The sequence below is a fragment of the Loxodonta africana genome, chromosome 18 (assembly GCF_030014295.1).
Source record: "Loxodonta africana isolate mLoxAfr1 chromosome 18, mLoxAfr1.hap2, whole genome shotgun sequence".
Classification (NCBI taxonomy): domain Eukaryota; kingdom Metazoa; phylum Chordata; class Mammalia; order Proboscidea; family Elephantidae; genus Loxodonta; species Loxodonta africana.
This window is the reverse complement of record NC_087359.1, coordinates 37167264-37455621: the sequence shown is the minus strand read 5'-3', so window position 1 is coordinate 37455621 and position 288358 is coordinate 37167264. Positions and strand designations below refer to the sequence as shown.

At 41.9% G+C, this 288358-nt stretch overlaps 5 protein-coding genes across 8 annotated transcripts; 2 read left to right on the top strand and 3 right to left on the bottom strand.

The window, feature by feature from the left end:
• Window positions 1–7499: 7499 nt before the first annotated feature.
• KPNB1 (karyopherin subunit beta 1) lies at window positions 7500–32416 on the bottom strand. The gene is made up of 22 exons (XM_064271160.1): window positions 32032–32416; window positions 31868–31926; window positions 29156–29338; window positions 26006–26206; window positions 24320–24472; window positions 23445–23504; window positions 22712–22801; window positions 22351–22461; window positions 21480–21581; window positions 19700–19924; window positions 18654–18845; window positions 17912–18042; window positions 16820–16967; window positions 16418–16489; window positions 14549–14693; window positions 13292–13374; window positions 12674–12781; window positions 11970–12113; window positions 11747–11852; window positions 10963–11077; window positions 10163–10324; window positions 7500–9448 (listed from the first exon to the last, which is right to left on the bottom strand). Coding segments are annotated over exons 1-22 (2631 nt in total). The 5' UTR covers window positions 32072–32416; the 3' UTR covers window positions 7500–9447.
• Window positions 32417–59393: 26977 nt separating this feature from the next.
• Window positions 59394–167074, bottom strand: NPEPPS (aminopeptidase puromycin sensitive). 3 transcript variants are annotated; one of them, XM_064271158.1, is made up of 24 exons: window positions 166770–167074; window positions 162504–162675; window positions 153100–153184; window positions 131823–131900; window positions 106075–106196; window positions 103087–103194; window positions 100577–100777; window positions 100029–100125; window positions 99885–99918; window positions 98913–99027; window positions 96345–96509; window positions 95351–95455; window positions 94635–94695; window positions 92508–92617; window positions 89865–89928; window positions 87639–87778; window positions 85813–85947; window positions 84343–84562; window positions 80917–81059; window positions 80426–80482; window positions 77315–77422; window positions 76624–76779; window positions 76302–76349; window positions 59394–73768 (listed from the first exon to the last, which is right to left on the bottom strand). In XM_064271158.1, exons 1-24 carry the CDS (start codon window positions 166829–166831, stop codon window positions 73616–73618), a joined length of 2739 nt encoding a protein of 912 aa, XP_064127228.1. In that variant the 5' UTR covers window positions 166832–167074; the 3' UTR covers window positions 59394–73615. The 3 variants fall into 3 exon arrangements, with proteins under 3 accessions (XP_064127228.1, XP_064127226.1, XP_064127227.1); XM_064271156.1 differs by lacking the exon at window positions 166770–167074 and having other exon boundaries at window positions 162504–162847; XM_064271157.1 differs by lacking the exons at window positions 162504–162675; window positions 166770–167074 and adding an exon at window positions 154857–155881.
• A 25833-nt stretch (window positions 167075–192907) lies between these two features.
• MRPL45 (mitochondrial ribosomal protein L45) lies at window positions 192908–207648 on the top strand. 2 transcript variants are annotated; one of them, XM_003414675.4, is made up of 8 exons: window positions 192908–193040; window positions 193958–194135; window positions 194888–195005; window positions 197846–197944; window positions 203427–203475; window positions 204368–204517; window positions 204930–205103; window positions 205280–207648. In XM_003414675.4, exons 1-8 carry the CDS (start codon window positions 192975–192977, stop codon window positions 205364–205366), a joined length of 921 nt encoding a protein of 306 aa, XP_003414723.1. In that variant the 5' UTR covers window positions 192908–192974; the 3' UTR covers window positions 205367–207648. The 2 variants fall into 2 exon arrangements, with proteins under 2 accessions (XP_003414723.1, XP_064127229.1); XM_064271159.1 differs by lacking the exon at window positions 204930–205103.
• Window positions 207649–209413: 1765 nt separating this feature from the next.
• GPR179 (G protein-coupled receptor 179) lies at window positions 209414–224893 on the bottom strand. The gene is made up of 11 exons (XM_003414676.3): window positions 223819–224893; window positions 222203–222311; window positions 220468–220555; window positions 219806–220041; window positions 218797–218865; window positions 218378–218487; window positions 217887–218125; window positions 217566–217704; window positions 216855–216960; window positions 216143–216289; window positions 209414–214712 (listed from the first exon to the last, which is right to left on the bottom strand). The coding sequence occupies exons 1-11, from the start codon at window positions 224610–224612 to the stop codon at window positions 209607–209609; spliced, it is 7143 nt and encodes a 2380-aa protein (XP_003414724.2). The 5' UTR covers window positions 224613–224893; the 3' UTR covers window positions 209414–209606.
• A 5584-nt stretch (window positions 224894–230477) lies between these two features.
• Window positions 230478–270868, top strand: SOCS7 (suppressor of cytokine signaling 7). Its single transcript, XM_064271155.1, has 10 exons — window positions 230478–231442; window positions 238208–238272; window positions 240725–240829; window positions 241447–241548; window positions 242403–242533; window positions 243018–243186; window positions 246763–246891; window positions 260643–260778; window positions 261202–261352; window positions 264623–270868. Exons 1-9 carry the CDS (start codon window positions 230478–230480, stop codon window positions 261320–261322), a joined length of 1923 nt encoding a protein of 640 aa, XP_064127225.1. The 3' UTR covers window positions 261323–261352; window positions 264623–270868.
• Window positions 270869–288358: the final 17490 nt, after the last annotated feature.

The following is a 288358-nucleotide window of genomic DNA, read 5'->3' as shown; positions in this document are numbered from 1 at the left end:
AAGCCATGGCCACGACAGCATGGTGTCCATCACCAGAAAGGGTACCGGGTCTAGATGCCCTCTGAGCGCACACTCGGCTGAATGAGTTGTCAGCCCCTGCTGCTGAGGTGCTCATACCTGGTTGAGCCACTCAGCAGGAGGCAGCCAAATGGTTCAATCCTGGGTTTTGGTGGTTGGTGCCACAACCCAGCTGAGATTAGGCTCGACTTTGGTGCTATTGTTAGTTACCTTTGAGTCATCTTAGACTCATGGCGACCTTATAACAGAAGGAAACGTTGCCTGGTCTTGCACCATCTTCATGATTGTTGGTATGTTTGAGCTCACTGTTGGGACTATTATATCAATCCATTTCATTGAGGGTTTCCCTCATTTACGCAGACCCTCTACCAAACGTGATGTCGTTTTCTAGCGATTGATCTTTCCTGATGATGTGGCCAAATGAAGCGAGCTGAAAACTGACCATCCTTGCATCTCTGGTTGTATTTCTTCTAAGGCTGATTTGTTTGTTCTTCTGGCAGTTCAGGGTATATTCAGTATTCTTTGCTAGTACAATTTGAATGCATCAATTCTTCTGTCTTCCTTTTTCATTGTCCAGCTTTTGCGTGCATATGAGTTGACTGAAAAGACCATAGCTTGGGTGAGATACACCTTTGTCATCGAAGTGACATCTTTGCTTGGATGCCCCTAAAATGGGCTTCCCTCCAACAGAACCTGATCTCATTGTATTCTCCCTGTTTCTAGTTCTGTTGCTCAACCCAGATAGACAGTTCTGAGAGCAGGGACTATTTCCCTTTCCGCTTCGTATCCCCAAGTGCCCTATTTGGTGCCTGGTCATTATACATTTTTTCAGCAAAGATTTCTTGAACACCCATTATGTGCTGGATGCTGGGGATACAGTGATGAACAGGACAGACTTGTCTCTCTTTTTCCATGGAGCTTATTACATTCTAGAGGGGGAGTCAGGCCAAACAAAAAAGGTGAATAAAACAACGACAAATTGTGATAAAAGGTAAACAACAAGGGGCAGCTATCCGAGGAGAATAGGGGTGGTGGGATCAGCTTTAAATAGAGTAGTAAGGGAAGGGCTCTCTGATAAGGTGACATTTAAGCTAAATCTTAAAGGGTAAGGAGTATTCTTTGTTGAATGAATAAATGAATGAAGCAGTGTGAATTTGAATTAGTTCCTTCACCACTCTGGGCCTGTTGCCTCATCTGAGAAAGCTGGAGATGGGTCTGAATTCCTTCTCAGAGCCCATGATATTATCAGGGCTCATCATAGTGGAGATTGAAAATTATAAAAAACTAGGAGCACGGTGAAAGGGAAAGCCCGGTAGGAGCTAAGGTAGGAGAAGGAGAGAAGGGAATGTGGTGGACAGCTGGTCAGGTGCATGTCGTAGAACATTTTAAATGGCCTGTAAAAATGGCGTGGTGGGAGCATCATCTGACCTCCTCTAACTTCACAAGGGGGAAGGATAATCAAGATCAACAGCTTGAGGCTAATTCCTATGAGGCAGAGATCAGACATACCTCTTCTCTCCAGCCTTTTTACCAATTCTGACACCAGCTGTCCCTCCCATGGCACTCTCTACATCTCTGCTGGGTTCAATCATTCATTGCAGTGGCCACACAGAACTCTCAGACAATACTCATGATTATGGGGTTTATTAGGGAAGTAACAAGATACAACTCAGGATCAGAAACAACTCAGGATACAGTGCTTCGATCAGGACAGCTTCTAAGCTGTGCTGACAGGCAGGCCTTTCTCCAGCCTCTTGGCCTTGCCTCTGCCCTGCTCAGGCAAGTGTTACAAAGCTCCCAGCTGTGAGGGTCGGCAAGCCCCACTGCAGGCATCTCACACCTGTCTCCTGGTTCCTGCCTTCACGTGTAGCTATCACTTTTACTCCTGCTTACTACTACTGTGCCCTGTCTCTGGCTGTCTTCTGTATCACTGCTGCTGTCTGTCTCCATGTCTCTCTTTAAGCCTAGTAGGATGGCAAAACTGACCAATCCCCTCATTAGGGTTCAATACACCTTGTTTGCATGGTCTCACCCCCTACAAGGGTACCATGCACCTTGTTTACATTATTAGCAAGCTATCCAATCCCCTTGGTGGGCCACGAGAACCTCATTTGCGTAGTTCCACCCAGTCATTTGATGGAAGTTACAAAGACTATGGCTAGAAGGGTCATATTAAGTAATCCACTGCACCCCGGGTGTGCAGGGTATGGTAAGAGAGGACCTGCCTCTGGCGTCACTGGTAGGTGAGACAGTGCAAAAGCAGCCCCCAGTCATCCCTGTATTTGTTTCCTCCTTGGAAACCATCAGGGAGAGGCTGTCTCCGACTCAGAGTACTCACTCTACAGAAAGACTTTCTTTCCTGTCCCATTCTTGCCTGAAAAGAGTTAGGTGGTGGCATTAGCAAGCCGGTAAAGGGGTCGAATCAAAATAAAACCCAGATGACTCAAACAGAATCAGGCAGGCAGGGAAATTGATTAGACACATGTGATAATGCAGGATCTGGGGGCCACCTTAGCCCTCAGTTCCAAACCTTAGGGAATTAGAGTTCACTGTGGAATCATCCTGAGACTCCAACTGCAGCTGCTGGCCTTCCATCACCTCAGAGCTTAGAACAGTGGGGGAAGATTCCTTCCTTCGCCAAGTCCTCAAATTCCTGTGGAACTAATGCACACCCTCTAATCGAATTAGCAGGGTTTTAGGTGCAAATAGAGTGTGTTTTGTTTTGGTTGTTTTATAACTCTTGACTGAAAACAGTAGCACTGTTTGTGCTTCGGTTTCTCCAAAACCAGTTCATTTCTGCTGTCCTTCAAACAGAATTTTAAAAATTATCATACTGACTTATGGAATACTTCCTATGTACTATCCATTAGAATGTGAACTCCATGGGAAGGAGATTTCATTTAATTCACTGCTGTATCCCCAGGGGAAACCCTAGTGGCATAGTGCTTAAGCGTTAATGGCTGCTAACCAAAGGGTCAGCAGTTCGAATCCGCCAGGTTCGCCCTGGAAACTCTATGGCGCAGTTTTACTCTGTCGTATAGGGTCCCTATGAGTTGGAATCCACTGGACAGCACTGGGTTTTTCTTGTTTTTTTTTTTTTTTTTTTTTAATATCCCGAGGGATTTCAGCAGTGCCTGCCACATACTAGGTAAATAAAACCAAACGAACCCGTTGCCGTCGAGTCAATTCCAACTTTTTTTTGGTGCTGGATAAACAGTTGTTATTAATTAGTGAGGGTGCTAGGCACTGTACTAAGAACTTTTTATGTATTTATTTTGCATTGGGATCCCTGTTTTACAGATGAGGAAATTCAGGATCAGTAAAGATGAAGAATTTGCCCAAGGTCATACATCAAAAGACTATAAAATATTTTGAAGGGCAGTGCTCAGAAAAGAGCAGGCATTGCTCATTGCTCTGGAGAGCTTATTCACACAGAGCCACTTCTTAATTCTCCTTCCCTCAGGATGGTGACAGGCTGCCCCTCTGCACTAACTTCCCGGAGCTCAGGCCGGGTGCCACAGCTGAGATGTACTTTCCTTTCAGACAAGGTGTATTTCACACTGAAGACAGCTCAGCTCAGGAACCTGTGGCCTACAAGCACCTGGGAGAGAGAAAGGCTCCAGCTTCACAGGCCTCCTGCCTGCTGTGCTGTAGGATCAGCTGACAGAGCCAGGATAATTCAGATGTGGAGCTTACTCAGCAGCCCTGTGGCCTTTCTGGCCACCAGGCACCAACATCCACCCCCTCCTGCAGCCCTGGTTTCGGAAAGCTTCACAGTTCAGAGGGGAAAGGGCGCAAAAGTGCAGGGAGATGGTTTACACTCCAGGTAGGGGTAAAGTTGACTTTGGGGAAAAGGTCACCCCCTCACAGAGTTAAGAATTTGGCAGTTGCTAAAAAGTTAACAGCGGACCTTATTATAGAATTAACACAGAATGATTTTGCTAATGAATTCCAAATGCCCTTAATCAGGGCTTTCCGATTGCTAACCATAAGCTCCTGACAATAAAGCCTCATCTTCTTGTGTTGTTGCTAGTGGCAACGCCATGCCCAACAGATCAAAGTGCTGTCTGGTCCTAAAAAAAAAATGCTCTCAGGTCCTGCACCGTCCCCGTGGCCCGTCGCAGGTCGGACCCCTGTGGTCCAGAGTTTTCGCTGACTGGTTTTTGGAAGTGGATCGCCAGGCCTTTCTTCCTAGTCCATTCTAGTCTGGAAGCTCCACTGAAACCTGTTCGGCCTCAGAGGCTCATCTGCTCATCCTTAACCTGCATTCAACAGTGGTATGAAACAGACTGTAGTGGTTACAGGAACAGCCACTGCTTGCTGGCTGGTGTGACTTTGGGCAAAGGTTCTTAGCTCCTCTGTGCTTCAGTTCTCATTTGTAAAACGCAACTAAAATGGTGCCTCTGCTATAGTGTTGATGAGGATTACATTTATTACTATATGTAAAATGCTTATTACAGGTCTGGCATCTAGTATGCGCATAAAATGGCCATCGTATAGTGACTACTGACTGGTCTCATTCCTCCAATTAACCCAAGGTTAATAAGTTTGCCTGGAGTCATCCAGCAAATGAGAGGAAGAGCTAGGTGCCTGTCTCCTGAGGCCCTGCCCCTCCCAGGATTCTGGGTGCCCTGCCCTTCAAAGGCTAAGTGATGCCACCACAGAAATTCCCTCAATGGTGTTGGCGTGTCATTAGTTCAACCAAATACTTATCGAAGGTCTACTACGTGTCAAGCACTGCTCTAGGCTGGCGATACAGTGGTAGCAAGACAGCCAAGATACTGCATTCAGGAGCATACATTACAGTGGGGGAAACTGGCATCAAGTAAGCAAGCACATTTAAAATACACTTGCCAGATTGTACTTTGTTTTGTATCCCTGAGGGACTGACAGTTATCTGTCCTGGGCAAAAGTGTGAAAAGCTCGGGTTTTGGTATCTGACAGACCTGGGTTTGAATTCTGGCTTCTGTGTGACCTTGGTGTGACAAGTTGATCTTTCTGGCTCTCCTACCCCATCAGTAAACTGGGAATAACTCATTGCCGTCAATTCTGACTCACATGGACCCTACAGGAGAGAGTAGAACTGCCCCATAGGGTTTCCGAAGAGTGGCTGGTGGATTCAAACTGCCAACGTTTTTCTTAGCAGGCAACCTCTTAACCACTGCACCACCAGGACTCCAAAATGGAAATAGTGACTGTTAAGGCTGTTTTTGAGTATTAAGATATAATGTAATACATGAAATCTCCTCTTTGATGTTTACTTTTTCATTTCAGGTAGGTCAAGTTGGACTCTTGATGAGGCCAGGTGGGACCGTAACCTTTCACTGTGTTTGCTGTTGGGGAGGAGTGGTGGTTAATATGGTAATGAGATACCTGGAGATATGATATATACCAAGAGAACTGTAGCAGAGGAGTAAATTTTTTTTTTTTCCCTTGGGAAAAGCAGTCCCTCCCTACCATTTGATAATGAACTTGTATCATTCTTCCCTCCAAGTACATCTCCAGTGAAGAGCTGTCCTCAGTTGACTGCTGTTGATCAGGACTTAATGCAGTCTTATATGTTAAGAATTACAAGCTACCCTCTGTAACCCAGTAATCTCTGAAATTGGGTGAATAAATAAAATATTAGAACTTCTATTTATATTTATTTTTCATATAATTGCTCTTTAATTTTTGTGTTTTACCATTACACAATATATAGGTACAGAATTACAAGTATATAAACACATGAAGGGGGATGCATGATCAAAAATTCCTTACTGACAGGGTGTGCAATCAGGAAAGGTGAAAGGCCAGATGGAGGCCAAGGGAGGAAAATTAAGTTCAGCCCTCATTTTACTTACCCAACATAAAGTGCCTATTTCCAAAAAGTAGCCTCCAAGTGCCACTACGCTATTAAACAGTAGGATGAAGGAAAGGACCCCAGTGTTTTAAATCCCAAGTTAGTGTCCCTTCCTCTACAAGTTTCTTGGGGGCTGGGGATATGGGAAGTAGAAATGAAATACATGCTGCCAACTAAGTAAAAAGCCAGCCTCTGGCTGAACCATCAAACAGACCAGGCCATTAGCCTGAAAAATATGCAGCAGAGGACAACCTCCAGTACTACCTCAGAATCAGATGCTCCGAACGGGAAACCCCTCCGTGTACTACTTTCTCTCTACCTCATTTGTAGGGAATTCTTTTTGTTTCTTATTTATTCCACAGAACACTATGTAGTGTCCGTTTTAAAGACATATTTTCTTCCTTTTCCCAGCTCACACACACAACTATCACCACACACTCCAGCTTCTTTCAAACCATTCATTTTACCGCAAAGGAAGTAACACCCTCTGGAACCAAGAATGAAGCAGCAAAATGTTGAAAATAAAAATAAAGCCGACTTTATTTAGAAGATAAAGGTGGTGTATCAGTTTTGGTTAATAAAGTTGGGCTCAAGTGTTTTAACAGGTCTTTAATGCCATCACAGACTGGCATGCCAAGGGCATTCTGAATGCCAATTACAGATTGAAGTTATTTCAAAAACCAAGATGCTATCAAAAGCTGATGGAGTTTGGATTTCTCTTAAAGTCAGACTAACACGCTTCAATAGTAAGAGTGAATAATTACTTAGTTGTGAAAGTTAAAACACTACACTGAGCAGTCCCCCTCCCTTCCTCCACAAGTCCCTAAGGCAATATTATAGTTGCCTCTGACAGCCAAAATTTCAACATTTCAACAGAGGGGAGCAGAGGCGAGCTGGGAGAATAAAAAGCAAAATTAATAAATGTAATTGATATAGGCAGCTGCCACTTGTGGCAAACCAAAGCCTAGTCCCGTGCCCATTTTCTTCACATTTGCACTGACATCTTCCCAAACAGACGGTAACTACATTCTTGCAGGAATGTGCCAAGACTAGGGTGGGGAAGGCCCAGTGAAAGACAGAATGCATTCTGCATCCAGTACCCTTAGGTGGTACAATTAAGGACAAGTACCTAGACTATGGAAAACCCACTAGCCAAAGGTAACTAGAAAAGAGAATTAAATACATAACCAGTGCAGAGTAACTGCGAGGCACCAAGACCACAATCCAACCAGCCCATTTTCCTCCTCTCCATCACTGAATGGATACGGGAGAAAGTTATTAATAACAGCACTCATCAACTGCTTCCCTGGAACAAAACATGACAAAACACACCGAAGGTTTTGTTTTCATTATGGTTCTCAGTGTACTTTTATTCTCCTGCTGTCCAGCTAAGCAGCCCACACAGGACAGAAATGGGTAGCACTGAGGAATGATCAGATTTTTTACTCTCCCCAATATTCCTGGCCCCTCTCTAAGCCCTAGCCCAGCCCTATCTAATATCAGGAATGGTTAGTATATCATCCTCTCCTTCAGTAACAGCTAAAGTTAAAACAAGGCATTAAAGGGCCAGGCCGCTTCTAATAGGGCTTAGGAGCTGGTGCCAAGCTTTGTTCACAATGGAGCGTCTCTCCTTCAAACACCTGGATTTTTTTTTTTTTGTACACTGGTTCATAGATCGGCACTTGACTTTGAACCTGGCACCAAAAGGCACAATATCTGATACCCTGTACAAGAGCTATTAGAGATGCTGCTGTGTAGATGGGCAAAACCAAGTCAATTCCACTTAGGAGTGGAAAGCTTGGATAGGGAGGGGAAGATGGTGAAGGAAGAGACAAAGAGAATCATTAGCCCATACTTTTGTTAGGATGGAAATGAGTCTTGTTTTTTCATCTTCCAAATACTGGGAAGCAATTATAAAACTTCCTTAGTTTTTTGAAAGCAGCATATTCAAAATGCCAGCAAAAAATCCTAACAACTGCAAAACCAAAAGGGAATCAAGCTCACTGACATCCCTTATTGCTGAAAGATTCTAAAACCAAAGTTTGGGATGCCCTGCTCCCATGGAAAAGGGAAAGTAATTAAGTCTGATTTATGGTAATCACAGCACATCACACCTTTAAAAATATATATTAAAGTGTGTGACCAGGGGAATGTATGACACCATTTTATTAATCTTCAGTGGAAAAATATAACCGTTTTTCAAGTGCCATTTTCATCACGAAAGTCCTAGTTAGTGTATATATATATATATATATATATACTTCTATATATATATATTGTTTTTGTTTTGTTGTTTAGTTGGTTTTGAAGTGCAGCAAGAGACCAATACCGCATTGTAGTCAATCAAATAAAAGAGAACAGAAGGCCAAGCAGTTTCCAAATGGTTATTTTATCAGATTGTTTGAACATTAAATTTATCTGTTTGCAATCCAAAATAGTTACCTGAAGTTTACTGTTTTGTGTGTATGTGCGTGTGTTTACTTTTATTGTATATTTGTTTTCTAAACTCTTTGGCACAATTTTCGGGGGGCGTTCAGACTACCAGAATACAAGTCAGGAGAGAGCCTGTCTTTTGTGCTGCCAATTCTGAGCATTTATAACTTTTGGTTTGTTTGGGTTGTGGCTTTTTTTGTTTTTGAAGTCTGTATTCTTTATTTTTAACAATTGTACTTTTATTTTTACTATATTCTCTAATTCCAGAGTTTTCTTTTTCTCCCCCCTCCCGCCACTTCTACATTCACAGTTGAACCATAGTATTAGGAAAGGCGCCTGGATGAAAGTATCAGGATGGGAGCTCTGACCATTCGTCAGTGTTTTCCCGAAGAGATATTGAAAGAACAAAACAAAAACCCTAAGGAGCTTCTTGCCTTTTTTTTTTTTTTTTTTAAAACATCTCTTGTGCTGCATCAGTAGACAGAACTTCAGTTAGTTTTATGAAATGCAACGTCTAACCCCTTTTTTTTTTTTTTGGGAAAAAGAAACTGCAATGACTTGAAGTTGAGAATGTGGATACCGCCTCATTCACACACACTCATTCTCAGACTGAAAAGAATCCCTCACCCTCCTTTTAGCCGGCACGTGTACAGTACCGTGTGGCAAAGGTACGCTGAAGGTGGGCTTGAGACCCAGGCTCCATCTTTCTTATCAGTAGCAAAGGCCAGGCTGCCTTTTACAACAAAGCACCACAGCTGAACCCAGTCCCTCTTTTCCCAAACCAGTCATTCCACTCAGCACCAGCCAAAAAACAGAAAAGATGGTTCTAGCCTCTCCTGGGAAGAGATAGCTTTCTTTCTTGCCCCCCTTTTTTTTTTTTTTAAGTAAATCCATCGTTTTTTCTCTTTTCCAAGATGGCCGATGTTATGGTTTTCTACGAAGTCAGTGCTTACTTAGCTCACTAACAGCGCTGCTGTTGGCGGCTGCGGCTGCTGCTGTGGCAGGATTTTCAATGTGGTGTGTTTTCAAGCCTCACTCACTCATCCTCTCATTCCCAAACATTCAGCATCCGTGCACACTCCTCACTTCCGGGTTTTTCAAAAGATTGGAGATTTCCAGTGGGGGTCTCAGGTTATCATCCCAATGGTAACAGATCTAAAAACAGACAGGAAAAAAGTCAATCTGAGATCACATTTACCCAGCACAGCCAAACACCCCTCAGATTCTTACAATTAAGTGCTTCTAGTCCTGAACTGAATCTATTAACTATTCAAAGACTGATATTTTTCTTCTCTTTTTAGATGCCATCTACCTTTCATCAGCACATACATTATTGCAGGATAGGAAGGAAACCAAAATAGCCAGTTTGGCTGCGGTTTGTGGAACAAATAACTGAGTGGGTGTGAGGAAAAAAACCCTACATCCCAAAGCAGGGCTTGGACAACACTACCTTCTGCAGAGTTAAGCAATGTCCAAAAGCACTGCGATAAAGCACTTCCACAGGGATGAGGGAAGGCAAAAGGCAGTAGAAAATGGGAAGGTAGAAAAGAGAGCTATGAGAAAACGTCATTATCAGCAATTTTATGAAGGTCCGGAATTATTTGGGGATCTCAAACGGATTCTAGTTTTATTAAGTTCTGTTCTTCATCACCATGAAGAATCAAATATTTGGCTCAAGGCAAGACTGAGGCTGCTTTACCCTTCCACTAGCACAAAGCTGAGGGACATTGGTTTGGCTTAGAAATACCTATATGGGAAAGAGTACAAAGCATACCACCAAAAGACAGCCCTTGCCAGAACAGCCTAAAGAAAACACACTTATTTCCACAAGAAAGTAGAAGATAGAGGGCAGTAAAAACAGGCTCTTACCAAGCTTGGTTCTTCAGTTTCCTCAGTTCTTTTGTTGCCCATGTAGCAAGGGTTTTTGCTTTGTTAGTCTTCGATCTCCGTCCTTCAGTTAACAGTTCATGGATCATGGGCCTAGCTTCTACTAATTTCAGTACATCCTTCCCAAATGCTGTACATAAATCCCTGTGCAAAAGAAACACAGAGAATGAGTTCCTGGCCCCATACTGGTATCATCTGTTTAGAGCCTCCCAAACTAGTGTTAACTAGTTACGTTGGTTTCTTCATATTCACCGAATTTTTAAAGCTGGAAGAAATTTTAGAGATATGTAAGTCTAACACCTTTCTTCAACTGATGAGAAGATGAGGTCTAAAGAGGTACAATGACTTACCCAAGGTTCCACAGCTACTGCCTGGTAAAATCAGAACTGGAATCCAGGTCTTTGAGCTCCTCACCACCAAAGTTGTTTCTTCTAATGATGCCTCAGAAACCCTCAGTAGAGGAGGCTAAACAGGCAATTTGTTGACCAACGTCAGAATATGCCCTGAGAACTTACTTCCTGAAGAGTTTAAAGGAAATTAAGTAGATCTGAAGGATCTAGAATAAGGCTGGAACTCAGGTCTGTAGTCAATCACATTTGTGAGCACTCAAAATAAGACACCATGAGCTCTATCTACATCGTAACGCCAAATCTTAAAAGAATTCTCCTCTGTGCTACAGAGGTGGGTTATTGCCATCTAGGCTCCTCAAAATTCTTCACTACACGTTTTCTCATTTTCCGCGAGAAGCTCTACTCAGCTTTTGGAAGCAGGAAATAACCTACCCTATCAGTCCAGCAGCACAAGCTACTACTCCATCTGTATGATCCTCATCTCCAGCAATGTGGTCAATGAAAGACAGAATAAATTCTACTCTGGGTTGGACCAGCATCACATCCGCTATAAAAGAAAGAGAAGGTCTGACAAAGTTGTCCCACATTTGATAGGACTACACCCCTCTTCAAAATTTCCAAGTATTCTACCCCATTCAGTGAGATTCAGGCTAGATAAACAGCAGCATATAGATATGCCAAATTACTCTTCCTCAGATTAAAATGTCATTCCTTGAGTCAACAGAAGACACATATACTCCTCAACCTACAAGCAGGTAAGATGATATAGAAGGTTTAATAATGGAATTTTCCCCTCAAAGCCACTGATGTCAAAGGGGGAAAGTATAAATCTGTCCCCAATCAGTAATAAAACATCAAGTAATATGGACTTCTGATTGCCAGTCCTCCAACTCAGTTCCACTGGGGCTCAGCAACTGCCACCTGTGGTTGGTGCACAATAGCAACTAGTATCTGTCACAGCTTTTTCCAACAACCTTGCTGGGTCTCATCTCTTGCAATGCTCAAGATATGTGGGACAAAGAAGACGGGGCAGCAGTTCTATACTCCCACAGATAGCTACTCTGTTCATTAGGGCACTGCTCCTCCTTCCTCCTCCCCACCCCTCCTTTAAGCAACAGGTGCTAATTTACAAGTGAGCTACAGAATGGAAAACTCAGCCCATTTGTTTAGGTACACATTGGCCAGTAGACTAAGTAAATTTGGTTGTATACTCAACGGTGTACGTTCTCCTGATCTCCCTTCAATCCCTGGACGATTCCAGTATAGGCTTCCAAGCAGCCTTCCCTTAGCTCGTTCAGATAATCCACCATGTCATAGTCTGACTGTAAGAGACAGAGAACAGAAACCCCACTGATCACATTTGCTTGTATTTTTGTCAAAAGCCCCTCTCCTCCAAACAGGGTTAGGCTTACAGATCAGCAAGATAGCTTTAAGCATACCTTGTCCACCTGGGCTTGGGAGGCCTGCTGAAGAGTATTCAATACTACCTCAAGGTATTTTTTAAACTCTCCACCAATAGCAAGGGCAATATCACCAAACACTGACAGAATCTGTGGCTTCACAGACCTGTGGACATTCTCATTCTGACAAGAAAAAAGAAAATTAACAACCAAAATTTGTTTGGTCCACTCAAAGACACAAAAAACTTTTATTTACTTATAACAAAAAACTACTAATATTAAATATTTGAATGGTCCTTTATAGCTTATAACCACGCCCACTTGAGCCGCATATCAATCCTAAGAAGATGCTAATACAAGCATCGTTATTCTCACGTTACACATACAACTACACTTCCAGTTCAGACGCTCAGGAAAGGAGACTGAAGCTTGAGAGTTCAGCCACTTGTTTGATATCACACAAATAAGTGGTACAGCTGGTTATACACAAGAATTAATGGTGGTTATCTCGGAATGGAGGTATTACATATTTATATTTTCCTTTGTGCTTTTCTGAATTACTTTAATTAATTTTACAACCTTACTGTAGAATCATCTTCTGAAAGCTAATATTCCTCTTCTTCATATGCTCATGGTCAATGTTCTGGGAACTTCCAGCTCCCTGTCAAGGATCTTAATGTTTAATTGTCTTTCCAACTGATCATTTCTTTGAGAACTGGTTAGCTAGATGTGTAGACACTCACCCCCAAATTCTCCAGGAGCAGCTGCATCACCTCATCACAGAAAGGTAAAATGTTGGACTGCAGGGCACGGCATAAATCTCCCACTAAGCCCACAGCTGCCAAACAAACCTGCAAAGAATCAAATAAATAATCTTCCCAACAGAAAAGGTCACCTACGGAAGTAAGGCATTACTTTTACATTTTTTAGCTGGTCCTTTATTGCTTAAACCTAGAGTCAAACAAGAAAATATTCAACATGGCAGTAAGAGAACTAGAAATATCCAAGATAACATCAAAGAAGGACAGAAAAGCCAATATTCACAAAGGATAATAGAGGCAGGTAGTTGAAAAAAAAAAAAAAGCCTTGCTAAATCTTTAGGGTGCTGACAGCACACTGTTACATCACTACTGCCTAGGCAAACAATCATCTTGTGCTCCCTTATCTGGAGCATCCAGTATCCTGTTTTTCACAGACTCCTTCCACTTCAGACACTCAGAGCAACAAATAAAGCAGCTAATACTTGGGATGATGCACAGAGAAGAACTACCTAAACTGCAGGAACCTGATTTGTCTGTACTACAATGACTATCAGGTATGAGTAAGAACATAAATGTATTATCTCAAAGAGCATATCCTACCTGGTACTCAGCATAATTTTTCAATCCAATGCCCAGGAAGGGTTTAAAGGCCTCCATATACTTTAGGAATTCACCACCCAACACTGCAAGAAAACAAGCTATTAGCTAATAGCAGCACCACAGGATATCATGCAGGTGAGCACAGATGTCCTAGCTCTCCCGAAACGTTATCCACTCCACATAATAGGTTGGGTAGAGTGTGGGTTAATTACTAATTCCATCATGAAGACATTAAGGCTGTCTAAGATAAGCCAAATCCATAACTACTGGAAGGGCCTAACTCTTACATCCTGGAGATAATGCCAATTCTCTGTGGAATGGGCTTTTGCTCTGGCTGGAACAACAAAGTGGTATGACCCTCAAGGAATGTCAAGGTTAATTTTGAATTGGCTGAGCTGGCAGTACTGGTCCAATCCCTTGTCTGATTGTAACACGTCCTCTCTGGAAGCCAGCTTGAAGATGGGGTCCCAAAGCAATCCCATCAAAGGCTTACCAAGCCACAGCCAGGAAAAGCAGCGCTGGACTTCATATTCCAATGAGCTATTCTGGGGAGCCAAAATTAACTTCACTGCCCTTGTAGAGTGGTCACATGTTGCCAGGCCAGTTGGACATATGCTCTTTATGCCAGAAACAGACTTGGTCCTCAGGTAATGGCCTTAGTAACACACCTTACAGGCCACCCCTGAAGGGGCATTCCAGGTTTCTTCGGTGCTCTTTAAAGGGCTTTCAGAGCCTTAAGATATGCTCTCCCAAAAACAATTTATCATAGTCAAACATGTAATAATCAGAAAACGATTTACTTCCTCAAGCTTTTTCAAAAATGTTTCATTCCATCCCACACTAGCCACCATGATGTGGCAACCTGACTCCTAAAGATTATAGGAGGAGCCAGGAAAGAAAACAGAAACCTATGCTTCCTCCATCCTTGACGGAAGCCAAAACCTAACGAAGCAAGTAACTTTCAGGACAGGAGCGGGTGGGAGTGGGGAGCCTGATGAACATCAGGCAGGTGATAACAGTTTTCTCCAAAGCAGGCTGCCAATGTGACACAGTCATAAACCGGCTCCCCACTTACTTCTAGCAAAGAGTGGCAAGGCAGTTATACGAATTTATACCTAAGTCCAATCCAACTCTGAACTGACTCACGCTCCAGTAGAGGAGAGAGGAAGAATATGCTTTTGGTGATCAAAAATTCTTCAAGGCCATTTAAACTGCCACATTCTGAAGACATTCCCTGCCCGCTCACGGCTCACTGACCTTCCACCAATGTGCTAACTGCCATCAGGGCATCCTCTTGCACTCCCCCAGACCCAGCTGTGCTCTGAAACATCCTTAATAGGGAGGCCATGACCACGTCAGAGATCTGCAAAGCATCTTGATGCTGCACTTTCCGAAGAACATTCTGTGAAATGAACAGGAGTTCAGAATCTGACGGTTCCAAACCCTTTAAATAGAACACTACACCTTTCTCATCCAGTCCTTTGATTTTTTTATTTTTGAAAAGGCTGAAGACACTTTTATGCTCGAGAGCTTTGACAGTGCAAATCATCTGCATCCAAACATTCACTTTAATATGCCTTCTATTTCCCAATTCAGAACGAACATGAGATAATCCCCCAGGTGCACAAAGTCATCTCTACATTTGGCTTGTGTCTGACAAATCTGTCAGTAGCTTCCATACTCCATTCTTATGGAATGGCACTTGAATTATTTCCGTTTTAAAGAAGATCACATCATATTAATTGTTCTTACTCATAAAACAAACAAAAAGGGACCTTTCTTATATCCTAATACGTTTCAAGATGTTGGTCCAAGAAATAAGTCTTTGTAAACTGAAGCCTGACTTCCTCTCAAATTCAATACATATTCCCCAAACCTCCCTCCTCATCCTTTCATTTGTTTCAAATGATGTTACTCCTGGGTCATTCTTGTATTTCATCTGATGAGAAAGGAAAGATCCTTTAACAGTCATGCTTTAAAAAATAACCCCGCCCCCCCAAAAAACAAAAACCCATTGCTATCAAATTGAAAACAGAGATCACAGGTTAAATGAATACTACAGTCTAGTGCTACAGCTGCTAACCAAGAGGTCGGCAGTTCAAATCTGCCAGGCGCTCCTTGGAAACTCTATGGGGCAGTTCTACTCTGTCCTATAGGGTCACTATGAGTCAGAATCGACTTAACGGCAGTGGTTTTTTTTTTTTTTTTTTAGTACCTATTTAAGCTTCAGACAAGTTCCAGAGTTTTCCTGTTCTCTGGCAGAAAAAGGAATACCTCCTCAGCTATCTCATAAATGGGGAGTGTCATTTTATTTTAGTTTTTTTTTTTTGGTCTCTCAGAAAGTCTGTTGCGAACACTTTAAAGACCAGTTGCCATCAAGGTGATCCCATGTGTTCCAGAGTAGAACTGTGCTCAACAAGGCTGTCGATGGCTGGTTTTTCAGAAGTAGATGACCAGACCTTTCTCCCAAGGTATCTCTGAGTAGACTTGCATCACCAACCTTTGGGTAGCAGCCAAGTGCATTAACTGTTCGCACCACCCAGAGAGTAGGCACTGCTAAACAATTACTGACTATAAATTACGTGAATTTCAATAAAAGCTCCCAATAGTAAGTGTTCTTTTAAAAGATGATGGTAGAAATTCAAGGCTGTATTTTTAGCAGAGTGAACCACAGAGGGGAATTCAAATCTGACCGGGTTAGGCTTGGGCAACCTAATAAAAACCAAAGACTAAAAATGACTAACATGAACCTAGCTCCACAAACTAAGGAGTTTCCTTCACTATACTGTTCAATAAACAAACTAGGTCTTTCTGCACCCATGGAAATTATTCTCCCAATCAGCCACAGACCAACACCCTTTCAAGAGTTCTGTATGTATATGGGGGCCCTGGTGGTGCAGTGGTTAAGAGCTACAGCTGCTAATCAAAAGGTCGGCAGCTCAAATCCACCAGTTGTTCACTCCTTGAAAACCCCATGGGGCAGTTCTACTCTGTCCTATAGGGTTGCTATGAGTTGGAATCGACTTGACGGCAATGGGTTTTGTCTTTGTATGTACACCAACTTGTCATCCCAAGATACAGATTTGCTCTTCCCCGGAAACATTAGGTTATAAGGCTCCATTATACCTGAAGAGTTGCGCAGAGTAAAGACTGAAGGTCATTGAACTGGATTCTGTCGGATGTGCTCTGGATGTGTGACTGTTAAAAGACGAAAAGGAAATCACTCACCGTGTTCTGAATAAAAACATCAGAGGATTCTAAATAAAAACTTTCATTTTTCCTAGGTTTGCTGGGATTATTAAATAATTTTTATTGATACTAATGTAGGAAAGTAAATTAAAAAAAAAAAAAAAAACGCAGTCATATAGCATGATGTATGTGTCCCAAGTTGTAGTATCTTGTGTAAGCCTTGTATCTTTCTGATAGAACATATACTTAGCACCAAAGAGAGAGAACAGCCTTGAAAACAGAGCTATACATTGGAAGAATGTACTCTTCCCACCAACAGCCAGGAGCACTAAACCTCACCTCCATCTGAAGCACTTGTTGCAGTCGCTCCATAATGACCAGAGTAGTTTTTTGAACTGCAGGGTAACAATCCTTGGCACTGTTTTTTACAATTTCCATTAGAGATTCATAGGCAGCACTCCTCAGGTTGTTCTGATGTCCATCAGGCCTGTAAGGAACACACAGCAAAAGTCTCAAAGCCTCAGTTGAGGAGGAGAAAGGACAGAGAAGTTCTTATAATGTGTAATGTCTCACCAAAAATAAGAACCCAGAAACTGATGTGGTTGTAGACCTGGTCTTGAGTTTGGTGACACGACAGCCAGGAATCAATGACTATGTTCATTATGGCCTTTAGTTTGGTTAAAATTCTTAATAGCTCTTTTAGAAATGGGCTAAAATTATGGGAGGAAAAAAAAACACACCTGGTCTGAAACACTTAAGAACCCATGTGGACAATGCAAGAGGTTGCCTGAAGAGTTAAGAAAAGGGCACTTCAATCTTCTTCATCCATCTACGAGACATGCCTTTACATATAATCTGAACAGTGTGTGGAGATGAACTAGTTACGCATGAAAGATCCTGATGGTTCATTTTGCTCAGGGCTTTGGGTTTCTTCTCTCACACAAAACCAGAATATGATTAAAGGTTGTCCCCAACCTACAGTCCCTACATTTCAAAAGCTCATTTGTCAATCAACTGTTTGATACAAAATTTCTTGTCAAGTAACATAAATGGCAGTTACTGAGCTGGTATGGCAACTAAACTAATGAGAACTACCCTCTCTCTTACACCAGGACCAAATACGGGTGTTAACTGTCGATATTATCAAATTAAGGAGAACTCCTTAGATCAATTACTCTTTAAAAGGGGAATTAAAAGGCAGTGGAGAAACGAGACTGTTTTCAGATTGTAACTGTAAATGGAACACATCTGTGTTTCCTTCTCTAATTTTAAACAAACAAGCAATCTACTATAGGATCCCTTTAATTCCTTCAGTGCATAAAAATCTTGTCCTTTCTCAACGTTTCTATAATTAGGCTAGATATGCCCCACAGAGAAGACTATAGGAGTTGGATGCAACTCCACCACACATTTCTATGGAACACCAGTTACCTGTCTGTGGTCTCCAGTAGCTTCTGAACTATGAGTTCAAATGAGGAGGATAAGCAATAAGTAGCTGGTTCTTCCTGGTCATCAGCTACATCTGCAGCTTCGTAAGCAGCTTCAGCTAGACTGGAGAAAGCCTAAAAGCCAGAAAGATTTAACATCAGTCCCGACAAGGATCCCATTCCAGGATTAACTCATGTCTTCTTAAGATACCTTGGACAGTGTCCTTTCTAAATAATCTAAAGATAAATCAACACTAGTGAATTCCCAACTTTTTCTGCTTTTAATTCCACTCCTTCCTTATTTCACCTTCCTCCCCCACAGCCCCAAAGGTCTCTAAATCAACTATATTCAGCCTATACTGACTCAGCATTTAGGCCGCCTACCTTACTTCCCTCTTGTCCCCTTCTCAGCAATGGTACTTTTTATAGCCAGCAACTATCTACCTTAATCAAAACTTCTTGTCCCCAAGCAACTGAAGAAAAAGAATTGAATCCCTGTAGTTCTCCCGCTGGGTTGGTCTGACTGTTCTAAGTGCTTAGGAAACTAGCCACCATGAGTCAAAAGCTCCCACTGGCTCTTGCAGTTGGCATCTCCCCCACATTTTAACTGAAGAAATTAGAAACGAGATGCTAGTCAGAAAAGGCCTTCCAGTGAGGCAGATCCATTTTCCTCCCACACCTCCTACTACTTCCTTGCCAGTGGTTCAACCAAGCTCTTTGTTATCACCAGGAAGAAAATCCCTTACCCAGCACACATTTGAAGCCACTCTGGGTTCAGCACTAAGGCCCTCAATCAGACATTGCATCAGGGGAGCCAAGTAGACATCATTGATGGCAGCTTCAGGGAGCAGTTCGCAAATTCTGCCCACAGTCCATGCAGCTGTATCTCGAACTACTACACTGGGGTCTTTCATTAATTCTATTAGGGTCGGCATAGCCTGCAAATACAATAGTTATCAGCAAAACAAAACAAAGATTAAAATTCATGCTGCCTGCTACCTCAAGAGTAAATACTAACGGTTTTAACTCAAAGCATCGTAATTTTAAAAGATATGCTTAAAAAATATCAAGCAATATAATAAAAGTAGGTGAAGTGAAAAAGTCTTCATCATCCTGTCTTCACCAAATCCCAGTATGGAGTTAAGAGTTTGGTGCGAATGCTTTCAGCTGTCTTCACTCAGTTACTCAGAGGTTCCAGGATGCGGCTGTGATCGCATCTGGCTCTATCCTGAAAGGTTGAGTTCCATATGCACTCAACTCAATTATAATGCACTTTTGTGCCATGTATAATTGCAAAATAAACACGACATTCCCTTAGAGGACTTTCAATACATAAATGTCACTATACTCAAAGGATGGAAAAACCCCATCATTAAAAATTATGGGGAAATGTTTACAATATAGCACTAAATGAAGATAATAACAACTGTAAGGGTGTTTGCACAGTAAGATTTCCATCCCGTTGCACACACATGCACACAGAAAAAAGTATGAAGGATAAATACCAAGAATTAAGAGGGTTATCCCTGGGCAATGAGATTAAAGGTGACTTTTTTCTTTTGGGCCTTTTCTGCATACACTTTTCAAGTTCTTAGGTCCTGATTTATGTAATAATAATTTTCTTAAAAGGCGATAAAAATACTTTATCCCTCACTGATAGCAAATAAGTATTCAAAAATAACCTCCAGTGACTATTTACAACTGTTTTTAAAATAAAGGCACATTTTCAAGGAAAACACTTAAATAAGCAATAAATACCCCACTTTCTACTCCCAAACTCCCTTGGCTTCACCTGTATAACTAGTGGTTTGAGCTGATTGGGCTCTGGTCCTTCCAAGATACAGCCAAAAGCCATCACCGCCGCATCCCGGTACCGCCAGTCAGGGTTCTTGATGTGTTCTTTAATAAAGGGGAGGACATGTGGGACAATGTCATCTTCACAGCAGGTGGCCAGAAGCATGAGACACACTCCTGCTGCTTTGCAGGGGTTCCAGTCATCATCATCATCATTTTCATCCTGGTGAAAGAATACAGTACTAGTTAAGGTTTTGTTCAAAGAATCATTTTACCTCAAAAGGTCCTGACTACTCCCAAATGTCTTTAGGATTTAAGCTTTGAAGAAATAAAATATAAAACATTTTTATAGTTTATCCCTTCCACAAAAACTCATCACAGTAAGCCTTTATTAAACAAGATGCAGATGGAAGAATATCCCACTAGTACTATACAACAGAAATGAAAAACTATGACTACATGCATGGATGAATCTCAACTCTGCAGAGTACAAGGCAGAACAAAACAGTATATACTATATGATTCTGGTTATATAAAAACTTCCAAATTAATTAAAACTAACCTAGAAAGTTAAAAATCAAGAATAGTGGTTCCCTTTGAGGGAGGCAGTGACTGGGAGGGAGGTATAGGAGGGGCTTCTGGAGGGCTAGTTGTTAAATTTCAAACAAACAAAAGAGACTCCATTCAGACTTCCATTAAATTAGAATTCAGGGTGTATCTTCCTTATTGTGGCCATTCACACTTCAATAGTAAGAGTGAAGAGATTACTTAGTTGTGAAAATTAAAACACTACACCAAGCAGTCCCCCTTCCTTCCTCCACAAGTCCCTAAGGCAGTATTACAGTAGCCTCTAACAGCCAAAATTGCAACATTTCAGCAGAGGCGAGCTGGGAGAATAAAAAGCAAAATTAATAAATGTAATTGATATACGCAGCTGCCACTTATGGCAAACCAAAGCCTAGTCCTATGCAGTTTCAGAAAATTACATACCTAAAGAATGACTTATTCCCAAATGAGAAAAACACAGTAAAAACATACAAAAGCAAAGACACTAAGGTCAAAAGATAAAAAGCAACTGCAGAACTGAAAAATGAGAATTTAAGGAAACACCCAGTCCATTTCAAACCAAACACATCTCTACTTATCTTGAGACTGCTATATTCAAAGACCCATGTACAAATTATATTCCTGTGTACAAAGACACTTTACAGGGCTCAAAGTCACCAACACTGTTTCCTCAGAGCATTGCCAGCTCTTTGGTAGTATTTCCCATGCACCAGAAGAGATGAGGTGACAGAAAGAACCTTTCAACACCAAACCAAGAAAAACTGTGTGATACAGAAAGAAGAAAACAATGGTAACCAAGATAGTAACTCATATCCCACCTCATCAGCATTTAAAATGTATATACATCCTGTGAACCCATGAAAATATCTGAGATATTAGAACAAATATTTAAGTGGCCTGAAACTAGCAAAGCTATTCCCAGCCTTTCTTTACTGTAACTTTTACAGTCTGCCTCTTGTTAGAAAAAAGTAGCACTCAGGCAATCAGAGCAGCGAGTGTGGCTCCTTCCTGATCAAGATGCACCTGAAATGTTCAGACCTAACTGTCCTTCACAAAAAACTCAAGAGCCTAGGATGTACCTGAGTCATCTGTAACAGGATATCCAATGGTTGAGATGGTGCCAAGTTTTTTCATGGAAACGGTTCTACAGCAAACCACCAACCCTCACAAGGTTTCAAAGCTTACCTGGCTAGGTTTGGAAGATAACTCACCTGTTTTGTGAGTGTCTGTGTGAGGATTGGAACTAGGTATTGCAGTGCTCCCTTGGCATAAAACTTGCTGGTGTGCTCAGGGGGCCGTCCTTGTTCTGCTGCCTGAAGAGAAAACATACAGCAAATTCCAGAGAGTAGCAAACAAGCTATTCTAAAGGCACACAATGAGAGTTGGTAAGGGTTCCACAGCAGACACATATGGGACAAATGATAACATTTGCTGTGATCTTTGTCTACTTCCATGAGACTCCCTTAGGCCATATACACAAGCTAACTTAACGGACCAAGGCAACTTTAAAGAATTACATTCTTTCCTCACAAGCTCAATCTGTATTAACAAGCTGTCATCTACATGATCTTTGGATCAAGAGATGCACCAAATTTACTTGACATTGTGTTCCTGAAGTACATATAGACAACCAGGCTTGGAAACAAGGCTTGGGTCCAAAGGCTGTAAGTACAGAACTAAACCCTCCCCCCCATCTGATTCCTTCATCAGAATCAGTCAAGTATCTATTATATACCCCACACTTACACTGGAACTTCAGACAGGAAATAATTCTGCATCAGGTGTCACCTCCTTACACGGTGACAGCCTGCTGCCCCCTTGTGTCCACAGAACTAAAATCAGTATTTACAATAAACCATGCTTAACTCAGCAGCAAAAACCTGGAATGCTTTATTATTGCTCTGTTTCCCTTAGGAGGGGCTTTGGCTTGCAGAAATGTCCACAAATGAAGACAATTCTCAAACCTGAGTCAGAATAAATGCTTTCCCAGCAGGAGAGTAACCACACTCACAAATGAGATCCGTCCCAAAGCTCACTGAGAATTAAAGTTCTCCCCCTATACCCACCCTTCCCCAGGCTCACCTCTGAAGCCTCAATAGCCAAATCCATTTCCTCATCACAGACGTTAGACCAGAATTCTATCCCTTGCAGTGCCACCTCATCAATGTCACTTTTCATTGCTTCAATTGTGATCTTAAGAGAAAAAATATGACACCCCAAGCCCCAAGTAAGTACTCGTTTAAGTTAGACTCCCTCTTTACCATAGATATCTAAGTTTTAAAGTCTAGATTTATGAAAGCTAGGTCTGAAATGAAAGATAGAAACAGAAGCAGATTTTTTAAAAATACTATTTTTACCAGCACAAACACAGCACAGTTTTCCTGGCATGACACTGATGAGTATACATTCAGACTCGAGCTTAATGTAAAATGAAAATACTTACAGCAAAAAGAGCAGGACCCATATAAGTCTCCATGTACTGATAATACAAGGACATTATCTTCACCAGATTCTGTAATGCAGCCACTCGTACCTTTTACAAAGAGCAGAGTAACAGTTTACTAAAATAACAACACAACCTGACCAAAGTAAATGAAAATGGGTCAACAATCTAAAGGGTTGACTGAGATACATTTAATGTTATTTCCCCAGAAAATGAACCTCTTCCTCAACTTTTTCTTTATCCTTTCTTACTTATTCTCCCACCTCCTTTCCCCTCCCCCCCCGGTTGCTTTGAAGGTGCCTGTGGAATTGATGACACAGCTAAATTCACTGATGCTACCCAGGCTGAAGATGTTACTCTCACCTGCTTGAAGGGTCAGGCTTAGGTTACAGCAACACCAAAGCTGTTTCAATGGCTACAATTCAAAACGACCACTTGAATAACTTAGGGCAATTAAGTAGCAAAGCTCATCAAAACCACTTCTCCTCTAAATCTTTAAGAGGATGGCAACTTCCATTATGATAACTTTCCAAGTATTGTTCTTCCCTCTCCCTGAATATGTTGGAGAAAAGCTCCTATTAACACAGTAAGTCAAGCCTTATTTCTGAAGACAAGCAATTTCCAACATTTCAAACAATTACATGTTATAGCTGGCAATTCCTAGGAAAGCCTTAAGACTGAGACTTTTCATATGACTCCACATTTTCCCTCGTATCTGTCCACTCTCACTCACCCTTGTATCTGGACACTGTGTGGCTTCACAGACCACCTGCATAATAAAGTGCCTTTCGGACTGCAAAAAGAATAAAGAGAATTAAGAGTGCATCAACCATACGTGTGAAAAGTATAAGCAGAACCTCTCTCTTCCTCAGGTCCCACATAACCCTCATATAATCAATCGTGTAGCTTTTCTGAGGCAATAATGGCACCATGGAGGCTTTATAATAAAGGGTTTGCCCCTAGTATCTGCTATATGACCTGCACTCTAAGGAGAACTCTAATCTTTTAATCTCCAAAATGACCTTCACTAACAAAACTTCAGGGAGGAAGGAGACAGGAAAATGTAGGCCACAGGGTGTAAATAAAGATGGTTTAAAAAAAAAAAAAAATCATGTCTAGGAAAACCAATTTCCTTATATCTAAAACGTAAGAGAATTAAAAATATCTGTTTTACTTCAAAGATGACATTTGTTTTCTAGGAGATGACAAATCCAACAAATGTGCTAAGTAAAGGGAAGCCCAGAGTAATGAACTTCATGCATAGAGACAAAACATTTATATAATGATGTTCAAAAGGACCTTCCTAAAGAGATACAAAACAGCCCAATTTCTGTATTTTTTAAATCCCAAAACATACCTACACCTTGAAATACCAAAGGAAAAAACCTAAGCTTAGAAACACGTTATTTCCAAGAGGCTGAGAAGAAACGGCAAGCGTCTACACCTCACACAATACAAATCCCTACTATGATGGGATCAAATACTTCTAAACAAGATGGTACTTTCTAAGACGTAAACTTTTTTTTTTTTATTATTAACTTAAACAAAAATCCCCTTTCATTTCTCATCCTCTGAACCTATATACCTTTTTTGTCAAAAGACATTTACCTCTTTGTCAAAGTTTGCTTTGGTGAACTCCAATGAGTTCAGGAGTGCGTTAGTAGCCGCGAGCTTCACATTATTACTAGGCTCTTCTTTCCTCATTCCCTGGATTATGGCAGTCAGAATCTCATTGGATTTATCCTGTAGCTGCTCTGGGTCCTGAAACAAGCAGAAAAGTGTGGTGAATCTAATTATAAGCTCTCAACTAATCAGCAGTCCTTTTAATGATAAAATCTACTCAAAGAAGTATTTTGATTTTCTCTAGATCTTTTCACACACATTTCCATTTAGGGACAGCACTGCAAACCACCTGCCAAATATCCCATAGTACTGGTAATCCAAAAATGAACTCAAACAAGTTACAGATATCAACTCCACCTCTGACTTTCTTAGCAAGATGACTCTGGGTATGAGTTAATACTGGCTTTTTTTCCTTCTGAGCAAATGAAGATGGCAGCCTGCTATTCCTTCCCAGGCCATCCATACCAAGTAAGTATAAATTTCAGAACATCACAGGATCAAGAGCTAACACCTGGCAAAAACACCTAGGGAGCTGAAGTCCAAGTTAAATCCTGTAGACTTCTTTACTTCAAGTCTGCATATCAAAACAGATACCAAGGGTGGGGAACTCAGCAGCAACAGCCTTATGAGGGCTGCATTTAAAACCCTACGTTGTGGCTCCAGGGGCTGGCAAACCACTTCTGTGAAGTAGTGAAGTATCACAGCATCCACAGTACACTGAGCATCTTAAGGATCAGGGCAGAGATGCTCCAACATAGAAAATACTCTCACTTAAAAAGTCCAGAACCTAAACCTCTCCAAATATATGGGTTTCCATTATGAGTGTGTGACGCTCAAATCTCTTTAGGGCATGATTAGTAATGTGAGGATACGGTAATTATCTCAGTTATCTAGTGCTGCTACAACCGAAATACCACAAGTGGGTGGTTTTAACAAACAGAAGTTTATTTTTTCATAGTTTAGAAGACTAGAAGTTTGATTCAGGGTCTTGGCTCTAGGGGAAGTCTTTTTCTGCCAGCTCTGGAGGGAAAGCTCTTGTCTCTCTTGAGCTTCTGTTCCTGGGTGATCTTCATGTGGCTTGTCATCTCTCTCTCTCCATCTCTCCTTGCTGGCTTGCTTGTTTAATCTCTTATATCCCCAGAGGTTGACTCAAGAACACTTCCTACACTAATCCTGCCTCATTAACGTATCAAAGACAACCCATTCCCAAACGGGATTATAACCACAGGCACAGAGGTTAGGATTTACAACACATATTTTTGGGAGACACAATTCAAGCCATAACAGCAACTAACTGAAATTACAAATCTAAACTAACAAATAAGGCACTTTTATTTGCAAAACACTCTGCAGTAGCTTGGTGTTCTTCACGCTACGACAAAAAGTGTCCCTAAAACGATGCAAGGAGCCCCGGGGGCACAGGGGTTAGCTGCTAACAGAAAGGTTAGAAGTTCGAACCCACCAGCCACTCTGCAGGTGAAGGATGTGGCAGTCTGCTTCTGTAAGGACTTACAGCCTTGGAAACTCTATGGGGCAGTTCTACTCTGTCCTGTAGGGGTGTTTTGAGTTGGAATTGACAGCAGTGGGTTTGGTTTTTGGTTTAATACCATGCAAATCACAATGAGAGGCAATCAGAGGTATGCAAGTTGGACACATTAGGCAAGCACTTACTATATCCTGGCAAATGTAACCAATAGCTTCCAATGTCGACTCTTTCATGTGCTCTGTGCTGTTGGGGTTTGTGACATTGGCCACCAGCTGAGGAATGAGTTCTGGCCACTGGTTCACTGGGATCTCTGCACAAGCAATACCAGCTACGCATTGAGAGGCAGAACTAGGCCGGTAGGTTTCTGTGCCCAAAGTCTGCAAAACCTGCATACAAGAAAAAAAAAAAAAAAAGATATCAATTTCTAACACTATTTGAGCACATTTTGCCCACTACACCTCTTACAGCATTCTCACCTGAATTCTTAAAAACAAAAAAGTTAGAACATGCATATGCAGTACAGTCAGCTATAGAAAAAGGCCGGCTTCAGTACCAGCACAATCCACACTGTCCCAGAGCCGAAAAACAAAACCAACCATCTTTGCTTCCAAATGGAATTCTCCAAAGCCTCACGCCTCACTTCAACACAAAGTAGGAAACTAGCAGTAAGAAGGGGAGGTAGCATTAAAAGGTGATGTGGTATGGGGACAAAATCCAACTTCCAGGCTCCTTGATGGTATAAGGGAAGGATGCCCAGTCTTAAGCTGTGCTTTGTGGAAGGAAGTGTGGGGCTCTAGAGCAAGGCCAACTCTGGGGTGTTCAAGTGGCTCTGATACATAGAAAGGCCTTGGTCAAGTAACAACATTGCTAAAGCCAGAAACAAAGTTACTGATGTTACCAACACCTAAGAACCAATCCATATTTAACTTCCAATCTGAAAAGATGAGTTCTGTTTGCCCAAGAATCAAATACTGTCCTCTCCTCCATCAATAGATACCCATAACTAGTCAGAAATGCCAATTAAAACAGGGTCCGCTTGTCATTAAACATGTCTTGTTTGAAATGGTAACGACACAAGCATTTATACAAAGAGTAAAGGCACAGGTACAAATGAAGGATGAAGCCACAACTGACCCAGGGTTAATCATTACCATGATCAGCTAATTCAGTCAAATGAACTCACTAAGAATCATCAGTCCACTCAAAAGGCAAGCAGTTAACTGTGGCATAGACACAGGACAAAGAGTAGCTGCCAAATATTCAGGCCAGCTCTGCTGACTGGGCCAGGTCACTTAGTATCCTGCTTTGTAGCTAGAGGCTAATAATGAACTCAACATCTTTCCCCCTTATACAGTATGTTATCGTCCCTGCCAAACTCTACCAGCTCTGCCCAATAACAAATGGCTCTGACTGATTCTAAATGAAGGTTTTGTTTTGCTCTCCAGGACTAGCAGAGCTAGAATGGACTTTAACAAAAACTGTATGTCAAAAACATGAGGTCAACTGTCCAAAATGGCAACGCCTAAACAGGTATTAACCTTGGTCTAACTTAATAGTCCCGGTCCAGGGCGCCTTTATATTAATACTTGAATCCCATTCTACATTTACCTTTTCTTCTTTAAATTGATTCTAGAAAATCCTTAGTATTACTTGAGATGATTTAGAAACTACAGAGTTCAACTCCTGAGAACTGAACTTTTTTTTAAACCAGTCGTGGGCCTGATAATACCCAATTACCAGAAATAAGTGGAGTAAGAAACCAGCAATCAAATATGTCCCAAAGTCCAGATTTCAAAAAAGAAATGACCACCAGCACTGAGAAATAATACTACTGGATATGTTATGAAAAAGGAGAAAAGACCAAGATGACTGTCAAGTTTTTTTCACGCACGAAGACTGAACCATGCCTATATAAATTGTGATCCAAATTTTTAAAAATATTTTGGTGCTAAGACTGATGTGCCAAAAAAAGTCAATTACCATTCCCATTTTGTCTTATTTATTATTATGTAATTCAAGAGGAAATGAGAAATCAAACAGGCACGATAACCATCAAGATAATGGAATAAATTTCATTTATGTCAAATTGCTGAGGAGAAGGGGTATCAAAACGTTATTACGTAAGACGCTACGTGGATAGAAAGAGCTTCACGTATTCCAAGAAAGATTCAAAATAAGCTCGCTTTCATAACCTAGTTCCCTGTCATGGGCCCCTCCATGCAAGACTGAAAAAGGAAGGAGGTACGTAACTAGAAAGAAAGATTTGCTGTCTTAAGGATCACTAATTTACCTAATGCTGACACAACAAGGAAATGGCAAGTAAGGTGCATAACCTTGACCTGCACATACACACACATAGGAATCCCCTAATGGTTTCCCCTCAAAAACCAAAGACCAACTGATGACTGCACAGATGCTAAACTGACTCACCCTTGTGCCTTTTATCCCTGTAATACAAGCCACTAAAGAACCTCGCTAATTAAAAAAAAAAAAAAAGAAGCACATCTGTTCGTATACTCCAAATCCTTTGTTTCATCTTCAATCATGCATTTCTATCTCAAGTCACAAGAACTCCATGATGCAAAGCAATAAGGGACATTCGACTTTCCTCAAATATTGGGAAAATTCATCATTTCAGTTTTCCAATGCCTTGAAAGAGGCAGGTGTTTCTAAAGAAAGTTTTTCATAATTTGCAAATAAATAAAAGCATCTTTAACGGCCATAATAATATTTTGCAAACTCTGTGGCCTTGAAAGGGCCAAGAGATAATTTAATTGCCCTCTGGCTCCAGAGTACTATGCATAAACCATCAGAGAAAGAGGATTACTCACAGCAGTTCACCAAAAGCTAGGTGCCGCTTGAACTGTGGAAGAATCACTTGGGAAGACAGTTTTAAAAATATTCCTGGGCCTCACACCAGACCTACCAACTCAGAAGCTCTGGGAGGAGCCTGGACGAACGTATCATTAATAAATTCTCTATGTCATTCTCATCGCTTCAAGTTTGGTAAAACCAATTTTTATCTCCAATTCACCAAAGAGATTCTATAAACTCCTTTCATTATCAGTTCTGGCAACTAATTAAAGTTTCCCCAAGTGTTGCAGTCCACCTCAAGTTATGGGGGCGGGGGGAGCGGGGGATCGCAATCTATCAATGGGAATGGACAAGCTGAACTGACAAAGATTTAAATCAAATACAGCTTTTATCTTCAAATCAAGTTTACATCTCAGAAACCTATCACACCGTCAGCTCTATTCCATGCAAATGACAAAAGAGCTGACAGATGTTTCTTGTTCCCTAGGGAATATGACCAAAAGGAGACGAACGTTACTTACATAGTTCTTGACTTCCCTTCGCGCGTTAGCATCAATAGCCAGCCATCTCTGCTGATATTGTGCCTTGATGTCTGGATCCTTAGATGTCAAAGAGTTCTTGATTTGTAGACCAGCTGCAACTCTGGCAACCTGACTGTTTCCTGGATTTGCCAGCACTCTGGACAGTTCCACAAGGAAAGTGGGCTGTTAAGAGATGTACATACAAATAAAAACATCTCGAGAATTTCACCAACTGAGCATAGCTTATGAGCACCACACCACTGAGAAAAGTTGTTTTTTTTTTTTTTGAGCAAATCATAAATGTCTCAGATAATTCCCCAAAATGTACCTATTAAAGTCACCCATCTTCTCATGAAATGTCAAACAGTACTTACAAGAAGTTGTAGATTTTCCTAGCAAACCTTTCTTAATGGCCAAATCCTTACATTAAATCTCCAGAACTAAATCAAATCTGGCAATCTGGTAGCCAACGGATTCTTCCACGTCAATTGAAATATCCCAAACATCTACACCAGTGCCTGATAGTCAATAAATATTTGTTGAATGAATGAATACGTTGTAACAGGGTAGAAAGTAAAACTATTTTCAAATATTCAGGCCAGCTCTGCTGACTGGGCCAGGTCACTTAGTATCCTCAGTCAGAAAAAAACCTCAGTCAGAAAAAGATACCAAGGGTAGCTTTTGGACTAGTGAAAGTAAATCTTGAACAAGAAAGAGAAATACTTATCAATAGTCCTAAAACAGACTTAGAAGCCTATCCTCTATATTTTGGTTACAGTGCGGATAAGGCTACATCTGCGAAAGGGGAACAGTGGAAAAAGCAGATTTATAAGGAAGAATTCATAAATATTTAGAAGGTTAAGTGGAAAAGATAAGAAAAGTCAAGGCAAGTTGTTCCAAGGTAACTGATTTTATATTTAACAGTTAACAGATTAAATAAAAGCTGCTTTACATTTTGGACTTAAGTTGTGCACTAAACATAGTGAAGCCCTGAAAGGCACACTCGATCTTTTGTAATGCACAGGTCCCCTAGGAAAAGCTACCCCCTTTGTTTAAAAATTTTAACATACACGCTCCCTTCCCCTGCAAAAAAGCAGCTCTGTCCAAATGGAAAAGTTTACAGAAAAAGCCAAAAGCAGACAGTTTCTTCCACTATCAAGTACTGCCTGGCACCTGAAATTCTAGTCACGGCAGAAGATATTCTTAAGTCTTACTAACGTTGGACAATGGGATAGAAAATGCTACTGGTGAAGAATGAGCTTCCTGGATCAAGTAGTCACGTGAGACTATGTTGGCATCTCCTGTCTGGAGGGTAGATGAGAGGGTAGAGGGGGTCAGATGCTGGCCGAATGGACACGAAGAGAGACAGTGGGGGGAAGGAGTGTGCTGTCTCATTAGGGGGAGAGCAATTAGGACTATATAGCAAGGTGTATTTAAATTCTCATATTAGAGACTGACTTGATTTGTAAACTTTCACTTAAAGCACAATTAATAAAAAAAAGTCTTACTAAAATGTTGTACCACTAAAAAATATTTTTAAAATAAGATAAAAAGCAGAAACTGGAATATATTCCTATGGAATGTTATCAGTCTATACTAATAGAAAAAACCTTTCCTGGGGAAAGATTAAAAAAAAAGAAAAAAACATAAGAGTAAAAAAATAAAAACTAGCAATTATAAGAACAAAATACATCATCCACTGGCAGTCTGCACAAAATAAGCCTTGTCTTTTTTTTTTTTGCTTACATTATTTTGCCTAGAAAACTCAAAGGAACACATTTTGTTACAGTGTTACCAACACATTGCTTATTACCTTTAAAAGATGTCAAGGATCAGCCACCCTTCCCTATGCTCCCTCCCATTCCCACAACAGGAGAGGAAAACCAGAGAAACGTAACTGGCACATGGGCTGTTGAAATCATTTTTATACAGCAGGCCAGACTTTATACTCTAGTGGGCTTATCTTCATTTTTTCTGTGCCTTTTAAATTTGAAAACATGAAAAACGAGGAACTTTCCTCTGTGATTTCATCAGGAAATAGGCCCGATCTCCTCGAAGATAAGCTCCAGCCTGTTGTCTGGGTGCAAATCCCTACTGATTAAGTCTCTGCTCATCAATGAAAAAAAAAAAAAAAAAAACCCAGGAGAGGAAGAACCGAGTATACTAGGAAGAAATATTAACGGGAATGGGTTAAGAGGCATTCGGGTGCCAGCCCTAGCCATGAGCACAGACCAAGGGAGCTAGGAAAAGGCAGAGCTCTGGGAAGTAAGTGGAGAGAACCCCAGAGGCCACGGGACAGGAAAGAGAAGCCAGCACAGGTCCGAACAGGGCTGGCAGCTGGGCTCGGAGCTTCCACATGGCCCCTAGGCCCGGCTCCCCCACCCCCACCCTTGCTGAACACGCAGCGCCGCGCAACCTAACTTCCCTTTCCTCCCTCTTTCTCCCTCCCGCCGCACCGCCGCCCTCAGGCCGCGCGGCGATTGGGCGGCAGTCACCCCGGCGCGCTGCGCCATTGGCCAGTCGCCGGGCCCTGGGGCGGGACACACCCACCGGCTTCCCGATGGCGGGGTTAGGTTGGACCGGGGTGCGGGGGGAGGGGGACGGGATGGGGCGGGGTAGGTTCCCGAGGCCTGGGCCTCCGGGAGGGCGGGAAGGCCCCGGACGCAGGAGATGGGAAGACGGCGGGATGGGGGAAAGCAGGGTGGCACGCACCAGGTTCTCTACGGCCGCACGCTCCAGGAACTTCTGCGCCGCTTCCAGTTCCAGGCGATCTAGGGGGAAGGAAAGTGGGAAAGGGGACAGGGTCAGAAGGGCAGGGCCTCCCCCTCCCCCACTTCAAGTCGCCTCGGCCCGACCCCCCGGCCCCCGCGTCCTACCGGGAGATACGGTCTTCTCGAGGATAGTGATCAGCTCCATGGCGAAGGTGGTGGCGCCGACTCCTCCTAAGACGACGGTCCGGCCTCTCGGGCGGCGACTCTAACTGGGGTTGGGGGTTGGGGGTCGGGTGGGAAGGGAGGGTGGGGTGGGGGGCGGGGGTCACCACAAGCCCATTCACCGGCTCCCACTTGCTAGTCACTCAGGCCCCCTTTCCTTCCTTCCTTCTTTCCTTCCTTCCTCCCTCCTAATGTGCGGCTCGCGGCGACGGCAGCTGCTCCTCTGGCGGTGGGGGAGGAACCCCGGGGGCAGCTCAGAGCGCGGCTGGTGCTCGGGTGGCGGAGGGAGAAAGAAGGAAGGGAGGCAGTAAGTGAACGGCGGCTCGCAGGGAGGGAGAGGGAGGGAGAGAGGGAGGCGGAGGGATATTCGGGCCGGACCTCTCCGCCGCGGCACCGCGCTCCACGTCGATTGGCTGCCGCTGTGGCCACGCGGAATCCCCAATTGGCCGGGCGGTTAGCGTTGAAGGGCCGCCTTGCGCCGATTCGCCCGCTGGTTTCAAGGACCGGGTTGGCTGGGCGGGCAGCGGAATGGGGCATGCGGATTGGCCGAGGGAAGGGAGGTTGGGGTGGGGCAGGTCTGAGCCGGCTGCTGATTGGATTGGCCTGGCAAAGGCCGTGGGCTCAGACTGGCTGACCGCTAGGAGGAGGGTGGGTCAAAGGCAAGACTCCGAGCCTGGGTGATTGGCTAGGACACTAGACGTTGATAGACTGGGGTGCTCGGGAGAACTGGAGAGAGGTGTTCGGGGTCGACTCCGCGGAAAGGCGGGAGGCCCCTGGCCGCTTTAGGGGCCTAGCGCGGGGCACGATGGGACGCCCCCGGGAAGGGGCGGAGCAGTGTTGGGGCCGCTTCGGGCTGCGGTTTGGAAAGCGCCGTCACTCCGAGGGGCGTGTTGAGTTAGGACTTCGCGGGTCTGAGCCTGGGAGGGAGACCGTTAAAACCCTGTACCGCGTCCACAGGAAGCTGCTTTAATAACTAGGCCTATTTAGTACCAGGCTTTCTGTTGGGGAGGATTTTAAGAGACCATTTGGTTCAATTTCCAATTTGCAATTGTAGAAACTGAGGACCAGAGAGGGCACGGAACTTGTCCAAGGTCACACAGCCCGTTAATGGCCTAGTCCGGACTGCTTTCTAGCACTCCCAACTGCCCTTGGCCCTGCCGGCAACATCCTCCCCAAGAAGGTGAATGCTAATACGTTCAGTTAGAAGGCCTGACTCCAATAGATGTGGGCACTTGGATTCTTCTTAGAACCCAGTCTGAATAGGAATGTATATCATTCTCCAAAGGTGTCCCAATAAAGGCACAACCGTGAACCAGAAGGAATGTGTGAACAGGCATAAAGGATTGTGGTTTTTAGCCTTTTTTAGTTAGGACATTGGGAGAAACTAATGAAAGTCTTTCCTTAGCAAAATGCACATAAACTGCATGCGGTTTCTTGACTTCACCTTACATTGATAATGGACCCCAAGTTAACAGATGGCTCAGCTTTTGCATTTTTCACCGTATTGCTGATAGTGTTAATTGTAGCTGTTTTGAGTTTGTGAGGTATTTGCTCTCTACTCTAGCCACACTGGGAAAACCTAGGCAGAAGTCTTATTCATGCTGAGGGGTCCCAACCAAGTATTAGGAAAGCTTGGCCAGCTGCCTTTGATCCTTAAAAGAGGAAGAAGAAATTTTTCTGTGCTAGATATACCTTTGCAATCCAGATATACCTTTGCAATCCTGAAGCTGGAAATGAGGCATACTGTAGCTAGCTGATTCCTATGGTTTAATAGTCCACCTACTTCCAACCTTTTACTTTATTAACTAAGAAAGAACTGGCCTGCGTAACTTCATTAGAAATCAACGAAGGTTAAGTGAGATGACATCCATGGAAATCTTTGAATTGTCTTTACGTGAATTACACTACGAAGAAGCCTGGGTGCTCCAGTGGTTAAGCACTTGGCTGCTAACTGAAAGGTCCTTGAGTTCGAGCCCACCAGCCGCTCCAGGGGAGAAAGATGGGGCAGTCTGCTTCTGTAAAGATTACAGCTTAAGAAACCCAACGGGACAATTCTACCCTGTCCTATAGGGTCGCCATGAGTCGAAATCGACTCTTTGGCAATGGGTTTTTGGGGTTACACTATGAATGAGCTATAATTTTGTTTCACTGCAAGCCAGTTTTCTTCAGCTCTCCAGCAGTTTTCTGTGCCAGCTCCTCTGCTCAACATTAGTCATGATAATACTACTGAGGGCACATTGATTTTTAAAGTTGTTGCTAGTTGCTGTCCAGTCGATTTTGGCTCATAGCGACCCCATATTAGCTTCTCAGTTACCTTGTCTAAACATTAAAAGAATACCTTAAAGGAATGCAGAGATTAAATTAAATAATGCAGCCTGAAAAACTCAAGCACATAGTGGGCACTTCATTATGGATTACTTCTTGTGGAGGGGGAGATGGTATCCCAGGGAGGGGCAGTCACAGAGGGCTTTCTCGAGGACAGGATAATACCCCCTTACCTTGAAATAAGTGGTATGTTTTGATTAGGAGAAAGGCTTCTATTACACTATAGCAACAGTTATTAGGTAATAGATAAGGGACTGAACTAGGGCCCCTGCCCACTGCTGTCAAGTCAATTCCAGCTCATAGTCTAACCCATTGGGTTTCTAAGACAGTAAACCTCTACCAAAACAGACTGCCCCATTTGTCTCCCTTGGAGCCGCTGGTGGTTTCTAACTGCTGACCTTTTGGTTAGCAGTCAATCACCTTAACCACTGCACCACCAGGGCTCTTCACAAACTAAGGCCAGGAGGAACAATTAGAGAAATGTTGAATCAATAGAATTGATGGGGTTTAGTGGTTGATTAGATACAGAGGAAAGGGAAGTTTGAAAGGTGAGTCCTAGATCTCCAGCTTGAATGTTTGGGAGAGTGGATAATTGTAAAAACACATTTATTGAAGCTAGGTTGGTGCAGGAGGTTGGGGTCAAGGTGGGGGAGATGGTTGAAGAATTCAGTTTTAGAAATAGTTTGTCTTTATGGTCACAGAAGGACATTCAAGGGAAACTGTATTGGGATTTGGAAGAAAGGCAGGTGCTTGGGGAAGAAAAAATAAGTCAGTTGATCAGAAATGGTCATTAAGACCCTGACATCCTATAAAGAGAGAGAGAAAAGCAAAATATTTAAGAGAGGACATGGAGTTCCAAACTAGTGGGTAATACGAATAAGAGGGAGAAAGAACAGCAAGAGGTAGGAAAACAAATAGAAGAGTGCATTATTTTTAGTTGTGCTAGTCTGAATAGGGTCACTATGAGTCGGAATCGACTCAACGGCACTGGGTCTGGGTAGTCTGAATTACCAGTAACCAGTAGCCGTTGAGTCAATTCCAACTCACGGTGACCCCCTGTGTGCTAGAGTAGAACTGTGCTCCATAAGGTTTTCAATAGCCAATTTTTCGGAATTAGATCACCAGGCCTTTCTTCCAAGGCACAATTAGGTAGACTCAAACCACCAACATTTTAGGTAGCAGCTGAGCATGTTAACTGTTGGAACCACCCAAAGATGTCCATGTGCTAATCCCTGGAACCTGGAAATATGTTAATTTACATGGCAAATGGGACTTCGCAGATGTGATTGAGTCAAGCATCTCGGGATAGTAAAATTATCACGTATTATCCTGGTGGACCCAATGTCCTCATAAAAGAGAGTCCGAGTCAGAGAAGGCTCTGTGATGACAGAAGCCGAGATCAGGGTGAGGCGTGGCCAAGGAATGCAGGTAACCTCTAAAAATAGGGAAAGGCAAGGAGTAGATTCTCCCATAAAGCCTCCAGAAGGAACTCAGCCCTACCTATCCATATTAAACTTCTGACCTCCGGAACTACAAGTTGGTGTTGCTTTAAGTCGCTAAAGTTATGGTAAACTATTACAACAGTGATAGAAAACTAATACCAAAACCAAAAAAACAAACCCATTGCCGTCAAGTCAGTTCTGACTCATAGCGACCCTACAGGACAGAGTAGAACTGCCCCATAGGATTTCCATAGGTGGATTCGAACTGCTGACCTTTTGGTTAACAGCCAATCTCTTAACCAGTGCGCCACCAGGGTAAACTAATACAGTAGTTAACAATTAAAAACAACTGAAATATCTAACAATGGTGGATTCATTAAATAAATTATGGTACATTCTTATGATCAACTGTTGTAATTCTAGTTAGCAGTTAAAAATTATGCTGTCAAAGGTCATTTAATCAAGTATAAAATGTTCACACTCTTGTTTAGAAAACATCATAATATTGTAGATTCATATGTTAAAAATTCATCAACATTTTACACACTTGGCACTTGGCTAGGTATAAGATAAACCCATTGCCATTAATTTGATTCCAACACATAGTGACCCTACCCCCCCCCAAAAAAAGCCCTTTGCCTTCGAGTCGATTCCAACTCATAGCGACCCTATATAGGACAGAGTAAAACTGCCCCATAGGATTTTCAAGGCTGTAAATCTTTAAGGAAGCAGACAGCTACATCTTCCATGGAGTGGCTGGTGGGTATATGAACAACCAACATTTCAGTTAGTAGCCGAATGCTTTAACCACTGTGCCACCAGGGCTCCTTAGGTATAAAAAAAAAAAAAAAATTTTTTTTTTTATACCAACCCAATAAAAATTCTTGCAGAGTATACATAGAGAGTGCCTGTTTTTTGTTTTTAAATTAGCTACTTGATTTTAAAAAAAATCATTTGATGTTTTAACAAAAGTCTTAGCCGAAATACAGAGGTAATTTAAAATAAAAGGTTAATTCTTAGTTAGTGTTAATTTTCTTCCTCTCCTTTTTTTTTTTTTAATTTAATTTTTTTTGTGCTTCAGGTAAAAGTTTACAGAGCAAAGTAGTTTCTCATTAAACAATACACATATTGTTTTGTGACACTGGTTGCCAACACTGTGATGTGTCAACATTCGCCCCTTCACCCTGGGTTCCCTGTTTCCATTCATCCAGTTTTCATGACCCTTCCTGCTTTCTCATCTTTGCTTTTGGGCTGGTGTGCCCATTAGTCTCATATACATGATTGAACTACAAAGCACATTCCTACGTGTGTTATTGTTTTTCCTATAGACCTGTCTAGCCTTTGGCTGAAGGGTGAACCTCAGGAGTGACTTCAGTACTGAGTTAAAAGGGCGTCCGGTGCCATACTCTTAGGGGAGAGTATCCTATTTTGTTCAAAGAAAAGGAGCTTGAGTTCTATCTGTGTATCCGTGAATAGGAAAAAAGACTGGAAAAGTATAAACCAAATGTTAATAATGGCTGTCCCTGGATGGTAGGATTACAGTTGAGTTTTTATACTCTTTTCTTTGTGTATTCCAAATTTTCTCCAATTAACAGATACTACTTTTTTTATTATTATTAGAAAAAAATGTTTTAAAAATCAGTTAAGAGGGGTAAGGAGAAAGTTTCAAGAAGGATTTGTAAGCTCAAGGGCAAGGGCCCCATTGAACCTGGCACAGCAAATCTTCTATAATCAATCTTCTAAAAATACATGGTGATTTTATTTCTAAATTGTATCCCTTCCAAAGCAGAAAGGGATGCAATACTGGGGAGATAGAGGGAAGGGAAAGAAAAACAGACAAGAATAAAGAGGTAAAATCTTCCTGAATCCTGACTTGGGAGGCCTCTGAGAGACTTGGAGGGAAGTGGAACCAATTACTTAATGACTTTCCCCACCCCTACCCTGCCCCCTCCCTTGTCTGCCGAGGAGCTGGATCCTGAGCCAAACACCTTCAGCAGCTTCTCTTTTCATTTACTCAATCCTCATTAAATTCCTTTCTTTGTTCTTTCTCTAATTATCAAAGTAATACATGCTCCTCACTGTAGACATTTGGAAAAGTATCGAGAGTTAAGAAGTAGAAATCCTAGCCATTAGAGAGATGCAAATAAAAATTACAATAAGGTACCATCTCACCCCTGCAAAAATGGCACTGATTAGAAAAACAGAAAACAAACGCTGGTGAGGTTGTGGGGAGATTGGAGTTCCTATTCATTGGAGCTGGGATTGTAAAATGGTTCAACCACTGTGGAAAATGGTGTGGCACTTCCTCAAAAAGCTAGAAGTAGAAATACCATATGACCCAGCAATCCCACTCCTAGTTATATGTCCTAGAGAAATAAGAGCAGTGACACAAATATATGTACACCCATTTTCACTGCAGCATTATTAACAATAGCAAAAAAAAAAAGGAAACAACCTACATGTCTATCAGCAGATGAATAGGTAAACAAAATGTGGTACATGCATACAATGGAATACTATTCAACGATAAAGAATAATGATGAGTCTGCGAAACATACCTTGGATGAACCTGGAGGACATTATGCTAAGTGAAATAAATCAATCACAAAAGGACAAATATTGTATGATACCACTTTTATAAAAGTCAAGAATAGGCTTACACACAGCAACATTCTTTGATGGTTATCAGGTATGGGAGGGGAGGGAGGCGGAATCACTTAATAGATAGTAATAGTAGACACGTGTTAATTCTGATGAAGGGAGAGGCAATACACAATACTGGGGAAGTCAGCGCAACGAGAGCAACGTAAACGAAGACACTAAAAGGTACACAGAAATTAAGGACAACCACAGCATTAGGGAAATCTGCAGAAGACCTCTTTAAAGCGTTAAAAAGCAAAGATGTCACCTTGAGGACTAAGATGCGCATGACTGAAGCCCTCGATTGCCTCATATGCATGCAAAAGCTGGGCGATGAATAAGGAAGACCAAAGAAGAATTGATGCCTTTGAATAATGGTGTTGGCAAAGAATATTGAATATCATGGAGTGCTGTTGTTAGGTGCCATTGAGTAGATTCCGACTCATAGTGACCCTGTGTACAACAGAACGAAACACAGCCCGGTCCTGCAACATCCTCATAATCACTATGCTTAAGCCCGCTGTTGCAGTCTCTGTGTCAATCCATCTCATTGAAGGTCTTCCTCTTTTTCGCTGACCCTTCAGTTTACCAAGCACGATGTCCTTCTCCAAAGACTTATCCCTCCTGATAATATGTCCAAGTATGTGAGACATAGTCTCGCCATCCTTGCTTCTAAGGAGCATTCTGATCATACTCCTGCCAAGACAGATTTGTTCATTCTTTGGGTGGTCCAACACCACAATTCAAAGGCATCAATTCTTCTTCGGTCTTCCTTATTCAATGTCCAGCTTTCACATGCATATGAGGCCACCGAAAATGCCATGGCTTGAGTCAGGCACACCTTAGTCTTCCAGGTGACATCTTTGCATTTCAACACTTTAAAGAGGTCTTTTGCAGCATATTTGCCCAAAGCAATTCACCTTTTGATTTCTAGACTGCTGCTTCCGTGAGTGTTGACTGTGAATCCAAGTAAAATGAAATCCTTGACAACCTTAATCTTGTCTCCATTTATCATGATGTTGCTTATCGGTCCAGTTGTGAGGATTTTTGTTTTCTTTATGTTGAGGTGCAATCCATACTGAAGGCTGTGGTCTTTGATCTTCATCAGTGAGTGCTTCAAGTCTTCACTGCCAGCAACCAAGGTTGTGTCATCTGCATAACACACGTTGTTAGTGAGTCTTCCTCCAATCCTGATGTTCCGTTCTTCTTCATACAGTCCAGTTTCTTGGATTATTTGCTCAGCATACAGATTGAATAAGTATGGTGAAAGGATAAACCCTGACGCACACCTTTCCTGACTTTAAACCACGCAGTATTCCCTTGCTCTGTTCAAACAACTGTCTCTTAATCTATGTACAGGTTCTCATGAGCACAATTAAGCATTCTGAAATTCCCATTCTTTGCAATGTAATCCATAATTTCTTATGATCCACACAGTTGAATGCCTTTGCATAGTCAATAAAACACAGGTAAACATCTTTCTGGTATTCTCTGCTTTCAGCCAAGATCCATCTGACATCAGCAGTGTTATCCCTTGTTTTACGTCCTCTTCTAAATCCAAACTTGAATTTCTGGCAGTTCCCTGTCGATATACTGCTACAGCCACTATTGAATGATCTTCAGCAAAATTTTACTTGTGTGTGATATTAATGATATTATTTGATAATTTCCACATTCAGTTGGATCACCTTTCTTGGGAATAGGCATAAATATGGATCTCTCCCAGTTGGTTAGCCAGGCAGCTGTCTTCCAAATTTCTTGGCATAGATGAGTGAGCACTTCCAGTGCTGCATTCGATTGTTGAAACAGATTAATTGGTATACCGTGAGTTTCTGGAGCCTTGTTTTTTGCCAATGTCTTCAGTGCAACTTGGACTTCTTCCTTCAGTACCATGGGTTCCTGATCATATGTTACCTCCTGAAATGGTTGAACATCAACCAATTCTTTTTGGTATAATGACTCTATGTATTCCTTCCATCTTCTTTTGATGCTTCCTGTGTCATTTAGTATTTTCCCCATAGAACCCTTCACTATTGCAACTCGAGGCTTAAATTTTTTCTTCAGTTCTTTTAGGTTGAGAAATCCTGAGCATGTTCTTCTCTTTTGGTTTTCTATCTCCAGCTCTTCGCACATGCCGTAATAATAGTTTACTGTGTCTTCTCAAGCTGCCCTTTGAAGTCTTTTGTTCAGTTATTTTACTTCATCATTTCTTCCTTTTGCTTTAACTACTTGATATTCAAGAGCAAGTTTCAGAGTCTCTTCTGACATCCATTTTGGTCTTTTATTTCTTCCCTGTGTTTTTAGTGACCCCTTGCTTTCATCATGTATGATGTCTTTGATGTCATTCCATAACTCATCTGGTCTTTGGTCATTAGTATTCAGTGCATCAAATCTATTCCTGAGATGTTCTCTAAATTCCGGTGGGATATACTCAAGGTCATACTTTGACTCTTGTGGACTTGTTCTAATTTTCTTCAGTTTCAACTTGAACTTACATATGAGCAATTGATGGTCTGTCCCATAGTTGGCCCCTGGCCTTGTTCTGACTTATGTTATTGAGCTTTTCCATCATCACTGAGTGCTAGAAGAATGAACAAATCTGTCCTGGAAAGAAGTACAGCCAGAATGCTCCTTAGAAGCAAGAATGGTGAGACTTCTTCTCAGGTATTTTGGACACGTTATCAGGAGGGACCAGCCCATGGAGAAGGACATCATAGAGGGTCAGTGAAAAAAAGGAAGACCCTCAATGAGATGGATTGACATAGTGGCTGCAACAATGGACTCAAACATGGCAACAATTGTGAGGATGGCGCAGAACCGAGCAGTGTTTCAACTTGAGTCGGAACCAACTTAACGGTACCTAACAACATCAACAATAAATGCTATAACATATACAATTCTGCAACAACAATAATAACAACCAAAAATTTGTGGGTGGCTACATAGGTAGATATGTATGCTATATAGGTGTGGGAGAGCATATGGGAGGACATACATGTGCATATATAGCTATAGTTGTGGGCATTTGTATAGACATATTTGTATGTGCTGTGTGTATATGTAAGTGTATATATATATATATATATATATATGCATACATAAAATAGAGCACATAGGGGGCACATTTATCGAAATTCCTTGGACATATCCAAACACCTTGTGGGACTGAGTTATTGGGCTTGATGTCTAAGGACCATAGATAGTCTCAGGGGACATCTAGGTCAATTGGCATAACAGTACATAAAGATAATGTTCTACATCCTACTTTGGTAAATATCATCTGGTGTCTTAAAAGCTTGTGAGTGGCCATCTAAGATACAACTATTGGTCTCTTCTCATCTGGAGCAAATGAGAGTAAAGGAAACCAAAGACTCAGGGAAGCAATTAGTCCATGAGACTAATGGCCCACACGAACTACAGCCTCCTCTAGCCTGAGACCAGAACTACTATAGATGGTGCCCAGCTACCATTACCAACCTCTCTGACCAGGGATACAATAGAAGGTCCCAGTTAGAATGGGAGAAAAATGTAAACCAAAACTCAAATTCATAAAAAAAGGCCAGACTTCCTGGACTCTGATAGAGACTGGAGGAACCCCCTAAGACATCCTTTTGACCTGGAACTGAAGCTACTCCTGGAGATCACCTTTCAGTCCAATAATAGATTGGCCCATAAAATAAACACCACCTGTGAGGAATGTGCTCCTTAGAACAATCAACTGTATTAGACCAAATGGACAACATTTGCCAAAAAGCAAAGATAAGAAGGCAAGGAGGGGCAGGGAAACTGGAGGGATGGAAACAGGGAAGACAGGGTGGAAATGGGGAGAGTGCTGACACATTGTGGGGAGAGCAATCAGTGTCATGGAACAATTTGTATATGAATTGTTGAATGGGAAATTAACTTGCTGCGTAATCTTTCACCTAAAACACAATAAAATATTTTTTTTAAAAGTAGAAATTCTCTTTTTGTCCACCATTAAAATATTGGCATATTTTCCCCAACATTTGGGGAATTTTATTTTAAATGAAAACCAAAGTAATACTTTGTGGTATTTCTTGTTACTCCCAAAAATGAACTTAAAAAAATTTAAAATTAATTCAACTCTTTGCATTTAAAAATAGTATAAATTAAACATAATGGTATGAATTAAACAAGTTAAACCGGATGGGTTTTCACACTGGAAGTTCAATGGAGAAGTGAGTGAAGCCTTTAACTTTGAGTTAGGCTTTTAAAAAAGTAACCACAGAATAAGCTAAAAGTTGAAAATCACTGAATAAATTGTGCCTATTTAGTCAGACCAGAGCCCTGGTGGCACAGTGGTTAAAGAACTCGGCTCTTAACTGAAAGGTTGGTGGTTCAAACCCACCAGCCACTGTGTAGGAAAAAGATGTGGCAGTCTGCTTCCGTAAAGACTATAACCTTGGAAACCCTAAAGGGCAGTTCTACTCTTTCTTACAGAGTTGCTTTGAGTAGAAATCAACTCGACAGCAATAGGTTTAGTATTCAGTCAGAAAACCCAAGGCTCACTGAGGCTTTTTTCCTGGACTGCTGTCACATGGAATCACTGTTCTGGGCCAGGACTTTTTGAATCTTTTTCTAGTCCTGTTTTTTGTTGTTGTTCTTTATTTAACTGAGTACATATTCAATTGTGATTATCTGCTTTGTACATTTTGTATGCACACATGTATCTTTTGCCCCCAGTTAGACGACAGCTCAGTTCCTGAACCTCAGTACGACTGACAGTTTGGACCAAATAATTCGATGTTGTTGGGGCTAGGGGCGGGTGCTGTCCTGTGTATCACAGGATGTTCAGCAGCATCGCTGGCCTCTACCCAGTAGATGCCAGTAACACACCCACCTCCTTAGTCATGACAATCAAAAATGTCTTCAGACACTGCCAAATGTCCCCTGGGGACAAAATCACCCCTGGTTGAGAACCACTGCTATAACTCCTTGAGGTCAGAGGTCATGTGTTATAAATTCCTGTATCCACTAAAATGCATAGCATGTAGTTAACTATTTTTATTATCCAAACAACATTATGGCCTCGTGATAATAATAACTAATATTTATAAAGCACGTACTCTTTATATTGTTCTAAACCTTTTACTGATATTAATTCATTTAATCTGGACAAGAACCTATGAGATAGATAGTGTTATTATGCCCATTTTATGGTCAGGAAACTAAAAAATCAAAGAGGTAAAGTTAGTTGCTCAAAGTCACCTAGCTGGGAAGTGACGACCTGGAATTTGAACCCTAACCCCAGGCAGTCCAGCTGAAGATTCTGGGCTCTCTCAGCCATTTTACTATACTGCTTCTAAATACAAAGGAAAAAATTAATTCATGACACTGCTATAAAAAAGCCAGATATTTTTTATCTGCCCATGTAATTTGCATAGGCAAAGAGATGGTAAAAATAAAATTTCCTATTTTGCCTCTTTCAAAAAATATAACAAAGTATTTTGTCATTATAGCAAAGCATTTAAGACTTGTTTGAATGGATACATCATATTCTATCAAGAGGATAACCAATAAACTAACTTAACTAGTCTCTTATAGAGCATTTTGGGATATCATTGATGATATCACATGAATCTTGGCGGAAAGCACAGAATACCAGAAAGATGTTTATCTGTGTTTTATTGACTATACAAAGGCATTCAACTGTGTGGACCATAACAAATTATGGATAATATTGTAAAGAATGGGGATTCCAGAATATTTAATTGTGCTCATGTGGAACCTGTACATAGACCAAGAGGCAGCCATTCATGCAGAACAAGTGGATACTGCATGGTTTAAAATCAGGTGAGGTGTGTATCAGAGTTGTATCCTTTCACCATACCTATTCAATGTGTATGCTGAGCAAAATAACCTGAGAAGCTGGACTATATGAAGAAGAATACAGTGTGAGGATTGGAGGAAGATTCATTAACAATCTGTGATACGAAGATGACACAACCTTGCTTGCTGAAAGTGAAGAAGACTTGAAGCACTTAATGATGAAGATCGAAGACCACAGCCTTCAGTATGGATTACACCACAACATAAAGACAACAAAAATCATCCCAACTGGACCAATAAGCAACATCATTATAAATGCAGAAAATATTGAAGTTGTCAAGGATTTCATTTTACTTGGATCCACAATCAACACACATGGATGAACCCACCAGTCCAGAAATCAAAAGATGAATTGCACTGGGCAAATCTGCTGCAAAAGACCTCTTTAAAGTGTTAAAAAGCAAAAACATCACTTTGAGGACTAAGGTGCACCTGACTCAAGCCACAGCCTTTTCAATTGCCTTATATGCATGCAAAAGCTGGACAATGAATAAGGAAGATGGAAGAATTGATGTATTTAAATTATGGTGATGGTGAAGAATATTGAATATACCGTGGGCTGCCAGGAGAACAAACAAATGTCTTAGAAGAGGTACAGCCAGAATGCTCCTTAGAAGCAAGGATGGTGAGACTTCATCTCAGGTACTTTGGACATGTTATCAGGAGGAACCAGTTCCTAGAGAAGGACACCATGCTTGGTAAAGTAGAGGGTCAGCGAAAAAGAGGAAGACCTCAATGAGATGGATTGACACAGTGGCTGTAACACTTAACTCAAATGTAGCAATGATTAAAAGGATGGTGCAGGACCAGGCAGCATTTCTTTCTATTGTACATAGGGTTGCTATGAGTTGGAAACAACCTGATGGTGCCTAACAACAACAACAATATTTGATTTGAAATGTACTATAATCAACTTCACTGAAATATTTAGTTATTTTAAAGGTACGGCTCAAAAAGTTTTGACAAATGTATAAACCCATGCAACCACCAACATAATCAAGATATAGAACATTTTCATCACCTTTATTCCCTTTGTGGTGGTGTGTTAGAGCCAGCTAGTACCAAGTAAGTGCATCATTTCCCATACTTGTTTCCCATGGTGGGAGTATTTACACCACAGAAATTTCAAGTGTCACAAATCAGGGATCATGCTTCTTTGCCATCCCCTACTCTGACCCCTGGCAACCACAGTGTACTTTCCAACATTATAGTTTTTGCCATTTCTAGAATTTTTAAGATTTAGATGGTATACTCTTTTGTGCCTGGCTTCTTTTGCTCAGCATAATATTTTTGAGATTCATCAATGGTGTTGCATGTATCAATAGTTCATTCCCTTTCATTGTTTTCCATTGTATGGATATACCACACATTCATTCACTCATCTGTTAGTGGACATTTAAGTTGTTTCCATTTGGAAGCTATTATGAATAAAGTTATCATGAACATTTGTGTACAAGTTATTGAATGGACAAAAGTGTTAATTCTCATATCCTAGAGAAATAAGAGCTATCACACGAATAGACATATGCACACCCATGTTCATTGCAGCATTATTCACAATAGCAAAAATATGGAAACAACCTAAGTGCCTAACAACAGATGAATGGATAAACCAACTATGGTACATACACAGAATGGAATATTATGCAATGATAAAGGACAATGGTGAACCTGTGAAACATCTCACAACATGGATGAATCTGGAGGGCATTATGCTGAGTGAAATAAGTCAATCACAAAAGGACAAACACTATATGAGAACACTATTAGAAAAACTCATGAAAATGTTTACACACAGAAAGAAACAATCTTTGATGGTTATGAAGGAGAGGAGGTGTGGGGAGGGAAAAGCACTAATTAGACAATAGAGAAGTAGTAATTTTGGTGAAGGGTAAGACAGGACACAATACTGCGGAAGTCAGCATAATTTGACCAAGGCAGTCATAGAAGATTCATAGGACACCTCCGAACTCCCTGAGAGACTGAGTTAGTAGGCTGAGGGTGGGGGACCATGGTCTCAGAGGACTTCCAGCTCAGTCGGCATAACATAGTTTATAAAGAAAATGTTCTACAGCCTCCTTTGGTGAGTAGCATCTGGGGTCTTAAAAACTTGTGAGCGGCCATGTAAGATACATCTACTGGTCCCACCCTGTCTGGAGCAAGGAAAAATGAAGAAAACCATAGATACAAGGGAAAGATTAGTCCAAAGGACTAATGGACCACAACTACCACAGCCTTCTCACCAGAGTCCAGCACAACTAGATGGTGCCTGGCTACCACCACCAGTTGCTCTGACAAGGATCACAACACAGGGTCCTGAACAGAGCAGGAGAAAAATGTAGAACAAAATTCAAACTCACACACACACACACACACACAAAAACAGACTTTCTGCTCTGACAGAGACTGGAGAAACCCTGAGAGTATGGCCCCCAGACACCCTTTTAACTTAGTGCTGAAGTCACTCCCAAGGTTCATGCTTCAGCCAAAGATTAGACAGGCCTATAAAACAAACAAAAATACACATAGTTCAACTATGTATATGAGACTAAATGGGCACACCAGCCCAGGAGCAAAGATGAGAAGGCAGGAGATGACAGGAAAGCTGAAAGAATGGAAATGGAGAACCCAAGGTAGAGAGAAGGAGAGTGTTGACAAGTCTTGGGGTTTGCAATCAATGTCACAAAACAATTTGTGTATTAATTGTTTAATGAGAAACTAATTTGCTCTGTAAACTTTCGCCTAAAGCACAATAAAAAATAATAATTTGGAAAAAAACTTTTAATTCTCCTTTGGTTACTGCCTAGGTGTAGAGTTGTTGAGTTATATGGGAAGTGTATGATTAAAACTTTATAAGGAGCTGCCACCCTGTTTCCAAAGTGGCCGCACCATTTTACATTCCCACCAGCAGTGTTAGAGTTGCAGTTGTGCTCCAAATTAACCAACACTTGGTATCGTGAACCTTTTTAATTTTAGCCATTCTACTGTTTGTGTCTACCACGTGTCTGTCAGTTTGTCGTACTGTGGTGGCTTGCGTGTTGCTGTGATACTGGAAGCTTTTCCATCGGTATTTAAAATACCAGTAGGATTGTAGTCAGTGGACAGGTTTCAGTGGAGCTTCCAGACTAAGACAGGCCAGGAAGAAGGATCTGGCAGCATACTTCTGAAAAAATTGGCCAGCAAAAACTTTATGAATAGGAGGAGAACATAGCCTGATATAGTGCCAGAAGATGAGCCCCCCAGGTTGGGAGGCACTCAAAATATGACTGGGGAAGAGCTGTCTCCTCAAAGTAGAATTGACCTTAATCATATGGATGGGGTTAAGCTTTTGGGACCTTCATTTGCTGATATGGCACGACTCCAAATGTGAAGCAACAGCTGCAAACAACCATTAATAATTGGAAAGTAGACTGTACAAAGTATGAATTTAGGAAAATTGGAAGTCATCAAAAATGAAATGGAATGCATGAAGATCGATATCCTAGACATCAGTGAGCTGAAATGGACTGATATTGGGCATTTTGAATGGGACGATCATGATCTACTATGCAGGGAATGACAAATTGAAGAGGATCGGCGTTACAGTCTTTGTCAAGGACGTCACTTTGAAGACTAAGCTGCGCCTGACCCAGGCCATGGTATTTTCAGTCACTTCATGTGCATGCAAAAGCTGGGCAATGAATACGGAAGACGGAAGAAGAATTGATGCCTTTGAGTTATGGTGTTGGCGAACATATTCAATATTGTATATTCAATACACCATGGACTGCCAGAAGAACAAACAACTCTTTCTTGGAAGAAATACAGCCAGAATGTTCCTTGGAAGAGACTTCATCTCATGTATTTTGGACATGTTCTCAGGAGGGACCAGTCCCTGGAGAAGGACATTATGCTTGGTAAAGTAGAGGGTCAGCGAAAAACAGAAAGACCCACAACAAGATGGATTGACACAGTGGCTGCAACCAAGGGCTTAAGCTGAACAATGATTGTGAGGATGGCACAGGACCAGACAATGTTTCATTTTCTTGTACATAGGGTTGATATGAGTCAGAACCAACTTGATGGCACCTAACAACAACAACAATGGGTGTGTGTTAAGTGTCATCTCGTTGTGTGTGTTTTTTAGTCACCTTTATTGTACAATTTAAGTGGTACATTTTGATAATTTTTGACAAATTTATAAGCCATCTCATCACCACCATGATCAATATATGAAACATTTTCTTTACCTCAAAAAGTTATCTTGTGTCCCTTTCTAATGATTCCCCTCATATAGCACGTACTCATGTCTGGCTTCTTGCTTAACATAATGTTCTTGAGATTCAGCCATGTTGTTCCATGTTAATGGTTTGCTCGTTTTTATTATTGAGTAGTATTTCATTGTATGAATATTTCACAATCTGTTTAACCATACTCCTGTTTATGGACTTTTGGGTTGTTTCCAGTTTGGAGCTTTTATAGACTAAGTTGCTTTGAACATTTCTGTAGAAATCTTTGTGTGGGCATATCATTTTATTTCTCTTAGGTAAATTCCTAGGAGTGGAATTGCTGGGTTATATGGTACGTATGTATATATATATATATATCTCTTTATAAGAAAATGCTATCTTCCAAAGTTGTTATACTATTTTACATTCCTACCAAAAATGTATGAGCATTGTTTTTGCTTCACATCTTCACAAACATTTGGTATTGTCAGTCTTTTTCATTTTTGCCATTCCAATCATGGTATATCATGTGGTTTTAATTTGCATTTTTCTGATGGCTTACAATGTTGAGCATCATTTCATGTACTTATTGGCCATTCAGTGCTGCAATGAATAACCTGGTGCATACACCATTTTACTTATGTGAAAATATATCTTTAGGATAAACTGTTAGAAGTGAAAATGCTGGATCGAAGGATATAAATCCAAAAAAACCAAACCCAGTGCCATTGAGTCGATTCCGACTCAGAGTGACCCTATAGGACAGAGCAGAACTGCCCCATAGAGTTTCCAAGGAGCACCTGGCAGATTCGAGCTGCTGACCCTTTGGTTAGCAGCCGTAGCACTTAACCACTACGCCACCAGGGTTGGACTTGTAATTTTGATAGATATTGGAAATTATCTCTATACAGGTTAGATTAGTTATCTATTGCTATGTAACAAATTACTGCTAACTTAGTGGCCTAAAACAATCAACATTTATGATCTTGCGGGTTCTCTGTGTTAGGGATTTGGGAGCAGTTTTGCTGAGTGGTTCTGGCTTGGGGTCACTCATGAGGTTGCAGTCAGATAGCAGGGGCTGCAGTTATCTGAAGTGGGATTTAAGTGGGGCTGGAAGATCTTCCAAGATGGCTCATGTGGCTGTTAGCAGGAAGCTTCAGTTTCTTGCTCTGTGGGCCTCTCTATAGGCTGCTTGAGTGACCTCAAAACAGAGCAGCTGGCTACCCCAGAGCAAGTTAGCTAAGAGAGAAAGCAAGGAGGAGGCCACAGTGCCTCTTATGACTTAGTCTTTCAAGTTGTACTCTGTTGCTTCTGTTTTCTTTTATTCACTAGAAGTGAGTCCCTAAGCCCAGCCCACCCTCAAAGTCAAGGGGATTGGATTCCTCCTCTTGAAAGGAAGAGTTCCTGGGTGGTGCAATGGTTAACATGCTCGGCTGCTAACATAAAGCTTGGAGGTTGAAGTCTACCTAGAGGTACCTCAGAAGAAAGGCCTGGTGATTTACTTCTGAAAAATGAGCCATTGAAAACCCTATGGACCAGTTCTACTCTGAGTTAAAATTGACTTGGCAGCAACTGGCTGGTGGTTGGTCTTGAAAAGAGGATGTCAGGAATTTGTAGAAATATTTTAAAACTGCCACACAGATTTTACCAAGTATCTTCTTCCTCCTGGAAATGTGTGAAAGTGCTGAAATAGACAGCACTAGGGATGCAGGTAGCACAGAAACCAGAAAGTTTGGATGAAAATTGACAGAAGCAATTAGACCTCCAGATCCTTCTCCAAATTCTGGTACACCCTGTAGATTATCCCTTCTCAACTTGGCTGAAGCTTACCTTTTTGATAGGTTAATCCAGAAAGATGCTGAACTATAAGACACCAAGCATAGCTGAGATAGGGTTGTTGTGTGCCGTCGAGTGAATTCCAACTATAGTGACCCTATAAAACAGTGTAGAACTGTCCTATAGGGTTTCCTAGGCTGTAAATCTTTACAGGAGCAAGCCTTTTCTCCCGTGGAGCCTCTGGTGGGTTCAACTCCCCAACCTTTTGGTTAGCAGCTGAGTGTTTAACCATAGTACCACCAGGGCTGTTTTTGAAATAAGGTACTGTACTATATGGAAATGCAGGGGATTAGGCAAAAGACTACATGCTTTTATATGGCCCCTCTAGCCACGGTCTTATAACTCACATAAAATGATTTGATGGGACTATGCAAATAAGGTGCTTGTGGTCCACCAAGGTGATTGGACAACCTGCTAATGCAAATAAAGTGCACAGAACCTTTATGGGCTGGGACTATGCAAATAAGGTTTATGGAGCCCTAATGAGGGGATTGGTCAGTTTTGCCATCCTGGTAGGCTTACAACAAGCCAATCTCAGTGGCTGAGGGGGGACCTCACTACCATCAAGAAAAAAATCCAGGAGTGGGGTGTGTCCTTTGGACCCAGGTCCCTGCACTGAGAACTTCCTAGACCCAGAAGACAGAGAGAGCTGTAACACTGACGATGGGTGAAAGACAGCAGTAGCACAGGACTGGGAGGCTAGGCTTGGTGACCCACAGAGTGAGAGAGATGAGTACCTTCGGCAAGAGGCTTCCTGGCAGAGTGCAGTGTCTCCAGGCACTTGTTGGTGGAGCTAAAGAGCTTTGTAACACTTGCCCAAGCAGAGCAAGGGCCCAGGCCAAGACTGAGGGCAGGCGGCAGCAGCCAAGAAGCTGTCCTGATGGAAAAACTGTACCCTGAGTTGTTCCTGTTACCTCCAAGTTGACCCTGATCCTGAATCGTAACCTGTTACTTCCCTAATAAACCCCGTAATTGTGAGTATGGTCTGTGAGTTCTGTGTGGCCACTGCAATGAATTATCGAACTCAGCAGAGAAATAGAGAGTGCTGTGGGAGGGACAGTTGGTGTTAGAATTGGTAAAAAGTTGGAGAGTGAAGGTGTGTCTGACTTCCATCTCATAGGGGTCGGCTTTGGGCTGATGATGCTGATGGTGATTCTCCTCTGCCTGAAGTTAGACAAGGTCTGATGCCACGCTATTTTTACAATACCAAATGGTGAGACCTCCTGGCTTCTTCCCACACTTGACCCGAAGAGTCTTTTTCTGGGAAAACTGATCAGCCCAAGAGGAAATACATGTGGATACTGTATTAGTTTCCATGAACATGGTGGCTTAAAACAACAGAAATTTACTCTCTCACAGTTAGGTAAGCACGTGCTTAGGACATCAACAAAACAGGGGCACCAGTTGTCCAAAGCAAAGAGCCATAGATGCCAAGCAGACAGGACATAAGGAAAAGCAAGTGCCAAAGTGGAAGAGAACTGCCAGGGCACTAAAAAATTGATACTAGCTCCAGTGTGTGAGAATGAGCTGGCCGGAAATAAAATTCACACAGGGTCACAAGGGCGCCCACATGCAAGGTTGTTTAAGCTATGAGGCCCCTACCACTTCAACACCTTCATTGACCTCTATCTGCTATGGTCCTCTCCTGTGTAACTGACACTCCTTTGCTTGGCGGATCTCTTGGAAGTATACTATTTCTTTCTAATAAGTAAGAGGTGAGGGTGGGCTGCTGAGCCTAGCTCTTGCTACATTCTCCCAATATCCAGCTAGAGCCAACATAAGCATTTACTGGGTAAGGGCCAATTATATTAAGGGATAACAGGTCTCTGATCCATTTCGAGAGAACTGTTTTGTACATCCACGTCTGATAATCCATACAAGGGTATGCTCTTGCACACATCCTGGTAAACAACCAATGGAAACTTCAGTCCCAGATGATGTGCAAAAATGAAGGAACTCTAATAAGTCAACAACTGTGATTAACTCAATCAAGTTACTTTTTGACTGTATATAATTTATGTGGAGTTACGGCCTAAGTTTTGTAAACAAAATATTTATTACTTTAATTTTAAAGTAGGTTTGGCATACATGTGGACACAATCTGGCATACATTTAATATAATACTAAAGTGGGTAATAATTTAATGTAATTCTAACATAGCAAACATCCAAAAAATACTGGAAAAAAACACTTAAGAACCCATGTGGGCAATGGAAGAGGTTGCCTGAGAAGTTAAGAAAAAGACACTTCCATCTTTTTCATTAATCTACAAGAGATGCCTTTACATAAAATCCTGAGCAGAGGTGTTGAGACAAACTAGTTCAGTGTGGAAGATCCCATAAATAACAGAAGTACAGATCCTGCTTAGTGAAATAATTTTCTTCTAATGATGTAAATTATTGAATTGAAAGAGGGCCAAATGATTGTCGACATCACAGTGGATCATTTGAAAAATTCGTGTTGAAAATTTCTGGATGGTAAACAAACGAGGTTCTGTACCTAGAAAATATTTCTAGGGTGCAAAGCTAATGGTGAAAATTGTGAGAGGGAGTACTACTGTATTCTCCATCAGTCAGCTCTGTATATTATTTTGTTTGCAAACTATTCAGTCCTAAATCATTTAATTCTCAATTTGCTACAGATGGATTTAGCAATTGGCACACCTTGAATATGACTGATAAACATGAAAATAGTTCAATTCACAGAGGTTAAGTTATATGTTGTCATATTTAAGCCAAAAGCTTGGTTTTGGCTTAACTCATGAACTGGAAACATAAATTAATGAAGAACATCAATACTGGAAAGCCATTTTGTAACACATTGCTGCTGTCATTATAACAATCGCTGAATGTAGGCTATCTTTTCAAGGAAGAAATGAAGTGCTTGAGTCCCCACAAAATGGAAAATTTTGAGGTCCACTTGAACTTGTTGCTCAGTTTGATACATTTTTAGCAGATCACATCTCAAAATATGGTAACACAGGAAAGGGCAACCCATCGTATGTGTCTAAAACAACAAGTGAAGAATTAATAAATTTACTAAGTGATAAAGTTCAATCAACTATTTTCAGTGAAATAAGTATAGCTCGATATTTCAGTTTGTCTGTAGATTTCATTCCTGAGCTTTCTCATACAGACCAGCTAAGTATTGTTTTAAGATACATATCTCCAACAGATGGAAAACCTGTCAATTTATCCCATTTACTAGCTTAAAAAGTCATATTGGTGAAAAAATTGCAAATCAAGCGCTTCACTATTTATGTGAAGTTTGAAAAATTGATTTTTCTAAGTGCAGAGGCCAGTACTATGAGGATGCTGCCAATATGTCAGGGCAATTATAAAGGCATGCAACAGAAAATTTTAGAACTTAGTGAATATCCCATTTTCATACCATCTGCTGTGTATTCACTTAATCTTGTAGATTGTTGTCTGCAGCTAAAACACATCTTCTACTTTTGATTGTCAACTTTGCCCTCCCCTCTTGAGGTATTTTCATAAGTGTGATATGCTGATTTTTTTTAAGCAACAGGTAAAAAAATTGGCATAGTGGTCAGTGCTTACAACAATACCTCATGGGGGGAGGGCAAGGTTGACAATCAAACATAGAAGGTGTGTGTTAGTTCTGTAAAAATATGGCAGATATTGTTCAGCATCTTAATTGTGATGAAATCATTGAAGAATTTGTAAGAGCAAAGAATCAAAAGAATGTTTTCAATTATAACATATTATTATTTTTTTATAGATGAAAGATCTAAAGACAAAATACAGTAATTTTTAATATTTATTTTCTGATCATCAAATTTTCTTTTATGATATTTTTTCATTTGTTCATTTATAATTACAGCATTTATTACAAAACAAGCATCAAAATTGAAGTATGAGCTATTTAAAGCAAAATTAATGAAAGTCTATTTTTCATTATGGGAGATCAACAGAATTTTACACTGGTTGTTGAAACAACAAGTTCATTAACTCATTTTCTTGTAGAATATGTGTAATATTCTTTTTGTAGAAAATGTGATACACAGTAAAAATCTTAGTACCCCACATCCACTCAAATTCTCATAATCTAGTTCATCTCATTCTGCTAAAATGCCACACTCCACTTTTGTGTTCAATTGCTAACATTATAGTCACATTTAAAAAGAAGTTACACAGTGGATAGCTAAGACGCACACACACACATATATAACTCACCTATCCTGTTCAAATGTGTGAGTAAGCAAAGGAGGAGGCACCACAGATTATCAGTGTTTAGGGCTCCTGCATGCCCTATTCTGGACCTGCTCACAGTAATGGAAGCTAGAAGCCTGAAATCAAGGTGTTGGCATGGCTGTGCTCTGTTAGATGTTCTAGCAGACGTACTGTTCCTTGTCTCTTCCAATTTCTAGTAGTTCCAGGCACTCCTTGGCTTGTGACCACATCACTCCAATCTCTGCCTCCATCTTCATATTGCCTTCTCCTCTTCTCTCTGTGTCTCTCCTCTGTGTGTCTCATAGAAGGACAATTGTCATTGAACTTGGGTTCCACCTGGATAACCCAGGGATGGTCTTATCTAGAGATCTTTAACTGTATCTGCAAAAACATTTTTTCCAAATAATGTCACACTTACAGGTTTTGGACCCACCATTCAACCCACTACAGGTACTAAGAGCTAAGAGTACAACAGTCTAAGAGTGAAACAGTCAGCTCACTACCATAATGCCCACTAGCTGAGAAGCCCTGCTTCATGAACATGGAGCTTCCAAACAACTTAGTGCCTAGTCTTCACTATGACTAGACAACTGTCATGAATTGAATTGCGTCCCCCCAAAATATGTGTCAACTTAGGCCATGATTCCCAGTATTGTGTGGTTCTCTCCCATTTTGTGATTGTAATTTTCCTACATGTTGTAAATCCTAATCTCTGCCTGTAGTTAATGAGGCAAGATTAGATTATGTTAAAGAGGATTAGATTATTTTAAAATGGTGAGACTGTAACACTTTTACTAAGGTCACATCCCTGATCCAATGTAAAGGAAGTTTCCCTGGGGTGTGGCTTGCAACACCATTTATCTTACAAAAGATAAAAGGAAAAGGAAGCCAGCAGAGAGTTGAGGGCCTCATACAACCAAGAAATCAGCCCTGGGAGCAGAGTGTGTCCTTTAAACCTGGGGTTCCTGTGCAGAGAAGCTCCTAGACCATGGGAAGATTGATGACAAGGACCTTACTCCAGATGTGAGAGAGACAGAAGGCTTTCCCCTGGAGCTTATGCCCTGAATTTGGACTTGTAGCCTACCAGACTGTGAAAGAATAAACTTCTGTTTGTTGAAGCCACCCATTTCTGGTATTTCTGTTATAGAAGACGACTAAGACAACAACCAAGGATCATTATGTAGTCAAAGAAAGTATCTAACTTGAAGAATGAAGACCATACAAACAAGAAAAAAGGAACTTGGAGAAAACAGAAACAAAGCAGAACACAGAACAATACTAAATCTAAACTTTAAAAAACAAGATAAATATTCCCAGAGCGATATGGAGATATTGCATTCATGAAACAAGAACAGAAAGTTATATAAAAAAGAAAATTAGAGAAAAAAAACAGACCTTGAAAATACGATAACCATTAAATTCAATCAAGGGGGTAGAAAATAAAATTGAGTAAATAGCCTTAAAAAACCCAAAGAGCTGGAAAACAGGCATGAAAAGATAATCAATTTAGAGGTGGCCCAGGAGGACTAACACTCAACTAAGAAGAGTTACAGAACAAAAGAACAGACAAAAATGGAAACAATCACTGAAGGAATAATTAAATTGTCTCAGAACTGAACAGCCTAGAATAAGAGGTCCACTGAATTCTCAACATGATGGATACAAAAGAACCATTCCAGTGCACATCATTTTGAAATATCAGCTCATTGGTACACAGAAGATATGAAAACCTTCCGGAAAGAAAAACAGGTCCCGTTCAAGGGTCATTATACCAAAAAGAATTAGTCCATGTTCAACCATTTTAAGAGGTAGCATGTGATCAGGAACCGATGGTACTGGAAGAAGAAGTCCAAGCTGCTCTGAAGGCACTGACAAAAAACAAGGCTCCAGGAATTGAGGGAATATCAATTGAGATGTTTCAACAAATGAATGTAGCACTAGAGGTGCTCACTCTTCTATGTCAAGAAATATGGAAGACAGCTTCCTGGCAACTGACTGGAAGAGATCCATATTTATGCCTATTCCCAAGAAAGGTGATCCAACTGAATGTGGAAATTATCAAACAATGTCATTAATATCACACGCAAGCAAAATTTTGCTGAAGATCATTCAAAAACAGCTACAGCAGTATATCAACAGGGAACTGCCAGAAATTCAGGCCAGTTTCAGAAGAGGACGTGGAACCAGGGATATCATTGCTGATGTCAGATGGGTCCTGGCTGAAAGCAGAGAATACTAGAAGGATGTTTACCTGTGTTTTATTGACTGTGCAAAGGCCTTCGACTGTGTGGATCATAATAAATTCTGGATAACATTGTGAAGAATGCGAATTCCAGACCACTTAATTGTGCTCATGAGGAAACTTTACATAGATCAAGAGGCAGTTGTTCAGACAGAACAAGGGGATACTGCATGGTTTAAAGTCAGGAAAGGTGTGCATCAGGGTTGTATCCTTTTGCCACACCTATTCAATCTGTATGCTGAGGAAATAATCCGAGAAGCTGGACTATATGAAGAAGAACGGGGCATCAGGATTGGAGGAAGACTCATTAACAACCTGTGCTATGCAGATAACACAACCTTGCTTGCTGAAAGTGAAGAGGACTTGAAACACTCACTGATGAAGATCAAAGACCACAACCTTCAGTATGGATTACGCCCAAACGTAAAGAAAACAAAACTCCTCACAACTGGAGCAATGAGCAACATCATGATAAATGGAGAAAAGATTAAGGTTGTCAGGGATTTCATTTCACTTGGATCCACAATCAACACTCATGGAAGCAGCAGTCAAGAAATCAAAAGATGCATTGTATTGGGTAAATCTATGGCAAAGGACCTCTTGAAAGTGTTGAAAAGCAAAGATGTCACCTTGAAGACTAAGGTGCACCTGACCCAAGCCATGGTATTTTCAGTTGCATCTTATGCATGTGAAAGCTGGACAATGATTAAGGAAGACCGAAGAATTGATGCCTTTGAATTGTGGTGTTGGAGAAGAATATTGAATATACCGTGGACTGCCAAAAGAATGAACAAATCTGTCTTGGAAGAAGTACAACCAGAATGCTCCTTAGAAGCAAGAATGGTGAGACTGCGTCTTACATACTTTGGACATGTTGTCAGGAGGGATCAGTCCCTGGAGAAGGACATAATGCTTGGCAAAGTACACGGTCAGTGGAAAAGAGCAAGACCCTCAAAGAGGTGGATTGACACAGTGGCCGCAGCAATGAGCTCAAGGGTAACAATGATTGTAAGGACGACGCAGGACCTGGCAGTGCTTCGTTCTGTTGTGTGTAGGGTTGCTATGAGCTGGAACTGACTTGACGGCACCTAATAACAACGACAACAACATTCAAAGGAATAAGCATCAGAACATCATTATGCTTCTCGTCAGCAATGCTGGAAGACAACAGAGAAATGTTTTCGAATTATTTATGACGTAGGATTTTATAAATTATCCAAATTGTCAATTCAGTAGAGTAAGCACACTTACAGACATGTAAAATCTTAAAAAAAAAAAAAACTTTTAAATATCTTAAAAATTTTACTTTCTACCCATGCACCTCTTCTCAGGAAGCTACAGAGGATGTGGTGCACCAACATGAGAAAATAAACAAGAAACAGGCAGACATGTGATCCAGGAAACAGGAGGCTCGACGTAGGTGAGAAGTAAAGGAAATCCCCAAGACGATAAAGGGAAACCCCAGGGTGATGGCTGGGCGACAGGCCTAGCGAGCAATCAGTCAAGATTGGAGCCTGAGGACCCCAGGTCTCACCAGGAGGGATGTCTCCAAGAAATAACATGAAATGAATAGAAGAAAGATTTACACATTTCGTGAACAGTGGAGAATAAATTCATTATGGGGGCATAGAATACCAAGCAAATAAAAACCAAATTTGTTTTTATTAATAATTAACTCCAAGAAAAACAAAAAACTCTTAAAAAGAAATGAAGCACAGCCACAGCCAACTAAATTGCTTGGCCATGAATAATATTTACAGAGGCAGGATTGTGTAAATGCAACATATTGCTCTATACCAACCCCAGCATATACGGATTTTCCATTGTGGTGTAAGATGGCTACTTCAACTCCAACCATCATGACTACATCCATCCTGCAGGAATTCACTTTGTCCCAGCTATCCTGAGTTTTTTCTGATTCTTTAAGTAAGAATTGAATTAATTAAATTCAATGAATAAATTAATCAAACAAAAACCAACCCAGTTGCTGTCAGGGTTGATTCTGAATCACGGCCACCCTGTGTGTTTCAGAGTGGAACTGTGCTCCACAGGGTTTTCAATGCCTGAGATCTTTTGGAAGGATATGGCTGGAACTCTCTTCTGAGGCACTTCTGGGTGAATTCAAATTGCCAGCCTTTTGGTTAGTAGCCAAGTGCTTAAGCATTTCCACCAGCCAGGGACTCTATAATGAGTCAATACATTAACTAAATCAACAAATTAAATTAAATGTTGTATTAAAATATCAGGAAGAAAATGGGCTAAGCAAAGAACTTGTACATTAAAGCATTTAATATTTTCGACTAAGCATCTGGAAAAGATCAACTGTCTAAAGTCCAGACAACTAATTTGAGAACTTTTAATTTTGCCAACAACATATCCAAATTTCAGCCCATTATAGGAAAGTTTAGTTGTGTATATCTGAATCCAGCATATGTTAGATGAACCCTTAACATGTTATATTGCAATTTTTTTTTTCTGGTTCTATGTTTATTTTTCACTCTAGAATGTGAGTAATTTGAGGGTAAGCTCTTGTTCTTTCGTCTGTCTGGTTCTGGCCCCTAACACAGACCCGGCCTTTTTTTTTTTTTTTTTTTTAACCTTCTTCATTTATCTAAGATTTACTGTGTCACCACAGAAACCCTAGTTTGATGGCTGCACCCAGCATTTGCATAATATTCAATCCCTTACACAGCACAGTCACACCCGTCTGCCTTGCACTAAGGCTGGTGTTTTTTATTATCTTTCTACCCTCCCATTTTACAGAAAAGTACCTGAGTTCCAGAGGGTGAAGTGACTTCTCCAATGTCACGTAACGTTGGTTCGAAGTCAGCGTTAGACCGTCTATCATAACCTAGGTCCTTCTCCTATTTTTTTTTTTTTTTTTTAATAATAGTAATCGTAACATTTATTGAGCACTTGCTGGCCAAGTTAGGCATCAGGACAGGGATCGCTGGAATCCTCCCCAAAACCTGCCAGGAATTATGCCCATTTGATTTGTTTATTTTATTGTGTTTCAGGTGAAGGTTTACAGAGCAAATTAGCTTCTCGTTAAACAATACACACCTTGTTCTGTGACATTGGTTGCCAACCCCGTGACTTGTCGACACTCTCCCCTTCTCAAACTGGGGTTCCGTTGCCAGCGTTACTGTCCCCTCCGGCCTTCTTGTCCTTGCCCTGGGGCTGGTGTGCCCATGTAGTCTTGTTTTGTTTTATGGGCCTGTCTAATCTTTGGCTGAAGGGTGAACCTCAGGAGTGACTTCGGCACTGAGTTAAAAAGGTGTGCAGGAACCATACTCTCGGGGCTTCTCCAGTCTCTGTCAGACCAGCAAGTCTGGTCTTTTTTTGTGAGTTAGAATTTTGTTCTCCGTTTTTCTCCAGCTCTGTCCGGGACCCTCTATCGTGATCGCTGTCAGAGCAGTCGGTGGTGGTAGCCACCTTCTAGCTGTGCTGGACTCAGTCTGGTGGAAACTGTGGTTGTGGACCATTAGTCCTTTGGACTAATCTTCCCCTTGTGTCTTTGATTTTCCTCATTCTTCCTTGCTCCAGATGGGGTGGGACCAGTGGAGTACCTTAGATGGATGCTCACAAGCTTTTAAGACCTCAGTCTGCTACTAATTTCTAATATTATCCCTTTGTGTCAAGACAGGAGTCCTTGGTATAATTTCAATCTTTTAAGATTTGTTGAGAATTGTTTTGTGGCCTAACATGTGGTCTATTCTGGAGAATGAGCCATGTACACAGGAGACTAGTGTGTATTGTTCAGATGATAAGTGGAGTGTTCTATATATGTCCATTAGATTCCATTGGTTTATGGTGTTGTTTAAGTTCCCGATGACTTTATGTTAATGGGGGAGGAACAATTCAGAAACAGAGGATGAGAATGGTTTCACAACTTGAATAATGTACTCAATGTCACTGAATTGTACATGTGGAATTGTTGACTTGGTATATGTTTTGATATGTATATTTTCAACAATCATATAAAAAGAACAAAAAACCCTACGGAGCACATTTCTTCTCTGACACACATTGGGTCACCATGAGTAGGAGTCAACAGCAAAAAAAACAAACAAAAAACCCTAGGTCTCCTGACACCCACTGATGCATTTTTTAACACCCCCCCCCATAATCTCTTTCTAAACACGATTGGGTGCACGGTATCCCAGCACCCTCATAAAAATCAGCTGCCATTGAGTCTACATCAATTCATGGCAACCCCATGCATATCAGAGTGGAACTATGCTCCACAGGGTTCTCAAAGGTTGATTTTTCAGAAGTAGGTCACCAGACCTTTATGTCAATGCACCTGTGGGTGGACATGGACCTCCAAATTTTGGTTAGCAGCCTATACAGCACATTGACCATTTGGACCACCAAAGGACTCCAGCATAAGGCCTTAAAAAACAAAGTTCTGAATAACTGAATGAATGAATGACTAAACAAACAAAGGAGCTGAGAAGCTGAGATGGAAAAGAGGAGACAATGGAAAGGTCCTAACAGAATTCTTTACTTTTACCATTGGGAAGTAGCTGTAAATAATTAAGATCCATCAGAGATGGATTAGAGTAGGCGAACCTTGTTTTATCATCTACATAAAGGTCTCTAAAACATTTCCAAAGTTACATTCAAATAGGGTAAGCCCTATACATGTTCAGGGACACAAAGGAGGAATACTGTATCCATGAGACTTGGTTTGGGGAGGGACCACAAATTCAAATGTTCTGGACCTGTCATGGAACCTTACTGAAGGATCTAGGATGGGAACTGTGGTATATACACTGGTCTTAAGGTACTATTCAGCTCCCAACATTTATAAAAGAGCTTCCAATTTTTCAAGAAACACTGGAAATCTAGATTTTTATGTGAAATACTTCAAAAAGTTTTAAAAAGCATTGTGCGGGTAAAAAAAATGCACATTTGCAATCTCTGGTGTGTAGTAAGGTGGCGTTCTTATGGTAGTCAATGACATTTTCATTAAAGGGAAAGAACAGTGTGTGGCTTGCTCTACCCTGGGGCTAGGAGGGAGAATGTGGTGATGGGGGTTAAATCCAACGCAAACATCTGCAAAAGCTTGGCCCTTCTGTACTTGGGTAATATTTAATGTTTTGCAGGATGTAGTGCAATGAGTTTGTCTTTATATATGCCCTTTCTGGCCCTGGGTTTGTAGTTCTGCAAAAAACGATTTGTTGGGCCACAGCCTGCCCTATGACTGGTGTGTTTTACATACCTTATGGGGATTAGACAGTTTACTATGCAAATAAGGTGACTGTGGCCTACCAAGGGGATTGGTCAATTTGTGGTCTTGGTGAGAGGAGTAGACTTATAAAAGAGCTAATCCCACAGAGGTTCGGGGCGGGGGGAACCTCACTACCTTTGAGGAGAAGAACCTGGAATGGAGCATGTCCTTTGTACTTGGGGCCCCTGTGTGGAGAGCCTCCTAGGCCCAGGAGAGATGGCTTGAGATGGCACAGAGATGCACAAGTGACAGTGGTGCAAGATGGCAAGAATCAGGGAACCGGTGGAAGATGGCTTTGGTGAGGTTCCCAACCCACAGAACAAGAGATAGCTGAGCACTATCAGGCAGGAGACTTGCTAGTGGAGTGGGGTGCCTCCAGGCATATCTTAGGTTGGGTTCTCTAGAGAAGCAAAACCAATGAAGCATACACACACACACACACACACACACATGTCCAGTCCTGTGCCATGCTCACAATCGTTGTTATGCTTGAGCCCATTGTTGCAGCCACTGTGTCAATCCGTCTCGTTGAGGGTCTTCCTTTTTTCCGCTGACCCTGTACTCTGCCAAACATAATGTCCTTCTCCAGGGACTGATCCCTTCTGACAACGTGTCCAAAGTATGTAAGACAGTCTCACCATTCTTGCTTCCAAGGAGCTTTCTGGTTGTACTTCTTCCAAGACAGATTTGTTCATTCTTTTGGCAGTCCATGGTATAGTCAATACTTTTCGCCAACACCACAATTCAAAGGCATGAATTTTTCTTTGTCTTCTTTATTCATTGTTCAGCTTTCACATGCATAAGATGCAACTGAAAATACCATGGCTTGGGTCAGGTGCACCTTAGTCTTCAAGGCGACATCTTTGCTTTTCAACACTTTAAAGAGGTCCTTTGCAGCAGCTTTACCCAGTGCAATGCATCTTTTGATTTCTTGACTGCTGCTTCCATGAGTGTTGATTGTGGATCCAAGTGAAATGAGATCCCTGACAACTTCAATCTTTTCTCCGTTTATCATGATGTGGCTTACTGTCCAGTTGTGAGGAGTTTTGTTTTCTTTACGTTTAGGCGTAATCCATACTGAAGACTGTGGTCTTTGATCTTCATCAGTAATTGCTTCAAGTTCTCTTCGCTTTTGGCAAGCAAGGTTATGTCATCTGCATAACGCAGGTTGTTAATGAGTCTTCCTCCAATCCTGATGCCCCGTTCTTCTTCATATAGTCCAGCTTCTCGGGTTATTTCCTCAGCATACAGATTGAATAGGTGTGGCAAAAGGATACAACCCTGATGCACACCTTTCCTGACTTTAAACCATGCAGTATCTCCTTGTTCTGTCTGAACAACTGCCTCTTGATCTATGTAAAGGTTCCTCATGAGCACACAATTAAGTGTTCTGGAATTCGCATTCTTCACAATGTTATCCAGAATTTGTTATGATCCACACAGTCGAAGGCCTTTGCACAGTCAATAAAACACAGGTAAACATCCTTCTGGCATTCTCTGCTTTCAGCCAGGTTTGTCCATCTGACATCAGCAATGATATCCCTGGTTCCACATCCTCTTCTGAATCTGGCCTGAATTGTTGGCACTTCCCTGTCGATACACTGCTACAGCCAATTTTGAATGATCTTTAGCAATTTTTTTTTGTTATTAATGTGATATTATGATATTATTCAATAATTTCCTCATGAGGTTGGATCACCTGTCTTGAGAATGGGCATAAATATGGATGTCTTCCAGTCAGTAGCTGTCTCCTAGATTTCTTGGCATAGACGAGTGAGCGCTTCCAGTGCTGCATCTGTTTGTTGAAACATCTCAGTTGGCATTCTGTCAATTCCTGCAGCCTTGTTTTTTGCCAATGCCTTCGGTGCAGCTTGGACTTCTTCCTTCAGTACCATTTGTTTCTGATCATATGCTATCTCCTGAAATGTTTGAACATCAACCAATCCTTTTTGGTATAAAGACTCTGTGTACTCCTTCCATCTTCTTTTGATTCTTCCTGCATCATTCAATATTTTCCTCATAGAATCCTTCTCTGCTGCAACTCGAGGCTTGAATTTTTTCTTCAGTTCATTATAGAAAAAAGCCCATTGACATCGAGTTGATTCTGACCTATAGCAGCCCTATAGGACAGAGTAGAACTGCCCCATACAGGTTTCAAGAAGTGCCTGTGGATTCAAACTGCCAACCTTTCAGTCACCAGCCATAACACTTACCCACTACCGCATCAGGGTTTCCATATATATATATATATATATATGTATGTATGTGTGTGTGTGTATACATGCATAGAACAAACAAACAAAAAAAACAAACCTGTTGCTGTAAAGTCGATTCTGACTCATGTGACCCTACAAGATAAAACTGACCCATAGGGTTTCCAAGGAGTGCCTGGTGGATTCAAACTGCTGAACTTTTGGTTAACAGCCATAGCTCTCAACCACTATGCCACCAGGGTTTCCATATACATATGTACACACATACATATATGTTTATATCAAGGATGGCTCATGCAGTTGTAGAGGCTGGAAAGTCTCAAGTCTGTGGGTCAGGCTTCAGGCGTCAGGTTGGAGGTTTCTCCCGACTCATGTAGCTGCAGGAGCTGATGAACACAAGATTGGCACATGGGCTGCAGAGGCTGATGAATCCAAGATCACAAGGTAAAACAGCAGGCTGCTGGCTCAAGTCTCATGAACCGGAGGTTAGATGACGAAGAGCCAGATGCAGGATCCAGAGCAAGCAAAAGCTAGCAAGCTTTGCCAGAAAGTCCATATATATTGGATGCAGGCCACACCTCCAAGGAAACTCTCTTTCAACTGATTGATTGGCAGCTCATAGTAGATCTCATTTTGGAGATGATTACATTATATAAAATTCCATCATGGAAGTGATTATGTCATCACGTAGCTGCCAAACCACTGAGATTTATGGCCCAGCCAAGTTGATACACAACCTTAACCATCACAGGGCACTTGTAGCTGAAGCTAAAGAACTGTATCACTTGCTCGAGCAGGACAGAGGTTAGGCCAGAGTGGGGCCCAGCAGGTAGAGGCCAAGCTGAGCATCTCAGCCTGCCTGCTGGCACCACTAAGAAGCTGAGAGCTGTCTTGGTTGAAGAACTGTATCCTGAGTTGCTGTCCTGATTGAAGAATTATATCCTGAGTTGTATCCTGTTACCTCCAAGTTGATCCTGATCCCAAATTGTAAACTGTTACTTCCCTAATGAGCCCTATAATCGTGATTATGGCCTCTGGGTTCTGAGTGGTCTTCAAAACGAATTATCAAACCTGACAGAGAAGCAGAGAGTACCATGGGGAGGATGGCTGATGTCAAAATTGGTTAAAAAAAAAAAAGTTGGAGAGTGGAGGTATGTCTGATTTCCAACTTTGGGCTGACGCTGCTGATGATGGTGTTTTTTATTCTCTCTATTCCTCCTGCATGTAGACTAGATCTGGTGCAACTAGGTCTCCCAGGAAGCGGAGAAACGGTCTAAGATGAACTATTAAGGTCTCCATGGTGGCCTGTCAGTGCTGGTCAGGTTGGAGAGGAAGTAGTCCTGGAACTGAGTTACTTGGTGAGTTACTTGGCTAAATCTGCATACACTCTTGGGTAAACCCTGCATTTCTCATTTATTCTGTGAGACTTTACTAGTTTGTACCTACTTCACAGAACCATTCTAAGAATAAGATGTCACCAATTTGGAAAGGTGTTAGATTTTTCCTAAAATGTAACGCAGATACTAAATGGGATAATTCTTTTGCCATGAGCAACTCGAGTGTAACTTTTTTTGTGGAATTGATGGCAACTTCTACAAAAGCTAAGCTAGGCAATGCTGACCCTAAGCTATGGCTGGAAGAAATCAAGAGGAGAGAATGTTTTAGTGTTCTGCTCTGGTGGGTTTGAGAAGGAGACAGAACACTGATCTTTTCTGGAAGCGGTGTTGGGGAGTCAGTGTGGAGTTGAGAAAGAAATACACATTGCCATAAATGGTGTGATCCTGCTACAAACAGCTGAGCTCATCCCTGGACTTCATGAACCTCACACCGGAAGCTTCAGCTGAAATAAACTTCTGGCCTTTCCATCAGTTTCTTGGAGTGGGCCAGGGTTTTATAGAATATTTCATGTCTCCACTTAGGAGGAGATTTGAACTCTTGGGTTTATTACTTAAAAAGGCAGCAAAGCTTATTATTAGCCCTGGTGGTGCAGTGGTTAAGGGCCTGGCTGCTAGTCAAAAGATCAGCAGTTCAAAGCCACCAGCTGCTCCTTGGAAACCCTATAGGGCAGTTCTACTCATGGGGTCACTCCGAGTTGGAACTGACTCAACAGCACACAGAAGCAATTATAATATTAGTAGTATTCCAATAAAGCTTTATAATTTAAAAAGAACTTTCACTTGTATTCTTCTCATTTTGTTCCCTGGTAACCCTATGAAATAATTATTATGTATTATCTTCACTTTACAGATGAGGAAGCTGATGGTTTCCCATTGTCCTTTAGCCAAAGTTCTGAAACCTTAAAAAAATCTGTTGCAGTTGATTCCAACTCATGGTGACTGCATGTGTGTCAGAGTAGAACTGTGCTCCACAGGGTTCTCAATGGCTGCTTTTTTGGGAGTAGGTTGCCAGGCCTTTCTTCTGAGGCACCTCTCTCAAACCTCCAACTTTTTGGTTAGCAGCCAAGTGTGTTAACATTTGCAACATGGCCTAAGTCCCTCTCTAGTCTAGCTCTTGCCTACGTCTCCATTTCTCGTACAGCACTTTCCCCAGAGCTCTCCCCTATAGCTATCATAGATTTCTTTTGGTTCCTTAAATAGGTGAGGTTCTTTCTAGCTACAGGCCTGTTGCTCGTGCTATTTCCAATGCCTAGAACACTTCCTTCTCCTCTTTTGCCTGGTTAGCAACTACTCATCTTTCAGGTCTCAATTTAACATCATTTCTTCAAGGAAACCTTTCCTGAATATTCACGTTAGATTGGACACTCTGGTAATATCCTCTTGTGGCACTGTGAGGTCGCTATGAGTTGAAAGCAACTTAACGGCAACGGGGTTTTTCAGGCACTCTGCACTTTCCATTCCAAACTCATCACACTTAAGATTACTCATTCACTATCTCTTGTTCCTGCTAGATTGTAAGCTCCAGGAGGGAAGAGACCAACTCTGTCGTATTCGTTACTGTAGCCTCAGCGCCTATTACAATGTTCTTTTGCCCTGAAAGCGTTTGTAGCCACTGTTGTCTGGATCCCATAGCCTGGAACTGATGCATGAGAATCTTGCCTTGATTCTTGTCCTCATGTCCAATGCTGTGCACTTTCCTGGCAAGGTTCTTCTGATATTTCAGTAACCAAGGCTCTTTGATCAGTGTCCAATATGCACACTTACTACACTGTGTAACTAGTTGTGAGGTTAGAGAACAGCATCAATTGTATCATTTGATAACAACTGGGAAAGACTGGTGCCTTTCTCACCTCTTCTGTTGTTTCTGTGATACCCACATACCAATGATACCCTTTGCTCAGCATCCTATTCCGGATGGGCAAAGGAGGATTGCAAATGACAAGAGTCATTTAAAGCTACCCAGACTATTCTATCTCAGATCCTTCCTTGGTTTGGTGCACACTTGAGTCATTTATGGATCCATGGCACATTTGTTTCATTTGTTGGAAGCAGTGAGGTATAGTCTCCAAATTAATGGCGCAAGCATAGGAGTGGAAGTAACACAGTTGCTCATGCCGGCGTGGCAGGCATTCAGCAGGTAAGGTGGGACCCAGTGAGAGAAACTCGTGGCCTTGTTTCAACAATTGTAGCAAGCTGAAGTTCCCGCAGGTTGGGAGTCTGTGAGAAGGGCCCTTTCTGTTTTTGTTTTCCAAGCTAGCTACATCTTTCCTCATCAAAGTCTTTGTGAAACCCATCACCATATAACTTCTCAAATCCAGCTAATGGTGCTATTAACCAAAATGTGTAGCTAAACACCCAGGAAGCAATGCACAGGATTGCAAGTAACTATTCTTTCCAAATACAGTTTGGTTCACATCTCCAGTAAGGAAAGAACGTTGATTCAACTCATTACATGAGCCACTTTAACTAATTGAGCCAGGAGCCTAAAGCCACGCTCTGCAAACGTGTTCACGCCAGAAAACTGGCATTTAACATCGGAAATCTAGGCTGGAAAACGTTCATGAGGCAATCAATCTAACAAGGAAGAAACGCTTCTCAAGGTACTCATCTGCCAACTTTTACTTTGTTCACAAGTAATCTTTGGCAATTAGCTTCATGACTTAGAATATGACATTAGGGGTCGTAGGTCTGACTGAGCCTGGTACAATTAGCTTCTTAAGGCAAAGGCTGAAAATGTCTGACACTGGTTACACAGGGGAACAAGGGGGAAACAGCCTATCCCCATGCCTAAGAACGCTCAAAATGCATCAACCACAGTATAAAAACCCAACAGGTCTTATATGCCCCAAACTTACCTGTAAATCATTGATTGTGTTTGGGAGGTAGGTTTATAAGAAAGGATGGTCACTTTTTTTTCCTTCAAAATTTGGAAAATTAGTATGTATTACATTTGTCGGAACAGAGATAAAAATGGATAGGGGTTAGTGATACAATGTTCTTAGGTGAGTAACAAATTATTACAATGAGGTTGGTACTGAAAAATATATTACGTAACTATTTTCTACCATACACAAAAAAAGACACCTACATACACTAGGTATACAATCAGGTGGTCCAATGGCACTTTTTTCAGTAATGGACATGATCTCTATCTGTGCTGTCCCACACAATAGCCACTAGCTAAAAATGGGGGTGTTGGGGATTTGAAATGTGGCTGGTGCAGCTGAGGAGCTAAATTTTAATAGCACCATAAGGCTAGTTGGACACTCAGGTCTGAAACCTTCCATTTGCTGGGAATAAGGAACGAGAATATCAGCAGAGGCCAGGAGAAGCCCAGATTTGGTAGCCAAGAGTAATGAAGTCATGTTCTGTACAGCGAAACCCATGAGAGCCGTAACTCGACAGGACTGCCTTGTTTTCCCAGGTTTCGCAAGTTTTGTGCCTTTGACAGGGTGCAGTCTTACCACTTTTCTATCGCTGTTTAGTGGAAAATATTTGAGTTTTCCTTCTGACAGGTTTCTGCCTTACACAGTCCCAGCTTTTGCAGGTAGTTCCTGACTTATGGCAGGGGTTCTGTTCAGAGGTTAAGTCAAATAAGTTTTTTTTCTGTTTTGTTTTCGTTATTGCCTTTTATTATCAGTATCTTTATAAATCTGATCTTTATTTGTCCTTGGTGGTTGGAAACATTACATACAAACTTACAGCTTCAACATCAGCGCTTCCTGTTTCTCCAGTTATTCGCCGTTAGGTAAGCTAAAAAACCAGGCGGTTAAATCAGGGACTACCTGTATCGAGTTTTGTTACCTATCCAAGAGAGATCCTCTGTCATCCCACCGTAATTACAGGAATGAAATGAGAAGTAGTTATTTACACTTGTAAGGCTACAGTACTAACTCCATCCTACCACACCCCTTTCCGTTCTCCTTTCAAGTGCTCCATTGACTTAAAAGGGAACTCACCTGTTTGAAAAACATCTCGTTCATCCCATTCATCTCAAATATTTTAAGTGTTTTGTTCTTTTTCTTAGAAACTGTTTCTCTCCACCCCCCTTCCATTATTTTATATTTTGTGTTATTGTCTTGAGATTTCCTCCATTTACTCATTAAAGCCATTCAGTATACCGATTTTAATTTCTTCTTCCCCTTCTTTAGTAGAAGTGCAAACTAATAAGCATTAAGAGAGTATTATGAAGAATTAGTGTACATAAGGTAGATAATCAGCCCTCTAATGAATTATAGTCGGTAGACTTGTAATGTTGTTTTAGTTGTGTTGAGTTGATTCTGACTCATAGTGACCCTATAGGACAGAATAGAGCTGCCCCATAGAGTTTCCAAAGAGTGGCTGGTGGATTCAAACTGCTGACCTTTTGGCTAGCAGCCTGAGCTCTTAACCACTTCGCCGCTTGTAATATGCCTGCACAATTTGTCAAACTGACATAAAGGTTAAGGTTGGTTATGGCGAGGTCTCAGAGAGCCATACTGTCAAGTTCGGCAAACCCAAGATTTAATTATTTTTTTCTTCTTATCATCTTACTTGGTGTATAGCATGCCTGCTGTCAACTGCTTGCAACCTGCCTGAGAAAGCAGGTTATGACAGTAAGCTATGTTCCTTCTCTGCTACTAATTCTACCCTAATGTTGGACATGACACATTCAATAGCAAAAGCTACAGCTGCCGGATAACAGCAATGGAATTGCATGAGCAATCTTCACAAATGAGAGCAACAACCAAATCAACTCTCCATCTTACTCGTGGAACACCCAACTCTCTGATTTGGTTTCTAGGGAAAGCGGTTTTTGGTCCAACATTTTGCTAAACATTAGGGTCTCTTGTCCCTACCTCTTGCATTTGAAACCAAATTTGGTTTGTTTGAAACCAAACACCTTGACCACTTTTTGCCTGTACCAGTTGGTAAAAGAAGGTACGGTCCTTCTTGGTTGGGTATTTTGTATTATCATAATACATAAAGATAGTGTTTTAAATAAACCAACTCTAAAATCCTAAAACTAGTATCCAGAAGAAGAAATTCTATTCTCATCAGGTAATTTATTTTCAGTAAATAACGATCTTGCAAGTGTAGCTTCAGTACCATAAGCATATTACTAAAAGTTTTTTTTTTTTTTTTTTTTAACTTTCTGACATATATATAAAAAAAAAAATTGTACGTATGTGGCTCCATGGTCTTTCTGGTAACATTCTAGAAGCTTTTTGGATTATAAAATTCTAAGAATCTATTTAAAGCTACAAAGCTTGTCCCCCCTGAAACTGCACACTATAGGGACATTCTTTAAAAAAATAATTCCAAGGGGTTCCTTGCTCCTGGAAACCAATCTTTAGAAATCACAGGTTAAGACTTCACCCACCAACACCCACTGTTCCAAAAGGCTTTACTGTCCCCCACGAATCAAAAAAGATATAAAACTCCTTGTGGGATGCATTAACACATTATCTTTCTTCCCCATCTTATTTTCCACTAAAATTTTTAACCAAAAAAAATCAGAAAAAAAGAAAATCTTTAAAAAAACAAACAAAAAGAAATCATTAGATATCTTTAATTTACCTAATTGTTCTGAGTCTACTTTGTCATCTGTAAAAATGGGTATATTACCTACAATAGGGAACAATTTGGAAGACAAACAATAATTTATTAAAACATCTGGCACAAAAAAGGCTGGATTAAGACTTTTAGGGGCCCAAAGCATCAGGATTATGGCGTCCAAGTCAGTCAAGGTATCAGCAGAAAACAGGTAACACACTCAAATGGGATAACTTGAGGAAAGTTTAATAAAGGGACTATTTACAAAGATGTGCACAGCATTTACGGAAATCACAACAAGGAATAAGAGAATAATCCAGAGCCAGTAAAAGTAGTCTTTACCATCCTTAGACTTGAAGGGGTTAAGGGAAGGTACTAGAAGCCAGGGAGAACTGTTTGATAGGAGCCAGGGCAGTAAAAACACTGACCATCTTTTCTCATGCCTTCTCATCTTCTGAGTGCTACTAAATTGGATAAACATAACCTGAAGTTAGAGGGCAAGGGAACTGGTTACTACAGTCCATGCAGGTCAACATCCCCTGGGGCCCGGCACAGAAGTGGCAATGAAAGATGTCCAGCACAACCCCTGCCCCACTATAATTCAAACTACTGAGCTTACACAAAACTTACATGTATGCAGAAACTAAAATAACTTCTTTCCAGAATTTGTGATTGCAAGGTTGTGTGAGTTCTTCAGTTAAAGGTGGACTTTCCTGTCTTGTGGGTGCCCTTGCTTTGTTAATGCCTTAAGCACAGGCTCAGACAGCTTGCTGGGCAGCACTGAGCATGGAGCCTGGCATGGAAGCTCCTCAGAGAATGGTACCTGTTGGGTCTCAACTCAACTCCTGAATGCTGACTCTCAGGCTGTCAGAGTTTGAGAATCCAAAACTAATTTAGAAGGAATCTTTGGATTTTTCTGTTTAGATTCTATTCATTAGGAATTCAGGAGCTGAATTTTCCTAGACTCAAAAAATCTTATGGTAGTAAAGACTGAATCCTACTGAATGATAAGCAAGTTTTTAGTTTCTTTTCAAAGAGAATAGAAGAAATTAGGACATCAGTTTCACATTGACATTTTTATTAACGCCAACTGTTTTTTAATTATTATTTTTTTAAAACGATAGCACAAAAATGTTTCAAGGAAGCAATCTCACAATCTGATGACCTTCTGAAATACAGTAAAGCCACACCAAATACGAATTCCTGTTAATAACAACAAAAAAAAAAAATTTAAAAAAAAGGAAAATAAAAGAAATGGAAAGAGGAAGGGAATGAGATTTAGAATTAAAACTCACTGGGATTGGACAGGTGAGGCTTGTTAGTAGGATACACTGTTGAAGCAAAGAGTGGCACACACAGGCTGATAGTCTTGTTTTTTAACCAGTTACACTAATGTGTAGGCCCTACAGCAGTTACCACTGACTTCTCACATGTACAACACAAACCAGGAGAAGCCAGTGCCGATACTGCTATGAAGAAGTTGAATAGTTGGCCTATCAGACAACTAAGACCACTTTCAGTAGAATAACTCCTTCAGAAAGACCTGTCTGAAAGCCTTATTTCTATTGTCTCACCTACATGTGTTTCAGGGTTCTTAGATGTCATCTTAAAAAAGAAAGGAAAATGTAAATCAGTTTCTCTTATTTAATGTGGCTATGAAGGATGTTTCCTTATTATTTCTTTCTCTCTAAGAAGGACACCTGGGGGTGGAGTATGGGGCCTGGGGGTGGAACTGAGGGGAGGAAAAAACCCAGAACAGGATTTTTTTTTAACCTTTTTTTTTTTTTTGGCCAAGGGATCACACAGAAGGGAAGGCAAGGAGGAAAACTACAATCCTTGGTTCAGATTGAGTTATGCAGGAAAATATATCTTCCTGATCAGTCCCCATGCCAAAAAAAAAAAAAAAAACACTTGGATTTATGCACAGACTCCAACTATGTCATACCAGCTATTAGCCTTTCATATTTAACCGTTCCCAGCAATGGGGACTATCCTTGGCTTGTAGGCTGCTTGCAGACCCCATTTCACAAAAACCCTCTTGACCCAGAAGCCTCTAGTTTCCTTTTGGTAGGTTATAAAAACAGAACATCTGTCATTTACAGGAAAGTGTTAAATACTTTTAACCACTGACAAGGCTTCAGGAAGTTTCACAGTTTCATTATGCTCTATTTATTACTATCATATTTACATTTTTATTTTATTTTACTTTTTTGCTGAATTGCTGATTTTCCTTTTTTCAATAGAATTTAATTCTGGAGTGTGAGCAGGAACCAGTTAACTACATTCATTGTCCAACCCCCACTGGTTTGAAAGAAGACTCCAAATTCTTGGCATATGAATCAGCTGTTCGGTAGCTCCACCTCATCCCTGCAGCGGAGCAGCAGAAATGCAGTGGCTGCACGCTCAGGGTTCACACTGTGGGTGGTGAGGCCTTTCGCTGAAGGAGGTACTGGTGGATGCTCTCAGCATCTCGCTTTAGCCAAGCAGCATTCAGCAGGATATTTTCACAACACTGCTGGATGGTACGTTCAGCTGAAGGAGCTGGGTGACTCTCGAAGAAAGCCTGGTATATAACAACCCAGAATGTAGGAGTTAAGTTTAACGGTCATTCCCAGCAAGAGCAAGAAGTTAATATCACAGGTTATGAAAAAAATACCCATTGGTCTACACAGGACTCATGAGCCTCACTCATGAGAATATACCACCGTCACCCTCATGCTTTCCTAACTACATTCACCCTTTTCGTCTTTTCACATTTCCACATCACTAGGCTAAAAGAAAACAAGCAACCATATATGGGAATTCTCCCTAAAATAACACATGTTTAAAACCTAGTAAAAAATCAGTAGTAAAGAAATAGAACCTACTGCTTTTCTTTTAGGCTCACTAATTAGTGGTTAATCTAAGCTTTAGAATCAGATTTGAGACTTCAAACTAGGCTTTGTCACCTACTAGGCTGTGACTTTGAGTACCTTAACTGCTCTAAATCTCAGTTTTCATTTATGATATGAGAAAATATTTATTCCAGAAGGATAGAGAGACAACCTATATAAACATTTAGCATAATATCTGGCACAAAGCTTAAATTGCTACTACCAAACCAAAAACCAAACCCAGTGCCGTCGAGTCAATTCTGACTCATAGCGACCCTCTTGGACAGAGTAGAACTGCCCCACAGAGTTTCCAAGGAGCGCCTGGCGGATTCGAACTGCTGACCCTTTGGTTGGCAGCCGTACCACTTAACCAGTACGCTACCAGGGTTTCTGAATTGCTACTATATCCTAATAATTTAATATTCTATATTTTCACATTGTTCATACAATAAAACAATTTCTGAGTTTATTATAATTTTCCACAATGTTTACTGATTAAAAGTTAAATACATTTTTTTTTTTTTAAATGATGTATACCTGGTTTTATAGAAAACAAAGCAGCTCTTGAATACCAACCAGCAAAAGGATGGGGGCCTTTCCTTTGAACTAATTATCACAGGAGTAAAAGAGAGAATCCACTGGGTTAAGTCTAGACCTTTTAGAAACCAATGACCTTATTTACATAGATGACAATGGCTACTGCTCCAAGGCTCCTAATCAGGGTTGGGTTCTTTGGGCCTGAGTTAGATACAAGTCTTCCTCCAGTTCCATCTCAGCAAATGGTATGACCATTCACATACAAGGAACCTGGAAATCATCCTTGACTTTTCCTTCTTCCTCCTCTAGATATGTTCACAACACAGAGAAGCCACTCAGTAAATAGTTGCTGAATTAAAGATGAACAAAATCAAACCACTGAATCTCTTTAATACTCCGCCTCCTCCAACAGCACCACGACCCTACTCCAGGTGACTGTATCATTCTTGCTTGGAGAGTTACTTTCTCAACATCCCCCCTCCCCCACTGCAAACCATTCTCCACATTGTAACCAGGTTGAAATTTTTAGAACATAAAGCAAATCAAGTCATTTCCTTCTCTATAGACCTTTCAAGGGTTTTCCATTTTGGGGAAATTCTTAATATGGCCTACAAAGCCCTGCATGGTCTGGTTGATACTACTTCCCCAGCCTCAGCTTGGCCACGATCCTCCCCTACATTATAAATATTTCTCCTTCACAGTACTTATTACTTTTACAATGAAATAACTGTTTACACAGAACAATGTAAACTAAGGTAGAGACTAAGTCTTTCAATATTTTCTCAAGAAGATCTGAAATCTTAGAATCTTATTCCTAACAATGGCTCACACAGTGAACAAACTATATATATAAAATAGCTCTCAGAACTTCCAAATTCATGCCTGATATCATCCTTGCCTTCAGGAAGATGAAGATATAAGTGACACTTTAAAAACACTTAGCAATTAAATGTAACTGGAGCTTACAGGCTTTCCTAGCTACGTTTATAGTATAGATTTGTCCCCCAACTGCTGAACTTTCAAAGTCCATATTAAACTGATTATCAACCTTTATAAGGGCTAAGGAAAAAAAAAAAGAAAAAGCCAAACCCATTGCCATCATGTCGATTCCAGCTCATGGCGACCCTACAGGAGCAAGTAGAACTGCCCCATAGGGTTTCCAAGGAGCAGCTGGTGGATTCGAAATGCTGGCCTTTTGGTTAGTAGCCAAGCTCTTTAACCACTGCACCGCCAGGTCTCCAAGGGCTAAGAGTCCCCACATAATCATTTAGTCTCACTGTGCAGACAGCTGATCTATGGAGGTCAGTGAAAACAGAAAAGGAACTAATATCAAGGACCTCTGTTCTGGCCCCGCTATGTTACTTAATCTAAATAATAATATTATCACCCCATTTTATGGATGAGGGAACAGGCTCAAACGGGTTAAGAAAAATTTGCTCAAAGTCACACAGCTAATAAGGGACAGAGACTCTAAGGTGTATTTTTTTTTTAAATCATATTTCAATGACACCAAAGATGATCTCAACTCAAAATTCTTCAGACATTAAAGATACTATCTAAGATGTCTTTCTCCAGGCAAAAACAAGGAGATACTGAAGTGCAACATTATCTCAGCACTACGATTACAACTTGATTAGTTTTCGCCCACTAGATTGAAAAGTGAGAAGTAACTAGTGCTTTCCTTACCTTAACCTCTCCGGCCATTTTGTCAACTGCAAATCCTTCCACTGACAGCTGGAAAAAACAACAGTTTATAATGGTAAGACCAACTAAAACAGGCTGGGAACAAACTTCGATTTACCCTAGAAACAAATCATTCTGTTCTCTCCTAACTTCAGGTTTTTATAGAGGATGCAAATATAGGATAGAGAAACCTTTTAACAAAGCTAGCAGCTATTTAGAGAAACTCTTAAAAGAACAAAGACCATAATCTAGGGGTCTAGTGAATCACGGATGTCACTCAATAACAATGATACACAAGCTACTGAACATAAAAATTGTCACATACCTTTATTAGTCTGGATATTAAGAATCCTCCCTGGTATCGATTATAAAGCTCTTCCCAGTTGTCCTTTATAAATTTCCAAGCAGCTTTCCTTCCATGCTTGCTGCCTCCAGCCACCCCACCAATTACTGATACAGTATCCTGTGGACGTACCTCTTCCTGAAAACAGAGAGAGAACTAAAAGTCTAGCGTATCCCCAAATATCTTTTGGTGCCAGAATGGACAGCACGCTGTTAGGGGACCTAAGTAACCAAAGCCTCACTGCAGACGATCGGTTCCTGTTTTAGGAATAACCAGCACCACAGACTTTCAGCAAAGAGGAGAGTGTTTACCCCGAAGATCAGCTAAACCGCCATGGGGTGTTGGGACAGGAATAAACGGACAGGCTGGTCAACAAATACTTGCTTGGGATCTTACAGGGTAAAGAAAGCACAGGGAGCAGTCAGCTTCCCAGTTTTCAAGAGTCCCTGTGACACCTCCTGGGTCCTATTCTGGAGAATTTGTTTCCTCTTCCCATTATTCTGATTCTCACCACTAGAGGGAGATAATAAAAGCCAGAAACAAAAGCTCAAGCCAATTTTCCTCAGGAGGAAGCCTTAGTCCCGGGTTAAGGCAGATCAAGAGGATACACAAAGACACTTGTCACAGGTAATGGGGAACAGACCTCTCTAAAGTAATTTTCACTGTAACTTACTGAAAGTGCAAAGGTGAGAACTTTTTGAATCAGCTCAGGTGAAAGAGTGGCCCCAAGGACTCTTTCAATTCGGTTTTTCTCTTCCTGCATATCTGCTTGTTTGTGAAGCTGCAAGAAAAAAACAAAGACAGCAATGGTTAGCCCTCCTTTGGAAGCTCTGCATATGCTTCCATCTCCCTCCATAAGGTAAACATTTTGCTCTACATTCCTACCGTGCAAAACTGGCAGGGTATGAAATTAATATGAGAATACTTTTCAAGATGCCTGGGCATTGGTCATTTGCCATTATAGTAAATAAGTAAATCACCAGATGTACGTGCTCACTAGATGAACAGTTCTGAGCAGTTTAACATGGATATCTGAAGGGGAGATCTGTCATGGCCAAATTTTTTACATCACTGATGCCTGGCTAACATTCTACGGCAGATGAACAAACTCGTCACTACTAATCTTATACCATTAAAAATCACCAATTTACATTTATAATAAGGAAAAACTGAAAGCAATCTAAATATCCAACAGTTCAATTAATTTCGTTTATACAAAGAAATGACACATCATTCAGTTTTAAGAACATTTGATAGCATAAAAATGCTCTTGATATATTAAGTGAAGAAAAACAGGGAGACAAAGCAATAGGACAAAACCCAAACCCACGGCCATCAAGGTGATTCCAACTCATAGCAGCCCCGTAGGACAGAACAGAACTGCCTCACAGGATTTCCAAGGCTGTAATCTTTGCAGAAGCAGACTGCCTCATCTTTCTCCCGCAGAGCGGCTGGGAGGTTTAAACTGCCAACCTTTTGGTTAGCAGCTGAGCTCTTAACCATTGTGCTACCAGGGCTCCTTACCAATTTTTAAAAAATCAGCATGAAGGGGGAAAACGCCTGAAATATATACCAAAATATTAACATTAATTAATGGTGGCTTCTGCTCAGTGGGATTATACATCTTTATCATTCACATTTTTTCTAACCACAAGAGCAGTGCATGCTTAACAAAGAATATCAGAAAGATAGGGATGCAGAAATAAAAAATACGTACATATGTACTATATGTACATTACTAAACCAGGAATAAGAAAAGATTATACAAGTTATTTTTGTGACCTATGTTTTTGATTACAGATAAGTTTTATTTTCTTCTTTATACTTTTCTATTCTCTAAATCTTCCACAGTGAATATACAAAAAGTTTTTCCATGATCAGAGATAAAATATATTTTTAAAAATTAGAATTGCAAATGTACAAGAGATACTTCTCCAAGATAACTTATAGACTTTCTTCACCTTTTCCCCTTAAGAGTGAACACTGACCAGTGTCTGGAGACCCCATCACAGCTCCCAGTTTCCTCTTCCTTTCCTTTGGACTCTTTTGAGCAGCAGTGTGGTAAAATAGATAAGAAGTCAGGAGACCTGGGTTCTAGTCCCAGTTTTGCCTCTAACTAGCTGTGTGATCTTGACTAAGTCCTTAACCTCTCCGGGTCTCAGTTTCCCCATCTGTAAAATGAGGGGAGTGGACAGATGATTTCTAAGGTCCCTTTCAGCTCCAACACTCAAGGTCTAAACACTGGCTGTAAGGAAGCAATTTTTCCAAGGAGAACCTGGTATGTCCACTAGATGGCACCATAACACCACATTTCGAATATATTCTGAATTAAAGTTATTCATTTTTTACCCTGCCTCATTATTGCCAAAACATCGACAGGAAACAATCCTCCTTATCTCTTACTAACTGGTTTCTTGAAGAGCCCTGATTCTGCCCTCATTAGAGCTCTTTCCATAGAAAAGCTGAATCATCCTGAGCTCTCCTGTATTAAATACGAACTCTTACTAAATATACCCGGTTATATAAGTTCTTAAAGGAGGGCCATGTCATGAAAATGTCAAAGTATCTGTCTTCATATCTCTATGAGATTGACTAAAAAAATATAAAATATTTCATTTCATATACGAAGAAATACTTGATTTATAGTACGCAGGTTCACAGAATACTAAGAATGAGAAGGAACCTTAAGGTCATTTAGTTGAAAGGGACAGTCAAAGTATAATTTTTATATCACTAGAAAGGAAACCCATCAACAAAATGGATAGTTAAAGCAGCACATTTTGAGGTTTAGTTTCTTCAAGTTTGTATTTTTTTGAAACATCCCAATGATTTTTAACAGCATTTGTTTAAAATTAAAATAGCAGACATTGGATCTGCAATTCCTAGAACAGCAGTAATCACTGCTCTGCATGGAATCAGCAAAGTGTTCTTTCTTCACGCCACTGAAGGTGCAAGTAGTAGGCACATTTCACTCCTGTCTTGTCTACCCCGCTAAGTGTGGATCTTTTCGTGACTAGGCTTTATAGGCTGATTGATGGCCTGGGTATTTAGGCGTGTTTTCCATATTTGATTTAATGGCAATAATTAGATTCAGTTCCCCTTCCTTTAATGCAACTAGTACAGTCAAGTTATTTCCTTATAGACTGATAAACACATGGATTCAGGACTGGAGAAGGCACTTGTTCTGCAGTATTACTGCTGATCAGAACTTTCAAACAGATCATTGTCATTATTCTTATGCCCTGTGTATAAGGACATGGAAAGTTTTATCTTTATTTTGTCCAAGTCAGAATCTAATTATATGCCAATTACCCTGGGAAAACTACAGAGGCTGTGCAGGCAGATGAATTAATTTCCTGTCTATTCACAACGGGCGCTGGCACAGCTCAAACCATGAGACTCCTCATCCTTAGTAATTCCCTAAGCACAAAAACGAACCTGTCATTTAAAGATTAAAATGTGCAGAACACCAAGTATGTTTACATTGAAGGTGAAATTTTTAAGAGCTTGACTTTTTAACTAAAATGAACATTTCAGAGTTAAGCTTTAAAATGTATAAACTTGTGAGTGAAAAAAGCAGTGAAAAATTAAATTTTTGGCATGGTAGTTGTAACATATATGAACAGATATTATATATTTTTCTCATAGTTTCTTCATTTTTGCATATATGCATACTACATTTATTTCTTTTGGCTGAACTTCTTTTAACCACTTAAAGCTCATAGTCTGTGTACCAATCCAAACTCAAAAGCAAGAAATGAGAGCCCTTTCCAAGTCTGCTCACCTTTAGCATAATGTCTAAGGTAGTGCTATCACCATGCTTCAAAACAGTCAGGTAGACCTGTAAGAGAAGATAGGGACCAAAAGAAGGCATTTGATTAAATGTACCTTGTTTCAAATATTCTAATGTTCAGAAAAGACAGTCAAAAAAACTGTAAATAGCTGGGTGTGGATGTTACATACAAATGGTGGCAAGGAGCAAACAGGCCGTATCAACAACCACAAAGGTAGATAGCATGTAGGAGCAGCAGTGCACGCCAGCTCTTTCAGAGGAATGTGCACTGATAATCAACTTTCAGCACCACAGTGCTGACTGAGAAACTTCAAACAAATGAGAAGTTGGCTAAAAACCATCTAAAGAGTATATATTAAATAGAGTCAGACATGGTTTGCAGGTCACTACTTAGATCAGTGTTGGTTACTATTAAGGAGTCCCACCCTGCACAGTATGATGCAGTCACCTAGAAATCAAGGTAATTCATTATGGAAACCTACAGGACTCCTCAGATCAGCGGAAAGAATCTGTTTCCCTTCCACATGGTCCTTAAACCGACGGCGGGCTTCTTCTAACGTTGCCTTATGTCCTGCTTTTCCTAGTTTGCCCAGAACCAAGCCCCTCAGGAGTGCATCTAGATGACCTGATTGGGAAGTAAAAATAGACAAAGGATTATACTTTTAAAAAAGGGGGGGAAAAGCCTATTTTTACAAACACGTCACCTAAATATCTTATAATTGTTTCATGTTTACATTCTTAAACACATCAACTGCCTTAATACTTGAGAGAACACTTGATTTAAAATTTTTGAATCGTAAGAACGAAATGAAGTGCTAAACAGGTTAGGTAAGCAAATAAATCTGCTGACTCTGTCTAAAGTCACAAATGTCAACTATCTGAATTTAGTAAATGTTCACTCAGTCCAGTCAATTACACTGTTAAGGATTATGTGCCACAAGAACAGGCTTGGACCGTGCAGTTTATACCCAAGGTTGGGCAAAAGACCACATACGGAACTAGTATGCCTGTGTACAATCAATTCAAATCTTACACTCTTAAAATAAAAAGATGATGGATCTATTTCTTCAAAGAAGAATGCAAATGTCCAATAAGCACGTAAAAAGATGCTTAACATCATCAGTCAATAGAGAAATGAAAATCGAAACTATAACGAGATACCCCTTCACCCTAGGGTGGCTATTATCAGAAAAATGAAAACTAAAAAGTGTTGGTGAGGATGTGGAGACACTGGAACCCTCATCCACTGCTGCTGGGATTGTAAAATGGTATAGCGGCTGCGAAAACCAGCATGGTGGTTCTTCAAAAAGTTAAACATAGAACTATCTTATGACCCAGCCATTCCATTCCTAAGTATATATCTCAAAGAATTGAAAGCAGGGACTTAAAAAGATACTTGTATACCAATGGTCACTGCAACATTATTCACAAAAAACAAAAAGTAGAAACAACCCAAATGTTTATCAACAGATGAGTGGATAGTTATAAATAAAGCATGGTATACACAAATAACGGAATATTATTAAGCCATAAAAAGAAACAAAGTTCCAATACATACTATAGCATAGATGCACCTTGAAAACATTATGCTGAGTGAAATAAGTCATACACAAAAAGACAAATATTATATGATTCCACTTATATGAAATATCCAGAATAGCACACAGACAGAAAGTAGACTGGGTTGCCAGGGGCTGCCAGGGCGTGGGGGGCGGATAGGGAGCTATCGCTTAAGGGGCACTGAGTTTGTTTGGGTGATGAAAAGCTTTTGGAAATAGTGGTGAGAGTTGCACAACACGGTAAATGTAATTAATGTCACTGAAGTGTACACTAAAAAAAAAAAAAAAAGGTTAAAATGGCAAGTTTTTTGTTCTATATATTTATGATAATTAAAAAAAAAAAAATCCCTCCCCTGATCCCAACATTTCTCTCAAGTCTACCCCCTTTTCTCTGCTCCTCTTTGCAGCAAAACTCCTTTAAAATGTCTCAGTGTGCCGTCTCTACCTCTTCTCCTCCCTTTCTGGAGAATCCACTCCAAACACGATTTCCCACCACTCCGAAAAAAAAAAAAGGCAAAACACTAACATTTCTCCTTCCTCACTTTGCTTGACTTGGAGCAGCATTTGATGCAACTGATCACTCTACCTCTGCCTTAAATACTACTTCTTTAAGGCTTCTGGGACACCCCTCTCCCTCCTGGCCCTCCTCTTACCTCACTGGCCAGTTGTCTTCATTCTCCTTGCTGATTCCTCCTCATCACCCAAATCCTAAATCCTGGACTGCCCGCAACCCTCTTTTCTCCACCTACATTCAGTCCTAGGTGATCTCCTTCAGTCTCATGGCTGGAAATACCATCCATACACTGACAACTCCCAAACATATTACTCAGTTTCGATTTCTAGGCATGACACTCTCCACTTTAACTTCAAATTTAACATGTCTCTCGCCCAAACCTGCTTCTAGGGCAGTCTTCCCCATCTTTGTACACATGGCAACTTCATTCTTTTCCTTCAGGCCAGAATCTGATGACTCTTCTCTTCCTTTTCACACCAGTGAATCCACCAGCAAAATACTTTTCATTTCTACCTTGAAAATTATACAGAGCTTACTATCTGCAAGTGTTAGTTCCTCGGCAACTAGCACCTCACTTGGATTACTGGTTTCCCTGCTTCCTCTCTTGCCTTCCTTCAATCTGTTCTTCAAGCAAATCAGATCCTGTTCCTCTTCTCAAAACTCTCAAATTAGCTTCTATTATCACTAAGTGTTAAAGTCAAAAACTTCTTACTACAGCTCACAGGTCCTATAGGATCTGATCTGCTTCCCCTCCTCCACTCCTCTCTCTCAACCTCTCTGACTGTATCATTTAACACTCTCATTTACTCTGTCCTAGCCTTACTGGCCTTCCTTGTTCTTCCTTGAATATACCAACCGTGCTTTTGCCTCAGGTCCCTCTGCCTGGACTATTTCCCCCCTAGATATCCTCATAGATCTCTCCTTCAGATCTCTGCTTAAGCTCAAATGCTGCCTCATTAGTGATGGTTTCTCTAACCACCCTACATAAAATAGTGCCCCACTACTACTCCTTATCTGCCTTACCCTACTTTATTTTTTCTCAGGATACTTACTGCTGTCTGGCATATAATATATTTAATTGTCTGCTGTGCCACCCACTAGAATAGCCACACAAGGGCAATATTTTGTATCACCAGCTCCTAAAAGAGTATCTGGCATTTATGAGGTGCATAAGTATTTGTTGAATAAATGAAGGACAAAAATACAGCTCTAGGTATTATCACTATCGCTCTTATTTGCAAAAAGATTCCCAGATCAAGACTGATCAGGAAGAAATATCACCTTTATTTATTAGCAGATTAATAAAAATAATTATATTTAAAGCCCTAAAATCATCAGTCCCAAGATTTAAACAACAGCAAAAAGTAAACAAGTGATTACAGAAATAATCAGAGAGAAGAAAATACACGTAGAAAACAAATAACTCCCTTAATTCAGAAAGCTGGCCCTTATGCCTCTTAACACATTTACAAGATGCACTTTTGGTGCCTGGTATTTATGGTGATAATATAGTAATTCCTTTTTAGCTGTCCAAAATTCCCTTTAGCTCTTCCTGACTATCGATAGACCTTTGGAACTCTGTAAAAGACTTACTTTCACCATTTGCTTTGTGCACAATCATATTTAGCAATAAATACACATAACCACTACTATTTCAATGTTGGTGACCCATGTAAGTTTACCAGTAGGCTTAAAAGGCTTAAGTCTTAACGGGAATTTCTGGCTAGCTGAATATATAGTAACCTCCAGGAGATTCAATGATGGCATCAATATTGTCAACTACAGCTGAGTAAAAAAGCGTCAATTTCCAACCAATTCTTCAACTAATTCATTACCTTCTCCAGGTTTGGGGTCCCAGCCCAGTCTCTCCCCTATAGGTGAAAAGATATCTTTCACAAACTCCTGGATTTCCTCATAGAAGTCTGTGTGGGACAAGAGAGTTGAGAGAATTCCCAGGTTACAGCTCAGGTCGCTCCATACAGTATAATTGGGCTCATTCACAAAAGCCTCCATGACTTTTAGAACCTCTACAGTGCTAATGATTCCAGCTCGAGCCTGGGATAGGAAAAAACATAAATTAATCTAGTCTTCCAACAAAAACAAAACAAAAACACACAAACATGTATTTTCGGTATTATTTACTGCTAGTTAATCATCTCTTTGGATTAGAAGAAATTAAGCTCAAAAGAGCACTGTTGGAATAAAAATCCTATTGTGATAAGAGTTCTCAATTTACTTCTTTGCTATTTTATAAAAAGAGCCACCTAAAAAATTTATACTAAAATTCTACCAATTTGGGAAGAATAAAAAAAAAAAACAGAAAACAGATTAACTTCCTATTTCTATTCTGTTTCTGTGGTCATGGCTTTGTTTTGTAATTTTCTTACTTTCAGAAAAGTTGCAAAAAGAGTTGGCGCCTTGGTTTTTGACAGAAGTTCTTTCAAAACTGGACCTGTAAACTGTGTCAACTTAACCCTGTCCTTTACTCATTTCTAAAAGAATGCAAATAGAAAGGTACAAATTCAGAGCCCTTTCAGAACTAACTAATAGAGTTAGGAAAAAGAACTTCTGTTACAGCAGCCAACTGCACAAACAGCCTGGGACAGGTCTCTCTCAGCAATGAGGTCAACAGATGTGAAGTTTTGTGCATCAATGCTAATCTGTGTTTATACAAAGAAGGAAACCAAAACTAATTACTACAGAGGAGAGGGGAAACTTAAGTCCAATTTAAATGGAAACTGGGAGGAATTTGACAATTTTATCATAGCCAAAGACATCTAGAAACTACCTAAGCCATGTTGGAGTCATAAAGATACTACTACTAATTTGCTGCTTTAAATTACTTTCAAAACAAAGCCAAATATAATTCTAAAGCTAATGGGCTATTACAATTTGAGAAATAACAGAATGCTAAAAAATTCTAGACTTGCCCAGAAAAGTACAATCCCTATTTTAGAAAAACATAAATCACTTTGAATTAATTATTTAAAAAAAAATTCTATCAGTAGAGAAATTTCTTTAAGGCTCATACTATTTCTATTCAAAACAAAGAAATGTCTGCCTTATAAAGGACAGTTTAAAGACTGTTGCAAAAAATTGCTTAGAAGTGGGAATGGGATTTGCTTCTGGTAAATTAAATTAATGTTAATTAATAAATAATTGTTTGCTCTAATCCCAAAGGCTATAGTTTAACCTTCAGGAAGAACCACATTCTTCTAATTATGCTTTAGTCAGACAACTCCTGAAAAAAACAAAATCCTTTAACCAACAAAATCCACTATACTACTTGAATGAGAGGTGCTCACCAAGGAGAAGAGGTCATTCTGTAGTCCAAGTCTATCTACTGGGGGCAGAGAAAGGTCACGAATGCCCGGTAATAAACTTTCCAGCATGGCCGAGCTGTACTGGGTCCGGAAAAACCCAACTGTTCCCAGGTTTAACTGAAAAGATATTCAATAAGCACTATTAGACATTTCCATTTATTTTTTAATCAACCTTTTGTAGGTGTGAAAGGAGCTCTGGTTTTAGATACATCTGATGAAAAACAACAAAGACCACATACACTAACTGACAGGGATTAAAATAAAACAACATTTAATGATAAAAATCAGCTGTCAGAGATGAATACAGAGGCAAAGAAAACAGAAACTTGAAATAGTGAGGGCCAAAGTAAGGGACAGTAGGAAGAATATGACAAGGAGGGAGGGAATAATGTGGGTAAATGTCTATTTCTAATCCCAGGGGATACGTTTAGGTTTAGAGAAAATACGTACTGTATATAAAAACAAAGAGCCCTAGCGGTGCAGTGGTTAAAAGCTCTTGGCTGCTAACCAAAAGGTCTGTGGCTCGAACCCACAGCTGCTCCAAGGGAGAAAGATGTGGCAGTCTGCTTCTGTAAAGTCCACAGTCTTGGAAACCCTATGTGGCAGTTCTACTCTGTCTTACAAGGTTGATATGAGTCGGGCTTGACTCCACGGCGTTGGGTTTTTTATTTTTAATACATATAAAAACGCTTGAACAGTGGAATATGTGGAAGACTAAATCTTTACAAACATTGATCTACTGAGCCCAAAGCCTCAACAAGAATAACAATTTTCAGGTCCTAAATTTTAAAGAATTACATGAGCCTAAAAGGCAATTTCATAAGATTTTCAGATTCACTGACTAACATTATTCTCTATAGGCTATTTATTAAGAGTCAAAAGATATTTTTGAAAATATTACACAAAAATATTCTAATGATAAAACGATAGGATAAAATATTTTACTATTTATATGTAAGTAGTAAAAAAAAAAAAACCCACAATTCTAATGTAACTATTATTTTATTGATTCTCTTTTACTGTAGGATTACCATCTTTATTTACCTAATTATAATCACAGTATACATGTAACTTTTTGCCTTATTTATTAGAAAATTTTCATTTTGCTACATAATTTTCCAGAGTATAATTTCAAATGGTAATATAATATCCCATTGAGTATATTTTTAAAATGTATTTTAAAAAGAGAAACAGCTCTTTTAAAAAAAGTACCAAAGTCTCAGGCAATGTGTAATTCTATTCAGAATCTATAAAAAAAAAAAGTTTGCAACAGATACTTTCATTACGAAAGGTCCAAAGTACAGAATACTGAAAAATATTTATTTATTGTTATTTTTGTGAAGCAATTTTTAAACACTTACCAACTAAATGAATTTCACATTCCAGTGACACAAACTGATTATTAAATGTCTGATCTCGTTTGATTATAATTATACAGATAGGACAACACATCATTGAAATTATACTGTCAGTACAATGACAAGGCAGTTTGGACTTGCAAGATGATAAATGTTTTGGATAACGTGATTTTAGACAGAGACTACTATTTTTTTAATCTTTAACCAACTCTACCCCTCTTACTGTTTACCTACCACTCCCTTACCTAACATACGCAAATCTCTGGACAATTCTATTTGGAAACTGGCCCTAAATTCACACAGGAAAGTTTAGAATTTTTTTTTTTTTCCCTTCCATGCCCTAGTCTAAACTGAAAAATTTAGAGGCAGCCATGAGATGCCTAAAGGAAGTGAGAGAAGTAAACCAACTTAGGTTAAGATAAAAATGGCCATGCTATTTTTGGAACTCACCTTCACCCACTGGTCTGGTTTGACATTTTTCAAAACCACATTCATCTCTGGTTTGTCCATTAGAATTTTCAGTTTGGCGAGGCTGGAATCTTCACTAGTAGAGATTGTGATAGGTACCATCCACTGGGGACAGTCTTCTCCTTAAGCAAGAGAAGAACAAATAGAAAACTTGAAAAAGAATTTCATATCGGAAGAAATGGAAGGTAAGGTGAGGAGAGGGGACTGGTGTTGTTGTCCTGACCCTGGGCTTGAGTTTAAGTGCTAAGTCAATGGCTCATTTTTAGTGATACATGAACTCTGCCAGGTAACCTGAATAATACTAGTGCAGAGACGAAGATAATTTACTAACAAAATCACAAAAGTCTAAAAAAAGAAGTTTACTCATTTATAGAATCATAAATGTAATGATTTTAATTTAATCATTCTTTTCCTTTTATAGAGCACAGAAATGGCAATAATTTTACTGTTAAACTGAGTAGGTGAAAGCTCTCACACAGCATTTGAGAACAAACTGAAAAAAAAAATCTCAAGTGCCGTTCTGAACAGGTGTATGTTACGGTTGTTAGTGGCCGCTGAGTCGGTTCTGACTCATGGTGACCCCATGTGTGTTCACCTCCTGGGAAACTGAAGGGTTGGATTTTGTTGTTGTGATATACTGGATACATCTCAGGAGCTTCTGGGTTCTAACACTGAGGAGTCATATCTAAAAGCCAAAGCTTTTGTAAGGCAGATACACTGTCTTAGGCGCCAGACAGTAAAACAGACTTTACATTAAGATGCAAAACAAAAGACAGTCGCTGTCTAGTACATTAATGGAGCTGTTTTATAAGTTAGCTTTATGCTACCAGGCTAAACCAAAATTAAAATCTCCTCTTGACACTTGGATATTTCAAGTTTTAAAGATGCTTATGTTGGTCACAGAAACCCTGGTGCCATAGTGGTTAAGTGCTACAGCTGATAACCAAGAGGTCGGCTGTTCAAATCCTCAGGCGCTCCTTGGAAACTATGGGGCAGTTCTACTCTGTCCTATAGGGTCACTATGAGTCGGAATCGACTTGATGGCAGTGGGTCTGGTTTTGGGTTTGGGATGTTGGTCACAGAGCATTAGGAAAACCTGTAAAACCCGTCAGTCCCACAATGCAGATTACAGGTCTAAGGCAGAAACAGCCACTGTAACACTAAGGGATTTGTCTAGATAATAAATCTGTCATGCGACTTGTCACACACATTCATGACAAGAATAATTCTCAATGCTAAGGGAGGTCAGGGGTGGAAGGCTACACCTCTTAACTCCAAAAAAGTGTATCAGATTTTGGTGGGTAGAACATAAAAAGGCTTAAGGTGACCCTGGTGGCACAGTGGTTAACTGCCATGGCTGCTAACCAAAAGGTCAGCAGTTCGCATCCACCAGCCACTCCTTGTAAATCCTATGGGGCAGTTCTTCTCTGTACTATAGGGTTGCTATGAGTCAGAATCGACTCGATGGCAACGGGTTTCTGATGAGAATTACAATTTTAAAGGATGTGAAAAAGGTACAGAAAAACACTTCTTGATTTTTCATTTTAATTAATTTCCTGGGTAAAAAAGTCTAATGACACGTAGAAATATTTAGAAAAGCAGAGTAGAGTGGTAGTTCAGAGCCCAAGCTCTTGAAGCGAGACTACTTTTTTTCAATTCTCATACTTTAACTAATTTAGTAGGAAACCTCAGGCAATTTAACTAACCTAACTGTGCCTCAGCTTGCTCATCTGTAAAACAGAAATACCACCTGCCTTATAGGGTGCTCAGCGCAATGACTGGTACCTAATAAATCTGAATAATCACTGGGCTGGATTTACTTACTTACTATATCCAAGAATTAAAAAAAAAAAAAAAAAATCAGCCACCAACACAAACTCATATTAAGTCCTTTCTTAGGGATTAAGGCTTGGAGGCATCACTTCTTGGGTGTTCCTACTCTTCTTCGCTCCTTATAGCCGCCAATAACACACAGAGAGAAGGGATTTCAAAAGCCTAAGAATGTGATAAAACACTACAACTAGCTCATGAAACACCTTTTTTGATTTCCTAGATTTCATTTTTATTGTTACCATTTCCTTGTTCTTATTTAATTCTATTAAAAATACAAAAAAAAAAAAAAAAGACAATTATTTCCTATTAGCTGGGACATTACTGGCATGTAATCCAAATTCATTGATCAGCTCCCACTTATAGCCACTGGCTTACCAACATATGGTCCACTGGCACAAAACTTCCTTTGGGACAACCTCAGTACTCTGTCATCTTCTACCTAAAGAAGCAAAATAAAGGCTATGGTAGTATTAACACTTTTTTTTTTTTGATGGGGGAGGGGAGTGCAACATTTTTGTGACAAAGTAGACTTTCACTTGACATTTCGGTCGAATGGCTCCTGAGTGCGCAAAATGCAATGGTGATGAAGACAATACTACAGGATGGGAGATAAGTCACTATTTCTCATTTGGCCTTCAAAATGACAATACTCTGAATAAAAGGTCAGGTTCTGTGTAATATGGCTCCTCAGAAGAGATGTACAAAAAATTGACAGTGAGGTTAGAAAAGGTTTCTAAAAGCTTTATGGTATTAAAGTTTTCAAAGGAATTAAAAAAAAAAAAAAAACCCAATAGTCGATAATAAATAACATCATAAAAATTTATTTTAATCTTTATAGACAACATTTCATCTAATATTGCCGGTTTCAAGAAATGGCAATATTAGATTAGCACATATGGATTCAATATTTGAGAATTCAATTTCAGGATGATTGATAAATATGAAAGAAAGCACAAATCTTGTTAAAGGATGACCTTTGTAGTGAAACACACACAAAAAAAGTGAAAGTAAAAAACCGCAGATAACTAAACAGCTAGAAGCAACACTGATGTTTTAAAAAAATACTTCAACAATATGCAGTTATTTGTTTCATTTATCATTTGTTACTATGCCCTAGAAGATTCAAAATAACACAAGATAAAACAGATTTACGATCACTTAAATCAAATGTAAAATAGAGCCAATGACCTTCAGGGATATAAACTGACTATAAGAGACAGAATTGAAATGTTAAGGAAAAATTTGAGTGAGGACACAATGGCTTGAAGTAACTACTAGGGAACTTCAATAGCACACCACTGATCAGTTACGTATCACACAGAGTTCACTGAAAAAGTTAAAAGCTGACTTTTAAATTGATTCAGGGTTAACACAAAAATATTTGAGTTTAGGGAACGTAAAGTGAGAAACAGACCATCATCAAAATATTACATGTACGGGAGCTCTTCGATTCTTACAGGAATTAAGAACCACAGGCAAGTAATATAAAATGGAGGATGAATTTGGCTGTACTTGCCAACAACAAAAAGAAAGCAAAATCTTGAAGTAGCTGGGTGGAAAAGTTAATTGAGTCTCAATAATGCCGGCAGGAAGTAAGGTATTAATGTTCTCTGTTCTAACTGATAAACTATTATGCTCTTAAACTGTGTTTTGCCTGGAGAAAAAATTACTGGCCTAATAGTCCGCTTTATGTGTAATAATTAGTTTAATAGTTTTGAGGTGTTGACAGTTTTTGAGGGAATTGCATTCCCAAAAGTGAAAGGAACGATCAATCATCTTTGTGTGCTATTATTCTTAAAACAGGCAGGTGAAGAGAAAACTACTCATGTATATGGAGGGTTGATGTTAAGTTCCATCAGTCATCTCCTATGACAGATCAGTTCAAAGCAAAGAAAGAAAACTAGGAAGAAACAGAATGTTCACGATGGCGCGCCACTAAACTTACAGGCATTCTTTTCCACCAGATATGTCAATTGCAGTCCCTAAAGTGCCTTTTCAAATTCTTGCAGCCAACCTAACTAAGAGGCTCCCCACTCCAATGTGTATACTTTATTACAAAAAAGTCATACGTTTATGGTTAAGATGTGGCTCTGGAAGGGTACCTTGCAAGTCTCTGCATTAAAATGTCCCATGTAAATCTGAGTTCACTTTGGAAGCGTTCTGTTAACTTAGTGATTGTGATCTGTTAACTTAGTGAATGCTGCATCGAGAAACTCTGCAATACATACTTAGCTCTACAGACAATGTAAGACCACAAGAACAAACACAGATACCAAAAAAAGAGCTATGAATCCTCCTCTCTAAAAATGAGTGGCAATTAACTCCCCATGCAGCTCATGAAACCATGGCAAAGAAATTTAGGAGCAACAGTGTCCTAGTTTCATATAATAAAAAGTGAACTAAGATAAACTTTTTGATAGGCATTAAAGGTTGATGCATAAATCTCAGCCCTGTTGGAAGATGGCTCATTTTGTAGTAATCAATTCAGGTAACAGTTCAACTAATAAGAACGTGATTCTCATAAAAACCAACATTAAAAAAGTTATAAATGGTGTTGAATTTAACCAAATGCTTTTTCTACACCTACTGGGGTAACTATGTGTTTTTTCTACTTTATTCTGTTAATGTGGTGATTATGAATCAATAAACCAAAAACCAAATCAGTTGACATCGAGTTGATTATGATACAATGATTTATTTTTTAATGTTAAACTAACCTTGCATTCCTAAAATAAACCCCGCTTGGTGATTTCAGAATTATATCAACAAGTTTACAGTTCTTCCTCGGAAACAGTAAAAGTAGACAAGATTTTGTTTTCTACTACAGCATGTATAATTCTAATGATGTGGGGAGCAAATAATTTACTAAAGAGATAATAAGTCACTGACAAAAGAGTGAAAGAGTTGGTTTAAATGTCACCTAGAACATGTAAAGTACAGAAAAGAAATTTAATAAAATTGTATTGAATTTCATTTAACACAATATTAAACAAATTGAAGGACTTTTTATAAGTATACCTGTTCTGATTCCACATAAATGAGGGGGAATCCCATTTGTTTGGTCCAGGTATTCATCACAGCAGCTATGGGTTTACCACTAGCATTTTCTAAACTTTCCCAGAGATCCTCTAGAAGATAAACACAATGAAAATCTAAGATGTTTACATTTTTATTTTCCTAAACAAACCAGAAATTTTATTTAATGCTTAACACTTTAGTATCACCACTGCTGACCAATTCTTTGGTTCCTTCAGGTTTAGGAAACAACAGTGGGTGCAATTACCCTCACTGCCCCATTAAATAAACTCTGTTATAAAAACTGGTCTTACATGTTAAGATGTTATTAACGGTGCCAATTTATAAGACAAATTACAATACACAAAAGACAAAAAGATGACTTCAAACAAGAAGAAATGCAAACGAATGGAAACATGTTCAACATCACTACTAATAAATCATTCACAAACTTAAAGCCATTATACCAATTTGATTAACAAAAGTTAAAAAATACTTAATGCTAATGAGGCTGAAGTAAAATTCGTAATAGTCAAACATCACTTGTGGTAAGGAAGGTAAAACATAAATATAATACAGTGTGATAAATATAATAAAATGTGAAAATACATGCATATAATAAACATTAAAAGTGGTGGCGTGCACAGAGGAAAAGCACTTGAAGAAATATCATTTATCAGACAGAAAGGGGAAAAAAAGCATTCTAGGTAGACAGACTAAATGGTCTACGTACAAACAGTAAAGCATAAAAAAGACAGAAAATATCAATAACAGCACTATGTTCCATAAGGCCGGAGGCTGAAGAAAGTAGTCAGGGCTGAACTGTTCAAGGCTTACAAAGTCTTACAAAGAAGCACAAGCACAGACTCCATCTTGAAAGGAATGTGGCATCTCAAGTATTTTCAGTCAGTAGGTGATACAGTTAGATGTTCACTCACAGAAAAGTCAGTCTAACCTCAGTGTGAGAGAGAAACTTGAAACGAGACAGGCAAGGCAAGAAACAGTAAGTCAGCAGGCAACTGCAGAATCCCAGGGGAGAAACCAGGAAGGCATGACCATGGGGAAGGAGGGCCAATGAGGACAGACAGGACACAGGAAGTGCTGCAAGAGGATGAAGACCATGGACGGTAACTGAAATGTATATGAACTGCCAATTGCCTTTCACATACAAAAAAAATGTGAAATGGTATGCCTTGCTATTCAAAATGTGGCCCATGAAGCGGGAGCACTGGCTTTGCTTCACCTAAGAACTTGTAGGAAATGCAGGCTCTAAGGCACCACCTCAGACCTTCTGAATTAGAAACCTGTTAACAAGCACAGACTTCCCCACATACGCACATATAGAAGACTTGGAAAATCTGCACAAGTACATTTTCTCTAGCTCTGCTTTAAGGAAAATAACAGATCTCCATTTCATAAACTAAAGAGGAAATTTATGGGGGAGGGGTCTTACAGATGGGAGTGTGGGGAGCAGTCAATGTTATATACTGGCCAGAACAAAGAGGCAAATACTGTATTTTTAATTCAAAGGCCACTAACCCCAGGAACAGCTCATGCTCAGGCCTCTTGTCACCTTTGTCCTTCTATGAGACATAAACTACCACAAACCTTCCTATCTTTTGCAATATTTTTGTTCACTAAAGAAGTCAAAATTCCAAATCAAGCTCTTTTTCATAATCAAGTAACTCTGACATATTTTTCCTTTTGATTCTGATATCCAAATGCAGACCACTTTACATTAAAAATTTTAAAATTTTACTACACTGAAACTCTCTAGTTTTAAGAGTTCATTCCTAAAAATGAGTAATCTACAGCTATTTTAAATGACCAATTTCAGACAATAAAACCAACCAATTACCAAAAAGAGCAAGCTCTAGAAGGTAAACAGAACTTCCTTAGACTCTAAGTGGTGAACTACTGAGCTATGGAGAGTAGAATACTGGAGGACAACCAAAAGGATAACGGGTCCTGATCCAATGGTTTACTAGATGGCTTCAAATAGGTCAACTTTATTTCCTATCCATCACATGGGAAGTTAAGTATTTAGAACAAGAAGAAAATCCCATTCTGGATAGAATGTCAATATTTTTCTTTATCTCTTCATTCCCAAATCCAGCTATTACAGATTACCTGTGGCAGCGTTTTTTTGTTGGAACTTCATTAAGTACATGTTCATTCCTTTCTTAAAGTCCTGAGAAAACATAATTTTTTAATTTCAGGAGAGTCGGATCTCAGAATTTATACAGCATATTTGCAAATTAGTACTCAAAAGCAAATTTCTTCAGGGTCAGACATACTTAAAAACGTATTTCCAGCCAAAGATTAGACAGGCCCATAAAACAAAATGAGACTAAATGGGCATTTCAGCCCAGGAGCAAGGATGAGAAGGCAGAAGGGGTCAGGAAAGTTGGTAATGGGGGAACTCAAGGTCGAGAAGGCGGGAGTGTTGACATGTATGTAGTAGAGTTGGCAACCAATGTCACAAAACAATATGTGTATTAATTGTTTAATGAGAAACTCGTTTGCTCTGTAAACCATCTAAAGTACAAAAAAAAAAAAAATCTGATGCATCTTACCTTTTAAGAATGCATCTTTACCTTGTACCACTGCTTTGAAATTTTATACAGTCTCCCATCCCCCACCCCCAAACATACCTGCACATCATTCATCTAAGGAACCATTATAGTCAATATGAAATGAAAAGAAGACAAGCCAGAGCATGGTAATGTCCCTCTGGATTCTAGAAAAATTATCTAGGAACTTATTCCAATTAGAATAAAATGGTATGCAAAACACTACAATTTCACCATAAAAGAATGGAAGATTTTAAAAAATAACTTTCTTACCTTATCCCCAATGTAGTCATGCAGCATCCGGATGACAGATGCACCTTTGCTATATGATATTGCATCAAATATCTCGTCAACCTCAGACGGATGGCCCACACTGACCTGGCAGACAGTGTGATTCAGGGTTATGACAGGAAGCAGACAGCCTGCAACACTGAATTACACAAAAAGCTTTCTAGGAAAACCCTTCTAACTCATAAGATACTTTTCTGCCCTTAGCTCACTCATAATGCCTAATCACTACATAATTACAACTAGAATGCATAGATCCTACACTCAAAAAAATGTAGTAACTAATCCTAGTAAAGTGGAATATATAACGTTTGAGTAGCCCTATCATCTCCTAAGGCCTGGGTTCCAGTCCTGGTTCACCTCTGCTGGGAGACAAGTCACTATGGATCTGTTTATTCTCGAGGGGAGAAAGGAAGGGAGAGATGAAAAACATTTGATTTCTTGCACTAATTATACTGGCTTGCAATTATATAAGACCTTGTCAAATATGCCAAACAGGATTATAACTCTAGCTCTTGGGAGACAAAATTTACACATACAAACTAACCAAAGTAAGGATAGGCTAAGTCAAGAGAATTAAAATTTTGAAAAAACAAACAATAATAACAATAAAAGGCTATGTTCAGAACTTTCCTGAAACAAACAATGGAATCATAGTGTTCCTCTAAGCCTATTATCCAACAGGTATGATTTTCCCATACCACTCAATAAAAAAAGTATTTAGTGAATGCTTATAGGTTTTTTATAGGTACATAGTGCTTGCCTATACAAAGACCAAATTTTTATAATGCCTATCTTAAAAAGAAACATTAATTAGAACTTAGTATTGTTAGATTTTTCAAGACTGGAAATATGAACTATAAAAACAAGTAAAGTGAAATCTCCCATGTAATTTTCTCTTCTTTTCAGAGTCCAGAGTGTCTCTATACCACTGAAAATGAGAGCAGTCAAAGACCAGTTATTGGTAAGTATGGCTCACTTCAATAGGATGGCTGTTATCCAAGGCATCAAGCTCCTGGGCACGGGTATAATCAGCAGAAACAAACTGAGTCCAGATATCATACTCTGGGAAGCAGTGGTCTACACACAGATATTCAATCCAGGAAGCAAAGCCTTCATTTAACCAAAGATGAGTCCACCATTCCTAAAAACAAAAGATAGAAATATGTTTTCTTTAAAAAAGCTTGTCATTCTACTAGTTTGAAAAACTCACGTGTCCAAAACTCGCTATACTCCAAACCTAACAAATTAATGAACTAAAATTCAATTCAAAATGTTTAGTAAATAACTCACATCTCTGAAAAAAAGAGAAGCCTAAAAAGAGATGCCAAGAAAGGCCAACTGGCAATATTAGAATTATGCCTGAGGGACATTACCAAAACATTGCTAAGTTTAACTTTTTACTACCAAAGGCAGAAAAGATGGGGGGCAGGAGGACACAAAAAATAAACTCACATGTGCAAGGGGGGAAGAGAGTGAATACATGTTGGCAAGAGCAGAGATGAAAAATATCACTGTATAAAATTTAAAGAAAACAGGGTCAAGCAAGGAAAGGTGGCGGCTATTTCCACAATGACTAGGAAAAGCCGTTGTTGACTGATGGGTTAAAGTCTCTAGATAAATAGAAAAGCTGTACTGCTGATATAAGAATTATGTGAAATTATTAGAAATGTTGTGGCAGTAAGTAGTTCAGTAATGAACGGTGTTTAAACATTTATAGGGAACTAAAATTCTCAACTGTTAGTACGAATTTATAGCGAGTAGAATGGACAAAGAACATACTGGGTCAGAGATAAAATAAACTTTATAAAAAAAGAGAGATCTGAATCTAATTTTCATTAGAGTCGATTAAATCTCCTGAAAACAAAGCAATACATGAACGCAACACAGATGCTAAAGAACTAATGCAATGGTGAAAACAAAATGGCTTCTTGAAATTCTGAAAACAGCAAGTATTTTCAATATTAAGTGATAATGTGGCTATGTGTCTAAGTGCTTTATACTATTCAACTAGTAGTCTCCACAAAGATAAGCTGGTACAAAGCTAAACCTAGCCTATCTGTAAGCCCTTGGAATTTCAGCTTATGAAAAAACTGGCACCTAAGAGCTAGAATGCTGTTATTGTTGTTGGGTGCTATCAAGTCAATTTTCGACTCATAGCAATTCCACATGACGGAGGACTGCCCATAGGGTTTTTTAGGCTATAATCTTTATGGGAGCAGATCACCAAGTCTTTTTCCTGCAGAGCCCCTGGGTGGGTTTGAACCGCCAACCTTTAGCAGCCAAGCGCCTTAATACCTAGAATAGCTACCCAAATCCAGTAAAAGGTTGTTTAAAGGCAATATGAGAATGTGCATTTCCCCTACTAAAATTTATAGCTGGTGGTTTCAAACTAACATTATGAAAAATAAATATTTTCTCAAAGCTGAGCAAAAATATTGTTTAGTAGGAAGTAGCAAACTTGGTGCTTAGGAGAAAGGAACACTTCTGCACCCCTAAATATCCAAAGCAAAAGGAAGGAGTTTACTTTCAAGCGTTGACTTTCTTTAGAAACTCTCTCAGACATTGTTAAATGTCTTATTTTCTTGTTTATTTCTGTGACATATGGAATTAACTGATATCCAAGCTGGGTTCTGCTTTTTGACAGCCTAAAATTCTGCCAGGTAATTTGGCTGGCCCCAAAATCTCCAGTTCTTTTGTTTATTAAGCCCTGTGCTTTCAAGCTCTAACATTGTTGGCTTCCAAAGATAGTATTTATTTAGAATAAGAGTGAAAGGTCTAGACTGAAGGGCAGAGATCATTCACTGCAAACATTTTAATAAACAAATGTTTCAATGGTACAGAAGGAATTTTTAATTCACCTTAGATGCTCTGCAGTTTTTTTTGCTTTTATTTCTATCCAATTTCAATTTAACATTTTAGGCAATGGAAAAACTAACTCCTATGAACATTTTAGAGCCCTGGTGGCACAGTGGTTAAGAGCTTGGCTGCTAACCTAAAAGGTTAGCAGTTTGAATACACCAGCTGCTCCTTGGGAACCCTATGGGGCAGTTCTACTCTGCCCTATACGGTCGCTACAGGAATTGACTTGATGGCAGCGGGTTTGGTTTTTAGTTTTTTTCAAAGAACATTTTGACCTAATCAAAGATCAGTTTATTATTTATCAGTTTACTTTTCAACTAGTGCAGTACGTAATAAGTATGAATTTAAAAAACTACAGTTAACCTCAAATCTCAATGCATGAAGTCAATCATCTCTAAGAGGAATCTCTTTCTCTCATCCAAATTAGTATCTTGACTTATTTTCCCCATTTGCAGGCAAATTCTAGGTCAGTTTAAGGAGTATTTTCTGTGAAATGAAGATTGTCTACACGCTCTTGACCAAAACAGAGATTCTGATAAACATTTTTCAAGATGGACCTTTTAAAATAAATTTTTTCTATTATTTTTAGCACAACGCTCCAGCCAAACCTGGAATACTGTGTAGCCAAAATAATGTGCTGCAGGATGAAGATAAATATATTTGAGCACTTAAAAATATTAAATACCATAGTAACAAGATTTCCAAACCATTGATGGGCGAGTTCATGTCCTACAACCAGAGCAACCCACTGGCGTGATGAAGAACAGGAGTTTTTTGGATCAATAAGCAATGCAGTCTCCCTGTATTTAAAAAAAAAAAAAAAACTGAAACAATAAAATAAAAGTATTGCAATAAAAGCTTGCATGCACAAGTTGGGAAGATTCAAAACTGTAAATGAGACAGTGAAGTCTGCCTTCAGAGATGTCAAGAAAACATTTCCTCAGAGTATATAGGATAGAAAAAGTTCCAGGAAGATTAAAGACTACTCCAATAAAATTCATACAACAAAAGATCGAAGATGTGACACAAGTTTAATTATATGTTTGCTGATAGGACAGACGCCTGAATTTTTAAGAAAGCTTTGTCTAAGGGATTAGAGATTACTGTGCTAGAGATAGAAGACAGTCCTCCCATTAAAAGAAGGGGAATAGGGAGAGGGAAGGGGAGAGAGATGCATTCCACAATCCCAAAAAGGACACTAAACACGCTGTCCAAAACTTAGCTCATCTAAAAAGGCAACTGAATGTAGAAGGCAAAAACTTGTTTACAGATCCTGCTTTAAAAAGTATACAACCCACATGTTTATACTGTGGTGACAGACATGTAAAAACTTGGCTAGATTATATGAAAGTAGGGAGGGTTCTTCAAGCAGGATAAATAACTATGAAACTACTGGAAGGAAGAGAAGGCACCAAAATTAGAAACTCAGCCAAGAATGTATCTAAAATTCTACTTGGGCCAGATGCTCATTTTAAAATCTTACACCCTCAGATAGTAGCACCAGAGGGGGTCCATCTGCATTCCTGAAATGTACATAGAAAGGAAAATTTACAACAGATCACAAAGTAGAAGCTGCTCAACTGTGATCAGGAGTGAAGCCCTTATGAAATCAGTGATTGAAAAGATAAGCAGGGTAATGAATGTATCATTAACATACCTATAAGTAACAAGGCCCCAGTTCTCCATGGCACCTTCATAAAATAAATACAAACATTTATTGATATATACATACTTATTCCTCAAAGTCAAAAAATTCAAGAAAAGCTATTACAATTCAGCAATAAAATGAAATTTACTTTACCAGCTGCAAAGTCTGCAATAGCAATGAGATCAATTTTAGGTAGAGGATAAGGAACATTGAAGTAGTCCTTATAAAAAGGCAGGGTTTTAGCAGCAACCTATAAAAGCATAAAGAAAAGTACCATCTGATAAATATTTTATTGTAATTCACACAGAAATTCACAAAGGAATCCTGTTGCAGGCCAAGATATCTCAAGTTACTAGAAACCAATCCCCAGGAGTCTATCTCCAAAGACCACCTTAGCCCAAGGTTTTGTACATATTGGCTCAACTTTACGCCATTTCTAACTTGGTGTGAAGAATATATCTTTTTCCACCCATTTCCTGGATAAATAAATTCCACTCATATTCTTTTACATCATTATCTTGTAAAATGTTAACGCAACACCAAGGTCGGTATTCCCAAAATTCTATTAAAGAATAAAACCAAAGTAGCACAACAAGTTTTAGATTCAATTATAAGTAACTGTACTAATAATTAATCAGAAATGTAAATTCCCCAACCTGGAGTTATGGACTGTTGGAACAATCCTCTTCAAGTACATTTACCTCTAAAGCAAATTTTCCTTGCTCTGCTTTGCCAACAGGGGTGTAAACACGGACACACACACCATCTTTTGACCTTGTTTCTACAAAGTCGTATTCACCCACAACAAACGCCACTAGGTATGTAGACATGACAGGTGTCCTGGCAAACTTCACTTCCACTAAATTTTCATCATCAGGGTATGGTTTCCGGTCAATTACATTCTTAAAAGAAAAAAAAAGGAAAACAGTTACATTAAATACCTTCGAGCAAACACTAACCGAAAGACGGCAGGCTTGATTGCCTGTCCTCTGCTTCTACCACTGCTTAATTCTCTACCCCAACTCATCCAGTGCTTTTACACTATCAAGGTCTTTCCTTTTAAGAAGCAAAGTGATCTGATAAAGCACTCATGCTATAAGGAGGTGGCGGCTAAAGTGTTAAACCTACCAGGAACTCAAAAAAGGAATCAACTTTTCTTGAATGCCTATCATGTGCCAGGTATTAGGGTGTTCTAGAGGCTCTGGTGGTGCAGTGGTTAAGAGCCACAGCTGCTAACCAAAAGGTTGGCAGTTCAAATCCACCAGCTGCTCCTTGAAAACCCTGTGGGGCAGTTCTACTCTGTCCTATAGGGTCGCTATAAGTCAGAATCGACTCAAAGGCAACAGGTAGATAGTAGTAGGGTGTTGTAAGTTAAGACCTCAATACTTTTCAAGTGAAATAAGGATGGGAGACAATTATTAATAAAAATAAAATGTATCTGTGGAATCCACCATTTCAAAGAGAACAGATTTCCAGATCTAGAGCATTCTCTGTACCAAGGTTGGCTCTAAGTAAACCTATGAAGAAACCACGACTTTACCTTTAAAAATAAAAAAGTTGCCTTCGAGCTGATTCTGCCTCATGTGTGTCAGAGTACAACTGTGCTCCATAGGCTGATTTTTTGGAAGTAAATTGCCAGGCCTTTCTTCCAAGGCACTTCTAAGCAGACTCCAACCCCCAACCTTCCGGTTAACAGCTGAGCATGTTAACCATTTGCACCACCCAGGGACTACACTTTACCTTTAGAATTCTCAATTTTTCTTTGATGTTCTCCCTCTTTTCCCCATTCAGGTTCTTGGTTTAGTTTCCTCAAGCTCTATTCTATTCTTTCTTCTAAGGAAGACTTGCTCAAGAACATATCTGATAAATTCATTCATTCTGAAGTGCAAATGAATATTCCAGTTTAATACAATAGCTTCCTCTCTGAGAATATTGAAGACAAGAACAGCATTCTACTCATGGAATTCTCTCCACCCATAAAGGAAGGCAAGAGCCAGTTATTTTGGGGTGGAGTAGGCTTTTTCAAGTTTCCCAGAGTCATACTACAGGCTACTGGCTATTTTCTCTCTTAAACAAGGTAGTTTTAGACAATACACTTCAAGCAGTGACTGTTTATTTATGAATGAGATCAATGACATGGGTGAAGAGAGCATATTCCAAAAACACAATCAGCCAACAATCTAAATACATTTCATTACGTGTCTGTATCTTTTGGTATTTACTAAGAAAGTTAGACCTTTTTTTTCCAGGTGATATTCTATTAAACTCATCACTTATTTAGATCTCCAAATTAAAAGTAGATAATCCTATTATTATGGGCTAAACTATGTTCTCTAAAAATGTGTGTCAACTTGGCTAGGCCAGGATTCCCAGTGTTGTGTGGCTGTCCACCATTTTATGATCTGATGTGAATTTCCTATGTGTTGTAAATCCCACCTTTATGATGTTAATGAGAAAACAAAACCAAACCCGTTGCCATCGAGTCGATTCTGACTCATGGCGACCCTATAGGACAAAGTAGAACTGCCCCATAGGGTTTCCACAGAGCGCCTGGTGGATTTGGACTGCCGACCTTTTGGTTAGCAGCCATAGCTCTTAACCACTATGCCACCAGGGTTTCCATGTTAATGAGGCAGGATTAAAAACCCATTGCCATTGAGAGGCTGTGAAATTAATGAGGCAGGACTCAATCTACAGGATTAGGTTGTATCCTGAGTCAATCTCTTTTGAGATATAAAAAAACTGAGCAGAAAGGAGAGGGACTTCCTACCACCAAGAAAGCAGAGCTGGGAGCAGAGCGCATCCTTTGGACCCGGGGCCCTGTGCTGAGAAACTCCTAGACCCAGGCAAAGATTGATGACAAGGACCTTCCCCCGGAGCCAACAGAGAGAGGAAGACTTCCTCAAGATCTGGCACCCTGAATTCGGACTTCCAACCGCCTAAACTGTGAGAGAATAAATTTCTCTTTGTTAAAGCCATCTACCTGTGTTATTTCTGTTAGAGCAGCGCCAGATAACTAAGACACCTACCGAATAAGGCACTTAAGAAAAAAGAAAAATAAGGCTCATTAGAACAAAGAAAACTAACATTTGTGCTCCTGTTATATACCAAGCACTGTTCTAGGTGGTTTCATGTTATTCCATTTAAGCAGTAAACTAAGTATGCTAAAAGCTTATTAAAATTTTAAATATACTTACGAACACATACATACCATGTTTGATAAAGCTACTCTGTCTTTAGGAACAACCAATGAAATATCAAAAGTTGCTTTGATGGCAGGCTCATCCCAGCAAGGAAAAGCCCTCCGCGCATCAGTAGCCTTAAGAAAAAAACACGAAATAAGAATATTACTGAATTAACCTAGCAAGCTATTTCACGAAGCAACAGCCATCTCTCTCTTTCTATCACTCCCTCCTTCACTTATTCAAATATATACTTTCTACTCTGCCAGGCAATGAGCAACTGATAACAAACAAAATACAGTGCTTGCTATTATTACCACACCAGCAATTCTCTAGGAAACAAGTCTGCTCAAGATCTTAATTTATACTGTTAGAAACATTTACAATCTTATTTTTGTTTTTATAAAGCATCTCAAATTTAATACAAATGGCTTCATCAATAATGCTCACGCAATACAGGGACAGGAGAGTCAACAGTACGTTGTAGGAATTCAGAGCTGGGAAAATAGGAAAGGCTGCCTCCCTGGCTTTTTTTTTTTTTAAATAAAAACAAAAATATTTTCAGAGTCTTTAACGTGCTTTGTTTTTTATCTGGAATGGCAGCAATGGGAATAAAGATAAACACTCTATTAATTCAAACAGGTCATTCACTAAATGGTATTTTTATATACTGTACATAAAACTATCACCACTTGATCTACCTAAAGGGACCTCATTCTTTAAAAATGAAAAAAGGGTGAACATTTGCTAAAGCAAAATAAATTTAATCATTCAGCTGAATACTCCCAGTAATAAAAGAAACTTTGGTAAACAGAACAAAATCACAAAATGGAACCAATGACAAGATTCTGCACCATGAAAGGAGGTATCGAAATATGCAGAACTAGAGGAAGCACATATTTCTGAAACAGGTTGTCTCCAAGAAAAAAATTTTACATTCCTGTTTGCACAAAGAAAATAAATCATGAAGTCTATCAAAGAATAAATAAGACATCTGAAAAGTAGGCAGAGCATAAGGAAAGAAACAATAGCACAGAAAACTTTAAATCAGAAGAAGCAGGAGAGAAATGAGTTTATGCTACAGAAATGAATAACATGGAAAACAAATTCAAAAGTTTCTAAAATAGTCAAAGGACAAAGTGATGAAAGCAATCAAAGGTACATCGGTGAGACAGACCCTAGAACTAAATCTAGTATTAACTGATGGTCCTGAAAAAGAGATCAGTACACTGAAGATGTGCTAGAGGAAAACTCTGCTACATTGTAAGACAGACCTGAATCTGAAAATGAATAGGAAGTCACCAAGTACGAAGCAAATTAATGAAAAGTGAACACCTGGTAAAAAACTGTAATTTTCCAGGTCAAATAAATAATTTTACAAGCATCCAGAAGGAAAAAAAAAAAAATATATATATATATATATAACCTACAAACGGAGAAAAAACATTCTAGCCTATGACTACTTCCTTAACAAAATGAGATGCCTAAGATATTTCAACAATATCTATACAAAGGGAAAAATTTTAAGTCAACTGTACAACCCTTCAACTGCAGTTGAACAAGTTGGGTTTATTACTCATTGTAGCAAGGGAGAACACACATCATAGGGAACCACAGAGTGTCTAAGTAAGAGTGTTAAGAAAGAAACGTATTACTCAATTTGGATTTTGTTTGGGTGATTTGAGGTAGGACTAAGGAAGCAGGGATTCACTCAAGAGAGTGTTCTCAGAAAGCGGGGGCAATTCTACAATTGGATGTCTCAATAAATCTTATTTTTTATAGGGAGGGCAGACTTGAGCAAGGTTGCTAAAGCTTTAATTGGTAAAGTAGTTACTCATTTTAATCAAGAGAGGGGATGTTTGGTACTTTGTGAGTGGCACAATGACCTTGTTTTTGTCTATGCTTAGAAGAAATTATGAAGTAGCTTTGTTTTGTCTTACTTTATCACAGTCTCAGAGAAACCTTGCCTGAGGGTGGTATTCTGTGAGACTGTTTATATCCAACAGGGGTTAGCTGTGGGTGCCAGGACAGTTTCCAAATGTCAGGGGCTGCTCTTTTTCCTTTTTTTCATCAATAAATCTATACACTTAGTAAAACTGATCATGTACAAAGGCAAATGAAAGGTTTTCAGATATGTAAAGATTCAGGAAATATATCATTCATGTACCCTCCCTAAAAAAAAAATTTTGAAGACTCTCTAGTCAACCACCAATAAAATAAAAATTGATTTGGAGACATGCTCCAGGCAATCATTCCAGAATAAAGTATTCAAAAGGACCAGAAATGAGCACTGGAATCATTTAAACATAGAATTAAGTTTAAATAATGTTTTATAACAGAAGGCAAACAAAATAAAATCCTTGAAAGAAAGACATATCAAGTAGTAAACTTGATCTAAAACTTCAGGCCATACAAAACAAACAATACATGGATATGCGCAGAAATATAAGCATGGATGCCATCAGTTTTTCCCATACTAAACTGTTATCCATATTGAAAAATACAGAAATAAATCTAATTAGGTTTAAAGTACACTAGAAACAAGTTTTATAACTTGCAAATACCTGAAAAGTAAAGAAACAAAGGTAATATAGCAAGACAAACAGGGAATGTCGAAGAAGCAAAAGAATGCTATTACACTACCATTATTAACTTAGTAGGAAAAGCCACAGGTGTCAAATACTAAGAGGGTGATTCTAATTAAAAATAATTATATTCTTGCTCAGTATACAGTATAAAAGCAATTCAGGTAACTAAATTCTGTCCAAACAACTGTATATAATTATTCCTCAACCTGCGCCCGTCATTATCTCCTTTCTATAGATGGAGACAACTTAGCTGAATTAAAAAAAAAAAAAAAAACTCCAAAACTGTGACTACAATAATGGCTAAAAGTACCTAGCCTCAAACAATCACCCCAAATAATAAAATAAAAATTACCCAACCAAAGCCCACCCTTTGTCACAATGCTTAATTTAAGAATTACAGTATTTTAGAGATAAATGCCCCATACCTACCTCAAACTGTGTGACAGCAGCATAGCGCACCTCTCCAGAAGGGGTAGTATATTTACTTCTATAGAAACCCTTCATTTTGTCATTCAGCTCTCCAACAAAATCTATCTTTAAGGTTCCTGTACCTGTGATTGAAGATAAATGAAAACCACTTTTATGGAAATGTTAAGTACAAGTTATTGAAAATATGTTCTCAAGATACTACATTAGATTATATTAGATTCAACTGACTATTTACAATGTTCAAATCATTCCTTCCTCTTTCAAATACTTCTCCTGGCATTGGAGAGAACATAGTATCTACTAAAATAAATGGCAGACTAATCCTAAATTAAACCTTTTGACAGACATGTTAGGGCGACTGCTTAGAAAATTCTTTAACTTTATGAACTTAGTCTCAAATTATCATTACGTGAAGATAAAAACAGGAAAGAAATGAATTAAGAAACTGACACATGCTATTGTGTGTGGTGTTTTAAAAATGGTGTTTAAATATTTGTACACTTCAAGGTACGTACTGTCTCCATTTTTTTAAATGAGAAAACTGAGGCTGAAAAAACTAACTTGTTCAAGGTCACACAATTAGTAAATGGCAAGCAATAAATAAAAATTTAGGCTTAATCCAGAGTTCATACTTTTTGCCAATCACACCACATTACACTTCATTTATCTTTAGCTCTTTTAGACAACTTCATGTACAGGAAAAGAAATGTAGCCAATTACTGTATCATTAAGACAAGAAACTAGTTCAATCCAAACAGAACACTGACTCCATAATTCTGTAAAGATTTGATCAGCAACAGCACATAAAACAAACTCTTACAGATACCTCAACATTTGAAACATGATAACATTAAAGAAACACTTATAATCAATAAATTATTAAATACTAATAAAAATGTAGCCTAAATATGCATTATATTCTTGTATAAGAGTAAAATCAATTTATACCTATTCCTCCCTTATCAACTCATTATAAAATATTTCACATTTATGACAATAGTAAAAAAATCTACTATCCGACTATTTTGTGCACTAACAACATACGTTTGGCGGTAAACCTTTCATGATCAGTGGGACATACAGTGCCCTCCTAAATTTTCCACCTCTAAGGTCCAGAGGGACATGTGTGTTCCTCATACTATTTTGTGATCTGATGTGGTCGTCCTCCATTTTTGTATAACAACCTGGTCTTTGGAACCTAACCATGTCAATAAGCGAGGAGCAGGTGTAGTTAAAATATGAGTTATTTGAGAGTACATATACTTTCTTTCATAATAGAAAGAAGATTTACAACTATTATCTAGTAGTCATTTGCTAAATTGAGAAATATGGTAAGTCAATAATCCCACTCTACATTTTACAAATCAAGTCACAAAAAAACAGAAAAACGTTGACTCTGTAACTGATCCTTTTAAAGTGTCTATTTATATCAGAGCCTAGAGCTTCGGAGTCTAACCAATCAAATATATGGTATGACTATAAAACCAAGTGTGTCTATGAAGAAATCAAACTGATTTTCTTATGTGCCTCAAGCTGGTACTGGAAGTAACTGTAAGTAAAATTTCACACCTTTGGAGCAGAGTCATCACCGAAGAAACTATCAAATTCCTACTGTAATCATGCTTGCAGAGGGTGGGGGGACCCACACCAAACTCAATTAAGTAGAAGCTTATGGTTGTTATTTTTTTAAAAAAAAATCAGATATCCATGAATGTATGAAGAGGACCATGCATACTTTTTTTTTAAGGGAATGACAGATTACTGGGGAAGTCAATATGAACACAGTGGAAAAATCTGAAAGGCTGCAGAGAGAGGGAATATGCAGCACCTGCTTAACTGGTACAGGGTTTCCTTTCAGGGTTATAAATATGTTTTAGAGCTAGACAGACGAATATGTTTTGGAACTAGATAGAGGTGGTGGTTGCACAACAGGGTAAATGTATACTAAATGCCACTGATTTGTCACTAAAATTGTTAATTTTATGCTATGTGAAAATCTGCCTCAATAAAAACAAATCCGAAAGAAGCTTTCTCTAAAAAAATCACTGATTTATTTTCTTAAAAAGCAAATGTATTCACATTAATAAAGCTTATAAGGAAGGTGTAACAGATTATTTAACCCCCCCCCCAAAGTTCCCTTTAAAGAAGGAAACTATCTGATGGAATTTTATGTTACAATTCCGTAAGAGGAATTGGCTAGTCTGTTTTCATTAAGTCAACCCCTAAGATGTCTTTTATATAAGTCACATTCCATGGTAAACCTACTTTCAACTTTTCTATTTGGAATAAAAGTGGGTATAAAACTCATAACTAAATAAGAAAGGCTGTTTACACTTTTACTTGGTTTTAAATCTCCAAGGCCATGAAATCATAACAAGATATTGACAGTGACCATTTCCAAAAAGTGGAATACTAATCAAAATACAAAGTATTGGGAAGGGTTATTATCTGAAATTCAAACAAAACACAAATTAAAGTTTTAAAAATATCATTAACGAATTCGATTAGTGTCATATTATGTAATACTAATTACAAACTATTTATTATTAGTATAGTAGAATTTTAGGGGGAAGAGGAGAGATGAAACTTTTTAATAAAGCCCACATACCAAATTTACACCATGTTGAAGAATTTATTGCCAAATTGTCTAATTTTACATCTACTCACACACGCAATTTACACTGCTTCCTCAAATTAGATACTTTATTTCAATATTCCAGTGAATGAAATTATTTACCTATTTGGGGTGGTTAGCCTGTTAAACATATACCAAGCTCATTCACAAATCAAACAACTAAAAAACTTGAACTGCCACAAAAACCTTAAATGTTTAAAGCTTAGGGAGTGTAATAATTATTGTAAAACCTAGAGTATATCCTGAAATGCTTTAATAAGAAATTTTTATTAAGTGCTATAAAATGAAAGATTAAATTTATATGAAAACGGAGTAAAGCTCTTTGCCTTTGTGTCACCATTTCATATCACCCTCCTGTTTTTCACTCTTTAAAATGTTAATACCTGGTAGTGTTTCTTCATATAAATACCACTCTCTACAGGGCACTTAATCAGCAATTCTGAGGTTGCTAGGCCTTAAAATAATTATGGTAACTTAACCATTATTCTAGAATGGTACCAATTTCAGAAAAAAAGATGTTCTACTCAGCTATATAGTAGCTGGCATAATTGTTGAGTTTGATGAGGCTGAACACAAAGGCTACTTATGGCCTTCTAAGATATGTTTAATATTTACTATCAGAAGATAAGATCACTTGTACAGCCTACTAAAATTTGAAAAGATCAGAACTTCATTCTTAAAGCAAAGAATGACTGTGTAAACTTTGACTCAGAGAACCTTGGGAAAATGTGAAAGTCAAAGATTTTTCAGATATTTACAAATATTCAATATAGTCACAGCTACAAATAAGATTTTTCTCTTTTAATACATCAGCTTTTGGTTTATATTATCTAAAAATCTCCAAAATTATGTTGAATTACAGTATTTCAATATTCATAACTTTCCTAACTTTTCATCTTTTTATTAGAAATGGCTTTTCCATTTAGCTTGTCTGTTGTAAACAGCCCTTATTAAGAATGTTGTTGTTCACAACACAGGCAAGATCAGCACAACTGGACTAAACTAAAAGCAAAGAAGTTTCCTGAATAAATTGAATGCTTCGAAGGCCAGCGTAGCAGGGGCGGGGATTTGGGGACCATGGTTTCAGGGGACATCTAAGTCAATTGGCATAATAAAATCTATTAAGAAAACATTCTGCATCCCACTTTGGGGAATGGCATCAGGGGTCTTAAATGTTAGCAAACAGCCATCTAAGATGCATCAATGAGTCTCAACTCACCTGGAGCAAAGGAAAATGAAGAACACCAAAGATGCAAGGTAATTATCAGCCCAAGAGACAGAAAGGACCACATAAACCAGAGACTACATCAGCCTGAGACCAGAACAACTAGACGGTGCCTGGCTACAACCGATGACTGCCCTGACAGGAGAGGTATGGGATGCAGATCCCAAATTCTCATAAAAAGACCCGACTTAATGGTCTGACTGAGACTTGAAGGACCCCAGAGGTCATGGTCCCAATACCTTCTGTTAGCTCCAAAAATGAACCATTCCCAAAGCCAACTCTTCAGACAGGGACTGGACTGTACTATGGGACAGAAAATGATACTGGTGAAGAGTGAGCTTCTTGGATCAAATAGACACATGAGACTACGTGGGCAGCTCCTATTTGGAGGGGAGATGAGAGGGCAGAGGGAGTCAGAAGCTGGCTGAATGGACACGAAAATAGACAGTGGAGGGAAGGAGTGTGCTCTCATTAGGGGGAGGGCAATTAGGAGTACACAGCAAGGTATATATAAATTTTTGTATGAGGCTGACTCGATTTGTAAACTTCCACTTAAAGCACAATAAAAATTAAAAAAAAAAAAAGAATGTTGTTGTTGTTGGTTGTCAGGTGCCATTGAGTCGACCCTGACTCACAGTGATCCCATGCACTACAGAACGAAACACGCCCGGTCCTGCACCATCCTTACAATCATTTTATGCTTGAGGTTATCGTTGAAGCCCCTGTGACAATCCATCTCGTTGAGGGTGTTCCTCTTTTCCCCTGACCCTGTACTTTACCGAGCATGATGCCCTTCTCCAAGAACTGATCCCTCCTGACAACATGTCCAAAGTATACAAGACAGTCTCACCGTCCTCGCTTCTAAGCAGCATTCTGGTTGTACTTCTTCCAAGACAGATTTGTTCGTTCTTTTGGCAGTCCATGGAATACTCAATATTCTTCTCCAACACCACAAAATTCAAAGGCATCAATTCTTCTTCGGTCTTCCTTCTTCATTGTCCAGCTTTCACATGCATGTGATGCAACTGGAAATACGATGGCTTGGGTCAGGTGCACCTTAGTCTTCAAGGTGACATCTTTGGTTTTCAACCCTTTAAAGAGGTCTTTTGCAGCAGATTTACCCAATGCAATTAGTCTTTCGACTTCTTGACTGCTGCTTCCATGGGTGTAGACTGTGGTTCCAAGTAAAATGAAATCCTTGACAACCTTAATCTTTTCTCCATTTATCATGATGTTGCTTATTAGTCCAGTTGTGAGAATTTGTTTCCTTTGGGTTTTTTTATGTTGAGGTATAATCCACACTGAAGGCTGTGGTCTTTGATCTTCATCAGTAAGCACTTGGAAGTCCTCTTCACTTTCAGCAAGCATGGTTGTGTCATCTGAATAACACAGCTGTTAATGAGTCTTCCTCTAATCTTAATGCCCCATTCTTCTTCATATAGTCCAGCTTCTCAGATTATTTATTCAGCATATAGATTGAATAGGTATAATGAAAGGATACAACCCTGACACACAACTTCCCTGACTTTAAACCATGCAGTATCCCCTTGGTCTGTCTGAACAACTGCCTCTTGATCTATGTGCAGATTCCTCGTGAGCACAATTAAGTGTTCTGGAATTCCCATTCTTTGAAATGTAATCCATAATTTATTAGGATCCACACAGTTCAATGCCTTTGCATACTCAATAAAACACACGTAAACATCTTTCTGGTATTCTCTGCTTTTAGCCAAGATCCATCTGACATCAGCAGTGATATCCCTTGTTTCACGTCCTCTTCTAAATCCGACTTGAATTTCTGGCAGTTCCCTGTCGATATACTGCTACAGCTGCTATTGAATGATCTTCAGTAAAATTTTACTTGCGTGTGATATTAATGATATTGTTCGATAAGTTCCACATTCAGTTGGATTACCTTTCTTGGGAGCAGGCATAAATATGGATGTCTTCCAGTTGGTTGGCCAGGCAGCTGTCTTCCAAATTTCTTGGCATAGATGAGTGAGCACTTCCAGTGCTGCATTTGTTTGTTGAAGCAGCTTAACTGGTATACCGTGAATTTCTGGAGCCTTGCTTTTCGCCAATGTCTTCAGTGCAACTTGGACTTCTTCCTTCAGTACCACTGGTTCCTGATCATATGTTACCTTCTGAAATGGTTGAACATCAACCAATTCTTTTTGGTATAATGACTCTGTGTATTCCTTTCATCTTCTTTTGATGCTTCCTGTGTCGTTTAATATTTCTCCCATGGAATCCTTCACTACTGCAACTGAAGGCGTGCATTTTTCCTTCAGTTCTTTCAGCCTGAGAAACGCCAAGTGTGTTCTTCCCTTTTGGTTTTCTACCTCCTGCTCTTTGCGTGTGTCATTATAATACTTGGTCTTCACAAGCCACTCTTTGAAATCTTCTATTCAGTTCTTTTACTTCATCATTTCTTCCTTTTGCTTTAGCTGCTCGACATTCGAGAGAAAGTTTCAGAGTCTCCTCTGACATCCATCTTGGTCTTTTCTTTCTTTCCTGTCTTTTCAATGACCTCTTGCTTTCTTCATGTAGATGTACTTGATGTCACTCCACAACTCGCCTGGTCTTCGGTCACTAGTGTTTCAATGCGTCAAATCTATTCTTGAGATTGTCTCTAAATTCTAGTGGGATATACCGAAGGTAGTACTTTGGCTCTCATGGACTTGCTCTGTTTTTCCTCAGTTTCGACTGGAACTTGCATATGAGAAACTGATGGTCTGTTCCACAGTCTGCCCCTGGCCTTGTTCTGACTCATGATATTGAGCTTTTCCATCCTCTCTTTCCACAGATAGAGTCGATTTGATTCCTCTGTATTCCATGTGGCGAGGTCCATGTGTATAGTTGCTGTTTATGTCGGTGTAAAAAGGTATTTGCAATGAAGAAGTTGTTGGTCACGCAAAATTCTATCATTCAATCTCCAGCATTGTTTCTATCACCAAGGCCCTATTTTCCAACTACCAATCCCCCTTTGTTTCCAACTTTCCCATTCCAATCACCAGTAATTATCAGTGCATCCCGATTTCATGTTCAATCAATTTCAGACTGCAGAAGGTGATAAGAATCTTCAATTTCTTCATCTTTGACCTTAGTGGTTGGTGTGTAAATCTGAATAATAGTCATATTAACTGGTCTTCCTTGTAGGCATATGGATATTATCCTATCACTGACAGCGCTGTATTCAGAGTAGATCTTGAAATGTTCTTTCTGATGATGAATGTAACACTATTCCTCTTCAAGCTGTCATTTCCAGCATAGTAGACTATATGACTGTCCGATTCGAAATGGTCAATGCCAGTCCATTTCACCTCACTAATGCCTCGATGTTTATGCATTCCATTCAAGTGCCTTCCAACCTGGGGTGCTCATCTTCTGTCACTATATCAGACAATGTTCTGCTGTTATTCATAAGGTTTTCACTGGCTAATGCTTTTCAGAAGTAGACTGCCAGATCCTTCTTCCTAGTCTGTCTTAGTCTGGAAGCTCAGCTGAAACCTGTCCTCCATGGGTGACCCCGCTGGTATCTTAATGCCAGAAGCATAGCTTCCGGCATCACAGCAACACACAGGCCCCCACAGTACGACAAACTGAGAGACGTGGAGAATCAAGAACGACAGAAGTTTTATATACTGATAAAAACTGACCATATACACACACACACATATACAGTTAAGGGGGAAAAATAAATGTGCAGAATATTATTTATGACATGCTAACTTATTGTTAAGAGCATATCTATACATAAATGAGTACAAAAGCAAAGCTGAGTTCTGAAAGGCTATATAGGAGTCTGGTAGCTTCTAAGGAGTGGAGCTGAGAGAGGAAGACAGAACAGGATGGCAAACAAATTTTCACAATTACATCTTTTGAATTTCAAACCATGTACACATATTGTGTTTTAACAATATTTAATTAAAAAAAAAAAAGACAGTATAATGTGGTGGTTAAAAGTACAGATTCTTGAGTTAAACTGCTTGGATTCATATCCCAGCTCTTCCACTTACTAGCTGTGTGACCTTGTGTAAGTTAACTAAGCCATCTTGTACCTCAGTTTCTTTAGTTATAAAGTGGGGATAATAGAATCTATCTCAAAGGTTGTTGAAAGGATTCTGTAAGTTATTATTTGTGATGCACTTAAAACAGTACCTAGCACAGATTAGGCACACGATAAAATTTAAGTTAAAAAATATGTATATACACTGAGCTGTACCTGTGAAGACTGCAGAAATGGGAAATGTTTTGTTACCTATGTATTTACCACAATGAAGTGAAACTTTTAAAAAGGTATGTATAATATGCACATGTACACAGTCCACACACACATATTCTATTTATCTTCTATCATGTTAGGTAGTTTCTGTTATTCTTAGGTAGATACTCTTACCTGGTGAATTCTAGCAAATATATTCTGACTTCTTTTGATAAATATGTTACCTTTAAATTTGCTGATTTAACGAACGATGTCACCGTATTTCCTAATGTTGAACAATTAAATCTACACTACCATTCTTTTCTATACTTGCTAAGTTTGTGTATCTTCTTGGACCATGCAAAAAATTGGTTTAATATTGTTGCTCCACTTTTCTTTATATTTCAGTAATTACTGCTCTTAAATCTTTCCTATTTTTTTCAAGTTATCTTTTTGTTTTCTTTTCTAACTTAGAGCTTGATGCTTAGGCTAATTAATTTTCAGTCTTTCTTGACTATCCTCTATGAGTAATGTTTTACCTACATCCTACAAGCTTTAATATATGGTAATTTCAATGTTCAGTTCTAAATATTTTCTAACTTCTATAACAAGTCTTCTTTTACTTATGTACTAACAGGTATAATTTTCCCAAATATATGAGGAGGGTTTTTTTATTTCCCTTTTGATACTGTCTTCTAATCTTTTCAGTGCAGATACAAAATGTAGTCTGTAATGATAAGGTGTTATGATTTCTATCAAAGTAATAGTTTGTAGTGTAAAACTCACATAGCACTATAAGGCTTACAAATAAAAGTAGCAGACTTTCTTTTTACTATAGAGAGTGAAGTTTTACATAAATTATATACCTTGCTCCCATGTCTTTATATTATAAAGAATTACATTTGTTATAATCTGAAAATATTTTTATTTTCCCCTCACATTTAAATTCACAGTTTAGCTAAGCACAGAATTCTAGGTTGAAAATCAGTTTCACCCAGAATTTTGAAGGAATGGCTTCATTAAAGTCTAACTTCCATTGTTTTTCTGAGTAAGTCTAGTGTCATTCTGATATCCAAACTTTGAAGGTAACCCACTAGCCCTCTCTCCTTAACCTCCCCTCCTCCCCACCCTAAGTGGGATCTCTTTAAGAGTTTATCCCCAAAGTTTCAAAATTTCAAATCTATATGCTTCGGTGTGAGACTTTTTACATTTACCGAGTTAGTCCCTTCTGGTGGCGGAGTCTTTCCATCTGAAGGCTCCTCCCCCACCAGTTCAGAGAAACTTTCTTGTTTTATATATTTCTAACAATTTCCTCTGCCCATTTTTACTGTTCTCCTACTAGATGAACACTAGGTCTGCTGGATTTGTTCTGAAATCTATTTATCTCTCCTGTTTTCCATCTTTTTTATTTTCTCGATATTTGGAAGATTCCTTGATTTCATCATCCAAAACTTCTACTGGGCTTTTTATTTCTGTTGTATTATAGTTTCCCAAAGTTTTCTTGCTCTAATTCTTCCTTTTTGATGCCACCCTATCCTGTTCTTGTTTCATGAATGTAATATCTTCTCTTAACTCTCTAAGAATATTAATTAGTTTTTGTTTTTCTGAAACTTTTAAAAATTTGTCTTTGTTTTTTCTAAGTTCATATATTTCTATTATACTTTTTTTTCCTCTATCTTTTATATTAGAAGCTCTTCTCAAATGTCTGATAATAACTGACATTGGGCTTTGTCATGTTACTTGCTTTGGCCAATGGAATGTGAGTGGATGTGAAGTACACCACCATTCATACAGAGGCTTTAATTGTGTCTTTGTGGTTTGTACCTGTCCCCAGCCCTGAGCTTCTGCCCTCTGCGATGAGTGAGAATAGCATGCTACACATAGTGGCTGCTCTTTCAGTATGGGTCCTGAAATGAGAAGACTTGTGAGCTCAGCCGAGCACAATGAAGTTTGTGACATGGCTGCAGATGATCAGTAGCCCTCATGGCCAACACATAAGCAAGAAATATTTCTTGTAAGCCACTGAGATAAGTGGTCATATTTGTGGATTAAAATGTATAAATACACTTACATATACATAGCATATTTCTGGAACAATTCACCAGACAACAGAAGTGGAAGACGTCGGAGAGAAGGAATTTCAATTTTCACATTATATTCTTCAGTCTCTTATTTTTTCCTTTTTTTGTCATAAAATATATATAACATTTGCTATTTCAACCATTTTTACATTAATCCAGTGACATTAATTATGTTCACCATGTTGTACAGCCATCACCCCTATCCATTTCCAATTTTTTTCATCACCTTTAACACAAACTTAGGGCTTTAAGCACTAACTCACCCTTTCCCCTTCCCACCAATCCCTGGTAACCACTAATGCACTTTGTCTCTATGCATTTGCCTATTCTAGATATTTCAGTTAAATGGGATGATACAATATTTGTCCTTTTGTGTCTAACATTTTACTCAGCATTATATTTTTAAGGTACATGTATGTCATGGCATGTATCAGAACTTCATTTTTCCTTACAGCTGAATAATATTCCACTGCATTTATGTACCACATTTTGTTTATCCATTTACCTGCTGCCAACACTTGGGTTGTTTCTACCTTTTGTCTATTGTGAATAATGCTGCAATAAACACTGGTGTACAAGTATCTGCTTGAGTTCCTGCTTTCAAGTCTTCTGAGTATATACCTAGGAGTGGAATTGCTGGGTTAATAATTCTTTAACTTTTTGAGGAACCACCAAATTGTTTTCCACAACAGCTGTACCATTTTACATTCCTGTCAGAACATAGGAGGATTCCCATTTTTCCACATCCTCACCAATACGTGCTATTTTCTTTATTTTTGATAACAGTCATCCTAGTGGGGGTGAAGTGACATCTTATTGTTCTGATTTGTATTTCGGTAATGACTAGTAATATTGAATATCTTTTCATGGCCATTTGTAAACCCTCTTTAGAGAAATGTCTGTTCAACTCCTATGCCCGTTCTTTGATTGGTTTGTCTTTTTGTTGATGCATTATAGTACTTTGAACATTGTGTGTGGGTTTCACACAATGAAACCCACATTTCATTGATTTCTACATATACACTTCAGTGATACTGACTACATTCTTCAAGTTGTACACAAATTCTCACTCTTTTTCCAAATTATCCCACCACCATACATTCAATGCACTCTAAGCAAAAGACCCCTTTTCCCCTCTCTTCCACTCCTGGTAACCATTAATTACTTTTGGTTTCTATATATTTGCTTATTTCATATTAATTGATATCATACAATATTTGTCCTCTTGTGTCTGACTTATTTTGCTTCTTTAAATATTCCTGATGTTAAACCCTTACCAGATATATAAAAAAAATATATATAGTACCCCAATATTTTCTCCCATTCTGTAGGTCGTCTCTTCACTTTGCTGATAAAATCCTTTGATGCATAAAAGTTTTAAAATTTTAATGAAGTCCAATTTATCTGTCTTTGTTGTGCATGCTTTTGGTGTCATACCTAAGAATCCACTATCAGAAACTAGGTCCCAAAGCACTACCCCTAGGTTTTGTTCTAAAAGTTTTATGGTTTTACGTCTTTGATCCACTTTTGAGTTAGTTTTCTTTTTTATTTTTATTGTGGTTTAGGTGAAAGTTTACAAACCAAGTCAGTCTCTCATACAAAAAGCCATATAACACCCTGCCGTGTACTCCCAGCTGCTCTCCCCTTAACATTTCTCCACTCCACCCTATATTCCCCGTGTCCATTCAACCAGCTCCTGTCCTCCTCTTCCTTCTCATCTTGCCACCAGACAGGAGTCGCCCACATAGTCTCATGTGTCTACTTGAGCCATGAAGTTCACTCCTCACCAGCATCATTGTCTGTCTTATAGTCCAGGCCAATCTCTGTCTGTAGAGTTGGGTTTGGGAATGATTCCAATCTTGGGTTATCAAAGGGTCCAGTGGCCATGACCATCAGGGTCCCTCCAGTCTCAGTCAGAGCATTAAGCCTGGTCTTTTTACAGGAATTTAATATCTGCATCCCACTGTTCTGCTCCATCAGAGATTCTCTGTTGTGTTACCTGTCAGGGCAGTGATTGGTGGTAGCCAGGAACCATCTAGTTCTTTGGGTCTCAGGCTGATGGAGTCTCTGGTTTATGTGGTCCTTTCTGTCTCTTGGGCTCATATTTACCTTGTGTCTTTGGTGTTCTTCATCCTCCTTTGGTCCAGGTGGGTTGAGACCAATTTATGCATCTTAGATGGCCGTTTGCTAGCGTTTAAGGCCCCAGATGCCTCTCACCAAAGTGGAATGCAGACCATTTTCTTAATATATTTTACTATGCCAATTGACCTAGATGTCCCCTGAAACCATGGTCCCCAGGCCCCTGTCCCTGCTACTCTGGCTTTTGGTTATGTTCAGGAAACTTCTTTGCTTTTGCTTTAGTCCAGCAGTACTGACCATCCCTGTGTTATGTGTTGCCTTTCCCTTCACCTCAAAAATTTTTTGTCCAATTAGGAGTATATAGCAAGGTGTATATAAATTTTTATATGAGAGACTGACTTGATTTGTAAACTTTCACTTAAAGTACAACAAAAAAAATTTTCTTCTGTCTACTATCTAGTTAGTGAATATGCCTCTCCTTCCCTCCCCACCCTTGTAACCATCAAAGAATATTTTCTTCTGTGTTTAAACTTTATCTAGAGTTCTTATAATAGTGGTCTCATACAATATTTGTCCTTTCACAAATGACTAATTTCACTCAGCATAATGCCTTCCAGATTCCTCCATGTTATGAAATGTTTCACAGATTCATCATTGTTTTGATTGTTGTGTAGTATTCTGTTGTGTGAATATACCATAATTTATTTATCCATTCATTGGTTGATGGGCACCTTGGTTGCTTCCAACTTTTTACTATTGTAAACAGTGCTGCAAAGAACATGGGTGTGCATATATCTGTTGTGTGAAGGCTCTTATTTCTTTAGGGTATATTCCAAGGAGTGGAACTGCTGGGTCATACAGTAGTTCTATTTCTAGCTTTCTAAGGAAGTGCTAAATTGATTTCCAAAGTGTGTAAGTCTCTCCACAACCTCTCCAACATTTATTATTTTATGTTTTTTGGATTAATGCCAGCCTTGTTGGAGTGAGATGGAATCTCATTGTAGTTTTGATTTGCATTACTCTAATAGCTAACGATCATAAGCATTTCCTCATGTATCTGTTAGCGGCCTGAATGTCTTCTTTGGTAAAATGCCTGTTCATATCCTTTGCCCATTTTTTAATTGGGTTATTTGTCTTTTTGCTGTTGAGTTTTTGCAATATCACGTAGATTTTGGAGATCAGACGCTGATCAGAAATGTCACAGCTAAAAACTTTTTCCCAGTCTACAGGTAATCTTTTTACTCTTTTGGTGAAGTCTTTGGATGAGCATATGTGTTTGACTTTTAGGAGCTCCCAGTTATCTAATTTCTCTTCTGGTGTTTGTACCACATTAGTAATGTTTTGTGTACTGTTCATGCCATGCATTAGGGCTCCTAACGTTGTCTCTATTTTTTCTTCCATGATCTTTATTGTTTTAGATTTTATATTTAGGTCTTTGATCCATTTTGAGTTGGTTTTTGTGTATGGTGTGAGACATGGGTCTTGTTTCATTTTTTTGCTGGTGGAGATCCAGTTATGCCAGCAACATTTGTTGAAGAAACTGTCTTTTCCCCATTTAACTGACTTTGGGCCTTTGTCAAACTTAAGCTGCTCGTATATGGATGGATTTATGTCTGGGTTCTCAATTCTGTTCCATTGGTCTATGTATCTGCTGTTGTACCAGTACCAGCCTGTTTTGACTACTGTGGCAGTATAATATGTTCTAAAACAAGGTAGTGTGAGGCCTCCCACTTTGTTCTTTTTTTTCAGTAATGCTTTATTTATCTAGGGCCTCTTTCCCTTCCATATGAAGTTGGTGATTTGTTTCTCCATCTCATTAAAAAATGTCACTGGTATTTGGATCGAGACTGCATTGTATCTACAGATCGCTTTGGGTAGAATAGACATTTTTACAATGTTGAGTCTTCCTACCCACGAGCAAGGTATGTTTTTCCACTTATGTAGGTCTCTTTTGGTTTCTTGCAGAAGTGTCCTGTAGTTTTCTTTGTATAGGTCTTTTACATCTCTGGTAAGATTTATTCCTAAGTATTTCACCTTCTTAGGAGCTATAGTAAATGGTATTGATTTGGTGATTTCCTCTTCAATGTTCTCTTTGTTGGTGCAGAGGAATCCAACTGATTTATGAATGTTTATCTTGTATCCTGATACTCTGTTAAACTCTTCCATTCGTTTCAGTAGTTTTCGTGAGGATCCTTTAGGTTTTTCTGTGTATAAGATCATGTCATCTGCAAACAGAAATACATTTACTACTTCTTTACCAATTTGGATGGCTTTTATTTCTTTATTTAGCCTAATAGCTCTGGCGAGGACCTCCGGCACAATGCTGAATAAGAGTGGTAATAAAGGGCATCCTTGTCTGGTTCCTGTTCTCAAACGGCAATGCTTTCAGTCTCTCACCGTTTAGGATGATGTTGGCTGTTGGTTTTGTATAAATGCCCTTTATAATGTTTAGGAGCTTTCCTTCTATTCCTATTTTGCTGAGAGTTTTTAACATGAATGGGTGTTGTGCTTTGTCAAATGCCTTTTCTGCATCAACTGATAAGATCATGTGGTTCTTGTCTTTTGTTTTATTTATGTGATGCATTACATTGTTTTTCTAATGTTGAACCATCATCCCTGCACACCTGGTATGAATCCTACTTGGTCATGGTGAATCATTTTTTTGATATGTTGTTGAATTCTATCGGCTAGAATTTTGTTGAGGATTTTTATGTCTAAGTTCATGAGGGATATTGGTCCGTAATTTTCTTTTTTTGTTGTGTTTTTACTTGGTTTTGGTATCCGGGTTATGCTGGCTTCACAGAATGAGTTTGGGAGTATTCCATCATTTTCTATACCCTGAAATACCTTTAGCAGTAGTGCTGTTAACTCTTCTCTGAAAGTTTGGTAGAATTCTCCAGTGAAGCTGTCATTGCCAGGGCTTTTCTTTGTTGGAAGTTTTTAAATTACTTTTTCAATCTCTTCTTTTGTTATGGGTTTATTTAGCTGTTCTGTCTCTGTGTTAGTTTAGGTAGGTCATGTGTTCCCAGAAATTTGTCCATTTCCTCTAGGTTTTCAAATTTGTTAAAGTACAATTTTTCATAGTATTCTGTTATGATTCTTTTAATTTTAGTTGGGTTTGTTGTGATATCGTCCATCTCATTTCTTATTCGGGTTGTTTGGTTCGTCTCCAGTTTTTCTTTTGTCAGTCTGACCAATGGTTTATCAATTTTGTTAATCTTTTCAAAAAACCAGCTTTTGGTCTTAACTCTTTTAATTGTTTTTCTGTTCTCTATTTGATTTAATTCTGCGCTAATTTTTATTATTTGCTTTCTTCTCGTGCCTGAGGGTTTCTTTTGGAGCTCTCTTTCTATTGTTCAAGTTGTAGGGATAATTCTTTGATTTCGGCCCTTTCTTCTTTTTGTATGTGTGCATTTATTGATATAAGTTGACCCTGAGCACCGCTGTAGCTGTGTCCCAAAGGTTCTGATAGGAAGTTTTTTCATTCTCATTGGATTCTATGAATTTCTTTATTCCGTCCTTAATTTCTTCTATCATCCAACCGTTTTTTAGCACCGTGTTGTTCAGTTTCCATGTGTATGATTTCTTTTCCCTGATGTTTCTGTTATTGACTTCTAGTTTTATGACTTTAAGGTCAGAGAAGATGCTTTGTAATAGTTCAATGTTTTGGATTCTGTTAAGGCTTGCTTTATGTGGTCTATTCTAGAGAATGTTCCATGTGCTTTGGAAAAGAAAGTATAGTTGGATGCTGTTGGGTGGAGCGTTCTGTGTATGTCTATGAGATCAAGGTGGCTGACTGCGGCATTTAGTTCTTCCATATCTTTACTGAGCTTCTTTCTGGATGTTCTGTCTTTCACTGAATGTGGTTTGTTGAAGTCTCCTGCTATTACTGTTGAGCTGTCTATCTTGCTTTTCAGTGCTGTTAGATTTTGTCTTATGTACCTTGAAGCCCTGTAGTTGGGTGCATAAATATTTAATATGGTAATATCCTCCTAGTATATCGTCCCTTCAATCATTATAAAGTGTCCTTCCTTATCCTTTGTGGTAGATTTAAGTTTGAAGTCTGTTTTGTCAGAAATTAGTATAGCCACTTCTGCTTTTTTTTGATTGTTGTTTGCTTGATATATTTTTTTCCATCCTTTTAGTTTGTTCGTGTCTTTAAGTCTAAGGTATGCTTCGAAGGCAGCATACAGACGGATCGGGTTTTTTTAATCCATTCTGCAACTCTCTGTCTCTTTACTGGTGCATTTAGTCCATTTACATTCAGTGTGATTATAGATAGGCATGAGTTTCGTGCTGTCATTTTGATGTCTTTTTTTCATGTGTCATTGACAGTTTCATTTTTCCACTTATTTTTTTGTGCTGAGTAGTTTTTCTTTGTAAATTGTGTGTTCCTCTTTTTCATTGTTGTTGATTTTGTTTTTGCGGCGTCTATGTTTTTCTCGTATTTTATTTTGATGTGTAGGCTTGTTAGTTCCTTTGTGGTTACTTTAGTATTTTTATCCCTATTTTTCTAAGTTTAAACGTAACTTGTACCTCTGTATATTGCCTTCACTTCCTCTCCACATGGAAGGTCTATGACTACTTTATGTGGTCCCTCTTTACTGATATAATATTGTCATCTTTTACATAATGGCATCACTGATTCCCTGTTTTGAGTGTTTTTTTATCTTGATTTATTTTTGTGATCTCCCTATCCGGGTTGATACCTGGTTGCTCTGTCCTGAGTTCTAGTGTTAGGCTGATATCCGATATTACTGATTTTCTAACCAGAGAATTCCCTTTAGTATTTCTTGTAGTTTTGGTTTGCTTTCTGCAAATTCCCTAAGGCTCTGTTTATCTGCAAATGTCCTAATTTCACCTTCATACCGGAGACAGTTTTGCTGGATATATGATTCTTGGCTGGCAATTTTTCTCCTTCAGTGCTTTATATATGTCATCTCATTGACTTCTTGCCTGCATGGTTTTTGTTGAGTAGTCTGAGCTTGCTGTTATTGACTCTCCTTTGTAGGTAACTTTTCACTTTTCCCTGGCTGCTCTTAAACTTTTCTCTTTATCTTTGGTTTTGGCAAGTTTGATTATAATGTCTTGGTGACTTTCTTTTGGGATCTACCTTGTATGGGGTTTGATGAGCATCTTGGATTGATATCCTTTTATCTTTCATGATGTAGGGAAGTTTTCTGCCAACAAATCTTCAACAATTCTCCCTGTATTTTCTGTTATCCCTCCCTCTTCTGGTACTCCAATCACTCATAGGTTATTCTTCTTGACAGAGTCCCACATGATTCTTAGGGTTTCTTCATTTTTTTTAATTCTTTTATCTGATTTTTCTTCAAATATATTGTTGCCAAGTGTTTTATCTTCAATCTGATTTCAGATTTCCATCTCCTCAATTCTGCTCTGCTGACTTTCTACTGAGTTGTCTAATTCTGAAATTTTATTGTTAATCTTCTGAATTTCTGATTGCTGTCTATAAATTTTTACAGCCCATTAAATTTGTCATTATGTTCTTGAATAATCTTCTTAATTTCCCTGACTGTTGTATCTGTGTGCTTCTTGGCTTGTTGTGTGTTTTTCCTGATCTCCTTCCTAAGTCTTGAAGAGCTCTATACACTAATCTTTTGTATTCTACATCTTGTAATTCCAGGAATACATCTTCATCCAGAACAGTCCTTGATTCTTTGTTTTGGGAGTTTGTTGAAGCACTCATGGTCCGCTTCATTATGTGATTTGATATTGACTGTTGTCTTGGAGGAAACCCTGGTGGTGTAGTGGTTAAGTGCTACGGCTGCTAACCAAAGGGCTGGCAGTTCGAATCCACCAGACACTCCTTGGAAACTCTATGGGGCAGTTCTACTCTGTCCTATAGGGTCGCTATGAGTTGGAATTGACTTGACGGCACTGGGTTTGGTTTTTGGTTTGTTGTCTCTGAGCCACCTATAAGTTACTGTATTAATTTATTTTATGTTTGCTCACTATCAACTCATTGCTATGAGTCGGAACTGACTCGACAGCAATGGGTTTGGTTTTGGTTTTTGGTTTTGCTCACTATGTCCTAGCTTCTTGCCTTGTTTTGTTTTGATATACCCAAATAGGCTACTAGAGTGAGCTAACTTTATTACTGGAGCCTTTGAAGCACTAGATGTCCTGTCACCAGATGGGTAGAGCTGTTACCAGGTATATGAGCCTAGGAGTCCATTCACTATTCTTGTATAGATTCAGCTTAGGTGTCCCGGTAGTCAGTCACCTAGTGTGTGGTGCAAGCTCTCACCTATGATCCTAGAGGAGCAGTGGTGATTGGTGTATGTACAGGTTTCTGGTGGCAGCAGGGGGTCACACTGAGGATGGCAGGGGACTGACAATCTTCCCCTGAATGTCTGTAAGGAAGGCACGTCCCTGTTCTCTAGAGTGCTCTGGAGGGTGGACTCTGCAACCGTACTATAGGGATCTAATGCTTTTAACTTTAAGGATTGGTAGGCACCTATTATTCTTAGAGGCCTGTTGCAGGTGGCTAGGTGGTGTGGGTAGAGCCTCCAGGCTTCAGGCCCCTGCTGTGGGTAGGTGAGGACTCTGTTTAATAGGCAGAGTGGTATCAAACATCAAAAACCTGCCTCTCCACTGCACAGCTGAAACAGTTACAGTCAGACCTCAAACAGATTTGCCCTTGCAATGTAACAGCCAGATCCTATCTGCTGTTACAGGGCCACCTGGATCTATGCAGGGGTGAAGACAAAGTCTGTGGACTGCTTGTGCCTGGACTGGAGCTACTTCTGCTCTGAGTTTCCAGATTAGGGGAATCAGCAGAATATTTTTCCCCTGTATATTAATTTGTTCCTACTCCAAGGCCAGGGAAATGGCTCAGGAAGCACAGCAGGACCTATCTCAGGCCCAGGGAAATCAACTGTTAATGGAGCCAGCTGGGGCAGAGGGAGGAGGGATCAGATAGATAGGAGAGAGTTCTTTCAAAAGGAGGAGATATTAGACCCATGTGGTAAATTAGACAAAATCACTTATCTTGTGCCAAGAACGCTGTTTTATCTCAGATTCCAGAGGTGTTGTACAGATTGTGTGCACTGGCTCTGCAGTGGTTGGGGCTGCAGCACCTCACCTGTCTTCTTTCGCTGAAGCACCGGCTTCCTAAACGCCACTGCCAGCCCCGCGACGGTCACACCAAGGGGTCAGAGGCGCGTCCCTTTGTTTGCCTTCTTTCACTGAAGCAGCCGCGTCCCGGAACACTACCACCAGCCCCACGGCAGAGGAATAGGGGCTGAAGCACTGGCACTGACTTGGCAGCTCCTTGCTGCTTCTGTACCATCTCTCTCTCCCCCGTCACTCAGTCTGATTTCTTAACTTTGCCTTTGATGCTCAGGGTTCCTAGCTTGTCATATATATAATCGATTCACTTGTTTTTTCAGGTCTTTGTCATAAGAGGGACCACTAGAATCGTCTGACTACCCCGCCATCTTGCCCCTGTCTCCTGAGTTAGTTTTCATGTATGGCGTATATACAAAAGGTACGGGCCCAACTTCATTCTTCTGCATGTGCAGATCTGGCTGTTCCAACACCATTTATTCCAAGAGATTATGCTCTCCCCATTGAAGAGATTTAGCATGCTTGCTGAAAATTAATTGATCGTAGATGTATGGGTTTATTTCTGGTCTCTCACTTTTATTCCATTCGTCTATATATCTATCATTGGGTAGTACTGATATCTTAACAATATTAGGTCTTCCACTCCATGAACATGGCATGCCTTCCCATTTATTCAGATCTTCTTTAATTTCTTTCAGCAATGTTTTATAGTTTTCAGTATACAAATCTTTCACCTCCCTGGCTAAATTATCTTTACATATTTTATTCTTTTAGATGCTCTTGTAAATTTCTTAATTTCCTTCTCAGACTGGTCACTGCTAGTGTGCAGAAATCCAACTGATTTAAAAAAAATAATACTTTATTGTGTTTTAGGTGAAAGTTTGTACAGTAAATTTGGTTCCCCTTTAACAATTTTTATACAAATTGTTCCATGGCTTTGGTTACAATTTTTACGTGTCAGCACTCTTATTATTTCTATTCTGTTTGTTGTGTTTCCACTGATCTAGCCTCCTTTCCCCTCCTTGCCTTCTCATCTTTGCTTTTGAGTAAATGTTGACAGTTTGGTTTCATATAGTTAATTGTTTACGGGAGCATATTACTACTCACGGGTGATACTGTTTATTAGCCAATGTATTATTTGGCTGAAAGGTGACCTGTAGAAATAGCTTCAATTCCAAGTTCAAACTTATCTTAGGGCAACAGTCTCGGAGTTTACTCTAGTCTCTATCAGTCCAGTAAGTCTGGTCTTGTTTAGGAATTTGAGTTTTTCCTCTGTCCAGAAGGTCCTCTATCCAGGACCTTCTATTGTGTCCCTCGTCAGAACGGTCAGTAGTGTAGCCAGACACCATTTAGTTCTTCTAGTCTCTGGTTAGAAGAGGCTGTGCTTCGTTATCTTAGATGGCCACTCACAAACTTTTAAGACTCACCAAACTAGGATGTAGAGCATTATCTCTGTGAACTATGTTATGCCAACTGACTAAGTTGCCCCCTGGAACTATGATCCCAAACCTTTTAACTCAGTAAACCAATCCTGTGAGTTGTTTGGATATGTCTAGGATGTCTCCATAACTGTGCCCCTATGTGGTTTGTTATATACGTGGATACATATGCACCACACACAAAAATGTATATACGTATGCCTACAGATACACCTATACATGCACGTGCATTTACTTGCATATGCCTCTCTATACATATGTATGCATTCATATCTATCTACCTATGTAACCACACCCAAATGATTTTTTTATGTGTTGATTTGGTATCTTGTATTACATGCTCATGGCAGGACATTTATTTTTAAAATAATCTGGTGGCATAGTGGTTAAGTGCTATGGCTGCTAACCAAGAGGTTGGCAGTTCAAATCCACCAGGTGCTTCTTGGAAACTTTATGGGGCAGTTCTACTCTGTCCTATAGGGTCGCTATGAGTTGGAATTGACTCAATGGCAGTGGGTTTTTTTTTTTTTTTTTTGCCACACACACAAAAAAATCATAGTTAGAAAAAAGCAAATTGAAAGACCTCCAACAGCACCAAAATAAAGACAAAACTCCCATTAAAAATTTTTTTTAACATTCTGCATCCCATTTTGGAGAGTGGCATCTGGGGTCTTAAATGCTAGCAAGAGGCCATCTAAGATGCAACAATTGGTCTCAACCAACCTGGAGCAAAGAAGAATGAAGATCACCAAAGACACAAGGTAAGTATGAGCCCAAGAGTCAAACAGGCCACATAAATCAAAGACTACATCAGCCTGAGACCAGAAGAACTATATGGTGCCCAGCTACAACCAATGACTGCAATGACAGGGACCACAACAGAGAATCCCTGAGAGAGTAGGAGAGCAGTGGGATGCAGCCCCAAATTCTAGTAAAAAGACCAGACTTAATGGTCTGAATGAGACCAGAGGGACCCCGGAGGTCATGGTCCCCAGACCTTCTGTTAGCCCAAGACATGAACCATTCTCGAAGCCAACTCTTCAGACTGGGATTGGACTGGACTACAAGACAGAAAATGATACTGGTAAGGAGTCGGCTTCTTGGATCAAGTAGACACATGAGACTATCTGGGCAGTTTCTATCTGCAGGGGAGATGTGAAGGCCGAGGGGGGACTAAAGCTGGCTGAATGGACACAGAAATAGAGGGTGGAGAGAAGGAGTATGCTGTCTCATTAGGGGGAGAGCAACTAGGCGTATATAGCAAGCTGTATATAAGATTTTGTCTGAGAGACTGATTTGATTTGTAAACTTTCACTTAAAGCACAATAAAAATTGAAAAAAAAAATTGGGAACTAGAGAAAGATACAAAAAGAATTAAAAAATCACCAATTATGTCAACACTCAGGCACAATCCAGATATTTTATTTGTACTTGTACCTTTTTAGAGATATGATTCATCACATTGTATATGTCATTTTGTATTCTGCTTTTCAATTTTACAATATAATAAGCCATTAACTATGTTATTAAGAATTCATAAGCTTCATTTTTAATTGCTATACACATTTCACATATAAAACCAAAAGAAACCTGTTGCCACAGAGTCAATTCTGACTCACAGTGACCCTATAAGACAAAGTAGAACTGTCAAGGAGCAGCTGGTGGATTCCAACTTCAAACCTTTTGGTTAGGAGCTAAGCTTTTAACCACTGTGCCACCAGGGCTCCTTTCACTATATAGGTACATCATAATTAATTTAATTATTCTTCTATTATTAGACAATTATGTTAAGCCTAGTTTTTTACCACCATAAGTAATGCCTCAATAGATATTTCTGGGCACAAAGCATTTTTTATATTTATGATTTTTCCTTCAAAATCATTCCTATATTAGCAGAATTGCTGAGTCAAAAGACATGAACATGATACGTACTGCCAGGCTGCTTTCCAAACTGTTTTGGATTGAATTGTGTCCTGCAAAAAAATGTGTTATAAATCTTAACCCCTATAAGAAAAACCCCTATACTTGTGGATAAAAGGAGCCCTGACGGCACAGTGGTTAAAGCACTTGGCTGCTAACCAAAAGGTCGGTGGTTCAAACACATCAGAAAGACACGGCAGTTGGCTTCTGTAAAGATTACAGCCTTGGAAACCTTTGGGGCAGTTCTACTCTGTCCTACAGGGTCGATATGACTGGGAATTTTCTCAGTCACAAGGGGTTTGATTTTTTTGCTTATACATTTGGGAATAGGGTTTTCTTTCTTATGTCAATGAGGCCGTATCAGTGTAAGGCATGTCTTCAATCAATCACTTTTGAGATACAAAAAAGAGTAGATTAGGTACAGAAGCAAGAAAGGACAGATGGGAAAAGATAGTTGCCAGGCCACATGAAGATCACCAAGGAACAGAAGCTGAAAAAAGACACGGACCTTTTTCCAGAGCCAACAGAGAGAGAAAGATTTCCCCTGGAGCTGGTGCCCTGAATTCGAACTTTTAGCCTCCTTGTTGTTGCTGGGCACTGTCAAGTCAATTTTGACTTGCAGTGATCCCATTTGACAAAGCAGAACTACCCCATATTTTTCTAGGCTATAATTTTTACAAGAACAGATTGCCAGATCTTTCTCCCATGGAGCAGATGGGTGGGTTTGAAATGCCAACCTTTCAGTTAGCAGCTGAGTGCTTAAATCATTGTGCAACCTTGAGAAAATAAGTTTCTCTTCGTTAAAGCCACCTACTTGTGGCATCTCTGTTACAGAAGCACCAAGAAACTAAGACAAAATAAATAGCATGGATTTACACTCTCCTATCAGTAATGACCCCGGAGCCCTGATGGAGTAATCGTTAAGAGCTCGGCTGCTAACCAAAAGGTTGGCAGTTCAAATCCACTAGTTGCTCCTTGCAAACCATATAGAGCAGTTCTACTCTGTCCTATATGGTAGCTAGGAGTTGGAATTGACTTGATGGCAACGGGTTTGGTTTAGTTTTTTACCAGTAATGAGCCCTGGTAGCACAGTGGTTAAGAGCTTGGCTACTAAACAAAAGGTCAGCAGTTGGAAGCCAGCAGCTGCTCCTTAGAAACCCTACGGGGCAGTTCTACTCTGCCCCATAGGGTCGCTGTGAGTTGTAATCAACTTGACAGTAATGGGTTTGGTTTTTTTTTTTTTTTTGGTTTTTACCAGTAATGCCAAGGCAACCACATCATTTAGAATCTTTTTTTTTTTTTTTAATTTCAGCTTACATGACAACCAAAAACTGGTATATTAGTAACTGTTGTTTTGATATCTCTCATTACCAGGAGGCTAAATATCTTTCCACATGTTTATTAGTCATTTGCATTTTCTTTCTTGCAACTTATGTATTTCTTTTAATTTGCTCATTTATCAAGGTCTTAGTACTTTACTAATTGATTTGTATATAATTTTTCCACTATATTAGCTCAGAAAGTTTTCTTCTAATCCAGAGTTTAAGTATGAATTTCTATTTTGATACCTAACAATAGTAACATATAAGCAAATATTTCCTCCCATGTCCTCACAAGCATAATACCTATCTAATCTCTGGTTGTGTATCAAAATCATCTGTGGGGCATTCTTTTAAGTATCAATTCATAAGTCCCAAACTTTAGAGATCTGAATTTAATTAGTAGAAAGTGGTGCTAGTGTAGAAATGGCACAGTGGTGGTGTCTCGCCTGCTCATTTAACTTCACAAGGGGGAGGACAGAGAATCAAAATCATCATCAGCCCAAGACTGGTTCCTATGAGGTGGAGGTCAGACATATCTGCCCCCTCCAACCTTTTTACTAATTCTGACACCAGCCATTCCTCCCACGGCACTACTTCTCTGCTGAGTTTGGTAATTAATTGTAATGGCCACAGGGAACTCACAGGCTATACTCACAATTACTGGGTTTATTAGGGAAGTAACAAGTCACAATTCAGGATCAGGAATGACTCAGGATATAGTCCTTCAGTCAGGACAGCTTCTTCCCAGCTGTGTCTTCATGCAGGCCTTTCTCTTGGCTCTTAGCAACTAGTTCCCTCAGCCCCTCAGTCACTGCCCTTCTCGGGCAAGTGTTACAAAGCTCTTTAGCTCCACCAACAAGTAACTGGAGACACCCACTCTTCTAGCAAGTCTCCTGCATGGAAGCATTTAGCTTTCTTCTCTTTTCTGCCAGCAAGCCTCTTGCTCAGCTCTCTCACTCTGCGAGTTGGCATGCCTACTGTAGCTTTCTTGCTCCTTAGGCCAGGAAGCTCACCGTACCAGCTTGTGCCAGTCTCCTGGTTCTGCTGCTACCATTTCTTGCCGTGTCCAGTGTTACAGCTCTCTGTCTCCTGGGTCTAGGAGGTTCTCAGCACAGGGACCCCAGGTCCAAAAGATGGGCTCCGCTCCTGGCTCTTCTTTCTTGATGGTAGTGAGGCTACCTCCTTGCTCTGGGATTGGCTCTCTTTTTAAGCCTAGCAAAATGGCAAAACTGACCAATCCCCTTTAGGATTACATATACCTTAGTTGCACTATTCCACCCCAAGGATTCCATGACCTTATTTACATTATTAGCAGGCTGTCCAATAACCCTGATGGGCCATAAATACCTTATTTGCATAGTCCCACCTAATCATTTTGTGGGAATCACAAGACCACGCATGGCTAGAGGGACCATACTAAGTAATTCACCATACCACAGCAAGGTAAATATATTTTTGAAAAGCTGAAAATCAGGATAGAATGACCATTCTTTTTCACTGTTGTTTTTCATTTGTTTAAAGAAAATACAGAGTGACAGGAGCCGGAAATTTTTCTTTCCATCGCCCAGCTTCCTTAGAAAAAAACTCTTGTGGTCTAAAAATTGCACTGAAACTGACTCTTTCAAAAGCTCTATGTTAATCTTCATCTGCTAAAAACAATGAGGCAAAAAAAAAGGCACTCAATAAAATTCTTTGGAAGAAGTAACACGTCATTATTTATCACGAGATTTTATAAAAGCCAGGTCTCTCACCCGTTTGGAGAGTGCTAGGAAAAGACAAGGTAACTTTTTCATCTTCATTCTGATAGTTAAATCCTGTAGCATGTATTTCTGAAATAGAAAAAAAAAAATTAGTCACAAGTTTGACTGGACTGATAAAACCAAGCCACATTACAACAATTAACATTTTTGAGAACAAAATCTCTAATAAAATTAAATATCCTCAATTTAATAAATTAAGTTCCTACTAATGAGAGTATTATTTCAAATTAACCTATTTTAGGCTATACAACTGAAGTTAAATATTCACCTTAAAAATGTTTACACATTCCACATTAATTCAAATACTTGGTGACGTCAGGGAAACAGATCTACTATAAATGTGTCAAGGTTTTCTTCCAGATTACCATACATCCTTCATTCTCATCCTTGTGTGACTATGACATTCTATGTTGCAGTCTTATTCATAAACATTTCAGAGATTGAGCGAGTTGAAAAGATTTTAGTGTTAAAGATATACGAATGAAAGTTCTTTTCCCCCAAAGATAGATTACAACTTCAACTAAGATATAAATCATACTTAAAGTAAAATTCTTTGTTGTTACATTTTACAGAAATAAAGTAAAAACCAGTGTGTGGATTAAATAAAGGCTTCGACTTACTCTCCACGAAGAGTCAGAAGAGACTACTTACTTGAACGATACTTTAGGATGCTTACTTGATACTTTAGGTAAAGAACCAAGTATACGAACTTCCAACCATATCCTATCCCCATCATAATGAAGGGAAACCCTGGTGGTGCAGTGGTTAAGAGCTATGGCTGCTAACCAAGATGTTGGCAGTTCAAATCCACCAGGTGCTCCTTGGAAACTCTATGGGGCAGTTCTACTCTGTCGTATAGGGTCACTATGAGTCGGAATTGACTCAACGGCAGTGGGTTTGGTTTTCTGCTTTTTGCCAAAGACAGGTGGCCTGAATAAGCACATGAAAAGACCCTCAACATTATTAGCATTAGGGAAATGCAAATCAAAACCATGATGAGCTACCACTTCATATCTGCTGGGATAGCTATAGGGGCTCTGGTAGTGCAGTGGTCAAGAGCTCTGCTGCTAATCAAAACACTGGCAGTTTGAATTCACCACCCAACCCTTGGAAACCCTATGGAGCAATTCTACCCTGTCCTATAGGGTCGATATGAGTTGAAATCGACTCGACGGCAACGGGTTTTGGTTTTAGGATGGCTATAATGAAAAAGACTTGATAGTAACAAGTGTCAGCAAGTAGTATGTAGAGAAATTGGGATGCTCATACATTTCTGGTGGTAATGTAAAGTGGTGAAGCTGCTTTGGAAAACAGTCTGGCAGTTCTTCAAAAAGTTTAACAGAGTTACCACTGGTCCCCAGCAAGTCCACTCCTAGGTATTTATCTAAGAGAAGTGAAAATATGCCCACAGAAAACATGTACACAAGTGTTCAAAGCACATAATTCATAGTACCCAAAAAGGGAAACAACCCAAATGTCTATCAATTGATGAATGGATAAATAAAATGTGGTATATCCAGACAATGGAATATTATTCAGCAATAAAAAATAATGAAGTGCTTGTAAAAGACCTATACAAAGAAAACTACAAAACAACTACTGCAAGAAACCAAAAGAGATCTACGTAAATGGAAAAACATACCATGCTCATGGATAGGTAGACTCAACATTGTAAAAATGACAATTCTACCCAAAGTAATCTACAAATACAATGCAATCCCGATCTAAATACCAACAACATTCTTTAAAGAGATGGAAAAACTAATTTTTAACTTTATGTGGAAAGGGAAGAGGCCCTGGATAAGTAAAACACTACTGAAGAAGAGGAATAAAGTAGGAGGACTCATACTACCTGACCTCAGAATCTACTGTACAGCTATGTTAGTCAAAAACAGCCTGGTACTAATACAACGACAGATACGTTGACCAGTGAAACAGGATTGAGAACCCAGGTGTAAATCTATCCGCCTACGGTCACCTGATCTTCAACAAGGGCCCAAGTGCATCAACTGGGGAAAAGACAATCTTATCAACAAATGGTGCTGACAAAACTGGATGTCCATCTGCAAAAAAATGAAACAGGACCCATACCCCACACCATACACAAAAACTAACTGAAATGGATCAAAGAGCTAAATATAAAACCAAAAACTATAAAGAGCATAGAAGAAAAAACAGGATCAATGCTAGAGGAAAAAAAAAAGTAATGAAATGCTGACATATACCACAAGAACTAATGTTGAAAACATTATGCTAAGTGCAAGATGCCAGACACAAAAAAATCACTTATTGTGCAACTCCATTTACATACAATGTCTAAAATAGGCAAATTTATAGACTAGTAGTTGCCTAAGGAGTCCTGGTGGTACAATGGTTAAGCACTCAGTTGCTAACTGAAAGATCAGAGATTGGAACCCCCCAGCAGTTCTGTGGGAGAAAAGACCTGGCGATCTGCTCCTGTAAGGATTACAGCCTAGGAAATCGTGTGGGACAGTTGTACTCTGTTCTACAGGGTCACTGTGTGTCTGAATCAACTTGCTAGCACACAAAAACCACAACAACAGTGGCTGGCTAGAGCAGAGGGTGGGAGGGCTAAGGGAAATGGAGAGTGACTGCTAAAAGGTATTTTCTTTTTGGAGTGAAAAAAATGTTCTAAAATTGATTCTGGTGATGAATGCACAACTCTGTGAATATTCTAAAAATCTCTGAAGTGTACACCTTAAAACGATAAAATGGGTATGAACTATATTTCAATAAAGCTGTTATTAAGAGAGAGAGGTGGCCGTATGTTTAAATCTGATATGGATAAGATTGATTCAGAATCAATTAACATTCTACGAGCCAGATGTTCACAATTTTTTCTTTTATGACTCACCCAAAAATAGGAATTTCAAGTGTTTCTAATATCATTATGGTTCAAAACATGACTCAATTAAGCCAAAATCTTTAAAACAGCAAATAAAAAAAAACATAATTTTAGGTTTTAAGAGAATTTTAATAATTTTCTAATCTAACCATCCCATTTTTCAGATGAAGAAAATTAGGTAGATAAAGTTCATGAGCTGCTCAAGGTCAGAGAGTTTGGACTAGAACAACTCAGCTCCCTTCTAACTCCTATCTCCAATAGTCTTTCTACCATCATAAGCTAGTTCCTACGTTAGAAAAAAAACCAAGATTTGGAATATACACAATACTGATGAAATCTCTACTAAAACAATAATAATGTTAACTGGCAAAAACTAGAGATTTGCTCTTACCTGAGTCCCAAGAATAGAAACATACTTAGCCTAGAGGGAAGCCAACAATCACCTCAGTGTAAGAATGCTCCTCTCTAGCTCAGATATAAAACAGCACTGGGTGAACTCTGAGGTACTAGGATGAAAGACCATTTCCATAAAAGCATACTAAAGCCAGTATTTTAAAAAATAAACTGACAAAAAAAGCTTCAAACTGGCAAGAAATGAAGACCGGGAAGTAGAATAGTAGTTTAAAACTGAAACAACGAAGTGCTGTGTTGCTAGATTCTGTTCTACAGTACATGCTTTCAAGTGTACATAACTCTATGATATATGTACAAAAACAGGCAAAATTTCCCTCAAAATTCTCTCTCAGAAAAGAGGAAGTACACTTGAATTCTTAAAAAAATCTCTTATATTATGGAAACTCTCCTAATTACTTTATATTGAACAACATGCTACTTGGCAAACATACATTCAAATTTAAAACAATCTTGGTCATGGCACCACCATTTATCCAGTTGCTCAAGCCAAAAATATGGAATCATCCTTATTGCCCCTCTCTGTGTCTGTGTCTCTTCCATGGGTTCTATCTTCAACCACTGACGGTTTGTTAATGCCTCCACTACTATAACCCCACTCCAATGTGCCATTAATACCTCTCTCCTAGACCACCATAATAACCTCTAAACTGCTATGTTTTCATTCGTGGTATCTTATAGTCTACTCTTCACACAATAGTCAGAGTAATCAGTGAGATCAATGCCTCAAATGAAATTCCAAAATATTCAGAATAAAAGCTTAGGCAAATGTTTCTTAAAGAGCACAAAACAAGTACTACCATAAGAGAAAAAATCTGATATACTGGACTTCATTAAAACTTGTTATTATCAAAAGACACCATTAAGAAAATGAATAGGCAAAGCACACACTGGGAGAGAATATTTACAATACATACATACAGGAAAGAACTTGTATCCAGAATATATATAACAACCCATAAGACTAAATAAGGCAAACAACCCAATTAAGAAATGGGCAGAAGATCTGAAAAGACAACTTCACAAAATGAAATACATGAATGGTTAAAATGCACATGAAAAAGTCCTCAACATCATTAGTCATTGCGGAAATGCAAATTAAAACCACAACGGCATACCGCTACATATCCACTACAAAGACTAAAATGAAGAAGAATGACAACACAAGTGTCGTCAAGGATGTAAGAGCAACAACTAGAACTCTCCTATGTTGCTGGTGGTGCCTCTTTGTTGTTCCAAAAACTTCAAGCAATCTCTAGCCTCAGGATTTATGCATCTGCTTGGAAAGTTCTTTCCCCAGATATCCATATACTTTATGTCATTCAGATCTCTGCTCAAATCACTTCCTTAGAGGTCTGTTCCATCACCAGAAAAAACAATCCTTGCTCTACATTCTCTTAGTTTTCAGCACTTATCACTATTTGACATTACATTACGCATTTGTTTGTTGTCTATCTACCTAAATAAAATATACTCTTCAGGAATGCCAAGACTTGGTTTTGTTTGCCACTCTGCCTCCAGTGCTAGAACAGTTAGTGGCACATAGTGGGTTTTCAGTAAACAGTGGGAGAACGACTGAATAGTTTCGAAAAGCAACAGACTGATTATATCACGGAAATTATCACTGCTACCCATACAAAATACGTTAATGGAAAACCACCCTTCCTGACGCTATGTGAATAGGGACTTGTGGCTAGGGATAAAATTTTCAGTGACAACAATAACGTGACTCAAAAGGGGATCTATCTCAAACATCTCAGAAGAGAAGATAATATTTGCTCTGGATATGTGAGATTGTTCAAAGAGTGGAAAGACACGATACTAATGATACATATCAAAAATCTAAATACACTTCATTAAAGTAGAAAAGAAAAAGCAGTATTTCAAAATTATTATTTCATAACATGGGAATTTAAAAATATCTATGTAAATTAAACATTATAAGTAGATATTTTACTATATCATCTTAAACTTGACCAAAAATGTTTAAAAATCTAACTAGAAGCATAGGAGAAAATCTTATAATCAGGCATATTCAACTGCCCTAGCCTATTTCCACACCCATAAAATTAAAATCAAAGCATTATCTACTTCTGTACTTGAAGATTAAATAATATACGCTTTGTAATGTGCTATTTCCTGGTTATAATCATTAAGAAATAATCTCTTCTAGATCATAACATACCTAACACAGTTCTTTATCAATCTGACTACAACTAATTCACTATACATGTATATATAAAGGTTCTCAGTAAAATTACCATGGAGTGCTATGTTTCAAGAAAAAGCTCTTTTACATATAACTGGCATTTTCAAGTCTATGGACATAAATATAAATACATATACATACACACAGATATACTTAGGTATAAGCACACATGTCTGTATATGAGTAGTCATTAAACAGACGTAAAATTTGACTTTAGCCACCACACGTATAAAATTACAGCAAGAAAAATCTTATATTTGAAACTATTGCTATAGAGGTTCACCTTGACTATAAAACCTTACTCATGATAATACAGACCTACAGATTTCATATAACAAGATAGATTTAGGAATTGAATTTTTAAATGTCTTATTGAAAAATGTAATTAAGACGTCATTTTAACTATAAGTTAAGAAACAAGGTCCAGAACCATATATATCGTATGCGATCACTTGTGAACACAAAATATGTTTATGTATGTATATGTATATACATGGGAAACCCTGGTGGCGTACTGGTTAAGAGTTTGGATGCTAACTAAAAGGTTGGCAGTTCAAATTCACCAGGTACTCCTCGGAAACCCCATGGGGCAGTTCTACTCTGTCTTATATGGTTGCTATGAGTTGGAATCGATGGCAATGGGTTTGGGCTTTTGGTTTGGTATGTATACATATTCATACATGAACATACGTTTCTATAAATGCAGACAGCATGTGAGAAAAGGATATGGAAGAAACTGACAACTCGGTCTCCATGAAGGGGAACTGGGAGGTTGCAGAGGGCAAAAGGGGCTTACTTTAAACTGTATATCCTTTGTGTACCTTTTGAATTTGGCATGGTGTACATGTTAACTACGAAAATTTTTAAAGTTAAAAAATATTTCTAAAAGATATTCCTTTTGAGATCCTGGTCAAATTTTTACAGCGGGCCCATTTATTAAGCAAATCTAATGAATATGTGTTCCCATTCTGGGTTATCCAACTTTAATTTATTGACAAGGAGGCATTGCTGCCTAGATCTTTAGGATTCAAGCCAACCATAATAAAAAACCACACTCATCCTTACAGAACTCAGAAAGTGAAGTAGTTCGCCCTGTCTGTATAATCAGCCAGTCTTCCCAGAAGGGTAACAGCCCCCTGAGCAAGCAAAGATGCACTCACTATAACTAAAAGAAGGCAAGCACTCTTAGTCACTGCACTGCTTATAGTATAGTCACTGCACTACTTAGCCTCTGCCAAAATTTCAGAACCTTTCTCACATGAGTTCTTCTAGAATACAAAGTTAGTCTTCTGCTCAATATTTGTACAAGCATGCTATCTAGTATATGTTTCCTTTAAATAAATATCTCTTTTCACTTCCACAACGAATACCAGTGTCCTCATGAAACAAATGCTCCAGCTTCCATGGCCTCCCCTGTGAATCCACCTTACTTATTCCTCATAATTATCACCCTCTCTGCCAGCCTTTCCCACTTTGACACTTAAAATATTAATTCTGGTCCTCCCCTTCTGCCCTAACAGGCCTCTGGAGGGATACAATGCCTCTTCTCTGGTAAGCACATACTGCCATGAGGGAGCCTACTGTTATCATTAAAGCCAATTTGCCCTATCAGTAAAAAACAAAATCAGTAATTAAAAGGTAATTTCTACTTTCCTTACGGAATAAAATCTAGAGCGATGTTTTTCCTAAATGAGAATTTGCTAAATATGTCCATGTGCCCTTTGGAACACAGTAACTTAGAAAAAGATTCAACAATCTTATAATAGTCCAATTTAATCTTTTATTCAATCAGTGCTATGCTACATAGAGCAATGAATGTTAGAAATAAAGGATAACCAAAAAATTTGTAGTTGCTTTTCAAATTGTCATTAAGTCAATGGGTTTCCCAGGGTACCCAATCCGCACAATTCTTAGATGCGGAAGCCAAAGCTTGGGGGTCATGTAAGTGTGACTATTGCTTGGCAAAGGATCTGTACATAGTTAAACTCAACAAAAGACTCCAGATACAGACAGATAGATGAATGGACAGACTGCAAGAGATATTAATGTACCTCTAAAGGAGAGGCCCTAGGTAGTAGCACATGGAATGGCACAGAAAGTAATTCTCGATATACACAGACAAAAATTATCTAGTTTCTTTGAATTGTAAGAAAGTCAACAAAAAAAACCTCGCCAGCAGCCATGGAAATGCAAATTGTATCAATGACGAGGTATCTTTTTTATTAATCATAACCAATAAAAAAAAAAGTGACATTTCATGTTAATAAGGGGTGGAGAAATGGACTTTCTCATCAATTTCTGCTCAGACTATGAACTGCTATAATTTGGGGGGCAGGAGAAGTCGTCTGACAACATCTATTAAACTAAAAATACATATAGTTTTGACCCAGCTGCTCTACTTGGGGAAATCTATTCTATAGTAATAAAGGAACTAACTGACCAAAAAAAAAAAAAAAAAATCAAACAAACAATAGTTTCCATGCTGTTGACTTTAGGCTTCCTTGTAGGGACTCATTGATTCTCTGATCCTCTGAATAACAACGTGGGCATAAAACACTATCTAAATTCTGAAGTGTCTCATACTTTTTCACAATTTTAAATTCTATTAGTAATAATAAGAATCAAATCTACTTTAAAGTACTGCTAAGCTCATAGTACGCTGACCAAACCAAAACCAAATCTGTTGCCACTGAGTTGATTCTGACTAGTAGCAATTCTACAGCACAGTGTAGAACTGCCCTATAGGGTTTCCAAGGAGTGGCTGATGGATTTGAAACTGCTGACCTTTTGGTTAGCAGCCACAGCTCTTAACCACTGGGCCACCAGGCTCCAAATGTTAGATATATACAGACACAGAGATATATTATACACATATATACATATGTATATATACTCCAACTCATTGAGGGGCTTCCTGTTTTTCACTGAGGAAGATGGACTGACACAGTGGCTGCAACAATGTGGTTACGCACTAGGACTCCAGAGAAAAGACAGTAATGTAAAAATCATCTACAAGCCAAGGAACACCTGGACTACCAGAAACGAGAGAGACAAGAAAGGCTCTTCCCCTAGTGCCTTTGGAAATGCCATGGCTCTGCTGATGTCCTGAATGTGGACTATTCGCCTCAAGAACTATGACAATAAATTTGTCGTTACAAGCTACCTAGTTTGTGGTGTTTTGTTATGGCCATCCTAGAAAACTAAAACAACCGGTACATACAAAGATAAATAAATAAATAGCCTCTACTCTTACCTTACACCATATATAAAGTTTAACTCAAAATGGATCAAAGACCTAAATGTAAAAGTAAAAATTATAAAACTTCCAGAAGAGAGAATGTAGAAAAAAATCTTAATCCTTGAATTTTGCAGTGATTTTTTCAAATACCAAAATCAAAAACCATGAACTGCAAAAGAAAAACTCAATAAACTGGACATCATCCAAATTAAAAACTTTTGCCATTCAAAACACAGAAAAATGAAAAGGTAAGCCAGACATGGGGAAAATATTTGCAAAACTTGTCTAACAAAGGGTTTGTATCCAGAAAATAGATAAAGAACTCAAAAATAAGATAAAATACTCAATTTTTGAAAATAGGAAATGATCTAACAGACACTTCACCAAGCAAGATATACAGATGGCAAATAAGCACATGAAACGATGCTCAACGTCATTATAAACTAGAAAATACATGTTAAAACCACAACGAGATACCACTACAATGCTGCACCTGAATTACTAAAATTAAAAAGATGGAATATAGCAAGTATTGGCAAGGACCTAGAACAACTGGAATGCTCTCACACTGGTGGAGGGAATATAAAATAGTACAATCCCTTTGGAAAACTAGTAATGTCTTAAAAAGTTAAATGTACACTATGGAAAACAATATGGCATTTCTTAAAAAGCTAGAAATAGAAATACCATACAATCCAGGAATCCCACTACCAGGAATATATCCTACAGAAATAAGAGCCGTCATGCAAATAGACATACACATACCCAGGTTCATTGCGGCATTATTCGCAACAGCAAAAAGATGGAAACCGAAGTGTCCCTCACCAGATAAATGGGTAAATTATGGTACATGATGAAATACTACAGAACAACAATGAATTGCGAAACACCTCACAATGGGGATGAATCTGGATGGCATTATGCTGAAGGAAATAAGTCAATCACAAAAGGTTAAATATTAACTAAGACCACTATTATAAAAACCCAAGGAAAGGCTTACGCACAGGAAAAAAAATCTTTGATGGTTACAAGGGAAGAGCGGGTGGGGAGGAAAAATCACTAACTAGATAATAGACAAGTGTTAACTTTGGTAAAGAGAAAGACAACACACAATAAAGGGTAAGTCAGCAGAACCTGACCAAGGCAAAGTCATAGATGCTTCCTAAAACACATCCGAACACCTTGAGGGATCAAGTTACTGGGGCTGAGGGCTAGGGGCCACTGTCTCAGGAGACATCTATGTCAACTAGCATAACAGTTCATAAAGAAAATGTTCTACATCCTACTTTGGCGAGTAGCATTTGGGGTCTTAAAAGCTTGCAAGCGACCTTCTAAGATGCAGTTATTGGTATCCCATCCGGAGCAAAGAAGGATGAAGAAAATCAAAGACACAATGAAAATATTAGTCCAAAGGACTAACAGACCACATGAACCACAGCCTCCACCAGACTGAGCCCAGAAGAACTAGACAGTGCCCGGCTACCACCACTGACCACTCGGACATGGATCACAATAGAGCGTCCTGGACAGAGCAGGAGAAAAACATAGAAACCTTAATTTCACACAAAAAAAGACCAGACTTACTGGTCTGACAGAGACTGGAGGAACCCCCGAGACTATGGCCCCCTGGACAATCTGCTAACTCAGAACTGAAGCCACTCCCAAAGTCCACCTTTCAGCTGAAGACTAGACAGGCCTATAAAACAAACAATAACACACGTAAGGAACGTGCTTCTTAGTTCAATCAAGTATACAACACCATATGGGCAACATCTGTCCAAAAGCAAAGGCAAGAAAGCAGGAAGGGACAAGAAAACTAGATGAATGGACACGGCGAACCCGGAGTGGAAAGGGAAAGGGAGAGAGTGCTGACATAATGTAGGGATTGTGATCAATGTCAAAAAACAACTTGTGTGTAAATTTTTGAATGAGAAACTAATTTGTGCTACAAACTTTCACCTAAAGCACAATTAAAAAAAAAAAAAGTTAAATGTACATTTATCATATGATTCAGCCCTTCTACTCCCAGGTATTTACCCAAGAGAAATAAAAACCTATGCCCACAAAAAGACTTGTACACAAATGTTCACAGCAGCTTTATTAGGAATAGCAAGAAACTGGAAAAAATCCAAATTTCCATTAACAGATGAATAGATATATTATAAGACAGCTAGCTAACAGAACATACTCAGCGATAAAAAGGAACAAATTGTTGATGTAAACACAATAACTCAGATGAATATTATGCTAAGTAAATGAAGTCAAATTAAAAAAAAAGAATACATATATACAGCATGATTCCACTTATATAAAATCCCAGAAAATTCAAACTATAATGACAGAAAGCAGATCTGTGGTTGCCTGGGAACAGAGGCAAAGAAGGGAAGTTTATAAAAGAACACAGGAGACTTTCAGAGGTGACTGATATATTCACCATTTTGATTGTGGTGATAGTTTCAAAGGTGTATACATATGTTCAAACTCATGAAATTTCACACTTCGAATATATGAGATTTATTGTACACCAATTATACCTCAAAGATGGGGGGGGAAGGGGGAGCCAGAGAAAAGAGCAACAATAAGAATACAGCTGACTTCTCCACAGCAATGATGGCAGCCAGAAGGTAATACAACAGCTTTAAGAGCCTGAAAGAAAATAGCTGCAAACTTAAAAATTCACAGCCAGCAAAAATATCCTTCAAGAATGAAAACATTTTCAGGCCAAAAATAAGAGACAGAATGTGTTTCCAGCATACCGGCATTAAAAGAATTACTAAAGGGAGTTCTTCAGATAGAAGGAAATATCCTAGATGAAAGTGTGATAATGGAAAAATAAAAAACACTGGAAAGGATTTATGTGAGTCTAAATCTGAGTAAATATCAGAAGCTTAAAACAACAAGAATGTCTGGTGGAATTTAAGACATATGTAGAATTAAAATTCACAACAATACACAAAAGGTGAAATCACCCCAAAAGTTCCAAAATCTGTTGATTAGCAGTTCCAGAAACAGACAACAGAAAAACTGGAAAAGAAAATCTATCAAAGAAGCAGTTCAATGAATTTTTCAGAACTGATGGATGAGTCACCAAATTAAAAAAAAAAAAAAATATATATATATATATATATACACACATATCTCAAACGCCCATCAGAATGAATGAACAAACCAAGCCTCAAGGCCATAAAATTTCACAATACTAGAGAATAAAGTAGCTTAAAAATCAGAAAAGCAAGGGATTTTTCAACAGCTACATTGGAAGGCAGAAGATAGTAGAGCAAAAACTTCAAAGTTCTGAAGAAAAATTATTCCCAAACTACAGCTACCAAACTATTAATCAAGTGTTCAGAGGGAATAAAGATACTTTTAGATATATGAAATCTCAAAATTGTCTTTCCTGAGTCTTATGTCAGAAAGATACTAGAGGATGTGCTCCACCAAATAAATTAAAGGACTAAATTAAAGGAAAAGGGAGCCCAGAAAACAAAGAGCCTAATATAGGAGGAGTGAGGCAAAGAAAATTCTCAGGATGATGATGTAGGGAAAGCTAAGATGATTGCTGTGCAAATAGGTCTGGAATACAAGCAGTCTAGACTGGGAACAAGGACAAAGAGGTCTAGCAGAAAGATCCCAAGAAGAAAAATGGAATGGACATGTGATCTAATTGGTTTGATTCTATCAAATATATTGGGACTTACGGAAGACGCGGGAAGACTAGAGAAGAAAAAGAAATCAAAAAATCATGGCAATGAATAATCCTAGGGGAAATTATACAGAAACAGAAAAACAGAAGCAACCATATGTACATATACACACACACACAGTATATAACAATAAACAATATTTACATACTCATAAACACAAAGGATTGTTTTAACCCAAATCTGTGGAATTCTTAAAGGATACAAAAGAAAGTGGCAACTGTGATTGCCTCTGGAAAGGAAAATCAGGTGGCTAGAGAATGAACCCATTGGCTGTGGAGTTGATTCCAATTCATAGTGACCCTATAGGCCAGAGGAGAACTGCACCATAAGATTTCCACAAAGCAACTGGTGGATTGGAACTGCTGACCTTTTGGTTAGCACCCCAGCTCTTAATCACGGTGCCACCAGAGCTGTTTGGCTACAGAACAGGGTAAAAAATATGATCTAAATATACTGGGGAAAATAGGAGGAGGGGAAGGGAGATGGAAGTGAGCTAAATCTTCACTACCAGCTAAGGCTGAAAGTGGCTACCTCTGGAAAGTAGGCTGAAGGATGAAATAGATAGACAGTACTAGTATGAAAGATAGGCAATTTCTGGATAAGCCTTTTAGCGAAATTTGACATTTTTAACAATAAATATAAAAAGTACTGTGACAAAAATTAAAACAACAACAACAAAAAAAACCCACTAAACACACCAAAAAAAAAAAAAGTGAGCAGAAGGATTCAGAACCAAAAAGATACAAAATGAGACTGCCTACTGTAAGCTGGAATCGACTCAGCAGCAACTAACAACATTGTTCCCAAGATAATCACCTTTATGTTGAAGCAAAAAAGTATATACATATCATGGTCACATTTTAAAATAATAATAAAGCAAAACCCCCAACCCATTACCACGGAGTTGGTTCCGACTCACAGTGACCCCACGTGCTACAGAGTAGAACTGCTCCATAGGGTTTTCTTGGCCGTTAATCTTTACGGAAGATCATCAGGCCTTTCTTCCATGGCACCACTGGGAGGGCATCTTGGTGGGCTCAACCACCAACCTTTAAGTTTAGCAGTCGAATGCATGGCTACTACTCAGTGCATACCCACCATGTGCCAGGCAATGTACTTGTTTTCATATACTGCTGTCTCATTAGTCCTGTCAATCACTCAGTGAGGTAGATATTATTATTCCTATTTTAATAAGAGGAAACTAAGCCTCAAAAGGGGTAAGTGAAATACTAAAATTTACAAAATTAATTATATACGTAAATAATTAAATGGCAAAGCAGGGACCTGAAGCCAAGCAGGTCTATGTATGAATGCAAACCCCAATACAATCTTTTAAGGGAATTTTGAGCCTTTAAATACATCAACACAAGCAATTCACCACTAAGCTAAAAGCACACTCAAGGCTTTCTCCTCTTCATCTAATCTAGATGACATCAGAACCACCAAAGCGAGCAACTCTGATTTCATTTCTTTTAAATTTGTATGGTTAGCTTATGTATATACAAAGAGGTCAAAGAGAACGTGTACTTTGAATTATTTTCTAGCACAATAAGAGTTTGTACAATCTATAATTGTCCAGTTTACCTAGCTAGCAGGAGTTAGAAATGCAGTCCTTGACCAACTGCTGAGTTTTTCTGCTTCATGTTGTTGTTAGGTGCCACTGAGCTAATTCCAACTCACAGTGACCCTACGTGCAACAGAACCAAACACTGCCCAGTCCTGTGCCATCCTCACACTCTCTGCTATGCTTGAGCCCACTGTTGCAGCCACGGTGTCGATCCATCTCATTGAGGATCTTCCTCTTTTTCAGTAAGCCTCTACTTTAGCAAGCATGATGTCCTTTTCCAGGAACCGGTCCACCCTGATAACACTTGCAAAGTACCTGAGACGAAGTCTTGTCATCCTTGCTTCTAAGGAACATTTTGGCAGTACTTCTTCCAAGACAGATTTGTTTGTTCTTCTGGCAGTCCATGCTATATTCAATATTCTTCACCAACACCATAAGTCAAATGCATCAATTCTTCTTCGGTCTTCCTTACTCATTGTCCAGCTTTCACACACATATGAAGTGATTGAGAATAGTGTGGTTTGGGGCAGGCACATCTTAGTCTTCAAAGTGACATCCTTGCTTTTTAACACTTTAAAGAGGTCTTTTGCAGCAAATCTGCCAAAGCAATATGTCGTCTGATTTCTTGACTGATGCTTCCATGGGTGTTGACTGTGGATCCAAGTAAAATGAAATCCTTGACAACTTCAATATCTTCTCCATTTATCATGATGTGGCTTAATGGTCCAGTTGTCAGGATTTTTTTTTTTTTTTTATGTTGAGATGCAATCCATACTGCTGTATAGGAATACTAAACTCATCCTCAGTTTCATCAGAACCACATTTTAACCTACTGAGATTACTGACACAAGCCACTGGTTCTGTCTCAGAAGAACTTACAAGTTAGAACAATAGGACTTATTTGTTAAAGTTCAAACAGTCTCTGACTAAAAAAACCCTCAACTTAAAAACATTTGCCACATATAAATAGAGTGAAGACCCCAACCCACTGCCACCACAGAGTCACTCACCCATTTCTGCCAAGTTGCTAAAACTCAGACCCTACTATTCATCCTTTCTATCCCTCCTAAGAAATCTCTACCCTCTTCACGGTTTTTGCCAGGCAGGAGCTCCCTCAAGGGACCTTGTTAGTAGAGAATTCAGGCTTTGAAGTAAAGGGAGACACTCGAGATTTTGACCTTCAGGAAATTCTAGGAATAATGGTCCTTGGCAAGTATTATTTTCTATTCAAAAATACACTGAGTTTCAAACTTTTGAAGCACAACCCTGAACACAAAGACAGTTTTACTTTTCTTTGTATTTGTGATGACTAGCATAGTACCTGATACATAACAGGTGCTCAATAAATGCTTTTTGAATGAACAAACTCAGGTATGTGTTAGGGACTCTCGATACCACAAAAGTGAGTCACATATCTAATTTTTTAGTTTTCTAGTAGTCACATTAAAAAGATAAAAAGAAACAAGTGGAATTAATTTTAATACATTCTATTTAATCGTTTATATCTAAAATATCATTTCAACATGTATATATAAAAAATTTTAATGAGATACTTTACATTCTTTTTTGTGAGTCTTTTAACTTACGACACATCTCGACTCAAGACTACAAGTGCTCAATATCCACGTGTAGTTAGCAGCTACCACACTGGCCAGCGTACCTCTATACAATAAATAATTTAAGGAAGCATCTAGGCTGTACGCAGTAATCCCAGGTACTACTATAAAATGAACTAACATCAAGAGACTATGTTTAGCAATACTTAAAAGTACTAGCTTAAAAGAAACTAATAAAAGCTCTAGCTAATAATAAATCCTTAGAGATCCGTCTTAAGGAACGAAAATTAGTTGTTATAAATACCATTTCAAGGCAAATGGGTATTTACTGAATACTTTAAACATCTGGTCTTTTAAGTAAGGTAAACATTTTTTCCATATTCTACTGATTTCCTTTGAAAGCCAAAGGAGGTGTGTGCATGCTTACCATATTTCATTTAGTCTATCAACAATTATAATGCATACCATTATTTTATTAAAATAAAAATCTAAAAGAAAAAAAATGCTGCCAATTAAATCATGGTATGCTATCAACTACAAAATGTGTTCCCATTTTAGAGCATTAAAAAGCAAAAAGTGTACGACTTAGAATTAATGAAATATGATGAGATAAAAGTGTGTGTACATGCAAAAGTTTTTAAACATGGAAGCATCTACCATAAACTGAAACACTTAAAATTTCTGGAAAATTCACGGGAATTCAGAATCCACTACTGCATCTAAAAGCATACTGCGTCACATCAATAGAACCAATTTTGGGAGCTATGATATCGTTACTAACACCTCCATTTCTATATATGTGTAAAAAATTTATCAGTCCAATTCAAGGGTATATCATCTCCCAGTATAGGCAATTTTCTTTTCTCATGAAAAATAAGAAACTATAATACATGAGCCTAATGTGAAACAGCTAACTACTACTCTTTGAGTCTTCTGAAATCCACAACATCTATATTAAATGTATTCTTCTAACAGGCTAAGTGATCTCAGAAAGCATCTATTTTAAGATTTTTTTTACTATGAATTTCATGTTCCCTAAAATAAGAAGCCCTGGTGGTACAACAGTTAAGCGTCTGGCTGCTGACCAAAAGGGTGGCAGTTTGAATCCATCCAGCTGCTCCACATGAGAAAGACCTAGCGATTTGCTCCTGTAAAGATTACAGCCTGGAAAACCCTACCACAGCGGTTCTTCTCCGTCACATGGGGTCACCATGAATCAAAATCAACTCAACAGCACCTAACAACATACCTACATAGATACAGGATCTTTATATACACATTTCAATCTCAGAAAAAAGACTACAGATAAATACACAAAATATTAACAAGTATATATGGATAGAATAAACTTATTTTTTCTTTTTTTCTAACTTCTCTACAATAAATACAGATTGTTTAATACTTTTAAAATGTAATATTTTACATCAGAAATAAAAATAAAATCACCTCAGAAAAAAAAAAAGAAAATTATCAAAGCACTGGGAAAAAATGTGGTTCCTCAATGCAGTCTAGAACAGTGGTTGGTTTACGTGTAAATTTACCCATTCATCGTAACAGTTCATAACAAACTTTACACTCAAAATTTCCCAAAACTTAATACAATCAGGATTAGTAAATAAATCGGAGGCAAAATAAAAAAAAAAAAAAAAAAAGATCTCAGAAATAAGGGCATTTTAGTGCTCTAAAAACTCTAGAAGCTACCCACAAAGAGATATATTCTAGATTCCAAATCCTTTAAAAAATATATACCACTGGAGCACAGACAGCAAACCAAAACCATTTGCTTAGTATACTTAATCAGAATGTGGACTAGTATACCTTATATCAGTTTCAATTAAGAATCTATAAGAATCTCCTTATGCAGCAGTTCTACTCTGTCTTGACTCAGTGGCAATGGGTTTGGTTTTGGGTTTTTTTAGCCTCCTAAAATGTGACAGAATAAATTTCTCTTGGTTAAAAAAATAATAATGATAATCTATAAGAATCTCAAAAGGGACTATGTTGGCATCTCCAATCTGGAAGGGAGATGAGAGGGCAGACGGGGTCAGAAGCTGGCCGAATGGACATGAAAAAAGAGAGTGGAGGGAAGGAGTGTGCTGTCTCATTAGGGTGAGAGCAATTAGGAGTATATAGCAAGGTGTACATAAATTTTTGTATGAGAGACTGACTAGATTCGTAAACTTTCACTTAAAGTATAATAAACAATAAAAAAAAAAATCTTGTAAGGCTTTTTCTCCTTTTTAATGAGACAGCTATCCTCAAGTCTTATTTTCAGACCTCTTCATAGGTTGCAAACTCAAGAGAACTCAATATGGCCCACAGAAATGTACTACCTGGCCAGATAAATGTTTTGTTCTACATTTATACAGGACGTGTCCTCTTTCTCTTCAGCCTCTGTTCCATCATTCTTATTTTCCAACACCCAGCCCAACTCATTCATTTTTGTTATTTGCTTAACCCCAACAGGAACTTTGGTTTGGGGCCCCTACCCTATAGGATTATTTATAGAACTGAAGTTATGCTCGGATTCCTTTTATTTCAAATTTCCTTCTGAAACTCCTATTATCTTTTCTATATGGTATTTCAAAAAATTCATATTAGAAATGAATTTTTTTTCCTTCTCTTCAATCTTCCTGCTTTGCGTACTAGCACTTAACTAGTCATTTAAACTGCATGTATTTTCAGAATGATGACAACAAGTACTTGAGCGCAAACAGATGCTGGTTTATTAATGTTATTACTGACCCATACATAATTGTATGAGAGAATATATATTACTAATAGTTAAATAAAGGCTTATGATCAAGTGTGAGGAACGATTCCTTTTTGTCGAGTTTATAGTTTTGCTCTGAAATCATTAATATTTGGCAATATTTCTAAGCTGTTTTATCCTTCCATTAAGCACACAAGCACACACATATGCACACATTCAGATATACAGCCCTCATTCAAGAGTAAGTGTGTGAACATTTACATGACTTACATGGATAAGCCAAAGTGATGCTGTCAGATCTGAAATTATGAATTAGAACTTTGTATGAAATGAAATGTCACCAATAGAAAAATTTTTCTTCCACAGCTCATCTACAAACATATACTTAACAGAGTATATACACTAAGGGACAAGTTGGTATAAAATTTTCAAGTGATCATTTCTATTGGTTATGTCCAAGTCCTCTACTAATGACAAACTAAAAAACTCTTTACCTGTCAGGACCTGAGTTCAGGCACTCAGGAGTTTCGTATTTCTCTTACAGAAGCTGATGACAATACTAATCCCTGCACTGTGTAGGGAGGTGCATTCCTTGCACTGGCTTAAGTGCTAGTGATTTCACCAACCCTTGAAGTGCAGAACAGTAAAAAAACAGTTTTCAGCCGTTTTTCTTACGGGTTTCTCATTTTAAGAATATTACAAGAGTAAGACCTCGAATATGTTTCAAAACAAATTATTTCTGTTTAAAAGACAGTGCCTTAAAGAGACACATGTCAGTAAGTCTTTCTGGAGTATTGCACGTATCACAAGATGGCCTTTTTCATCAATTCAGAATTTACACAAGAAGCACCAATTTCAGGCCTTGAAATAATTTTCTGATTTTACCTTAAAGCACAAAGATTTAGTGGCTACAGATATCTAAATGAACTTGTGGAAGGCAATCATAAGTATTAATAGGTACTAGATGAGATGAGATTGGCTGGGTTAAAATATGGTCTCTCTCCTACTGGCTCCACTTATTCTCCTGCCAACAGCATACAGCCCGGGAAAGAGTTGGCAGTCAGTTCACGACTAATTTCCAAAGAAACAATATGTTATGCTCTCCCATAAGGTAAAAAAAGTCACAAAACGCTACCATTTCCAACGGCAAAATTAAGCTATGTAGAAATTGGAAGACCAAATCTACGCTTGCTCCTGACCCAAACCTTAAAATATCAAATTTAATGCAACTTGCCACTATCTTATATGCTAAAATTACACGGGTTCACATGTGACTTCCAGTTCTTCCCATTGCTGTAGGAAAAAAGGATTGAAAATGTACCTTTGCTAGTCCTGAGGGGAAACATTTTATGGATCTATAAAAACATTAATCTTTTATCTGAATCTCTCTCCCAATCCTCTACACTTTCTATAAGTTTTCATTTCTCTCCTGAGTGAGAACCCTAACATGGCTTCCTTGAGATACAGATCATTATGAGTTTGGCACCGTTTCAGTTGTACATATTCAGAACTTTTAAGTCCTCTGAATTCTTTTTGGGCAGTTTTAGAAGAGGAAGATAAAAACAAACCTGAGCTGAAACCATGCCAGGTGGAGGTACACGTTTGTTTTGTTATATCTACCTATCTATACACTGGATATCACTTTAAAAGCCTACACTGAATTTAAATGTTTTCCATCAACTCAGAGAAAGCTTGCCTTGATACGTCTGACTAAGGTACATCCACTTTTCTTCACAATAAAATTAAATAATCACGCTTTCATTTACCAAATGATTTTTTTAAGTTGGCACTCATTCAAGTCCGTTTGAAGGATCTGTTCCTCTACACTTAAAATCATAGCAGTTTGACCTCATTTACAATCAGTTGAACATAAACACTTCTTGGCAATAATATGCTCAGCTGTCATTTATTTTCTACCTTCCCACGGACAAGATAATTTAAGAAAAATTCATGAAATAAACACTGCCAGGTCTTAAAATGTTATCTGGATGTAGCTTTTCCATAAAATGCAAAGGAAAGGGGAACAGCAGTATAAAATATAATTTAAAAGGTCAAATTTCTTATTTGTTTTATACCATTTTGACAAGAAATGCCAAGGTGAAGTCAGGAATAAAAATCAATTCACCTCTAATATTAATGTACTTGTATGAGTTTATGCCAAACTTGGTAGGTTTTTAAAATGCAGCTTCTGTGGGAATAATATTTCAGATCAAAACTAATTACTCAATGTAATCATTATTATAAGATCTAAAATAGTACTCATTTCAAAGATGCTAACAGTTTTCACACATTACTAGGTTTCTTTTTAACATATCCTTACCCTGTAACTAACTCCATCATCTAGCTTCTAATCCTCCTCACATCCGATCTCATAAAGCAAATATTTTTCTTCCAATTATAAATATGATTTATTATCTCAATTTTAATCTATATTTATTTCAAGAGAAAAAAAGCATTTAAGAGAAGTACATATAAACAAACTGGAAACCCTGGTGGCGTAGTAGTTAAGTGCTGTGGCTGCTAACCAAAGGGTCGGCAGTTCAAATCCACCAGGCGCTCCTTGGAAACTCTATGGGGCAGTTCTACTCTGTCCTATAGGGTCACTATGAGCTGGAATCGACTCGACGGCACTGGGTTTGGTTTTGGTTTGGACATATAAACTAAGCCTTTGAATATTTCATATTCAAAGCCCTAAATTTTTCTAATGACTCTTCGGTCTTACATGCACAGTATTATTTTCTTCATTTTACACTTGCAAAAATGTGATTTGCCCAGAGTCATGCAATAATTCAATGTTTGAAGTAGAATTAAAACTGACATTGCCTTTATAAATCCCATACTATGGTCAGGTTACACTATTTAAATATTTCCCATAAGCTTCTCTAAAAATCCTGTTCTAAAATAAAAACATTGATATCTTAACCTGAAAATATATATATATATATCTCTACACACACACACACACACACAGACAACATATTAAAACGGAAAACAATTTTTTTACCTTCATCTCCCTCTGGTGCATATGAAGCTGTAATAATATCAATATCAGCACAATTCATCACAATCTGATTGGTTGCCTGCCTCACCTAAAGGGGGGAAAAAATCGGCAGTCAGAAATATCCTGGATTAATAACACATACATCTTCATCTTGGCCTCATGTATGTCACAGGCAATTTTTTTTAACCCAGGCTTCATGAAAATCTAGACTGAATATTTATGCTTCAGTTGCAGAAATGTTTTTTAAAATCCAAATGCAATTTACATTTTCCAAATTACACTAAAAGAAATAATAAATGCTTAAGTATTTTACATCATTCAAACATCTGACCAAAGAGCCAAATAAAAACAATTTTTTCTACCTAAATCTTGATTTGAAATTTAAAACAATTTTAGTTATGAAGCACTTTTTTTTTTAACTTTGGTGAAAATATGCAAAGCAGAACATACCCCTATTTATCAATTTCTTCATGCTGAATTCAGTAACACTGGTTACATTCTTCACATTGTATCACCATTTTTGTTATCTCTACTCAGACTATTTCACCACCATTGACTTTGACTCACTGCCCTCTTCTCTTCCATGCTTTAGTTACTGTTGACAACTTGATCTCATATAGGTAACTCTTTAAAACAGCACAATTCTCATGGCAAATATTCTTTACTAGTTTAGCTAGACAGTGGTTTGTTTAGTTTAAAGGTGACTTCAGGGTATGATTTTGGTCCATGGTTTGAAGATTTTCTCAGTGATAAATTTGGCGGTTCCTCCAGTCTCAACAGGTCCTATAAGAATTTGAAATTCTGTTCCACATTTTTTCCCCCTTTGATCAGGATTCATCTATTGATTCCTTGATTGAAATGTTCAGTAATGGAAGCCAGGCACTACCCCTTTCTTCTGGTCTCGTGGCTAAGAAGGCAGGAGTTACGAAACACTTCTTAATATATTACAATGTATTTTAACCTGCACATCAAACCCACCATGAGGCCTTTTGTGAGGACTGAGGAAGATTATCATGTCATAAACTATAATGTCAAGACTTCATAAAGCACTCTTTAATTTTTTATCTTTTCCCAAAGAAACATTTCAGATGTAACAGGCACTAATACACTAACCATCAAAGTTATATAAACTTTTAACTTTGTCTTATTTGCTTCAGATTAAAAAAATATAAATATTAATCTGAAGCAAATACACACATACGCAAGAGAGCATGAGCCCTGGTAGCCCAGTGGTTAAGTGGTCAGCTGCTAACAGAAAGGTCAGCAGTTCAAGCGCACCAGCCACTCAGCGGGAGAAAGACGTGGCGGTCTGCTTCCATAAAGATTACAGCCTTGGAAACCCCATGGGACATTTCTGCTCTGTCTTATAGATTCACTATGAGTTGGACTCCACAGCTACAGGATATGTATATATAGATACACAGATACATGGATATATGATATAATGAAAGTATTTTCTTATTTCCTAGAGATAACCACTATCCCGAGGGTGATGTGTATTTTTCACATGCCATTTTAGCACTTTTGCTACATATATAAGAAGCTACAATGTTTTTTAATTTTATACAAATGGTATCCAAGTGTGCTTTTTTCCATTTGAAATTAAGGTTTCTGAGCTGGGTTAATCCTGATAGATGTGAATCTAATTCATTCATTTTAACCACTGCATAGTATTATTCCATTCTATAACTAAACCACAATTCCATTGCCTTCCTGAAGGAAGTTATGTTATTTACGCTTTTGACTATTTAAAACAGTACCATAATAAACATCTTGATCCATGTCTTCTTGTGCACACGTGGTAGACTTTCTCCAAGAAATGACACCTAGTAGTAGTGGTCTTTTTGGGTTACAAGACATATATCTTCAACTTTACCAAGAACCGTCAAATCATCTCTGAGAGTTTCAACTGACACTCCCACTAGCAAAGAATAGACAAATCCCATTTTCAGCATTCTCAAAAAAAAAAAACTTAAAATTTTTTTACAATCTGATGGGTAGTAAATGGTATTTTATCATTGTTTCAATTAGAACTTCCCTGATTACTAGTAACATCAGTTACTAAACACCTTTTTATATATATATATGTTTTTTGCCATTAAGTTTTTCCTCTGTGAATTGCTTATGTATAACCCTTGCCCATCTTTTATTTTGGTTATAACTTTGTTTATATACATTCATTTTGTTGCATTAAACAAAATCTCATTCATTTTCAGATATCTTAAGGGTCTAAATCTAAAATAACAAAAATGCAGATGCTCTAAATCACAAACAAATGCCTACAGGGGCCAGTGAGGCAGGTACTGTAAATGAGTGTAGCAGGCCAGATGGGGGTTATGCCTAACCCTCTAAATGATGGGGGAGGTAGCCATTTCTTGGAACCAGGCAATTATTGCTAAACTGAAAAGCAGGCTTAGTGTTAACAGATCTTCCAATTTTTCAAAAGAAGTCATAAATTCAGATTTGATGTGCAATCTCTCAATTTTTCAATGCTCACAACTAATTCAAAAATGTCAAAAATACTATGTAGACCAAGCAAAACACATGCAGGTCAGTTAATAATGCCTCCAGCTTGAGACTCCTGAACAGATCACAGAACTAGGTAAGGACATCAAAGTAATGTGATATCTGTATGAAAAAGCTATACCTAAGAGTAATCATTTTATTAATAACCAATACATCTTTAAACCTGATTAATTTAAGCTAAAATTACTTGGCCTAAATTATAGACAGTATGCTATTAGGCCTGCAACAGACTGTCAAAATGTGTAACACAAAGTGAAACTAACTTGGCTTACTAAAAAAAAAAAAAAAAAAAAAAAACCCTCATAAATCTTGTTTAAAAACAAAAATGTCATTTAATGAACAGTTTTTATTCAAGTGGCAAAATTCTTCACACTGTTTATTTCACCAGGACATACCTAAACAGCACTATAATCTTTATATCCCAACTGGCCATTTATAGCACTATGTCTAAACAAACAAAAAGAAAAAAAAAATTCTCTTTGCCTATTCATAAACCGACTTGGAAAAAAAAAATCAGAAACACGGAGAAATGAAGCACTTACTGGGGTATGCCCCAAAGAGTAAAGATCTTTCAGAGCCTGATGTTTATGCCAACTGAATAATAACAGTGGTTTTAGTAATCGGTCTTAATCTTTATGTTAGCAACCACATTTTCATCCATCAACATCTAGGGTGAATCTACCAATATCAAGATACCTGCTGAACATCGCACATGCCAAATCACACCTAGCACGCGACTACTGTAACCACTCGCAGGGAAAGTGTTTGCGTTCTTTGGAAGGGCACAGTCTACAACATTCAATTCCGAGTACATTCCCATTCCTCCTGTGCTTAGGGAAAACCCACCTGATCATACTAATGAATTAAGCTGATTGCTGAACAAATTTTTTTTTTCTTTTTTCTTGCAGGGTGGTTTCTGGAAGAGTGGGCGGGAAGAACCCACTATACTTAAAAATAGAACTCCACTAAAATTTTAAACATCGGTCAGTATATTCTGTCCCATATTAGAGATGCATTGGTTTAAAAAGCTGACTAAAAAATGGGGTAAGCGTGAAAAGTACTTATTTTAGCATTCAGTGTCAAATACACAGTAATCACTTAATAGATGTTATTACTGACACACACACCAACCAAAATTAAAAAGATGTACTCTAACCATAAAGATCTTACTACCCTGAATATCATCTAATAGCATCCCCCTAGCAGTTTATAAAGAATGATATAAAATTTAAGAACTTTGGCTGCATTACACAGCACTTTGGATATGAGCACATACGTACTGCTCAAGGAAGGTAATTTAAAACATCAGTGTGGACATAAGCGTAAGTGCCGACTACATTGCTCTTTTTCATGCTTTCCAAACAACAGCGCTGACCTGATGATGCAGTATGTGATCTCTCACATATTAACACCATCATGTTAGTGAATATTACCTGTGTGCTACAGTATCAAAAACAGGTAACAAATCAAAGGAATTTCAGCAATAAGATCTTCAGTTTCCAAGCTTAAAATATAAGTAAAATGTTAAAGTTGACATATAAATTGTGTTGATAACGTGCTAACTTCCGAGTTTTCCATTTGATGCACTAAAGAATGGAATGTTAGTATCATTTCTTTGTTGCAAACCCAGGGTTGTCTTCTTGGAGTCCTATACAGACTACACTTTGATTGAAGCAAATACTAAGTAACGCTCTACTAAAGAGGTAGCTTGACCCTTGGTAACAATTTTACAATCAGAGTTTCCTATAAAGTACAGAGGCAGCAATCTGAGACAATTCTTTTTTTTCCTGAATGAGTCTTCACTAGAATAACCCAGGAATACACTTTAAATTTACTGTATTAAGGATCAAGAGTTCTTTTTTTTTTTCCCCTCCTGATTGCCAAAGCCCTGAAATTTTAGTAAAAGGAAATCTCCAGTGTTGACAATTCCAAATACTTGTCTGTCTAAAGCCTGAGTCACTTTCCCTAACAGGATATTTCATCATTAAAATTTTATAATAATCGTTGTCTTGGTGGAATAGTGCTATAACTTCTAAAGACAATAAGCAGCAAATAATTAGTAAGCTCAAAATTGAGCCAAATTTTCTAATAAGAGATACTGAAAAGAGGTCAAATATAAGAAGATATCATTAATGTAAAAATTTTAGATATACAGAATATTGGCATTTATCATTCACGGCTACTTAATATGCAATAAACATCTTAAAATATACATAGGAATAACATGCATCTACCTTATGACAAAGCTACCTCTGGGGGGTGGGCAAGTGACAGGAATGGGCTTTAGTAGAATCTGTGACATTTTATTGCCCCCAAACCAGCATGCATAGTCTGAAGCAAATATGGCAAAACACTAATATCTCTTAAATCTGAGTGGTGGGTTACTTTTCTGTATTTCTAAAACATTTTCTAATTTAAAGGAAAAAATTTTTTTTAAGATTACAAGCGACGAAATAAACTGAGAACCACATACTTGTATGGTGTTCAAAACAAAATCTCTAAGATCTGGAGAACTAATCTCAGCCGACAACAAAACAGCTACTAGAAGACTCAGTCCTTTACCCCTGCCTCACGTACAGATTAGAACAAGATGAGAACAAGCTCATTTATGTAGCAAAGTTCAGAGAAGCCTCATAGATAATTTACTACTCAGGATCACATTTATCTAAGTTGTACTGAACAATATCAATTATCCAGAACCAGGAAGTAAGTTAGTTTAAAAAAGGGAGGGGAGGGAACCCGTGTGAAAAGCCAGAATAGATGACACAGGAATAAAGCTAATACCCTTCACTCAGAAGTGAATCCATCAAAACTTCACTTAGAAATAATTTTTTTTAAGCTCAAACGAGCATGTTTATCTGATTACTCAGACCCCTTCAGATCAAGCTCAGCCAGATAGAAGAGGGAAGAAATTGCACAACAGGCAGTAACAAGGCACAAAAAGTAATAACCTGAAAGTAAGGAAAACAAATTTTAAAAAAACTTCAAAGAAATATGAAACTAAAAACTTACAGTACACAGTTCTGGTTAGCCTCTATGGTTCTAAGTATTCTAGCACCAATGTTAGATGTTCCAAATGATGTCTAGTATTTGGAAAAAATTAAAAGAAATCCTTCATTATAAAGAGAAATGAAATAATGTTTTTGAAGATACTGTATTTTAGGAATATTTCCATCCAAATCAGAAAATATTTTTCAAAGTCCAAGTACCTCAAATGGTAAGTTCAGTTATCCGGAAAATTCACTGCAGAATTCATTGTCAGAGGTTACTGGAGAAAGCGTAACATAGTAAAACACTTTCTTACAGTTAGGTGTTTCCTTATAGACACATTTCAAGAAACAGAATAGAAAATCTGAACGAATTCAAACTCTGACCACCGATCTTTCAAATTTAGATAAAATTTTAAGACCATTTAGTGATCTAGAACAATGCTGGACAAATTACGACTTTTATCACTTTTTTCAAACATAATAAAAAATGGCCTTCCTGAGGTTCACCCTTCAACCAGATTAGGCAGGCCCATAAAATAAAATGAGACTAAAGAGGTACACCAGCCCAGGGACAAGGACTAGAAGGCAGGAGGGGACAGGAAAGCTGGTAACAGGGAACCCAAGATCGAGAAGGGAAAGTGTTGACATGTTGTGGGGTTGTTAACCAATGTCACAAAACAGTATGTGTACTAACTGTTTAATGAGAAGCTAGTTTGTTCCGCAAACCTTCATCTAAAGTACAAAAAAAAAAAAAAAAAAAGGCCAAGACTACTGCATAAAAAAATATGCAAACAGGGTTGACAATAACATATATTTAGGTGCCAAGTTTTTGGCCTGCCAAACAAACTACCATATCTGTAACTATCCTCAGTGCCACGTTAGTCATCACCATCACAAATATCTTGTTGGCAGAAGCTGTGGACTGGCTAACATATCCTAATTTTTAGTCTCGAAGCATGAAGTTAATTTCTCTGGCACAGGTAACATCTTTCCTTAAGAGAAAGCCCAACTACTGTACCAACCACTACAGACTCACAACCAGGAAGTATAATCCATTTTAATTAATTGTTTTGCAAATTGAAAGAAAATGTAAAATATCTACACAACTCCTCTGCTCTCAAATATTCAATGTTAAAGGAGGGGAGAAGGGATGTCCCATTTCTCTAGGCCAATGGTAACACATTTTCAAAACTTGCTCAATCAGACCACACACGCAGTCACCATGAATCGGAATAGGCAGCTGGTACATGCTATAACTTATCTGAAAGACAACTAATTTTTAAATCACTGCACATTGACTAATTTCTTCACCTTCCCCAGGAGTTCACACCCCAAGCCGGGTTAAAAATCCACTAAGTTTCTAATATGTAACCTGTACAAATACACTATGCTTATCATAAAATTGTGCAACTAAAGCAGCCCTGCAACTTGCATACTTTACGTAACATGACTCCAACTATTAAGAAACTGTAAAGAACAGTTATAAATCCAGGATTCTAGAGATATGAATTGTCGGTATTTTTTTAATTTCCACAATATCACTAAATGTCAGAATTTAAACATACTGCTCCAATCCAGGGGACCCCACTGGCAATGGTTAAGAGCTTGGCTGCTAACCAAAAGGTTGGCAGTTTCAATCCACCAGCCGCTCCTTCTTTGGAAACCCTATGAGGCAGTTTTGCTGTTCTATAGGGTCACTATGAGTCAGAATCGACTCAACGGGAATGGGTTTGGTTTTTTTTTGGCTCCAATCCATGTATTTCAAAAACATTAATACATGCGTTTTACTTTTCACTAACATAAAGTCTAGGAGCCCCGGTGATGCAGTCTGAATAGACTCGATGGCAACGGGTTTGGTTTAATGTAAACCCGTTTATACTTCTGGAGGTAGCAATGAATTTAATTAAAAAGTCCAATAATTCTTTAATAAAACCTGGTAAAAAATTCACTATCACGCCTTCTTTAATTTCTGCTGCCACCTACCCAGAAAAGAATTTCTGAAAATAAATGCTTTAGAATGTTTGTTATTAAAAAGACTCATTTATTTCCTTGTATGAAATTAACAAGTCCCTGCTAATATGTGGTACGTTAGTATGTGTTCCTTCCATAGCTCAAAACATTCTTCCACACAGTTCTCATCTTTTTGGAAAAGCAAGTTTAAAAGGGGAAGAAGAAGCAGGTCACCCTTTGTTGTTCCAGCCTAACACTTAAAACAGTCACTTCTTAATAATCATTTAAAAATCATTACTGACTTCTTAAAATACTTTTTTCCAAATATATATGTTTCTCAAAATTATGAAGCCATTATGCTAACCAAGGGGATAAAAAAAAAAATGATTTTTTAAAATGTCAGTCTTCTCACATAATGCGAACTCATTCATTGCCAGGTCCTTCTTCCTGTAGGTTTGCCAAGTCACAAGACACTACTGTTTACAATCCCTCCCATCTTACTACCTGCCAATATATATCAAACACTCTAGTCTTAAACCATAGTCTCCCAAACAGCCCTCTCAAATCCTAATTTAGACTCAAGATGCACTCATTCTGATTCATATTGTTAACGGAAAATTTTTAAATCGCCTGACTTGCACAGGGATAAGCTTTGCCTTTTGATGGAGCCAGACCCCAGATATCTCATGTTCTCACACCAGCGATTCACCAGATTCATTATACTGAGTCTGACAGTGTAGTTTTAAAACCTACAGTTTCAGACATATTTTCAAAGTGAGTATCATGCCCTCTTGACTTTCAAAGACAACTGCCAACTTTCGATTCATTCTCATACTTGTCTACGTTTCCTTTCATCTCGCTGCTACATACATACACCCTGTTCTTCATAGTTGAGGCCTACTGACTTTTACCCCCTGGCTGCAGTAGGAAAAAAAATGAAACAAAATATATTTACCATCATTACTTTTTAAAGATAGCTACTAAACAATTCCCACTTTCCATTATAGGCTTCATATAACACTTAAGAGAACAAGGTACAAGTCTATTGTTTAAAATCTTTGCAGGACACCTATACCAATGGTCCCTCCAATCAATCAATATTGCAAATAACACTGTGGGGCCATGATTCACCAAAAACTGCAATGGAGAGTAATGGGATATTTTCCCCAGCGGCATGCTAAAACTAATAGCTTCTTTCAGAAAAGGGTACTGCTAAGCCATCATCGCTGTAGCAACAAATCCACCTGCTTCAAAGGCCGCAAAGCAAGGAAAATAGAAGAACAGCGGAGACGGGGTCCTCCGGCAGCTCCTCTAGAGGTTAGGAGAGAACAAAGTCACTGCTGCACTGTCACTTGCGGGGAAAGGGGGAGGGGGCGGATCATCTTGGAAACCCAGCCCCAGAGCTGGAGCAGGCGGGGAGAACTCGGCAAGGCTGCCTGGGATTAACGTTCTCCTTCTCCGCTCTCCCCGCTTCCAGAAGCTCCCCTCCTAGCGACAGCGCGGCGGCCGGAGTCTCAGATGACCGCCCCTCCCAATCCATCCCCCGTGGGGTGTAGGGAGAACCGGGGAAAAGAACTGAGTCAGGAGGCTGAGACAGAGCGCGGACTCCGATGACCCCTCCGGCCGCTCCCAGGACACTGCCGAGGCAGGAAGGGCCCGCGTGGAAGCCCCACACAGGTGTGCGCGCCCCAGCGGGCGCACAGGCCAGGCCCGCCCGCCCGCGCCCGCAGCGCTCCCCGCAGCGCTCCCCGCAGCGCCGCCCGGCCCCAGCCCAAGCAGGCAGAGCACGCGGGCCCGGCGCCCCACCGCCGCCCCAGACGGGCGCGCCCACCCCCGAGCCGGCCGCCCCCGCCCCGGCCCCGCAGCGCCGAGGCCCGCCCGCCGGGCCCCCAGCCCAGCCCGCGGGCGCGGCCTAACTGCTCGCCCGGCAGCTCGCCGTACCTGGGCGGCGGCCTCCAGCTTGCCCTCGAAGGTGAAGTCCAGCAAGTCGGGCTTGAGGCAGAGGCTGTAGTTGACGGGAGAGACATCGGCGGGCAGCCGCTCGAAGGGCCTCTTCTCCGGCATCGCGGCGAGGCCCAGGCTGTGGAGGCGGCGACGGCGGCGAGAACAGCGGCTGAGGAGGAGGAGGAGGGGAGGAGGCGGAGGGCCGAGGAGGAGCAGGCGGCGAGCGAGGGAGGGGGCGGTGGCTGCCAGCCACATCCACCGAGTGCGGGCGACCGCCTGAGGAGAGCGACCGGGGAGTCTGGGAGAGACCCAGCCTGAGCACTAGGGGCCCGAAGGGAGGCAGTGCGGGCGGGCGGGCTGGCGGGCTGGCTGCCTACGGGGAAGGGGCGGAGGGGAGGGGAGGGGAGGGGAGGAGGGCCGCCAGGGAGGGAGGATGGGAGGGACGGAGGAGGTGGTGGCGGCTGCGTGCGCGGCCCCGTCGGCCGGGCGCGCCCCCGCCGGCGTGCGCGCGCGCGCCGGGGCAGGGGGAGGAGCAGGCGAGGGCGCGGGGTCGCCGGCGCAAAGGGGCTGGGAGGTGGCTGCCAGCGCTGCACCTGTCTACGCGTAGCGGGAGCCGGGCGGCTTGCGAGCCGGAAGCAGCCCGGAAGGATTTGAGAAGCGGAAAGAAAGGCATGAGGGACCCCTGAGATGTCTTTGGAAGTTGAAAACTACACAGATGGTCAGTACAGTCAGGGAAAACTTTTGAAATATCAGTTCAGAGCCACACCCCAAACTGGATTTTACCTCCAGGCCAGCGGAAAGCCCTGACTTGAGGCTCTTTGGCTGCAATTATTCCTATTTAAGTAGCGGTTTCAAAGGATGATTTGAAAAATTTTTTTATCAAAAAAACTTCAATAATCCAGGTTATTTGAACCAAGGCAATTTAGCCCTTTGAAGGAGCGGTTTCAAAAGTTAGGAAATTTTTTGTTTCCATGACTTAATGTTTAAAATAAGGTGTTTCACCTTTTTCCCGTTATTATATTTGTTTCTTTCTAAAAGACTTCACCAATTGTGGCCTGGCTAATGATGAACTAGCTATGATTCTTTCAGTTCTATAGCCATCTCACAAATTGAGATGCATATATATTTTTTAAAGTGTCAAGGGCAAGGAGATTTATTCATAATCCCCACATTCCTTTATAGAAACTTCTCAGGTTCAACCTGTTTATTAACAAAACTCAGTGCAGAATGTTGTCTTAGACCTGTGCTGTCCAGTAAAAATATAATGGGAGCCACTTAAGTAATTTTAAATCTTCTAATAGCCTCATTAAAAAAAAAGTAAAAAATGAAACAGGTGAAATTAACTTTAGTAATATCTGTTATTTAACCCAACATATTCAAAATATTATCATTTCAGGATGTAATCAATATAAAAATATTAACGAGGTATTTTTCATAATTCTTTAATATAAGTCTTCAAAATCTGGTTGTGTTTCACACTTACAGCACAGCTCATTTTGGACTAGCTACATTTTAGGTGCTCAGTAGCCACATGTGGCTAGTGGCAGTTGTATGAGGCAGCATAGACTTGGACACTGGGCTACCCACTTAGCCTCTGAATCCTACTTATCGTTTAGAAGGGCAAACTGCAAAGCTGCAATCCTTTCAAACTAAGATACAAGACAAGCCTTTTGTCACCTGAATGCATTTCTATGACCACTTTTTGAGTAATAAAAACCAAACTTGTCATCGAGTCGATTCCAACTCATAGCGACCCTTTAGGACAGAGTAGAACTGCCCTATAGAGTTTCCAAGGAGCGCCTGGTGGATTCAAACTGCCAACCTTTTGGTTAGCAGCCATAGCACTTAACCACTATGCCACCAGGGTTTCCTCTGAGTAATAATAGCTAACATTTACTGAGTGCTTACTAAACACTTTTCCTGTATTAACTTGTTTAATCCTCTTAACAACTCTGTGAGGTAGGCACCATTGTCCCCATTTTACAGATGAGGAAACAAGCACACAGAGATTCAATGACTTGCCAAGGTCACATAGCTAATAAGTGGCAGAGCTGGCTTTGGGACCCAGGCATTTTTTCTCTCCTTGAGAACTTTCTCGTTTTGATTATTCTAATCCATCTTATCTCAGCTTCTTAAAAAGTTATTTTCATTATGCAAGAACCCATAAGGTTCTCACTTGTCGGTTAAAGCAAATTTGATTTATAACCATTTAAGGCTCTCCATGAACTGTCCTTACCATTTTCACAGGCTTGTTTTTTCTTATCCTTTAAAACATGGATTCTCTGATCCTAGCAAGCTAACCTGTTTACCAACTGGCTGTACTGCTTGCCCATTCTCTCTTCTCTACCATTACTCAAGCCTTTATTGCTGGAATGAACTCCTGAGCCTTTTCAGCAAACCCATGCCCCTCCCTTCCTTCAAAACTCACCTTTTCCTGGAAAGTCCTCATTGACAAACTCCACCCAACTCTAACCTCTTTCCCATCAGCTCACAAGTACTTGGCTTTTGCTGATTTATTTGTACTTGTTCTATTGTTTTTAATTTGTTTTACAGGTTCCCCTCCACCCAGTGTTCCTGTGAAACCTTTCATAAGCCAAAATGGTGTAAAGCGAAGAAACAATTACCATAAACTTCTTTGGGAAAATTTTTTGAGCATTCACAGACCCAAAAAATAACCTGTCAAACCATACTAAAATAAATCGAGATAAAGCACAGATACTCAGAGACACAGCTCAGTCAAAGTTATGGCGGCTCGATGCTGAGATGCTGAGTGTAGTTACCGGGGAAGGAGCGTGACGATGCCACTTCCACTGCTTGGGGTGTTCGCTGCCTTTTTTAGCGGCTTGCTGCAAAACAAACACTGAATGCTATTTCTACTTTTCACCCTTTCTCATAAAAGTGAAAATCCTCTTCAGATTTCTTTCAGTTAGCAAAAACAGGTACTAAAGTAGGTCTTTAGTAAAAACAAAGTGGTGTAAAGCAAACTTTTGAAAAGCAGGGGATACCTGTCTATGTATATCTCTGCAAGGTGTGCTACCAGCAAGAGCTTCCCTTCTAGTTCTGTAACAGTACTGGGCCCTGCACAAGGTACATCTCAATTGTTATTGACCTGACTAACCGATTAACCAAGAGAGAATCTTTTACCCAGTCTGTAGTCTTACCTTTATGTAGATATGTGCCCTATAGAGAAACTGTGTGAAACTATGACTAGAGATAACCTTTAAAATCACAGAAAAGATTTTTTTAAGAAACAGAGTTTCATGGCAGCAGTAATTGTTAGCTTGCTGTGGGGAAAGTGGTGGCCCTTAATTGGTCCCATCCCTGGTCTTATGACCCAGGAAGTTCCAATGCAGCAAGTCAAAAGTGAGCCCAGATCTACTATTTATAGCTTGGGAAGGGGAAATAGAAAGTAGCATATAGTGCCTTTAAGTAAGACTGCGTAACAAGTATATGCCCCAGGCAGGCTTCTTCAAGTAACTGAAAAGAGGAACTCAAGGGTCCTTAGAAATTCACGTCCCTCCGTGGTGTTACAGAAGGAGTGGGGAAGTCAGAAATGTCTCAAGGTCTTTAGCCCTACTTCTTACGGATTTCTAGGCTTCTCTGTTTACTGGAACCCTTGAAAATCTGCAAGGGAAAAATCTATATTGCACATCTGTGTACTTCAATAAAAAGTTAAAAAAGAAAAAATATATAAAACCACCTAATACATTCTAATATGCACTTTTGTCTTCAGGCTTCAAGCAGTAATCTAAAGACACGAAGTAGTCCCAGTCTCTTCACTGTCTTTCTCTATGACCTAGAGCAAATCTTTTAATTCCTCTGCCTCAGTTTCCCCATCTGTAAAGCAGGTATGTGTGTAATAATACATGCTTTCATTCACCTGTAGTTGGGAATTTCTAAAAATCTAACATTTTCTTAATGTCGGAATACTCTACATAGCAGGAATGTTAGATAGGGGCTGGAGTAAAGGACAAATAGAGCAAATGTAAGTCACTGGAAGAGATGTTTCAAAGCAAAGAGCATAGAAAGGAGTTGAGTTACATAGCCAAAATACTCAGGCGAGAGCGAAAGAAACCCTGGCTATGGAACATTGAAAGGAGAAGAGAAAGGTGTGGAGACTTTGGGAGACCATTACAAAACCTCTCATGATAGACAAAAACAAAGCATTACTGTTAATATTTAGCTCCCGACTTAGAAATTATGGCCTTCAATGTCGCTTTCAAGTGTGAAAATTAAAACTTATTCTACTAATATGAGTCTTACCTGCAGAATATGATGAAGGGGTTCCAAAACACAGAGACACAAAAAGTTGGAGAACAATCCATAGGAAGTTGGTACCATGAGGTCCCAGCCTTAACTCTTCTGTAACTTAAAACAGCTGTTGGAATGACTGTTGGAAATGTGAGGAGCTGCTGGAATGTTGCTTAACTGTGTTCTTTGCTGAAAAGTAGGTTAATTCTGTCTGCTTTAAAATGCGTGCTATACTGACAGGTAATAACTATATCCGAGAAAAACAAACTCATTGCCATTGAGTCAGTTCCAACTCTTAACAAGTATATAATACCATAATAGAAGACATACATGTTTATGTATTTGAGAGTGACAATCTGACATTATATACATTTAGATGTGCCAAAGAAAGGTCTTTATAGTCAGGAAGAATTTTATTTTTCTTGGTATCTTTCCATCAGGAAGTTGAAAAAGTCACATGTTTCCACCTGTCTTACTTCCTCTAGCCCCCCTTCCACCACTTTTTTTTTTTTTTTTTAGTACTTCTGCTTCCTTTTTCACAATCACTATTCCAGGTTTATTTACTAATCCAGAGTGACTGGCAGTTACATGACTACACCCAATCCCTTTGTTGGTGATCTTCAAATTGAGATGAGCCTGTTTGGCTGTGTCCACTTATGGTTAGCCATCAGGACGTTGCAGAATATGAGAAAGTCTAGCTTCATCTGCTGGAGTGAAGCCAGCACCCTCTGCTGCAGGCAGGAATGCATATGTCCATGTCTAATGCCTGGGTCTCTGGAATGCTGTTACCACATTTCTCGTGGAATCCCAAGCCTTTAAAGGTTACAGTGTTCTGGAGCTGGCATGCTGGAATTAGCAGTGATGCTTGCCTTGACTTCAAATCCAAAAATGAAGTGTGGGCACAGGTTGAACCAGACCTATGAGTAGCCAAGAGGATTAGAAGTCTCAGCAGCTTACCAACAATCAGCCAGCCTCAGTTTCTCCACCCTTGGCTCTTTCTCTGTTTGCTTTTTAAATCCCTGGCAGGAAGAATTTACATCAGATTTATACTCATTACCTGATCCCTTGCCTAGTAAAGCAAATAATCACAAGATTTGTCCACAACCCTAGGTTAAGGGTGAGGTGAAGTTTTAAACAGATATTGGTATTGTTTCTCAAAAGAGACCCTAGACATTAAGGCCTGGCAGGCTGGTAGAATCACATCTCATGGGGTGTGATTCAAGAGAGCAATCTGCACTGAAGTCTTAGCCACATATCTTAAATAACTAAAGATGAGGATCTTCTACTGCCAGCCTCCTTGTAGAATTTGCATAGGAGTCAAGATTAATAAGCCCTTAAAAAGTGTAGGGGGAGCTAGAAGTTGGCTTGTAGCCTGCTTGTTCACAGGACTGAACTGAAAGTCATCTTGTCCCTAATAAACAAATAATATCAGAGCTGAAGATAGACTAAGATAAGCATCTGGGACTCTTTTATTTTCAGATACTGTACATTTTCTAGGATAGATTTAGGAAAATAGTCTTGGCCCAGACGCTAGCCTTTGGGACCTGGTGCCTTTTTTTTTTTAAATCTAGATCGTAACACCTCTGTATTGTGAATTGACTCAAGAAGAAGCCAAAGAGACAGAAAGCAATGCAAACTGTTCGTATGTTTTAGCCCTGGGAAACCACACCGGTGGGTTTCTAGATACACGGTCTATTTTAGTTCAAAGTGCGATCACACTGTATAAAATATACATTGACTGAGAATGAGGCATAGCACAGATGCCCCAGGGACCTTACATCAGGAATTAGGGCAAGCAAAAAGGGAAAAAAAAAAAGACAAAACTCTTGAGGCAGAAAGGCACAATTTGAACCATTCAAGAGAGATTTATACTTTTCTTGCCCCAAACCTTCATTAGCTATGAAGTGGAGGCCAGAGTTTCAGGAACTCTTCATCAGGAAGCCCTGTATTTTTGCTGTGCCCTATCCTGATGTGGCTCAGTGCCATGAGATGCCAAAATAGGTCATCTTCCTTTGGCACGATGCACTTTTGCTAAAGTGATTGATTACGTCTTATTTTAATGTGAGAGGCTATAGATATGTGGGAGTCCTGGTAGTACAGTGGTTAAGAGTTCAGCTACTAATCAAAATATCAAAAGTTGGAGTCCACCAAGTCACTCCTTGGAAACCCTATGGGGAGTTCCACTTTTTCCTGTAGGGTCGCTATGAGTCAGAATCGACTGGACATAACAGGTTTGTAGAGAGGGAGGGTGACGGGATCAAAGGAGCTGAGGAGGTGGAGATGAGAGAGGAGTCGCAAAGGAGTGCTATTCTTACTGTCTTTCTTTGATTTATAAGCTCTACCCCCTCTTACGTTTTCCAGGAATTAAAACACCTTAGTTTTTTTTTTTAGTTCAGTCCAGGCTGGGTTAAGACTTGATTTTTACAGGTTGCATTTCATCCTTCTAAACCAGTAATTAAAATGGTAAAATGTTAAAAAGTCTTTTTTACATAACTTTCCTGGTAAAAGCATAGACCAGAATGCCGTGTTACAAACATTAAGATTCAGAATTTAAATTTTAAGGATAGCCAAAGTAAGTTGGGAATGAGTTCCTTTTGCTTTTTTATTATTGTTATAGAGGGCTTCGAATAAAAGGGCATCAGAAACTGACACAGGACAGTGGTAGATGCAGCAATTTGTTCAAAGTTAACAACGAAGCAATGACGAGAGCCATGATGAGAATTTCTGACTCCCGGTCTTGTCTCCTTTCCAGATAGTCTTGCTGTCCAAGGTAATTGTTGGAGAACAAGTGTTGACATATTAGGGGGACTATGTGTCCTAGATTTCACAGGCCAGTCCTGATTTCAAATGTTCCATTCCAATATTGTCATAAGCTATGTAAATGTCCTAAAAATTACAATACTCCAGGATTTGAGTTTAAAGAAAATAAAAGAATCGTGGGCCTGGGAGTTAAGGCAAAAAGGGCACATGATAGCTAGTGTCAAGGCTGGGTGACAGGAATGAGACAGAAAGATCTGATTGTTAGAATAACCAGGCAGCTCAAATGAGGGTAATAGAATCCCATGCTGCAAAGCATCAGCTGATGCTGAAAGAATGCTCTCTCCATTAGTTCTTAAACCAGCAACCAATGTTGCTGTTTTCCACCTACCTCTAGAGCGCTAGGTAATAGGGCCTGCTAGAAGCAGGCTTCTGCCCTGGAGATCTGACGTACTGTCACGGGTTTATAAAAGCAGAAAAATGGGGGTAGTCCTTTAGTGAACGGGATGAGGAATAACTTCATTAGAAACAAGTCTTTTCATACAGCATGTTTGAAGTCCTCAAACTGCTTTATAAAATCAAGTCTGTTCATTTCTCACGAGGAATAGCAAACTTACCAAGAGAAACAAGTTCTCTAGGTATAGAAATCCTAGCTCTTAGCCCCTACACAAGCCAACCCTAGAGACCCAGACAAAGAATACTTTTTATTTAGCAGAATTAAACCATTATCACTCTAAATAATTGGAAATACATTTAAATGCTCTTCATGGTATGTTTCAGCGCTTGAGGAAAAAAAAAAGAGACAGTGGAAATCCACAGAGCAGAAGGCCCAGTTCTCCTTTTGCCATGACCATTCCTAACCTTGTAATTCTATGTAACAACCATAAAGGCACATTCTCATAGCCAGGTTGGGGCCCCTTGTTCTGCAGAGTAACAGAGGGGTTAGGCTTAGTAACTCTCCCCAGTATTAAGTTGACCGGATAACATACAGGATGCTCAGTTAAATGTGAATTTCAGATGAACAACAGATACTTCTGTAGTAGAACTAAAAAATATATTGCCTGGGATATGGTTGTACTAAAAATATGCAATATTTGGGGCATACTTATATTTAAAAACTGTTCATTGTTTATCTGCAATTCACATTTAACTGAGCATCCTATATTTTTAGTTCCTAAATCTGGTAACCCTACCGGTAGCCTTTCAGCTTCTGAAGATGGCAACCAACGGCTTTCGAATTATTTGATTTTATAAAAGAGAATTTTAAAATAACTTTGTGTGTCTGCAAAAATCCTTTTCTTGAGAGTAGATTGCCATTCTGTCATGTTTAATTTTTTTAGGCTATGAAACTCTAAAAAGGATTCTCCGACTCTCTTCTGATTTTCTTATACCCCAGGGTATTCACCTTGGTGGAAAGCTGGATAGGTTAATATCAAGTGGCTCCACAGAAATCAACTTGTCTCTTCAAATATTTCACATATTTTAAATACTATTTCTGAGATTAGATACCCATGTTCAGAATGGGGTGGTGATTATGCCATCTTTTATAAAAGAAATTGCTTTGAAAGTGACATTGACAAGATTATGGCAGGTGACTGCCAAATACTGACACACCACACCGGGAAACCAAAGGCTGTTTCTTTCTCTTACCACTGTTACTATCTTAACACTTTTAGCGTTTGCACTCACCAGCAAAGGATGCAGGCGGACATTGTAGACCTGATTCCGCCACTCCTGTAGATATCAAAGCTTAAACATTTTAATGGGGGGAGGAAAAAAAAACTCTGAATAATGAATATTCATAAGATTTTAATCAAGGAGAAGCCCAACAGAATTTCACATTTTACCATACCCCAGGGGAGGGAAATCTTTTCCATAATCATTAATAACTTGGTTATTTAGGAAAATAATCTCTTCACTTATTAACCATTTATCGAGAGCCTAGTATGTGCCACTTACTTGGTGTGTATGTGTAAAGCTCTTAATGAAGTATAATTTATATATAATAAACCAGACAAATCTTAAAATGTTCAAGGCAATGACTATTTATAATTGTAACCACTACGTAGCTACTACCCAAAACAAAATTTATAAAAACTTTGCACGACCTTAGAAAATTTCCTCATAGCCCTTTACAGTTAATCCCCAACCCCACCTCCACTACGCCACACACTTACCCCCATAGGTCACTGAAGCAATTACTTTCTGATTTCTAACACCATAGATTTGTTTTGCCAGTTTTTGTACTGCATATCAATGGAATCATTCTGTGTGTGTTTTTGTGTGTGTCTAGCTCCTTTTGCACATGTTTTTTGATGATTATCCATCTTGTATCAGTAGTTTATTCCTTTATATTGCTGAGTAGTATGGTATGACTGTATGACTATACCACAATTTATCCATTCTCTTCTCGATAGACATTCAGATTGTTTCTGGCTTCTAAATAAGGCTACTGTGTGCATTCGTGTACAAGTCTTTTTATGGATATACGTATTCATTTCTCTTGGGTACATACTTAGGAATGGAATTGCTAGACCATCGGTTAAATATACGTTTAACTTAATAAGAAACCACCAAACAATTCTCCAAAGTGGTTGTACCATTTACACTCCTACCAGCAACAGCACCAGATGTGGAGTTTCAATTTCTCCACATTTTCACCAACATTTGGTGTTGTCAGTCTTCTTTTAGCCCTTCTAGTGGATGTAAAGTGGTATAATGGTTTTAATTTGCATTTCCCTGATGATTAATGATGTTGAGCATTGTCACGGGCTGGATTCCCTTGGAAGCTGATCCTGAGAGGGAGATTAGCGGAAGGTTTTTTAGGGCATGCTCTTGGGCTCGACAACTGTGGAGGGAAGAGACAGAAGCAGGATTGGGCAGAGGAAGAATTTGAGTTGTTCTACAGTCTCAACATAAGGCCTCAGTTGACCCTATGGGGAACACTGAAGCTGGGATAATCCTTCAAAGATGCTATGAGGTTATACGAGGGGTCAGGCCTTTATACTCCCATGTTGGTTAGCCGTTGAATGCATACCATCCTGGGAAGAAATGACCTTTAAACAAATCAGGGCTTTTCAATTGAGGCAATCTCTGAAATAGGCTGACAGTTGGGGGCAGCCCTCTTCATTCCTAAAGGAGAATATGGGTGGTACATTACAACATTTACCACAAGCACCTTTTCATGATTTATTGGCCATTTATGTATCTTTTTTTGTGAAGTGTCTGTTCAAGTCTTTTGTGCATTTCTTAATTGTGTGGTCCATCTTTTTGTTGTTGATAGGCATTCTTTATTTGGATATGAGCCCTTTGTCAGGAATATGTACGATGAATTTTTTTTTTCCCCAGTCTGTGGCTTGTCTATTCATTTTCTTAGTACTGTCTTTGTTGTTGTATGCCATCAAGTAGATTCTGACTCATAGTGACCCTATAATACAGAGTAGAACTGCCCCATACCGTTTCCTGGCCTGTAATCTTTACAGGAGCAGATCACCAGGTCTTTTCTTCCACAGAGCAGCTGGTGGATTTAAATCTATGAACTTCAGGTTAACAGCCAAGCATTTAACCATTATAGCACCAGGGGTCCTGCCAGTGGTGTCTTTAGATGAGTAGAAATTTTCAATTTGAATGAAGTCTAATTTTTCTTTTATGATAAGTGGCTTTTGTGTCCTGCCAAGAAATCTTTGCCTCCCCCAAGGTTGCAAAGATATTCCTGTGTTTTTTTTTTTTTTTTTCTATAAGCTGTATGGTTCATGTGCTACTCATTTTTTAAAAAATAATTTATTTTTGTTGTTGAGAATATACACAGCAAAAACATAATAACAATTCAAGTGTCTACATGTACAATTCAGTAATAGTGATTACATTCTTTGAGTTGTGCAGCCGTTCTCACACTCCTTTTCAGAGATGTTCCTCCCACAATTAACATAAATTCACTGCTCCCTAAGGTGCCTATCTATTCTTTCCAGTTGCTGTTGTCAGTGTGATCTTAAATAGATAGATCTTACAAGAGCATAACGCTCAGGCAGACATTCTTTACTAGTTAAGCTAAATTATTGTTTATTATTTAAGAAGACTTCAAGGGATATTTTTGGTTTAAGATTTAAAGATTATCTTAGGGCAGTAGTTTCTGGCATTCATTCAGCCTCCATGGCTCCAGAAAGACTGGATTCCATGAGATTTTGGAATTCTGTTCTGCATTTTCTCCCTTTTGATCAGGATTCTTATATAGGTTCAGTAATATTAGCCAGGTACCATCCAGTTCTGGTCTCATAGCAAAGGAGGCAGCTAGTCATCAAGGCAATTAGCCATACATTCCATTTTCTCCTCCTCTTCTTCCTCTGTTGCTTGGTGTGACTTGGATAGCTACTTGTAAGCTTTTAAGACCCCAGGCCCTATGCAAAGAAGTAGGAGGTAGAAGAGAATGTGCTGCTCATTTTTTTTTTTAGTTTTTATTGTGCTTTAAGTGAAAGTTTACAAATCAAGCCAGACTCTCATACAAAAATTTATAAACACCTTGCTATATACTCCTAATTGCTCTCCCCCTAATGAGACAGTACACTCCTTTCCTCCACTCTCTCTTCGTGTCCATTCGGTCAGCTTCCGACCCTCTCCTCTCCCCTTCAGACAGGAGATGCCCACATAGTCTCATGTGTCTACTTGATCCAAGAAGCTCACTCTTCACCAGTATCATTTTCTATCCCATAGTCCAGTCCAATCCCTGTCTGACGAGTTGGCTTTGGGAATGGTTCCTGTCTTGGGCTAACAGAGGTCTGGGGATCATGACCTCTGGGGTCCTTCTAGTCTCTGTCAGACCATTAAGTCTGGTCTTTTTACAAGAATTTGGGATCTGCATCCACTGCTCTCCTGCTCCCTCAGGGGTTCTCTGTTGTGTTCCCTGTCAGGGCAGTCATTGTAGCCAGGCACCATCTAGTTCTTCTAAGGCTAATGTAGTCTCTGGTTTATGTGGTCCGTACTGTCTCTTGGGCTCATGATTACCTTGTGTCTTTGGTGTTCTTCATTTTCCTTTGCTCCAGGTGGGTTGAGACCAATTGAGAACTTCAGTATAAATTTGGGGGATACAATTCAATCCATAGCATTTACCATATTGAGATATCACCTATTTTGCTTAATATATTATTAAAAATATTCATGTTATTACATATTCTTCAGTACAATTAAATGGGTGTAGCTATGCAGTTAACTTATTTAACTATTTCCTAATCTTGGATATTTAAGGTATTTCTAATTTTTTGCTATTTTAAATATAACCCATATAAAACCAAGGTGATGGGTAGCCCTGGACAAGATTTGAAAGAAACATCATTCCAGCATTTAAAAAGAAAAAAAGGAGGAGGAAGTGAAAGTGGAAGAATAGAAAGGAGGAGGGAAAGGGGGGGAGGAGAGAGAAAGAGAACAAAAGGAAAAAAAAGGAAGTATTTACTTTCTCAAGATAAATCAAAAGGAGATTACATTCAGAAGACACAACAAAACTTCTCAAAATCCTCTCTTCTCTTCCCACCCTCACACATGGGATAAGTGTTTGACATCCTCTCCCAACTGGCTCCTTTTCTCCTGCTCTCTCTTCTTCCTTCCCTTCCCCAGTTCCCTTCTCTAGTTCCTTTGTCATTCCTCTTCTTTTCCCCACCTTCCCTTTCCCTGTTCTCTTCTCTTCCCACTTCTTCCTTATCCCATCCTTTTCTCCCCCACTCCAAAGGTTCTGATAACATTTTTCTCCCTTTCTTGTAAATATCTGCTTTTTTCAATGTAAATTAGATTAAAACTATTTCATTTCCTCCAATCCCCTCATTGTACTGATCTAGCAGCAAAACATTCTTCTTCGCCCTGTAGGAGAGAGGAAGGTCATGAAAGCTTGTAACTTAGAACATTTTTCCTATCATAGAAAGAACCTATGTGAACAAACTTATTCATGTCTTTTTTTCTCCACATATGATTGTTTCCATAGGCTAAATACCTAAAAGTCAATCACCGGGTCAAAGAGAGTGAACCCTTTTTAGGCTCTTAATACACACTGCATGTTATCAAACTGATCTCCAAATATGTACCAATTTACATTCTTTTCAACAATATATAAGAATGTCTGCGTTCACATCTCTAGCATGGAGTACTAGCTTTATTTGCTTTTAATCTTTGCCAGTTTGGCAGGTGAAAGTGGTATCTCATTGCTGTTTGTTTTGCGTTTCTTTGCTCCTTGGTCAGAAAGTTTTTTTTTTTTTTCATATTGGCCGTTTTTATTGCTTTGGTGTGCACTTTATACTCCATACTCTTTCATTTCTTCCCTTAAGTACCACATGAAGTAGATCTTATTATCCCTATTTTGGAAGACTGAGAATTGCACAGATTGATTAACTTGCTTAGGATCTCAGTATCTAGTAGGAGGCAAAACCAGGGCCGGAACCCAGACAGCCTGACTCAGCACAGGCAGTCTCCTTCTCAGCCCTTGGTCTTCCCATGGTCTCTTTCTGAAAACTCCAGGGCCAGAGAGAATGGCTGGAACAAGACAAGAAGGAATAGAGCTTGAGTTCTTATTTAGCTCTTCCTTTTAACTTGGCCCACCCAAGAGCAGATACCTTTCCATCACCTGCTGCATTTAACTATTAAGAACTATTAAAAGACATTCTTTTCCCTTGATGGTCGTCAGAACCTCCTGGCTTTCCAACAGTGCCACCCAAATCCTTTATCTGCCTCCAGAACCTCTCAGTGCCTTAGTTTCTTCATCTGTAAAATTAGGAATTGAACTAGTTAATCTTTAAAGTTCTTTCTAGCTTTTAAATTATATTATTCTACTGTGGAAAAGTTATGCTCATATCCATCAGCTTTGGTTTATGAGGGTTGCCTTCAACAATTTGTGAAGTTTAGGAAATTCTCCTAAAGAACTGCTTCTTCCTCTCTGGCCTTCCTATCCTCACCATCCTTTCCCCTTGACAGATTGCGTTATTTTCTTGAGGATCTCTCTCAATTTCCTGGATTTTTACTTTTCCCCCCTCCTTTTGTTTTCATGGTCACCTTCTGTGTTTCTTCTTTTCCCCTCTATCTTTCTCTAGATCCTTCACTGTTTCTCTGTGCATCTATTCTCTGTGCCTATCTCTTAGAAGCTACAGGGTGGCCACAAACTCTAGAAACATCAGTAATAGTTTATTTTTTTACAGATGAACCTCTTTGATTTCTTCTTCTGAGACATCACAGACATTACAGGGATTGATAGAAATTCTGCATTAGTACTTCATGCACTGCAAGTTGGCACAGAGTATTGAACCAAGCATTTCTAATGAGGGACATTGTATTGACCATAACCAAAAAAAACCCAAACCCACTGCCGTTGAGTCGATTCTGACTCATACCGACCCTACAGGACAGAGTAGAACTGCCCCACAGGGTTTCCAAGGAGCACCTGGCAGATTTGAACCGCTGACCTTTTGGTTAGGGTTAGCAGCCGTAGCACTTAACCACTACACTACCAGAGTTTCCGATGGTGGCATAGTGGTTAAGTGCTACGGCTGCTAACCAAAGAGTCGGCGGTTCGAATCCACCAGGCGCTCCTTGGAAACTCTATGGGGCAGTTCTACTCTGTCTTGTAGGGTCGCTATGAGTCGGAATCGACTCGACAGCACTGAGTATTGACCATATCATGTAATATAATTGAACGTATCAGGTATTGTAATATCCATAGGTCTTTATTGTGTATGTTTATCTGTTCCAGATTTTGATGGCCACTCTTTAGTTCATCAATGGGTTTTTCTTTGCCTTTTCTTTCTCTTTGTATTATCCGTACTCCTTCATAAGTATATTCTTCATTAGAACTGGCCCATGTTGTAATGACTTACCTTTGAAGAGGGAACCAAATGCTTAAGCGAGGTCTTTTGAGAACCAGAGTTGTAGAACAGTTAAGGTTTGTTTGGGCCCTTCTACATCTCTGTCAACAGCCAGAATTTCTGACCCAGTTAAGAGGAGGAAGTTACTCAAGAGAGCTTTGGCAACACAAGGCATCCATTTTAAAAATGGCATATTGGCCATGGCCTTTTTTCTTTTCTGAAATAGTCTGAGAAATTATTAAAAACAAACAATAAATAAGTAAATCTCTGCAGAGTACTATTTCCTAAGGACTTTAAATGTTTATTATTCCTTTCTTTCACTTTTCACAATATCATTTAAAAGCTAAAAATTTATTATTCTCACAGTACAAATGAGTAAATGGACGTGCAGGTAGGTTGTGAATTTCCCAACTCACAGGGAGTTGGAGCAGGTCTGAAACCAGAAATTGGGTCTCTCTGCTGACTGGGCCTCTTGTCCAAGGCTCTTTATCCTGCAAGAAGCTGTCTGGTTAATGTAGAGGATGTGGCTTGCTTATTCATTGTTCTTAGAAAATGAACCTCTCTCTTCCTTCCTCTCTACCTCCAAAACACCCCCAACCAAACACCAAAAAACCAAACCCACTGCCCCTGAGACGATTCTGCCTTATAGAGGCCCTAATAGGACAAAGTAAAACTGCCCCACAGGATTTTTCCAAGGCTGTAAATCTTTGTGGAAGGAGACCGTCACATCTTTCTCTCACAGAGCCACTGGTGGTTTTGAACCTCTGACCTTTAGGTTAGCAGCCAAGCACTTCAACCACTGTACCACCAAGGTTCTACCCCCCAACAATACCCTCAATTTATCATTTAAATGAGCAAAAGGAAAAAAAAAAATGAATGTATAGCAGCCTGCCATCTGGAATGGTTCAGGTGCCACATCTTTCTCCCACGGAGCGGCTGGTGAGTTCAAACCACCGACCTTTCAATTAGTAGCCAAGCACTTACCCATTGCGCCACCAGGGCTCCTAGCCAGCCACCCAGAGGCAGGGAAATGGCTGCGATCACCAGTGATTTCAGTGATTTTTTTCCACCACCAGCTGCCATCACAATTTCCAGAAAAGCTGCCAAGAAAAGGCAGGAATTAGCATTTCATGGAACCCCCCCGCCGACCCCGCCATTATGAATTTTGGAACTTTTCCTGACTGTGCCCTCATGCCTCCTTTCCCATACCATTCCAGATAACAGACAAGGTATTTGACCTTAACTGGAGTTGAAGAACTCAGTATTTCTTGAAGATGCTTTCCTTCAGCCAGCAGTCCTTAATAAGACTGAGTTATTTTTTTTTTTTTGGACCATTTTATTGTTGTCTAGGTGCTGGGTAGGTGAAAGTTTACAGAGGAAATTAGTTTCCCATTCAACAATTTATACACAGCTTGTTTTGTGATATTGGTTGCAAACCCCTGAATGTGTCAGCACTCTCCCCCCTTTTTCCCTGGGTTCCCTGTATCCACTTGCCCAGCTTTCCTGCCACTGCTGTCCTTCTGAACTTTGCTTTTGGGCAAATGCTGCCCTTTAGGTCTCATATAGTTGATTGTTCTGAGGTGTACATTCATCACCTTGTTACTATTCAATTTATAGGCTTGTCTACTGGATGGTTACAATGTGATCTCTGGGAGTGATGTCACTTACAAGTTTGAAGGATGTCTAAGGCCATAGTCTCGGGGCTACCACCAGTCTCTCTCAGCCCAGTATGCCAGGTCTTAATTATGAGTTTGAATTTTGTTCTATATTCCTCTGCCATTCTGTCCATGACCTACTGCAGTGGTCCTGGTCAGAGCAGTAGTGGTAGGCAGGCACCATCTAATTCTTCTCAGGCAAGTGGGGGCTGTGGTTCATGCAGTCCATTAATCCTTTGGACTAATTATTTCCTGAAGTCTTTGGTTTTCTTCACTCTAGATGGGAAGAGGCCAATTGCCGTATCTTAGGTGGCCGCTCGCAAGCTTTTGAGACCACAGTTGCAAACTCACCAAAGTAGGATGTAGAACATTGCCTACATAGATTATGATATGCCAGTTGACCTAGATGTCCCCAGAGACTATGGTCCCTGGCCTTCAAGCCCAGTATCTCAGTTCCAGGAGGTGTATGGTTAAGGCTATGAAGTTTTTATGACTCTGTCCTCTCTGCACACTTGTGCATACATGGGTATATTTGCAGCATGTACACACATACATGTATGTGGGTGTACTTCCATATGCCCTCCCCACCCTGTTCAGCTTATGTATCTACCTTTGTATCCACTCATACATTATTGTTTCTTATTGCTATGTGTTAATATTTACTGTTGTTGCCTTTTACTCTTCTGTATCTTTCAGTGTCTTCCTTTAGGTTGATTATGTTGTGCTAACTTCCCTCATGTTGTGTATTCTCTCTCTCTTTACCATAGTATCTGTCTACTATCTAGTTAGTGGTCCCTCCCCTCCATCCCTGGTAACCATCAAAAAATGTTTCTATCTGTGTGAAAACCTTTTCTTGACTTTTTAAAATAGCGATCTCATACAATATTTGTCCTTTTGTGACTGACTTATTTCACTCAGCACAACGTCCTTCAAGTTCATCCGTGTTGTGAGATGCTTCGTGGATTCATCGATATTCTTTAACATTGTGTAGTATTCCATCGCGTGTATGTGCCACAGTTTGTTTTTCCAGTCATCCGTTTTTGGGCACTTAGGCTGTTTCTATCTTTTTCCTATTGTAAATAATGCTGCAGTGAACACGGGTGTGCGTATGTCTATTCATGTCACGGCTCTTATTTCTCTAGGATATATACCTAGGAACAGGATTGCTGAATCATATGGTATTTCTATTTCTAGCTTTTTGAGGAAGCGCCCTATCATTTTCCATAGTGGTTGTACTATTTTACATTCCCACCAACAGTGTATGAGGGTTCCAATCTTCCCACAGCCTCTTCATCATTTGTTGTTTTCTGTTTTTTGATCATTGCCATTGTTACTGATGTGAGATGGTATCTCATTGTAGTTTTGATTTGCATCTCTCTTTTTTTTTTAGGATCACTATGAGTCCAGACCAGCTCCATGGCACCTAACGACCACAGTGGCTAATAATCACGACTATCTCTTCATGTATTTATTGGCTGCCTAGATGTCTTCTTTGGTGAAGTGTCTGGTCATGTCCTTTGTTCATTTTTTATTGGATTGCTCGTCTTTCTGTTGTTGAGTTGTTGGAGTTTTCTATAAATTTTAGAGATTAGACCCTTGTCAGGTATGTCACAGCCAAAAATTTTTCCCAGTCCATGGGTTCCCTTTTTACTCTTTTGGAAAAGTATTTTGATGAGCATAAGTATTTGATTTTCGGGAGGCCTGAGTTATTTCTTTCCCTAATATGAATTATTTGCTTAAAATTAAAAACCCCAAGGATAAGCACCTTATCCCTACTTGTCCTTCTCTCTTTTCTCCTCTTGCTATCTCTCACTCCAAACAGATCTCACTCAGGTCTCTGGCTATCAAGGCACTTACCACACTGTAGATAACAGGCAATTCAAGTGCTTATCTTCATCTCTAATGCATGTGACTTATTTTCTTTGTACTCCAGCCCAACACAGAGCCTGGCCCATTGTTGGGACTCAATAAATGTTTGTTGAATAGGGTTTGCCTAAATTGGCCTGGGGCACCATCAGAATTTCTTGGCCTGCTGAGTTCGAGGGAAGGCTAGGTTGGCTACACCTTCCTGTCTGGAAAGACCAACCCAGAGCCAAAATAGGGAGGCCACACCTCTGCAGAGGACAGTGACAGAGGAATTGACTGATAGGGCCCCTGATCCCACCCCATACTTTTTCTGGCTAAGGCAGCCCTGGAACTCATTTTTTCTAGGCTAATAAAAAAAAAAAAAAGCTAATACAGACCCTTTTTTAGGGCAGAGCTGCTTGTGGAGATCAGGGTAGAGACCAGAGCCTGACTTTATAGTAGGGATAACTAAGAAAAGTAGGTTAGGATTTGATAGGGACACAGGTAGACAGACTAGCCTCCCAATAAAGATTTTGTATGTAGGGTTTAAGAGCATGGTCTGGGTTCACATTAGTATTTGTGCAACTTTATAACTGTGTGACCTTGAACAAGTAACTTAACCTCTCTAAACCTAGACTTCGTCACCTATGAAGTAGGGATAATAATAGTATCTGCAACACATGGCTGTTGAAAAGAGTACATAGGTTAACACATGTTAAAAAAAAAACCCACTGTCATTGAGTCAATTCCAACTCATAGCAGCCCCATAGGATTTCCAAGGCTGTAAATCTCTACGGAAGCAGACTGCCATATCTTTCTCCCACAGAGCCACTGATGGTTTCAAACCACTGACCTTTCAGTTAGCAATCAATTGCTTTAATCACTCCATCAGGTCTCCTTTAATACATGTTAAAACCAAAAAAACCAAACCCTTTTGGTTAGCAGTCAAGCTCTTAACCACTGTGCCACCAGGGCTCCTTTATTTTGATACCAAAAACCAAACCAAACCAGGTGCCATCGAGTGGATTCTGACTCATAGTGACCCTGATGGACAGAGTAGAATTGCCCTATAGGGTTTTCAAGGAATGCCTGGTAGATTCAAAGTACTTTTGGTTAGCAGCCATGGTTCTTAACCATTACACCACCAGGGTTTATACATGTTACCCAGAACCCAGTGCCAATATACATGTAAGGTATGTTTAATTTGAAATTGCTCATGTTGCTGAGATCTAAACCACCTCTAATGTAAATTTGTACAACTCTTCAGAGATCAATTTGGCAGTATTTATCACTTAGTGGTTAAGTGCTGGAAACCCTGGTGGCATAGTGGTTAAGTTCTACAGCTGCTAACCAAGAGGTCGGCGGTTCAAATCTGCCAGGCGCTCCTTGGAAACTCTGTGGGGCAGTTCTACTCTGTCCTATAGGGTTGCTATAACTGCAGTGGGTTTAGTTAAGTGCTGACTGGCTATATAAATTATAGTGCGATGGAATACTATGTAGCCATCAAAAAGATTGACACAGAATTATAGATGTTACTTATGGAATAATAGCCAAGCTAAAAGGGGAAGAGGTACCCTAAGTGATCTACTAGGCAGAAGGGTAGCACCAAGAGCCAACAGAAGGAGCCAAGCCAAAATCCCAGCTTAGTCACCTAGAAGAATATAGAGACATTATGTTTGGAGTGGCTGGTGGGGGTAATGAGAATTGGGAATTATAAAGCCTTCCTCAGAGTTGTGTGGAGGGAGAGTCAGCATGATTGCAAGAGGGAAGTGCCAAGACGGAAGGTCCTTTAAATATAACTGGTATTTGTCACTCACTTTCAGAGATCTGTAGTTGTGTGGTGCCTGGGTGTGTCTGGTTTGTTTAATGGGCCAGGGCAGGTCAGAGAAAGGTAGCAAAGAAGCAGGAAGATGGGGCTAAGAAAATGAGCCTGGGGAGGTGTGGGTAGATAATCACAGTTACGTGGATTTCTAACTAGGTTTTTGGCTATGTTCAAGAGGATATTGATTAAAAGATTGATGTCAACATAGAGAGGGGCTTACTGTTCTGTTAAATATATTTTTTTAAATCAACAACTTAGATCATGGCATAGCTGTGAAAGATAATTAACAGGATGAATGATAGAGGCAAGATTTAAAATCATCTCGACAGATTGGAACAAAATGCCAAAATCAACAAGACGGAATTTAACAGGTATAAAGTGATAAACCTACATTCAAGTTAAAAAAATTGCACAGGAAGTAGTAGGACAGGCTTGACAGCATTTTATGTGAAAAAGACTTAGGTCTCATCAAATCCAGTGCAGTCATAAAAAACCAGCTCCTGTGGAGTCAGCCCTGACGCGTGTGGACCCCGTGTGTGTTCCTGTGGAGTCAGCCCTGACGCGTGTGGACCCCGTGTGTGTCCTGTGGAGTCAGCCCTGACGCGTGTGGACCCCGTGTGTGTTCCTGTGGAGTCAGCCCTGACGCGTGTGGACCCCGTGTGTGTTCCTGTGGAGTCAGCCCTGACGCGTGTGGACCCCGTGTGTGTTCCTGTGGAGTCAGCCCTGACGCGTGTGGACCCCGTGTGTGTCCTGTGGAGTCAGCCCTGACGCGTGTGGACCCCGTGTGTGTCCTGTGAAGTCAGCCCTGACGCGTGTGGACCCCGTGTGTGTCCTGTGGAGTCAGCCCTGACGCGTGTGGACCCCGTGTGTGTTCCTGTGGAGTCAGCCCTGACGCGTGTGGACCCCGTGTGTGTTCCTGTGGAGTCAACCCTGACGCGTGTGGACCCCGTGTGTCCGGGTAGACCTGTTTTCCGTGGCTGATTTTTTGGAAGGAGATCACCAGAACTTTCCTCCCAGGTACCCCTGGATGGACTTGAACCACTAACCATTCAATTAGCAGCCAAGCACTTACCCATGGTTTCATGAAAAGACACAATGGGCATCAAGAGGGGTAATGCTGTAGTCACATTGTATTTTGAACTGCCCAGTTCTGGGCGCCATATATTAAGAAAAATATTGATGAACTAATATATGCCTAGTGAGAGGTCAGGATGGAACAGGGTCCAGTAACTCTACTGGGTGAGGAAGAGTTTGATAGAATTTAGAGATACTAATATGGGGAAGAGAGCACTAAGGTGGATAAATGATAGCTGTCCTCCAGTAGCCAGTTGTCATTTACAAGGTTTGCCATATGAAATTGCCAATATTCAACCATTTTTGACCTATAAAAATGGCAGTTTCTTTTGGTTCAACCTAAAAGAAGAGAATGTAGATTGATTTTGTAACGCTGCAGACGGCAAACGAGAATCATTAGGTGAAAAAAAAAAAAAAAAGGTGAAAGAGGGAAGTAAATATTGCCTCAATGTAGGAAAGATTTTGTCACAGTCAGATACTCAAGAGCAGAACAAGCTGCCTTACAAAGCTCTAGGTTCCCTGTCACTGAGAAAGCCCAGGCAGACCTGGGTGACAGTCAGTTGAGGATATTTAGAATTCTCTGCATTCAGTCAGAGACTCTCCATGATCGAGCCTGTGTTTCCACGGTACAGGGACAACACGCCAGACCACTTAGAGTACTCTGGCCACCCTGTGTTCTTTTACATTGCTGTGTCCTTGTGCACGTCAGTCCCCTTGCCTAGAACTCCACCTCTCCAAACTATGCACCCTGTATTCCTACTTATCTATCCAGACTCAACTCAAGTATGGCCTCACCTACACTCCCCAGTGGTCTGTCATATTCTCCTTTGTACCATCTTGTACCTTGTGCTTACTTCTGTAGTGGCACTTATCATTCTTTAGCAATTTTTTGTGTACTTGTCTCTTTCCTACTACATAGATGTGAGCTACTTGTGAACAGGAAACATGTCTCTTTTATCCTGGTATACCCCCCAGTGACTAGAAAAGTATCTAGCACGTAAAACCAGTAAAACCAGTTGCTGTGGAATCCATTCTAACTCATCATAACCCCATGTGTATGAGTAGAACTGTGCTCCATAGAGTTTTCAGTGGCTGACTTCCCAGAAGTAGATTCCCAGGCCTTTCTTCATAGGCATCTATGGGTGTACTCCAACCTCCAACCTTTTGGTTTAACCACTGGCACCACCCAGGGATTCCATCTGGCACATGGTAGATAATGAATATTCATTAAATGAATGAGGTTGGATGTTTTGATTTTATACACGTGTGTGTGTGTATATATACATGTGGTACAGGCAACCTTCCCAGCATTTTGCAGAGGCAAAGGGCTGTGCCTGCCGTCTTCTGTGATATAGGAACTAACTCTCAATCTTTAAGCTATATCCTTATTTATGTATGCTTCCTGTTTCTGGCCAAAATAAGAAAAACAAGAGGCTGGGGTCTGCAGACCACAGAACCAGTTAAGACCAAATCTGGGCCGCCTGACGTGCAGAAGCATGAACCCCCATCCTCTGGGTGATCCCGGAATTCTTCTCCCACTGACAGAACCAAACTTCATCGGCCCAAGATTGGGGGAAGGCTTTCAGAAGCGAGGGTCTGAGCCTAATATTCAGTTTGCGAGCTCCCCGCTCACCCAACTTTTTAGACTGAGCTTGCACAGAACGGCTGGACTGTCTCAGGAACGCCTTTTTGGGCCAGAACGATCAGCAAGATGGCCCCTCCTTGAGGCGTTCCTGAAGACCCCAGACCAGATTTACTTCACTCGTATAAACCCCTTGGGCTATTGTTCTGGGAGCCATTTGGTGACACAAATCCCGGTGTGTTCCTTTGCTTGGCCTACCAAATAAAGAGTCTTCTTTCGCATTTACCCATTTCGTGTCTCTATGGCTGTGCCGAGCAGACCTGGAACAGTCCGGTTACACATGTGACAGTTTTAAAAAGTTATATATACATGTATTTATGTGATTCTGAATCAGATTATTTTAAAAGTAATGCCCTTACTGTGTGTAATGCACTTTGGTATTTTCTAATCCATTTTTTAAAGTGGAGATCATGACCCACAAAATTAACTTAATGATGGTCCACCAGCGGGTTCCTAGCCTCAGTCTGAAAAACGCTGAACTACATGATTCAGAGCAGAGATTTGCAGGGGAGGTACATGTTCATGAGGACCTGAGAGAAACCATGGGCCTTCTTGCCAGAAAGATGCATAGATGCTCTGACATTGGCGGTCAATTTCAGAGAGTCCCTGGGCCCACTAAAGTCCTTCTGTGGGTCACAGGTTATGAGGAAGTTCCTTCTAACTGCAATTTTATTTCTTCTGAGAAGTATTAAGTAGCCTTAGAAGACTCCTTCATAGGGAGAGCACAAAGCTGGAAGGCAGGTACATAAAGAACAAAAACAGGTGGGGGGAAATTCTGAGGTGGGACAGGCAGGATAGATAAGTACCTATGAAAGATAAAGGAAGGGAGCAGGAAAGAAACTCTGCCTAAGGGTTAGGAGAAAGGGAAAGGTGTGGTGCTGCTGGGTCAGGTTTTTAGGTCAGCTGAGTCTGATACTCTCTTCAGCTTGGGGCTCCAGCCCTGTATCCTTAGTCTTCCCTCCCTCCCTTTTAGGCAGCTCTTATGGAAACTCTGAAACTCTTTCTTTTTTCTTTTCTTTTTTTTTCCCTTTTCCTCCAGATGGGGAGCTCTGGCAGAAACAATGTTCTGGGATCTCTCTGCCAAGGGATAAAGCTAAAGTCCACTTTCTTAGAAGCCAGCTGATGCCTTTAGGAAGCATAACCTTAGTCAGGGAGAGATTGGGACCTTTGAATAAAGGGGAGGTAAGAAAGAAATTTTCAGTGTCCATTGGTACAGTGATCCACAAAGATACTAGGATCTTGAACCAACAAATGATTTAGAAATGGAATCTCCTGTCTTGAGATCTAACCTCAGGACCACAGACTGCGGTATTGGTCTTCTCTAAATCTTAGATAACCCTAAAGTGTTTCCAACAACCAACCAGTCTAGGAGGCAAGAGACACATACTTCACACTTTCCCCAGAGCAAATAATAAAAGGAACGCATATGAAGCGATCTCCTTTTGAACCCTCAGGAACTTGGGTGTTACAAGACCTTTCATAAAGTCCAGAACACTCAACCTGAAATCCATTGCCCTCGATCAATTCTGACTCATATGACCCTACAGGACAGAATAGAACCGTCCCGTAGGGTTTCCAAGGCTGTAATCTTTACCAAATCAGACTGGCACTCAGAGCCACTGGTGCGTTTGAACCACTGACATTTTGGTTAGCAGCCAAGCACTTAACCACTGCACCACCAGGGCTCCTTCCAGAACATTACTGTAGTCCATAAATAACCTGACTGAGGAAAGGAGAATGGAATTTGGGGTGGGGTTAGGAAACCTGCGTTATGTCCCTAGATAGGCCCCTGACTCACTGTCTGATAATGGCTGGTGACTTCCTGGTTCAGTGTTCCAGCCGCCTTCTACCCCCCACCCAGCCCCAAGTAAAATAAAATAATTATTTTATTCTTTCTTGAGAAAGTTAAGCATGACTGTTTCTATAAAGCAAGGTGGAAGATAGCCAGTCACTTAGTATAACAGTCAATGTAAGTTGATTTTGCTCATTTTATATCTAATGTAACCTCCTGGGTGGTACATAAAACCATAAGCACAGTAAGATTCTTGTTTGTTGTTGGGATCCTCAGATGGGGATGAAATAAAGAGGTGGTCTGCTTTCCTCTACTCTTCTGATCCTCTTCTGTCTTCTGGGATGACACTGATGTGTTGCTAACAGAGGGCCCTCAAGAGATATTTGGGAGACAACTGGGTAATACCCAACTAGGTCAGGGAATGAGTCAAGGCTCGAGGACTCGATACCAACCTCTCCCACTCCTGCCAGGAAACCTCTGGGGTGAGAAAGAGATGAGAGGAGCTGAGGGACGGGCTCATAGCTCCCTGCTCTGGGGCCTCTGGCTTGTGGTTTCACCCGGGTTTGCCCTGCAGCTGTAACGTGTCTTCTGACACGCAAGCCCTGGACCTGGACGTGCTGTCCCTCCCCCTTTCCCAAACTTCAGCCCAGTGTCAGAAACAGCTAGCACTTTCCACCCTAGAAGTGATTTAAGGAGGGATGAGAGGAAAGGGAAGAACAGAGGTAGGTGGAGAGGTGGCACTTCAGAAAACAAGGCAAAATACAAAAGACCTTTCATCTAGGAGGTATAGAGGAAGTAGAAACTAAACTTACCTCCAAGGAAAACTAGGATAAGAAAAGGGAAGAGGAGTGACATGGCTGGGCTGGTGCAGATGGTAGAACAGGACCAAGGGATAAGGTTGAGGAGTGCCAAGGAGCACTAGCCTGAAAACCTGGAAGACTCAAAAGCAAAGTGGCAAAAAGTCACATTGTTTGGTTGGAGGTGTTCAGCTCCTACAAATTCATCTCTCTTTCCTCAATACCATTCCTTCCCTGCTGTGGCAGAGTTCTTAGAACTCTCTTCCAGTGCAAAAGCAGTTTTAGGCACCTACTCTCTACTGGTCACGTGTTTCCATATATGATTCACTTAGCGCTAACAGCAGCCATAATATGAAGTAAGTATTATTATACCCATTTTAAAGATGGGTACACTGAGGCTCAGAATTTAAGTTGCCCATAGAGACTGGAAGTAGAGGAGCCAGGTCTGTATCAGTTGCCGTGGATTCCATTATACCATGCTGCCTTTGATTCGAAGTCACATCAAATCAAAATGATGTCACAATAGTAGAGACTTCTCAAGCCTTCCAAGGAGTAGTAAGAGGCAGACCAGGTAATGAGTGATAAACAGAGATCTCTAAAATCTCTGCATATGTAGGTATTTAAAAATCTTATTGGGCTCCCACAGGCCTCCCTGAAATCTGAGATGCCAGTGCAGCCTTGGTACCCTCTAGTGGAAGTTCCCTGCATTCACACAGCTTCTCTGGCTTTAACCCCAAAGAGCTGGGAAGGAAGGTCTGACCCTGCCACTGGAGAGCATCCCAATGTGATGGTCAGATGTTTATATGTGAGGGTCCGTGTGGGGTAGAGGAAGGAAGACAGGCTAGACAGAATGTGTGCTGAACACTCGGTTCAAGAGAAACCTCAAAAGAGAGTCACTGACAGCACATAAATGAGCTTAGGCCTTTGCACATTGTTAATAGGATCTCGGTGTGCATCACGCAGCACGGGAGGCTATTAGGGCTATAGAGAGAGACTTGGTTTTTTTTAATGGGGGAAAATTAGAGATCAGAGATGCTAAGTGATTTGCCTAAGGCCACAGGGCAAGTCAACGTCAGCAGTGATGGGAGTGGAACGCAGGTCTTCTGCCTCCGAATCCAGAGCTCTTTCCACTACATCATACTTCCGTATTTGTTGACTGGTTGATTTTAGCCATAAATTGTTTGCATATAAGGGTGACATGAGGGTTATAGGTATAACCAGTGAATTGTTTTTGTCTTTATTTTTTTCACACCACATACACTTTTCATTCTTTTGCTCGACAATTTATCGAGTACCTATTATTGACAACCTCTACTCTAGGCATAGCTTTTCAAGTTCATGGACCCTTTGACAGTGTATGCTAGCATGTGAGAACTGGCTCCCAGGCTCCTGGAACCCCATGCCTGCAGCCCTCCAGGCACTCCTGGCACTTATTCCCCAAGTTCTCAGCCCTGAGGTGTTAGGTTTATTTCTGTCTCCCTCCCCCTGCAGAGGTAATCCTTGGGAATGGAAGCAGGTTAGAAGCAGATTACTCTGATCCAGGGGCTTTGCTCTCGCCTTCCTAATTGTGGTTTCGGGGGAGAAGGAGTCACAAATAGCCTGAAATTCCCTTTTAGGATTATTGCTTGATTTAGCCAGCTGGTGCAAAAAGTGGAGCAAGAAGAGGCGAGGGATTCGTTCTAGACCTACCTTGAACGGTGGGATGCATGGGCTTCTTTTCTGGCTAAGCCAGGATGAGCAATAAATATCTCTTCCCAAAGGTATCTTTAGAAAACGGAGTCTGGGGCAGGCCAGAAGGGACAAAAGAAAAGGCTTTGTCCCCAGCAGCAGGGATAAGTGGAAGGACAGATAAGAAAAAGGTGCAGCCCAGGAATAAGGATCACTTTTGGGCTTGGAGATAGTTTGCATTTCAGTGATCTTTGCTTCAACAGGTGAGAACTTGCTCTCTAGGAGGAGAAGCTAACACACAAGGCTTCCTGAAGATTTTCAATTCAAATCCAGATTAGGACCTCTCTTGCTTTAGGGACACTACACCTCCACTAGATTCTCGGGATAGGGATATTACCTGTGTCCAGCACAAAGAGCAGTCATGCTTGTTAGATTTCTGCTAGGCTGTGTACATTCCTTCCAGGGCTATCATGGGCCTTGGAGGGAGTGGCCATAACTATCCAGAGTGGGCACATGTATTGACTCACTTAAGAGTTAATAAGAACTCCATGAGTTGTGTACTTAATTACCCCTTTCTGTAGGTGAAGAAATGAGGCAGCGCTAAGACGTGAACTCAGGCACTATAGAACTCTTGTATGTGAGAGCCAGCGCTAAGACGTGAACTCAGGCACTATAGAACTCTTGTATGTGAGAGCCATAGATAGTCAACTCTTGGAGTGGCAAAGAAGTGCTGCTAACATTGTTAGATAAAGATCAGTTGAGAATATTTCTTAGACAGTCAGGTTTCTTGGTTTCTCCTATGTTACCTTATCTTGGAAACACTTCTTTTGCCCTCCATGGTGTCACTTCCCTGGAAGAAAGGAACGAACAATATAAACACATGACAAGCCTATTATGCTTAATTCCAAGTATCATAGTGTTCAGAATCAGATTCTTAAAATCCTCCAGAAGAATTTTCCTTACTTAAATCAACTGTGCTTCTCTTAGAGTGTAGGTAACTAGGCAGAATTTTAGAAGTTCCCATCTTTAATGTCATCTGCCACTAGGAGGAAAAAAAAAACCACAAGTAATGTCCCATTCCCCACAGGGAGTTCCATCCTCTTTGGGTTCCATTTAGATCCAGGAATCCCCTGTTTTTGAAGAAACAGAAAATCAGCTTTGCCCTGTGCCTCATTGTAACTCCATCTGGATGCTACTCATCCATTCATTGAATAAATAAATATTTAGGTGTTTACTACATGCAAGAGTCTTCTTTGCAAGGCTGAGCACATAACCATCTTATTTCTTCCTCCAACTGCACGTGGTCCCTCCTCTTGTTCACATCACCAAAGCAACATCTCCTCATCTTGCTTTTTTCTGAAATGGGAATTACCAGGGTTGTAGGATTAAGAAATATCCTTTTAAGTGTCACTTCCCCAGCAGACAGCTCCCAATTTTCTATGGAGCTAACGGAGTAGAAGGATAATATGGATTTTCCAAAAGAGTAGCTAATTAAAAAAAAAAAAGCCCACTTATAATTTGTCTCACAATGAATTAAATGATACTGACTCCCTTTTGATTTTATCTCCTTCCTTTGATGGCCCCTAGCACTTACCTGGACCTTTTGCAGCAATTCTACTCCAGCCTGTAAGCTCTTGTATGTGTGGTCCATAGCTCCTAACTCATTGCAAAATACTGTAGGTGAGTGCTCAATAAACACTAATTGTCAGAATAAAATAATAACTGATGGGTTGGGAAGTACTTGCCATTCAGCAATACTAGATTACAGTACATGATTTTCCAGCATGATCCCAACATCATGAATTCTTTAATACCTGAATGTGAGGCACCTGGGTTCTGGCATTAGACTGCTTGCGTTTGAATCCCAGTCCTGCTTGTTATTAGCCTTATGACATTAATCAATTATGTACTTAATTTCTCTGTGGCCCAGCCACATATGTGTAATGAGAATATTGTTCTTGTTTGTGGTAAGGATTAACTGAGCTAATATGTGTAAAATGCTTACAAAATCGCCTGTCAAAATACCAACATAAACCGTTGCCATCCAGTGGATTCCGATTAAGCTGTTACTGTGGCTGTCAGTTGGTGTCTAGTCAACTCGGACTCGTGGTGACCCCATATGTGCAGAACTGTTCCATAGGGTTTTCAAGGCTGTGACCTTTCAGAAGCAGATCGCCAGGTCTTACTTCTGAGGCACCTCTGCGTGGGTTTGAACCTTTTGGTTGGTAGTATAGTGCTTAACCATTTGCACACTAGGGACTCTAACCCATTAGTAAATGAATTAAAATTAAGCCTGTATCTCATCTCTGAAATGACAAAAATGTTTTTTGTCAGTCCATGTGTCTTTTGCTTACATAAACATGTTGTGCGCTGTCCAGCCGATTCCGACAAATAGCTCCCCTATAGGACGGGGTAGAACTTCCCCATAGGGTTTCCTAGGCTGTAATCTTTACTGGAGCAGATCGTGGAGCAGCTAATGAGTTAGAACCACCGACTTTTTGGTTAGCAGGGGAAGTGAATTAACCATTGTGCCACCAGGGGTCCTTCTCAGTTCTCACTAATTCCTTTAATTTGACCAAAAACCTGTTGCCATGGAGTCGATTCCGACTCAATAGCGACCCTATAGGACAGAGTAGAACTGCCCCATGAATTTCCAAGGAGCGCCTAGTGGATTCGAACTACCGACCTTCTGGTTAGCAGCCCTAGCACTTAGCCACTATGCCACCAGGATCTCCTTAATTTGTCAGTAAGAAAGAATTTTCTTCACATGGGATATATGGAAAACTAGGGCTGAGGTTTAAGGTTACGCAGTATATTGAGGTCAGATACAAACTCTGAAACTACTCATTCTCGCTACTTCTGGGATCCAGTACCTTCAACCTACTCTAGGCACTGAAGAAAAGCACTTGTCTCAGAGCTCTCTGATTTTAGAAGGGAAACAACTCTTTACTCACTAAAACCCACACCACAACTGTCGAGACAATCGAATGGAAATAAGGTGCAGCAAAACCCCAAGCATATAAGGATGCAGAAACCCTTGCCACAAAAAGAGAGCCGTGCGCAGGCGCAACTGGCGCTCTAGAGCTTTCGGGCAAAGTTCTGGCGCGTGACAGCCGTGCGTTCCACCCTACCCCCAACGCCGTCTTACCACGCACGCGCGGCCTGTCCTTCGCCTCCTTCCACGCGCACGTGCGCGCCCGCGTTACGCACAGTTAGTTGGAGGGCGCGCGCCCTGGAAAATTCCACTCCCGAGCTAGCTCCACCCTATGAGCTTCTTCTGGTCTCACGCTCTTCACGCTTAACTCCCATCCCGGCGGCCTTTGCGTGAGCAAAATGGCAGCCCCCGTGCCGCGGGTTTTGTCTTGCTTATCCAGAGCTTTGGGCTGTTGGTCACGGCAGGTGGGTAGGAATTGGGCGGATAGAAGCCAACGGGCTGGAGGAGGAGGACAGAGTAGAGGGAAAGAATCGCTTTGCAGTTGTGCTGGGTGAACTTGGAGGATACCGGTCAGACCTAGGTTGGGGAAGTTTGAAATAGACGGGTCCCCTTACTGATGTCAGTGGCAGCAGAGTGGGCAAAGCCTGGGCAGGGCCGTGAGGACGAGCAAATTCGCGGGACTAAGTTTCCCAGTTTGTTTAGCTTCGGTATGTTAGGCGGAAGATGTTAAAGGCTTGGAAAGTGGGCTCACTTGCCTTGATTCTTTGTGAATGTTGTCCAAAGTTGAACAGTATCTTGGAAGGAGAGAGTCCGTTATCGTCAATGTCCCTGCCTGAGCAAACCTCAAGGTCAGAGAGAAAAGGCCTCCCGGCCTTTAAAGAGCTTATTGGTCATTTGGGAGTTAAAACGACAGGATAAAGTTTAGAGTGAGGCTCCGGATACAGTGAGCAGGATGTAGTCAGAGTGAATGTGGAGGAGATGCCAAGAGGTCCTTGCTTATACTTTAATAATAGCATTTTGCACCTTTCAGTATTTAATGTTTAAGTTCCCCTCTAGACTGAAAGTTCTTTGAAAGCAGAAACTTGCTTTAACCAACTTTGCATTCATAGGGGTTAGCATAGGTCTGTACTATAGAAAAGTGCATAGAAGACCTTTAGTAACTGTTGGGTGATGTTAGCATAAAGGTTGTTTATTGGCTGCTAGTAAGAGGCACACATAAATATTCAGGTAGTACCAGTAGTACATTTTTCCTTGGTGCCTGGCTTTATAATTTTTCCTAAGTCATTCTTGGGATGTACCGTTTCTATAGGGCTTTGTTTAGAGCTTGTTCAAGATGGTAGTTTTTTTTCCAGATTATCTTAACCTTTCCCTTGCCTTCCAGCCAGCCCTGGTGGCTCAGTCCATGACTGTAGTTCCAGTGAGAACTAAAAAACGTTTCACACCTCCTACTTCCAAACCTAACTACGAATCAGAAAAGGAGTTTATAGAACGTGCTCGGAAAGCAGGATTGGTCATTCCTCCAGAGCGTTTGGAGCGTGCCATACATCTGGCCTGTACAGGTGAGGCATGGTATTTCTGGAGCTCTGAATCAGTCCCCTTCTGTCAGAGATCTGGAAAGTGGAATGATTTAGACTATGATTAACAGCATTTAATTAACCACAAAATCAGTTTAACCTCAATTATGATTGACTTTGTGTACACCGTATTTTTTTTATTGTGCTTTAAGTGGAGGTTTACAAATCAAGTCGGTCTCTCATACAAAAATTTATATACATCTTGCTGTGTACTCCTAGTTGCTCTCCCCCTAATGAGACAGCACACTCCTCCTCTCCACCCTGTATTCCCCGTGTCCATTCAGTCAGCTTCCGTCCCCTTCTGCCTTCTCATCTCGCCGCCAGACAGGAGCTGCCCACACAGTCTCATATGTCTACTTGAGCCAGAAGCTCACTCCTCACCAGTATCGTTTTTACTTACAGTCCAGTCCAATCCCTGTCTAAAGAGTTGCCTTTGGGAATGTGTGTACCATATTTTATGAGGTCATCTTTAATCTTGTCTTCACACTATTCCTAGAAAGCAAGGATGAAATCTACCCATTTTGTGGAAGTAGAAATTGAGGCTCTGAGAGATGACTTAAGTTATTTATTTTATTCCCTTTTTTGTTGTTGTTGTTGTAATATGTTTCCCTCTACACACGTGTGTTTTCTTAGTCTCCTTTATATCCAGGATCCTTCCCAAGTTTCTGTGACCTAAAAATGACTTTTTATCAATCTTTCCTCACTTTCTTCTTTTTTTTCCCCTCCTATTATTGCAGGTGGTATTTTTGACTCTTATGTTCCTCCTGAGGGTGATGCTCGCATGTCATCTTTTTCAAGGGAAGGAATGAAACAGAGAACTGAACGATTTAAGAAGAACGTGGCATCACAATTGTCGTAGGTATCTGACACAGCTGCGAGTGGATATTAGAATAAAAATTTCTTGTTGTTAACTTTATCCCAGAGAGATCTTGAGTTGATGGGTCGGTATAACTCTCATGATAATCTGACAGTATTTTCTTTTTTTGTTGTTCTTTTTTTTTTCAAGTTGTACTTTAGATAAGGGTTTACAGAACAAACTAGTTTCTCGTTAAACAGTTAGTATACATATTGTTTTTTGACGTTGGTTAACAACCTCACGACATGTCAACACTCTCCCTTCTCAACCTTGGGCTACCTATTACCAGCTTTCCTGTGCCCTCCTGCCTTCTAGTCCTTGCCCCTGGGCTGGTGTGCCTCTTTAGTCTCGTTTTGTTTTATGGGCCTGTCCAATCTTTGGCTGAAGGGTGAACCTCAGGAGTGACTTTATCACTGAGCTGAAAAGGTGTTCCGGTGCCATACTCTCAGGGTTTCTCCAGTCTCTGTCAGGCCAGTAAGTCTGATCTTTTCTTTTTGAGTTAGAATTTTATTCTACATTTTTCTCCAGCTCTGCTGGGACCCTCTGTTATGATCCCTGTCAGAGCAGTCAGTGGTGGTAGCTGGACACCATTTAGTTATTACTGGACTCAGTCTGGTGGAGGCTGTGGTAGATATGGTCCATTAGTCTTTTGGACTAATCTTCCCCTTGTATCTTTAGTTTTCTTAATTCTTCCTTGCTCCTGAAGGGGTGAGACCAGTGGAGTATGCTAGATGGCCGCTCACAAGCTTTTAAGACCCCAGATGCTACTCAACTAAAGTAGAATGTAGAACATTTTCTTTATGAACTATTTTATGCCAATTGAGCTAGATGTTCCCCGAGACCATGGTCGCCACAGCCTTCAGCCCAGAAATTTGGTCCTTCAGGGAGTTTAGATGTGTCTATGAAGCTTCCATGACCTTGCCTTGTACAAGTTGTGCTGGCTTCCCCAGTGTTATGTACTGAATTTGACAGTATTTTCTTTCTCTGTAATAGAGTCGATATTTAATGCAGAACAATGTGGGCATCCTGATTCTTCGCATCTTAGTCTTTGTTGATAATTTTTGTCACATCAGCTAGGAAGTTGACTTTGGGATTTGTAGGACCCTTTTTTGGTCATATATTTTAAAATTTTAAATAATAATGAAAGAACATACTTACCTGAGAAGTGCCTTAGAGAGTAAACTTCAGAGGGTAGGAAAAGCCAAAAAAGGTCAAGAAGACAGATCTGTTCTAGGGAGGTGACTGGGTCTTAGTTAATGGGCATAAACCTGAACCTTCTTTTTAGTCTCTCTTTTAGGTGAAAGGACAAAGACTTAGTATTTATTGCTCTATCTCTGACTGTACCTAGAACAGGTTTTTCAGAATTTTTGATAGGCTTATGTGTATAAATAACACTGATTCAATGTTAATTCTACATGTGGTCATAATTTATTTCTCTAAGTACAGATCTCATCATATTACCTTCTCTGCTTAAAACTCTTTGTGGCTCCCTATGACCTGAAGAATAAAATCTATCTTTCTTTAGGGCATTTAAGGCTTCTCATAATCTGGCCCTTGGCTTGCCCTCCACCATCTTCTGACCCTTTGTTTCCTTTATCTCTTGATAAACTTCAGTGTTTCTAAGCTAATTGCAGTGCCTTGAATATTCTGTGCCTTTGCACATCCTTTCCTTTGCCTGAAAATGTTTTTTCCCCCTTCTTTACCAGGTAATTCCAGTTTGCTCCTCAAGACTTCACTCATTCCTCATGTCTGCTTTTAAGCCATCTCTTATTCCTTTTAGAGCTGTCTCTACTGTAATTGTAACTATATTCTTATACTTACTACTTCTGATAACTCTGTGCCACAGTGATTTTCTTTCATTTATTTCTCTTCTTCTGGACTTTGAGCTCTTCGATGGTAGTGTGCACCATGGTTTTATCATGGGGTTATCATTTAGGGGAGAAAAACACAAATAATTACAGAAACAGTGAAGTATAAGTGCTGTGGGAGCATGTGACAGGGAAGCACAGCTTGGTCTGGGAGGTCAGGGAAAGCTTCCCTGAGAAAGTGACATTGAAATCTGGGACCGAAAGGATTGTTTGGAGTTAGCTGGGTGAAGGGGTGGTGAGGAATAGCATTCTAGAGAGATAGAAGAGTATAAGCAGGAGCTCTGAGATGAAAAACGCTTGCCAAATTCAACGATTGGAAAAAAGCCATCATGGCTGGAGAAGTGAGTAGGAGAGTGGAATCAAGATGAGGCTGAAGAGAGGGGCAATTAGGCAGGGCTGTGCCAAGGAATTTAAATTTTATCCAGAAGGCAGTGGAAAACCAGTTTAAATGAAGGAATTGATGAGATTTGATTTTTCAGAAATATACTCCGGCTACAGTGTGGAGATTGGATTGGAGTGGATAGGAGGCAAGGATGGCTGTGGTAGATGAGATCTTGAAAGTCTAAAAAAAATCTTTTGCTCCTCATTTGACTTATAATTTTCCCTTGTATAGAATTCTGGGTTAGAAATGATTTTTTTTCCTCAACTAAGATCCTCTCTGTCTTACTCCATTGTTTTCCTAACTACCAGTGTTGCTGTTTAGAAGTTCAGTGTCATTCTATTGTTGCTGTGTATTAAACCAGCTTTTTCTTTCTTAATGCTTACAGGATGTTTTCTTTGATTTTAGAATTCTGAAATTTGGCTCTGAGGTGCTTTGTTCTTTCTTTAAAATGATTTATTTAAGATAGAGGGTTGAATGTGTAGGAACTTGACACATTTAGAAAGCAGTTATTGAATAATTGGACAGAAATTAGTGAATTTTATGTAAACTAAGAAATCTTTAGAAGTGATTCTCATGCTTAATTTTACAGAATCCGGAAGATAAAAGAATACGATGCAAATTTTAAAACAAAGGACTTCCCTGAAAAAGCTAAGGATATCTACGTCGAAGCTCACCTTTGTCTAAACAAGTAAGTGGACTTCCTATTTTGTACCCATTCAGTACTCAGAAACTATTATTTCAGGTCTTGCACAGATTTTTTTTTTATCAGGTTAAGAGTTCTAGAATGAGAGAGCTTTCTGTGTGGGAAATACTTAGTGACTGAAGCTATCCTTAGCTCCTCTCCAGCTTCTGGAAGCTTTCACCATTTAATCTGTTCTGGCTGCACCAGCAAGTGTTGGGTCTCTGTGCTGGAATGGCTACTGTTTTCACCACACCTGATAGCTTTATTCACCCTGATCCTCTTTGTATGTTTTACCTATGTACACTTCCATTTCTATAGCTATTTTGAATAAGCTTCTTTTTAAAATTTCCAACTTTTTCTTAATTCAATCAAGGGCAGACAAATCAGAGCTGCTGGGGAGATAAGAAACTTGCTAGGAGTGATCTTAAATCTTTAGACTGTTCCTGACATTCTTTTGAACTGTGGCTAGGCTTCAGGTAGGACCCAAAACTTGTACTCTGAGATCCATTAATAATTTATTTTTGTTTTTCTTAAAAAATTAAATTACAAAATATTCCACAAATGATGGAGAAGTACCACCCATCTTAATAAATGTTTACATTTTTGCAATATTTACTTCAACATCCTTAATTTGGGGGAAAGGAGAAATAAAACATAGATAAAGCTAAAGCCCCATCTCCCCATTCTTTTCCCTTCCCAGAGATAAACACTGTCTTAGTTATCTAGTGCTACTGTAACATAAATACCACAAATGGATGGCTTTAACAAAGAGAAATTCATTTTCTCACAGTCTAGTAGGCTAGAAGTCCAAATTAAGAGTGTCAGCTCCAGGGTAAGGCTTTCTCTCTGTCGGCTCTGGAGAAAGGTCCTTCTCATCAATCTTCCCCTGGACTAGCAGCTTCTCCACACAGGAACCCCAGGTCCAAAGGACACACTTTGCTCCTAGTGCTGCTTTCTTGGTGATATAAGGTACTCCCCATCTCTCTGCTTGTTTTTCTCTTTTGTGTCTCAAAAGAGATTGGCTCAAGACACAATCCAGTCTTGTAGATTGAGCCCTGCCTCATTACATAACTGCTACCTATCTCAGCTCATTAACATTGTAGAGGTAGGATTTCTAACACATAGGAAAATCGCATCAGATGACAAAATGGTAGACAGTCACACAATACTGGGAATCATGGCCTAGACAAATTGGTGTATATATTTTTGGGAGACACAATTCAATCCATGACAACCACTACCCCAACTGTCATTCTCATGCATATTTTTATACCTTCACTATATGTATGTATCTAAACAGTATATAGTATTGTTTTACGTATTTTAAATTTCTTATGTGAATGGTAGCTATTGTTATATATATCCTTGTAACCTGTTATTTTCATTTAGTGTTCAGGATTTTTTTTTTGTATATTTGATTTTTTTCTACTGCATTATTTTGTACCATTATTTTGCTTCTTTTTCCCTTTTCGTTTGTCAGTTTATGTAATTTTCATCTTCCTTTTTTATTTCTTCTACTCAGTGGAACTAATACATTCTACTTCTGTTTTTGTTTTTGTTTTTAAGTGGTTATCATTAAATCATTTAACATGCTTTTTTTTTTAATCGTGCTTTAGATGAAGGTTTACAGAGCAATTAGCTTTCATTAAACAATACATATATTGTTTTGTGACATTGGTTCCCAACTGGCAATGTGTCAACACTCTCCGCTTCTCAACCTTGGATTTCCCATTTCCATTCATCCAGCATTCCTGTCCCTTCTGCCTTTTCATCCTTGCCCCTGGGCTGGTGTGCCCATTTAGTCTTGTATACATAGTTGAGCTACTATTTTATTGTTTGTTTTATGGGCCTGTCTCATCTTTGCCTGAAGGGTGAACTTCAGGAGTGACTTCAGTACTGAGTTAAAAGGGTGTCCGGGGGCCATACTCTCAGGGTTTCTCCAGGCTCAGTTAGACCAGTAAGTCTGGTCTTTTTGTGTGAGTTTGAATTTTGTTCTACATTTTTCTTCAGTTCTGTGCGGGACCCTCTGTTGTGATGCCTGTCAGAGCAGTCGGGGGTAGCTGGGCACCATTTAGTTGTGCTGGTGGAGCTGTGGTAATTGTTCATTAGTCCTTTGGCCTAATCTTTCCCTTGCGTCTTTGGTTTTGTTCATTCTTCTTATTCTTGCCCCAGAAGGGGTGGGACCAGTGGAGTATCTTGGATGGCCATTCATGAACTTTTAAGACGCCAGACACTACTCACCAAAGTAGGATGTAGAACATTTTCTTTATGAACTATGTTAAGCCAATTGAGCTAGATGTCACCTGAGACCATGGTCCTCAGCCCAGTAATTTGGTCCCTCAGGGAGTTTGGATGTGTTTGTGGAGCTTCCATGACCTTGCCTTAGTCAAATGGTGCTGACTTCCCCAGTATCTTGTACTATCTTACCCTTCACCGTAGTTACCACTTATTTATTGCCTACTTAGTGTTTTTCCCTCCCCATACCTCCCTCCCTCCTATCCATCAAATATTGTCTTTTTGTGTATAAACTTATTCATGAGTTTTTTATAATAGTAGTCTAATATAATATTTCTCCTTTTGTGATTGACTTATTTCACTCAGCATAATGTCGTCCAGATTTATCTATGTTGTGAGATGTTTTGCAAATTCATCATTGTCCTTTATTGTTGCATAGTATTTCATGGTGTATATGTAGCATAGTTTGTTTATCCATTCATCTGTTAACGGACACTTAGATTATTTCCATCTTTTTGCTATTGGGAATAATGCTGCAGTGAACATGGGTGTGCATATGCCTATTCGTGTGACGGCTGTTACTTCTTTAGGACATATTCCTAGGAGTGGGATTGCTAGATCATATGCTATTTCTATTTCTAGCTTTTTAAGGAAGCACCGTAACATTTTCCAAAATGGTTGCACCATTTTGCATTCCCACTGGCAGTTCTTAACATGCATTTTTGAGTTAGCATTACAAGAATCTCAGAATGCTTTTTATTCCAGTCATTACCTCATCTGCCTTGTTTTTAAGAAGAGATATTCTGTGTCTTTAAATTTCTTTGACTGTCGCTGCTGCCTACGAAGCAGCTTTAACCTGCCAGACCTATCAAAACACAGACCCCAATTTTTGAAGTCGCGCATCCTGGCACCAACAAACTGCACCAGGAACATGGGTCGCTGTCCCCATGGCTGCCTGCCAAGGGGCCGGGGGTTAGGGAGTGGTAGTTGCTACGTGACATGCTGAAATTCACTAAAATTGCCCAGCTTCATTCTTCATCAAGGACTCTCCTGGATGCTGCAAGTTTTCGCCTAGACTCCATAGTTCTGAAATAGTTAATTCTGATAGTTCTTGTAAGCTCAATAATTGTTTCAGCGGAGGGACTGATTCATGCAGCTTCGTCTTTTGCCATCTTCTGTGATGTCACTCCCCTCTTATGTTTTCTCTTTTTTACGTCTCTGTACCATAGTTTAGGTAGTTTCCTTATATCTCTCTTCAAGTTTACTGATTATCTCATCAGCTGTGTCTAATTTTACCTGGTCAGTGAGTCTTATATTTTTTATTTCATTGTCGTACTTAGTCCTTTTTCAGAACTTTCTTTTTAACAACACTTTGCATTTTTCTTCTTTTTATAAAATTCCTTTTTTTATCTCCTTACATTTACCCAATTTATAGATTCCTTTGAGTTGCTCTGTTATCTCAAATTCTTGGGACACTAATACTGCTGTTGGTTGTGTCTGTTGACTTTTGCTAGATAAATGCCAAGTGTGTTTTGTGATGTTTAGTTGTAAACTGACCTTCAGTGGAAATTGTTTCTTCTGAATATTATGAATATGCTTCCATAGAGGCTTTGTGTTTGCTTCTGCCATGCTCCTAGGGGTACTTTTGGCCAAGTATCAGTTTTTATGTTAATTTCTTAGCTTAGGAATTTCTATACTGAAGAGGCAACATATTCTGTGTCCAAATCTGAATATATTGTGGGCTTGGGGGCCTTAATTTTTCACAATTTTTTTTTTTTGTTTTTCCACTCAGAGTCCCGGACAGAGATAAGCTTTGTATCCAGGTTGGCTATTTTTCTAGTCTCCCTTTCCTGCAGCTGCAATCTGTTGAGGCTCTTAGCTTTATTTAGGGATCTCAATTCCAGCACCCTGCCCTTCAAGGATCCAAAGTTTCAGGGAAAAGTCAAGCTCTAGTGCCATCGTATCCTATTTCTGGATCCATTAATCATCCCTTAAGCAATCATGGTATCAACTTGCATGCTTTCCATTTGGGCTTTTAGCTCCCGCTTCCTTTATGGCATCTGGGATTTACCTTTCTTTCTTGTGAACTAGGCTAGAGTATTTAAGAGAGAGAGAGAGAGTGTGTGTGTGTGTGTGGTTATATTTGATCTAACATTTCTAGGTATTTGTAGTGGGAATAGTTTCACATTAGCTCAGTCCATTATGCTGCCAGAGCCGATATCTTCCTTTTATTTCTCAGTGTAAGTTCTACTGCAAAATAGTAAGTGAGCTCATAGAGAAGAGAATTCATTTCTACTGAAGATTTCTAAGCCAGGATAGTGAGGATGAAGAATTCATTCAGAGGTGTCAGCTATGGTCATGGTCATGGTAGCTCTAACTACCACTTAGTCTGTTCTAGCTTAGAGCTACAGTGGGGGAAATGACCTAGACTCTTTCTTGTTAGGGATGGAGGTGAAAGTGAAGCAGACAGACAGGTTATAGTTAATATGTTACCCACTCTGGAATTAGAGATGAGATTTTTCAAGGGGACAAAGAGTTAAACTCTCTAGAAAATATTAAACTATGGGGAAAAATTATGTGTGTATCTGAAAGAAGTTAGTCTGTGGTTTAGGTTTATTTAAGATCCCTCAGCTAGGGAACCTTCCTAAAACCTTATGTCTGCAGGAGCTGGGGTTTGCTGTTTTCTAATTCTGACAGCATAATGTCAGTATGACTAGGCCAGTATGGCAGCAGCAAAGATGGAGGGAAAAGAAAGAAAGGACCAGAAAAGACAGACTGTCTTTTGGCTAGGTTCACAGATGTCAGTGTAAGATCATCTTACTAAGATGGTGTAAGTCAGTACCAAGATAGCTGGTACTGCTGGTGTGTCAGAGGTGAGAGGAGATGAGATGAGCCTTTGATTACTATTTGTGTTGGACTTCATTGCCCATACCAGCTTACAGCAGAAATCAATCCCCATGTCCCAGGGAGGGTCTCTTACCCATCTTAAGGAGCTACGGTAATGACAGAGAAATTCCTTTCTGTTCCTGAGACTAAAGCATAACTTTGCTAGTAGATTGGAAGGTTTTCTGATAAATCATGTTATTGTTCATCTCTGTGACCCTAGAACTTTGCACATTACTTAGCTTATAATGTGCAGAAAATGTTTCTAAAGTTGAATTGAACTGTTTTCTGTTCTTAGGACCATTTTCAAATTCTGTGTATGGTATTCATAAAAGCAGGAGTCAATGATATATATCTCTTTCTCTTTTAGTTCAGACCATGATCGGCTTCATACCTTGGCTACCGAACTCTGTTTTCCGGTAGGTTCTCATCTTCCTTAGAACTGTGGGGATGCCTGAGTGGGCAGATTCTAGGCATTACCTTTGGTTTTCTTAGGAAGGGTCGGTTTTGAAAGTGTAGGAAGTTTAAAGCCCAGGCTTAAGTTCCATTATTTAATGATAACAACTTGATACAAACGCTGGTAGAGGCCATGGCAAATGAGGAAAGAGGAAGTCCATCAGCAAGTAGTACTGAAACCGCAAGGTGCAGATCCTGAGGTCAGGATTTGGGCTACCTTAGGCCAGACCTCCACGTGCCTACAGTGTAATAAAGTATTTAGCAGGATTCATGAGGCTTATGTTGTATGCTAGCTGCGGTGCTAGGTACTCTTGGGAGACAACTAAGAATGAGGACACTTTGGTTTAGTTAGAGGTTTCAAAGTAAGAACTTCAGTTTCTGTCAATTCAGCTGAATCACCCCAGAGACAAGTTTAGGTAACCCAGTCTTAGCAGTTTAGCCTTTATTTCCCTGTAAAATTCCCACTCTCCACTGCTAAAAGGTGAGGACAAAAGAAAAGAAACATACGCAGAAGTACATGCAGTAATTAGCAGATTATGGAAGTATATGGGAGGGATGATGGTGAACTGGGTTATACTGGCAGTTTAGAGTGTGGTTTTCATTAATTTGGAGAAGGATCTTCAAGAGTTTTGATTTAGATGAAAAGAGAGTTGTCATAAGGTATATTCCAGATGAACAGTAGCTTGCTGAATCACAAGCCTGGAAGGTCAGAGAGAAAATAGGCACTAGAAGGCATTCGAGGGGAAAAGTTGCATGTTGCCTGTAGTATTGCAGGAAGCGAGAGCAGATATGATAGAATCAGCTTCCCTAAAAGGAGGGAAAACCCCAGTTAAACTTCTTTTCCTCTACCCTTAGGACATGGTCTGGGACCTCAAATACAAGACCGTTCGCTGGAGTTTCGTGGAATCTTTAGAGCCACCCCAGGTGGTTCAGGTTCGCTGTTCAAACCTGGTGAACCAGGGCAATGTGTATGGCCAGGTCACCGTACGCATGCACACCCGGCAGGTAGAGTCACCAGCCCACTTTCCTCCCAGCTTTTCTTTACTCTAGGTACAGGCACCTACCTCTGGAGTGCTGGGTACAGCTGCCCAGGACTGAAGGTCCTAAGGAAAGGTTCACCGTGGCTTTTCCTGCTCTGTCACTACCCACTTCCCACCACTAGATGTTAGCTCTGCTAAGGCACACTGTGAGGCTGTTTTGCCCCACCCTCCCTGGACTTGACTCCCTCCTTCCTACTCTTCCACCCCCATTAAACTCTGAGTAAACTGTCAGTCAGTAGTTGATCAATTAGTCTACATTCAGAATTCCTAGATAGTTTTTTTCCACACATTAAAAAATTTTGTTATGGTTGTTTCAGAATTGTGTGGCAAAAATAAAATTCTGAGAAGTAAGGCTGGATTTGCCTTCATGCTTACAGATTCTGGCCATCTATGACCGGTTTGGTCGACTGATGTATGGACAGGAAGATGTGCCCAAGGATGTCCTAGAGTATGTTGTGTTTGAAAAGCACCTGACGAACCCCTATGGGAGCTGGAGAATGCATGGCAAGATTGTCCCCCAGTGGGCACCCCCTAAGCAGCCTATCCTTAAGGTAAGGCAGCTTGTGTGGTTGAGGCAGTAGTTTTGGCATCCTAAGTCACATGCTCCACCTAGTGGAGACAGGAGGTGATGCAGCACCAGGGAAGGGGAATCCTGGGGGGAGTGGATATCACTCCTGGGTAAGTCATTGGCTTAGTTGATGGATAACTCAGCTTCCTACACTTTCAGACGGTGATGATCCCTGGCCCCCAGCTGAAACCATGGGAAGACTATGAAGAACCTCAAGGGGAGACCAATAAAGCTCGGCTAGCCTGATGGCAAGGATGATCCCTGGGGTGAAGGATTGCTGATAAGGTGGCTGGAAGCTGGGAAGTCATCTGCCTCAGCCACGTAATAGAAAGAACTACCTTTGTTTTTGTCTGTCATGCTGGGGTCTTTTCAGCAGTGTCATCCTCAACAGCCATGGCTGATGGCTGGGCCCAGGTGGGTGCTTGGTATGCACAGCCATGGACCTCCACTTCTTCCTTCTTTTTTTTAATTGTATGTGTAGCTTCTGAGTCTAGATGAAAAATGGTATGTTTCCAAGTATATCTGATACCAGTTTTCCCATATCAGTGCCTGTTGAGCAAACTGGGAGCGTTCTCTTTCTAATCACAGGGCAGGGATCATAGTCTGAAATAAACACTGTCAGAGTATTGAAAAAATAGTGGTAGGTTCTGTACATTTGCCGTGATTCAGGTTGGAGGTAGACCAGCTTTCAAATAGCCGAAGTAGAAGACAAGCTTGATTGTGAGTGATATGTCTTCTAAGAAACCCAGACTTCGGGAAAATTATCAGTGCTTATAAAATATTGTATCATTTACTGGTGAGGAGTGAGCTTTTTGCCTCAAGTAGACACATGAGACTATGTGGGCAACTTCTATCTGGAGGGGAGGTGAGAAGACAGAAGGGCAGAAGCTGGCAGAGTGGACATGGGAATCCAGGGTGGAGAGAAGGAGTGTGCTGTCTCATTAGGGAGAGAGCAACTAGGAGTATATAGCAAGGTGTATGTAAATTTTTGTACAAGAGACTGACTGGATTTGTAAACTTTCACTTAAAGTACAAAAAAAAAAAATTGTATCATTTAAGAGAGTCTCATGCACTGACTTTCTGAATCAGTATTTGTATTTCATAGAGGAATGTGAGTCCAAAGAAGTCATTTGACCCCCAGCCTTTGGATTGTGTTCTTAATTATCCCCTACATTCTGGTGTGATCCCAGGGAGCCTGGGTGGAGGCAGAGACCATGAAAGGGGTGATACATTTGAGAAATTCGTCTGTAAGCCTCGGTTCCCTGACTTCTGGCACCTCCTGGAAATGGTGACTATTCTTCACAGTGTTGGGAAGGCAAACATACCAGAGTATAAGCCTGTGTTGAAGTGAAGCAGTCCAGCCCTTCTTTGTTCCTTTGCTCCAGCTGGGCTTTCAGGAGGAGGATGTGAAACTTCATATGCTTATGTGTCCTGGGATCATTCGAGGTACGACAAGGGAAGTCACTGTGCCAGCTACAGGCTGGCTGATAGTACTATCGCGTTTATCAACACATTGTGGGCTTCTCTTAATTTTTATACTTTCTGTTTCTCAAAACTTAGCTTTTTTTTTTTCCTGCCAAAGGATTTGTCATTTGGGGTAAGGACTAATCTGTTTTGACCTTGTCTAGAAAGTAGAAGCCAAAGAAACTGGAATCAAATTGAGACTAGTTTTAATTTTTCAGTCTTCCTAAAGCTACCATCTCAGCTAAGGAGTAAGCAGGTCAGGCCTCACTGGGGAAAATTGGTGTTTGGACCGCAGCTGCTGAGTGCTGACTGAAAACGAGGACGTGTAGGCTGAGGGGAGAACCAGCACTGGCGGGTTAATCCACAGCAGCCGCTCTCGTCGTGCTCCTTAGTCTCAACCCTTTTGGCTTAAAATGTACATTAGTTTGCAGCATTACCGTCCAAGTGAGGTTCAGCCACATCCTCTTTGCCTGAGCCCTGGATTAAAGCAAAATGGAAAGGGAAGTGCTTTGAGCAGGAGCCACAGCTAGGGAGGAGGGAGGAGGGGGAGATAATCCAGGGAAGGCGGGGAAGCAGAGAAACAAAAAAGCACACTTAATGGAAAAATGATACATTGGTTTCTCTGAATAGGTAAAAGCAGTGCTTCAAATAAACTGTTTCACCTCCACCCTTCTGGATCTGTCTCAGGGTCCCCAGGTAATCCTAAACAGCAGCTAAGCAATAGCTGCCACCGGGGAGCCGGAGGATAAATGCAATTTTCATTTCCCCTTGGAACCAAATCCAGTTGAGCAAATGGCCCCAAATGTGAAGGATTGGCTGGAAGGGCCAGGCAAAGACCATCATCTGAGTGTCAGCTCCAAAGCCAGCGCTGGCAAAGAATTAGCCAGACCAAAAAAAAAAATTTTATTTTTACCCCAAAGGCCTAAAGGCTGCAATGTTGTCACTTTGAATTTTGGAGCACGCATTGTTCTTTCTTTACCTGTCTACTGGTCTTTTTCAAAAACTTTGACAACGAAAATCACCACTATCAATAAACTAGAGCCAACTGCATTGGTCAAGAAAAAGTGTTCTTTATTTTTATTCCCCCAAGTGTGGGTGTGGGCACAACTTTGCTGTTCCCAACTAGACCAGACCCAGTGGGATTGTTCTGGGGAGCCCAGTGAGCAAAATTCAAGTTGGCGCAGAAGCTGTGGCATTAATTTGCAGGAGCCCAGAGCATCAGCAGACTTCATTATGCTCTGAAAGCCCAGAGCAAGGGTAAATGGGAGGGCCTAGATACAGGAATGAGGGCATCTGGACCCTGGAAGACGGTGGGTTCCTTTATTCCTTCTGCCGTTCCTTTTGGAAATGGAGCCAGCCTTTGCTATGTTTTCTGTATACAACTGTAACTACCTAAAGTGTTTGCATGCCAACTTATTTTTTTCCCATTGCATACTGGATCTCCTTGTTTTAACTTTTTCATCCGCATGAAAGACATCAATATCTGTACAGTTAGAGGGCAGAACTTAATGCTATCTTTAGTGTCCCTGCCCAGCTCTGCCATTTTTAGCCTGCCTGTTTCCATCTTTACCTCTCTCCTACTAGTCCTGGGACTTTTGTACCAGAGTTTTTCTCCTTGTTTCCCTCTGGTAAACCAAAAAAAAACCAAACCCGTTGCTATCGTTAGTATCTTCTAATTCCAGCACTCGCCTATCTAGCATTTCTGAGGCAATGGTAGCCTGAACTGACTGTTGAGAGAAGAGAACCGAGCTAGAGAGAGCTTCCTAAGAAAGAAGGCTTTGTATTAACATGACATCCTTTTCCCAGCTCTCAAGCCTCTAACCTGCCCCGTTGGTGCTATCCTTTCTGAGGGCAGAAGCAGTTCCAGTGCTGGCTGTAAACAGGACCTCCTTTCTTGCTCAGGTTTCTCTGAGAAGGAGATTGTGATATGGGCTCCTAGTTAGGGTGCAAGTGATTTAGAGTGGTTCTCACATCAGAACCAGAGATCTCCTTGGCTCCAGTTGCATTGGCAGCAGAGAGGGGTTCCTTTGAAGACAGCACTGAAAGGCTGGGAGGAGGAGAATAAGCCAGTGAGAGCAACTCTGGAGACTGGCAAGAGATGGGGCAGGGAGACGGGGAGAGCATCTAAAAAAAGCCAGCAAGCCAGCAAGAGCCGTGCCCCTTGGACTGTGAGAGAGGCTGTCTTGTAGGGAAAACTCTGCCTTGACCAGTGTGGGAAGGATCTGGAGAAACCGCCTTTCCGTCTGTGTTCTCTGTCTCTGGTGTTGCTCTGGATGTCAGGTGTTGTTAACGGATGTAAGAATGCCTGAGCGTCTCTGCTTCAGCGGTCAAGTGGGGCAGGTTGGAGAATCCATAAGCCAGAAACAGATCGAAAGTCAAAAAGGCAAGGTCTGTAAGGCATTTTAGCACCTATTTTCAGTTCATTTTTTCCTGATTTATCTTGTTTATACTGGTATTAAGTGGCTTTTTAAGCTTCCTATGGTGATCTTTATAGTTGTCCCATCCCTGTACCACAGCCATCATTTCAGATGCGTAAATCCCTGGGTCAGGAGTTTTCTATGGTCCACAGTCCCTGTATTACCAATACCTTGTGTATTTTAGAGTTTCTTCTTAAGAAATGACCCTTTGTAGACTTCAGAGAAGAATGAGGTCTCTATGGGCTGGGCACAGACTTCCTTTCACTCCTAACATTGGCTTTACAAGTGGCGTGTTCAGACTCAGATGGCTTGTGTTGCATGCTCCAGCTGGATGAGAGGATTCTTCAGAAGCAGGAGGCCCAGCCTTTGTCCACTGGAACAGGAAGAAGAGTTAAAGATGAAGAGAAGACGGGACTTCCTGTTAGGGTCCAAGCTGCTCACTATCTCCTTGTACAATTCAGTTTTGGAATGAGTTGACCTCTGGCCTTATGGGGAGGGCACGTGGCCAAGTGTTTTTGGTTAGACTCTTTGGGAACTTTTAGAACTTGAAAAGGAGCTTGGTTCCTGAAAACTAGCTCTATGTTTGACCTCACCTGATGAAGTTGTTACTCCCAGTCCCAAGGATAGACATTTGGAAGGGTGAGTTCTTTATATTGAGTTTTAGAGATTGTTTCTTGTTCTTCAGTTAAGGAGAAAGACTTCTGAGCTTTGGCTTCTTGGAGACTTGGCTCTGGGGCTAAGCTGGTTCCTGGTCCCAGCCATGAAGGTCTTTTGGGTTCTTTGACACCTTCCAGAGTAAAAGTACTGTTTGGCCTGCTCACTTGAGGGCGGGGGCTTTTGCTTTCTGGAAGGAAGCTTCCCAGAGGTCTACAGACTGAAAGGCATGATGCTTTCTCATGGGCTGTGGGGATGAACATTTCTGCCTGAGTTGCTGTTAGAGCCAGCAGCCCAGGTTCCTTAGATGGGGCTCCAGTTCCCTCCCAGGGACAAATTTCTGCCATGGTGCCCTTTATTTTGTTTCCTTCTGGATCTGTGACTTCCCATCGACACAGCTCTACTGCTCTGCTCCCCAGACTGCTTGCTCCATGGGGACTGACTTTGGGTTGGTCGGTGTCCAGAGTATCTGGCTGAGGGAAGAGGCCCCCTGAATCTGCGCCTTCCCATGGGCAGACTGTCTCCTGCTCTCTGCTGAGTTTTGCTGCTGCTTTTGAAAAGTGTTCTTCAGTCCCTCCAGACCCTGCCTTTTGAAAGAACACCTCTCCTTGCTCTTTTGAGTCTCTGTGTACCTCCTGTACCAGTCCTCCTTTCTCTGCTGCTCCTTTACTCATTTCCCAGGGGCAGATCTCTGCTTTCTCGGCAGAGGGAGCCTCTTCCGTTTCCCATGAACACATGTCTGCTACCCTGGCCCCTACACCACTTGCTGCCTCAGAACTGTCTTCACTTCTGTCAGAAGCTTGTGGGGCTGGTTGTGGAGACAGGCCTCCACATTCTTGATTCTCACAAGGACTCACAGCCTCCTGCTTCCTGTCTGCCTTCTCTGGCATTTTCTGAACTGCCACATCTTTGGGCTCTGATTTTTCTAGGGCTTTCCCTTTCTCCTCTTGAGATTCCCCTTTTCCATCTTGTCTTGATACCCCTTTCTCAGGAATCCCTTCACTCCCCTCCCAGGGACAGATCTTGGCCTTGGTGCTGCTGTCAGGTTTGTAAACATCTGGGTCAGGAGCATCCCATGGACATACATCAGTGATCCTGCCCCCAACACTGACCTGTCCCTGGGAGCTGGCTTTCGATTGGTCTGTGTGCTGAGTGTCTGGGTGGGAGAAAAAGCCCCCTGGGGCCAAGCTCTCCCGTAGATAGACAGATTGCAGCTCCTTGCTTGTGTTTTCCCCATCTTCAACAGTGAATTCTGCTTTCGAACATGAGGCTTTTTCTCGGATAAGCATGTGTTCCAGAAGGGAGCCTCTTTTTGGGTCTTGCTTCAGGTCTCCTTGCTCTACTGCCTCATCACTCACTTCTAAGGAATGTCGCTCTGCCACTTTGCTGCTCGTGCTGCTTGATAAGCTCGAGACCTTGGGGGCCTGAGCAGAGGGTTGCCACAAGTCCATGTTTTTCCAGGGACAAACAGATTCCCACTCCTGACTCAGTTTTGCCTCCCATTTTGATATGTCTTCTCCCAGGGAGGTGAGTCTCTCTTTTTCTAGAGTTTTCATCCTCTGCCCTGCTGACTCGGACCCTGTCTCCTTTTCCAGTCCCTTTTCAGTCACTCTTTCATTTGCTTCCCAGGGATAGATCTCAGCCTTTTCACTGGTAGGCACCTCCTCCACTTCCCAGGGACACACCTCAGCTGACCTGCACCCCACACTGTCCAGGTCCTGGGGTCCAGCTTTTGATGTATCGGAGTCCAGAGCATGTGAATGTTGAGAGGAGCCCCCTGGATCCAGGCCTTCCCAGGGACAAGTCATCTCCCACTCTCCAGCTGGCTTCTCTGGCTTTTTTGGAGCAGTAACAGCCCTCTCACTGGGCCCGTAATCTGTGGAAACCTTTCTGGTATCACTTGGAAGTTTCCTAATGGCTTCCTCTCCCAAACCCCTTTCCTGCACTGCTCTAGGACTTACCTCCCAGGGACAGATATTTGCCTTCTCTGCAGTCAGGGTCTCTGCCACATCCCATGGGCAGATCTCCGCAGTTTTGTTTCCCACACTGCCTGATATCTGGAAACCGGCTTTGGGTCTATCTGTGTCTTGAGAGCCTGGCTGTAGGGGAAGATTGCCAGGGCCTACCCTCTCCTGGGGACACACTGCTTCCTGCTTTGGGGTCTGCCCCTCAGGCTCTGCCCAAGCTGTGACATCTGCTTCTTTGATTCCTGGTTGTCCAGGCATTTTCTCCTGGTCCTTTTGAGATTTACCTCCTTTTGGAGCCTGTCCCGATGTCCAGCCCTCTGTCCTGTCATTTACATCCCAGGGACAGATTTCTGCCTTGGCAGGCATTGTTCCCTTTACCTCTGGTTTGCTATCTTCCCGTGGACAGCCCTGCGTCACTCTGCTTCCTCCAGTGCTTAGGAGTTGGCCCTCAGCTTTGGGTGAGGAATTGTCTACACATGGGCTGGAGTGCCCAGGGACAGTGTGCTCCCAGGCACAGACCAACTCCTGCTGTTGACTTAGTTTCTGCACTGTTTTCACAGCTTGTTCCTCCATCTCTCTAGGGTTCCCTTTTCTGGAGGCTTTTCCCATTTCCAGGAGAGATTCTCCACCTGTCCCCTGACTCGCCGTTTCTTTCCCCATTATGTCAGCATCCAGCTCCCAGGGACAGATCTCTGCTTTCTTGGTAGCAGGGGCATCTTCTGCCTCCCATGGACACACCTCAGTGACACTACCGCCCAAACTCCCTGAGTACTCTGGGGTTCCTGAGGCCTGATTTGAGACTGCTGAGGGACCCAAAATATCTGTACTCTCCCATGGACAGAGAGACTCCCGGTCTCCACCTAGCTTCTGTTCTTTCCAAAAGGTTGCTTTCTTGGGGGTTTTCTGCTTGTCCTGGGGGAGCTCCTGGGTTGGCTTCCCATTCTCTCCTTTACTTGCCTCCCAAGGATAGAGCTCTGTCTTGGCCATTTCAGCTTTATAATCTTTTGGGCCAGTGGCTTCCCCTGGACACATAGCCACCTCCCTGGCCTCGCCACTGTCCACCGCGTCAGACCTGCTCTTGGGTCTATTAGTGTTCTGAGGGGCTGGCTGAGGGGACAGTCCCCCAGGATCGGTACCCTCCCAGGGACACACTGCCTCCTGCCCCCTTACCAGCCTCTCTGCCTTTTTCCAAGCACTGGCAGCCACATCTTTGGGCTCTGGTTTTTCTGGGGCTTTCCCCCTCTCTTCTTGGGAGCTATCTTCTAGATCCTGCCTTAGTACTCCCCTCTCAGAGGTTCCTTCACTCACCTCCCAGGGGCAGATTTCAGCCTTGTTGCTACTGTCAAGTGGACACATTTCTGATTTGGCTACTTCCCAGGGGCATACCTCCGCCACCCTGTGGTCAGCACTGTCCAGGAGCTGGAGGCCAGCCTTAGGGCATTCCCGCCACCCCCTAGGGGCTTCTTTTGCTCGCTCACCATTTTTTTCCCCAGCTGTGCCCTGTCTGCCTTGTCTCAGTGTGGCAGGCCCCGTTTTACCAGCTTTGCCATCCCACAGGCCCTGGGCTGTCCTCCTGCCTGTGTCTTGTTTTCTGCTGCCTTCCTGGTGACAGACTAGGAGCATTCTGCTGGTGTGAGCATTCTTTTGGTTCTGGAAGGATTCTTCATCATCGCAGGGAGCAAGGGCAGCCTGCTTACTCACCGCCTTGGGCCGGCCCATCCTGGGAGATCTGGGGGAAGCCCCCAACCCCTCTCCTGAAGCTCTGTCCTTCTCCCGTCTCTTAGGACTCTCTTCCCCACTCTCCTTCTCTCGGTATGTGCTCCGAGAACGGGTTAGAGCTTTGATAGCCAGTCCCAGACTGCGCATGGAACCCTGCTGAACAGGGGCGTTGAGGCTGTGAGATTTAGAGAAGGTCTTGGGCCTATCCTCGTCCACATCCTCAGCTGCCTCCTGGAGACTCCCATCCTGTGTGTCCATTTCATTCTCCCCAGCCCTCCTTTTCTCTACTGCAACCGAGAGGGCCCTCCAGATCCTGGCCCGAGCAGGGGCAGGGGATTGGCGGCCTTGCTCTGGCCCTGAGGGGCCTTCTTGGGTCGCATTTTCTTTCCTGACTGGCAGTTCTGCATTCTCCCAGGGGCAGATATAGGTAAGCAAGCTGGGGCTTTGAGGGGGTACTGGAACAGGTGCTAGGGTAGGGATTGGTGCCAGGGCTGGAGCTGGCATCAGAGTTGGAGCCAAGGTAGAGGTGGGTGACAGCATCCTTGGCTCTCCCAGGCAGGCCCCAGACAGGGTCAAGATGGGTGTGGAGATCTGGTGCCTGATGGGTGGGCGAGGCAGCCGTCTCCCAGCCTCCTCGTGAAGCTGCCTAGAGTCATGGGAACCGCCCACACTGCAGCTCTTGGCAGGGGAGGGTGGGGCTGATAGTGGGGCACCCCAGGCTCGCTCCAGCCTCCTGGCCGATGGCCTCGGCACTGGGCTTGCTACAGCCACCTCTGCCTTCTTTCGCTCCTCTCGCTCCTTCGCCTGCTGATAGGTCTCCTCCAGGTAGGCCTGGCTGGCAACAAGCAGAGCCTTTTCTCTGGAGTCAGCCACTACACTGAGTGATTTATGCAGGGAGGCAGGCCATGATCTGGGGAGTCTCTCTCCCACCGTCAGGTTGTGGGCGCTGGCGGACCTGAAGCCGAGGACAGGGGGTCCCTCCACTGACTCTGACTCCCGGCTCTCAGTCTTCGAGACCTTCTTGGCCAGCTTCCTCCTCAGCAGCGAGTCGAGGAGAGGCGGGTCCTGCTCCCTGCGGTGGTCGTAGGTGCTGTGGGACTTGTGGAGGGCCTGTGGTCCCTCGGGTTCCTGGATGCTGGAGCTAAGGAGTCGGCGGCGGGAGGAGCCAGGCAGGCTGCTTTGGCCCAGGGAGCCCAAGTCCCGGGAGTGCTGCCGTGTCAGGGCCTCTGGGAACTCTGCCAGGTATCTCATGAAGGAGCGGCCCAGCCCCTGGCACGAGCTGCCCCGCTTCTTGGGCAGATGGGGGTTGTTGGAGGCCATTTCCTTGGTCTTGTGGACCTCTAGCTGGGCATAGAGCTTCTTCAGCTCATCCTGAGGGGAGGGTGAGGAGAGCAGAACTGATGTTGAGGCAGAAAGGGCTACCTCTCCCCATCCTCTCAGCTATTATTTAGGCCATTTTCTTAGAGAGACCTCTTTTCTACCAAGCTATGTCCCTTCCTTTGTTCTAAAACTCTCTCAAAATTCATCTCACTGTTTCTCCAGACCAGCACCAACCTGGTTCTGAGCTGTATCCACTCAGCTCTGAGGGCTCAGCATATACCCCCTTCCCTGGGGGCACTGTGGCCTAGTGGTAAATCACCAGCTTGGAGGACAGGAAAACCAGATTCTAGACTGCTGGCACATCATGTGACTCTCGTCTATTTCCTTGACCTCTCTGAGCCTCTGCTTCTAGAAAATACTGACATGAAATGATGGAACTAGTGCTCATGTAAAGTGTCATACTGAGGTGAAAATAATGGAATGGGGCTTTGAAGGTCTGTTCTCTTTTATATCCTGTATTTCTCTCCAAAGCCAGCCTGGGGGAGCAGATTGATGAGCTGCTGCTCCAGAAAGTAGAGGGCCCAGGGTAGGTGCTGTTGTGGGTGACAGTGCGCCTCCACACTCTGGCCTCCTTGCTTGGTTGGATTCTCGGCTCAGCCTGTACTCGGGGGCAGAAGGCAAAGCAGGCAGAGCTCAGGAGGATGCATGGGGGAAAGAGGCAGAGGTATTTGGGATAAGGAATTGAGGGATGTGGGGAACTGTGCAAATAAGGCAGGTGTAGAGGTGGGCCCACGTGGAGGTGGAGGGGATGGACAAATGTCTTCCTGAGATTGCTCTTGTACTTTAAAGTCTTATAAAACAATGGGCTTAGATTTCCAGGTCGCCTGGTTTCCTCTCATTAGGGTGGCTGTAACCCTAATGATCCCCTTGAGCAGGAAAATAAGAGTAAGGGTGCTTTTTCGACATAAGACCCAGGAAGAACTTTCTTTCTCTAAGACCTGCCAGGTCCAGGGGAAGGGGATCCTGGTGTGGAAATCTCTGGTGGCCACTCACTGCCTGAACCACCCTAGCCCCGCCACTGGCCTTAGGGTGACCAATCATCCTGGTTTGCTGGGGACTGAGGGGTTTCCTAGCCTGCCGCCCACCCCGATACCCCTGCTGAGTGGGTGTGGAGGACACGAGGGATCAGGGTGCCACTCATGGCTCTGCCTCTAACTTGCCACATAGCCTGGGCCTTGGATCTGGGCTCCAGAACTGTTTGGGTCTTTTCACATGGGTGGTATGTGTGGCCCCCTTTGAACAGAGTCAGGGGGAGCAGTTTAGGGCTATGAGTGGAAAAGCAAGGGAGGCAGGTCTTGGAGAGAGGGAGAGCCAGGGGGAGGGGATGGATAGTAGCACACAGCCCAGGTGGCAGGGCAACACTGCTCCCTCTGCCAGCCAAAAAGCTAGCACCAAAAGGAGGCTGGGAGGGCAACACGCACCCGAATGTCAGCGGGGTCCAGGCTGCGCTCGCTCCAGGCTGAGGCGATGCTGCTGTCAAGGTAGGAGCCCGAGCGCTGCAGGTCCAGCTCATCCTCATACACCTCGTCCACGATCTCTTCCCGGGGAGGGGCCCCTGGCTTCCAGAACTGGCCAGGGGGGCGCATGAGTGGGGAAAGACTCACCTTGGCTCCCTGTCCCTTCCTGTGCCCATCTGAGCTGTGGAGTAAGTCTACCTCGTGAGCTTCCACACCTCCCGTTCTGATTCCGGATCTTTGGGGTCCACCGTTTTGCTCACCTTCATCCGGCTCCGAGGCCAGGGATGGTCCTAACCCCTGACCCCTCCCAACTCCTAGCCATGCCCTTTGTCTCCCCCACCTATTTTTCTGTAAGACACTGCTTCCAAATAGACTCTCCCAGCCTGCCAACCTTTCAGTTTTCTTTAAGGACTCCTTTCACCCCTAGGTCTTCTCATTTCCCTTGCCCAGGAACTGGAAACAGAAGGAAACAGTAGCTTCTCACTCCCTCCTCCACTCCTCCTCTGAATCTGCTCCTTGCTCTGACTCATTCACCCCCAGCACCTTCTGTCATCCTCACCCTGACCTGGAGAGGGGGTTGCAGCGACAGCAGCACATCCACAGTGGTCGGCCTCTGTGTGTGTGTGTGTCTGCGCACATACACCCCACCTCATATCCAGGAGGAGGAGGAGCTCACCTTGGGGATAAAGATCAGCGCCAGTGTGGCAGTGACTGTGCTGTGGGTGTGGAAGAAGAAGAGGAGGAGGGTCCAGTCCGGGTGCAGGGAGGGAACTAGCACAAACCTGGGGGTGGGGGGGGGGAGTGGGGAATAGTTAGCTGCAGGTGGCAGTAGCCTCTTCCTGCTCACCTGTCTCACTGGCACTTTTCTCCAGCCCCAGTCCTGAGTGTCTGTGGAGGTGCCCTCCCAGCTACTCCCACTGGTCTTCGTGGGTTGCCCATAGCACAGACTCCGTGCTCCACAGCTCTGTTAAGGCCCACCCAGTGGGTTGATTCTGCCTCCACCACAGGGCCAAGTTGTTAGGGACACACACACAGCAGGCCTGCTGCTCACATGCCTGAGGTTCAAGGGGGAAGAAGGCAGGGGGAATTGAGCATTGTGGGGAGGGGCATGATGGGTTGCTGGAGAGGTGGTGTCAAGAATGGGAAAGGAATTAGGAGTGGGAGGTGCTTCCTCTCCTTGGTGTTGGGGGTCTCCTCACTTCAGTGAGGCCTGGGGTACAAGAGGGGATCTGTGAGGTGAGGAGAGACCTACAGGTGAGAGGCCTTCCTCATCTTGCTGAAGCACATCAGTGTTGCAAGGGTGGCCATGAGATGGGAGTACCTTCACCTGGGTAGGTGAGGAGTGGTGTTGGGTGGAGGAGCCATAGGTAAGTGGGTCTGCCCTCACCTGGCTGTGTGGAAGGCAGCAGAGAGCAGCAGCTCGTTGTGCAGGGCGATGCCCATGTAGCGTGGCTCGTGGAAGGCCGAGGGCACAGCCCGGGTGGCGTAGCAGAGGAAGCTGCCCCAGCACAGGAGCAGCATCTCAGCTGTGGGAGGAGGAGGGAGAGTCTCACTACCTCAGCAGCCATGCTGCCCCTTTCTCTGTAGGGCATGCTGGGAAGGGCCAAGTGCTAGGAGTCTGGGTACAGGCCGGAGGACCAGGATAGAAGGACCCCTGGAGGTACAGAGCTGGGCCAGGATGAGGCTGGCCTCAGCAGAAGCAGCTCACCCACAACCATGATGTAGTCCCAGCGGTCATGGTGACAGAGGTAGAAGTGGCGGCCAGTGGGAGTGTAGCCTCGGGTCACAAGGGGCGTGTGCTGGATGCCTGGCTCTAGGACCCCTGCTGTCCACACCACCAGGAAGCCCAGCACAAAGAGCAGAAACAACCCCAGGCGCCGCAGCAGCCGCCTGCTGCTCAGGTGGGGACCCCGCTGGGCCGTTCGAGACAGAAACAGCTGCAGCACTCTACAAGGGTTAGAGGGTGGTGGAAATGGGGGAAGGGTAGCCTCCATCCATTGCTTCCCTCCTCTCCACATACACCTTCCATGAGGCACTGCCTCTCTCCCCCCAGAAACTGCATGGAGGGGAGGGCTATCGTAATGGGGCCACAGGGGAGTGGGGCTGGCAAGGGTCTCGCTTTGAAGAACTCCGTTCCATGAATGAGCTGGGGTGGCCTAGGGTGAGCAGCATGACAGCAAAGTACACCCAAGGCCCTACCTATAAAGCTTGAGTATAATGGTGCCATAGACGATGACAAAACCCAGCAGCCGGACCCACCGGAGAGCAATGCAGCGGAATGCACTGGGCTTGAAGTACAGGATGAAGACCTGGGGGCAGGGGTGACAGAAATAGCTGCTCTCCTCTGGTTCCTACTATGTGCTAGGCCTTAGATGCAATAGAGGCATCATCACTCCCATTCTACAGAGCAGTAGCTTAAGTGTCAGAGAGGTTAGGGAACTTGTCTGGGTCACTTACTAGACCACCTCCCATTGGTGGGTATGAGTAGGGGGAATTCGAGATCTCTGAATTCCCCCAAGAGGGCAGAGAGGAGGGGTGGTTCTGAAGGTTTTCAGGGTGCCAGGCTGGGGCTGTACAGGGTTCTGGAAGGTGGGGCCAACCTCTAGCCACAGACTCACAGGGAAGTAGAGCAGTAGAGATCCAAAAAGGATGGTTTCCAGCAGGATAACCCCAGATGTCCGGATCCTCTGTGAATCCAGGAAAAAGGCAGGTAAGCAGGGCAGTGGGATGTTGGAGCCTGGAGGGTACAGTGTGGGAGGGTCACAGGTCTGTTTTAGGGCTCATTCAGTGGCTTTGGGCTAAAGCTTCACCCTGTAACATTAGCACCTCTCTCTTAAGAGGCATACACCATTCCTGCCCCACAGCTCTTAGCACCTCTGAGACTAAGCCTCTTCTGGCTGACAACGCCAAGGTTTCACATAGCCCTCCACCACGCTGCCCCAGGCCCCACCCAGGCCTATCCACCCTGGGCCTTGTTGCAGTCCTAGGAGCAAGAAAGGATCTCGGATGTGCCTCCGAGCTTTGGGTCAGACTGCTGCTTTGTCTAGAATATCCCCTTCTCTGCCTGATAAACACAGTAAACCAGGCCCGCAGCCCTGGTGGCGCAGTGATTATGTGTTTGGCTCCTAACCAAAAGGTCAGTAGTTCAAATCCACCAGCTGCTCCTTGGAAACCCTGTGGGGCAGTTCTACTCTGTGCTATAGGGTCACTATCAGAATCGACTGGACGGCAAAGCATTTGGTTTTTGTTTGTTTTAAAGCCAAGCTTGGCTTGAATGGCATGTTGTCTCGAAAGTCTTTCCCATCCCATCTCAGGCCTAGCCCTTGTCTCATTGTACTGTCATTTTATTACATTCTCCTTCCTCCACTAATCTGAGAGGTCCATGGAGACTGAGATCTCTTTCCCTAGTGCCTAGGCAGTGTTTTGCATAGCATAGATGCTCGACAAGCATTGTTGAATCAAGTCCAATGCCTTAGTTTTCCAGATGAGGAAACAGGTGATTTGGTCTTAGAATCTAGACCATAACCCATTTCTCCTGAGTTCTGGTCTTAGTAGTCTCAGGTCTTGGGTCCAGGGACCCAAGAGGGACAGGGCAAATGTGCAGGAGAGATGTAGGGCCTTCCTCGCCTTGTTCCGGCGGCAGCGGTAGGAGACCAGCATGCTCAGGAAGACGGCCAGCATGCAGCAGGCCTGGCAGGCCAGCACTGCTGCCCGCAGCGTCAGGGCCGCCTCCACCAGGCACGGTGTGCCATCCATGCAGCTGGCGCAGCCCTCAGGACATGGCTGGCACCGCAGCAGCCTCCTGGAGCTGCCTTGTGGAGATCCGGATTGCCCAGTAGGCTGGGTGGTACTTTCCTCTAACCCTATAAAGAATAAGAAGGGTGCAGGGAGAGGGGCTTGGCTGGGGTCACCTTCCTGAGTCCCCAGCCACCTCTGCCTATGGTCACCACACCTCCCTCCTTGCCCTCCTATGGCCTGTGGCCCCTGGGGTAGGGTCAGGAGGGGAAGCACCGAGGAAGTAGATACTCCCGGGGAGGGCAGGGTAGCAGGTAGAGGTGATCCCAGACTAGGGCTCTTTGGGAGGTCAATTTGCACTAGATGGGGAGGTTGTGGGATTGTCCTCAGAAGACACAGATACCTCTAAACTGGACCCTGCCTGCCTCGCTTCCTCCTTACCTTCTGCCCTTCTCCCACAAGTTTCCTCCCAGTGTCTCACCCCAACACTGCCTATCTTTCCCAGATGTCCCTTGAGCCCAGCCACCTGTCTGGCCCTCACCATAGGTACGTACCCCCAGAGAGGCTTGCCCCGTAGAAGCCAGGTCGGCAGCGGCAGAGGTAACGGCCAAGAACAAAGCCCTGACTCTCCAAGGGGATACACTGTGGGGACAGAAACATGGTATGTATTTATAAGGTTCTTCCTCTGGAAGCTCTTTCCTTCCTGGGAAGAGATGGAACGTCCACATACCTCCCTATCCATAGCACCTAGGTCCAGATTAAGGAATCCTACCAGAAGCCCACCTAGCGCTTAGGAAGCCTTTCCTCTATGGAAATCCGCCTCCATCCCCACAATTGCCTCTTTCTCAAAGAGATCCCAAGCAAAGAGCATGGGAAGGGATCACCTCTTCGTTCAGACTGGCAGTGACAAGAGCCTCACAGGTCCCATTTTCCAGTACCCAGCTGTTGCTAGGGCACAGTGCTGGGGGGAGGTGGAAGTGAAGGAGAGCTTGAGCCCAGGCATACCTTGACTGTCTACATCCTGTTTCAAAGGGTCTCCCTCTTTGGCACACAGGTGGGTTGAAAGGGCCCCCATGGAGGAGCAGCTTCCTCCATTAGGGGCCATCTGGCTTTAGCACAAGACTGTTTTCCCCAGCCCTAATGCCAGGCTAGTGCCAAGCTGGTGGGATGCCAAGGCCAGTCCTTTATTCCACCTCTGCCCATTGATGTTTGCCCAGCAGGGGATGGAGCAGACCTCAGAGCCAAGCCAGGAAGAAGAGCACATGAATGAGGTCACATCTACTGCAGACATGCCAGGAACAGACATCAGTGAGGCAAATGAAGGGAATAATCTTAGGGGGTTCCATATGCAACCCCTGACATCACCTGAAAGGGTTAGAGTGTGGTGCTTATGAAGACGGGGCCCCGCCTTCTCCTCTTGCCTGGATGATTGGAACATGCTGTGTTCCTACCACAGTCTGCAGGACCATATAAACGTATACCCCGTATACCCAGAGAAGTCAGTGCGGCTGGATTAAAGAAGTGTCTGGACAGTGGGACCCCTTCTCCATCCCTGGACTTACAGATCCAAACACATGCACCCTTCAGAGCAGCAGGGCCACCTGTTTACAGAATGCAGCGATGCCCAAGCTGCCCCCCACCTCCCAGCAGGCTGCAGGGCTTAGTTCCACTCAGGAACCCGCAGGCGGCCAGTGCAAACTATGGAGCTGATTAGTCCCCTGGCCTCCTGGTTTCCCACTGCCAGGCTCACAGAATTACCAGCCGTTGCCCTCCACCAGTCTTGACTCACCCGCACCGGAGGCTGTGGTTGCCAGCTTCTGGCCTGGGTTCCTTCACCTTCACCAGCCCCAGAGCTCCTCAAGCTCCCCTACCCCAACCCACAATTCCCTTTATTTTGACAAACACCAACGAAGCGTTCTTTGTAGGCCAGGCAGGAGTCCAGAGCTCTGTTGACATGGAGAATGTGGTCCAGAGGAAGAAAAAGGGATGATTACCTGAGACTCAGGAGGTGGCCCTGGGGAGAGATCCAGGCAAGAGAGGAGACAGGGAGGAATACTGAAATTTCAAAGGCATGGGCAGTGGCTGTGGGGAGGTGTAGGCTGCAAGTGGCCTCACTTTTTAAAAGTCTGGTCTCTCGCCTCTGCCAATCGCTAGGGACACCCTGAAGCCTTGAGAGGCTGGGTTGGTTCTGTGAGCAGAACTGGGAGCAAGACCATAGTAGTGATTGGAAAGAGGGAAAGGAGGCAGCCAGAAGCCTAGTGCACCTCCCCTGATCCTCCTTGTCCTTACCTGGGTGCTGTTGAGATCACACAGGTGTGTGTTAGTGTACCAGCCTGGGCCACTGGCACACTGATTGATGTCCACACTCTGAAGATCCATGTCCATCTGCACCTGACCCCTGGAGCAGTGAATTGGCCATTAGGGAGGAGAAGGTGGACATGTGTTTATGTCTACTGGGCTATGAGGCAATGCAAGCTTTGTAAACTTATCATAGTGGCTGCAGTGTGCCAGGGAGGGACACAGATGCTTTCTACTTCTGCAGTGCTCTTCACCCTCACTGCCTTGGTGAGCAACAGCCCCCATCCCAGGCTGTTCTCCACAAAGCTCAGCTTTCCAAATTCCTATCATTTCCTGGTTTCTATCAATGGGTAGAGGGTGGGGGCATGTCAGGACATGTGGAAGCTAGGGCTCTGATGATTTGTCTGAAGGGGATTTTTTAACTTTCCCACTGCATGTATAGACACAAACACACATACATACACATACACACACAGTACTTAGCTATTAACTACCCCCTCACTGCCCAAGCCAGGTCTGAATTGATCACAGCAAACAAGGTGTGGAATAGAAAAGCCCTGAGGTGGAACTGCCTGGTACAGTGACTCCCCAACCCCTGCTTTGGGCTAAACAGGGAGAGAGTTGGCAAAGAACAAGGCTGCCTGCCAGGAGGAAGGGGACTATGCTGGGGACAATGAAGCTGGAAAAGCAGTGTTGATGGTTGGATGCCTTGCAGTACTATTTCCACTTACTGCCCCTTCCCAAAAGCCTCCCCCCACCTTTTACTCTGGTTGAGGGAGGAGGTCAGTTGTTTGAAAGGTATCAGGGTCCCGGGACAGGACAGGCAGGGCAGCGGATCCTATTTGAGGTAGGAGAATGGCCATTGGGAATGACCCTGGGGACTTGACCAACTTCTGGACAGGAAGGGCATTGGTTCTGAGCATCCCCTGAATTTTCCTTCCCTTGGGGAAGCCTCCTCCTAGAGCCCTAAGTCATTAGAGAGCAGCAGGTTAAACTGGAGTGCCCACCTGGCTCATCTAAGTCTGGAGCATGGGTTGTATCTGTCATCCATGCCAAGCCCCCTCCTATACCCACTACTGAGACCTGGGGGCCAAGACCTATGCCCATCTATACCCACACATTTGTACACACTTATATGTAGATACCTACACATAGATGTGAAGCCCTGGTGGCACAGTGGCTTAAACATTTGGCTGTTAACCAAAAGGTCACTGGTGCGAATCCAGCAGCCACTCCTTGGAAACCCTATGGGGCAGTTGTACTCTCTCCTATAGGGTCACTATGAGTCGGAATTGACTCCACGACGGTGAGTTTTTTTATACATAGATTTATGTATACCTACTTGTATACGCACATGCGCACATGCTCATAGACCTTCATATGCTCAGATACGGAAATACAAATAGGTTCATACACAGTATGTACCCTCACACATGTAGGCATCAACATGTAGTTCCAGATTCCAGAACTGACTGCAAACACACGTCTGTGCCCCCCAGACGTACACACATGGGTGCCAAGTGGCTCATACACACTGTACTTGTGCCTACTCACCGCCCCCCCCAACATACCTACAAATGCATCAAGTCCTGCACAAGCCCACTTACCTGACTTCCGGGCTGAGGTCTGGCTTGAGTCCATAGAAGGTGGCCGAGAGTGTGATAAGCCAGCCAGGACGGAGCCGGCCCTGCTGGCATTCCAGGAAGGGAGGAGACAACCTCACATGCTGCATGTCCCCCACATAGCCATCCCCCCGTGGCCACTTGGGGCTACCAAGGCTTCCTAGATCATTGGTCAGCACCCGCTTCTGCAGGGCAGGGGTGTCCAGGTCTCCAGCCAGGCTCTCCTCCTGCACCCTGATTCCAGACAAGTCTTGAAGGATGGTCTCCTCCTGCAGCCGAGTGGCCTGTAGGGACAGCTGGATGTGGCTTGCCCCAGGTTGGGGGCTAAAGGTCAGCAAAGCCCGGTATGCTCTTGGGTCTCCCTCGGCCACGCTGCGAACCAGTGCCTGGTACCACTCCACATCCTCCTCCACACTGGACTCGCGGATGTCATTGGCTTGCAGCAGCATGTTGAGGAAGTTGGCAGCCTGGGCAAGGGTGCCTGCTGCCCTCTGTAAGATTGGAGGGAGGCCTGCTTTGGCTCCTGCCCCAAGGGCTTCATATCGCTCACTGCAGTTAGCCCCCAACAGCTGTTTGGCATCTCCAGAATAGAGAAAAGCCAGGGCTGCCTCTGCCCCCTCTGAAGGCACCCACTTGGGCACAGATTCTGGCTGAGCTTGGGAGGACAGCAGGGGCAGAGAGCGGAGGGGCTGTGGACCCTCCAGAGCCCAGACACAAAGGAAACAGCAGCCCAGCAGCCCCCACATAGGAGGGGGTATGACCCCCACCCTGGTGCCCATCCTGGGCAGCTCTCAGGAACCGTGGGCACTGGCTGCCTGGAGGATTTGATGGCTCAGGAGAGCCCAGCAGAGTCTGGCCCTGGATGCTGCCTGCGTCCACGCCTCCTGTCCTAGCTTTCCCTCTCCCCTCTCCTGCCCTCTCTCTCTCAATGCTCAAGCTGTCTCACCTATTTTTTCTTTGCTCTAACGTCATCAGCTGGCTTTTGGATGTAGGCATGAGGGCCCTGCCCTCTCCTCTCTCAGTGTGCCCCTCATCTCAAACCCTCTTAACCCAGGCAAACCACTCTCCCCTTCCCCTCTTATCCAGCATCCAGGCACCCTCCACTCCTCCCCACCCCCCCCCGCCACATCTGCTCCAGAGAGAGGGAAGGGAGGGAAGCAGAAGGGGCCAGGAGGGCTCTCTCCCTTCCCCCCCGCCCTTTGCTCCATTAGGATAGATGGGTAAATCCAGGATGGGGTGCCATAGCAACCACAGATGAGCCCATGCCCCTCTCTCCACCCCTCTGTTCCACTCAGCTTCCTGGCAGCGATTGCAACGGGCATGATAAAGGGCTGAGCTGCATCTCCTGGCAATCTGCTCCGGCTGCATGCACCCCCAACACTCCTGCCTAACTGGAACTTAAGACTGGGGACAGCAAGCGTGGGGAAGAGAGCCTGAAAAAACCATCATCAACCTTTGCACAGGCTGTGGCAGTTTATGAAGCACTTTCGATGTGCATTCTCTCAATAAGCCTCCCTCACAACCACGTATGGTGAATACTGTTATCATCCCCGTTTCACAGACGCAGACACTGAGGCTCAGTGACTCACCCAAGATCACACAGCTGCTCACTTTGAGTAGAGACTTAAACCCAGAGCTACGCTGCACAGTCAAACCGTCACTGTCACCTTGTTACATCAGGGACTGTAGTAAAGCCTCATTAAAACCAAACTCATTGCTGTTGAGTGGATTCTGACTTAATGGCAGTCCCAGGTATTACAGACCAGAAAGGCTCCATAGGGTTTTCTTGGCCTTAATTTATACAGAAGCACATCACCAGGCCTTTCTTCTGCAGCACTGCTGGGGTGTTTGAACTGCCAATCTTTAAGTTAGCAGTCAAGTCGCCACCCAGGGACCTTACAAAGCCTCATTACAGAGCAGTAAATCAAGGCCCAGAGAGGAGAAGGGATTTCCCTAGGACCACTCTGACAGAACTGGAGCCTCCACCCAGGTCTCTACCTCCCCACCCAGGCCTTTCTTCTCCTGCACCACAGAGTTAACAACCACAGCAGCAAAGATGGGAGCAGGGAGAAGAGCTGGGGAGAGGGGGTGTCCAAAGCTTGGCCTCTGCTGCTGCTTTTACCTTCATTTCATCATCATAAGCCCTGGCTTCTTTTCTTCATGAGAACTTGGCCAGCCTGTCTTGCTCTTCCTAGTTTTCTCACCCTCCACGCCCCACTAGCCTCCCTTCTGTTGAACACAATAACTGAGGGGCAGAGAGTCAGCACTGTCCGAGGCAGCTTCATTGGCTCTGGCAGGGTCTGGATTCTTGGGAATAGTCACAGAACACAGCCCCTTCCTTCTTCCCTCCCTCTTGCTTTGTGCATGCTCCCCCCCAACCCAGCTGACCCAGCCCCATATCTGCCCTTTCCTCTGACACAGCCACCGCCTTCCTTGCATGCTTTCTTGACTCCTGAGTTCTCTTCTACTTCCCCCACCCTTTGATATCCAGATCACTGAGTGCATGTAGGAAGGAATGGATGGTGTTGCTGAAAACTTCTCATGCTTTATAGATGGCCTCTGCAAACAACAGTTCTGCTGTGGAATCCTAAGTGTGAGGATAAGGGCTGGGGTTAGAGGTCAAGCCCCCAGGAGAATCCCTGCGATGTCAGAACTAGAAGGGCCCACAGTCCAGGCCTTTTTCTAATAGAAAGGAAACTAAAACCCTGAGAGGAAGGTGACATCCCACAAAGCTAGTGACTGGCACGCTGGGGATCTTCCTTGACGTCTCTGATTCTGTGTCTAACAGAGACAAGGGATGAAGAGGATTCAGTGACCCAGTCTACCTTCCTGCTATTACTGCTTATTGGTAGTTGAGGGTCAACAAAACACTGGGTGAAGATATCACACTAAGTTAACACGATTCCCCCCCCCCAAAAGCTTTTCATAATATAGTGAAATTTGTGAGAGCTGGAACTTGATGGGACTGCCTTGTTTTTTCCGGGTCTTGAAAGTTTTCCACCTTTGACAGGGTGCAGTCTTGCCACTTTTCTATCCCTTGTTTTAGTGGAAAATATTTGAGTTTTCCTTCTCTGACTGGTTTCCACCTTACACAGGTTACAGCTTTCACAGGTTTACCGTAATCATGACCATATGTATGGTGTTTTAGCATTTGTTAAGCACCTTTACATATAATTTTTCATTTAATCCCAACAGCCCTGTAAGGGCGGGGGGGACTATTACTGAACCACTGTTACAAAGGAAACACAGATACAAAGATGTTTAATTATTTGCTCTTGGTTATACATCCAGGAAATGGCATGATTAGGACTCAAACTAGACTGTGCAAGCTCCAGAAAAGCAGAGACAGTGTCCCTCTCACTTATCACTGCACCCACAAACCATAGCCCACTGGGCACTGTAGGTGCTCAATGAACGTTGACTGACTAAATGAACCTCAGAACTTCTTTAGATTCTCTAAGTTGTTTTTCACGCATCTTTCTGACTAGGATCCTACCGCTGCTGGGACCACTTTACAGCCCTTAATGAAAGTGGTATGTATAGACATAACAAACACACATTTAAGTCATAAAGCACAAAAATACACTTCCTTTGCTTAGAGCTTAATTTTCAATGCTTTTCCCAGGACCTGGGCTACAGGCTGGAAAATTAAGGAAATGAGAAATGCCGCATTCTTTACTCAGCCTTTGAAAGAGCCCGTGTGTGTTCCCTGGTGGTGCAAGTGAAGGTGGTGGACATAGCTTTCTTCTGCGGCCAGGGAAGCAGTTGGACAGGAGAGGGCGGTGCAGAGCCAGAAACCTTGCCTTTTGTCAGGGATTCTGTTCTTGGGCCAGAGCTTCCCAGAGACAGTCCGGGATCTTAGGTAGCCTCTTAGGCTTCAGGGGTTCTGAGATCCTACAGCAGTTGCTCTTCTTTTCTGCTAGAAACCTAAGTAACACCTGACAGGTAGCAGGGGAGGGAGGGTAGAGAATGAAATCTGTGGAGTCAGAGTCAGGCAGAGCTGGTTTTGAATTTTACTGCACCTTTTTTTTTGTTTGACCTTAGGTAAGTAACTCTTTGAACTTCAGTTTCTTCATGTGCACGGAAAGATATTCTGTTGTGCAGAATTAGACATGAATTTATATCAGGAGCCTTTTGCAAGGCCTGAAGTTGAACAACAGCTCCATACTTACCTATCAACGGCCTAATCTGCGCCAGGCACCGTCTTTGACACCAAAGGCTCCATGATGGGCAAAAAACAAATATGGCCCTTGCCCTCATGGAGCATATAGCTTCATAAGGAAGACAGACTCTCATCAAACAACCCCATGGAAAGAAAATAAATTGTTGTGGTGTGCCTTTGAATCGATTCTGACTCATATTGACCCTATAGAACAGAGTACAACTGACCCATAGGGTTTCCTAGGCTGTAGTCTTTACTGAAACAGATCGCCAGGTCTTTTCTTCTGTGGATTGGCTGGTTGGTTCCAACCTCTGACCTTTTGGTTAGCAGCTGAGCCCTTTAAGCATTGCATCACCAGGGCTCCTTAATGACAAATTACAGCTGTGCAATTAAATGCGACAAAGGAATGGTCTCTGAGCTTGGTGAGGAGGAAGTGCCCAGGCAGGATTTCCCTGAAGAAGAAGGGAGTTCAATCTGAAGAGTGAATGGGAGGTGACTAAGCAAAAAGAGAGAAAAACCTTCCAAGAAAAGGGAACAGCTTACGCAGTGGCCATACGCCTGGGAGCCCGACACAAGGTTGGTGGGACTGCAGGAGAGAGATAACAAGGGGGAGCTTGGTGGGAGACATGGCGAGAAAGAGGCAGGGGCCACACAGGGCCCTGTAGGCCGATTTAAGGAGTTTTGTCTTTATCCTAAGAGCAATGGGAAAACAGGAACTGTTGTAATCAAGGGGTATGAATAAATTTTCATTTTGAAAGTGTCCCTCTCGCTGCAGGACTCAACCCTCTTCCCCTTGCTGCGCCCCCAGGTACTTAAGTTGCTAAATTCTGCTGATCCTTCCTGCCTGCTTGCACTCCTCTTCATCTCTCACTGGGACAAGTGCAGTGGATTCCTGACTGCTCTCCCTGCCTCCAGTCCCACCTCCTTTACCCAACAAGCTTGATCTTCCTTAATCCTTGTAACATTCCTGCAAGTAAGCAAAACAGCAATCTTTATCTGTTTTACCGATGAGGAAATTGAAGCCTGGTGGTGTTCGGGAACCAGCTTGTAGCATTTCATGAAAGCCAACTGTTAAATTTTCAGAAATTCTTCAAGCTGGTTGTTAAACATAGCCACTATAAAATTATATAAAATTACAATGAAATAAATTAAATTAAAAAATAAAGATGATAAATTCTCAAAACTCACCACTTACTAATTATTTTACTATTATCTATGCTTTGGGGTTATTTATATCCGTTGTATGGTGGCACTATTATATAATGGTATGCTATTTGCTCATTTCTTCCTAACTCTGTTCAAAAAAGTCAAGCTGGTAGCTCAAAAGCAGCCACGGTGGGCGTATTTATACCAGGGAAATCAAACAGAGATACAAATCGAGCTTGATTTATTGTTTTGTTGATTATCTAGATTGAAGCAAAGGATGGAGAAACTATTAATCATTCAGATTTAAACACAGTATCATACTGAATTTAAACATAATGTCATGTTAAATTTAAACATAATGTCATATGGTAGCTGTTACATTGTGAATGGCACAGAAATTGAGGAAATCTTCCTCCTGTATTTGAACCCTTGCTTTCTGATTCAGCAAGGCGGCTCCCATCACTGACAATCCAGTCATTTTTTTCTCCACTTCCATTAACACAGAAGAAAATGTCAACCAGCATTCACGCTACAACTATACTCCTTGATCAACTGCAACCATAGGTTGGTTACCCATTGCAATTGTATGTTATTTCTCAATTTTATACCACACATCCTTTATATCAGTAAAATTTATGATGAACTTATATACCTTTGTATGCATACACTCCTCCACCAGAGAACCGGTTATTGAACATGATCAGCACACCCCTGGGTCTAGAACACATATATTCATGTTATCATTCAACAAATATTCATTGGCGGCCAGGGGTGAGGAGTGAGGGAACGGGGAAACAAATTTACGATGAAGTGACTCGGCCAAGGTCATACATCACAAGCGACATAGGCTAGACCAGAACCAGAGGTGTTCCCAAGGCCAGCGGCTCTCTGCCGTGACCAGACCAGCCTTGCAGGGCCGCTGCACCTTACTGAGAGGGCTAGGCAGAGCCCCAGCACCCGGGAAGTGAAAAGCAAGGGTCGAAGCAGACGACCAACAGCCAGCATGGAGGCAGCTCACGTCCAATAGCGGCCCGGGTCGCCCGCAACGTCACGCGCCGTGGAGGCGACGCGAGCACGCCCTTGAGGAAAAAGGCGTGCCCACGGCCTCCCGGAAGTGACGCCATCGGGGGGCGGTCCTCGGTGGCGGCGGCGGCGGCGCGCGTCCTGGGCTCGCGCTGCGCTCCGCGCGCCCCCCGCCCCCCTCTATGAGGCAGAGGCCGCGGCGGCCGTTCGCGCTGTCTCTCCGGGGGCCGCGGCGGGCGGGGCTCCGGCGGGGCCCGGCCTAGTCCCCACCCCAGCCCGGCTCCCAGCCGCCCGCCCTCCCTCCCTCTCCCCGATGCAGGGGGCCGAGCTCCGGGATGGCGAGGCGGCGGCGGCCGCTTCGTACCGCGTCCTGAGCCGCCTGCTCGGCTATGGAGAGGCGGCCCCGGAGCCAGGCCCGCCGCCGCCGCCCCCCGGCCATGGCCCCCAGCCGCCACCTTTCCTCGCGCGGCCGGGCCCGCGGGGCTCCCGGCCACCGCAGCTGATGGTGTTCCGCAACGTGGGTCGGCCGCCGGAGGAGGAGGACGCGGAGGCGGCCCCGGAGCCCGGACCCTCGGAACTGCTGTGCCCCCGGCACCGCTGTGCTCTGGACCCCAAGGCCCTGCCGTCGGGGCTGGCGCTCGAGCGGACCTGGGGCCCGGCGGCTGGACTAGAGGCACAGTTGGCGGCTCTGGGGCTCGGGCAACCGGCGGGGCCGGGGGTCAAGATGGTCGGTGCGGGTTGCTGCCCGTGCCCGTGCCCCGCGCAGCCGCCCCCTCCGCAGCCTCAGCCGCCTGCTGCCACCCCGCAGGCCGGGGAGGACCCCACGGAGACGAGCGACGCGCTGCTGGTCTTGGAGGGCTTGGAATCCGAGGCCGAGAGCCTGGAGACTAACAGCTGCTCGGAAGAGGAGCTCAGCAGCCCGGGCCGCGGAGGAGGAGGGGGCGGCCGGCTTCTGCTGCAGCCCGCAGGCCCCGAATTACCCCCCGTACCCTTCCCGCTGCAAGACTTGGTTCCCCGAGCGCGCTTGAGTAGAGGGGAGCAGCCGCAGCAACCTCTCCCGCCCCCGCCGCCTCCGGGGCCCCTCCGGCCACTCGCGGGTCCTTCTCGGAAGGGCTCCCTCAAAATCCGTCTCAGTCGCCTCTTTCGTACGAAGAGCTGCAACGGTGGATCCGGCAGTGGTGATGGGACCGGCAAGAGGCCTTCTGGAGAGCTGGCTGCTTCAGCTGCGAGCCTGACAGACATGGGTGGCTCTGCGGGCCGGGAGCTGGACGCGGGGAGGTGAGACCGCATGGGGAACTGGCTGACAAACTTCCTTTTCTTGTTTCATTTCCTCTTTTTTTCTACTGCTAACAGGCGCTCTGCCAATTCGTAAGATTTGGTGTTCTGGAGGTGGCAGAGACTTAGGGCTGAAGATGGTGACAGCTTCCATTAGGTCCCTTTGGAACTGGTGGAAATTGTGGGAACAACTTTAACCCTTGAGTTCACACCTCATGATGTTTCTCAACTGACTAGCAAGGTTTGAGTCTGGAGATGACTTGAAACCACACACCCACCCCGTTTCTTTTTCTTTTTTGCTTTTCCAAATTGGGTATTACAATTACCCCTGGTAGGGAGGTTGCTGTAAACGTTTGGCCTTTGGGGCAGAAAGCTGGTGTTGCATGTTGACCGCCTTGCTTGTTATTCTGTCTGTGTACCAGCACTTCACCCCCTTCCTCACTCATGCATACAGATGAGGGGATGAACTTGGGCAGTTGTGGGCCAGTAATCAGTTGGGCATCTCTACTCAAAGTTAATGCTTTCTGGCTGTCCCAGGCTTTTGTGTGCTGACCAGTGTCTGTGAGAATAGAGAATAGGTTTGTTCTCAAGCCCATGTGAGAACTCTCAGTATGAGGTATAGACATTAGTACGTCAGCTCTAGGGCAATTGATGAAAATTCCAGACTTAGACATTGAGCTGCTTGTTTTCCTGTGTTTCTGAAGTGTGGACTGTTCTCACACATCCAGTATTGGTTTAGAAAGCTGTCAACTTTTGTGTCGATGAAATGAGACTTCCCTTGTGGTAACTGCCATTGTGGTTTGTGCTTTTGGATGGGTTCTTAGATTTGAATTGGTGTTGGTGTGGCTTATGTGATAGATTCCCGAGATGTCTTGGCAGCCACAAGCCCGGGCTAAATAACAGAATGAATAAATTGATAACCTTACTGTGCAGTAGAATCACTTGGGGGGGGGGGTTACTTTATGAGATCAGTATGTCTAGGGCTCAAGAATTTGAATTAAAAAAAAAAAAAACCTCCCAGTTGATCCTCCCCAGAAGTATGACCTGGACTGGGAATCACTCATCCATGAAATTCTCTTTTCAAGGGAACTTGGGTCCTCCAGGAGGAAGGTGTGGGGTTGATTTGCCTCTGTTGCTCCTTCTGAACAACTGTGCCCTGGGCTCATTCTGGGTGTCAGACCAAACTCAAACTCCCTAAAGAAATCGGTAGGTCGATGCTTGTTGCCGGTTCAGGTAGGCCAGTATTTCTGCATTTGCCTCCCACTGAACTCATGCTGGGAGCTCAGGTCTTGAAAAGTGTGTGGCTGCTGCAATAGCTTTTTTGTGGTAGGCTCTGCATTTGATGCTCCACTCGCCAGTGGGGATGAAATTTTCATCAGATCGGGTGAGGATGGGATTGAAGCTATGGGTAATGACATAGGTTAGATTGCTAATTTTCTTGTGGTTTGCATTGCCTTTGTTCCATATTGACCAGGACTTGGTCTAGGATTCTAGAGACTCCAAATATGAGGTGTGGCGTGAAATTAGCTGCTACGTCTAATAGATTAGGAAGAGGAAAAGGCATATAACATTATACGGTTTTTTGCCTTTGGAAGCAGAATTTAATGGTCATTGGTTGCTCTGTCACCAACCTTCATATTGAGCACAATACAGATGTCTGCCGCAGAGCAAATTGGGCTGTAGCTCTGCAAAGAAGCTTAGTTCAGGGCACTGGAGAATTACATTTTTTGGTCCAGGGGCTTTTTCTGATGAATTGAAGAAGAGCTAGGTATTTGTGTACAAACGTTTGGTTGACTGCTGTTAGGAGCCAGCATGTTGTGTGGAGAATATAAATGTCCAGATTCCATTTGGAACCCCAACATCAGCTATGGGATGGGAGCCAAACATGTTTTCTTCTTCCCTTTTTTTTTCCATCTGTAAAATGGAAGAGTGAGTTCTATCTTGTTCCTGCCCTTACAGGAATAGAGTGAAGAGAATTCTAGATGGAATGTTTTGTGCTTTTTAGAAAAGAAGTAATAAGATTGAGCTAAGTTTTTTAAGTGCTTAGGATTTGGTGCTGCTTGTTAGCTTTTCCACAGCTTACTATGTGCCAGTCTTGCTGGCAGCCTCACCGCTGTGAGAAGCTTGGTGAGTCTGGCCAGGAGAGTTGTGATTTCTGTGGCTCTGCACCTCCTTCCTGAGTAAGTCTGCCCTGTCGGGAGGAAGGATGAGTTTGGGTTTTTAGTTTGTTCTCTTGTTTTGATTGGTAGGACCTGAAAGCAACGAGAAATTTCAGTCTTTTGCCAAAGGGTATATGCCTTCCTCCTTGTTGTTGGTTGGAGTTAATTATGGGTCTGCAGTCTTTGCTGTATAATTTGGGGCTTTTACAGTAACCTCTAGGCATAATTCTCTTTGCTGTTCTGAACGTTTACCTTTCCCACAGCTATCCACTAGGAAGTGCTTACTAAATCACTTGTAAGACTAAACAGTTTCCGTATTTTAACACTAAATTTTAGTTCCTTCAGATGCTTTTGAGTCTGCTAACTGGGCTTGCCTGGGTATACTTAGTCTTAAATGTAGTATTTACGAGTTAGCTTAGAGTGGACCCAGCAGCTCATCAGGTTTCTGTTCTGGAGTACTGGGCCAGGCCTTATAACATACACATGTTGGGATATAGCCTTCATGTCTATGGGCCTTGGTATAATATGGAATTTTCTGTTCAGGAAAACCAGTGGGGTTGCCTTGTCTGTTTCACATATGTTGGACTGATTGTGTTTCTTTGGATTTGATGAGAAATAGATGTTGATCTGACTTACCTTTTTGAATCATCACACAATACACACTTGGTTGGAAATGGGTACCTAGTGCATTTTTGAAGATTTTGTTTTTTACTGTTAACAGTTGGGGCTCTTACTGGCTGTCTTCATAGTTGTGAGGTGGAGAAATGGAGAACAGTTCTGTAGCGGTTTCCTATCTGTTTGGAAAAAAGATACAATTCTGGAAGGAGAGGTAGGCTGCCTTGGCATCAGTTTGGGGCCCTGCTGTTGTGGACAGACCTGGCAGACATGAGAAACCGTTTTCGCTGTTTCCTTGGTCTTTAGGTCAAAGGGGGTTTTTGAGTCATAGCATGACATGCTGAGAGCAAAGTGATTTTATGGTGTGGCGAGGAAGTTCTGACTTTATGTTTGCTTTTGGGTCCATCTTCAGTTGGTCTTTTTAACTGTTTTTCTAAGAAGGGGTTGTGGCAGCTCTCTTTTGGAATGAGCTCCCTGGCTTCAGAAAGCTCTCTCTATCCATTGGAGTCTTGTGCCTTTCAAGCCTTAACATTCTCTTCACTAACATCATTCCTAAGGTTTTAGACCTTGGGCTATGCCTCTTTGCTTTTCCCTGGAAGTTCCTTCCATCGGCCCCTTCATTGGTTTATGATGGAGTTTTGGATGTGACCTTGTTGCACAGATGTCTGTGTATTGGAACTAAAAATGAACACATGGTTTTTGTGCCTGTAGCACATGAACAGATACTAGCTTGTGACGTGTTGGAAATGGCACAGGCTGGCTGACTTGGCACTGCGTGCCTTAGCAGGGGCAGAGGTACACTGAGGCCGCAAAACCTGGTATTTGGACATCCTAGTTTGGAAGTTCTTTTAGAAAAGGAAATGTGTAAATCTTAGGGGATCAGTAGAGACAATTTATGGATAAGAGAGGGAAGGCATTGCTATTTCATTGTCTACATTTTAGGTTTTCAAGGAACTTGAAAACAGGCCAGTGGTTCTATCTATGTGTTGCCTGTCTAGTCTAATGCTTTTAACTCCTTTTATCCCACAGATCTGTTGCAAAAATTAATAATGTGCAGGGTGGAAATGGACAGAGACATTCTGTCTCTTTGTTACCAGTGCACAGCTGACACAAAAGGACTGCCAGCCTCAGGTGGGGGACAGTTTGCCTGAGGTCTTCTGCCCTGCCCTGTTCTGCCACCTGAGGCATAGCCCACCAAATCCTACCCCACCCCTCAAGTCTTCCTGCTGCCGAGATGCTAGTGACCTGCTGGCAAAGTTACACTGGCATAATTTTTGTCAAGATAATCTGGGAAGGAATAAAAATAACATGAGAATGTAGTGTAGAGCTATATCATTCATGTTGCTCTACAAAAACAGCGCCTCATCCTAGAATGGACTTTCATCATTCTAAAATATATCATGCATATGAAAGAGGGTATATTAAGTATATTGTTGTTGTTAATTGTAGTTGAGTCGATTTCAACTCTTGGCGACCCCATGTATTCAGAGTAGAACTGCTCCACAGCGTTTTCAACGCTGTGACCTTTCTGAAACAGATTGCCAGGCCTGTCTTCTGAGGCGCCTCTGGGTGGGTTCAAACTGCCAACCTTTGTGCTAGTAATCCAGCGCTTAACTGTCTCCACCACCCAGGGGTTCCTATAAAGTATATATACTGTATAAATAATAACGAGATGCATGCATGGGAACCCGTCGTTATGCTCAGCAAACAGAATGGTATCAATACCTTTGAAGAGCCCTGTGTTTCCTTGATTACATTCCCCTTCTCTCCCTCCCCTGCAGGTTACCACCATCCTCAGTTTTATGTTAATCATTCCCTTGCTTTGTTTTTTTATAGTTGTCTAGATTGGTCTTTTCATGGATGACTGCCGTTAGAATGCTCTCAGGATCCTTAAGACAGAAACTGCTTTGGGTTTTTAGTTAGGCAGTATCTCCCTGAAGAGAGAGGGAAGGAAGCACACATATTTATTCTTAGCCTTTCAGTCTTCCAGCCCCTCCACCTTCCCAAGTTTCTAGCTGCGAGGCCCCCTTATTTGCCAGGAAAAATCATTCTGGAGCTCTCAAGTGGCTCTGCCTGAGTTTAGATTCAAACGTATTTCTTTTTCTAGATCCTAGCTATGATTTTCTTCTTCAAAATGCCAGGGGCGGGAGAGAAGATGAGCTAAAGTGAGAAGGCCTCCGCAAGATGTGTGCGTTTGGGTACTGCTGTTCTTCAGTGCTTGGCACTGAAGAGCCTCGTCCCCAGCATGGGCAGATGGCAGAGTAATGCAGCTTCCTTTGAAAAGAGGCACACGGCCAAATGGCTGAGGTGTGAACCTTTTGAAAGGCCAGTTCTGTAGGTTTCTCTACTTGCTGAATTTAATGTTGTACCACAAGTTATCAAATAAAAATCAGCCTGGAAGCTCTTTAGCCATCTTAAAGTTGATGTCCAGTGGAATTAACTTTCCATTCCAGCCCTCTGGAGTGTTGGAACTAAGCTGCAGACCATCAGGAGCAACTTTTATAAACAGAGAGACTCTGTGTTGTGGTTTCTTGTTTTTTTTTGTCGCCACCTCTCTGTGTGTGCTGGCAGAGGGGGGGCATTCACAGTGTGCATCCTCATTAGACTCCTCAGTTCTCAGCATGGAGAGGGTTGCAGAGGGCATCTGAGGATAGGTCTAGACAAGGAATCAGCCAGTGTCTCAGCTATTCCTAAGTAAGACCATCGTAGTATGGTTTTGAGGCTCTGTTTGAAGTGAATTCTGAGAAGCTCAGATGTCTGTATTAAAGCATAAATGCGTCAACATCCTCCAAAGCCAAATAATTTTAAATAGGATTTCATTTTGGGTTTTCTTTCCTTTGCACCCCTCCCCCACTCACTGGTACAGTTGATAGTAGAATAGAGTTTGTTTATTTTATTTAGTTCTTTGGGTGAGGGTATTTTTGGAAGGCGAGCCAACTACAGTGCTCTCCAGAATCAGGCACTGAATTCTGGGGTGGGATTTTTTTAAAAGCCTGGTTCATTAGGGTATAACTTTTATATAGCAAAAAATCGTCTTTTTGGGGATATCCAGTTCTATTAATTTTGACAAACGTATAGTCATCGTAACCTTCACCACAGTCAAGATACAGCATATTTCCATCACCACAACAGGTTGTTTTCTTCTGTTGTAGTCAGTCCCCTCCTAAGGTGAGTTTTTGAGTGTGGCACATTTCTGGCCAGAAAGTCTTTGACAGAAGCTTTCCGGTTTCTTTCATTTCTGACTGAAAAGCCAACTGAAATTGGTACAAAGTGAAGTTATTTTTTGGTGTAACTTTTCTGAGAAGGTCTAGGTTTTCAGGCTGGTTCTCTGGAGCTGCACCAAGAAGTCTGGGAGAGCTTAGGGAAGGGAAGGGACTGTCTTCTTTGGATGCTAGGCAGGGCCCTGAACCTGAGGGAGCCCACTTGTTAGCTGATGATTGGATTTGTATCCGGGGACATTTGTGCAGAAAGCAGAGGTCTTAGTGCTTGAAGGTTGCATATATGTCCTGTAGTGTTGTTGTCAAGTAGGAATATATTCCCTGGTTCCCTGGTTTGCTTTGGGATCTCCTACTCCCAGGGGTAGGCCCAGAGGGAAAGCTGTCGCTCTGAGCTGATGCCTGTTCGGGTCAAGAGCCTTTTTCTTGGCTCCCATATGAAAAATCAACTCTGCATTCCATTTCCTTCCTCTTGTAATGGACTTGCTAATTATCACTCTAGGTGTTTTACTCTTATAATGCGCTGGGTATGGAGAGATCCAGAGGGATTTCTCATTGCTTTGTAGCCTGGTGAATTCTGTAGCCAAATCTATTTAAGGAATTGCCTTAATTAATTTAATTCTCGCACTTTAAATTTTAGGCTTTATTACAAGAGTGTTGCTGACAGTGACTTGGGTTTTCTTTGTTTTTCAGTGCATCTGGAATTCAGTGTTGTAGTGATTTAGATGTGTATGTGTTCAGTTTTCCCCCTTTATTCTGTGTTCTTTCTCACCCCTTAGGAAACCCAGGTTGACAAGAACTCAAAGTGCCTTTTCTCCGGTCTCCTTCAGCCCCCTTTTCACAGGTAAGGGTGATATATTTCTCTTTCTTCTGACATCTGAAAGCAGGAGTATTCTGAGACCTGTCAGGAAACACACTTGCCAGTGCATCACAGAGGGAGCTTCAGGCATGTCTGCAGTTATTTTCTTCTTTCCGTGCCCACTGGGTTTGGGGAGAGGCTATTTTTATGGTGTAGACTGTGTTCTTGAGTTTGGAAGCTTTATAGTTTGAGGTAAAGGCTGCTTGCTGGTAATTAGGCAGCCCTAGCATTTATGCAGTGCTTAGTTCAGGGTCATCATGTGTAAATTAAAAGAAGAAATTACAAATTCATAGGATCATGGTGCATAAAAGACTCCCAAAGTCTTAAGGTTCCTGTCCCAGCTTCCAAGGGAGTTGATGGATTATCTAATAAACATGATCCATAATTATCTGGTCTATTTTTAAAGACTTTGGGTAAAGGGGATTACATGAGCTCTTGTTTTCCCATTTTAGGGGCTAGCAGCTCTTGCAGCTGTTAGAGTTCTTCACTGTGTCTAATTTAAGTCCTTCCTCTTGCAGCAGGGAACACAGTTGCTTAAGCAGAAAAGGGATTGAGTATCCTTGGGTACCTGTTTCTTGCCTTACGGGGAACTTTTCCAGAGAGGGAGACTTTTCTACCATGTCAGATATGAAGCTTCTTCTCAGATAATAGAAAAGGCCTTTACCACATTGCTTCAAGTCTCGGAACCTCGGTAGCCCTCACTGATTGTGGCTGAGAAGCTTTTTTTTTTTTTTAGAAAAGAGATTCCAGTCCCAAACCCTTTTGGATATTGTGTCCCTCAGAAAGATGGTTAGAAGAATTATGATTTGGAAATGGACATTTCCAGGAAGATGTTAAGCAGTCAGAGGGACCCCCATTCTTGGGTAGACTATTATGAGCTGTCAGAACAAGTGACTTGTTACCTGTAGTGGGTACCTACTGTAGTGGAGAAGGAGGTCTCTGTTCTTACCCCAAGTCTAGAGTTAAAGAATCTTATCCTGTGGCAACATGTTTTCTGTTAATAATTGCTTCCTCCTTAAAGTAAGGACCACCCACGTTTGTAGGCTCAGGTTCAGTGTTCTTGCTTCAGACAGCCTTAGCTTGCTTGAATTGTATCCTTTATTTAAGTGCCATACCTACAATGTAGACCTCTCTGATCCTGGATGAGGGCAGGTGGTCACCTTAACCGCTTGTCTGGGTCATTGCATTGCTCTGGGAAGCTAGGCTCTCAGTTACCAAACTGATAAGTCCAGTACCAGCTTCCTAGAACTTCCACTGATAATTTTTAGAAGACGTTTTCTCTTTAATTAGTGTTCAAGAAATTTGTAAAAACAAACAAAAAAAAACTGTGTATTTAGGTTCCAAAAGCCCAGCTCCTTTGTCTTTTAGAGAAATTGATCGCCTCATTTTCTTAACTGAGGAACATTAAAATACTAGGCGAGGGTCTAATTCAGCCCCCTGAGGAAGAAAAAGGTGTTGGAAATAACACCCTAAGGACCAAATTAAAGAATTCCTCAGTTCTGACCAGTGGCTCAGACCAGCCAAAACATACCTATTCCTGGCTGTCAACCTAAATGTTAATAAAATACCCTTTATTTTCTGGTGACTCAAACAGAGAGGGGGTAGATAGGGTTGGGTGGTAAGGAGTGGTGTGCGTGGCAGAGAGCAGGACTGCAGGACATGCTGGGAAGTAAGAGAAACCATGTGCTACCCCTGCCAAGTTCCTACTGAGAAGCTTCCTCTAAGCTTACCTGACTTTGGCTGATGGTGAAAGTAGTTAATTTTTAGAATCATAAATGCATTTTTTTCAGCCTTTGTAACCTCAGCTATCGGGGATTATTGCTTTCCATGTTCTTTCGGGGTTCTAACAAGCCACTTGCCTTGTTCCCTAAGGCAGAACTTGGCATACAACTCTGTAAACATTAATGTGTGTGGGTTTCATTTGAATAAAGAATACCTCTTGTTCAAGGTTATATTGTAAATCAGTTGGAGACCCAGAATTAGATACCTTTACCACTGTCATCCCATGTTTTTGTCCTAAAGAATCCCTAACCCTTAAAAAAAAAAACCCTTAACACAGGCCAAAACCAAAACCACCAAACCCATTGCTGTCAAGTCGATTCCGACTCATAGCGACCCTGTAGGACAGAGTTGAACTGCCCCATAGGGTTTCCAGGGAGCGCCTGGTGGATTTGAACTGCCGAACTTTTGGTTAGCAGCTGTAGCTCTTAAGTGCTGTGCCACCAGGGTTTCCAACACAGGGCAAAGGAATGACAAAATTTAAGATTGGTTCCTCTGGTGTTCTGGGGTGATTCCAGCCCTGAAGAGCATTAGATTTTGAGCTTTTTGAGAGCCACGGACCGCTTGCCTCCCTTGCTCGCCCTTTGCTTCCCTTTGCCTTTGGCCTCTGCTTTGGGCAAGGTGCTTCTGTAACACACTTGCTCTGTGAATCCCCCAGGTGAAACAGTGTCGCTTGTGGACGTAGACATCTCTCAGCGGGGCCTGACCTCTCCACATCCTCCAACTCCCCCTCCTCCTCCAAGAAGAAGCCTCAGCCTCCTAGGTATAGTTTCCTCCCTCTCCACCTTCCTGTCTGTCTCCTCTTCTTGGGAGGGTGAACTCTAGGGACTTTGCCTGGAGCCAGACAAGCTTCTGGGTTTCTAATAATGACCCAAGTATTTCCTGTTTCTCTCTCAGCGCCCCATCATCTCCCTGAGTGGTTAACAGGTCTCTTACCTGCATGCTACAATATTTACCAAACCAAACCTGTTGCCATCAAGTCAATTCTGACTCATAGCAACTCCATAGGACAGGGTAGAACTGCCCCATGGGGTTTCCAAGGAGCAGCTGGTGGATTCGAATTGCCGACCTTTTGGTTCGCAACCTGAGCTCTTAATCACTGCGCTACCAGGGTTCCATATGTTGATAGGTCTTTTATTTATCTTGCCCTGAATGTATTGCTACTAGGCTGCTTTAGGAATATCCTTACACTCCTGGTTTCCAAGCAAAGCAAACCAGATTAAAATGATTCTTACCCTCTGTGCAAAAAGTCAGGGTGAAGATCAGGCTGTCTTGCCCCAGAGGAGGACAGCCTGATAATCCTTTTCCGTCTCCCCTGCTTTTACCTCGTTCATTCTGTGCTCCTATTTCTGAAGCTCTTGCTTTTGTTCTCTCTTCTAGATGATATCAGTGGGACGCTGCCTACATCTGTCCTTGTGGCTCCAATGGGGTCTTCCCTGCAGTCCTTCCCCCTGCCTCCGCCTCCTCCACCCCATGCCCCAGGTTAGCTTAGCTTAGAGGGAAGACTTGCAAGAATTGGGAGCATAAAGTGATAAATCTTTGAAAGATGGGAGGAATTGATATGTGGAAATATCGGCACTATGAGAAAGCTAGAACACCTTGGAAAACAGGCCGAGAACTGGTTTTTCTAACTCATTTTCTTTATGGCAGTGAATTTGATTTTTGTTAGGGATAAAAGTCTTTTTTTTTTTTTTTGTCTCTTTGCTACTGAGACTGTTGTGCAAACGTTGAGTAGATAAATCACTTAAGAAATTACCTTAATTTCAGCATAGTGAGGAGGTTTAATATGTAGCTGGTTTTCAAAGTTCTGTGGTTTTTCTAAGCTTTTCATATTTACTGCAGCCTTGTAAATAAGTACCCAAACATTTAGTAGCCCATACCTGCTTTGCCAGCCTCCAGTACCCAAGGAATAAAATGAGTGAAATCAGCATACTTTTCTCCTTGCCTGGCAAAATCGTTACTCTTCCTGGGCAAGTAAGCGAGTCACTATTTCCAAGGCTGCTTTACCGGCGCTTCACCTCGAGGTGGGAGAAGTTGGAATCGCTCTAGGCTGGTGAAGCCCCTGAAGTAGTCACCTTAGTCAGGTTAGTGAGCAGCTCCCCTATCCCTTTCCTGGGGTTAAATGCCCCGCCCATCCTTCACAGCTTACACGAGCCCACACAGCTTTTGTGTTCCAGCCCATCCAGCTCTTTTCTACTGCTTTGGCTCTCACCCTCTCCAGCTTAGCTTCTAATGCCTTGCCCCTCTTCAGTTAGCATCTCTGCTGGGGGGAAGGTCTGCCTGTGGTTGGGAAGCAACAGGAAGAAACAAGTGACCACCACTCTGTTGCCCTGCAGATGCATTTCCCCGGGTTGCTCCCATCCGAGCAACTGAATCCCTGCACAGTCAGCCCCCCCAGCACCTCCAGTGTCCCCTCTACCGGCCTGACTCAAGCAGCTTTGCAGCCAGCCTTCGAGAGTTGGAGAAGGTAGGTGGTGCCTGAGGACTGGCAGCTCCCCTCCCCTCCCACTCTCCTAATTCTGTACCCAGGCTATCCTTTTATTATTTTCGGAGGAAGAGTAGTTTCCTTGCCTCCATATTTACAGTGACAAAACAGTATGCTGTGACTATTCATTCCAGAGAAGATGCAGTGACATTGGATTTGGAAAACAAAATTAGAACATGAAGAAGAAAGGTTGTGGAAAAATTTTTACATTTCTAAGCTGATCTTGATAGATGAACTGACCCAGTCCTTGGTAGTGGAACTGCAGAATTTTTCTTCCATTACTTTTGAGGGTTAAAAGTATAGCGAGCCTGAAGAGGATGGCTAAGGACTGAGCCACTTTCCGCTGCTTTTAGCTCTTGAAATGTTTTGGAGAATAGGGGATTCTCCTGTGGTAAGATAGACCATGCTGACAGGTTTGCCATTTCTCTGTTCCGTTAACTGCTTGACTGCTTCTTGTCTTTGATAGTGTGGTTGGTATTGGGGGCCAATGAATTGGGAAGATGCAGAGATGAAGTTGAAAGGGAAGCCAGATGGTTCTTTCCTGGTACGAGACAGCTCTGATCCTCGTTATATCCTGAGCCTCAGTTTCCGATCACAGGGTATCACCCACCACACTAGAATGGAGCACTATAGAGGTAAGAGGTGCTGGAGCTCCCCCAGCTACCACTAAAAGCCTGATAAGAAATGTCAGCCAGGGTTGCCGAGCCAGTCCATGATTTCTTATATCCTCAGGGCAAATTTTGTTTCATAATTGAGAAATTTTCACATTTTAGAAAGGTACCACATATACACTTATTTGGATCTTGACCGTTATCCAGTAGTCCAAGCACATTGATAATTTCTGCAGTAAAACGTGAACAGTCACACTAAAGGAGATAAAGACCCTGAAGTGCCTCCCAAGAGGTCAGGTTAGATTTTGTTGCCAATGTTGGAAAAGGTTTCCAGAATTGTAAATAAGGGATCATGATCCTATATTAACAGAGCCCTGAGCTAGGAGCAAAGGCAGGAGAGGTGAAAAAGTGCAGACAAAGCTGAAGGTGTGGTCCCTTGTCCTTAGACATTTACAGATTGGTTAGGTCCTTGGTTGTGTGTACCCAGGGATCAGATAGGGACTTGCAGCTAGGTATGTTGGTTCTTTTCCCTTAGATATCACTAATATTTCAGTGCCTGGGAATGACTTTAGGAGCTTGTCAGACTTCAGGGCCTTACTGAGGATGTGTGCCAGGTATCTTTTTTCCTTCCTTAATTTTTTTATACTATAATTGTGTGAATATGTTCTATACATATGTATAGACTAGAAAGTCAAAGCACTTCTTATCAGCCCACTCATTTCACGCCCCACCGCAGAGGTAGCTGCTGTTAGCAATTAGATGTTTATCCTTCTAGAAACTTTTCTTTATGTATAAAAGCAACTCTGTGTGTGTGTGTGTGTGTGTGTAGTTTTACAAAACGTATCATATAATTGGCTAAGTTGTCTGGGAGAACTTTCCTTTTAAGCTCATTTAAACCTACCTCGTTACTACAAAGTAACAGTATGAATATGCTGTTATTTAACTCTTCTGCTATCAACAAACATTTAGATTTATCTCCAGTTATTCTTTATTGTAAATGTTACAGTGAATATCCTCATTTATGCCTCCATGTTCACATGTGGGAATGTTTCTCTAAGACATCTGGAAGTAGAATTTCTGGGTAAAAAGGAATACATAGCTAAAGTTGATAAATGTTGCAGTTTGCCTTCCAAAATACTACCAATTACATTCTCACCAATAGTGAATGGGAGTACCTGTTTCTCCATTCCCTGTCCAACGCTAGATATTATTAATCTTTTAAATTTATGCCACAGTTAATAGGTTAAAATAATTTTTTGTTTTAATTTGCACTTCTAGGATTTTAGTGAGTTTAAGTATCTTATATATTTCTTCCACAAATTGCTCATACCTGTTTTTCTGTGGGTCTTTTTCATGTTGATGTATACCTCTTTATTCTAGTTATTAGTCCTGTGATAGATATCTGCCCATCTGTTAACTTTATTATGGCTTCTTTGTCTTTGTCATATAGAGGGCTTTAATTTTAAGTAGTCATATTTACCTTTTTTGGTTTGTTTTAAGAAAGCCTTCTTCCCCACTCTTTGCCTTTCTCTACCTTTGCTGCCTTCTTCCCAGGAAGAATTCAAAGGACTGGAGTTATGAATAGGGAGAAAAGTCTGAGACTCAATTGAATGTTGATACAGCCGTTGGTTTCAATCACTAGAAGATATACTGGAGGGGGTAGGAAAGGGAGAGTGAGGGCCCCATTTAAAAGTATTCTTCTAAGTAGGAGGACCTGAACAAGGTTGTTGAAGAAGCTACTCAGAACAGAGCCAGTAAAACTCTTGGTAAAAGGAAGAGACAACCTAGGATCATTAGACGAATTCTCCCAAGCTTTGTTCTTTACTAAACTTAACCATTTAGAGATACTTTCTGTCAAACCATGTATAGAAAGAGAAGAGTTTAGTTTTGATGCTGTGACTGCTCTGTTCTGAATTTCTTTGCCCGATAGTCACATCAGGTCTTCCTGCCAGGCATCATGGTGATGATAATTTCCTGTTGTGGTCAGCTTTGTAGTCTCTTAAAAAATATTTATTGGAACCTTGAGATTTGTGGGATCTGTGTGCTTTAGACTGTCTTGCATCCTCCCTGGCGATACCTCCTCTTTTGTGGTCAGATGTTGCTTAATATTCCAGCCATGTCTAGAAGCAGACTTGCTGAACACAGCTCGCTGGATTGACTTTGCATCGGGGCAGTCTCTACTTGACTGCAATCAGAAGCTTGTGATAATCATTGGTAGTTGGACTGGGTAATACATCCTTTGTCAAAATACCTGCATGTGTTACAGATTTTCAAAATGTGTAGCGAACATTGGGGAGTTTCAGGGACTTGTCCCTACCATCCTTTTCCTGCATATGTGCAACCTTAAATGAGCTACAGAAGACATTGCATCGCCAGTAAGAGCCTCTGTCATGCTCTTCCTAGGTACCACCGTGTCTTCCAGCTCTCGACCATGTGCTGCTAAATTTGCTTGCATTTGCCTTTCTTGTGAGGCAGGAAGTAGCCGGTTAGGTCAGCAAAACTTTGCCCCTAGTTTCCTCTGCCCCCACCTCTTCCATAGAGAAATGCATGGAGGAAAAGATCCAGGAATTAATTAGATAACTGTGGGGTGGTTCGCTGCCTATTTTCATGCCATTCCTAAAAACAACAATGCAAAACCAAACATTTCATAGTGAAGTATTTTGATAAACCTATTAAAATGATAAATGACTGGCCATGGGAATGATGAATAAATGCTTGACCTTTAGGTTCCTGATAGGTGAGATGCCAGGAATGAGAGCTGTTTCAAATGGTTCTCTAATTACTTCTTGTTCAAAGAGGCTTTTCTTCTTTGAATAAATGGAATTTTAATAGAAGCCTTGTAGGTCTTTCCATTGCCAGCTTGCAGTGGAACATTTGTCTTCATTTTTTTAAGTGATACTGTAAAAGTAACTAGAGAGACTCAAATCTGCAGTTCTCTTGAGCAATTAGTATCCCTTTTTAGTATATCTTTGTGGGTGGTTCCTTTGGATCTAGTGCTTTAGTTTTTCTTGTTTTTTTTTAAGTCACGGGGATTCAGATTCCCGTTTGCCTTTGGGACCCTAAAGTTTGGAATAGAATCTTTGTAATGTGTTGAGGTGTATGGGATTTTAGAAGCTAAAGAAGGAAAGACTCAGCATTTGATTTCCTGTGCCTAACAAACACGTGAATGAGAGATCCACAAAACTGCTGTTGCTGTCTTTCCCTGACACTTCCATGAATAGTTGAAGACTACGTAGATCTTCTTGAGGGAGATGTCATTTAAACTTGCTTTTGCTGTGAATCTTTTCTTACGGTCTTTATAGGAAACCTCGCAGTCTCTGATTTAAGGATTAATGTTTATACTTGATGTACCTTTTATATCTTTTTTTATGATTTGAATTTATTATTTACTTGTTTAATAAAAATCTTATAAGACCTAATTAATGTCTTATTAAAGGCAACACCTGTAGGAGCAGGTGGCTTCAGGGACCTTTGTCTGGCTCAGCTTATCCACAAACTGTCCTCCCAAAAGTGAGAATCATTGTTAAAATATTCAAACCAGCCTCACAGAGCTTTCTAAAGTAAGGTTTACATTTTTACCTCTTAATTTTCCAATGGCAGGAACCTTCAGCCTGTGGTGCCACCCGAAGTTTGAGGATCGCTGTCAATCTGTGGTAGAGTTCATTAAGAGGGCCATCATGCATTCCAAGAATGGGAAGTTTCTCTATTTCTTGAGATCTAGGGTTCCAGGTAAGGCTGTAGTTATACTAATAACTTACTTTGGTATGATCTTGTACAGTATCAAAATGTGAAAAAATAAATAAATAAATAACCAAAGAAAACAGAAAAAATCATGCTTATATTTGAAGCTATTTTTCCTGGCTATTATGGCAACTACTTTTCCTAGAGCCACATGGTCAGTCCCGTCTTTGTACATTAATCCTTCAGTTTATTGAATAGGAGTCTTTGTTTATGTGACCACATAAATGAGAAAACTGACTCCATCTCTTATGTCCAAGCATCATGTGAACATTTGACACTCAGAAGTGTTTTTTTGGTCACTGATCCAGGCGTCTTGGTCTTTAAATGGGAATCAGAGAGGTGAGAGCCCTAAGGTCAGTTCTGCAGGGACAGGGAAGATAAAAGAGTGTGTATTAGAATGGCAGTGATGAGTGTCAAGGAGGCTGAATTCAATTGTAGCCTGTTAGGAAGTATCTGCTGTGGGTGTGGTCCATGTCATACTAAACATACTGTCAAAGAGTAGATACTTTTTGTTGACCTTGTCACCCTACCAGTGTTGACTACAAAGACTTCTGTCCATTTGGGCGCACTGGGCAGTTCTCGTCCCTGCTGCTGTGGTCATATGGTCTCCCTGCCCACTGACTGGGGAGCTATCTGTATCATCTCTGTTGAAGGGAAAAAAGAGATGGTTTGGATGAACCTGCTTTTATAATGCTGGGAAAAGTAAAATAAGGACAAGCACAATAATGTGAGGAATTTGTAAGATACAAAAGAACAGAACTTAAAATGAGAGCTTCATGCTTTCCCATTGAATGAAATTAATTTTCTTGAACAGGGTGCCAAGAAATTGCTCTAAAAAGTAGAAGTTACAGGGAAGCCTCAGGCAGAACATCAGTAACAGGATTGAGCCAGGTTACAGGAATGTTTTTTATAATCGCGGTGATTTAAATAAGGCATGACAGGGTGTGAACTGTATTTAATTCTCACTTCATTTAGTATTGCTCGGTGCTGTCAACACAGTTGGGTCTCATGCAGTTGACTTGGTTAAAGGGAAAAGTTCGAATTCTTCCTTTGAGGAATTGCCTTTGCTTAGCAGTTTTTAAAGTTTTTTTTTTTTTAAACATTTATTGAAGGTGACCTATGTTATTGAATATCACAAATAAGTCACGTCTCTTTGAGTAGAACTGCCCCATAGGGTTTCCAAGGAGCAGCTGATGGATTCAAACTGGTGACCTTATTAAAACTAAGAAATTAGCATTAGTGTACCACCTGTTAACTACAGGCCTTATTTGGATTTTTCCAGTTTTCCACTAATGTCTTTTTTAGTTCCAGGATCTGTTCCAGGATCCCAAAATAGTTGTCACATCTCCTTAGTCTCTTCCTGTCTGTGACAGTTCCTCAGTCTTTCCTCATCTTTCATGATATTGGCAGTTTTGAAGAGTATTGATCAGCTATTTTGTAGAATGGTCCTCAAATTGAGTTTGTCTGATTATTTTTCTTAGAATTAGATTGAGGTTATGCATTATTGGGAGAATATCACAGAAATATGCCCTTGTGTAACAATAGGGTAGTATTAGAAGTCTTCTAACTTCTCTGGGGATAATGAGAATCACATCAGCCCAAAGCTGATTCCTGTGAGGTGGAGGTCAGACATATCTCCACTCTCCAGCTTCTTTACCATTTCTGAGACCAGCTGTACTCCCCCCGCCGCCCCCCAGCATTCTCTACTTTGCTGGGTTCGATAATTTTTTGCAATATCTACGCAGAACTCAGAGGCCATACTTAGAGTTAAGTGGTTTATTAGTGAAATGACACTGTACAACTTGGGATCAGGATCAGGAAACATGTAGGCAAAGTCTGGAAGGATTCCCTGACGTGGAGAGCACATCCATCTCTTCTTCAGTGTAGGACAGCTCTCTCAGCTTGTCTTGGCCATGCAAGCAGGCAGACCCTTCTCTATGCCATGTACCTCCCCACCCCACCAGCTCCCTTAGGAGAGGCCTCCTCTTGGCTGTGCATGTCGCTGCTCTGCTGTTTAGCCCTCCTCAGCCCCCTCAGGACAGGCATCCTTTTGGTCTCCTCAGGGCAGGCCTCCTCTTGGCTGAGTATGCCCCCTTTCAGCTGTGCAGGCCTCTCAGCCTTCAACCTCCCTGCCATTGGCCTCTCCACTGCTAGCTGACAGAGCTCATAGTCACTGTAGCAACTTTGTTCAGCTCTCTGAGCTGTATTCCAAGCAGCAAGTTTCTGCTGTCATCACCGTCCCTGTCACAGGGCCCCTTCTGGGCCCATCACTGCTGAGTTTGCTGCAGGGCTGCTTCCGGACCTCTCGCTGTCTTCAGTGTTAAGCTTTGACCCATGTTACAGCTCTTTTAGGAGGTTCCTCAACTCTTCTCTCTCTGATGCTTCTCGTTTCTTGCCTTTTCTCCTTTCTCCGTTTCTGAAACCTCTGTAGGGTTGGCTGCATATATAAGCAAACTCCTTGTCAATTTCAAGGCATGGCCCTCCCAGCACAGCCAAACCCCTCAGCGGACCAAAGTCATTTCATTTGCATAGACTGTAGTATATTGACCAGTCCCTGCAAGATGCATAAAATAGACCAATCACAGGGCAGGCTACAGCCCAGGACCAGACAAATAGTATCAAACCATCAAGTTCTTTACAGCTTATCCAGGAAATGTTAGTCAACCTGGACAAAAGCCACAAACCCTCTGGGGCAGAAAACTAGGGCAAAAGTAACGCCTCAGGGTTAGGGAGAGTAAGGACACATAAAGGAACTCATTTAGTACATTATATCAGGGGGTACATGATGCCAGTGGCTTATTATAGGTGACACTAACCTTGATTGCTGTGTTAAGTTGGTATCTTAACCAAAAACAGATTTTTTAAAAAAAATCTTATTATGCTTTAAGTGAAAGTTTACAAATCAAGTCAGTCTCATACAAAAATTTATAAGCACCTTGCTATATACTCCTAATTGCTTTCCCCCAAATGAGACAGCACACTCCTTCCCTCCACTCTCTATTTTCGTGTCCATTCGGCCAGCTTCTGACCCCCTCTGCCCTCTCATCTCCCCTCCAGACAGGAGATGCCAGCATAGTCTCATGTGTCTACTTGATCCAAGAAGCTCATTCTTAACCAGTATCCTTTTCTATCCCATAGCCCAGTCCAATCCCTGTCTGAAGAGTTGGCTTTGGGAATGGTTCCTGTCTTGGGCTAATAGAAGGTCTGGGGACCATGACCTCCGGGGTCCTTCTAGTCTCAGTCAGACCATTAAGTCTGGTCTTTTTACAAGAATTTGGGGTCTGCATCCCACTGCTCTCCTGCTCCCTCAGGGGTTCTCTATTGTGTTCCCTGTCGGGGCAGTCATTGGTTGTAGCTGGGCACCCTCTAGTTCATCTGGTCTGAGGCTGATGTGGTCTCTGGCTTATGTGGTCCATTCTGTCTCTTGGGCTCATAATTACTTTGTGTCTTTGGTGTTCTTCATTCTTCTTTGCTCCAGGTGGGCTGAAACTCATTGATGCTTCTTAGATGGCAGCTTGCTAGCGTTTAAGACCCCAGAAGCCACTTTCCAAAGTGGGATGCAGAATGTTATCTTAATAGATTTTATTATGCCAGTTGACTTAGATGTCCCCTGAAACCATGGTCCCCAAACCCCCACCGCCCCGCCCCTGCTACGTTGGTCTTCAAAGCATTCAGTTTATTCAGGAAACTTCTTTGCTTTTTGGTTTAGTCCAGTTGTGCTGACTTCTCCTGTATTGTATGTTGTCTTTCCCTTACCTAAAATAGTTCTTGTCTACTGTCTAATTAGTGAAAACCCTTCTCCCTGCCCCCCGACTCCCCCCTCTTGTAACCATCAAAGAGTATTTTTTTCTCTGTTTAAACTGTTTCTCCAGTTCTTATAATAGTGGTTTTATACAATATTTTTCTTTTTGCACTGACTAATTTCTCAGCAGAATGCTTTCCAGATTCTCCCATGTTATGAAATGTTTCACGGATTCAGCATTGTTCTTTATCAATGCGTAATATTCCATCATGTGAATATACCATAATTCATTAATCCATCCATTGATGAGCACCTTAGTTGCTTCCATCTTTTTGCTATTGTAAACAGTGCTGCAATGAACATGGGTGTGCATATATCTGTTTGTGTAAAGGCCCTTATTTCTCTGGGATATATTTCAAGGAGTGGGATTGCTGGATCGTAAGGTAGTTTCTATTTTTAGTTTTTTAAGGAAGCACCAAATCGATTTCCAAAGTGGTTGTACCATTTTACATTCCCACCAGCAGTGTGTAAGTGTTCCAGTCTCTCCACAACCTCTCCAACATTTATTAATTCCTGTTTTTTGGATTAATGCCAGCCTTGTTGGAGTGAGATGGAATCTCATTGGAGTTTTGATTTGCATTTCTCTAATGGCTAATGATGGTGAGCATTTAATCCTCATTTATCTGTTAGCTACCTGAATGTCTTCTTTAGTGAAGTGCCTGTTCATATCTTTTGCCCATTTTTAAAAAATTTTTATTGTGCTTTAAGTGAAAGTTTACAAATCAAGTCAGTCTCATACAAAAATTTATAAGCACCTTGCTATATACTCCTAATTGCTCTCCCCCTAATGAGACAGCACACTCCTTCCCTCCACTCTCTCTTTTAGTACCCATTCGGCCAGCTTCTGACCCCCTCTACCCTCTCATCCCCCCTTCAGACAGGAGATGCCAGCATAGTCTCATGTGTCTACTTGTTCCAAGAAGCTCATTCTTCACCAGTATCATTGTCTATCCCATAGTCCAGTCCAATCCCTGTCTAAAGAATTCGCTTTGGGAATGGTTCCTGTCTTTGGCTAACAGAAAGTCTGGGGACCATGACCTATGGGGTCCTCCTAGTCTCAGTCAGACCGTTAAGTCTGGTCTTTTTACGAGAATTTGGGGTCTGCATCCCACCGTTCTCCTGCTCCCTCAGGGGTTCTCTGTTGTGTTCCCTGTCAGGGCAGTCATCGGTTGTAGCCGGGCACCATCTAGTTCTTCTGGTCTCAGGCTGATGTAGTCTCTGCTTTATATGGCCCTTTCTGCCTCTTTGTCTTTTGCCCATTTTTTAATTGGGTTATTTGTCTTTTTGTTGTTGGGTTTTTGCAGTATCATGTAGATTTTAGAGATCAGGTTCTGATCAGAAATGTCATAGCTAAAAACTTTTTCCCAGTCTGTAGGTAATCTTTTTACTCTTTTGGTGAAGTCTTTGGATGAGCATAAGTGTTTGATTTTTTCAGAGCTCCCAGTTATCAGGTTTCTCTTCTGCATTGTTAGTAATGTTTTGTACGCTGTTTATGCCATGTATTAGGTCTCCTAGCGTTGTTTCTGTTTTTTCTTCCATGATCTTCATGAGTTTAGAGTTTATATTTAGGTCTTTGATCCATTTTGAATTAGCTTTTGTGCATGGTGTGAGGTATCAGTGTTGTTTCATTTTTTTTTTTTGCAGATGGATATCCAGTTATGCCAGCACCATTTGTTAAAAAGACTGTCTTTTCCCAGTTAACTGATTTGGGGCCTTTGTCGAATATCAACTGCTCATATGTGGATGGATTTATGTCTGGATTCTCAATTCTGTTCCGTTGGTCTACGTATCTGTTGTTGTACCAGTACCAGGCTGTTTTCACTACTGTGGTGGTATAATAGATTCTAAAATTAGGTAGAGTGAGGCCTCCCTCTTTGTTCTTATTTTTCAGTAATGCTTTACTTATCCGGGGCCTCTTTCCCTTCCATATGAAGTTGGTGATTTGTTTCTCCGTCTCATTAAAAAATGTCATTGGAATTTGGATCAGAATTGCATTTTATCTGTAGATCACTTTTGGTAGAATAGACATTTTTACAATGTTAAGTCTTCCTCTCCATGAGCAAGGTATGTTTTTCCACTTATGTTGGTCTCTTTTGTTTTCTTGCAGTAGTGCCTTGTAGTTTTCTTTGTATAGGTATTTTACATCTCTAGCAAGATTTATTCCTAAGTGTTTTATCTTCTTGGGGGCTACTGTACATGATATTGATTTGGTGATTTCCTCCTCGGGTGTTCTTTTTGTTGGTGCAGAGGAATCCAACTGATTTTTGTATGTTTATCTTGTATCCTGATAGTCTGCTGAACTATTTGTTTCAGTAGTTTTCTTGAGGATTCTTTAGGGTTTTCTGTGTATAAGATCATGTCTTCTGCAGATAGAGATACTTTTACTTCTTCCTTACCAACCTGGATGCCTATTATTTCTTTATCTAGCCTGATTGCCCTCCAGCACAATGTTGAATAAGAATGGTGATAAAGGGCATCCTTGTCTGGTTCCAGATCTCAAAGGGAATGCTTTCAGAATCTCTCCATTTAGGATGATGTTGGCTATTGGCTTTGTATAAATGTCCTTTATTATGTGGAGAAATTTTCCTTCTATTCCTATTTTGCTGAGAGTTTTTATCATGAATGGGTGTTGAACTTTGTCAAATGCCTTTTATGCATCAATTGATAAAATCATGTGGCTCTTGTCTTTTGTTTTATTTATAGGATGGATTACATTGTTTTTCTAATGTTGAACCATCCCTGCATATCTGGTGTGAATCCCACTTGGTCATGGTGAATTATTTTTTTGATATGTTGTTGAATTCTATTGGCTAGAATTTTGTTGAGGATTTTTACATCTAAGTTCATGAGGGATATAGGTCTGTAATTTTCTTTTTTTGTGGTGCCTTTACCTGGTTTTGGTATCAGGGATATGCTGGCTTCCTAGAATGAATTTGGGAGTATTCCATCCTTTTCTATGCTCTGAAATACCTTTAGTAATAGTGGTGTTAACTCTTCTCTGAAAGTTTGGTAGAACTCTGCAGTGAAACCCAGAGCCAGGGCTTTCTTTTTTTGGGAGTTTTTTTATTACGTTTCCAATCTCTTCTTTTGTTATGGGTCTGTTTAGTTGTTCTACTTCTGTTTATGTTAGTTTAGGTACATAGTATGTTTCTAGGAATTCATCCATTTCTTGTGTTATCAAATTTGTTAGAGTACAATTTTTCATAGTAATCTGATATGATGCTTTTAATTTCAGTTGGGTCTGTTACAATATCGCCCATCTCATTTCTTATTTGGGTTATTTGCTTCCTCTCCTGTTTTTCTTTTGTCAGTTTGGCCAACGGTTTATCAATTTTGTTAAAATTTTCAAAGCACCAGGTTTTGGTCTTGTTAACTCTCTGAATTGTTTTTCAAAAATAGATTATTTTTTGAATTGGGATTAAAATAACATCTGTATATGGCAATTGGTTAATGTATCTTAAGCTCTTTTTTAATTATAGATTCTCCTTCCATCTTTTTTCCTTCTAAGTGCTTTATTCTTTATTTAGCAGTTTTCAAGGTAACGGGTTGGTTACTTATCATCCTTTGAAGGTGACCATTAGAGAAAATAATATGATTATGAACTCATGGAATTAAACATGTTTGATGGGTTTCAATCCATTGCAGTTGTCCTCATTGTTGTAATTATTTTTTCATCATTGACCAGTGGAAGCCTCTTTATGTTGGTGTATTTTTTGTATTTTCTTTTTTTTTAAATATAACAGCTTTATTGAGATTCACGTACCATACAATTCATGCATTTAAAGTGTACAGTTCACTGGTTTTTAATATATTCACAGAGTTGTATAATAATCAACAACGAATTTTAGAACATTTTCATCAGCCCAAAATGAAACCCCATACCGTTAGCAGTCATTCTCCATTCACCCATCCCCACAGCCCTTGGCAGCCACTCATCTACTTTCTATCTCTCTGCGTTTGCCTGTTCTAGACATTTCATATAAAGGGAATAGTACAGTATGTGACCTTTTGTGTCTGGTTTCTTTCGCTTAGTATAATGTTTTTCAAGGTTCATCAATGTTGTAGCATATATGAGTACATCATTCTTTTTGTGGCTGAATAATATTCTATTGTATAAATATATCACATTTTGTTTGTTCATTCAGCAGTTACTGGACAGTTGGTTTTTTCCCCCACTTTTTGGCTATTATGGATAATGCTGCTACAAAGATTTATGAACAAGTTTTTGTATGAATATGTAACTTCAGTTCTCTTCAATGAGGAAAGAATAGTCATTTTGGTGCTAGGACAACTGGAAAGGCTGTTCTTTCCTCACTGAATTGTCTTACTAGTTTTAATCTGTATTTCTTTTTAAGTTGTAAAAATAATACCTATGCAGTTAAAAGGCCAAACTGCACACAAGGATATAGAAGGAAAAGGGAATCTTCTGCCCTCCCAGCCCTACTCCCATTCCACAGAAAGGTGTATTGTCAATAATTTGTTACATTGCATAGTTTTTCTTAAACTATTTCAAACTGAAGAGTGGAGCAGGGTATTAAGAAACGGTACTTCAGCGTTAGCTGAAAACTTCGCTGACCCTTCTTTATCTTAAGATATTTTTTCTTCTTGAAGGATTACATGTAACATCGTCGAAAAGTCCTAGTTTCTTCCCTTTATACTTACATTTCTAAGGAAATGAAAACCTTAGTTGTGAAGTGGGTGTGATTCCTGATCTGATTCTGGTCTTAGGGAGCAGTTTGGTATAACAGAAAGAGCTGGGTGCTTAGGCCTGGAGAAGACTTGTAACCTCTCACCCAGTCCTTGGTTGGGGAAGAGAAAAATAGTGAAGTGGCCAGATTTTGGATATGTGCTGAGGACCCCTGGCATGAGGACCAGGGAAGAGTTGCTGATGATCGCTCTTCCACCTCACTCTTACTGTTTCAGCTGTACTGGTGTCTTGTCTGGGATTTCTTTCCGTTTGTAACCTCTTCTGTTAGCATATTCTGGATACAAGAGCTCACATAGTTTGCTGCGCCTGGGAGCAAACAGTAAATGGTCAGGTTGACACCAGGCAATATCAGAATTATCAGGTTTCCAACTGCTGTTTGTGAACCTCAAGGCTAAAAGTAACAATTAAATATAAGTAATTAAGTGTATATGGTCATTAATGTATGCTGTTCATTATCCCTGTCTCTTTAAGCACAAATTCTACAGCACTGTGTCTGTGGGAATAAATAATCCGATATATAAATTAATTTTATCTCCAAAACGTCATGTTGAATTTGGCAATATTACCCCCAAAAGCTTTCTGTTGCCGTAGTTTGATTTATTAGGGAATATTTTAAAAACCTGTGAGGGAAAGGGTAAATTCAAAGAAGGATTTGAGCCAAAATCATTTTTTTTTTAAACCATTTGAGTTTAAATATATTCAAGAGAGAAATCTGTGTATGAGTTCTCTCTTTTTTTTTAAATGGTATGTGAGTGGAAGATGAACTACGTGGGCAGTGGGGTGGCTGTAGTCTTCAGAATATCTTAGACTTGAAAGGGTAGCTATTGGAGAGAGAGGACTAGGAGAGGCTGGTCATGAATCAGGGTACCGTGACTTCCTGGCTGATCCCCTAGACATTCAGAGCAGGGCTGGGTGCTCTGCAGAGGCTCCCAATGAGTACCCCTGAGAGGTTCCCTGGGCTATGGCAGAGCCCCCAGTCAGTCCTCCTCAGACAGAACAGGTGTTCACGGCAGGCCAGCTTTATTGATTCTGTGTCATGAGCAAGTTCACTAAGTTCAGTGAACCTCAGTTTCTTTACATGTGAAATGGGCATAATGAAGGCATCTGTCTCAGTATAGTTCTGAAGATGAAATGAGTAAGTACTTTTAAGATAAACTCACTTGTTTAGTAACAGCACAATATATATTTCACTTTATTTTTTTGGAGGAAGTTAGTTTCAGCGATCATAAAAAGGTTTTCGGAGGCAGTCTGTAGTTTTAATTTTTCCTTCTCACACCTTAAATTTAAACTGTTTGATATTCAACTCCAATAAATATTTTATTTTCCAGCACATTGTGTCAGCGGACTTTTTTTTTCTTTTTTTATTGTGCTTTAAGTGAAAGTTTACAGTTCAAGTCAGTTTCTCATACAAAAACTTATACACACATTGTTTTTCGACCCTAGCTGCTCTCCCTACAATGTGACAAAACACTCCTCTCCACCCTGTATTTCCCATGTCCATTCAACCAGCTTCTGTCCCCCCCGGCTTCTCATCTCAAGAGACTTTCTTTCTTTGTTAATTTTTTTTTATGTGTGTGATAAAATACATACTACGTCCATAAAATTTACCATTTTAACCATTTTTGAGTGTAATTCTTTGACATTAAGGACATTCACAATGTTATGTAACTATCACTACTATGCATTTCCAGATCTTTTTTTATCATACCAAAGAGAAACTCTACTCCATAAAACAGAAGCTCCCCATTACTTCCCTCTCCCAGCTCCTGGTAACTTCTATTTTACTTTCCTGTCTCTATGAATCTGTCCTTCCTAGATACCACGTACAAGTGGAATTATACAATATTTGTTCTTTCGTGTCTGACTTATTTCACTTAGTAGAATGTCTTCAAAATTCATTCATGTTGTTGCATGTATCAGGACTTCATTCCTTTTTATAGCTGAATAATATTCCAGTGTCTGTATATACCACATTTTGTTCATCCATTTATCTGTTGATGGGTATTTGTTTTTTTCCCCACCTTTTGGCCATTGTGAATAATGCTGCTATGAACATTGGTATAAAGGTATCTGTTTGAGTCTCTGTTTTCTATTCTTTGGGGTACATACGTAAGAGTGGAATTGCTGGGTCATAAGATAATTCTGTGTTTAACTTTTTGAGGAGTCACCAAACTGCTTTCCAGAGTAGCAGCGCCATTTTATATACCCACCAGCAGTAGATGAGGATTTCCCAATATCCTTGTCAAATATTTTCCTTTTATTTGATAATAGCCATCCTAGTGGGTGTTAAATGGTATCTTATTGTAGTTTTGATTTATATTTCCCTAGTGACTCCTTGGAAGCCCTATAGGGCAGTTCTACTCTGTGATCTATAGGGTTGCTATGAGCCAGAACCAAATGGACCAGCACCTAACAATAAAACAACAAGTTACTAATGATGTTGAGCATCATTTCATGTGTTTATTGGCCTTTCGTGTATCTTCTTTGGAGAATTTTTTGTTCAACTCCTTTGCCCATTTTTTAATTGGGTTGTTAGTTTTTTTGTTGTTGAGTGGTAAGGGTTCTTTATATATTCTGGATATAATCCCTTATCAGATATATGATTTGCAGTTACTTTCTTACATTCTTTGAGCTGTCTTTTTACTCTGTTGATAGTGTCCTCTGATGCATGAAAGTTTTAAGTTTTGATAAAGTCCAGTTTATCTACTTTTTCTATTATTGCCTGTGTCTTTGGTATCATATCTAAGAATCTTCTGCCACATCCAAGGTTATAAAGTTTCTCACCTGTATTTTCTTGTAAGAGTCTTATAGTTTTAGCCCTTAGAGTTAGGTCTTAGATTCATTTTGTGATTTTTATATGTGGTGTACAGAATTTCTTTTGCTATAACAATGGCTAACAAAGTAATTAATTCAAAGATTTTGCAACTCGGATTCTTTCTCAAAACAGTTTGCTTGTTTATCTTCCTTAGTCCCTTTGTTTATTGAAACCAGAATGTTCTTTGTTCCCTGGAACCTGTGTTAGTGTCCCTGACACTCTGGGTGTCCCTGTACTATAGCGTTGACCCTTTGGGGGTTGGGACTTCCCAGCACAGAGCCTGCTGATATTGATGAAACGTAAGCGTGTGATGTCCCCACTGGGCCAGGCTGGCGTTGGTCAGCAAGTACTTTTGCACTGAGTAGTACTAATTCCAGCTTGCCCAAGCTATTATAGTTGCTTTCTTTTAAAAGCAACATTCCCTTTTTAAAATTTTATTTTGTTGTGTTGTTGAGACTAGTCAACTGTTTCTACATGCACAGTTCAGTGACACTGATTACATTCTTTGAGTTGTGCAGCCAGTCTCACACTCCTTTTCTGAGTTGTTCTGCCCTTATTAACATAAACTCACTGTCTTCTAAGGTTCATATCTCATCTTTTGAGTTGCTGTTGTCAGTTTGATCCCGTATAGGTAGTTAAAAGAGCGTAATGCTCAAGGCAGACATCTTTTACTAGTTAAGCTAAACTAATTTTGGTTTTAAGAAGACTTCAGTTTTTTTTTTTTTTTTTGGTTTAAGGTTTAAAGATTATCTCAGGGCAGTAGTTTCAGGGGTTCATCCAGCCACCTTGGCTCCAGAAAGTCTGGAGTCCATGATAATTTGATCAGGATTCTTTTGATCAGGATTCTTCTATATAATCTTTGATCAAAATGTTCAGTAATGGTAGCCAGGAAGCATCCAATTCTTCTGGTCTTATGGCAAAGGAGGCAGTTGTTCATGGAGGAAATTTGCCACACATTCCATATCCGCCTCCTGTTCCTGACTCTCCTTCTTCCTCTGTTACTCCAGGCAAATAGAGACCAGTTGTTGTGCCTTGGATGGCTGCTTGGAAGCTTTTAAGACCCCAGGCACTATGCAATGAACTAGGAGGTAAAACAGAAGCACTAAACATTTTATAAAGCCAGTTAACTGGGATGTCCCATAAAACCATGACCCTAAACCTCCAAGCCAAGTGACCAAATCCAGTGAGATTTTTGGGTATACATAAGAACCTCAGCGGCTACTCTTTTTTTTGGTCATTGTTGTAAATATATCTATCACACAACTTTTGCCAATTCAACTTTTCAACTTTTTACAGGTGTATAACTTATTGACAGCAATTATAATAATTGGCTGGACAACCCTACCCTCTAAATCAATGCGATTTGCCTATCACTGTTAACCGCCCCCCCCGCCACTCCCTTCTGCCCCTGGTAACCACTATAAACTTTGGTCTCTGTATATTTGCGTTTTATTATCTTTTTATATGTGATGTCATACAATGTTTGTCCTTTTGTGACTAACATTTCACTCAGCATAATGTCTTCAGGCTCTATCCATATTGTTGCATGTATCAAGAGCTCATTTCTCCTGCTGGCTGAGAGTATTCCACTGTATATATATACCCTGTTTTGTTCATCCATTCATCTGTTCATGGGCATTCAAGTTGTATCCACATTTTGGCTATTGCAAATAGTGCTGCATGAACATTGGTGTATAAGTCTCTGAGTCTCTGCTTTCAGATATTTTGAGTGTATACCTAGGATTGGAATTGCTGGGTCATATAGTAGTTCTATGTTTAGTTTTTTAGGCTTTTGTGTGTGTGTGTGTGTTCTATAACCCAGCCTGAAATTTTGGAAGTAGAAAGGGGAATAGAGGTGACTAAACCTGGTTATCCTGGCATGGAGTAAATGGCAGGAGTCATAGGCTTTTAAACTTTGATACCAGCTGTTGCCTTTTCTTCACCAGCTTCTCAGTTGGCATTTGGTGGTGCCCTCTCTAAACAGTCTTTCCTAGACTTCAGTTCAGGATACTGCTACGTGTGTAGAACAAGTATCTCCAGTTTCCAGCAGGGATCCTTTTGATTCTTGCCCTTCCTTGAGAGCTTTGAGGCTGGGATTGGCCACCTGGCTACAAATAGTCTTCAGCTTGGCATTATTCATTTGGCTGTTCCGAGGAGGAAGACTCTGAGCTGTTGAGAGTGATGCTAGGGAGGCCCTTGGCAGAGGAGATCAGATTCCCTTGAGTGTGAAATATGGTGGTGGTGCTTCTGCAAATGGAAATCAACAGCTGATTGTGCAAGAGGGAGCTTTTGCACAGAACACATACATGAGTATAAAAAATTCCATTTCTCCTCCCCAGATTCTCTTCATACTGGAAGTTGTAGTTAGCTCCATTGTTTCCTCTGAATATTTTCCTTCATTTTTATACTTGAAGGACTGCCGCCAACTCCAGTCCAGCTGCTCTATCCAGTGTCCCGGTTCAGCAATGTCAAATCCCTCCAGCACCTTTGCAGATTCCGGATCCGACAGCTCGTCCGGATAGATCACATCCCGGATCTCCCACTGCCTAAGTACGATGGGGTTATTAGGGTTGGGGCAGGAAGGGGGGTGGTTAGTTACAAACATTAGTGAAGCCTGCAAGATGATTGCACAGGCAGAACCTGGCATAAAATATCCACAGGCATCATCTTTTCACTTCTCCTGTGTCTTAGCACCTAACTCTAGAACTGTCATATTGCAGCCAGAAGGGAGAAGGTGTGTGTGTTGGCCTCCCTTCTGCAGTCTTTATGAAAAGTGGAGTGGAAGTGGTAAGAGTGAGGGAGACAGAACTATAATAAGTGAGAAAATGAGATTTTATTAGGTCAGCAAAGAGTATTTGGTATACACTCAAACATATAGGGCCTGAAGAAGGAAGGGTTGAACAAAGGAGGTATTTCTTTTAAGAAGTATAGAAATAACACTTTATGTATGCCCCTCTTGTTTGTTTTTCACAGACCTCTGATCACTTATATCCGAAAGTTCTACTACTATGATCCTCAGGAAGAGGTATACCTGTCTCTAAAGGAAGCGCAGCTCATTTCCAAACAAAAGCAAGAGGTGGAGCCCTCCACGTAGCGAGGGGTCCCCTGCTGGTCACCACCGAGGGTATGCTGTCTCTTCCTGGCTGTTATCTTGCATTGCCTTGAGGTCCCCCGCAAACCCCTACCCCTGTGTGTATACACCTGATCCAGGCATCTGCCTATTGAGGAAAAATCTGATAACAGAGTCCCTAATGGGGCACGTGAAGTCTGTGGGTGGTGCAAACAGCTAAACACTTGACTACAAGCTTAGCAGTTAGAACCACCCAGAGGCGCCTTGGAAGACAGGCCTGGCGATTTGCTTCCAAAAGTCACAGACTTGAAAACCCTATGGAGCAGTTCTGCTCTGCACACATGGGGTTGCCATGAGTCAGAATTGATTGGATAGCAACGAACAACACCACTAGGGCACATAGTCTCATTAGGAGAAGGGCAGAGAGACATGAGAGGCCTAAAGAATATTTACCAAGAAATATACAAGCTAATCCCTGGGAACCCTGGTGGTGCAGTGGTTAAGAGCTCAGCTGCTAGCGAAAAGGTCAGCAGTTAGAATCCACCAGCTGCTCCTTGGAAACCCTAGGAAGCAGTTCTGCTGTGTCCTGTAGGGTTGCTATGAGTTGGAATCGACTCAATGGCACCTAACAACAACAACAACAACAATCACTGGGGAAAAAAAATGAGGAGGGCACACAAGTATAGGTAAGTGTACACCCTTCTGTCATACTTACTTTGGTTGGTCTCTCTGATGCATAAATGGTATATAAAGCAGGAAGCCAAAGGGGAAGAAAACTTCATCACTGCAAAAGCAGACATGCCTTTAATTGCAGTAGGCGTACACTTCAGTAAGAGTTTCACCATGTTCCACAACTTAGAATATGGGGATGAGGAAAAACAGCCTGCTCTTCTGTTTAAAGAGTTCATTTGGGCCTCTGAAAAGTAAATTCTTCAAGAGAATAAATGAATTAACTACGGAATTCATTTATCTACAAGGCTGTTCTCTCATTGCTACACTAACTGACTTATTTATTTTCCCATAAAATATCTTGGAATAGTTTACGTACATGAATTCTAATTAGTCTCTTAAATTGCATTAAAGTGAACATTGAAAGGTAGAGTTGAGTAAGGAACGATATTGCCAGAGAGCTGTGATTTTAGCAGTGCTGGCTACGTGCAAGGTCTCACATTCTAGTGATCGCCTGCCGACGTGCAGTGACTCCCATCTTTCCATTTAGTCTGGAGTGTCGTTTGTAAGCTCTGAATATTTCTGCTTCTCTTCTAACCTTCTCTATTCCCCAATCCCATCCCTCACACAAAACAAAACAAAAAATAAAACGATCAGTGGCCTTAGAGTAAAAAGGGAGCTTTAGTCTCCACACCCTCTCTGCTCTCTTCATAAGGGATGAGAGTGACTACTGGTGTTTTCCTTAGCCGTGACTAAGGTGAATCTAGCTGTACGTCTCCTCCTGGCTTTGGAACTCTTCGATCCTGTGCTCTTTGGGGAAGGCTGTGAACCAGGTAAATAGGGAGTAATAAGAGGAGAAGGAATCAAGAAGAGAAATCAAGAAATTGGTAACTCTGGGAGGCTGCAGAGTTTTGACTTAAAGGATCCTGGACTGGTTGCACAATTTCTTACCATATCTTCAGTTATATGCAAGTTATGTGCCCTCAGAAGTGACTCCTAAAACATCTAAGTGCTGCAAAGATTTATGTCTAGGAGAATTTTCCTGCTTGTTGACGTTGCAGTCAGATTAGGGTGGGAAGGCAGGGGAAAAGGAGGTTCATTACACCTGACCTTGCCCTTGAGGAATAATTAGGATCTCTCAATTACAGCACTGCTTCTTTGGGTGTGATGCCCTAGGAAGAACCCAGATGAACAAGAGCACATTCAGAGAAAGGCCTCAGAATGATTCCGGGATCCAAGCCTCATCATATGGGAAATAAATGAAGAGAATAGAAAACAATTAACCTAGAGCAGGGAAGTTTTAGGGTAGGAGGGCCTTGATAACTGAAAGAAGTATCTGATGGATTTTCCTAAAGAAGAGCGATTAAACTTAATTCTGTGTGGTTCCAGGGGGTAGGACAAGAACCAAAACGGATATAAGTTTTAAGGAGTTAGGTTTCAGTCCAGTTTTGGAAGGACATTTTTAACAGGTCCAAAAATGGAATGCTTTTCCTCGGGAGGTAGTGAATTCCTCCATTTTCATTTGTTAGGCAGGTATCTATTAAGTACCCAGTATGCATTGGGAATAGAGTGCTGAGCAAGACAGTCAAGGGCCCTGCTCTCATGGAGCTTCCACTCGTGGAGGGAGAGACAAAGAGCAAACCTGTAAATAAATGTATAGGGTCATTTAGGTTGGCCATATGTGTTATGAGGAAAATAAAATGGGTGAAGTTTAGTGACTAGTGGCGGGGTACTAAAGTTTGGATGTTCAGGGAGGGCCTCTGTGAGGAGGTGACATTTCAACTGAGAGGACCTGGGTACAGAGCATCCTGGGCAAGAGGACCTCTGAATTGTAAAGCCTTGAGATGGGGAGGGTGTGCTATGATCAGGTACAGGCTGAGTAGTGTTGGAGGCAGTCATGTATTGGCAAAGGTTTGAACAGAATTCCCAGGGCTTATTTCTGCTATGACATTGAGATCGTTATTTGTGGCAAAGAACAAGCATAATGCAGTACTCACTCCTGATTTAGACCCTAGGACCACTTGAACAAAAGGAAGTATCGCTTCTCAAAGGAAATGTCTTTAAGGTATGAAAAAACCTGGCCTTTATCACTTACTGTTGGTCAAGCCGATTTTAATTTGGGAGTTCTGAATGGCCCACTTGAGCCATGTGTGCTATTATCTAGGAATTCCAGGTCAGGGTGCAGAGAGAAAGAACAATGCCTGTCTTAAATCAGAAGGTAGAAACTGTACTGACATTTGTGATTATATGTCAACACCCTTTAGTAGCCGGAAGCCACAGAGACCTAGAGCTATTTGTAGCCAGACTCATAGGAGCTTAGTTCCCTTTCTAGGCCTAGAGCAGGTGGGCCTCAGGGAAGACATGAAAAAAGATGAGTGGGAAATTAAGGAGTAACAAGAAGTTAGACAATGTGGCAGGATATATCTATTAGTCATTTCAGTACCTTTTTTGGCATCTAAGTTGTAGGCTGCTCAGGCTCTTGACAAAGGCCAGGGTCACATTCCCACCCAGCTACAGTATTTGTGGACATGTTTGTCTATCCAGGCACCATTCTCCTTTTGAGCTGTAACTTCTCTACCTGTAGAGACCAGATTGTTCCTTCACTGCATTTTGGTTCTACTCTGTTTAACAATTGTAATTTCCTTTTTTATCTAGGCATTTGGTTACCAAGCTCCAGTTTTGAAGAACCAAATGAAGATGCCATGAAAAGAGGAATAAGGAAAACAAAAGGGAATAGGAAGGGTCAGGATGCTCTGCGAAAAGACTCTCGTTCCCCTACACGGCCCTGGGGCTCGGAAGAAGCACACAACCATATTCTCTGAGCAGGGGCTTCACCTTTCACATCAGCCCCTGTGGTATCCTGGAACTGGGTGAGCTCCTTGGAAAACTGGAAGAAGTCTGAACACTGTTTCTTTTTTCAGAAGTTTTTTTTTTGGTATTTCTATTTCTCGGTATGGAAAACTCATCTTAAAGGCAGCTGGGGTTTGTGTTCATTGGATTGGAAGTGATATGAAAGATGAGTAGGTCCAAAGGAGGGAAGGGGAGGAGAGGGGACTGCCAGTTACTGTCATTCAGCTGGTGCCAAAGGCAGAGTTAGCCTCTTCATCAAGACCTTGACGAAGGGAGGAAAGGGTCAGAGAAGTCCAAAACAAGATGGGGAGTTTGCCAGGGAATGAGAATCTGCTTCTGCATAGGCAGTTTCACCAGGAGTAGGAAAGAAAGGACGGGGGTAGTCTTGAATAAAAGATTATTGGACAAAATCTGGCAGATGGCCTTTGCTAGGGGAAGTAGTGAATCCACATCCTTTCCTTTTAAAGTTTAGGAACCTGATTTCAGAATCATCTCTATAGAAGCTCCATTCATTTTGTTTTACTTAATTCCTAAGCTCTGTGACCTCATGTTAGCCCTGTTCTTCCCCTGCCTCCAATCCATCCCTCCTCGTGATTTCATGGTAACATTATCCCTATGGTTTCCGCCAGCTGTCAAGGCAGTCGTTTTTTCTCATCACCAGAGCAGTTCAGAGCTCCAGTCACGGGCTGCTAAGGTTAATGGAGCATGCCCTGGATTTTTAATGGCAAATCGTACCCACAGCTCAGGAGTCAGTGTTACCTCCATCTGTCTGTCACCTGGTGAGAGGGAATATGGAGGAAGGAGACAAATAAAGCTATTGTAGTCGTGCTGTTTCTAGAGAAAGCTCTTCTCCAGTGTCTCAGCCTTAATGGGATTGCCTCAGCTCAGAGGAGGACAGCATTACATTGCATGGTTTTAGGCTTATCACTGTTGTCCCACTTTCGGGAAGGGCGGTAGCAAGGGCTTCTTTCTTTCCCTCAGTATTCTTTCTAGCAAGCAAAACATCTCCTGAGTCAGAGTCTTTTTGGCCTTCATTCTCTGGGAAATCTGTCAGATGCTGATTTGGAAGTTGCCTATCTTCCAGGAAGAAGTGGAAGAGGAAGAAGGAAAGCTTCAATGCTTTTCAGTGGTCTTTAATTTTTTTCTGAAGTGGACCATTGCCAAACCATATAACATTTTGAGTTTTGCTTTCCCATAGGGTTGCTCTGGGGAGAAGTTTGCCATTGAGATGTGAAAATGGCACTGTTGCCTCTTTATTACTCTTTTGCCGTAGCTAGTCCATGAGACTGCCTCTTTTGGTTCCCCTCTGCTTGTATCTGCCTCATCTCACAAGATAAATAATAATGTCAGGTTTGTGGTTTCCTCATGGCTTAGGGTGAGGCCCGTGTCTTGGTAATTGCAGTACTGTCTCATCTAGAAGCATTGGCCTTGTGTCTTATGTTCCATGTGAAATGACCAGCCTCTAGTCGTGCAGCCTAGCTGTAAAGGGGTGCCCACAAGATGACCTTTGCAGCGTATACACAGCCCCCCTTTGGTTTGTCATGCATACCTCTTTCCTTGGCTTCTGTGGTAGTATCAGCCACTGATTAAGATTGCGATCCCGGAAATTGGTTTAACCTGTAAGTCTTGCCTCTTGAGGATACAGATAACTTACCATATTGCAGAAAGTGTTACTCCATTGTGCAGCCTGAAGTCAGGAATCCGTTGAGATCCTTTAGGGTTGGTAATGCGCCTACCTGAGATCTTTTTTTTCCCATTTCAGGCACCCATTTATTATTATTATTTTTTTTAGTGTGTGGTGTTTGCCTGGTTCTGGGCCAGATACAGTGGAAAATAGAAGAAGCAGAAGACTTGATCTCTAGCCTAAGGGAGCTTTGAGGTGGCTGCCACACATACAGTAATGAGAGAATGACCCAGTGTCAGAGAGAATCGGGCTGTCTTGAAGAAGTAGGTAAGGTCAGGGTAGACCAGATGTTCTGATAAGGCTTTGCGGTGATAGAGTTTTGTTTGGGTCTTGGAAGATGGATAACTTTTGGGTAGGTAGGCCAGGGCAAGGTACTGAGATGAGAAATACATGAACAATTGCATGGCAACAGAAATCTGTGTGGCATGTACTGAACAGTATACAGCCCCAAGTTCAAGCAGCATCATTAAAAAACCTGATCTGGACTGAAAAATTTCCTGGTCATCGGGCAGGTCTGAATGCGGAGGGGTTATGATGGTGAGGTGGAACCCAAAGCCGAAGTCAGCAGGGCCCTGCCCATCACCAAGGACCTCAGTGTTCTCAGCTCACTGTGGAGGGAGGCAGAGCTCCTATACCATGGTGCTGAGGGTTTCTATTGGAGAATCTGTCACCCAGGTACAAAAACAAACCAGCTAAGGAAGCGTGACCTGCCCTTCCCACCCACCTTCTTTCTCCTCCTGGGAAGGGTGGTGTTTACTTGTGTCCATATCTGTTTTAGTCACAGCCCAGGTTGCAGCCAAGCCATTCCTCGGTAGAGTGGACTGGAAAACAGACTAGTGGATGAGAAGACAGTCTCCATCCGGCACCGGGCCCCAGTGCCTGTGTGGGGGCCTTGCGTGGAACAAGTTAGGAAATGGTGAGGAGAAGGAGATGGGATGGGGCAGTTGTCTGAAGTGCTGACCCGGTCAAAGAGAGTATATAGCCAAGGGAGGAGATGCAGCTGGGCCAGCATGCCTCCTCCTGGGCCCACCCAGCCCCTTTCCCAGTGTTGTGTGGTGGTCACGGAAACATAGTCTACAGAAGGGGTTGCTGTATTTTAAAGTTACAAACTGGAAAAGGTTCTCACTTCTGGGGACCTGTTATTGATGTCTAAGTTGTGGGCGGTGATGCCAGTACCCTCAGGCAGCCTGGAGAGGGGCCGGGCATATGTAACCCTCACTTGTTTGTGATTGATCTACTGTCACCTTTCTCAGGACAGGTGTGAACCAATGTGAGCTAGTGACAACTACTGCAAACCTTGCTATTACTTGAAATGTGTGTGCTGTGGCAGGGAGCACAGGAGCAGGGAGGGCGGTAGGAGTTTTGACGTAGGGGACTAGATTAGTGGGTGACAACTGGCTCTTAGGGAGTTGGGTGATTACCTTGGCCTGGTGCCTGCCTGTGCCTAAATGTACTGAATGTAACACTCTGGAATGAGAGCTGGGGCCTGCCGTACCCTGGCCTTCTGAGAGGAAAGGCTTGGGAGCTTACCTCCATGGCTTCTCCTCCTTCCTTCTTGCCTATTTTTCACTTGATTATGTGAGCCCCTTATGAAGGTTGGGAGTGATGTGGAGATAGCTGCAAACACCCCTACAATCCATATCCAAGAAGAATTAGGGGGTGGGGGTGGTTAGAGTTCCCAGATCCAGGTGTGAGAGACTAGAGTAGAGCCAGAAATGCCCTGGAGTGCCAGCCTTTTCAGCCAGGGGCAGATTAATCCACAAGCAAGGCATGGGCTTACGTTAAACAAGGTATGCACGGGATCACTTGGGTTTACTTACTAACCTGTAGTGCATGATTTTACATGGTTTCACCACATCTTTGATTTGAAAAACAGGTGAAATTGTACACTACAGATTATTAAGTACAGGTAAGCCCGGGCGTACCTTACTTGTAAGGCTAATCTTTCTTGTTTTTTAGCCCTCACCCCTGGGCCCCCAGAAGAGCATGAAGGGCTTGCCTGAAGTCCTGTGGTCCCAGCAGGAAGTGGGTGGGGATAGGAGGAACTTTCTCCTTAGGCTAGATCTTTTTTCTGCTGCCCCTCCCTTAGCTTTTGAGCTCTGTAGTTGGAGAACAAGGCATGGAATACGCTCTATGGCTGCTGTAAGGTCTAAAAATTGTGTGTGTCTGTCTGTCTCTCTTCGTGTCTTCATTTGCAGAAGTCATGCCACCGGTTGGGCTGTTGAGAGCATCTCCGTTAGGGGAAGACCTGAAATTTGTTTCCCACTTTTAAGAGAAAGACGTGCCCCCTGTCCCTAAGGGAGGAACTTTTGTGTTAGACATTTTCCCTATGGGAATCCTTGGTTTGGCTTGTGGGAAAGGGGGAAATGGATAAGTGATTTTTATCTCTACTCATCAACACAGCTGTTCTTACACTGAATTTGTGCTATTGCATACATGTAGCCATCTTTCTTTTCACTGCAGCAGTGTTTATCTGTAGTTCAAAATGATTTATTTGCTCCTGGGGAGTAAAGCCTTTTTTATTAAAAAAAGAAAGAAAAAAAAAAGAAAGAAATTCCTTCCCCACTATGATAGTTATGGGATTATTGGGCCACAAAGCTCAAGAAGGCAAGATCAAGCCTGCAAGTCCCCATGATAGATCCTGTTTTGACATTGGAACCTTCATTCTCAGCACAAAACTACAGGAGGCCTCGAGAAGAATGCAGAGTCTTGGGAGGTGTGAGATGGGGTGGGATCTTAGAGACAGAGGTGCAGGGGACTAAGGTGCTGCAGTTAAAATAGAGTAATGAATTGTATTTAAGGTATGGATTCTCTAACCTGCCAGGGAACGACCTTTCTTTACATGCAGATTTCATATTGTCTTTGTCCTTTTCATTGCTTCTTACCTTCTTGGTAGGTGACCTTTCTTTCTGTTCCCTTTGCCCTAGCCCTCCCCACTCCCATCTACCTCCCGGGAAGCCGGTCCTCCGGGAAGCCGGTCCTCCGGTCCTGCGCATGCTGAGTTTGTTGACATGCCTTCATTCCCATTTCACTTCGCTTTCGAGGGTACTGGAACTGCCCCCTTCCCTCCCGTACCCCCTCTTCGACAACGCCAAGAGGCATCAAGGGGCAGGCACAAGGCAGCTAGCTGTGGTGGGAAGACAGGAAGGTCTGTTGCAGCTGGACTGAGATCATAGTTGCTCCTGGAAATAAAGCGTAGGGAGAACTTAAGACACGCTTCACAAGAATCCAGGACAATCACAAAACGCACAGCCCCGCACAGAGCTGGCTCTTAGCTCCCTAACCAGCTCAGGTGGAGCGGGAAGGCTGGTCCAACTACTCCATCCTAGGTGCTCCCTTGAACAGGGACCTGCCCTCACGGTTACGCCCAGAACCTTTTCCCAGGGTCAAGGATGAGTCCGGCACTGCTCTCTGGGTGGGCTGGTTGGTTGGTGGAACGTTGAAACTGGTGCTGCCTGTGACACATCTACCGATACACATTTTTTGGTTGTTTTTAAGGAATTCAATGATGAGGGGTGTCATTCTAGAGTTGAAGTGGCTGTCAGGTCTTTACCAGAAGGGGAGCCCCACCCCCCTGCAACCACTTCTGTCCTCTTTAGCTGTCCCTGCCCTCCTCCAAGCCAAAGCGTGGCCTGGCTTTTGTCTTCCCATTTAGTTTTCCTTCTTTTTGTGATTAATTTATTAAAATAGTTACTGTATAATTTATTTTCATAAACTATAAAAAAAATTACTAAATGGTTAAAATAGACTTGCAGGCCAATCTTAAATGGGGTGGGAGGGTCTGAGGGTGGGGTGGGAAAAGGGAAAGATGTTTTGATATAAACAAAACAAATGCACTTTGGGTGTGTTTTGGTATTTTTCTGGGAATAGAGGGGGTGGGTGCTGGGATGTCCCTGTAGATTAGTTCCAGAATGGGGTGTCTGTATATACTGTATTAATAGGCATGTTTGACTCTTGTAAAGGGACATTAGTAGCTGCTGCAGGTCCTGTTTGGAAACTCCATGTACAATTCCCGGTTTTTTGTGTCAGTGCGGGAGACGTTTGACTCTTGTGTTTGTATCTCCTTTTTATGATTGCTGTACCGACCCATGTCTTTTTGGGGAGGGGTGAAAAGAGATTTGAAATAAAAATGTTTAGAAATTACTTCATATTACCTGAGTTTCTGTTTCTCAGTCCCTCACCCATCTCCTATGCCTAATCACTCCCCCAACAGGGTCAGATGACCCACCACCAGAGGCTGAGAGAATCCCTGTGATTTCAGCCCAGCAGAGCTCCCTCAAAACTGGTCTTGCTGGAAGTGGAGATGCTGAAAAATTTCTGAGACTGATGGCCATTGCTCAAAGCTGCCTTCTTCCCCAGGAAGTACAAGAGAATTACAGAGAACTTTCTGAGGCCAAGTACCTGTGGCCCTTTTGCCTTGGGGAGCAGTGTTAGGAGATTTACTTAGAGGGTTTTCATATTTTACCACAGTCATTATTCCTAGTATTTACCTAGGCCGGCAGTCCAAGTCTTTCTAGGTTTGACCTGCATCCGGCCTGCTGTCCTTTTAGCCCGTTTCCTCTTGAGCTGTGCTCTTAGGAGAGAAGAGGACTGAGTATGTTGCTCTGATGGACAACTATGTGTATCTGGAACCACTCATATCTTTCTTCCTCACTTTCCCTCCCAGTCATTCTCCACGTTCCTACTTAGAAGGCCAGTGTATCATCTTGGAATGTTCTTGGGAATTGCCTACAATTTCCCTGCATTCTAGAGAGTGGGAAGCCTGCTGGGGGTGAGAAACTTAATCATGAACCTAGGAGTTGCATTTTCTTGGCACTAATTACAAGTGCCTCAAGTAGGGAGTCTTGAAACCCCTGCTAGCCCCAGTCAAGTCATCCACACTTCCTTTCTTTGCCATATCACAGGTCCATCTTATCAATTCTGATAGCCATTCTGTGATAGCATTAACTCCTGATTAATTTTTACTTCCCTTTTGGAAGAAAAGGTGCTTATCAAGCAATAAAGTGTGAACAACATTCCAAGAGAAAACGCTTAAATCAGCTCTCAAATGCTCTAATGGCAAACACTAATGGGGACATCTGGGGTACTAGGCTCAGGGCTCAGTTGGGTTGGGGGCAAGATAGCCCACTCTCCAGGTGCAGCAAGAGTTCAGTGTGTCTAAAACTGGCACTACAGTGACTTTGGCATAAAGGGTCCCATTCAAAGAAATATACCCCCATGTCTATCTCTGTTGCAGTTTTCTTCAAAAACACCAGGGGGTGGGGAAGGTGCATCTGTAGGGAAGGGGCCAGGAAATAACATCCAATGCATAGTGAAACTTCTTGAAATTTTTATCAATCTCTCACACAGGATGCCAAAAACCAAAACCAAACCCAGTCCCATCGAGTAGATTCCGACTCATAGCGACCATATAGGACAGAGTAGAACTGCCCGAGAGAGTTTCCACGGAGTACCTGGCAGATTCAAACTGCTGACCACTTTGGTTAGCAGCCGTAGCACTTAACCGCTACACCACCAGGGTTTCCACACACAGGATAGATGGTGCCAAAGACTCTCCTTTTCAACTTCCCCCTAAGCTCAGCTGTTTTCTCTCCCAGTACAAACCTAGCTGTTGTTAACTGCCAGCAGCCTTCCAACTCTACCTGTCCCATCAACCCTCCATCTGCAAAATAAAGGACAGAAACAAGACCAATTCCCTTGGAAGGAAGGACAGGGGGAAAGTAAGCCCTTGATACCCATGAGATAAGGAAGCCCAGGACACAAAGAATTGACCAAATAATCCAAGAAGCTGGACTGTATGAAAGAACCGGGCATCAGGATTGGAGGAAGACTCATTAACTTGCATTCTGCAGATGACACAACTTTGCTTGCTGAAAGTGAAGAGGACTTGAAACACTGATGAAGATCGAAGAACAGAGCCTTCAGTATGGATTACACCTCAACATAAAACAAAAATCCTCAACTGGACCAATAAGCAACATCAGGATAAACGAAGAAAAGACTGAAGTTGTCAAGGATTTCATTTTACTTGGATCCATAATCAACACCCATGGGAGCAGCAGTCAAGAAATCAAACAATACATTGAACTGAGCAAATCTGCTATGAAGACCTCTTTAAAGTGTTAAGCAAAGATGTTACCTTGAAGACTAAGGTGTGCCTGACCCAAGCCATGGTGTTTTCATTCGCCTCACATGCATGCCAAAGCTGGATAATGAATAAGGAAGACCGAAGAATTGACACCTTTGAATTATGGTGTTGGCAAAGAATGTTAAATATACCATGGACTGCCAAAAGAATGAACAGATACATCTGTCTTGGAAGAAGTATGGCCAGAATGCTCCTTAGAAGCAAGACTTCATCTCACATACTTTGGACATGTTATCAGGAGGGATCAGTCCCTGGAGAAGGACATCATGCTTGGTGAAGTGAGGGTCAGTGAAAAAAGAGGAAGACCCTTGACCAGATGGATTGACACAGTGGCTGCAACAACGAACTCAAGCATGACAAAGATTGTGGGGATGACGCAGGACCAGGCAATGTTTTGTTCTGTTGTACATAGGGTTGCTATGAGTCAGAGCCAACTTAACAGCACCTAATAACAACAGAACACAAAGTAGGGCTCCAAGCTCTAAGTGCAGGGTGTTTGCTTAAGTGAGAACTTAGCAGGGGCAGTAGGTGGTTCAGTGCCACCTCAGATAACTGGACAAAGCCTGCTGCAGCATCTTCCATCCAAAGGCCAGAAGCAGCTCCATTATCCTCTCTCTCACTGTTGGCACCGGCGAGGAAGGGTCCATATCTCTCCTTTAGACTATCTTGAGTTATGGCTGTATCATATCGTTCACACTCCTACTCCAAGCACCAAATTTTCAACCCCTTAAAATTCTGTGGAAGCCATTTAATGGCTGAAACATGCAACCCCTCATCTCCACACAATTAAGGTTCTGTGTACGAAAGGTGAAAATCCAGGTTCAAGGGCTGGCTGACTAGAGACCAAGGAAAACAAGCAACACTCCTGGGAAGGGTGTTGGCTCCATCTTTCCTCAACTCACCACCATCTTGGGCACATGTGTATTCTACGGTGCCAGGCCCTGGAGGTGGGGAGGCAGGTGAACAGGACATAGGCTCTGATCCTCACAGAGGTCACAGTTGGGCAAACTGCACAGAAACATGAGCAAATATCTCAAAAGGAAAGAGCCATTGGTTTGGCTAGGAGTGGCTGGTGAAAAGCCCATAGAGGTGAACCCGGGGAAAAATCTTGAAGGTTAAGCAGGAGCTTTGCAGGCAAAGAGGGTGACAAGTAAGGCTCCTCCAGGCAGAGGGAACAGCAAGAGAGAAGGTAGAGTGGCAGAACAGATGTCATGACCCGGGGACTTGAAGCCCTACATTGTAACCAGAGTGCAGCCTAAATGGCGAGGGAAGGAGAAACAGCCTTGAAAGGTAGGAAAGTCAAAATGAAAAGGGCCTGGAATGGCAGATTGAGGAGTTAAGATTTTCGTCACTGGGCTGAAAGAGACATTGAAAACACCAGAACACACTGTGGAGTCTGAAAGAGAGGCAGCAGGGGTGCAGGGCAGTTCTTCACAGCCAGGACCAGGGCTTTGGGAGCTGGAATCACTTGGGCATCTTTTTCAAACCTCACAAGCAATTCCTCCCCACCCCACCCCCAACTCACTCAAGACTGAGACACCCTCTTAGAATCTTGAGGTGTATGTGTTGGGGAGAGGGAATGATAAGGATGCGGGGTAAAACTCAGGTTCATCACAGGGGCCCCTTGCCTCCTCCCCACACCTTCAGTCATGTCCATTCCCTAACACCCCTGTGGAGGACCCAGCACAGGATTTGGAGATGGGCAGACTTGTGTTTGAGTCCTGGCGCCACCACTGGCTAGTTGTGTGATCTTGGGCAATTTATTTAGTCTTCATCAGTTTGTTTCCTCATCTTTAAAAGGGGAAGGTATTATTACCTATCTCATGTATGAAGAGTAAATGAGATAATGCATACAAAATGTGTGGTACATCTTGAACACTCACTACGTAGTTATAGGCACTAATATCATTATTAGCACTATTGTGAAGAGAAGGACTGAGAGGTTTTCGCCTTCCCAAAGGCAGAAGGAAGAATGAAATGACTTCGAGAGACCCCTCACCCAAGGCTGCAACGGAGACCTGGGTTGTAGAGAGAAGGAAGGAAGGAGGAAGGGGAAGTTGCTGGATGGTGGGGCTCTAGGGCGGCTTCGAAGAGTAGGTGTAACTGGGCCAGTCCTTGGGCTTCTCCTGCCACCTAGTGGCTCCTATGGGTTAGGCCACTCCAGCTGTCCCCTCAGATGTAGGTGGCTGTGGGGGCCAGGTTAGGCTTAAATATTCTTAAACACAGTATCTCCAGTCTTCTGCTGCTTCCTCTATTTAATTCCCTGTTCCTCCATTTAATCCCCTCGCCCGTGATAAATCCTTCATATGGCCCTAATGTGTGGGAAAAGACCCCTTTTCTTCAGGTGTAGAGAGTAGGGGAAGCCTTTGTTCTTCTTGGCTCCCAGGCAGAGTGGAGAGCTGAGGCAGACACCCCAGGGGCTGGTGGATGCCACCCTCACTCCCAGCCCCACTGACCTGGTGATTGCTAATGTTGTCCTGGGGAGGTGCCAGGGAAGCCTAGGCCTTTCTCAGTGTCTGCCCTGGGTTCTGTTTAATTCTATAAATACGTACCGATGTGCCTACTTCATGCAGGCCCTGGGTTATGGTTCTCCTGAGCCTTCCCAGTCCTCCTTTGGGAGGCTTTGCCCTTTGGCTTCCAGGATGAGAGGAGAGGCCCAGTGGGGCCCTTGGAGTCAGCTCGGTGTCTAAGTCTCTCATCATCCCCTCCCCCCAGGGGGAGGTGCCTTCCCCTCTGCCGAGGCTGTCTGGGGTGATGTTCTAGTTGCATCATGTTTGACTCCTACTTATAAGGAGAGGGGTCTGGCCCTGGGTGAGGGGCTTCAGGAGGAGCCCAGAAGCCACAGGAAGGAGCCACATGTTAGGCTGTGAATCCAGGGTCCGGCGTCCACAGGCACCTTGCACCTGCTCTCCTACCCATCGCCCTCCCCACCCAATGGCCACTTTTCCTCTCAGGGCTCTGAAGCCTCAGCTGCACCCGGCCAGGATTGCATCATTCTTGGCTTTGTTCACAGAGCAGCAGGTGGAGGAGTGGGGCCTGGCTGCCGCCGCCCAGCTTCCCTCCCATCTCCTTCCACTCCCTCCTGGGTAATCCTCCTTCCTCTTTCCTCAGGTCTCTGGCACCCCAGGAGCTGTCTGCTTTACCCTGTGGCTCTCAGCTCTCTTTCCACCTTCTCCCTGCTCCCCAGGGGGCCCTGGAGGCTGCAGAGGCAAAAAGGAGGAGGTTGGGGACAGGGACCAGTGCCAGGCTGGGAACTCCTGTTCCTCACCTGGTTAGAGACTGGTGCCGCCCCCAGGAGGAACAACTGGTTGTAGCCAGAGTAAGGCTTCCCAGAATTTGGGGACAAAAGTCAGAAATTGTCACCTACTGAACTAAAGCTAATAATAATTAACATTAGATGAATTAATTTGATGCTTTGTAGAAGATACTTAACTTTTATTGATCATTTATGTGCCAGTCAATGGACTAAGCACTTTATACTCACATTCTTAATCTTTCAGCAGCCATGGAAGTAGTACTATTTTCATTCTTGGTCTATAGATCTGGAAGCTGGAGGTCAGAACACTGAGGATACTTCCAGATCCTTCTGGGGCCAGAAGACTGCAGGGCTACTAAATGGCAGACCTGGGATTTGAGTCCTGGTCTGTATCCCTCTAGCCTCTCAAAGAGATACAGGTGGTGGGAAAATGCTGGCCAGACTAGGACTTTTTTTTTTTTTTTTTAAACCCCCAATTGGAAGTTTTTACCCAGGAAACTCATCAAGAGACAAGAGGGTCTTCTTTTAATCTTATCAAGAATTCTAAAATAAAATACCTATCAAATGACCTGAGCTGGGCCCTGCCTCACCTGCCTCACTGCTACATAGCTCAGGTAATGCTGCTGCTGAAGGTTCTAGCCCCGTGTGGGTGGTAGCAATGGGAAACAAAGAGCAGGAGCTTGTAAGGATTCCAGCCTGCCAGGGTAGACTGAAGACTGAGAGGCTGTGCACATGGACCCTGTGGGCTCTGGCCGAGTTGGTGGCCAGTGTGATCCTCTTCACTTTACAGGGACTCTTTGCTTGTGAAAATTCGTGCAGTGCTCAGGGTGTATTGATAAAATAATGTTCAGGTTTAACAACTTAGACACCATCACTCCTCAGGGCCCAGCCCCATCTTTGGGGACAGACAGTGGCTGATCTTGCAAAGCCTGACACCAGACCTCCGGCCTGGCCAAGTGGCAGCCGTTTCAGAGGCCACCTCCTTCTTGTTTTTCATTTCCTAGTGACTTCCTCAGCACTGAAGGAGAACCAGAGGGAAACGAACCAGGAAGAATGGAGGAGTCTGGCTTCTACAGCCCAGGGCCGAACTCCACCATGGCCTGGGAGAGCCGGGGTCAGGGTCTGGGAGACATGCTTGTTGGCTGGCACTCTTCTCTGTCTCTTATCTCTTTACTCCAGGACAGACTGTCTGAAGGGACAAAGGACCCCATTGACCCCATAGCCTTGTGACCCCACCCAAGTTTGTCCCTCCTCTCCCCAGGCAGCCAGCAGAGCCCTCGGGTGGCAGACAGGGGCCATGGGGCCTCTGAGAGGGCACAGCAGGGAAGCCAAGAGACGCGGAATCCAGCTGGGCGGGGAAGATAGAGAATGTGTGGGCAGTGTCCACCAGATCCCTCGGAGGAGGGCGTCCAGGAATGAGGGGCTCCTGGGACTCCTGGCTGCTGTCCCAGTAGCAAAGCAGCAAACGCCCCACAGTGCCCAAGCATGGGAGGGCTTGGAGAGTCCAACTTTAGCCCCAAACCGGGCTGCCTGGAGGGAGTTCCAGGCCTCCCCAGATGCATTCCTGCCTCCCTCCTCCCAGCATGCCCTGCACACCCAGCCGATAAAGCCCCCTTTGTCTGGGCCCACTGAGGATCTTAACTCTCCCCATCTCAGCTTCCCGCCTCCTTCCTCACCCTCTGGTGCCTAACAAAGAGACCAGGGCACAGTGAGGAGTTGTGAAACCACCTTCATCCAGGCCTGGGCACTGGCCCAGGGGGTTTGGGCAGCCAGCTCCTGCACACCGTTGCCCCCACCCCCAGCCGCCTCAGGGCAGGTTCATTCCCACCCCAGTCCACTCCAGGCTGCATGCCCACCTCTCACATGCCTACTCATGTGATGCCCTCTGGGTTTGACCTTGCTCCATCGGGGGGCCTGCCTCAGGGGCGGGACAGCAGGGCAGTGGCAGTCAGGAGTCTCCCCTGAGGGAAGTGTCAAAGGAGGGAATCTTTTTTTTGCAAACTCCTTGGTCTTCACCGGAGTCATGGCCCTACTGCCCGTAAGTCAGTTTCCTGGATGGCATCTGGAGGTTCAGATGCCCCTTCTCTGGTCATAGATAAGCAGTTCAACCCCCTCCTCCTGTTTGGCACATGCTTGGGACATGGTGCACTGGGTGGGCGACAGGAATCTGCATCCCTGCTCCCAACCCCTAGCCAAGGGTGCAGAATACATTTGAATGTGGGCAGAACCCTGTCAACAGGGAGTAGACCCTCCCTGACAGCTCCCGGCTCTCACAGCATCACAGGGTCCAGGCCTGCCCCTGCTCAGACTAGGGTAGGGATGACAGAGTGCCTCACTGTGTTCCAGTGTCTGTGGGTATTTCCGGTCTGCTCTCACCCCTGAAGTGGGTGGTCAGCTTGGGAGACAGGAGGCCTGGGCCATGTTCTGTCACCAAGCTGTTGTGTGACCTTGGGCAAGGCCCTTTCTGGGCCCCCATCCAATGAAGGATGGGGCCCTTCTGATTGTGACAAACCTTAGCAACCAGAAGGGCTTCCCTTGCAGGGAGTCTTCTCTAGACTCACAGTGCACCCCAGCACGGGCAAAACAGACTGTGCTGACAGGGATGGAACTCTGCGTGTGTGACTGTGTGTGTGACCTGTGTGAGTGTGTGCAACTTGTGTGACTGTGAGTGCAACTGTGTTAGTGTGAGTGTATAACTGCGTGACTGTGTGAGGTGTGACTTACGTGTGCGTGATTTATGTGTGTGACCACGTGCGCGTGTTACTGTGTATCTGAGTGTGTGTAAGTTGGCGTGTAAATGTGAGTGCATGACTGTGAGTAGGTGTGACTTATGTGTAAATGTGTGACTGTGTGTGTGTAAGTGGGTGTGTGACTGAGTGCACGACTGTGTGACTGTGAGTGTGTGACTATGTGAGCGTGTGTTACTGCATGTGAGTGCGTGTGTGACTGTGAGTGTGCTCGTCTGCGCGGGTCTCCGCCGGTGGCGGGCGGGGTACGGAGGGGCGGGGCGGGGGCGGACGGAGGGGCGGGGCCTGCGGGGCGGGGCGGGGCGGGGAGGGGGCTGTGGAGCCGACACCAGGCGCTCCTCGCGCGCTCGGCGGCCGCCGGGTGCAGCTGCCGGGACCGGGCGCATGGAGGGGCCGCCGCCCCTTGGGCCCCCCCGGGCCGGCGCGGCGAGGACGGCGTAGCGGGCCGCAGCATGGAGCAGGTCAGCGGGCGCGTGGCGTGGGTGCGCGTCTGAGAGGGAAAGGCGGAGGGGTAATGACTGGAGGAGGGTGGGCGCGCCGACAGGGAGGGGGCCCGCCACCGCGGGAGGGGTCCCACGCTGGAGCTCGGGGAGGGGCCAGGCCCTGGGGGAGGGATGAGGCTGGTGTGGCACAGAGCTGGTGTGTACACACACACAGACACACACACACTCCCCCATCGCTGACACACAGAGAGGCATGCTTGGAGGGGCCATGCCGCCTCTCTTTACCTCTCTCCAGAAGGAAGGAACCCGCATTTAGAAACCCCCTTCCCCACTGGTGAGGTCCCAGCCCCTGCTCTGAGTCCAGGCCTGAGGGGGCTGCAGGCTCTGCAGAATGAAGGGGTGACAGGAGGGAGGAGGCTGATCTCAGGACCCCCTGGTGGGACCTCAAGACACAACCACCTCTCTCCCCCCTGAACATCAAGGGGCTTCTCCCAGCCAGGCTCCCCCTCCTCTCCCAGTTACAGCAGCTGCAGCAGCTGCTGCCATTTCACAGCAGTGAAAAGATGGGGTGGGCTGGGCTGGCTCTCTCCATCTGCCCCCCAAATACAGAACTGCAGCCCAGTCAGGCCTGGGGCGGTCTTTCTTTCACATGGGCTCCATCAGAGTCCACTAATAGTCGGGGTTGGGCATAGGCAGCAGGGGTGAAGCCCCCCCTCTGGTCAGTGCCCCTCACGCCCTCAGGAGTGCAGCAAATCTGGGACATCTAGGGCCAGCCCCCTTAAGTGGGCAAGGGGACCTCCATCGGACTTGTAGCCTGCTGTTCTAATGGGGGGGCAGCCTGATGTGGGGCAGAGTGAGGGGGCTGCTCTTGGGGTCACCTTGCCACCCCTTCCTAATCCCTACTTGGTGCAGAGGGCTTGGGATGGGCTCTGGAGTGGTGAGTGGTTTTCGTGTGACTGGGTGTGCCTTTAAGTGCTGGGCTGGTCCACACTCCCTGCCTCTCCCTGCCCTGAGCTCGGGCTCCTTGGAGGTGCTATGCCAAGGTGGTGGTCTGGGGCACGAAGACCCCATCTGGCCTGAGCTCAGGCTCCCTACCTCTGCCATGTGGTGAGGAAGGGTGGAGGGTGAGGAGTCAGGGGGAAGTGGAGGCAGAGGATGGGGTGATCCTAAGTTCTGGGAGTTTGGAGAGGGGCCCTGGGAGGCATGAGTGAGTGCTCCAGGTACTGGAGAAGCACATCTTCCCAGAGTGGGGTGTGATGTTTGGGGTGGGCTTGTGGGTTGGGCTGGTCTGCAGGCCTGGTTGGCATCTTGGCTGTTAATTTAAATGGCCAGTGGCAGCTCCCTGGAGCACCAGGCTGGGCAGGAGGAAGGGGACTCAATTTCGTCATTCTCTGCTGTTGTCATTACTGACTCTACCCTTAACTTGATTAAAAAAAAAAGAGGCAGGGCTGGAGACCACCACTACTTCACACGAGTCGATTCTTGACTCATAGTAACCCAATGTGACAGAGTAGAACTGCCACATAGGGTTTTTCTAAGATCCCCAGGTCTTTTTTCCCCTTGGAGCCTCAGGGGGAATTTAAACTGCTGACCTTTCAGTTAGCAGCCAAGCACTTTAACCATTGTGCCACCAGGGCTCCTTATTTCCTGTCCAGAGGACCCGAAATGCATCTTGGTGGCCTTGCAGCTCAGCCTGAGTTGCTCCTCAAAGCAGTCCACCTGCCCCACAGCCGCTTTCATCAGCCTTCCATACCTGTTCTGGGGGTCAGCCACATCCTGGTGACAGGGCAGGTCCCCTTTCCCAGAGGACACAGCAGAGTTTGGCTCCCCTGGCATCGTGGAAGGGAGGGGAGAGGATGGAGGGAAGACAGGATACTGGGCTCTTGCTCTGCCCCATCAAAGAGCCACTGGGAGGCCTGGATGTGTGTCCTCTCCCTTGTCGCTGTGAAGTCCCTGCTGGCTCTGATGAGTGTGGCTTTTCCAGGTCCTTTCTAGATGTCCTAGGATATGTCTGCCTTGAGGCACAGCAGCCCCCTGGACCATGAGGCCCCCACAGAGGGGACTCAGGATCAGTACAACCTCGGAGGTGCCCAGGCTGGTGTGGTTAAAGCCTCAGAGCAGCCCAGCCCTGCCGGCCCCATGGGTATCACCAGCCTTCTGGATATGCTGGAAGCGTGGTCTGCATGGGGCGCTTCTGAAATCAGAGCTTCTTTTCATCATACCCGGGGAAGCACCTATTTTAAGTGTCCCATGTGCTGAGCCCTCTTGTAAAGCAAAGAATCCTTTTATAGTATAAGAACCGCCCTGATGTGTCTGTTTGGTATGTGTGGATTTTGGCATGTAGGGCTTCCTTAAAGGGGAGCATGCTTGGAATCTTTTATGGGGGCTGGAATTACTGGGTGGGTGGGGTGCCAATACGGAGGGGCTTGCCAACCCCTCCTCAGTCGGTGCCCCGCCCTTTTTGTCTCCCCATCAAACTCCCTCACTGCTGCTCAGGGCTGGCTCAAGGCCAGTTGGGCGAGGGGAGCAGCTGGCAGAGATTTCCAGAGCTTCCAGGGGGAGGTGGGTGCCTTCCCCTTTCCTCCTTTTCTCTCTTCTCCTCTCCTTTCCCCTCCCTTCCCTTTCTCTACTTTCCCTTTCTCTCCCTCCTTCCTCCTCCTTTTTCTCTCCCCGCCTCCCAGAAAGGCAAAATGGAGACATAGAGGGAAGTGGAACAAGCCCTTCTATGTGTAGGGGCTAGGTGAGGGGATGTAGAACCTGGGGAGCTTGTGGCAGGAGCAGAGCTGCAGGCCAGTGGCCAGAAGAATTAATGAGCTCTCTCATAAAAACAAACAAACAAAAAAACCCAAACCCGTTGCCATCGAGTCAGGTCAATTCCAACTCATAACGACCCAATAGGACGGAGTAAGATTGCCCCGTTTCCAAGGAGCAGTTGATGGATTCGAATTCCTGACCTTTTAGTTAGGAAACCCTGGTGGCATAGTGGTTAAGTGCTGTGGCTGCTAACCAAGAGGTCAGCAGTTTGAATCTGCCAGGCGCTCCTTGGAAACTCTATAGGGCAGTTCTACTCTGTCCTATAGGGTCGCTTTGAGTCGGAATCCACTGGATGGCAGTGGGTGGGCCATTTTAGTTAGCAGCCCAGCTCTCAACCGCTGTGCCACCAGGGCTCCCCATAGAACCCTAGAATTTGGCATCCTGGGGTTGGAAGGGACCACACGGCTTAACCCCTCCCAGAGCAATCTTTTTGCAGAAGAAAGCAGGAGCTTGACATCAGACGGGGGCTTGAATCCTGGGAGACCCTGGACTTCTCTGGTCCTGTTTCCTCATTTATAAAACAACCGAACCAAGCCAGTTGTCGTCGAGTCAACTACTCATGGTGCCCCATGTGTGTCAGAGTAGAACTGGGCTCTGTAGGGTGTTCATAGCTGTGACCTTTTGAAAGCCAGATTTGCAGGCCTTCTGAGGTGCCTCTGGGTGAGTTTGAACTGCCAACTTTTCGGTTAGTGCTCCAAGAGACTCCTTTCCTCATTTGTATACCCGTTGCCATCAGGCCAATTCTGACTCATAGCAACCCTGTAGGGCAGAGTAGAATTGCCCCATAGAGTTTCCAAGTCTGTAAACCTTTTCAGAAGTAGACTGCCACATCTTTCTCCCACGGAGCAGCTGGCAGGTTCAAAGCGCTGATCTTCCTGTTAGCAGCCAAGCGCTTAAAACACTGTGCCACCAGGGCTCCTCCTCATTTATATAGGGAAACTAATAGGGAGACCTACCTTACAGTGTTGTCATGGAGATTAAGTGAAACAATGTTTGCAAAGAGCTTGGCACAAAACATTTTAGTTCCCTTCTTCTCCATCTTGGCTTGCACAAGCGCGTGCCCGCGCGCGCGCACACACACACACACACACACACAGCCCATGTGCCCAGGTCTTCAATGGCCTACTGTCACATGAGGGCCCAGTTAAGAGCCTCTTCCTCCTCCTGCACCATGATGCAAGCTTCCCAAACAGGGAGCCAAAAAAGGGGTTTGGTTCTCCTGAGGAGCGGGGCCTCTTTCATCCTCCTCCTGCCTTGACACCAAGGCTCTGCTGGGTGTGGCTGGCTTGCCTGATGCCAGCCTAGGGAAGCTGCAGCCTTTTGTTCCCACTCCAAGCTGGCTGCCTAAAGGTCACTGAGCTGAGGGTCCCAGCTGTTTGGCAGATTGCCAATGCCCTCTGGCCCCAGGCTGGCCAGGGGTGTTTACTCTCCCTCCTCCAGGGATGTTCAGGTGGGATTCCTCTTACCCAGGATTCCTCAGGGACCTGGAAGCAGGCATAAGGGCGGGGACTGGCATCATCTTGAGTGGATGCCCCACCCAACACCATTAAAGATGTTCATTCTGGTCCAGCTCCGTGGGGAGCCTACAGCTTTCTCTAGTGCCTGCACCCCACACCTCCCCAGCTCTCAGCCCTCAGGCCCCCTTTCTCTGCCCCTTACCAGTTGAGGGCCTTCAAAGTCTAGGCCAAACACTGCCTCCCAAGGCCCCCGCCTCTCCCCTCACTGAAGGTCCCCTCTTTTGTTTTGCCCAGTGCTGTGTGTGTATGGCATTACAGCACCATTCCATCATCCTTTCTGTGTCTGTTGTTCTCCCCGGAATGCGAGCTCTTTTAGGGCAGGCATGTCACCTGGTTCGTTGTCCTGACCCACTCCTCCACACAACAGCACGTAGTAGTCACTCAATAAACATTCATTACCTTGAATGAGCTGGGCCCTCACCAGCTTTGGAGATGACAGGTTGGGCTGGGGGTGATTTTGCCTTTGGGAGATAAGCAGATGGACCTGGGGGCTGACAGCAGGAGCTGAAAGAGCCGCTAGCTGTCCTGTGCTCGCCTCTCTGGTCCTGCCCTCCTGCCCGTCTCCACCAGGGGGCGCTCCTTCTCCTTGGCGGAAGGCTTTGAAGCTGTGGCCAGTTGGAGTCACCTGCCCTCTAACCCACCTTCCACACATTGTTTTTTTATTCTCAGCTCACAGAGTGCTTTGAATCCATTATCAAATGTGAGCCTCAAGTTGGAGGCAGGTAGAGAAGGACTTACTGTTTTCATCTTACGGAGGGTGAAACTGAGGTTCAGATGATGTACTTCTCCTTATGGTCATACAGCTACCAGAGGAGCAGGATGAGAACTTGAAACCAGGTCTGCAGACTCTCTGTTCAGTGCTCCCTTGATGACACCATATAACCCCTTGCCAGCTCCTTGCCCAGGCCTGGTTCTGACCCTGGACTGCTCTGCCTGGGGATTCCCTGACCTCTTCCCCTAGTCCCTGCCAGCCCCTGGAGAAGAGGGTTCCTCTTCTGGCCCCCCAGACTCCAGATTCGTTTACTCCACTTCACTTATCACCCTCTCCTCATGTCCTCTCAGGCTCTTTCTTCCTTGGCTCCTGCCCCTCAGCCAGAAAGCATCCTCAAGTGCCCCCTACACAATGGAAGTCTGCCTTGTCCACAAGTCACCTATCCTGTCTAGTTGTCCCTTCCTGCACTCTCAGTGGGCCAGACTCCACCTTCTCATGCCCAGTCACTCTTTCATACAACACAGTCTGGCCTCCACCCCACTGATGCCCTGAAAGTGCTCTCTCTATCCAACACAGAGAAAAAGATGGGCTTTCTTCTACCGTCTTGCCTGCTTCCTCTCAGCCTTTCTAACTGAATCCTCCTTTGGGATATTGTACTGTCTGGTCTCCTCTTATTCTATGCTGTTCTTGGAGAATCTTAACCACGCTCCTGGTCTCAGTGACCACAGATGACTCCCAAAGCCATATCTCCAGCCCAGGCCTCTCTTCTGAGACATGACCTAGGGTTTAAGCTGTCAATTGCTATTCCAGTGGCAGCACAGCCTGGACATTAAGTGAGTGGACTCTGGAGCCCAAATGCCTAGGTTCAAATCCTGTGTGACCTTGGGTAAAGTACTTGAGTTCTCTGGGCCTCAGTTTTCTCATTTGTAAAATGAGGAGTGTACTTTACAGGGACTTTGTAAGGCTTGATTGGAATAATGCATACAAAGGATTAGCACAGAGCCTGGTTTGTCCTAGACAACTTCGAACACCACAGACAACCACTCTACCTAATACTCTGAACTAGAAACCTTGGAGTTGTTCTAGAGGCCTCTGATGTTACCCTGCCTAGGTACCTTATCCCCTTCCCCAATCCGGGGTTCCTGCTGCCTATCCTCTTCCTCTGTTCTCTCCCACATTGTGCCACAATAGCCAAGGCACATCTCCACTAGAACTGCCTACCCTAAGCCAGGGTAGAATCTGAGTGCCTCAGGCTAAGTCATTCCATGTCACATCCCTGCCAGTGTTTCCTGTCTCATCATCTTGCACTTCCTGCCCACCAACCCTCCATTCCAGCCTTGGAGTCTGCTCTTCCCTGCCTCCTTGCTTTTGTCCATGATGGTCATTTCCCCTTAGCGTCCTTTCCCCCATCCCCACCCCACCCATGGCCCATCCCTGAAGACCAAGGAGATCAACGCCATCTCCTGCTGGAAGCCTCCCTCTGTTCTCCAGTTACTGAGTGCTCTTTTTCTGGGATCTCACTAGAGAGTCTTGGTTTGGTGAGACTAGGAGGAAAGGAGCTGGGCCTTGTCTCTACATCTCCAGTGGCACCTCCCTTGTTCCCTCCATCCCCCCAGCCCCCTACTCTCCCTTCACTTGTTGGGAGCTCCTAATAAGCATTTGTGAATGAAGGAAGGTGATTGGAGTGGGGATGTGTTTAGAAAGAGGGGGAGGAGGAGTCCCTGCTGAGTATACAAGAGTGTCCTCAGACAGGGACATCCCCACCCATCTTGGGCTCTTATTTCCAGAAACCCCTGAGAGTGTTCCAGGGATAGGGGGGATTCATAGGGATGAAGGGCAGCAGAGGATAAGATGCAGAGAAACAGGGGATGGGGAGCAGGACGGAGGTGAAGGATGGGAGGAAGAGGGGCTGAAGGAGATGGGGGGTGGGGCAGGATAGGGTGCTGGTCTAGGTGCAGGAAGAGGTGGGGAAGGGCAGCGGGGTGAGGGGAGAGCCAAGCTTTCTGGGAAGTGGGAGGGGGTGGGGGAGGTGTGCAGTGCATTGTGAGGGAGGAGTTGGGCCTGCCTGCTGGATGGAGCCTGAGCTCATTTCCTCTCACTGCCTCCTGCAGGGTCTGAGGGCACAGGCCCTGGAAAAAGTGAGTCAGGGGCACCCCAGTGGCCACCACCACCCTCCTCCCCTCCCCCATGGCTTTGGTTCAGCCTAGATTTCAGATGCCACCCCTTCTCTCTTACCAAAGACACCCCACTTCTGGGCCCAGAGTGACAGCAAGCTTTGAGCCACTGAAGCTACAGGACAGAAAGAGGCAGGAACACAGATCTGGTTGAAGATTAAGCAAGAAAATCCAGGCAGTATGACAGATTACAGTTAGATAGCAGGAAGGACTTCCCAGAAGGGAGGGGATAATTCCGGTTACACATAACCTAGATGAAGAAGGATGGCAAAAGAAGAGGAGTCATTAACTACCCCCCAACCCCCACCGATTTATAAAAGAGAATGGCTTTCCATTCACTTCCAGGGCATTTAAAATAAATAATAAAAACATATGATTTAAAAACCAAGTCACTCAACACACAATACAGGAGAGGTCAACAAGACTGGACTAAACCAAAAGCAAAGACGTCTCCTGAATAAACTGAACACTTCGAAGGCCAGCGTAGCAGGGGTGGGATTTTGGGGACCATGGTTTCAGGAGACATCAAAGTCAATTGGCATAATAAAATCTATTAAGAAAACATTCTGCATCTCACTTTGGAGAGTGGCGTCTGGGGTCTTAAATGCTAGCAAGTAGCCATCTGAGATGCATCAATTGGTCTCAACCACCAAGAGCAAAGGAGAATGAAGAACACCAAAGACAAAAGGTGAGCCCTAGAGACAGAAAGGGCCACATAAACCAGAGACTACATCAGCCTGAGACCAGAAGAACTAGATGGTGCCTGGCTACAACTGATGCCTGCCCTGACAGGGAACACAACAGAGAACCCCTGAGGGAGCAGGAGAGCAGTGGGATGCGGACCCTAAATTCTCATAAAAAGACCAGGCTTAATGGTCTGACTGAGACTAGAAGGACCCCGGTGGTCATGGTCCCCAGACCTTCTGTTAGCCCAAGACAGGAACCATTCACTCCCAAAGCCAACTCTTCAGACAGGGATTGGACTGGACAATGGGACAGAAAATGTTTCTGGTGAAGAGTGAGCTTCTTGGATCAAGTAGACACATAAGATTATGTTGGCATCTCCTGTCTGGAGGAGAGATGGAAGGGTAGAGGGGGTCAGAAGCTGGCCGAATGGACTAGAAAAGAGAGAATGGAGAGAAACAGTGTATTGTCTCATTAGGCAGAGAGCAATTAGGAGTATATAGCAAGGTGCGTATAAATTTTTGTATGAGAGACTGACTTGATTTGTAAACTTTCACTAAAAGCACAATAAAAATTTAAGACAAACAAAAACCAAGTCACTATCTCCTTCCTCAGGCAGTGAGCCCCACAGGAGTAGGGATGGTCTGCTTGGTGTCTGGGCCACCCAACCACCTGCAGCATCTGAGGCCTGGTCTTGATCAGGGTGAAGGTGTGAGGGACTTGGAGCTGATCAGCTCTCAGGATTGGGAGAGTGGTGGTGAAGCAAGCAGGTCTCGTGAAGGCTCTTGCCCTAAGTTTTGTGGGGGATTCTAGCAGGCAGAGTCAACGTTCGCACTTCCATTGTGTCCCTTCTCCAAATCATACTCCTAGTTATCTGTGGCCTCTTCCTTCTTTTCTCCATTATCTGGGTCAAGGAATACAGGAGCCCTTTAAATCTGCAAGAAGGCTTGGGGAAGAGGTAAGAAGTACAAAGTAGAAAGGATGGGGATTAGATAGCAAGGAGAACTTTTCAATAGCAATAAAGGACTGAGGGACTGTCCCTCTCGTGGACCTGTTCAGAAGGGGCTGGACAGGTCCTGCTTGGGGGCAGGGAAATGAGAAGCTAGCTCAGGACCCCTGCTGGCTCTTTAGGCCCAGGCAGTTCAGAGTGAAGCCAGGAAGGGTGGCTGTGGGAAGCTTATGGCGGAAAGGCCTGGGAGGTCTCTTTGCCCTCCGTGCTGCCCACCACAGAGCAGGTCTGTGGGCCACTGAGCTGGTTCGGTGAGAGTCTGAGGGGCTGAGATACTGCCAGCCTCTCTCCTCCAACCTTAATCCCCCTGCCTTTGTGGGGGCCTAGGCTGAGACCCTGCCTGGAAGGGGGGC

Excerpts from the sequence above, each read along its gene's own strand:
- KPNB1 (XM_064271160.1), bottom strand. The coding sequence starts at position 32,071 with ATGGAGCTGATCACTATCCTCGAGAAGACCGTATCTCCCG. Across the intron at positions 31,927-32,031 it reads CGAGAAGACCGTATCTCCCG|ATCGCCTGGAACTGGAAGCG; the intron begins GTAGGACGCGGG and ends CCTTCCCCCTAG. Across the intron at positions 23,505-24,319 it reads AAGCAAACTTTGACAAAGAG|TCCGAAAGGCACTTTATTAT; the intron begins GTAAATGTCTTT and ends TTCTTTTTGCAG.
- NPEPPS (XM_064271156.1), bottom strand. The coding sequence starts at position 162,761 with ATGTGGCTGGCAGCCACCGCCCCCTCCCTCGCTCGCCGCCTGCTCCTC. Across the intron at positions 131,901-153,099 it reads TGCACCAGAGGGAGATGAAG|AAATACATGCTACAGGATTT; the intron begins GTAAAAAAATTG and ends TTTCTATTTCAG. Across the intron at positions 77,423-80,425 it reads CCTTAGACATTATGCTAAAG|CTTCACAAACAAGCAGATAT; the intron begins GTGAGCAGACTT and ends TTTTTCTTGCAG.
- MRPL45 (XM_003414675.4), top strand. The coding sequence starts at position 192,975 with ATGGCAGCCCCCGTGCCGCGGGTTTTGTCTTGCTTATCCAGAGCTTTG. Across the intron at positions 197,945-203,426 it reads GCTCACCTTTGTCTAAACAA|TTCAGACCATGATCGGCTTC; the intron begins GTAAGTGGACTT and ends TTTCTCTTTTAG. Across the intron at positions 204,518-204,929 it reads TACGCATGCACACCCGGCAG|ATTCTGGCCATCTATGACCG; the intron begins GTAGAGTCACCA and ends TCATGCTTACAG.
- GPR179 (XM_003414676.3), bottom strand. The coding sequence starts at position 224,612 with ATGGGCACCAGGGTGGGGGTCATACCCCCTCCTATGTGGGGGCTGCTG. Across the intron at positions 216,290-216,854 it reads CGCTGATCTTTATCCCCAAG|TTCTGGAAGCCAGGGGCCCC; the intron begins GTGAGCTCCTCC and ends CCCCCTGGCCAG. Across the intron at positions 214,713-216,142 it reads TGGACCCCGCTGACATTCGG|GATGAGCTGAAGAAGCTCTA; the intron begins GTGCGTGTTGCC and ends CCCTCCCCTCAG.
- SOCS7 (XM_064271155.1), top strand. The coding sequence starts at position 230,478 with ATGCAGGGGGCCGAGCTCCGGGATGGCGAGGCGGCGGCGGCCGCTTCG. Across the intron at positions 246,892-260,642 it reads CTTGAGATCTAGGGTTCCAG|GACTGCCGCCAACTCCAGTC; the intron begins GTAAGGCTGTAG and ends TTATACTTGAAG. Across the intron at positions 260,779-261,201 it reads CCGGATCTCCCACTGCCTAA|ACCTCTGATCACTTATATCC; the intron begins GTACGATGGGGT and ends TGTTTTTCACAG.